General features: G+C 40.7%; 18 protein-coding genes and 2 long non-coding RNA genes across 31 annotated transcripts; 11 read left to right on the plus strand and 9 right to left on the minus strand.

The window, feature by feature from the left end:
• The first annotated feature begins 251 nt into the window (after positions 1 to 251).
• On the plus strand, positions 252 to 4,706 carry LOC137191266 (glutathione S-transferase kappa 1-like). Its single transcript, XM_067601233.1, has 7 exons — positions 252 to 458; positions 1,406 to 1,487; positions 1,585 to 1,713; positions 3,616 to 3,761; positions 3,864 to 3,980; positions 4,072 to 4,165; positions 4,457 to 4,706. Exons 1-7 carry the CDS (start codon positions 390 to 392, stop codon positions 4,504 to 4,506), a joined length of 687 nt encoding a protein of 228 aa, XP_067457334.1. The 5' UTR covers positions 252 to 389; the 3' UTR covers positions 4,507 to 4,706.
• A 1,421-nt stretch (positions 4,707 to 6,127) lies between these two features.
• Positions 6,128 to 12,442, plus strand: styk1b (serine/threonine/tyrosine kinase 1b). 2 transcript variants are annotated; one of them, XM_067601234.1, is made up of 10 exons: positions 6,128 to 6,746; positions 7,687 to 7,742; positions 8,037 to 8,207; positions 8,857 to 9,189; positions 9,340 to 9,521; positions 9,680 to 9,754; positions 10,226 to 10,434; positions 10,616 to 10,656; positions 10,769 to 10,865; positions 10,974 to 12,442. In XM_067601234.1, the coding sequence occupies exons 2-10, from the start codon at positions 7,688 to 7,690 to the stop codon at positions 11,164 to 11,166; spliced, it is 1,356 nt and encodes a 451-aa protein (XP_067457335.1). In that variant the 5' UTR covers positions 6,128 to 6,746; position 7,687; the 3' UTR covers positions 11,167 to 12,442. The 2 variants fall into 2 exon arrangements, with proteins under 2 accessions (XP_067457335.1, XP_067457336.1); XM_067601235.1 differs by having other exon boundaries at positions 6,128 to 6,741.
• Positions 12,443 to 12,538: 96 nt separating this feature from the next.
• On the minus strand, positions 12,539 to 19,300 carry phc1 (polyhomeotic homolog 1). Its single transcript, XM_067601236.1, has 14 exons — positions 19,148 to 19,300; positions 18,088 to 18,209; positions 17,852 to 17,962; positions 17,696 to 17,761; positions 17,454 to 17,597; positions 16,746 to 16,958; positions 15,854 to 16,582; positions 15,614 to 15,749; positions 15,331 to 15,509; positions 15,149 to 15,212; positions 14,953 to 15,040; positions 14,430 to 14,595; positions 13,598 to 13,838; positions 12,539 to 13,500 (listed from the first exon to the last, which is right to left on the minus strand). Exons 2-14 carry the CDS (start codon positions 18,202 to 18,204, stop codon positions 13,349 to 13,351), a joined length of 2,406 nt encoding a protein of 801 aa, XP_067457337.1. The 5' UTR covers positions 18,205 to 18,209; positions 19,148 to 19,300; the 3' UTR covers positions 12,539 to 13,348.
• A 10,575-nt stretch (positions 19,301 to 29,875) lies between these two features.
• Positions 29,876 to 36,491, minus strand: m6pr (mannose-6-phosphate receptor (cation dependent)). The gene is made up of 7 exons (XM_067601237.1): positions 36,147 to 36,491; positions 33,650 to 33,822; positions 33,264 to 33,433; positions 32,926 to 33,035; positions 32,110 to 32,240; positions 31,894 to 32,020; positions 29,876 to 31,800 (listed from the first exon to the last, which is right to left on the minus strand). The coding sequence occupies exons 1-7, from the start codon at positions 36,150 to 36,152 to the stop codon at positions 31,678 to 31,680; spliced, it is 840 nt and encodes a 279-aa protein (XP_067457338.1). The 5' UTR covers positions 36,153 to 36,491; the 3' UTR covers positions 29,876 to 31,677.
• Positions 36,492 to 39,708: 3,217 nt separating this feature from the next.
• arhgef5 (Rho guanine nucleotide exchange factor (GEF) 5) lies at positions 39,709 to 52,566 on the plus strand. Of its 3 annotated transcripts, none has more exons than XM_067601238.1 (15): positions 39,709 to 40,218; positions 40,802 to 44,743; positions 45,518 to 45,560; positions 45,860 to 45,909; positions 46,766 to 47,136; positions 47,998 to 48,158; positions 48,367 to 48,519; positions 48,674 to 48,803; positions 48,901 to 48,975; positions 49,083 to 49,172; positions 49,925 to 50,067; positions 50,262 to 50,405; positions 50,553 to 50,623; positions 51,574 to 51,678; positions 51,829 to 52,566. In XM_067601238.1, the coding sequence occupies exons 2-15, from the start codon at positions 40,822 to 40,824 to the stop codon at positions 51,969 to 51,971; spliced, it is 5,601 nt and encodes a 1,866-aa protein (XP_067457339.1). In that variant the 5' UTR covers positions 39,709 to 40,218; positions 40,802 to 40,821; the 3' UTR covers positions 51,972 to 52,566. The 3 variants fall into 3 exon arrangements, with proteins under 3 accessions (XP_067457339.1, XP_067457340.1, XP_067457341.1); XM_067601239.1 differs by having other exon boundaries at positions 40,901 to 44,743; XM_067601240.1 differs by having other exon boundaries at positions 39,710 to 40,218; positions 40,802 to 44,062.
• A 10,551-nt stretch (positions 52,567 to 63,117) lies between these two features.
• On the plus strand, positions 63,118 to 67,479 carry zgc:92606 (uncharacterized protein LOC100000242 homolog). The gene is made up of 5 exons (XM_067601245.1): positions 63,118 to 63,322; positions 64,947 to 65,036; positions 65,153 to 65,231; positions 66,276 to 66,394; positions 66,955 to 67,479. The coding sequence occupies exons 2-5, from the start codon at positions 64,947 to 64,949 to the stop codon at positions 67,018 to 67,020; spliced, it is 354 nt and encodes a 117-aa protein (XP_067457346.1). The 5' UTR covers positions 63,118 to 63,322; the 3' UTR covers positions 67,021 to 67,479.
• A 393-nt stretch (positions 67,480 to 67,872) lies between these two features.
• On the plus strand, positions 67,873 to 72,643 carry si:dkey-26c10.5 (uncharacterized protein LOC563797 homolog). Of its 4 annotated transcripts, none has more exons than XM_067601241.1 (7): positions 67,873 to 68,042; positions 68,172 to 68,294; positions 70,387 to 70,494; positions 70,794 to 70,928; positions 71,413 to 71,564; positions 71,701 to 71,798; positions 72,135 to 72,643. In XM_067601241.1, exons 1-7 carry the CDS (start codon positions 67,955 to 67,957, stop codon positions 72,262 to 72,264), a joined length of 834 nt encoding a protein of 277 aa, XP_067457342.1. In that variant the 5' UTR covers positions 67,873 to 67,954; the 3' UTR covers positions 72,265 to 72,643. The 4 variants fall into 4 exon arrangements, with proteins under 4 accessions (XP_067457342.1, XP_067457343.1, XP_067457345.1 ...); XM_067601242.1 differs by having other exon boundaries at positions 68,175 to 68,294; XM_067601244.1 differs by lacking the exons at positions 67,873 to 68,042; positions 68,172 to 68,294 and adding an exon at positions 70,087 to 70,306 and having other exon boundaries at positions 70,390 to 70,494.
• Positions 72,644 to 72,646: 3 nt separating this feature from the next.
• Positions 72,647 to 79,174, minus strand: trpv6 (transient receptor potential cation channel, subfamily V, member 6). Its single transcript, XM_067601246.1, has 16 exons — positions 78,986 to 79,174; positions 78,759 to 78,856; positions 78,545 to 78,667; positions 77,590 to 77,730; positions 77,279 to 77,377; positions 76,955 to 77,130; positions 76,686 to 76,832; positions 76,499 to 76,578; positions 76,268 to 76,403; positions 75,921 to 76,007; positions 75,746 to 75,822; positions 75,491 to 75,656; positions 75,220 to 75,286; positions 74,833 to 75,101; positions 74,620 to 74,726; positions 72,647 to 73,181 (listed from the first exon to the last, which is right to left on the minus strand). Exons 1-16 carry the CDS (start codon positions 79,102 to 79,104, stop codon positions 72,914 to 72,916), a joined length of 2,160 nt encoding a protein of 719 aa, XP_067457347.1. The 5' UTR covers positions 79,105 to 79,174; the 3' UTR covers positions 72,647 to 72,913.
• A 3,883-nt stretch (positions 79,175 to 83,057) lies between these two features.
• On the minus strand, positions 83,058 to 123,631 carry ephb6 (eph receptor B6). The gene is made up of 19 exons (XM_067601247.1): positions 123,526 to 123,631; positions 114,665 to 114,729; positions 108,350 to 108,622; positions 105,054 to 105,223; positions 104,658 to 104,953; positions 92,360 to 92,515; positions 91,800 to 92,071; positions 91,226 to 91,307; positions 90,336 to 90,460; positions 90,073 to 90,235; positions 89,169 to 89,283; positions 89,020 to 89,075; positions 88,590 to 88,706; positions 88,247 to 88,494; positions 87,915 to 88,133; positions 87,661 to 87,810; positions 86,299 to 86,483; positions 86,030 to 86,188; positions 83,058 to 84,651 (listed from the first exon to the last, which is right to left on the minus strand). The coding sequence occupies exons 1-19, from the start codon at positions 123,629 to 123,631 to the stop codon at positions 84,546 to 84,548; spliced, it is 3,063 nt and encodes a 1,020-aa protein (XP_067457348.1). The 3' UTR covers positions 83,058 to 84,545.
• A 2,091-nt stretch (positions 123,632 to 125,722) lies between these two features.
• On the minus strand, positions 125,723 to 136,987 carry slc2a3b (solute carrier family 2 member 3b). The gene is made up of 12 exons (XM_067601248.1): positions 136,741 to 136,987; positions 136,245 to 136,383; positions 135,977 to 136,128; positions 132,436 to 132,543; positions 131,709 to 131,869; positions 131,245 to 131,485; positions 130,939 to 131,101; positions 130,525 to 130,712; positions 128,749 to 128,853; positions 128,536 to 128,637; positions 128,191 to 128,394; positions 125,723 to 128,098 (listed from the first exon to the last, which is right to left on the minus strand). Exons 3-12 carry the CDS (start codon positions 135,998 to 136,000, stop codon positions 127,838 to 127,840), a joined length of 1,557 nt encoding a protein of 518 aa, XP_067457349.1. The 5' UTR covers positions 136,001 to 136,128; positions 136,245 to 136,383; positions 136,741 to 136,987; the 3' UTR covers positions 125,723 to 127,837.
• Positions 136,988 to 138,045: 1,058 nt separating this feature from the next.
• On the minus strand, positions 138,046 to 145,550 carry LOC137191277 (uncharacterized). Of its 3 annotated transcripts, none has more exons than XR_010930382.1 (3): positions 142,500 to 143,329; positions 138,858 to 139,209; positions 138,046 to 138,609 (listed from the first exon to the last, which is right to left on the minus strand). It is a non-coding gene; the product is annotated as an uncharacterized lncRNA (long non-coding RNA). The 3 variants fall into 3 exon arrangements; XR_010930381.1 differs by lacking the exons at positions 138,046 to 138,609; positions 142,500 to 143,329 and adding exons at positions 143,344 to 143,444; positions 143,529 to 145,550 and having other exon boundaries at positions 138,727 to 139,209; XR_010930380.1 differs by lacking the exon at positions 138,046 to 138,609 and having other exon boundaries at positions 138,727 to 139,209.
• Positions 145,551 to 150,232: 4,682 nt separating this feature from the next.
• Positions 150,233 to 152,949, minus strand: cox6b2 (cytochrome c oxidase subunit 6B2). Of its 4 annotated transcripts, none has more exons than XM_067601250.1 (4): positions 152,811 to 152,949; positions 151,957 to 152,095; positions 150,930 to 151,030; positions 150,233 to 150,586 (listed from the first exon to the last, which is right to left on the minus strand). In XM_067601250.1, the coding sequence occupies exons 2-4, from the start codon at positions 152,060 to 152,062 to the stop codon at positions 150,533 to 150,535; spliced, it is 261 nt and encodes an 86-aa protein (XP_067457351.1). In that variant the 5' UTR covers positions 152,063 to 152,095; positions 152,811 to 152,949; the 3' UTR covers positions 150,233 to 150,532. The 4 variants fall into 4 exon arrangements, with proteins under 4 accessions (XP_067457351.1, XP_067457352.1, XP_067457354.1 ...); XM_067601251.1 differs by having other exon boundaries at positions 152,822 to 152,935; XM_067601253.1 differs by having other exon boundaries at positions 151,957 to 152,085; positions 152,822 to 152,878.
• A 1,083-nt stretch (positions 152,950 to 154,032) lies between these two features.
• LOC137191279 (histone H2A-like) lies at positions 154,033 to 154,784 on the minus strand. Its single transcript, XM_067601254.1, has 2 exons — positions 154,694 to 154,784; positions 154,033 to 154,504 (listed from the first exon to the last, which is right to left on the minus strand). Exon 2 carries the CDS (start codon positions 154,495 to 154,497, stop codon positions 154,081 to 154,083), a length of 417 nt encoding a protein of 138 aa, XP_067457355.1. The 5' UTR covers positions 154,498 to 154,504; positions 154,694 to 154,784; the 3' UTR covers positions 154,033 to 154,080.
• A 1,468-nt stretch (positions 154,785 to 156,252) lies between these two features.
• Positions 156,253 to 164,033, plus strand: rasip1 (Ras interacting protein 1). The gene is made up of 16 exons (XM_067601255.1): positions 156,253 to 156,555; positions 157,287 to 157,408; positions 157,707 to 158,158; positions 158,340 to 158,600; positions 158,701 to 158,942; positions 159,027 to 159,191; positions 159,769 to 159,973; positions 160,136 to 160,434; positions 160,534 to 160,695; positions 161,100 to 161,140; positions 161,443 to 161,597; positions 161,730 to 161,842; positions 161,969 to 162,263; positions 163,015 to 163,178; positions 163,255 to 163,396; positions 163,514 to 164,033. Exons 2-16 carry the CDS (start codon positions 157,287 to 157,289, stop codon positions 163,690 to 163,692), a joined length of 2,997 nt encoding a protein of 998 aa, XP_067457356.1. The 5' UTR covers positions 156,253 to 156,555; the 3' UTR covers positions 163,693 to 164,033.
• Positions 164,034 to 165,200: 1,167 nt separating this feature from the next.
• Positions 165,201 to 176,319, minus strand: LOC137191282 (uncharacterized). The gene is made up of 3 exons (XR_010930383.1): positions 176,231 to 176,319; positions 175,353 to 175,447; positions 165,201 to 169,657 (listed from the first exon to the last, which is right to left on the minus strand). It is a non-coding gene; the product is annotated as an uncharacterized lncRNA (long non-coding RNA).
• Positions 176,320 to 176,508: 189 nt separating this feature from the next.
• Positions 176,509 to 184,199, plus strand: il11a (interleukin 11a). The gene is made up of 5 exons (XM_067601257.1): positions 176,509 to 176,600; positions 177,395 to 177,552; positions 182,054 to 182,149; positions 182,283 to 182,444; positions 182,571 to 184,199. Exons 1-5 carry the CDS (start codon positions 176,594 to 176,596, stop codon positions 182,748 to 182,750), a joined length of 603 nt encoding a protein of 200 aa, XP_067457358.1. The 5' UTR covers positions 176,509 to 176,593; the 3' UTR covers positions 182,751 to 184,199.
• Positions 184,200 to 184,515: 316 nt separating this feature from the next.
• On the plus strand, positions 184,516 to 192,585 carry znf628 (zinc finger protein 628). Its single transcript, XM_067601258.1, has 9 exons — positions 184,516 to 184,653; positions 185,117 to 185,695; positions 186,453 to 186,525; positions 186,623 to 187,561; positions 187,736 to 187,906; positions 188,063 to 188,396; positions 188,661 to 188,815; positions 189,779 to 190,021; positions 190,165 to 192,585. Exons 2-9 carry the CDS (start codon positions 185,307 to 185,309, stop codon positions 192,217 to 192,219), a joined length of 4,359 nt encoding a protein of 1,452 aa, XP_067457359.1. The 5' UTR covers positions 184,516 to 184,653; positions 185,117 to 185,306; the 3' UTR covers positions 192,220 to 192,585.
• Positions 192,586 to 193,853: 1,268 nt separating this feature from the next.
• Positions 193,854 to 196,620, plus strand: nat14 (N-acetyltransferase 14 (GCN5-related, putative)). Its single transcript, XM_067601259.1, has 4 exons — positions 193,854 to 194,007; positions 194,542 to 194,700; positions 195,388 to 195,693; positions 195,804 to 196,620. The coding sequence occupies exons 2-4, from the start codon at positions 194,620 to 194,622 to the stop codon at positions 196,245 to 196,247; spliced, it is 831 nt and encodes a 276-aa protein (XP_067457360.1). The 5' UTR covers positions 193,854 to 194,007; positions 194,542 to 194,619; the 3' UTR covers positions 196,248 to 196,620.
• A 2,908-nt stretch (positions 196,621 to 199,528) lies between these two features.
• aicda (activation-induced cytidine deaminase) lies at positions 199,529 to 201,595 on the plus strand. The gene is made up of 5 exons (XM_067601261.1): positions 199,529 to 199,629; positions 200,372 to 200,537; positions 200,709 to 200,988; positions 201,108 to 201,223; positions 201,333 to 201,595. The coding sequence occupies exons 1-5, from the start codon at positions 199,610 to 199,612 to the stop codon at positions 201,381 to 201,383; spliced, it is 633 nt and encodes a 210-aa protein (XP_067457362.1). The 5' UTR covers positions 199,529 to 199,609; the 3' UTR covers positions 201,384 to 201,595.
• Positions 201,596 to 202,071: 476 nt separating this feature from the next.
• Positions 202,072 to 208,242, plus strand: LOC137191285 (adaptin ear-binding coat-associated protein 1-like). Its single transcript, XM_067601260.1, has 7 exons — positions 202,072 to 202,304; positions 204,060 to 204,160; positions 204,649 to 204,753; positions 204,929 to 205,010; positions 205,132 to 205,240; positions 205,603 to 205,750; positions 207,327 to 208,242. Exons 1-7 carry the CDS (start codon positions 202,204 to 202,206, stop codon positions 207,437 to 207,439), a joined length of 759 nt encoding a protein of 252 aa, XP_067457361.1. The 5' UTR covers positions 202,072 to 202,203; the 3' UTR covers positions 207,440 to 208,242.
• Positions 208,243 to 208,790: the final 548 nt, after the last annotated feature.

Below are 208,790 nucleotides of genomic sequence, written 5' to 3' on the forward strand. Positions count from 1 at the left end.
GCTAATGTGCTGCTACACACTCCCGTCCAGTAGACGACGGTAATGCAGACATAAGCCGTGTGGCCACTGCCAATAAAACAATAGAAGAAGAAGAAGCTAGCTCAATAGCTAATTGTAAATATGTATAAAATATGTATCGTTACAAATTGTGACGACGGTTCCAGCTCATTTTGCATCGATACGTCCGTTAAAGCCAACTAAAGTGATTGTCTGTTTGTAAACGTGCTATTTCATAAAGATTTGACTTTGAAAACATGACATTAAGCAGCCCTGCGTTACGTTAGTTGAACTTTGGCACACTGAGCCGAGGTTTCCTGCAAGTAAGTTAGCGTTGGAGGAGACTCTTTGTTGTTATTGATATCGAAAGCAAGTTAAAAACCGAGCCGAAGATGACATCCAAGAAAGTGATCGAGTTGTTCTACGATGTTGTTTCTCCCTATTCTTGGCTTGGCTTTGAGGTTTGTGCCTTTTTGGAAACGATGGAAGAGGTTTTCACATGTTTTACTGAAGTAAAAGTACCAGTACAGCAGTGTAAAGGTACTCATTACAACTCCTGCATGTAAAATCCTCCTTAAGTAACGTTAAAATACATAAGTATTACCAGCAAAATGTACTTAAAGTAAAAGTCCTCATTTGGTCCCTCTGATTGATATATTATTACATATGACATCATTAGATTATTAATACTGAAGCATCAGTGTTAGAGCAGCATGTTACTGTTGTAGCTGCTGGAGGTGGAGCTAGTTTGAACTACTTTATATACAGTTTAGTAGTTTAGTCCAGTGGTTCCCAACCTAGGGGTCAGGCCCCTCCAAAGGGTCACCAGATAAATCTCAGGGGTCGTGAGATGATTAATGGGAGAGGAAAGAAGAAAAAACAAAGTTCGGATACGCAGATTTTCAGTTTTTGGACTTTTTCTCTGATCTTTGATTGTTGGTGAAATATTGGATCATTTGAACATTTATAGAAACGAAACCATGTGAGAAATTTAGAGGGAAAAATCACTATTTGGTGGAGCTGTTATCAACTCATAGACATCTGAAATGTGACCCCGACTACACACTGCTTTTTGTAAGATGTCAAAAGCCAAAAAGGTTGGAAACCACTGGTTTCATCTTTAACAATGTGTTGTATTTTAAAAGCTTGTTATATTATCCATTGTGTCAAATCTTCAGTTGAAAAGTAACTAAAGCTGTCAAATAAACGTATTGGAGTAGAAAGTACAATATTTCCCTCTGAAATGTAGTGAAGTGGAAGTATAAAGTAGCATCAAATAGAAATACTTAAGTAAAGTACAAGTACCTCTAAATTGTACCTAAATATAGTACTTGAGTATATGTACTCAGTTACTTTCCATCACTTTTTATTTACAAAGTCAAGCTTTACGCAGATTGTTTGTTTACAGGTCATGTGTCGCTACAGAAACGTGTGGAACATAGATCTCAAACTGCGCCCTGCATTTCTGGGTGGAGTCATGCAAGGCTCAGGTAGGAAAGATTATTAACTTAAACAGCCTGTTGCATGTCCATATTCATGTGGAAGCTGTTACTACTGTCATATTTCAATATTTATCTTTCATGACAGGCAACAAGCCCCCTGGACTGGTTCCAAACAAATTCGTGTATATGACGCAAGATCTGAAACGCTTGGCACAGTATTTTGATGTCCCCCTGCAGTCTCCATCTGACCCCTTTGAGGCCATGTTCAAAAAAGGTACGTAGATCATAAACTGAGTGACCATATCCTGATTGACCTGCTTCTGGACCCCCATTAACCCCTGTTGTCCCCCCTCTCTGTGCATTATTTACATTAGTCCTGGTCACAGGTTTGCTGTGTAATTATGTGATTAAAGGACAGGTTCACAATTTTTCACAGTCAGGTGCCCAAAGGAACATTGAAACAGGTTTTTCTTGCTATAATCCTCCTGTTCATGCTGACCATTAGAAGATCCATTCATAATGTACTTACAATGTAAGTGATTGAGGCCAAAATCCAGAAGACTCCTTCTGTGCAAAAATGTATTTAAAAGTTTATCTGAAGCTAATATGAAGCTTCATCCAAATGAGTCAAATCAAGTAGATATCTTTCAACGTTAAAGTCTTTTTAGTGCCAAAGTCCCTCTTTTTGTTACTATACTTCCACCGCAGCTCAACAGGGAAACTCACAGAGGGAATTTGATGCTAAAAAGACTGTAAATGTGTCAGATATCCACTTCATATGACTAACTCAGACTGCTGAAGCCTCATATAAGCTTCAGATCAACTTTTAAATGCATTTTTGCACATAATGACTGTGTGGACACACTGTGGATGTTGGCCCCCGTCACTTACATTGAAAGCACATTTGAAGGGGATCTTTTTATTGCCAGTGTGAACAGGAGGAATGATTACAGCAAGGAAAACCTCTTTAGTGTTCATATGGGCACCTGACTGTTGATTTAAGACAGATTTGAAAAATTGTGAACCTGTCCTTTAAGCTCAAATTAATTTAAGGTACATACACCATGTAAGCACAATATCAGCTGAAATAATAAAGGTGGTGATACTGAAATGTGGTTTCCTGAAGCATAAAGGATTCACAAAACACTGTGTTGGAAATAAATTCATATAATCTGTGAGACAGTGAAGGTGCTCATGGACACACGGTGTTGATAGACATATAATTTGCCTACGTGTGTCGGCAACAAAATCTACAGTAACTGTGCTCATGCAATTGCAAAATGACAATTTTCTTCAACTCCACAAGTAGTATAATCCATTAAGTGTTTGTCTGACTCAGTGAACCTTTTCAAGCCATTTGTGGTTTCAATTGCAAAACAAAGAAGAAAACTGCTTCGAACATCATCGGTCATACAATTTTTGCAATTTTGAAGCAAACTCAGACACTTTGGATCGATTGTCACTGCTTCAGAGTATTTAATCAAGGTATCAGAAGATCTAAAATCACTAAATTAAAATATTACAACTAGATTTTTACAAAAGGCCACTCCAGACAAGACAAGGCCTCAAGATTAGATAGTAAAGCAGGACCCACATTATTATGCCAGATGATTTTGTACTTTTTAAGATTCAAGATTTCAAGATTTAGTTTATTGTCATTTTCTTGTGTTCATGGGGGAGCACAGTCTGTTAATGATCCTGACTGCTTGCGGGTAAAAGCTATTTAGCATTCTGCTGGATTTGGCACAGATGCTCCTCTACCTCTTTCCAGATGGCAGGAGGGAAAACAGATATGGGAAGGGTGGTGGGGATCCTTGATGATGCTGAAGGCTCTGCGAACACAGTGTTGATGGTAAATCTCCAGCAGGAAGGGGAGAGGGGAACCAATGATCTTGCTAGCTGTCTTCACTCTCCTGTTCAGATGATTATTTGGACACTTACCGAACCAGGAAGTGGGACCGTAGGTTTTAGTGCTTTCAATGGTGCCTCTGTAGAAGGTGATGAGGGCTGGAATGGGGAGACTTGCCTTTTTAAGTCTCCGGTGGTCTTTAGTGGGGCTTCTGGGGCCCCTAAGGTGTATAATCCAGTCTTCAATTAGATACTAGTGTTACTATTTATTTAGTGAGAAAAGCTAATAACAGTGAGTTTATGGTCTTCTTCTGTTTTCTTCTTGTAGGCTCCTTATCTGCAATGCGATTTGTGGCAGCAGTGCAAGAGAGGGAGACGGGCGGAGACAAGCAGGTGGAGCAGGTGTCTCGGGAGCTGTGGAGGAGGATCTGGAGTGAGGACAAAGACATCACCGACCCTGCATCGCTGTCTGAGGTACTGCTGACTTATCCAGCCTGGATGCATTTGAAAAGGGTACATTTATTCATAAAGATAAAGGAGTTTTGTCACACTGTTGCCTTTTTTTTTTTTTTGCAGGCAGCGATGAAAGCAGGATTGCCTGACAGCGAGATTAAAGAACTGCTCAAACTATCCACCTCAAAGGAGATCAAAGACAAGCTGAAAAGCACAACACAGGAGGCACTTGATCACGGGGTCAGTTGTCCTCCAGCTCTTCTTGCACATTCAGGCAGTGGACAGTGTAATGAATGTCATGAACTATATCGCTCCTCTTAACTCTTCCCAGTCGTTTGGCTTCCCCATGATGGTGTGTCATGTGAATGGAAAGCACAAGATGTTCTTTGGATCAGACAGATTTGAGCTCATGGCCCACTGCATTGGTGAGAAAACTGTTGCATTATACATCATTGAAAAAAACACTAATTTACTGCTAAACTGACAACATAAAGATTAAATGTACTTTTCTCTCTTTTAGTCTTAACTGTGATGCTTATGAGAAATTATTCTGTGATCATGATCAGTTTTACTTAGACACTGATAAACATTTGACAGCATAACAAAAATCTATTGAAGCTTTTCTCTTCTGTTTCTGTTCGCAGTTCAATTCATTAACAGTTCAAGCTGAAGCTCTCTGAGGTTCTTGCTAAATCTAAATTTGTCGTCTGTTTCAGGGGAGAAGTGGCTCGGACCTCAGCCTGGAAAATCAGCTGCCAAACTGTGAGATGAAAGCTGCCTTCAAACTCTGTTGGGATGCTTCGCTAATTCTTCAATCATGTCTTTGGTTTTCCAGAAGGAATCGATGCATTGTTACATCCAAACATTATATTCCCGATTTCTCACTAACAAATAATAGTGTGAAGTAATGTCACATACCATTTTACAGCGTTGTAATGTGCTTATTAAAAGGAACATTGACAACTTCAGGATAATTAATGAATTGTACTTGGGTGATTCTTTGTCTTTACTTTCAGCGCCACCATCAGGTCAAAATTTCAGCTTTCCTAAAACTTTTTACAGGTTTACCTGCTAAATTATTGACATTCCCATTAAGGTTAGGTGGACTGGAAACTGTGGTGGCTATAGGTATGAATGCACTGCATGTGGTTTTCTATTTGTTTATGTCTTGTGGAGGATTGACGAGCTGTCCAGGATGTAACCTCCTCTTTCCTAATGTGAGCTGGGATATAGACTCGCGCCTCCTGCAGCCCTGAACAGGATAAGTGAGTGTAGATCATGGATGTTTGGATTAATGGATTAAACCTTAGTTATAAAACATTTCAAATGTAAAATGACATGTCACACCTCACGCAGAGTTGATCATTTTCAATTTAAGCTGGGAATTTATGTCTTTTTCTTTTTAGTCACTAAAATCTGGAGTGAGTCAATGTTCACTTTTTGACAAAACATTTTTCAGACATAATGCATGTGATTGCTCAATTCGTGCTTAATATTACAGTATTTTTGTTGTTATTTAATAATCAGATATACATTTCAACTACCACTGATCAGATTTAAAAAACATCAGATGAATAATGTATGACAGTTGTCCATTCTGGTACAAAAAATAAATAAAAGGGGTGGATAAGTGTGCAATGTCTCTCTACTTGTTCTATTTTCACATTTTTAGAATTACGCTATTCAGCCTCACACTATTCACGTGTTGGCACCCTGAATTCATTTATTTTGTTCCTCATTTCTTGATATGTAAAACATTGTGTTGCATTTGTAAATATTGCACACCAGTACAAACTTTATAATCAATGATTTTCAGTCCACTCCTCTTGATTTGATTAATCCGTTTATTTTCTCCATCGTTTATTGGTGGCCTCATCTCTCCTTAATGCTTCGATGTTGCATCATTCCGTTTTCGTCTTTCCTTATTGTCTTACTGTTGTCTTATTGCTGTCGTAAACGTGGGACCGAGATAAAGACCTTATATGTGAATAGGTTTGCATGAAGTTAAAGTTTAATAGTTTAATAGCATAATTCTGCATATGGTTAAATATGAAAAATACAATTAATATACAGTGGCATTACAGTATTATTAAATATAAAAACAGCTTAGAGTAAGTGATTTTTAAAAGATGTTTCTTTTTCACACTGTGATATTAATTTCAATTAACAAAAATTTGCTTTGATTAGGTTCATAACTATCTTCAGTGCTACACATGCACTTCAAAAACATCCCTTTCACTAATAAACCAGTGTCCACATACAGTATGCACAGGAAAGGAGTCACTTCCTTCTTATTTATTATCTTTATTTGTTTTTATTTGTGTCAGGGTATGATATGTCATAATAAGGCACTATTGAAACTGACAGTATGCTATTTACATATTTTTTCTAGATATGGGATTATCTGATTGGAAAGAAATGCAGTTTATTGCTGACTGAATACTCCAGAGACAGCAAAGCTTGTCATACGAGTTTCAGAGCAATGAAGGCCAAACATTCTTAACAAAAGGCTGGAGACTAAAAATGACAAGGAGCCGCAGGACCAGTTTTCCCTGGACAAAAGAAGAGATAGGTTGGGCCAGAAGTAGCTAACATATGCCGGCTTCAGAATAATAGGAAATAGCAGAATGTGGCAGAGCAAACCCCAAGAAAGACAGGGCAGGACCGTTGATTACCATAAACCTGATATGACTGTGATCGCCTCTTGAACTGAAAGAGACAGAAAGAAGGAAGGAGGAAGGGGTAAATAGGAGAGGCGTAGGAAGAGTTGCAGGTGAGGAGGGTGGAGTTAAGAAAACACTGAAGGTAGACAAACAGAGAGCCGCACATTGATCCCTTGAGCCTGACAAACCGCCTGAGAAAAACAAGACAATGAAGATCTGAAGATACACATTCAGCTGGGATGATGTATGAGAAGTGCCTGGCCGTATGAAGGACGGAGACATGAGTCTGCACTAACAGGATCTTTTTTTGGGAGGGATTTAAGACACAACTGAAGGAGGTAAGGTGAGGATGTTGTACACTAAATGTATCTTCTATTATACTCTCATTGTCTCTGTTTTTTAGTCATGTAATATATTGTTATGGTAACTGTGAGGTAAACTGGTGTTAATATGAAAGATGTTAATTTAACTGTGTGTCTCACTCAGGTCTTTTAGTGATCTTCATGATGACATTTCTTTCTATCAGTTGGGGTGTGAGCCGGTGCTGCTTTGCCATTTTCCCTTTGAGTGTGTAGTGCAGCACTATCATTAATGTTAAAAAATGCAGATGGACAGGTTTAGAGATCTTGGATCTGACGTAGAAGGATGATCATGTGACTGAAGTGTGTTGCTGCAGTGTCACTACATTTAAAACAGCTATGAATTCAGATATAAGATAGCAGAAGATGCCTCAGTTGGAGATAATTATTTCAGTACACAGCTTTGGTGAAGGGATTGTCTTGTAGTTAAAGTAGCTCATATAATATTACTCCATCTAAAGATTGACCCAATGTTAGAGAGCTGAGCAGTAAGTCCAAAAGGATTAAAGTTCTGTGACACAAGAGAAGATGAAATGAATAAAAGCAATGTGGTGAAGGTATCTAGGTTGGCAGGAAGAAAAGGTTTGGCATACCTCAGAGACAGTGATACAACACCTGAAGTTCCTGGTCTCAGTTACACGTCAGACACCTTCTCATACTGGTTACCTGTAAGAGTCATGTTACTATTTGCAGATTCTGCAGATTCAGCTTTCAGGACTACCGCTTAATAATTTTAATTAATCATCGGCGTGTATTTGTTTATAAGCAAGAAAGACTTAAATGTCTTTAGTAAATGGATAATATCCTGAAGTTGTTACATAAATTTAAGAAATGTATTGAGTCAGATTGGCTTTAAGGGCGAGGAGTGCATAAAATATCCTTAGCTTTGAATAATCTATTATCATCTCTTTTAACTTTTGACAGGATGTCTTCAATATCAGAAGCAGACTTCCACTGCAAGCCTGGAGACACTATCTGTGGTGAGTTATCAGCAGAGAAGAAACTTTTTGCCACTAACCTGGGCAAAGTCAACATTATGTCCACTAAATGTATTCAATTAGTTATTATAGTCATTTTGTCATTGTCTGAAAATACAAGCCACAATCTAGTCTTGCTAAATTTTCCCTTTAGTTGACGGATGAACAACCTCACATCCTGACAACCTGAAAGCCTCATTTGCTGTACAAACAAACATGTTTGCTGCTTTCGGTCGATCGCAGTCTCGCTGAGTGATTATGAAGATGAACATCCTTGTGTCTGTGCTTATCTTGCAGAGATCCGTGTGTATGAGCAGGAGGTGATCATCGTTCCCATTTTACTGCTGGCCAGCTTCCTGGTCACTCTGGTCTTCATTTTCCTCCTGCGCTTTTGTCCAGAGAAAGTCGACCGCGTCCGTCCGCAGGCCTCTAAGGCAGCCTCCAGGAGAGTGCTGCATGGCATCGATGGTAAGAAGACAGAGAAGAAGTTAGGGTGTCAGACTAGATTTAAATAAATGAAACAATATCGTTTCTTGTAACGAGTACTTTCCTGTTTCTTGCTGTTTGCATGAGGTGTAGTTAAATATGCACATTTGTAAAGAAATATAATCCCTCAAAACTTTTTGCAGTATTTTCTGTTTTACAGAATCTTTTCAAAGTAAAATTTGTTTCATTTTTCAACATTTGCACAGTGTTTTACATCCTATTCTGCAGAATTTAATTCAAATAAAGTAAACTACACTGCAAAAGTAATCACATTCTTCCTTACAAATAAGAGATTTTTCAGTTACACAATTTTACTTACAAGTTGCGGCTGTGGAGTGTGCATGCAAATCTTAATTGTTATTCTGCTTTTTTACCACCGTACCTATCAAACATATCCATATTCTTAGAGTCTGGGTTTTATTTTGTGTTTATAAAGATATATCAATTATGGATTTGAGGAAAAATGGATAATTTTGCCTATTTTAGAGCTTTAATATCCACTCTATAACATAAATACCCCCCTGGGATCATTACTGTAAGTGCTCTATCTTTCTTGGTTTCAGTCAAACACTACACAAAGACTAATGCTAACTATTCTTATTCTCTCCCCGCCTTAACTCTCTGTCTATAGCTCCACCAGGTATCAATGTCCTGGAGCATGAAAGCATTGCTCTGGACGTGCCCAGTTCCTACTCCACCTTCCACCCCCCAAACACTTACCCTGCCAAAAACCTCTCCACGTCTGTGGACACACCCTCCTTCCCGTCAAGCCCCCCACCGCAGCCCTTCCAGCCCAGTTTCAAACCCATTGTCCAGCCCAGAGAGTTGCCCCGCAAGAGGCTGCCTGAGTCCTTCAACCTGGTCACTCCTCTGCCTACTGCCTTCTCCCTGCGCTCCGACTCCACTGTGTCCCTCTATAGGGCCCGTATGGAAAACAGGAACGTGGTACTGCGGGTGCTTAATGGTGAGAAAGGGTTAAACCTGCACTTCATTTAATGGATGTGTGTTTGTGAATAGCCCCTTTGGTGGATTTCAAGATTGTTGGTAATTTCTCATCTGATTTCAGGACATTTCTTTTTCATTTTCATCTCATTGTCATTCTTACCTTTTACAGACTCTGCTGACGCCACAGAAAGACACAGCTTCCTGGGTTTTGCATCCTTTCTGACCCAGCTTGGACCCCACCCTTTCCTGCCAGAGCTCCTTGGTGTGGTCTCCTTGCGAGCTCCTCTGGTTACCGTTGTGGAAGAGCTGGAGAACAGAGACCTGCTCAGCTTCCTGTGGCAATGCAGACAGGTACGTCTGAAGTTTATTTTTAAAGAGTGTATATATACCGTATATACAGTTATAACCATATAGTTAAAGTAAAAAAGCATTCAAAGAAAGAAAAGAATAATTGTTTCATCATCCAAATGGCAAAGTGCAGCATAACTCATTGGTGTTTGTGTTTTCAGGAACAAGTGGATCCTCCATGTGAGATGACTGAGAGACGAATATTTACTATGGCCACACAGGTGGCCGTAGCGCTGGTCAGTATACTAATATAGGATAAATATGTCCTAACCTTTTTTAGACCACATGTTTGACTTTCAGATCAGTCACTGTACATACAATGAACCATTCCCAACCCCATCTCAGCATTGACTTGTTGACGAGATTCCCCTACAAAGATCATATGTCATCCCAAAGGTTACATACATACATACTTTGTAGAAAACAGAACAAACTTTATATATCACTTTGGGTATGAGAAGCCGTGCCTATAAAATTCATAGATATTTGTGAAACCATTTTTAAACATTTGTAACAATCAAATTAAACTGCTTTTATTCCATTCGTTGTTACACTCCTGATGAATCTATGGATCGGTCCCAGCAGTACTGACATACTGTCTCAACAGTTGCTCTCATAGTGCAGTGTCTGTGTTTCTACTGGAGGAACTTTACACAATAATCTGAAATGTTTTATCTTGACACGTCTTTATCTTGTTGCCCAATCAGGAGTTCCTTCACAGTAAAGATCTTCTCCATGGAAACATCCGAGCCCGCAGTGTACTGGTCAGCAGTGCGTTCACGGCCAAGCTTTGGGGCCTGCATGGAGTCTACACAAGGAAGAACCAGGGAGTCACTCAGAGAGACGATCCCAGCATGAAGAAATGGCAGGCGCCAGAGCTGCTAGCCAAGAGACCTGCCAGTCAGAGCAGCGATATGTGAGTTTATCCATTTCCATCTCCGTCTACAATTTATATCCTTCAGTACAAATGTTGCTGATGCATAAAATGCTTAATGATTAAAATAACAGAGATATGAAATGCATGTACTGTAAGTATTATTAAGGGCACTTACTGAATGGAAGGTTTAACTATTATTTTTATGTGTGTCCTTCTCTAGCTGGTCATTTGGCACCTTATTGTATGAAATGGCAACACTGGGTAAGTTGTAATTTAGCATTTGAGAGCATAGGTCATAAATAATAATAGACTTATAGAAATATATTTACTAGATAACTAGTACGACCTACTACATGTACTATTTTCTGTCCAGGTGAAGCTCCGTTTGCAGAAATCTCAGTTAATGAGCTTTTACAGTTTCACCAACGAGGGAAAAGTCTGAAAAAACCTTCCAACTGCTCCAACACGTTGTAAGTATCCACTGCACGCTCCAGATAACACACATCCAAATCTGAAGCAATTGAACCATTACAGAGTTCCCATCTTTAACAAATTCTCTGTAAAACTCTCTCACACAGGTACACCATCATTAAGGGTTGCTGCCAGTGGAAGTATCAAGATCGACCCTCCTTAGCCGAGGTGAAACGCAAGCTCGTCTCAGGAGAGAAGAGTGCCTCAGACAAAGTCCTCAAGGTGCCGGGGAAAGTTAACATCGAGCAGTACCTGCAGGAGGCAGGATACGGGGAAACCAACAGCTACACTGTTTTCTGATCACTGCCTGCAAGGGCGTAGCTTTGGTTTGAGGAGCTGCATTTCTACATACATTTAGGGACTACAGTCCCAACTAAAACAAAACCTGGGAAATAATTAAGTTGGTCTTCATGCTAATTCTGCCAGAATAGTACTAAATATGCATAAGAAAAAGCGGTCTTACTGTCTGTGTTGTTTAACCCATAACTTTACTGAACTTCACATGTTGAGTTATTCAGTTATGGGTATATATACAGTAAATATTATGAAGAATAGGACTGGCAGATCTATGGTACATTATTGTGGCACTATCAATAGATATTGTGTCATTTGCAACTTCAGTCACAACAGACATATACAAAATGTATCTAAGAATATAAAACTTTTTTAGAAGTCATACACTGTCAATACCTGTATATAAAAGCAATGTCAATGAATGTATTGGCTTTTTTATATAAGTCTAGTGTGTATTTATCTTTATTATGAGTATTAGTTATACCTGAGACCAGACAGGCTTTGGTTCTACCTTCTCACAGTGTCACTCAAAATACAAGCCTTTTGTAATCCCCTTTTTTGTGATCCTTCAAGAACTTCTTACCTTCATATATCCATACTTAATGTTAAATTTAACTGCCGCTGTTGGTGTTTCACTCTTATAAACCGTCCCCAGTGGAAATTACGCCCCAAACTGGCCTGCGAGAATACTGCACTATGCTCAAATACCCCAATGGTGCACCTTTGCAACACTTTAAGGCACAATAACAAGTGTTCAAAACTGTTTATTGGTGTTTTGGGCACTGAAATTGTTCCTTTTTTTCTGTTATTTATTCTCCTACTTCAGGTTTACACAACTTCTAAGAAAAACACTTCTAAGTGCTTGTTCATCTTTGGGAAACATTAATTTTCAGATAAGTCAGACCTTACTAATGGGTGTCTTTATCTGTAATATCTAAATCTGTGAGGTTCAGTTGGGGAAATACAACCAGTAATTTTGTAGTAGTATATGTAAAATACAGTATGTAAACTTGACCAATGTACAGCTGCTGCATCCTGAACTTGTAGTGAAGATTGTCAACATATGATGGTTTACAAATCTCATTTACAATATGAAACGAATGTATATTAACAGATGTAATATTTGTTATATTTTTTGTATAATTCTATATCAGGGAAAGTTGTGGGAATGAAGGAAAAAAATCTATGTATGTTATTATACTCACTGTCTTAAAGTTTTCTGTTTCATGTGGACATCTATGAGAAATGAGTTCAAACTGTTTACATACACTAAAATGTGAATAAATACTCATCACAAAGACTAGAATGACTCATTTTCTGAGGAATAAAAGCATGCATGCATACACACACACACACACACACACACACATACACCTGCTTCCAGTAACAGGTATTTTGTTTATTTGTAGTACTGCATACATGTACACAGAGCACCTCCACTCAGCCCTTGAAAGAGCAAACCATGAGGAATACCTATTTTCAGGTAGTTAGGTTGATTAAAGCTACTAAAAACGATATATACATGAAAAAATAATTTTGATTGTAGTATATAAAATGGAAAAGATACAAAACTAAACTTTAATAACTGGTAAAATTAACTAATTGACATACCAGGCTTTTTGAGTGTCCTTTGCTCAATGTGATTGCAGCCTGGATTGAACATCTATGGTAAAAACAACCAAACAAACAAATTACTACTAAAAGATATATTTTAATGAAATGGATCAACGTTGTTGACATCACTCCAAATCATAGCACTAAAAGTTAAAGCACCGTTTGAAATACAGCAAGAAGGCAACGTTTCGGGTGAACTGTCCTAGCTGGGAGACCTAGCACCGATTACTGCAGGCTGGCAGATTTGCACAGTACAAGAGTATACATACAAAAGGACAAACACTATTTCTTGCTACTGACATGAATACTTCAGACTGTCCATGCTCACCACCACTCACACGTAACAGTAAAACATGTTTTTGCACATTCAGAGTCCAGAAAGTAAACTGTCCATCTCTCCACATGATTGATGGGCCACTGTTGTATTGTAAAAAAACAAACAAACAAACAAACATCCTCACTGTCCTCATAGATCTCAGTCTTAGGTTTTAACTCGTCAGGTCAGCTATTAATTCCAGTGAGAAGTCCTCAATGAGAAAACAACCCTGGTTTCCCCTCTGAAGCACTGACTGCATCATTCACGCAGGCTGTTGATGGAGGCACAGATCTTGAGAGCAGGACCCAACTTGATATTCATGGTGGAAATGAGATGGTCCTCTCGCAGAAGCAGCAAAGCCTGCCCGTCTATTTCCTGTGACAGGAACTGGGCAGCTAACTCCTCACAGCCTGGACAGAAACAGAAAGACGGGAAGATATAACTGACATGAGTTGAACTTACAAAAGTGAAATGAACTCAGCTGTGATTTGTTCACTATCTACCAACCTTGAAGTGAAGAGATAAATCTGCAGACTTCTTCCACACTCCACTGAGCAGGCGTTGCTGAGAGGAAGTTGGCTCCTTCCAGCGGGAGGCTGCCAGGTGCTGAGCTATCAGACTGAGGAGCGCTGTTCTCCGCTCTGGAGCAGGAGTGTGAAGAGCTTGGGGAAAGTGAAGGAGAGTCGTCTTCCTCCTCTTCCTCTCCGTCACTGGATACATCCTCTGAGCGACTGGACTCAGAGTGACACTAAATCCAAAAAGTAGAGATTCAAACACAAAAGGAAAAGATAAAACTTCAGAGAGTAAACTGCGCTTGTTGACAAAAACAAACACGATTCAAAAAATTAAGTTGGTTTTATTAAATATTTCTCTTATTGTCAACAGGTTCAGTGAAAGACCAAAACCAACAACGTGTTACACAAACTTGCACTCAGACCCAAGCCTGTTTGTTCTCAGTGACGGTATAAGACATGTCACGAATAATACATTCAAATAACAGTTTCATTCATTACTGTACATTACTGTGAATTGTGCCAAATGTGACCTAAACAAGAGTAAATGGTGTATTTGTTGGGGACTGTTTTCAGCTGCAGATTAATACACAGTTGGTGCTTCAGTGAGTATTAACAGCAGCAGTCTGGCATATAAGGATTGACTCAAAATCAACTATAGTTTTTGGACAACAATGGAAGATGATGCACTGGGGAATAAGATATATCAGGTTTTGGCTACAAAGACAATTCTTGTTAGAAGGATCAAGTCATTTTAGGTTTTGGTCTATTCATGAGATTTTTCTGATGACAAGAATCTCACCAACCTTATAAACTACAGATCTTACCTTAACAGGTAGATGTCGGCTTGATATTTTATTAATATCAGAACTGCTCCTGCGAGAGGGGCCCCGGCGCCTCGCAGCACTCTCGGTGGGTGCTGGAGGCGGTGCCACCCCTGCACCACCTCTCCCTCTGCTTGTCTTGAAGTGTTGGCTGCAGCTTACATTATACCTGTAAATACAGATGCACAGTCAATACATTTCAGTATGTATGGTAATCACCCAAGAATTACCAAAAAAAAAAAGGTTTGTGAAAAACTGGCAAGAAATATTTTATATGATGTTGTCACATTTTCCTTGGTTTTGGTTCTGGTAAATTTGCGAACAGCTTGCATGTTTTTACTCCAACCAAACACACTTCACGATGTGCTAATCAGTGGCATCACCTGGTAAAGTCTTGTTAAAGTCTGAAGTGAAAACTTGCCAACTGTTGGTATTTTACATATTGTTGCCTATCCTTTGTATAGCGAAAAGAGTTTTTGAAGACACTGCTGACATGGAAAGCTTTAGGATGTAAAGGAAAATTTACCTCTTAGCACAAGTATTCGAACAGAACCTCTTTGATCCTCTGAACTGGCTGGCTGGAGCGAGACTTCCACAGTACTCACACTTCAACACTGGAGAGGAAAGGGAAATCAGTATGTAAATATTGGCCATGAGCTGAATCATGTATAATACAGCTTTATGGTATCATACATGGTCATTAAAAAAAAACAGACACTTACATGGAGCTCCGTTCTCTGAGCGGCCAACCAGGGCAAAATCTCTATCTTTGAGGAGTCCAGCAACCTGTCAAGTCAAATCAGTCAGAGACTTTTTTAACATGTAAGAGTGCACAGCCAGTGCCATTCAAATTTAAGTGTTGACTCCAAGTGAGCAGTGTGCTTTCATGTCAGGGAACACTTACAGGGAAAGGCTCAGCTCCCTCCTGGATGACAAAGCCCTCTATGAGATGGGTGAGAACTTGAGGTTTGACCACCGCCTGAGGAACAGGTGCTCTGTCTTTGTCTCCGTGCCCGACTCTTGACAAGGGCAGAGGCAAGGACAGGGTGGGAGGAGAAGAGAAGGCAGCTGCTACAAGAGGAGCTGATGAAGAGTGAAAGAAACAGGGAACAGAATGAGTTTCAACCACATTTCCAGACTTACAGTTACAATATTTATGCTTGATTTAGAGATGACGGTTGATATACCTGAGTCCTTTGTCGGGGCCGGGGATAACGGAGGAGCAGAATCTTTCATCGGTGCTGAGTCTGAAGATTCTGCTGTCATCTCATTTGGTGCATCACAATCAGACTTTCTCTTCAGAGAGCCAATGGCAGGCTTTGTCTAATTGTATTTGGGGTAAAAAGCAGGAAAAAAAATGATTGTATGATGCTTATTCTCACACCAAAGCAGTGTCTACTGTCACTGTTGTCTACAGTTGATCTTACCATAGTTGTGGCACTGTTGTGGGAGACTGCGTTCACATTCCCACCAGCTGTACTGTCCTGGGCTGCACTGTTTCGTGTCTGAGCCAGGGCCACAGCCTGCACGTTTCCTGCTAAGCACTGCCTGGCTCCCACGAGCTGGACAGGAATGTGGGGAGGGTTGTGGCTGTTGCTAGGTGGTGCTGGGAGAATGGGAAGTGGGTGTCGAGGGGGCAGCTGCACCGGTAAGCGCTGTCCTTGTGCCGTCTTGGGCTGGATAGGCACAGGACCTTTGTCTGCCGTTGTGCTGGCCTGTTGTAGGGGCTGCACCACCAGAGTCTGCGTGTTAACGTTGGCTTTTGGGGCCACTGAGCCGATGGGGTAGCCCTGGGTGGAGGTAGGAACATTAGAGGTGGGCACCAGGATCACAGGGGCAGCCGAGGAAGACAAGAGGAGTTGGGAGAGAGGGAGTGCTGGGGAAGAAGAGGAGGAAGGAGCTACAGTAGCAGCAGGAGTAACAGTCATTGCAGCCTGGCTTCCAGCCTTTACAGCCATACTGTTGGCGGTGGACTGCTGAGTAAAGTTGGGTTTGGCCATCTGTTGTTGCTGTTGTGGTTGTACTTGCTGCTGCTGGGGGAAAGTCTGCTGCTGTTGACCAAGAGGAAAGCTGGCGGCATCTTTCCTGTCTGGGAGCTCAGACTTGACAGCAACGACTCTGGGAGTGGAAGCACAGTGTAGGGCTAGATTCTGAACCTGGAAGATAAAGAAAGGACTTGTGAAATGCATTTTATAGTTGTGGGAGGACTATTTGACTCCACTCATCATGTCTCTTTACTGTAAACTATCAAAATATTTAAGACTATCTAACATTAAATAGTCCAGAATTCACATTACAGGTAGGTAATGGTGCTCAAACCTGATCACTGTCAGACTGGGCACTGGCTGTGGTAGGAGCAACTTCATGCTGTGGCTGTTGTTGTTGTTGTTGTTGCTGCTGCTGCTGCTGCTGCTGTTGTTGCTGCTGCTGCTGCGGCTGTGTCTGGGCAACTGTTGCTACAGTTGCTGTTGCTGTACCACCAGGCATGAAGATGAGCTGAGAGGCAAGGGGAGCCCTGAGAGAACGGTTGACCTGTGTAGATGAGCAGGACAGATGGTCAATGTTGTGGATACCAAATATTTTAGTGAATGACTCCTCAATTACACAGACTTCAAATGTGGTAAAAAAGAGAAAGAAGAAATGACAATTTATTATGTAATCACGGAAAATGTGGAGTGGAAAAATGGTTGCCATTGTACTGATTTTACACAGTTCTTCTGGGAGATAAAAAAGTATCACTGGTAATCTTAAGAAACTTTCTCTTGGACATTTTTTGTTGATGGAGTTTAGTTGAATCCTCTGCTGTTTCTGCTCTTGCAGAAATAATATAAAACGTCTCTAGTTATGAGTCGCAGTAGATACCAATCTTGACAAACCCAAGAGCAGATCCTTTGAACCACAAATCAATAAGCTTTTGTGAACAGAATTAAGATTGAATTATGATATCTTAAGAATCCCAATACTCATTAATTTCATTGATTACTACTATAAAACGGACACAAGACAATATATTTTTTTAAAACTCACCCTAAGATACATCTGCCCCTGTCCTGCTGAGTTTCCACCCAGCAACACTGACTGGTTGAGAGCTGTCGTTGTCGCAGAGGTGGCAGGACCGTGGGGACGAGGATTAGTCATGGTCCCCCCTGCAGATGTGGTGCTTAGGTTGACCTGGGAGAAATAGAAAATTATACATTTTAATACCCAGCATTTTCGAATATTAGCTGCACAACTGATAAGTCAAACAAAAAAATAACATAAAACCTTACAGTGGTAGGCGCCTGGGACATGCTGTTATTTGGAGTATTGGACTGGCGACTAGCTGCAAGTGTAGCCTGATTGAAAAAGAGAAATGAGAGGGGAGTGAGGTTTCTGCTTACCATGTTTTTTTACTGTCTGCATTTTCTTCTCATTGCTCTAGTTACCTGTTGCACAGCGGCCAAGTTGTGGAGTTGGGCACTATTGATCTGCTGCTGAAGCATGAGTTGCTGAAAGTACTGAGCTGCATTTGGCTGCCTTTGCAGAGCTTGGAGAGCCTGAACAAACAAACAGACATGCTTTACTACTTATCCAACCATCTTTACATTCAAATGCAATTATTAATTCTAGATAACAGAAGTTAATCATTTTATTCCATGTATGCATTTATTCATGCACTCACCTGCACAGCCTGTCTCTCATACAGAGACATATGGGCTATCTGGGGTGGGCGGGAGTTCCCACTTGTCTGTGGATTTCCATTGGTGGTGCCCGTGTTTTGGTCTTCACCTGCATCCATGGTAGCTGCTCAAAACACAGAAGCTGCTCACCAAAAGTAGTAGTGACAGAACACTTGCTATATACACAATAAACACTTCTGTCTATTGCATAACTATAAAATTAGTATGGAGACTTGTTGAACATGCACTTTGGAAGCCTTCACTGGTGCCACACATTGAAAGCTGTTTTACAAGCTTAATAAACAAGCTCAAATACATTTACATGTGAAAATGCATATAATCAGTTACAAGTGCACTGAGGGCATTAAGTGCATTACTCAGTACACAGTACATTAGGTGCATTGAAAAGCAAACTGTGAGCACTCAATGAGATTCAAGTACATCCGACACAGCTTTGCAGTAACACGATTATTTTTAACAGAGGTGCAGAGGGAAGGGTTATCATTCAGAGGGCCCATGAATCACTGCTAGCTACACAACTGCATACAGCTTTAACTGCATATAAGCTTGGAAAACGCAATTAGTGTCCCAGTTTAACCACTAATCGTGGCGAGCAGGAACATTGTGGTATTTTCATGAACAGACCTGATGTCAACGTGATAGATGAAGGCGAGAGAAAGAACAATATGGAGGAAAGCAGCTCAAAAACACCAAGAAAGAATGAAGCTAGCCAGCTGTGGCTAACTACAATGGACTATGCCAGTTAGCCATCCCCAAACAAAAGTCTGGCATAACTTAGAATAACTAAAATACACTAACGTTTGTAACATGGCTAGAAAAAAAGACCGTGAGCAGAAATTTAGTATGGAAGTAGAAGAGCAGCTAGTTTTGGTGCTTATTAGCAGAAAAGGTGCAGCGTTAGTTTAATAACAGGCTGGTTAGCTACTTAATTAGCAATGCTAGGTGGTTGCTGTAGGCAGAAAGCTCTCAGTTTAAGCTACATCACTATCAGCCATGCAACAAGTCGTCGTTTCATGTGTCTCAGCGTGCTTGTGTGTTTACCTCTCCTTGATATTTCTGTTCTTTTCACAGTTTAATGTAGTCGAGAGAAATTCCCCGATCTTGGTTTTGACTGCAAACAACGACAGCCCCTTTCAGGGTTTTTGGCTCCAACGAAACTCCACCCCTTCTTCTCCTTCTTCTTCTTCGTTGAATTTCTTCAGTTTGCATCCACAATGTTGCATTGCCGCCACCTACTGGATTATGCGAAGAAATGCCACCACAAACATTTCTTCATGTTTTTTTTCGTTTTTTTTTTAGTGTTTGTGTGCCACCTGCTGTTTAGACGTAAAATTTCTAATTTGCCTCTGGAAAACAAAACAGTTCTGATATGGTCTCTTTTTCAGAAAGAAATTACTTTCCCACAGACAAATTGAACATCAGCACACACAGAGATTTGAAATAATGCTCTTTCACCAAAACTTGTTCAATAAAAATATGGTTAAAAGGTTTTTACAAAATATTAAATGAAAGCACCAACAATCAGTTTAAGACTGTGAAATGAAATGGATCAGGGACTCTCACAAAAAAGAGGATGATATTTCATTGACATATAAGGTAGCCCTTCTGTTGTACAAAAAACAAGCAAAGGCAATTTAAAATACTAAAGAGATAATATTATAACCCGTCACAGCTATATAAAATGGGCAAGGGATGACAGTAAATGGGTAAAATGCTTCTCCATCTGTTGTGTGACTGCAATACAATAAAATATCTTTGGTTTGGCATAACAAAGCAAGCAATAATCCACACTAATACAGCCATTCACAATCATGTATATTGGGAGATTTGCATAACTTCAGCGGAGAATCATTAAAGAACAAAACAATCTTTCTCTCGCTATGTATGGACACAAAGAAGGTAACCATGAATAACTGGATTGTTTTAAATACACCAACTCAGAAAGAATGGACCACTGAAGCAATAGAAATGAAATGGTAGCCTTTAGACTGCAAAATAATGACAGAATATGCCGAAACATGAGCGCCAGTGGAAAAGTACTTAATGTCACTATAGAAATCAATACAAGACCACCATTTTTAATTATTTTATGTTATCTTATTTCCCTTTTTTGACTTGTCTTCTTTTTCTGTCAGTGCTGCTCTACAGTGTTGACAATGCATGTTGCCTGTGCTGTAGGATGTAATTACAGTGAGAATTGAAGGATAGTAACAATGTTTATGACTGATATTGTTTGAGGGGTGTGTAAAGGGTTGGTTCAGATTTGTAAATTGGTTTAGGGGAGGTTAGAAATGGTCAGAGTCTATTGTTTGCTAATTAATTGTCAGAATTCTCTATTTTCTGTTTTTCTGTTTGTATTTTTGTGAGTCAATAAAAAACTAAAAACATAAAGAAGAAAAAAAAGCTGTAGTTCATTTTAACAGGGTTTACAGCTGCGGTAGGCAAATGGAAATGCATATATTGAGTTTAGCATAGAAATACTTTGTGACTATAAAACCTTTTTGGTACACATCTGTTGGCATAGTTACTGTCTGGCTTCTGGTTTATAAACACTTCAATGTGGAGCAAGAACGATTTGATGATAATAATATCTTTATTTATATAGTACTTTGTAAAAACATTGTTTACAATGTGCTTAACATTGCACATTTATAAACAAAACACAGTAAAATCGCACACGAATAATCAATGCATTTTTAATTTAAAGCATTAAAACAAAATATAATGATGCCCACAGAATAAGGTAAAGGAAAAGAAAAGAAGATCAATGGGAGAAGTAAAATCATGAGTACTAAACAATAAAAAATGGTGAAAGACGACATCACATAAAGCACATCTGTAAAAGTACAGTTTTAGATGAGATTTAAAAGTGTGTAGAGTCTGCGTAGAGGCTATAATGTAATTTTGGGGCCTTGACTGAGACCAACTGAAGGCGTGAAAGTAATTTTTGGCTGAATCCTGCAAGTAAATAGTTACAATAATCAAGTCTGGAGAAGATGAGTGTGTGAATAACTTTATCCAGGTCGTAGCGAGAGAGCATGGGTTTTATTATATTATGATTGGTGGAAAAAGCATGATTGAACTATTTTCTCGATGTGTGGTTTGAAAGTGAGGTCTGAGTCTAAGGTGACACCTAGATTTCCTGCTTCTCCAAAATAATTTATAATAAAATGTGGTGTGTTAGCTCCAAGTATTAATATTAACACTAATATTGATTTAATTGAAAAAACGGTTAGCCACTCAACAATTAATATCATTAAGTTTGATTTGATAACGTTTCCCCAAAAATTAATTCAGCTGTTTTGATTTTAAGGGATAGTTCAACATTTTGGGATGTACATTCCTCTCTTGCAGAGTTAAACAGGTAGCCATCTTTATCCAATGGTAGAAAAAACTGCATTCTACTTCCACAGCTTACTACACGTTAGATTGTTAAAAACAAAGTGTAAAAACAAGCCAGGCTGTTTCCCTGTTTCTAGTCACTGGATGTATACAGGCAGGGTGGCTTGGCTACTTAAGCCTCACCAGTCTTTCCTATTTGTAGCCTATTTTGTAGTAAAATGCACACATGCCTGGTACAAAGTCTATATAATTATCTTTATTTATGTAGCACTTTTCAAAACAAATGCTAGAAAGTGCTTGACAAGGCAATAAAAACCAGGACAGATTAAATAAAAGTAAAGACAATAAAATAACTATTAAGAAAGAGCAGCAAGGTAGATCAAGAACAAATATAATAATAGAATATTACAGAGATGAAACAAGGTAATATAAACAAATAGCACAAATATGTGCACACAAAGATAGATATCTCCACAAAAATATAAATATATGTGTAAAAGTATATATATGCATAAACACACACACAAAACATTGGCACATTACAGGAATACCAGAGGTAGGTTTCTCAGCAAAAGCCTGATCACCTCTGGTATACACCAGCTCAGTTTGTGAAGTCGATCAAACACTCGCATTTCACTGTATTTTCAGTATTAACTCTTTATCCAGCAGCTATGGGAGCAGAGTAAAACACAGGACAGAGTATGGAGCAGTTGGATCACACCCCAGAGACAATGCACGCCAGGGATGTACAGAGGGTCCAGTATTTGTATTTGTATCTATATTTGTTGAGGCAGCAAAATGATTTGTATTTGTATTTAAATAGAAGTGGAAAGAGGCTTGTAAATCTTGTTTTTGTTTTTATTATGCTTTTAATTTTAGAAAATGAATGAATAAAAAAGTGTTACAATAAGTGTTCATGAATAAACTACCTTACAAAGGAGGTCTCCACACCGGGTCTCGTACTGGAGTCTTCCAGATTGTAGATTTTTTTTTTCCTTCCCGAAAACAATATTTTGTATGAAACAAATATTGCAAGCGTCTGTGTGTTTTGACCAATGATAACCTGGTTGGTTGATAGACCCTTTTCACAGCAGACATTTTGACTTGTCAAAGCACAAAAAAAACAGTTGGAATTAATAACACAAATGATGGCTGCATTTCATTTAGCCATTATCTTTGGGTTATGGATTATTGGTCGGACAAAACAAGACATTTTAGGTTGCATCTTGGGCTTTGGGAAACATTGATCAAAATTTTTCACCATTTTCTGACATTTTTTAGACCAAAAAACTAATTGATGGGAATGGGAGGAAACCGCAGCAACCCACACAAACACGGAGAACATACAAACTCTGACGGAGAAAGGACCTGGGACAGCCGGGATTCAAACTCAAGGCCTTCTTGCGGTGAGGAAACAGTGCTAACCACTGCTCCACTATGCTGCACAGACAGATAGACAGATTAATTAATTATGAAAATGATTTATAGTTGCAGCCCTATAAATGAGCTTTCTTTCGGGTTTTGAAGGGATCTGATAACGCGTATGAGCAATTACAAAAGGGGAAGACACATTTCTAGATTTCATACATTGGGGGAGTGTGCCCCCATCCCCCACGGCGACTGTGTGTCTATTCTCATCTATCTATATGTCATCACCTAAAATTGATAGAAACTGATAGTGTCTTTCAATCCCCATCAACGTGCCAAGTGGGCAAGCAATGATAAAAGCGATTAATTGAGCACGATTTATGATCCGGAAGGTGGTGAGTACCGCCGCAACTGGACGCACAGTCTCATCAGGAAGTATTCCTTCCAATGCCACAGTGAAGTTCCGATAAATCTCTAAACCCCTACTGAAAGTCATATCTATTACCAGTGGCATAATTATTATAGGAATAAGTGTTGGAGCGATACTAAATCTGCACTCAGCGATTATAATCCAGGTCATGTGGATGAAGAAAGCTTCAAAGCAAACAAGTGCCATGGTAAAAAGCACTTGCCAGGTTCTTACCAAGGCGTGAGTAGTTCCCTGCACCAACCGGTAAAGTGTATAAATTAGTAACCGTACCACTCCAGGACCTTGAGCTCTCGCAATGTCATAAAGATTAGCACTTAGTGTCCATACTATGCCATAAAGAGAAGAAGCTGCTGTTCGTGTCATGCCATACACAGTGCGTGTCATAGTAAAAACAACATTCTTTGCTGCTTGCATCAAGGCAAAAAAGTTGGATTCTGGGGCATTTTGGGGAACTATCGGTCCACACATGCCACATAATGGTAACGTTGCCACGATGAGTCTGTCTAAGCACATTTGCGGGATATCATTCGCAACAGAAACGGAGGGAGTGAGAGAAAGATAGGGAGGCTGAGGCATCCTGCTGTCAGAAACCTTCCAGTAAAACACGTCACTGAATACAGAACTTAGAGCATGCAGTTGTCGCCTGCGTTGAATTTGGTGATTCAGACTGGCTGAGGTTATAAGAGTCTCTACCTCTGGCTGTATTTGATAGTCGCTTGGAAAAAAAGCTTCCATTTCCTCTCTGGTCTCGGGAAAGAGATCTGCAATTCTTGTTCTGGCTGTGTACAAAAAAGGTGCTGTTCTTGCTCTGGCTGTGGGCAAAACAGGTGCCGTTCTTCTTCGGATCCTGGAAAAAGCAGCTGCAACATACTTGAAGAGCTCATGAAAAGCTGTCCTGATCCAGCATCTCAGAACTAGAAGGTCACGGTCACGGTCCCTGGATATAACAGCAGCAACTATTGCTCTGGCCATGTTGAAAAATGTTTCAATTCTTGCTCTTGTCATGGTGAAAAAAGGTACAATTTCAGCTCTGGTTCTGGTGATGAGATTTAAAATTCCTGCTCGGTCCAGGTACACAACAGCTGCTCTGGTCATGGAATTAACAGCTGCAATGGTTGCTTGGGTTGTGGAAAGGACTGCTGAAATTCCTGCTAAGCTTCTGCCAGCTGGTTGTGGCGCCTCTGGTTCAAGTGTTGCGGTATCATCGCTGGCTCTCTCATTCACAGGACAGATAAAGTGAGCCAGGTAGAAGGAGAGAGGAGGAAGCGCAAGCACATTGTTGCCAAAATCACCCTGGTTAACCACAGAATGACTGCAGTCATGCTCTTTTTTCCTTTGCTTAGCTTCATTACTCAGACAGTCTAAGCCAATAGAAAGGCTGCTGGCCTCCTGGTGTAGCAACCTGAGTTTACTGTAGCTTCGGACCTGACAGTCTGTCTTGACTTGTGGTGCCCACTCCTCTAGAAGTGATCCACGGGGCACAGGTTGTGTGAGGTTAGTCCTGGGTGTACGGGGGCGGTTAAGTCCCAGACCAGAACTGAAGAGGCGACCAGCAGCTTTGGTGACCCAACTACCCACTATCAAGATTGACATGTTGGCAAATAGAAGGAGTTTACTCTCAGAGGTAACAGTGCAGTGCAACAGTGCAGTATTTTGTCTTTCTCTTATCCTACTATGGTTCTAAAGATTGCTAATACTTGACACAAAGGTGTAAAATGGGTTGATTGATCCCTCTCTGTTTTCACTACATGGAGCATTAAAGGCTTTGATGTGTTTTGACCTCACGCATCAATGCACTGTTGCGTCATAGCGTTCTTATGTGTGTGACGTCAGGAGTGTTCCAATCTTAGAAGGAAAAATACACGTAATGGAAAATGCTACTTCTTGATTGGCTACTTCTTGCTCGTCATGTAAATAAAAAGGATTTGAATCCTGCCGTTTCCAGTCACGCTGTGTGGCAAAGTATCTGACAGTACAAAAAGAATGTGCAACGTTGTGTTCAAAATCTACTTCACACACGTATTATTATATGGCGTATTATAATATGAATCTTATAACTGGTCTATACAATATACATTACAGAATATGTAGGCAATAATATTGTTTATAGTTTTTATTTCTGTGCCAAACATTTGGTCCATCCCACATGGGATTACAAGACACTGCTATATGTAAAAGTGGTCTATACAGATCTATCAGCACAATGGACAGCGTCCGCCAGGAGCTTGAATTGAATATCCTGTTTCACATCTAAACTGCACTGAATACAATAAAAAAAATGTAACTACATTTTTAATCCTGTCTGTCTATGTAGTCTGTTTTTGTATGCTATAGATAAGAGTTGTGTGTGTGTGTAAGGCAAGTCGCCTATGTGATACATACACAAACATTTGAAACGTATTCAGTCGTGCTAAAACTTTATATTGTTCGCTGCTAAAAAACGAGAACACCAAAAAGATGAGCAAAGGTCAGGAAAATACGGACATACTACCTAGTAACGCTGCTTGCATCGTCCGGATAGTCTTCGTCTCTCACTGAGACAGACACCATTTCCAGAAATAAACTTTACGCACGGGAGGGGCACCTTTTCATGCGCAAGGTTTCAACTCTTTATATAAATGAAACGTCGGTTGAATTACATTCACACACCATGTGATCCTAGAAATGTGTTAACGGCCTAAAACACTCGAAGCCAACTAATAAAATGCTCATAAAAGCTTCTAAATGGACAAAGTGCGTTGTTCATTCGACTATGCAAGGACGTTTTCAGTACTTGACTTTATTTCTTTAAATTCTGAGTTGAATTTGTACATACTTCAAATGTATTATAATACTAAAATCTACAACCAAAAGTAGTCATCCCTCTTGGACTTTTTCTTATTTCTTTAACCACTGAATCACAGTACATGTCATTTATGTAGTTCTACAAGAAAAATGTAAACAAATAATATGTTACTGGATAGCTCTTTTACAACAGCATGTCTATGAATCATCATTGGTGCATGAAACTGTTTACAGAAGTTCCATCATTTATTAAATGGAGATCACTTGTGTGTAATCAAGGTATGACGTGATTTTTGGTTAAACACAGCTGGTTAATTAAATTCCTGCCACAAAGAACATAATAAAGACAAAGGAACAGACTGGACAAATCAGTGAAAACGTTTATTGCAAAGTACCAATCAGGGGAAGGTGTACTTAATATCCCTCAGAATACAATAAGGTCTATTTAAAAAATGAAAGTATATTGGCACAGCTGTAAATCTGTCTACGAGATGGGCAGTGGAAAAAGCAGCCACCAAGAAGCCTACAGCAGCTCTGCAGGAACCAGGAGGTTCCAGGCTGAGATGGGAGACAATGTACATACAGCATCACAGCTTTACAGCTGTTGAAAGAAACTCACATGACATCTGGACTCTTGTTTACAATAAGGGAATTGTGAAAAAGTAAGGTTCTGTGGTCTGACGAGACCGAAATTGAGCTTTTTGTCCGTAATAATAAATGCTATATAAACCTAACAACTACACTGAGTGACCAAAAGAGCCAAAACCCATTTTTACTGTATTTTGATACCACAGTCATCAAATCCAACCTTTTTACATTTGTAAATGTTGATGATAGATGTGGCATGTTTTGAGGCTGCAGTTTGTTGTATAGTTGTGATAGACTTCAGTATATTAAGGCGTTGCTAATGTCTTTGTTCCTCCACATACTGTATGGGAATGAGGTTGAGAAAATATTAGAAACACCTTTCAGTAAATGTGCAGTCCAGCAACATAATACAGCCTCAAAATGTATTGAGTCAAAACACAGATAACCAAAGTACTGTATCTATATTTTATCTCTTATATCTACCAGTGAATTCAGATTCCTTTGGTAAATATACTCACTATATTGCATTCCATTAAAAAAATAAATCTCTGATTCCAGCTTCTTAAATGTGAATATTTTCTGGTTTCTTTTAATCTTCTATGTTGGCAAACTGAATATATTTGGGTTATGGACTATTGGTTGGACAAAACGAGACTTTTTAGGTTGCATCTTAGGCTTTGGGAAACATTGATCAACATTTTTCACATGCCCCCATCCCACATGGCGATTGTGTGCCTGTTCTCTACCTCTCAGCAAGAAAGTGAATCAGTGTATATCTCAGAATGTCTCATCAAGCCTTCAAGTATGAAGCTAAAGCTGGGAGGTGGTTAGCTAAGGACTGGAAGCAGGGGGAAACAGCTGGCCTGGCTCTCTCCAAAGTTCAAATAGCTAAAGGTTACTGATTAAAACATTCTGATTTGTTTGTTTAAACCCACACACACAGAAATGTAAATACGACAGTTTGGTTTGTGGTTTTAGAGGGAGTTACATAGATGTCATCTGTCAGATCAGCCTAGATCAGCCTTACTGCTGTCAGATTGCCAACCTCCACCCAATACGTCCAATTTTGCTTTATGTATTTGTCTTGAACAATCAGCCACTGGCACACAATACTTGGAACTGCCTTTCTTTACTCTTTCCCTTGCTGTAGCTCAATCGCTTGCTCTGTCAGAGCAAACAGGTCTTTCTTGTGGCTTTCTCTGACTCTTTGAGTGATTGTTTTTGATGGACTGTCTGTATGCTTTCTTGCTCTTTTCTCATCTGTTCCAGTTGTTGTTGTTTGTAAGAGCTCTGCTGAATTTTTGTCTGTCTGTTTCAAGACAATTCCCCTGAGCTGCATCAGCTCTACTTCTAACTGGGTGAAGTGCTCCTTCAGGTAAAGGAGGTCTGATGTGGATGCTCTGTGTCATCATGGTGCTCTTCCTCAGTCAGGATGCTAGAGACAGCTTGAGGGTCTGCTGCCAGCCATGGCCTGTGTGCTGAGAGTAACTCTGGGCGGGTGGGGGTACAGGTGTTGGGCTCCTGACCAGGGTTCCTTTGGGGTGATTAAGTCCCAAACCAGAGCTTACTTATATCAGTAGGCTTCCAGAGAGCCAAGTACCTAGATTTTGCAAAAATGGAGTCCTTTCCAAGTGATCAAGTATTTTCCTCTGTTCTCACAGGACAATGAGTGTTTAACCTCTTCAGAATAGTGTAAACTTTATAATCTGGCCCGCCGCCTGTTGTTACTATGTATTTATAGAATAAATAGTCTGTACTTACAGAGTACGAATGGAAGAACAGCACACACCCTGTGGTTTCTGTGTAATTAAAGAATGAAATCATTCTTTATAACTTCCTGCATACCTTATTATTGTGTAATTAAAGATATACTACGTATATTATTACATTACTGAATTGTTATTTTTTCATCCTAACAATACAAGCCTTCCATAGCTATGCACTTGAGAGAGGTAAGTTTGCCTGATATGAGCTGCTACAGTGCTGGACCAACATGCCTGCTAGAAGCTAATTTTCAAAAGTACAGAACCATTTATTGACTTGTTCTTATTCATATTCATACAATGAAGTAGTAGACGTAAACATAATAAATTCCTGCAGTGTGGGTAAAGCCTGGCTGCCAAACACATGCATAAAAAAATGATTGTCATAACTGCCAAGAGCAAAGGTCAAAAACATTTGATTTTATTGCACTTCATCCATATACCTATACACTGATTCATATGAGGAAATGACACTGTAAGTTCTGGTAAATGTCGGGAAGTTACACTGTAAATCCCCAATTGTTGCTCCCTTGTTCCTCGTTATCTTGTTCTCTTCAGCTGTACCTACATTTAAGTACAAGTAGCAACCGGTACACATTACTTTTATAGGCTACATGGCTGATTTCTACATCACTCTAGCAGCATCAGTCAGCTATATGAGTTTACAGTAGCCTATTTTTTTCCTAACAACATCAACTGGTTTCCGTACTTACTGTATTCACTTGTAGAGCATGTTTTTTTCGAGAAGCTAATACCCATTTCCCCGTTGGTCATACTCATGTTTGGATAGTCTTTACTGAACTTTATTGAAAACTGTGGTGAGTGAGCCACATGCGCTTTATAAGGCTGAAGAGGCAAATGCTTGTTTACGGTTACACAGGTAGGCTGTTAAATTGAGGATTAAAAAGTCACTTGAAAGTCTATTTTAGTTTTCAGTATATGTTAACAAGCTGAACAGTAGCTACACACTGGGGCACTATAGATGGCAGTAGAGGACAGTGAGGAGGTATTGTGAAGAGGAGTTAAATGAAATTAACCTGAAAATACAGTTTATTCTGAGAGGTAAACTGATTAAATTACCAGTATAGATGAAAGTTGTTGAAACTTTATGGTAACATTATTGAAAGCATGATTTCATCTGCGCTCAACTTCACTTCACACCTCTAGAGTCTGTCTCAAGTGCTCACAATCATGCAAGAATTACCTTTGTCTATTATATTATCTGTTTATCTTGGGACACCAGCCTATTGTAGAAGTCAGTAGTAAAAATCTTTTCTGTTTCCCAGCCAAATTATTTTCTGGTTTACTTGGCAAGTGTATATTCAAGATTTTAGCCTCCAGGCCTGGAATACTAAACACTTATCAAACAACCTGATAAACTGGATTCAGCTCCCTGAAACATCTGCCAGGAGGAGGTGTACAGTCAATAACATTAGCACAGAAAATCTCACCATCATTCCATGTGAATATTCATTACTAATAAAAATGATACTGTGCATGTAATGTTTTTATTAAAAGTTTTTTACATTCATTATACTGTATCTCCAAAGGTGAGTGCACTTAGGTGTGTACTGAGTTCATCACCACAATGGGCATACATACACTAGTTTTAAATTGTATTTTTAATGGAATCAGAAAATCAAACAAAAATCTTTGTGATTTGAAAACATCTTTGAGCCAAACAGGCTATTTTTTAATCAATATAGAGGTTGTTAAGCTCACTTCCTCTGCAGGTATAACCATTTTCATCAGATCAAGATCCAGGAGTTGATTCACTGAACTAAGTAAAGAAATGTCAACATTAAAAAGAAAACACACACACACAAAAGCAAGTGATAGAAACAAACCAAATATACATAGATGCTCACATTGACAGTAACTCATAGTAACGTTCACTACAGAAACTATGTGACATAATGTCTGCCATCAAGCTCCAAAAGCTTGCTTTAATCCTTACCAGCATTAATTACAATAGATTTATGTAAAAATATTTCAAACCTAATTATTGATATCCTCAGAGCTGTAACATTTCAGCAACCATATAATAGTAATACAGGAAGTGCACAGAAAATTAAGTGCTTCCATTGTCACTGTATCACCCTACAGAAGAAATGTATCAGGCATGAAGCAACTTGCAGATTTGGTCAAAGACAAACTACTCTTCATCCTATAATGTTGGTCTTTCCCCTGCAGTGCATCTAGTGTTTGGATCAGTTTTATCATATGGACAGACAGTATACCCACTATAATATTCACTATTAAATAGTTTTGCTGTTATGAACATTGTCACTGCAGCGAATGTGCGTTTATTCTATGAAAATACAAGTATTACATGTGTATCATACTTTTTGAAAGCATAACTTGGCCAACTTAATTGGCCATCACTGTATTATAGCATTTATAAGTAAACATTTGAGATTTAAAGGAATATATTTCTGTTTTGTGTTTTAGTTGGGTGTTTTTCTTCAGACACCAAAATGTGTGAACCTAAAGCTAACAGCATTGTTGACCTTTCTGATAAAAATTTAAGACTGTTAGTTAAAACTGTCATTCTCAGATGTCAACCAGGAAACTGACAATATTACAAGGATGTTAACATTGATGTAGAAGCTTTTCCCCTATATATGTGGAAGAGAGGAAAAGGCCAAACTAATACAAAGTCAGTCAAGCTATGTTTTTTTTTTGCAGTGATATTTGTGTAGCAAGGCTGCAAGCATAGTTAGAGTAGTTAAACTTAAACATTCACATTCTCCTATTACCTCTCTGTCTTTCAAGAAGAAACAAAAAAACAAAAAACTGATTAAAGCCAAATTACACAAGCAACAACACTTGTGTGTTTTGTAACCTGCAACTGTCAATGCACGACTAGGATCCTAGGAGGAACACTTTGCTGCAATCTGTATAAATCTAAAACAACAAACTGTCATTAGCTAAGCAGAAAAAGATTGAGCAATGTGTAATTTAATTAAGTTTCATGTAGAAAGCCAACTTCTTAACTTCTCCCTTTTGTGCCAGATTTCCATAGAAGAAAAGTTGTAGTTTGTAATCTTAGATGAATCACTCATTTGTTTGCCAACAAACAACTGAATGAAATGCATGGGATAGGAGAGGAGACAGTTCTGTCAGCCCAGTAACACGCCCTCTTAAGTGACAAGCAGATCACACAGTAGTTGCACTAAACACAAGTCTAAACCAGCACAAGAAAACAGACTTGTGTCTAGCAGCAATTTCATCAAACCGGTGAAAGCGTAAACTGTGTCACACAGTGAAAATGTCCCATTTCTGACATATTGAGGTCACATAGGTAATAAGTGGTCATCTCTCTCTTCTGGCTCTTCCTCTAAAGGTTCGGTGGCCACTCCCCTGTAAGCGGGGGGCTCCTCTCGATTTCGTGACCGGCACACAAAGTCACACCCATCCTGTAAAGAAGGAGTACGTATGTAATGAATTTCAAAAAAAGTGACATGAACCTGATCTTTAACTGATGTTAACCAACAACAAGGAAGGCTTACTGCTGTCAGATTGCCAAATTCCACCCAAAAAGCATAATTTGGGAATTGCTCCATTCCTTTGGCTCCAACAATCAGCCGCTGGTAGAGGAAACCTCCAATGAGGTAAACAGCCAGAAGACAGAACCCACTGAAAGAAGAGAGCACTTATTATCACTGATCATTTATAGTAATACTACAACATTGTTTTTTGTAGCATCACAGACTTTCTTTACTCACATGATGAGTATTATGGAGCCAGTGCTGATCTGGGATTGGACAGGTGGGCACACAGCACTGGTGTCCAGTTCAAACAGGTAGAAACAGTCCTGCACCCTTTCCCTGTCCTCTGCGATCACCTCCAGCGGGCCCTGGGAGCGAGACGGAGAGAGAGAGGCAAAGGTAAATACAAGGTAACACACTAAAAAAAGAAAAGGTGCAAGACTGCATGACACACAGGAGAAGCGTTAGGCCATGATCAGGCCTACATTAGTGCTGGATGAAAGACAACAGCCCCCTCATTCATTTCAATAAAACCACTGCAGCAGAGCCAACAAAAATGGCTAAAAGAAATCAAACAAAAAAACCCCCAGAAAACAACTTATTGGGAGGTTTTTTTTTGGCAAAAAAAGTTGATCTGTGTCAGACTTTATCCAAACACAATCTGACGTCATCCACCAACATCCTACGTAGGCCATTCAAGTACGTGCAAGCTTACATTCCTGGTAATTTTCTTTGTAACATTAAAAGAGTGTTTCTAATTAATTTTTACCTCACAATCATCAAGGCGGAGAATAAAATGACTATCACTTCGGTAACTTCCAGAGTTCCTGTGTCAAAGTTTTAAAACCGACATGCCGTGTTTTTGCATCTGATAAGCTTGGTAGAGATGTTACTCAAAGATCCCATCCACATCTACAGTATATGTTCTATATCTTCTCGCCCACCACCAAGCAGCAACTTGTGTTTTTGTTTTTTGTTTTTTTAACATAATGCCAGTTTTGGTCTTTCCTTTTCTCAAATATGGTGATCTAAAACCATGTGTATTTCTTTTACCACGTCTATTTTCCTGTTGCAAGAGATCATGATGATGGCTCTCCTGGATTCCCTGGAGCAGTGGCCGTCATATTTGTCACCTCCTCTGTAGATCAGCATCACCCAGTCACCTGCAAGGGCAAGAAAATATCAACACAGACATAATACTGATCCAAAGCACCCTATGAAGAGTTCATTCAAGAATGAACAGTATACTACTCTTAAGCTTTGGGCTTATTATGTTCATAGTTTGTCTCAAAGCATTTTGTAACCTACAAACCCAGTTTAAAAATTCAAATCAAGACAAAAGTAGTGTAACATACTGTGTAGTGAAATTCCTTTATTTTACAGAAACTTACTTCCTCCAATGGCCTGTGTTGCATTATAAGAGCCGACCACTGTTGGTTTGTCTGTTTTCTTGCTGCCCAGTTGAATGACCCCAGCTCCAGGGACACCTCCTGCATCCCCACACAACTGGAACACATACGTGTATTCCTCGTTTTTTTCATTCTTGGTCTGAACTGTGAAGCTGTCAACATGAGAACAAATCCCAGTAAATAAATAATAATAATATGCAAGACAGACGTGGTGAAAAAGCAAAAGGGTAAAGGCTAAAAGACAATGAAGCAAAATGCTTCCGTCCTGATTAGTTCACATATTCAAACAGTGATGATTTTTGATTGATAATAGACAATCTAACGTCATATCAATGACTCTGCTGGTACAGGAATGAGTCATGTCTTACTTCTTGTGGGCAAGCGGTGCAAGTCGATCGAGGACTTTCCGTTCTGACTCAGACTCAGAGGGCAGTATACAGTTCTTGGTGTCCTCATTGGCGAACACCCCACTCCCACACAGGACCAGCTGAACCGCCAGGGCCCACACCAGGAAGGGCCCTCCACTGGGACTGTTGAACACCTGGCACAGATGTTATAATGTGGCATATAATTAACACTCAGCCTAAAAAAGATGGTTATTTCATTTGTCATCATACAAGGGATTCTTAAAAATCATTTCTTAGTATTCATTTGAAATAAGGACTGGGCAATATTAAAATATATACTACGAGACAATATAAACTGTCTATAGAAACTTTTCCATACTGTTTATATTGTGTGAGCTATTCCTTTTAGAGCTGATGACGACTAGTTGATTAGTCAACTGTTTTTAAAATTAAAAACTATTACATACAATTTCATTTATTTTTCAATGAACAATGCGAAACATTTCCTGGTTCCAGCTTCTCAAATGTAAAGATTTTATGCTTTCATTTGCCTTACGTGATATTGAATCAATGAATCTGCTGTTTTTTTCAGGATTAATTGATTAATCATTTGGTCAATAAAACATCATTAAATGGTGAGAATGACCATCACAACCTCCTGAAGTCCAAGGTGACATCCTTACATTTCTTATTTTCTTCCAAACCTCCAAATGTTAAGTTTACAAAAGAAAGACCATGAAAAGCTACTAATTCTCAAATTTGAGAGCCATGAACCGGTGACTGTTTATCATTTTTACTTGACAAATCAATAAAACAGTTATTTGATTATTAAAATAGTTGCTGATTAATTTTCTGTCAATCGAGTAATCGATTTAGTAACCTAATTGTTGCAGCTCTATTTCTCAAGCTGTTTTATGGCAATATTTGATTCTTTTTGCATCAATTAGATGACATACCTTGATTTGTAAACTATTTTAATTGACTGGATTAACCAAAAATGGATACCTGTGTGATTCTTGTATTTAAATAAACAGACTTTTCACTAAATTTACTATATCCTAATATCACTTTACAAAACAACAGTGGTGGAAGAAGTATTAAGATCCTTTACATAAGTAAAAGTACCAATACAGCAATGTAAAAATACTCCATTAAAAGTGAAAGTCCTGCATGAAAAATCCTACTTAAGTAAAAGTACATAAGTATTATGAGCTTGATGTAGTTAAAGTTTTGCAGTAAAAGTCGTGGTTTCATTCCTCTGACTGATATATTATTATATATGACATCATTAGATTATTAATGCTGAAGCATCAGTGTTAGAGCAGCATGTTACTGTTGTAGCTGCTGGAGGTGGAGCTAGTTCAACTACTTTATATACAGTTTACTAGTTTAGTCCAGTGGTTCCCAACCTAGGGGTCGGGCCCCTCCAAAGTTCACCAGATAAATCTGAAGCTGGTTTTTGGAATTTTTCTCTAATCTTTGATTTTTGGTGAAATATTGGATCATTTGAACATTTATTGAAATGAAACCATGTGAGAAGTTTAGAGGGAAAAAAATCACTATTTGGTGGAGCTGTTAACAACTCATAGACATCTGAAATGTGACCCCGACTGCACACTGCTTTTTGTAAAATGTCAAATCTTCATCTGAAAAGTAACTAAAGTTGTCAGATAAATGTAGTGGAGTAGAAAGTTCAATACTTCCCTCTGAAGTGTAGTCAAGTAGAAGTATAAAGTAGCATCATATATAAATACTCAAGTAAAGTACAAGTACCTCAAAACTGTACTTAAGTTAGGTACTAGAGTAAATGTATTTAGATACTTTCCACCACTGCAGAACAAACATGTCCTACAAGAGAGGATTTTATCTACACAGCCCACTGAAATTACAGCTGCAATAATTAGTCAATTAGTTGATGAACAGAAAATTAATCAGCAACTTTTTGGACGATTGAATAATCAATTCAAGGAAAAATACTAAATATTTGCTGGTTGCAGCATCTCAAATATGACGATTTGAGATGTTTATGTGTCATTCATTACAGTAAACTGAATATCTTTGAATTCTGGACTGTTGATCAGACAAACCAAGACAGAAATTATAACGGGCGTTTTTCACTACTTTCTGACATTTTACAGCCAAAACGATTGATTGAGAAAATAACCGGCATATTAATCGATAATGAAAAAAAGTCGTTAGTTGCAGTCTTAATCAAAATGGACGGTTGTGCTGAGTAAGCAACATGTGCATGAAAATTTAAGTGTTTCCTGAACAAAAAACACAAAGGTTTGCAAATCCGATATAGATGTTGCACATATGTAGCAACAGAAAACCGAGGTTCAGTAACTCTAAATGTGTAAAGTTGTAAAACCAAACATTTAGAGCAGTCAGTGGATATAATGTGTGCTTGCAAAAGGTGAATTTTTGTCCGCATGAGGCGATAAGTTTTCCTGAGCAAACAGTCAGTACAAGTCTCCCCCTCTGAAAGGCTGGACATGAGGCCAAATTGTCCACCTACCTTCATGACTGTAAATATGTTCAACGCGTCCTTGTTAGTTACAGTTTAACATACAAGTTGTTTAAAAACGTAGCCAGTTGAAGATGCAGTGAGCTTCCTCACGCTATCGTCGCTTCCTGGTTGACTTTTATCAGAGAAATGTTGCTCCTAATTCGTCCTACAGATAAAATAAAGTAAATCTGCATAAAGTCAGGAGTTTCAAATGAACGTTGTTGTCTGCACGATTTGCTTTCCTGGATAATAAACGCGTTTTTTTGCTCAAAATTTGTGAAGAGTCATCCCAGAGGCTAACAGGCTACAGACAGTTGCAGAGTGCGGAAGTGAAACTAAACACACACGCGCATGTGATCGTCCAAATGAAGCGACCAATGAGCTGCAGCGGAATCCTCTCACACCCGTGTCAGCTGCAAGGAACCTTGGTCAGCTGACCCCACTTGGACACAATGGTATGGAAGCCTATTTCTGCCACAAAAAGATGAAAACTTCCCTTCGACAATAAAAAAAATGCTTATGGTCTCAATTATGAGATAAACCATCATAATTAAGAGATAAAAAGTCAATTATGCGATACAAAGTCACAATTATGAGATAGAAAATCATAATTATGAAATAGGAAGTAAAAATTATGAGATAACTATAATTATCAGATACAAAATCATAATTATGAGATAAAAAGTCAAAATTAATTGATAAAAACTCAAAATTATGAGATAAAAACTTAAGTTTATGGCATTAAAAGTCGAAATTATTAGATAAAAAGTTAAAAATTATAAGATCATGTATGGTCTATGAAAGAAATAATACAAGCTGAAAATGGCATTATGTACTCTGTGTTCTCCTTGTACAACTGCCAATGCTGCATAATTCACAGTTATTATTTTAGTAAGATTCATCTGGACCTTGCCAGATTTTTTTCAATCAAATTAGGCCTAAGTGCAATAGTTACAGTTTAAAAAGCAAAATGAATTTCAAACTATAAAACTATAAACTTTCTTACTGCATTTTACACCAAATTCCACGGTAGTTTATTTTATTTTTTATTTTAAAAATTAGTTTAAAAAAAACTTGTTGGTCATGATATTAAAAATATATGGAAGGAAGGAATTCTGTTAACTTACCGGCAATCTATCAATCAATTTTGAATTAACTCTTTATATAGCTACTAACTTAGCTTGTCACATAGTAGTCAAGGGTACAAATAAATTATAGCTTAACGTTTCGGTTGCCATAAGTAAAATATTCTGATAATTGATTAAGTAATTTTTTAAGCAAAAATGTCAAACATTTCCTGTTTTTCTCCTCTGTTTTCTACAATTGTAAGTTGATTATTTTTGGGTTTTGGACTAAACAAGTAATGTGAAGTTTGTCCTGACATGTGAAGGCCTTTTTCACTTGATTGTTGATTATTCTATTTAAACCATATATGTTGTTTTTTATATTTCATTTCTTGCTGTTTGTCTTTGGGTGATTTTACTAATGATAATGTAGGTATTTACTTTACTGGATTGCTCAATGACCTCAATGGAAATAAGTCTCAGACTTTATTATTTAATCCTTGACATTTATGTTGTGTGTGATTTAATTTCCCCCTTCTCTTAATGTCAAATAAACTATACTACAGTCTTCAAATTGACATTAAGTGGATTCAAAACATCTCTAAAACACTTTCAACAAAAACAAAACATTATAATCTTCATGGCAGTAGGATTCATTACAAGGCTGTTAGCTTTAGTTTTAGTTTGGTAATTACCTTGCAACTGAGGTACGCGAGGGTGTTATATCATCTTTCTTCTGCTCTTTAAATACCTTATTTATTTATCCATAAAACTTGTTTTTTATACATTGGGCTGTACCTCATCCTTCCAACTTTCTTCCATCCATTTCCTTTACTGCTTATCTTCCACAGGGTTGTGGGGGAGCTGAAGTCAATCTCAGCTGACATTGGGCAAGAGGCTGGGTACACCCTGGACAGGTCGTTAGTTAACCGCAGGGCTAACATGTAGTGTAGAGACAGACAACCATTCACACCTTTGGGCAATTTAGAGTCTGTGGGACAGGGAAGAATATGCAAACTCAACACAGAATGGCTCCAGCCGGCCGGTGGATTTGAGCCAGGAACCCTCTTGCTGTGAGACGACAGAGTTAACCACTGCACCACTGTGCTGCCCTGTCCTTCCAATTTATCACAGTGAATCTGAATACCAGACAACCTTTCAACAGTTAAGCATTTGATCAGACTGATTACCTGAAACAATGCCCCATTCTTCGACGCATAACATGCTCTCAATAGAACTGTTTTAAACGACAAGATTAACAATGATAAACAATGACTTAGTGGCCTGTGTGTCTGTTTACTAAATGCATTTTTATCCACTATGTGGTTTTGGCCAGCTGAGGAGTTATTGACTTAGTATTTTGTAGTACTTTATAAAACTTTGTGTCAATAAAATACAAAAGTCTTGCTCATGAGGACAAACGATCCAAATTAAACACATGGGGAAAAAAAAGTTCAGTTTGCATTGCAATTAAGAAATTAAGACATTTTTGCCCAAACTTAGCTTGACATTATTGTTAGCTGCTTAACCTCGACAGAAATTAAATGCCTTTCTCTCAGGGAAGAAGGCAATTAAATTACAGAGAATATAGTTAAATTCAGTTACTTTAACAACAGCATAAAATTTGCACCTCCTTAGTTTGGTGCACAAAAAGAAACGAGGAACGGATTTTTAAAAAGTTAAAAAGATTAAAAAGATTTATAGTTGTAGAAACTCCTCCATGTATAAGACAATACAATTCAACAGCACTACAAACTGCAATCTCCAAAATGGCCATAAAGGTGAATCTACATCTCTCTAAAATAGTTTAAACAAAAACTGAACATTATGACTTTCATGAAGTTAAGCTTTATTGCAGGACTGTTTTCTTAGACTACATTACTTTTTGCTAGATGTAACTAATAAACTGGAAACTGAGTGTATATCCTGAGTTGTAAAATAACAAAATGTAAACATCAGATTTATAAATGCATTCATCTAAAATCTGTTCAAATCTGAATAAGAAAGTGTGTAAAGTTGCGTAAGAAAATGTGTGAGAAAAAATGAATGTCAACAGTGCTAATGCAATGTGGTGAAACAATATAGCAGGTAAAGGTGACAGTGGTCATGTTTAGGACTTTGGTCTTTATTCAGTAATGCTAATGATATGAAGTCATGGTAATCAAAATCTTTAATCTCAGTCAACACAGTAAAACAGTCATTGTTAGACAAATAATTCACAGATCATGCTCCTCCTTTCGGTTTCCTCCTCTGTGATTGCCTCATCGTGGTTTTTCTAAATCATAAGGAACTGCGTGTGTGTGTGTTGCCTTTTCTTTCCCCTTTTTACTACCTCTCGAGGGAATGAAGGAAGTTTTTATAGGCCTCCGTGAGCTCTCCTACAGTGTACTCTCAAACTCTCTCTCCCCTCCCCCAACTCACCCTCGTATTATCACCTTACCTGGCTGTGTTTTGCAGACACACCCGGCTACTCCATATCAACCAATCACTGCTCCAAGAGAGAAACACCAAGGAGGTGTACTTCCTGTGTTTCGGGAGAGAAGAATGGGGCAGGAGAGAGGAGAGAGTTGTGTACTTTTTTCCAGGGGGAGTTCACACAGGAGTTCATGTCGGCATTAGAGTTGAAGGAAAAGGACTAAAGTAGTGGACAGACTCTTGTTTGATTTATGAGAGATCTCCTTTCTCAGGAACAGCGGCTGAGAGAACAAGACAGGGAGGAGGAGGGGGAAGATAAGTGTCAATCTGTTGAGACTTGTTTGGGAATTTGAGGAAGGAGGGGAGGTGGAGAAAGACAGAGAGGCAGCAAGAGTGAAAAGCAAGGAGAGCTCAGGCGTAAACACGAGAGAGAAAGAGAAAAAGTTCCGATTTATTTAGAAAAACAAGGACATTCATTGTTTATTATGTCACATAGACAATGTGAAGGCAGTGGATGAATTCTTATGTGTTGTGCAATCCCATGCTTTTGAGCTGAGCTGGACGGGGGAAGGACCAGATCTCCCAAAGAATATTACATTCAGGTGAGTTGCCTTACTATTTTTTCATGGATTTCAGATTAACGCTTGTGTAAGTTGCTACTGGTTTGAACACAGACCTGGCTTAGTTGTGGTACACATGTTACATGCCGTGCCTATGTGTCACAGGCCCTAGCTTTCTGAAAGACGTCTTTTGGTATGCTGTGCTTTGCAGGTCTGTGCTGCATTCTTAGAAAACTGTAAGAGGGTGTCACCTTTTCTCTGGCCTTCTTCATTTTCTACTGTAAAGCTACTTATATAACCAGACTGGCCTACAATATCACATGGCGTTTATTTGTGTATTTGACAAAAAAAAAAGAAAAGAATTAAAACAGATTGAAAACAGCTAAATTGTTGCAGCAGTCATGACTTTTCAGAGGTAGCATTTATGCTGATGCAATATAGTTTTTTCAGATTATTCATACTCCACTCTGTCATATAAACAAAGTAAGAAAGTATTTGTAGAGACTCCTGATTTTGCTTGGTTCTGACATGCATATTAGTGATTTGCCCCTGAAAATGACTCAACTCTAAATGTGTGATTAAATAGTTTTCTAAATTGCTGATTTGAAATGTTACTGTCCTTTAGGTTCTCCAAATTATGGTACTATGGGGACCAAAAGACCCAGCTGCACCCTCTTTGACACTTTATCTAACATAAACATGTCTGACCGCAAACTTCACCCAGGTGGAAAAATCTCCAGGGATCCAAGTCCCAGGCCAGCAATGACTGCCCAGTCGGAGCGAGAGAGAGAAAGCAAACGAGAGGAAGAGTGGAGGAGGGAAAGAGAAACGGAGAAAATGAGAGACAAAGCAAGGTACAGAGATACGGACCCACGGGGGAGATACTACGAAAGAGACAGAGCTCCTGCACCCAGGCCGAGAGAGGGGGAGAGAGAATGGAGGGAGAGAGAAAAGAGGCAAGAGGATGACAGCAGCAGAAATGGGAGGCCGCTCTCAATTGTAGAGAAGGAGATGGAGAGAGAGGTAGAAAGGGGGATGAAGAAAGGCGACACATTTCCTCGAATGAGGAAAAGCAGTGCAGAACGTGGCAGAAGAATGACGTACGCCACTGAGATGGATGAAGATAGAGGGGATCGGAGGCAGAGAGACAGGCCAAGAAGAAATGAGACAGATAACTGGGAGAGAGAAAGACAGAGAGAGAGGTACAGAGAAAGGGAAAGAGATGACTTCCGAAGCAGGACGAAAGAAGAGGGGAAATGCATTGGGAGAGATGAGAAATTACGACAGAGGGAAAGATATCAGGAGTCTGATGCTGCTTTCCAAGACAAAAGGAGAGACTTGGAAGTGGGTGATTCATGGGACAGAAGAGAGAGGGATGCAGAGAGGAAAAGAGAGAAGCCAAGGCCTAACATGGGAGAGAGGGGGGCCAAGATGCCTTCTCCGCACAGGAGAAGAGACAGAGAGATCTACTCGGATAGGAAGGAAGGGGAAAAGGCGCATTTGAGAGAGGGGAGGAGAAATACTAAGAGTGAAGGAGACAATGATGAGAGGGAGCTGAGGAGGGAAAGAGTGAGGGACAGAGAGAGGGAAGAGTTGATATATCAACACAGCAGAAGCGAGGGGGACAACAAAGGCAAAACAGTGAGGGAGAAAGAGCGAGATAGGCCGGGATACAGGGAGGAAGACAGGCAGAGACACAGAGACAGAGAAGCAGGTAGAGCCAGGTGGAGAAGTGGGGAAAGGAGGAGGGGAGTAGAAAAAGATAGGAGGTACAGAGAGGCTGATGGGGGAGCAGCATTAAGGGAGTCAGACAGGGAGGGAGTCAGATGGAACGAAAGAGACTTGAAAGATGACAGACGATGGTCAGGTGACATGAGAGAGAATGAACGATACAGAGAGTATGAGCAGAGGAGAGGCAGGGAAAGAGAGGCTGACCCTAGGTGGGATGAGACAACAGACAGGAGCAGCCGATCACTGAACGAGGCGGCCCCCAACTTGTCACTAAGAACCCAGAGCAGCGGAGAGTGGAGCAGCGATATGGACAGTGAGACAAGATACAGAAGAGGCTATGAAGAAAGGGAATCAGGGAGAGAGAGCACCACTGAAAGTGAAAGAGATATAGAAGAAAAGAAAAGTACGAAGAGAGCTGCTGAAAGAGGTCATAAGGAAGAAAAAAGAGGTGTGAAACCAGAGAGAGAAAGGGGAGAGATGACAGGTGGTGCGCCAGAGCAGAGGAGGATGTGGTTAGAACCGCAGAGGGGCAAGTATAGTAAAGAGTCTTCTCTAGAGGAAGACTTTGTAGACAGAGAGAAACACAGAAGGCGGAAAGAAGGAAGGAGAAAAGAAGAGAAGGGTATGGAGACACAGGCAGAGTGGAGAAGAGTAAAAGACGAACCAGAAGAGAGGTACTCGGACCAAAGCAAATACAGAGGAAGACGCAATGAGAGTAGGACTCAAGGAGGGGGACATGAGTACAGGGAGCGAAGCAATGACACAGAGAGGGAGGCCGAGGGTGTAAGTGTAGATGGAGAGGAGGTGGGCGTGGACTGGAGAGAGGTAGATAAGGGTGGAAAGGAACATCTGTCTGACAGCAATGGAGGGATAGAGGGAAACCGGCGCAGGGATGTACAGGGAGAAAATGCGACAGATAACACAGAGGAGAGTGACAGAGAGGAAGAGGGTGGGAGTGATTACTGGGCCCGCTCTGAGAGCGAAGGAGGAAGTGAGAAAGAGTGGATGCGTGAGAAAGACAGAATGCTGTCTGGGGAGGACGGCTTTGTGACCGTGTCCAGCGGTGGAGATGAGGAGGATGAGAGAGAGGAAGACGAAGAAGAGTTCGAGGACTGTCAGGAATTCTGGGAAGGTGGAGTCACTTCTGACTCCCGCTCACCTGTTGGCTTCAAGGGGCACGAGGGAGATGAGGACTGGACGATGGGAAAGGAGGAAACGACTGAAAAGGAGGAAGAGAGGAGGGAAAAGCAGCAGAAGTATGTCTTTTGTGTGATTGGACAAACATTGCCCCGATCAAAAACTGGAGAGATGTCGCCATCGCAAGTTGATCAGATTGGAGGAGTGGAAAAAGACAACCCAAATGTGGCAAGTCACCGTCATGATGACGTGACACAGCGACCTCAAGATGACCTGCATCCAACACTGAGTGGAAATGACGAATACCTGATTAACAACAACGAGAACACAGAGTGTAAGAATGAGAGGGACAAATGTAATGTGCCACGGGAGGGAAAGCCCGCCATTGGAGAAACATCTGAAGTGGACATCAGAGCGTCTTCAGAGTGTCAAGACAGAGAGACCAGAGAGGGAACGGAAAAGGAGCACCCGTATGATGAAATAAGTAGGATTAAAAGAGACTCACAGACTGAGAAACTCCTAACAGAGTGGAGAGAGAAAAATAAAGAACTAACAGAAGGAGAGAGGGAGAAACTTTCGCCAGTCCTGAGTAATCCCTATGATGAAGTTTGTTCTCAGGAGACTTTTGAACAAATTCAACCCTCTTTAGATGGGATTAACATTGAAGCAATGAGTCCAGAAGAGGAGGAGGCCATTCGGATCCGAATGAGTGGGGCATGGAGCATGTCGGAGGAGCCCAAGCGGCATTCCCAAGCCCCCCACCTTAAATGGGCCAAAAATGTGGTGCAGGAGATCCTGGGACACTCTGAGGAACAGACTGTGGATGACCCCAACTCAGAGGTGCATGGAGAGGCAAGGGTCAACCAGTCTAAGACAGTGATTACAAGCAACAAACAGCAGCAGGAGGAAGTTGCACAAGGTACCGTAGAGATTCCTGTTTATAAGCTGAAAGTGGACGAAGAGCACTCAGAGCCAGAGCTGGAGGAGGAAGAGCCGTTGGAGGTGGTGGGACTGAGAGGTATGGGGCAGAACCAAAAAGACATGCATGCTGACCAGTTCACAGCCATGCATGGTGACACACCCACATACACTCATGCTGACACATTGTTAGACACAGAGAAGAAGGAGGATCATAGTCCTGCGATGGACAAAAAGGCCAACCCTTCTAGTGATTTCCATTTAAAGGAAGTAGATATAGAGGTGAAAGAGGAGGCATGCCATAGGGTTAAGATGATAGAAATGGAAAAAGAAGAAAGCAGGCAGAAGGAAGTGGAAATGTATTTGTCTGTGAGCAACACGCTGTACAAGCCTAACAGCTGCCCCATTCTTAATTATGACTCCAAGTCTGACGTCCTGGTACCGCCCAGAGATGGTGAAGGCCAGGAGGTGGGAGACAGAGTAGGCGAAACAGAAAACGAAAGACAGGGAGAGGAGCCTGAGGAGAAGGATACTGCAGAGGAGGTGGTGGGAACAGTTAGCTCAGGGGAAGGGACAGTGGTGGGAGCGGAGGTGGCAGAGGGGAAAATAGAAGGGGAGACTCTGACGAGCAGCTCCATTTTCCGAGATTTGGGTTCCAAGGTACGTTTACGAAGAAGGGGGATCCGTAAAACCACTGAAAGAAGAAAAGAAGAGTTTGTAGAGTTGGAAGAGGAGGAAGGTGTTGGAAGGGATCGCAGAACCAGAATATTCTCTACAACAGGTAAAGAGAGAAGATGGAGTCATTGAAAATCTGCTCAAATCAACCTGCCTAAGGAAGCCTCATGATTACCTCATTTCACTGCTTTGACTTTCATTTTTAGTGTCTCTGTAGTTTATCAATCTCTCAATCAGCACTGCCAAATTTCTAATCGTCTAAATCAATCAGACGCATTTCAAACTAAACCGCCCTACAACCTGTAAATGAGCCTAACTTTTGATTCTGTGCAAAACTATCTTTGTGTGGGATATTTCAGAGATCTTTTAGTCACATCCTTTCCTTTCCGATCTGAGCTTCTCTCATCATTTTTTTTGCCACATCAATCAAAGAACATAAAATCTAAGGCAGACATCTACTAATAGACATTATCAGAGTACCAATCTGAACAGACAGCTGGAAACTGCGTCACAGTGTTGTGGTTGCAGGTAGTGGGTGGAGATAAGTGGAGGTGGAGAAAGCGAGGGGAAACCAGAGGCATGAGCTAAAAGACTCAGGTTCATCCTGTTTTCAGACATAACATGAGAAGCGCAACTTTGGAAACACACTAATCTCTTCTGTCATTGTTATTTTAGCAGGGTTACTAAATTAACTAACCTTTATTTATTTATTTATTTATTTATTTATTTATTTATTTATTACTTATTTGATAGTTTTTTTATGTATTTTCATTAATTTATTCATTCATACAAATCGTCACTGTAGGTCGTATCTGGTATATTACACTGACAGGTATGCTGCTGTATAGCGTTTCAACGAACGGATATTTTTTTATTCCAGATGAGGATGATCGGAGCAAAAGCTGGGGAGAAGTGGAGCTGAGGTGAGTCAAACAATCACAGACAATGTGATCAATTTGATTGTGATACAATAACACATGAAAATAAGTAGTGGCAAGGACATAGCTAATGTTTTCACATTTTAAAAATATTTAATTTACTTTCCCTGATATTAAAAAAAACTGTTTAGCAATGTCAATTCAAGTTAGGTCTGTATCCTGTGCATATTTGATGCAAATGTTCCACACCAAATGTAGTTTTATACAGTTCTAGGTGACTCTTTTTAACACAGTCATCACAGTTATAAATAAATTGCTGTTGTGACTCTCTCTTGGCACTGTAGGAATGTTTTGGACACAATCGGAAGACGGAAAAGGAACTCAAAGTTTTTCAGTGAGTATCTCTGTTCTGCCTTTATTTTTATCATTCAGGTAACACCTTAAAAGTCATATAAGAACTCTATGGGGACAAAATCAAATTGTCCAGCTCAGCTCAAAAGCATGACAAAAATGATTTGAATATTGCCTATTTTCAAAATGTTATTGTTGCATGGAACTTGTTTTGTTTTGTTTTGGGTTTTATTTCATAATAAATCTTAAGATTGATTAGAGTTTGTAGGTGTCACTGCTGACGTGTTTTTGAGATTGTATCTGCTCTGGCCGTGGTCGGGAAAAGCATGACACACTTGTGCATTTCCCTTCAGTGTGCATGATTCATCTCTACGTGAATATAGTCTCACTGTGTTTGCCTCTTATTGAGTGCATATTTGTACAAAATTTAAAACAAAATGTTAAAAAAAGTCAATCTGCGTGGCAGTTCACTATTGGCTGACACTAATATATAATTATATTTTAAGCAACCTGATATGGCAGTTGGTTCTCTTTAACAGTGACTCACATGGATATTGCGAGAGATGGGGCAGGAGATTATGTGTGTGTGTGTGTGTGTGTGTGTGTGTATGCACTGTATGTATATACAGTGTGTGTGTGTGTGTCTGTGCAAGCCACAGACAGGTTTCTGCAAGAATTCATATCTCCTAACTTGAGGGAAAACCAGCTGCTGCTGTGACTTTGCATTCCGACAAGTATGTGTAAATGGAATGTCCAATGCAAACAACTCCTCTCGGCTAACACGCTTCTTGTCTCTATCTGTCTTCTCTCCTTTGCTTCCTGCACTTTCAAATCTTCCTTTTCTCTTGCTCCTTCCTCTGCTTTTTGTATGTCTTTCTCACTTTGTCTCTTTCTCCCAGATGCTGCCCAGCTCTACCAGCAGTACAGTGAAGCAGCCCAGAACTTTGAGATCCTGCGTCAGTCTCGCTCCGATGTCCTGTCTGTGTGCGAGGACACAACCCCACCTCCTGCTCCCTCGTCACCTCCTGCCCGCAGACCTCTTCCTCCCCTGCCTGCTGTCCCACACCCCCACTCTCTGGCCTACGCAGGCTCCGTCACCAGTGTTAAAAGTTTACCTCTGCCTGAGCCCCCCAAGCATGAAGGAAGGCCGTCCTCCCCACGTCTTTCCATCTCTCTCACGCAGTCGTCCACACTGTGGCGGGAACTGCCGGGGGTCAGGAACAGCACTGAGCTGGAGGAGCTCACAGAGGACCAGAGGCGCCTACAGGAGGTAACATGTTGTCTTACTGAAAGTCTAGTCACCATTTGATGGCAGAAAATCCTTCATACGGCCTTTGTTTTTTGCCTCATTCCTGCCTTGAATGCATGATCGTTATCTTTCACTTTTTCTATAGCTTTCTTTTCTTCATATGTTGGATTTGCACTTTTGAAAAAAATTGTAAGCAGTGTAATATTCCTCAGTGTGTAGTTTTACACTTAATTCACCGGAAAGTTACTGGCACAACATTCCTGCCTCAATGCAATTCAGGGAAATCCTCTGGGCAATTAAGTGCAGGAGGGTTATCTTTCATTTTTCCTGCAGTTTAACTCATCTGTATCATTTTCTTTTCCATTTTAGAGTAAAAATCCATCATATGCAGTTCGAGTTCTAGTGAATAACTCCCTCACGCTTCTCTCCCACTTACCTAAATGACTGGGCTGTTTTGGGCGTCATTTTGTGTCAGCAGCTGCTCTTCTGTTCCATTTGATAGTGACTTCTGGGAAATGGCATGACGATCATGAATCAGTCATTCACTGTTATTACTTCACACTTCAACTACTAAAATCACATGAAAATTTCAGACTTGCCACATCCCTTGACAAAAGAGTATCTCTTGCCAAAAGTTGTCATTGCGTAAACACTGTTTTTCTCTGGTAATGTAGGTATTTGCCTGTAAACCTTAAAACAGACGGGTTCCTGTGCTGGATCACTTCCACTCATTGCGAAATCTTTCTCCCTGTTCGTTACATCTTTGTCAAAATACCCCAGCCTCGTGAGAACTAACAATCATTTAGCTAGAATTGACTGTTTTGCTCAGTGTCTTAATCCTTTCTTGTGTATTTCTCTCCTTTGTTTTTTTTTTTGCTTTAGGTGAGATTTGAAGTAGTGACCTCAGAGGCCTCCTACTGCCGGAGTTTAGACATTGTTGTAGAGCACTTTGTCAAGTCCAAACAGCTTGGAGCTCTATTGTCCACTCAGGAAAGGAACTGGTTATTTTCTCGGCTGGCTGACGTTCGTGCCATCAGCCACAGGTAAGAGATGTTTATGATTGTTCACAGTAAATTCTGGATCCACCTGATCAAGGCTTATATTTAGATTTAGATATATTTATCAGGTTGAATCTTATCGTTTAGATCTGACATAAAACACGCACTAAGTGATGATAAAACATATCTGCTGTTTATGCACAATATGTAGGAAAAAAACATTTTTAACAGTTCTTTATGGTTTTTGTTTCAGTTTTTTGTCAAAGCTGGAGGAGCGATTGGAGTCTGACATAATGCACTTCACAGTGTGTGACATAATCGCTCGGCACTGTCAGCGATTCAAAATGGTTTACGTGCCCTACCTCACCAACCAGTCATATCAGGATACCACGTACCAGAGACTCATGTAAGTTATTGATATGACTCGATCATTTATATGAGATCATACCATATACTCTGTGAATCTTTCCAATTTCAAGCAGCGGATATTATTTTCAGTTCATAAAACCCTTTTATTTCTCTTTTTCTATCAATAAACTGACTTGATCTTTTTCTCTCAGGAATGAGAATCAAGGGTTCAAGCGGATTGTGGAGAAATTAGAGAGGAGTCCTGTTTGTCAGAGACTTCCTCTTCGTTCCTTCCTCGTCCTTCCTTTCCAAAGGATCACAAGAATTAAGCTGCTGGTCCAGGTGTGTTTGTGTGTTTGCAAAGTTTGAAGGTTCACTGAATGTTCTACCTTCTTCCTTTTGTCTCATTTTAACACACACACACACTGTTTCTTTGCAGAACATTGTGAAGAGAACAACTCCTGGCACTGCGGAGGTGACGCAGGCTATCAAAGCTTTGAAACTTTTGGAGAAGGTAAGATCGTCCTTTCACCATTAATGTTGCTGTCAATGTGTATCTGTTTATCTTGAATGCACTCTTTGGTCTCTTCTCTTTATCGGTCTCACTCTTCTCTCCTCTAGCTGATTCAAGAGAGTAATGACAGCATCACCCAAATGAAAAGCATCGAGTCACTGGTCTCTCTTAGTGCTAAGGTGGACTTTGAGTGCAGGGTAAGTAATCAATAGAACCATTATTTTAATGATATGACATGGTCATGGTAACAATTTATAAAATTCTGTTATCCAAATTATTGATTTGAGATTTCAGCAGCAACAAACAAAATAACATATTGAAGTTTTTATTTTTCATGTATGGAGTTTTGTCTGAAATCACACAAACACATGAACATAGAATCAACAACTATTGCATTGAACATTACATTTGGTTTGTCATATTTTGCACGATCATGATATGTCAATATTGGAAAAATAATGCATAATCAACCCTAATGTCAGCCACTGATGACTACATTTCCTGTATTTGTAGTCGTGTTGATGAAACCTTCAACCAAATAAGTAATTTGATAGAATAATCTTTACTCAAGGTCCACTTACTAGCTTTCAACTGCATCTTGGCGTCCTTATCAGCATTAGGAGTTTGCTCAGTCGTTGTCACATGATCTAAATATGGAACTTTGACCATATGATAACATGTAGCCACATATACAACAACTGAGTAATTTCCGTTACAACTGATCAAACTCCATCCACTTATGTAGTGAGATATATTTGGAAGCCCTGTGGGGAGGGGGGGGGGGGGGGGGGGGGGGGGGGGGGGGGTAGAAAATTTACCTTGTTTTGTCAAACTATTTAATTCCAAGGTGATGAATTAACTTTTGTGCTCAAAATTAAAAATATGCTGACATTATATGACCCTCTCTCTCTCTATGTCTTCTGTGTGTGTGTGTGTGTGTGTCACACAGACTCTTCCTCTGATCAGTCAGTCTCGGAGGTTGGTGCGGGAGGGACAGGTCACTGAACTGATGGACTTTTCTCTAAAGGATACAGAGAGGAATATTTACTTGCACCTATTCAATGACTACTTGCTACTGTCACTACAGAAAGAGTGAGTCAACACACACACACGTTCTCATGTGATGTTGGAACGATCCATCCCCAAACGGCATCTCTTTGATTACCATTTTCTACATCCTGTTTTCCTTATATCTGCATTCAATTATCATCCATTCAATCTTATCACAGTGTTTCCTTTCCTCCATCTCATTTTTCTTTTGTGACATTCTTGTCTGCTTCTTACAGAGGGGGGAGATTCACAGTAATAGACCACTCTCCTGTATCAGACCTGCGTGTAGAGAACTGCCGTGTCAAACTTCACTCCCTACAGAAGAACCTGTTCCGGCTGCACATGTCACAAAAATCCCTGCTGCTAAGGACTGACACTCTGTAAGAGACTGAGACAGTGGCGGGGAATATCTGTGTTGTAAAGATGGATATGACTAAATTCCAGCACCATGTGTCTCCGTGTTTGTTACATCACAAAAAGTGGAAAAGGTTACAGAAGATATACCCATCTTTGCTTTTTTCCTTTAGGAGTGATAAGCTACGGTGGATATCAGCTCTTTCCCGGCCGCATCCTGAAATAGATTTTTCTGCTGCACAAGGTGAAGTCTACTTCCTGGTTTAGATGTTCCAAAGTGATTTGTTACTGGTTGGTGGTCATGAGTTGTGTTTGACATCACTGCCCTTTTCACTCATTCAGACACTAAAGATTAATGATTAATTTTGCATTACATTGCACTGTCGGATTTTTTCAAAGATTATGACCCAATTTTTGTTTTGTTTAGTTGTTAAAATAGCAGAAAGTGTATATATATAGTGCACAAACAGGAGTAATCAAATGCTACCTTCATGTCTTGTCGTGAAGAATGAATGAATGAATGAAATAAGAGTGGACAAGTAAATGTGGAAGTGGAAAGTGGAAAAATGTTTATGTCAGCCCCCTCGACGTAATTGTAAGTAGGAGATATGGGGAATTTCTGACAGCTACAAAATCCCCCATGTGGCAAAAAAGAAGTGTGAACAAACCACCTTCACCTTCAGTGCAATGCAAGAGTTTTAGATCTTTTTAAACTTGTTGCATTAACTGTTACCAGTGTGTATAAAAAGATGTGGGGGTGACAATCTTGGTAAAAAGGAAAATTCACCTTTCTCACCGTGGACATTTTGACTTTTGAATGAACTTACAACATAAATAATGGCTTCATTCCATTTAGTTATTGTAGTGCCAATGTTTTGGTATTTGGCTTACTGACAATACAGAACCATTAGAGTTACACTTGGGCGTTTCCTGCTATGAAAAGTATGTACACTACTTCTAGCCAACAATTTCACATGCTATTCTTTGCCTTTGATAAGGGTGTAAATTAAAGATATATAACTCAGTGATCGCACAAAATGATGATGATTCCTAAATGTCTGAAACCTCATAGTGTCTGAAACCTCCACTCACATAGAAAAAAACTTCACACTCGTATCATTTCGAAATTTGTCATGGTGACCTATTGATCTTTATGACTGCAGGTTTAACCCCTTTTCTCTCTTTTCCTTATAGACTTCCAACAGATGCAGTGTATCAGAGCTGTTGTTGCCCAGCAGCCTGATGAGCTGTCTTTGGAAAAAGCTGATATCATACTTGTGCACCAACAAAGCAGTGACCGTAAGACCATCTCACTATCTTTTCTATAATGCCCTTTAGGGAGATAACCCTTCACAAATGCTGTGTTTGATTGTAGAACTGCTCTGAATCTTGTGTTAGTAGGGAATCAGGCATTCACTTCCACTGTGTTGGATTCTTTCTTCTTTCCAGGTTGGGTAGAAGGGACCAGACTCTCTGATCGGCATCGTGGATGGGTGCCCGAGACACATTTGGAAACGATAAGCAACTCTAGAGTCCGACAACGTAACCTGTCAGATGCCCTCAAACTTAGAACGGCCACAGCTGCAGTTTGAGTGGAACTAAACAGAGAGATGTCCTGAATGTACCGTAAAGGAAAAGACACTCAGATGTCTGCTTCGATCTGTGAACTAGAGAGATTGGAGAGTGGACATTCAGTATTCCAAATGAGGATTTCTGTCTTTAAATTGTCCACAAGAGTGCAGCAACTGACATGCTGTAAGAATGAATCTCAATGTAGCATTAGGTCTGGCTTATTTCTCTTGGTGGAACAACATATTGCTTCAGTGCAGTGCATGAATTGTTGAGGCCTGCCTGGAAGATCTTAAAGACCGTGTGACTCTATTAATTGTTATCTGCGTTACTAACATTATAATAATAATGGACTGGTGTTTTTAGAAAAATATTTTTAAAAGATATCACCTTTTTCCAAGAAATATTATTTTTGGAAAATGTATTATTTGTGTATATTGAAATAGTTGAGTTTATGATGCATGTCTGAAAAGTGGGCGCCTGCATGCAGGAGACCTGACAGAAAACATGCAGAATGTACAACTTCTCAAAAAAAAAAAAATCCATGTACAGAGCTTCATAGGTGACACAGTGAATACATTTCAATAAATTCAGATTAAATACACTGTGCATGTGTTATTGGGAGGAAGCTGAGTGTTATTTCTTTCATTTATAAATGTAATGGTGACAATTTGTACATCAATACCGCACATTCACAGCACGCCTTTACAGTTTTTACACAAAATTACAGGCATGTGTCTGCAAGAGCCATAGGTCGGCTCCATAGATGGCAATGTCAGTCAGTCAACTGCTTTAGTCCAGTTTGAAATATGTCAACAACTATTGTATGTATTGAAATTTTGTACAGAGTCCTAGTGACTTTGGGGGTCTTTTGACATTCCATCTATTCCACCATGAGTTTGACTTTTGTGTTTAAGTTTGATGTCACAGAAGACTTTTGATATGTTTATATTAACAATGGATAAAATTACATTTTAGCATCTTTCAGCTCATTGTTTTGGTTTTATGGTTTCACTGTTTTGGTTCCTTCTCACCGCTTGCATCAACCATGTTTTCAGACATAGCAAGCAGCTGTTTTAAATGAAAAGGCTTTGATTAACCCACTGTACACTACCTAGACAGACACAGTCCTCCACTACTGTATGTTCACTCTCTGGTGAACATAATGGAGCATTCTGCAGCTAAAGAGCCAGATAGTATTTCCTCAGGAGTTGTTGGGGACTAAACAAATCTTTGCTCCATGCCTTCTGGATGTGTAAATAGGTAACTGTTTGCTGACACTACAACAGTGTCATAAGGTGATGATATATCATTGTTTTGTTTCCAGCTTGCTGTGCCACCTCCATTTGGCAAAAATCAATGAATGCAGGATTTTAAAAAAATGTGTAGATATGTAAGTATTTTTCTGGTTTTGTCTGCATATATGTAGTCATGCAGATAGCTTCAGGGTTTTATGCCCAAATATTGAGATGCTCACACTCCAATACAAAGTCTAATAAATTTAATTTGTGATGCTCACAGCACTACAAAATTACATTTTTAAATTCAACAGCACCATTTTTGCAGAAATACTCAACAGACCTCACTGTTGTAGTCCCTATGAAAACTGTATGTTCTGTGGATTATCTAGAGTAACAAGGACACCGATTCTGGAAAGAAAAATGTAAATTTTAAATGCTGCTGGCACCAAAATCGAAATGCTATTCACATCCACTGTATTGGGATGGTGACAGAAATCTCAGAGGCTCATGTGTCAGAATCTGAGCAGATAGAATCAGATAAGTGAGGAAATACAGTATGTTTTGTTGTTTTTTGTTTGTTTGTTTGTTTTTGCAGGATCTATGTTCATTTATTGGATAATTTCTACTGAGTGCAAAGTGTAGTCTAGTTAAAAAGTTGAAGTTTTCTGTTTCCTCCAATGGAAATTCATTATTTGTGCATTCATAACCCTTGGCTGTGCAACGGCTCAAACTGGAGAGCCAAACTGAAAAATCTTTGTATCTGACCAGTGTAAATATCCCGATGATAGAATCCCTGTCTCTCTCTCCTCAGGGAGGGAGCACTTTGTTTGTTGACGAGTGAAGAAGCACCGCAGTCACACTACTGTTAGAAAGTAGGTCACTTATCCCACATTTCACTACCATGCCTACAGCAGATGGGTGACGGTGGTAATTGGCATTAGGGACTATGCCACAGACCACAGAACCACATATGGTGTGGTAGCTCTCTCTCCTGATATACCGCATCTATACCTTTTTCTGTCAAAGCGCCTGCCAATGCTGACAAAGTTAAAAAAGACACAACCCCAACTCCTCCCACTCCTTCCTCTCAGAAACACAAGCACATGAGGTCTTGGTGTGATTTATTGAAACTAACTGCAGGACTGGAGCTATTCCAGTTCCATTTTACCCCCCAGTGTTTGCTAAATACAGCTGCTGCTTTGGTTTGGCTCTAATCTGACAAACCTTTATGAATCTGAGACACACAAAAACAGTGGTTGAAAGTAACTAAGTACATTTACTGAAATACTACACATGTACAGATACTTATACAGTACATCTCACTTTATTTTTTATTATCATTTTATACTTTATACTTCTACTCCACTCATTTCAGAGGGAAATAGTATACTTTTGACTCCACATTTATTTGAGAACTACTTGTTATTTTTCAAAATTTTACATTTAAAGTTAAGATTTACTGATTTATACATTAAGATTTTACATTGCAAACATATGTTAAGCTAAAAAAAAAAATACATGTGTTGCATTGTTAAAGATTGAACAACCATTTTGGCTTCTTGTGTCTAGTTGAGGCCCTTTGTCATGTTTCAACTTCAACTTCTCAGATGGTTTAATTTTTAAATGTCCAAGGCAAAACGGCGGTAAAATCATCCAATATTTAACAAAAAAGCAATGATTACCATAAGGTGTCCCATTGGAGGAGGCCAGACTGATTGGTTGAGAACTACTGGACTAAACTACGTCACTGTGTAAAAAGTAGTTTAAACTAGCTCCACCTTACCCACATACAATATTGTTGTACTGGTACTTTTACTTAAATAAAGGATCTGAGTCAAGCAGTATCCTATCAGGAAAATATCATATAATGTAGCACAAAAATCACAGTGACATGATAATAATACCACTCAATGTGACTTCATAATGTTCTTTAGAAGTTATTAAAATTCATAATAATCTCTAACTAATGATGCCATTAAATCCCTGTATTTTAAACCGGCGCCCCTAATAAGTATAGTCACCCAACTTAACCACAACTGTCTGCACCCTCATCATCACAAATCAAGGTCTACACCTGTGAAGCAAACCCCATTAGAGTATATCATATCATCTAAATTGTTCTTCAGCTATCAGAGTGGATTAAACAGGATTTCACAGCCTACATTAATTGTATGTGACTTCATTGGAGTCACTGTCAGCCAGAACAGTTTGCGTCTCTCTCTTGCGAAGAAAGATGGACACCTAGTGGTAGCAGCACCAATGCATTTTCATAATTCAGATAGGTTTAAATGACTGTTCTGAAGCTTTAATCTGATCTATTTTCTAAAAGTAATTGTGGCAATGAACACAGACATTGAGGACAGAGGGAAAAGCATTACTTATTTATATTTCAGAGCATTTTTAGCCCTATATGAACATCTCATTTTCATAGAATTCACTATTTCCAAGGAGAGTATTCCTATCACTCTTTTCACATCTTCTCTGATGTGTTTCTATCCACTCAACTATTCAATTAATCTGACATGAATAAATCAAATACCACAGTTTCTTCCATGCCCTGAGAGGTCTGAAGGTACTTCAGTAATTGTCTGTTCCCTGAGAGCTGTTCTGCCAAGAGAGCTCATGAAGAATTGTCAAAGTGAACCCTTATGGCCACTGAGGAAGAGATTTATGGGATGCTGTGTCAACCACCTTCTTCTTTTTCACCCTCACTCAGGCCCGATGCTGCACTCTTCACTTTGCCCGCCTCCTCAAACCCATACACACGCCTATTAGTTCTATCTTTGCTGTGCTATTGCTGGAAAAAAATATATATCTGGAGGTGACTTCACATCTATCTGCTGTTCTCTACATCTTCTCATTGCTTGTTAGAGATTAATTTCAAAATTTAATTAGAGGATAAACCCCTTCAGATGCACCATCTCGTTTCCGAGGGAGCCCTCAGGCACAAAACATAAAACTAACAACATTTAAACAAAACAAAATACATGAGTAATAAGAATGATAATAAATTAAACAATACAACAACACAAAACAATCAACATAGTAACATCAACAGGGACATACACATAGGGGAGAATGGGGTTGGTTGTCACATTCATTAGATGTCGTTCCCTAGGGGCGCTGTTAAGAAACGTTGGTACTGAGGACTTTTAGTGTCTTTCATGTCAAAATGTTAATATCCAGGTCTTCGGTGTTTCTCTTCTTGGCTTTTACATAATAATAAAACAATTATTACCATTAAAAGTATGAGAGGAGAGCTATAGTTTAGATGTTTTTTTTCTAAGCTACACTACAACATGTGGTTTTTAGCTTTGCTGGTAGCAAAAAATCCCAGTTGGGGATGCTTGTCACGTTCCCTTCAGGGTTGGTTGTCACATTTATGAACATTCAACATGAAACATTTTTAAGATTGCCTTCATTTTTTTTTATGTTTCCTCATTAAAATTATATAGGGACAACCAACTCCACCATGTGGATGGTTGTCACAAGTGCACAAGACATATTTGACAGTCCACATGTTTTGAACAGAATAAGCTTAAGGAGAGTCAGGTCACTCAATTCCTACCTGACACTTTAGGCTTTCATTACACATTGAAAGGGAATCTATTAAGACAGTTTTGAGGAAAAAGTCTACTTATAAACTAAAAATGAAGGTAAATACATTAAAAAACAAGAACAAGTAGATTTAAGGTAAACACACCATGGACAGAAGTCATTGATTTGAGTGAGTTAGGCAAATTATTCCAGTCGATGGTGCTTTAAACTTCGTGTCTCCTTATTTCTTCTAGGCACAATTCTAGGCACAATAAAAAAGGGTTGTTGAGTGTGTTTGAGTGAATATGATGATATGAATGGAACTAAAAGCTGTTTTAAGTATAAAGGATAATTCAAGTAAATGCATTTGAAAACAAAGAGTAACGAATGAAAACATCTCCTAGAGTGAAGTGGTAGCCAGGTCAGTGTGTCATATGTGAAACCTTGAAATGATGACATGATCTGTGCAAATCTACAAATGTTATTGTGAACTACATTTAAAGGCTGAAAATGTGTTTCGGTATATGATATCACCCTAATCAATAATGGGAAATAAATGCTGTTGGACAATTTGTTTTCTTAGAGTAAAAAAATTAATTGACTAATACAGTATTCTAAGAGTAGCATTTATGTTATTTCTAATAAAATCAATTAATAAATAAATTTCTCAACTTTAATAAGTGGAGACCCTGAAGATGAATAACTAAGATTATAACTAGTACCAAACAACATGCTACAAGACTTCTGCTTGTTTAAGATGAGATTGTTACTTAAAAAACATTTTTGAACAAAAGGAAATTCTGATTGCAGGGAGCTCTGCATTTTAGTTATACCAGAGTCAAGTGTGTATATAACCATGTCATCTGAATATAACTGAGAGAAACAGAGAAAAGTAAAGAGGTGACAGAAATAGTAACCTTGATGACTCACTACACTGAAGTCCATTCAGAAAACAGATGCTGTCAACATGCATTTGTGCCTCTGGGAAAAAAAAGAAAAAAAGCCATCATGAATTAATATCATCTTGAGAGTTCTGTGAAACATGTGTATCTATTCAGACATGAACTACATTCCTGATGTTTAAAAGGGAGCAGCAGCCATTTGATGTAACAGCTGTTGTTCAGAAGTCTGTGGATCATTCAGAGATGCAGGCGAGCAGTACGCCAAGTCTTGAACTAAATATAAGATGATCTGTACATCCAGAATGAGCATAATACAGTATTACATGGTACTCTCCCACAGATCTGTACCCCAAGACGTAATAAAGTGTCATTACTGCTCCATTACTCAAATAACTTTGGATAGTGGTTGAAGGATTTAGCAGCAGGAACCATTACAGTAGACAGTACAAAGTGAAACACACCATACAAAATATTTAATGAGTGATGTTTTATTAAATTTGTTTCAACAAACCAACACAGTCTCAACTGTAGTGCACCTTAACACTAAAGCAGCTGGGTTTGCCTCTAAGCATCTTGGCACTACAAGTGTCCTTGTTTTAATAACGTTCAGTGTCTCAAATATGTAACTGAAACTAGTTGAAACTCCTAGTGAGAACTCCTGCTGAGTCATCCTGTGTTGCTGTGTGGTTCACCTGTCTTACTGTTTATCCTGCAGTTGGATCATTAGTATAACCTGGAACACCTGAGGTTGTGTTCCCGGGTTATTTGAGCCTGGCTGCAGTGCAGCTGTCATGCTCTCTGACTGACTCTACGCTCAGCTGCTGCAACTTTGCTCCTCCGTTGTTACTTTAGTTTACTTTGCTTTTATGTGCCTTAAAACTCCCATAAACACATCTTCCACTCATGCACATCACACTACTGACTTTGCTTAAGTTACCTTTTAATTCAGCTTTCATTTGGTTAATTAGTTTAATAAAACTTTCTTTTGTTCAAGTTCAACACGGTGTGTCTCCCTTTTGTTGTGGCCACTTGAGCCAAGTCATAACAATTTACACCCCTTTTTTCCAATTACTTTGTTTTTTGTTATAAAATATTTCATTTTCCCATATATAAAAGTACCTCCCTTGAACAAAGTGAACAAAGGGTTTACACAGTAATTTAATACTTCACATTTTGTCAATAAGTACTGTGTGTTCTTCAAAGAAAATATTGATTAAGTGCAGTAGTAAGATTTTCAGTCTCTCAGGTGCACTTCAGACCTTAACGGTGTAAGACTGTAACAGTTTGTATGGTGATTAAGCTCCACTGTGGTCATATGGTCATACTGTTGTCTCAGGTGTAGTAGAGGCAATACTCTGCTGATGGTCTGTTGGCATATGGGGCATCGGCGTTGTGGAAGGGCCTGGTAGCAGCTGTGGCAGCAACATATATGCCCACAGTCCAACAGAATACATTTACATGGCTGACTGAGGCAAATCAAACAGACATCCTTTATATGTTCCTCAGCCTCATATAGAGGGTCTTCAAGGCCCCCTGCTGCATTACACACTCTTTGGGCTTCAGCCTGCAGTCTCTCAAATTCTCTCCTCCTGTGAACTGTTAGAAAGGGGTTTAAGTTTCAGGGTGCTGTCTGTGTCCAGCACCAGCCCACCTACACCTATGAGAGTTGTACCCACCTGGAAAAAGAGGGATTTGGATCAGTTCATGTTAATATTTGCCCAAGTGGCAAAAAAATGCTTATGCTTCATCAACTGTATATGAATTAATTCTTGTATTATAAAGTTTAGCAGATTTAGTACCTCATCTAACAACCGACACGGAGCATTTCCTCAGTCTCGCTTCTCAAGCTTCTCCCCACTCAGGAATTGTTGGAACTCCTGATGGGTAATCTCCATCACCACTCCGGAGGCCTGCAGAAGGCACAGAGGGACTTGGATTATGGTCTCATCTGATCCCACTAAAAGAAAGGGCACTGAATTCACTTTTTGGTGTAAGAGTTGCTCACTATCCATCCTGCAACAGAAAGAGAGAGCCAATAGGGTCCTTGTATGTTCTGGCAGTTCGTTTTTTGTTTGAAACAATAAATAAATAAATAAAATAATTATAAAAGTATTATATAAAATATAATATTATATGATATAAATAATATCAGAAAAATATTTCCCTCTCTCTGCTTTGACACACTGTTGATATTTAGCCAGGCAGTATCTCGGATGCTGGTAGGATACTTGGAGTTTGTCTTTTTTCCATTTGTACTCTGCTCTCTTGTCAAAATACACAAGTGGTGGCATTAAACCAAGGCTGAATTTTGATTTTAGTTTTTTTTTTTTTTTTACTTTGTGAGAGGTAATTGAGTCCAAAATATTGGTGCAGGTAAAGTTGAATAGCGTGACCAGCTCTTCTGTGTGCAGGCCAGCAGGGGGAGCTCTAATGGCAGCATAGATGAGGGCATCTGAGTACTTAAAACAACATACTCACCACACTGGGTTTATGAGGATGTTAAAATGTTCTCTCAGGCGGCCTAATTGATACTATTAGAGGTGGTTTTCCCATGTTTCCATGCTGACATGAAAGCCCACATATTTCAATATATAAAGCTTATAGATATCTCTTTAGGCCTTTGACAGTATTATAACATGTTTATGTCTATAATGGCCAATAAGTTCAATCTTAAATGTTATTTCTCTTCCACTGTTGGCCTACATCTAGGGGCTGCTACATAGACACAGCCATTTAAATGGAGTTTCTCCAGTTACAGGTAATATTGTACTCACTGAATTTAGACCAGGACTAGGCTGTGACACAGCCTCATTGGGCCGGTTTCATATTTTTATTTGTTTGATTTTTGTTCATTTAAAAATAAACATTTTGTTATTCCTTTTCAAACTGGTTGTTGTCAACTGTTGTGGTCAACATGAGCACCCCTAATTATAATTGCTACACACTATATTTTAAATTTATATTGTCATGACTGCACCACTTCAAGAATGTAAAGTTTATGGATAAACTGATTGTGTTTTTGGCTATTCACCAGGATTCTCACAGGGCATGGAAAATCTGGAAAGGGGTGTATGTGTCGTGTAGTAAAGTGTGTTTGTTGTGTAGGGTTAGGGTGAGTCTGCAAGATTGCAGTTAGACCCTTCTCTAGTCATCCATATAAAACCTGCCCCATATTAGATAATTGCTGTGATAAAAGTTGTGATTGCAGGATCATGTGGCCCATAGAGCAGTCGCGCCAGATACTTCCACTAACTTGAATAGAGTTAAAATTCAATTGTGCGGCTGTTCTAGACTTTCCAAATGTTATTGGACCGAATGGATCAAATTCTGAAAGTGAAACGAGTCATTTCGTGGGGCTGGCACTAAAAAAAATGTATCCACTGTTTTGCAGCCACTCCTTTTCCCATGATTGTGTGCAGGGAGAAATGCTTTTTGGGCCCCTGTTGGCCCCGGAAGTTGTAATTCCACAGTTTGGCCACTGTGTCAAGTTGACTTCCAAAAAGCCCTCAGGAACAGCACTGGACTCTGAATTTGACATAGTGGCCAAACCGTGTAATTACAACTTCTGCGTCCAACACATGATGCACACTGGACCAAGAAGACTTTTTTCCGTCATAGAAACTGTAACTCAGCTGATGCATTTTTTTTTGGTGCTACTCCTGAAAAATGACTTGTTTCACTATCAGAATTTGATCCATTCAGTCCAATAACATTTGGAAAGTCTAGAACAGCTGCACGATTGAATATTAACTCCATTCAAGTTAGCGGAAGTATCTGGCGCAACTGCTCTATGGGCCACATGATCCCAGAATAGCCGGCTAATTTTATACTCAGAAGTGAAACCTTTTTGGCTTCATGTGCCACAGAGCAACTTTCACAGGAATGAACAGAGTCCTGCCTCTTACATTGTGTCCAGTTCTCTTTATGCACCCATGTTTTCAAAGCCTGGTGCTGTTCCCGGAGGCTTGGAAAAAACAAGAAAAACAACAGCTTCCACTGCTAAAATCATGTGATTTCCTGTCAATTTGGCGGAGGTCCAAGATATCTGCCTCTGTGTCCACCATTTTGTCTGCAGATAGATACTCCTCTGCTCCTCTGTAGGGGAAGCTTCACACACTATGGCAGGACAAACATTTGGTCCTGGTCAAGATGGAATACATGTTACTGGTCGTTTCAGTGTTGTGGTTGCTGGAAATCAGGATAGATGTGTATGGCAAGCCATTTTAACATTCAATCAAACCACATTCCATCTGTAATTACATTTTAGTTATCCATAATAGCATTTCTCCAAGTCAAAATTGTATTCTCACTAGTCAGAATGGTAATTACAGATATCCACAATAACATTCTTACTTGTAGAAATTGTATTTAAGATATCTACGACTTTGATTGTACTAGTCAAAAATAAATTGAAGATGTCTAAAAATCTTTAAAAACTATAAGTGGCTGTTTTAACATTTAATCGCCAGACTGGATATCTATTGCAGATATCTGTAATTCAATTCTTCCTTGTCAAAATGAACATTTCAGATATCCACAATGACATTCTTCCTAGAGCGAATGACGTCACTATTGCCAATCATGTGTATTGGACTTTCAATTTCAGATATCCACAATTACATTTTTGATATCTAGAATGAACAAGATTCAAGATTTAGTTTATTGTCATTTTCTTATATATTTGCATACACAAAAAAACAAAATGCTGTTTCTCCCAGCCCACAGTAGTGCAACAACAACAGAAAGGATGATGATACTGTATATCTAAAAATTCCCTTTAAAAATGATTAAAAACATACAGGAATATCAAGAGAAACAAACTAAAAAACAACAAACAAACAAAACAACGAGCAGTTAAGAGCACAGTGCATTAAAGTGCATTTAGAAAGAAAAGTACATGTCTCAGCTCTGGATATCTGAAATAGAATTCTTACTAGCAAAAACTCCCATTTCAGATGTCTACAGTCCAATTGTTAGTAGCCATAATTCTATTTTCAGATATCCAAAATGAAAAAACATTCCAGATATTCATAACGACATACAGTCGTTTCTTCATTCATAATTTTCAGCAACTGTTGATCCTAATGTTTTATGCAGGTTTGATGTTTTGATGTTAACGTTACTGTAAATCTCCAGAAGCAGGATAATGACCTCTCACTCAGAGACTGTATATAAAAAGACAAGAGTTGTTTACAGAACATAGGGAACGGTGCAGATATTGAAAAAAAGGCATGCACGCTATGCACGTAGCCTGGCTGGGGCGTTACCCTACGCTGGTCTGGCCCAATTTCTACGACCTGTGATTGGTTATATGTGCCATCACTCAAAACTAAGTAACTGGAGTAACTGTAGATTGATAGCAAAAGTTATCCAATGAATGCTTGTAAACCTGCCTTTGCGTCCCTCTGATTGGTCATATTCCGCTGTCAATCTACACACTCATCTCTGATTGGTCAGAAACATGGTGGGAGGGCTGTGCAGTATTTGTTGTTGTTTTCGTTGAGCAGAAAAAAGTAGACCAGTCGACATCTTTACAAATCGATCGTATTCCAGTACGCTATGTCTGTATTTTGAGCTAGAAATTTCCAAGTAAGGGCGTCCTTTTCAGAAACCAGACGACGGGGGACCAGTGGAGCATTTCTGCACTTGTCCTATTTTGAGTGAAACTTGTTTTTTGTGTCTTTTTTTCTAAAGGTACGTTAACAGGGACGTCTTGAGGATCCGTTAGCTGCAGTGGTTAGCGTTACCGTTGTTAGCCAGCACCGTAAACAGCTGATTCTGGACAGTGTCAGCAAAACCTCTCTTTTCATGTTATAGTAGACACATAAAAAGACTGTTTATCCCACCGATTCGTCTAGTTAATGTTCTTTTCTGGATACCAGTCTCGAAAGAAGGCGAGCTAGCTATTAACCCCAGTTACGTTACTGTTGTTGTGGAAAGTGACGTGGCCTTGACGATGACCTGTCAAACCATCGTGAACACAGATACTGGGATTAGTGTTTTCGTTGTCAGCTCCAGTCTGTACCCACTGTACTGTACTGTACTGCCGTTTATTCCACCCACAGCTATAAACAGTTGCACACATTAGTCTGAAAATCATTTTCAACGGGATATTTTGGGGCTCCTGATTTGAAAATATGATTTAGAAAGTCTCCCATTTCTTACACTATGGTCCCAAGGGGTGGGAGATAGTATATGCAGTTTTGTATTGCGATATTGATATATATAGAGTAACATTTTCAGGGAATTTAATCGATAAACTAGTTATTAATAATATAACCACATGGAAATATAATCTGATTGATAATTGCATATTTAAACCGACACTGATATCGATATTGTTGAGATGAAAAAAATCCTGGCGGTTAGTTGCTTTTTTTGTTACAGAAACACATAACATAAATATATTTTATAATTATAAGCTTTGTGACCATCATATTTATCAAGTAGGACATAAAAATTACTACAACAAACTACCTCAAATATATTTTTGGCATTTCTGCACTGATATACATACACTGATAGCGATATATTTAGAGCTGCAACTAACTATTATTTTCATTATGGATTAATGTGCCGGCTATTTTTTCCATCAGTTAGTCCTTACACTATCAGAAAATTGTGAATAATTGTCCACAACCCAAAGAAGTTTAGTTGACTATCATAGAGGACAAAAGAAACCAGAAAATACCCACATTGAAGAGCCTGGAGCCAGAGAATTATAGCTTTTTTTTCTTAAAAAGTGACTCAAAGTGACAAATTCATTATCAAAATAGTTAGCAATTAATTATTGGGCAATCAGTTAATCAACTAATTGCTGCAGCTTCGTCTGCATTTAGCTAATATTGGACTAATTCTAGTGGGAATGCTGTTTTTGGTCAATACAATAGATTACATATCTAAAATAATTAAAATACTGTAATTCCAATAAGAATAATATAAAGCAGTCCTGCTCATTACAATTTCTAATTACAACCAGACATATAAAGGGATAGCTACCTTTATAAACAGTAATGCAACATCTCTGATGGCTGACATTGTTATCATCTCACAATACATATTGTCACATCACCCACCCCTAATATCATAGCCTTCATAAAACATTTGATAAAAAGTGCAGAGACTCTATGTAAGCCTGCATCTTGTATTGTAACAATCAGCATTGTGCTCTCCAGGCTATCAATATCACTTGTTGACTGAATGCACTGGTTGGTGAAGTCAGCCAGTGCTCTTTCTCCTTTGTCTAACTGGTAAATAATGCTGTTGTCAAGGACTTCATGTTGTCTTGTGTTGTTTGTTTCCATTGTGTTGTTTGCAGATGGGCAGTCAGTACCAGCGCTCAGTACCTCTAGAGGTGAGGAGAGCGGAGGGAGAGAGAGTTCGGGCCAAACATCCTGACAAGATACCGGTCAGTATGACAACTAGTTTGTTTTTAATAACATTGTTTATTTACTGTTACTGACTTGACTGGATTTGATAGACACAGTCACTGATAATAAACTAACTGATTTATGTTTAACCCAGATCATCGTGGAGAGGGCCCTGAGGTCACGAGCTCCTGAATTGGACAAGAAGAAATACTTAGTGCCCTCAGATTTAACAGGTGAAATATCCCCCCCACACACAAATAAACCCACACTAAAAACAAATCAGCCCAATCTCACAGATTGTTCTGAGAACATAAAGACGGTATAGTGAAGGTGACCCTGTCTAAGATTTCAGCAGATCAATCAGCATCACCCACAGTTTTGTTCCACAGGATAGTTGTGCACTCAATCTTTAGATGCTCTCATAAAATCAAAAACACTGGTATTCTTGAAGAAAAAGGGGCTGGTATCTTCAAACATGTGCAAAACAGCAAACTTCAGGCACTCTTGCGTTGAGGAGCATGTGAAATTAGTTACATGGCTTGGACATGAGAATTGAAAAAAACATTTCAACCTTGGCAGGTCTTCATCAGAGTTTCAAATGAAAAAACAACACCTGAGCCTGATCCTTTGATGCGTTCATTCAAGAGTGTGTTCTTAATTGGGTTATTAGGACAACAGGTGTGAGATAATCACCGTCATTTGGAGATTAGTTCACTTAACCCTCACTGAGTGTGTTTACGTGCACACGAGTTCCCAGTTTTGATCATATTCTAGTTATGGTGTTTACATGGAACATGAGAAACCTGGTTATTTATATCCCTGTTTACATGACAGTGTCCAGCTTTCTGATCAGCTGTGTCCAGTTGTGTATTCATTCCTCTCGATCTCTCAGCCTCTCGTTTCTCTACCAACAGAGATTTGTTGTCAGTTAGAAAAGTTACCTGTGACTTGAACAAGATTAATCCAGGTTTTGGATGGCCAACTAGCACCATGCAAAGCTGGAAGGACAACTTGCTGTCAGTGATGCGGGTGGCAAACTGAGGGTGGCGATAATCTATCAGACAGTTTGCTGCAAAGTTAAAACCTGCAGGATTCACACGGCTTGATTTATTGTGTGTTTTAGTGTCACTGCATCTGTCTCTGGACTGACCAGGTCATCTGTGTCTGACTCATGTTTTCTTCCTCTTCATATGAAAAGAAATGAAACTACTGTTGCGTGATCTTCACTGACCATCACATTATTTTCTCTCCTTCCTTTTTTTTTTTTTTTTTTTTAGTGGGCCAGTTGTGCTTTCTGATCCGTCAGCGTGTGTCTTTGAGACCGGAGGAAGCGCTCTTCTTCTTTGTCAACAACTCCCTTCCTCCATCCAGCTCCCCTCTCTCTGCTGTATATGAGGTAACAGCAACCTTCCACACACACACCTGTTTCCATGAGGATCCTCCCTAACACACACACCATTAATACAAGAACATTTCCCAACATTTGCACATCACTATCCTTTTGTGAAGTTCTGAATAAGTTAGTCCGTTCGCAGCTCTGTAAATGAGTTTCAGCTTACAAACCTTGTTTTCAAAATCCCCCCTCAATACAACATCCCAAAAATGTCTTCACAGCTAGACTTCACTTTTTTTGATCTCAAAAATAGCATGCTGGTAATCATGTGTTAATTTAAGTTAAAAAAAACTGACCAAACAGACATTTTGAAAGTGATATGAATAAACAGGGTCATAGCGGGCTAAAAAAAAAAGTTAGTGTGTATTTTGAAGTTGAAAAAGGCAAGGAATTTTTAAACTGATCAAATGAAGGTATCAGATAATTTTCTCACGCTATCTATCATATCGAAACAGTAGCTCAGTTTCGCTTATTGAGCAGTTTTATGTGGTTAGTATGTGTATCACACGAGTTGCACTTTTCACACTGATTTATGTATTATTCTCTGCTTTGTTCTGTTCCAGGAGCACCACGAAGAGGACTTGTTTCTTTACATGACCTACAGTAATGAGAGCGTGTATGGTGCCTGAGGGAGGATGAAAGACTGGAGAAAGAGAGGAGAAAAGCAAGACCGTCTGAGAAGTGAAGAGTTAAAGGCTGTTTGTAACGCTTCTTGGCATTATTATTCTCTATATTAGTTGTATAAGTAACCACATGGTGGAAGAAAGGCTTAGCACAAGGCAGAAGGGTTTTGTTTTTATCAGTGTTTTGGGGTGAGCATGATGCATTTTAGTACACTTTTCATGATATGTTGATTCCTCAGTTGGTGAAAGAGGAAGAGGTGAAAAGAAAGAATGCATTGTAAAAGGAAGTTGTATTAAATGATTTTGAGCGAGCTCTCCTCATCTTTCTCAGTCATCTGTATTTAATGCAAATATTTTTTTTGTAAATTAATATCATAAACTTTTGTGCCACTTAAAGATGAAAATGCAAAAAAAAAAAATGTGTCTGTGTTCTTTTTTTTTTTTAAATAAAATACCAACATTGCAGTTTTAGATGTCAAAAGAAACGACAGAAGTGAAACAAATATTTGATTGCACTGATTTATACATTATCTTATAATATTTGGCCCCTTTCAGACTGTAGAGATTCACTATTGTAAATTTCAATCAAAAACTTGGTCATCAGACAGGACAATGCATCAGAGACCTTGTTTGCACTTGTGCAGAGTATACATGTGGTTTAGGGGAAGGACAGACGGGAGGAGAATCTTCATGAGGAAGTATTCTGTCCTCAGCGATTGGATGCATCATACATTTACTGGACACTTCTAGTGTTGGGTTTCATGGTTTCAAAACAAACACTCACATCTTGATACTTTTTTTTTTTTCATCTGGTGTATCAGTGGCAAATATTTCTGCATGAGAAAAGGTTACATAACTTCATTGTCACTTGACCACCAACCAGTCCTGAAAGACTTTTCTGGGCAAATCGAGAGTTAGAGGAACAGAAGAAAGAGGAGCCATGGAGATGGAGAAGATCACCGCAGAGAAAGAAAGAAACGTAGAAGATGAAGAAGCAAGTAAAGTGATGCTTGAGGTCAAAACTGAAGGTACAAGAAAATTTAAAAAATAGACCTAAAAAAAAAAAAGTGAATTTATGACGCTTTAAATATTTTTTAGCAAATTCCAGATGGTTTACATTTCTGTTAAAATTTGTTCATATTTTTGTTTGACTTTAGCAGAACCAGAAAAAGAACCAGAAAAAGAACCAGAACCAGAACATTACTCTAAACTACGAAGTACATCTGAGGACGTCTATTCAGAAGCTTATTATGCTGCTTCTCCATTTAAAACAAGACCAGGTACACTTTTATATAAAATGAGTTTGTTCTCTGTTTAATGTGCACCTGAAATGCTCAAAGACGGCACGTTCCAGCATGCCTGCCTCCCTTTGTGAAAAAAAATGTTTTTCATTGATCTTTTGAAACACAATATTGCATTTAAATTGAATATTTAAATTTTTACAGTTTCAATATATTTCCCATATATTCAATTTCAATTTGAAGTGAAATACGTAACATGAGTCTTCCCTGAACTGTTGTCATCATTATGATCTCCATGCAGCTGAGCATGACTAACTGCAGCATGTAAGGAATAGGTGACTCAAATTAAAAAGAAGCAGAAAGCAGAAGCAAAGTTGTGAAAGCATGAAACTGATTTCTTGTAAGTTCTCACCTTAATTATCGTCAGCATTAATATTTACATCAGCATTTTTTTCCAGTAGCCTTAAACAGCTTAAATAATATGTTCAGGTCTGTTTTAACTGTATGAACACAAAAGCAGTGACCTCAAAGGAATTTTACTTATTTTGACCCAATGAAACAACATTTATGCCATCTCCAGATACACTGATTTCAGTTCTTTATTCTCTTTTTTAACTTTTTAGTAATTTTTTTATTCAAACAGACCAATGTTTGCATTTCTCTGATTAACTCATCACTCTGTTGGTTTATAGTACGGAGAATCACAAATTTGAGTCTGAAACTGACTGTTAATACACAAGTAAACACAAGATAGCAACTGGATATAATTTATTTATGTTTAATCCGGCTTTAAAAATGTTTCACTTGATTCATTTTTGTAAGCATGGGAGTAAAACTATATTTCTAATTCATACTCAGTTGATAAACACAAGTTATTCTTCATCTAGGAAGCAAATTCTTCAATTATACATGTGAACACATCTGTAATTTATAAGGTCAAAACAAAGACAAGACTGGAAATAACAATAGGCCTGTTTCACCAAAGACATCACATGTCACAGCACATGTATAAATAATAAGATTAATGACAACTGAATTTAGCTGCTTCGATTTCGGGGTCCTGGTATTGTGCATGCTGGCTCACTGTCACACTGTCATGGCTTTACTGGGACAGAACGGAGCCATTTTCCTACAGTGACAAGCTGCAAAAAAGGCCGTCATAACATAATCCAGTTGGTATGCTGTAGCAATAACATTACTTGCAAGTTGTTGCACTAGACACGGTATTATATTACAGTGTGGATACAGCTGTGTTCAAGTCAATAACACAATTCAACTGAAATATAGCAAAATTCCTTAAACTGTTTGTGTGTTGGTGTTTTGAACAGCAAGCCTTAATTGTGATTAACACACAAAATAAAGTAAATGAAACAAAGGAAGCTGTAGCATCACAAGTAAGCATCAGTTCTTCAACTGGGTATAAAATACCCCAATATAACAATGTAAAATCACCCCTCTGCTTGTAAGAATTAGACTGTACTCAATAAGAAGCATGAGACATATTTTGTTTATATTTCGAAGTTTAATAGGTTTAATCACATATTTAATGTTTCAAACCTGTACCACTGCTACTTGTTGTGTCTTTGAAATGTTTTTGACAGAAGCTCTGATCTAAAATGACCTCAAGAAATGAATCATATCTATTGTTTTGGAGTAAAATGTCTCCATCTGCACAATATCTGTCTGTGTTTCACTCCCACACATGCACACTCTTCTTTAAAGAGAGAGACAGAGGGAGATAAAAGTTTTTTGTAAATTAAAGGACAAGCCGAGCACTGTGCTCCGTGAATATTTTGGGAATCAATGAAGGTCATGTTGCTATGGCTACAAGACTAGGGGCGTCTTAAAACCGCTCTCTGGCAAGCAGTTGTGAGTCAGCAGGAAAAGGGGACTGAGCAAGACACGGTAAACAAGGCTCCTGACAAATCCCAGGACACTTTTCATCATGTACATCAAGTTTTGTCGCAATTATGGCGCGGATAAAAAAGATGAAGCCAATACAAACTTGTCACCTGAGTCCAAGTTATCGGTTGAACTGGAGGGGGAGAAAGGTAGGCCGGAACAGTTTTTACAGACTTGATGGTGGTCTGATACAATATCTCACTAACATGCAGCTGTTGTGTTTCCTCAGCAGGAAGTCAGAATCAGGGAAACGTACGTCTGTACCGTGCAGCATGCATATTCCTGGGCATAATCTGCCTGGTGCTGCTGCTGGTCATTGGTATCCTCTGTCTGAAACGTGAGTATCTGCAGCCACTGATCTGAGTCCAAACCACTAAAGGCTGGATTGTTATTTATAACACCAAACTGGATTATAAAAGGATTGTGAGACTTACTGGCAGTACAGAGACAAGATAATATAGAAGATATGTGCAGGGATCATATTGCAATAAGTGTTTTATTCTAGTAGTCATATAATTTTGCTGTTTTTCTACTCTTTCTCATAACAATAGATGAAACACGAATACAAAGCGTTGCCTGCAGCCTTATGGCGTTGATTTTTCCTCACAACTCCTCCCACTTTGCTCTAATTTCCAGTCCAAACAGGATCCACAGTCTGTGCCGAGACACAGGAAACTACAGCAATAAACAGGCCAACAACTCCCTCATCTGATCAGACGTGCAGCTTCGAGAAGTGCCAGGCTCACATCCAAATGATTCAACCCAACTCAAGTGAGTGTGATGCCAGGTGGAAGACATAAAAATTCCTTCACAAGCCAAGGAAACATTAAAAAAAGGAAAAACTAAAGATACTCTCTCACCATGACCACCAAGTTTTTAGTGATAGTTCTGCTTTCGCTAATGACCAGATTGCTTTTTAAACAGACCTCAGAGGAAGTTGCTCCTTGTGATTGTTTTTTTAGAGAACTGAGAAAAATGTATTTAATTTATACTGGTATGCAGCTGAGTTTAATCTGTCTTATTATTTCCTCTTCTGTGATTCCACACACACACATGTGCACAAAAATTCATTCATGTATACTAAAAATATGGACAAATATTCAAATGAAACCAAAACCATAAGGAAAACCAGAAATAACTGATTGCACAGAATAAATTTTTCTTTTTTTTCCAAAATCATATAAAAGTTTGAGGACTCTTTGTTTTCTTCATTGTATGAGCGTTTTCTGCACTGTGTCTCTCTCTCCTTTTCCAGAACTTGGCTGCCAGCAGTGTGCTAACGGTTGGCTGCATCTGGGCCAATCATGTTTTTACCTGTCCAGATTCAGGCTTAGCTGGGACGAGAGCCAGAGGAACTGCACAGCCAGAGGAGGATCTCTGGCTGTCATCGACAGCCAGAGACTTCAGGTGGCTCTGATCTCATTTAAACTCTGATCCCACTCACTTCCTTCCATTACCTTGTAGTATATCCGTGCAGTTTATAAAAATGACAATGATTTGCACCGTATACTTTTTAAAATGTCAATGCTGCTCTCCCTTCTAGAACTTTCTGACTAAAGAGGGGAAGATGAAATACTGGATTGGACTGAGACGCCAAGAAGCCACATGGACCTGGGTCAGCAACGACGTGCTGAAACAGAGGTGATTCACCAATTGATTTTCTGTCTATGAACTAATCAATTAATGGACTAATCGTCTCAGCTTTAGCTATAAGTTTTAGTTTTTCTGTCTATTATCTCAGGGCAGGAGTTCTGAGGTGTACTGTAGAGTCACTATGAGAGGTCACTGATGTTTTTGTTGCTTTGGTTGTTTTCTTTTTCATGTTTGTGAATTCATATGTGGGATCTTATTGTTTTGTTTGGGATGCAGACTCTAAGAGGGCAGGTCACATATAAATATAAATATTCAGTACTATTCAACACTCTATTGTAATATTGTGTGATTATATTGTCAATATGCTTTTTGTTTTGTTTGCAGTTACTGGGGGGACAATATGCCAGAAGAGGCTTGCGGAATCCTGAACAGCGAAGGCCCACGTGAGAAGAACTGGATGAGAGCTTCCTGCGGATTTTACACCTACTTCATCTGTCAGGTGCAGCTCCAATAGCTGTGACAGTCTCTTTTTTTTAACAGAATAATGAGATAACCAATATTCTGTCAACAAGCATCAACTCTACAATTACATTTCAAATCATGACTTTTTCCACTGCACACTTTAATCAGTAGTATCCTTCAAAGGAAGAAGAATGAAGCTTCTTAGATAAAAGATGTATTATACTCAACACTAGAAGAGTTTTGCAAGATTTTTGTAGGTTGTATTTTCTTACAGCTTTATGTAGCCAACATGTATGTATTCTACTATGTGACTGTTATGCTTATCACAAATCAGAGTACTTCACTCACTTACTGTACGATTCCATATACAACTGCATGACAAATGAAGGCCAGTGAGGTTGTTTTAATAAAGTTTTATTATCATATAAAAATGTTCATGCAACTACTTTATAAGTTGAAAGTCACTTTACTTTAGCTTAGCATACACTACTGCTACATATTTGTATATTGCTATAAAAATAAGGCACTCTTTTCTATAGCATAATACTGCAGGAATAATTGCACCAATGACTATATAGACAAACTGAGCCAATAGTCCTCTTCTTCATTGAAGCTCATCAACACTTAATGTTCATTTTATATGTTCAGGACTGAAGATGAAACAGAGGACACGCTTCATTCACTCTGTGCAGAATCTCATTCTAGACATACTTAATGTCCTGGTCCTCCTCAGGCCTTTCCTGCTCCATTTGCAAACTTAAAGCACTGTGGCGAATCATATGCCAGCCTGACAAAGGCTTTGTGTTGCTAAACCCACTCTTCTTGTGTCTGAGCTTTGGGGTTCCTGAGATCGACCCCTTCGTTGGGTCAGTCTTCTCCATTCCTTCTATTTCCTTTTCATCGTCTTTGGAGAAGGCCTTGATGTATCGCCGCATCTTTTGCATCATGGGGTCGTTTCTGTCCTCAACCCTGCAAAGTGGATAAAGTAAGTCGCTCAGAAAATCACATTTTTGAGTAGAGTGGGACTTTAATTCAAAGAAGATTTACACATCACTAAATTAAGACTGTTGTTATGAGAGTTGAGTTGTTACTAAATATTTACACCTACTAACTGCCAGTTGGTGTGTACGCTAACGCTGGCTGAATGAACCAACAGATAAAGCTAATTTTAGCTTGCTAATATCTGACCCGTTTAAATTGAAGAGTAAAAGAGGTGTAATATAGAATATGGTCAACATATCTGACCTCAAATTTTACATTTCACTGAAAAAACACTCAACACTGAACAAACCTCAAATTGCAAAATTTTATGTCAATAACGTTTGTCTAAATTACCAAAGAACTACAGTTAGCTTAGCATAATCGGATATTTCCCCCTTCCCTCATTGTGAAACACATATTCCCTAAGGTATGCAGATAGAAATAAATCAAAATCACTCCAACATTCACAAAAGATTGGCAGTTAAGTTTATTTTATCTTTTTGCCCTTAAAACTGTTATTTTGGAAGCTATGTTACAGCTTGTGATGCTACAGTGACTTCCTGTTTACATAGTAGGTTGCTTCTTATTGGACCATGCTAGTTTGAAACTAGCTAATAGTCACTAAGAACTTTAAACACAAACTTAAACTTAGTGATGGAGTCCTGATGTTTAATATGAGTTATTTGGTGATGAGGTGTAAGTTAATTTTCGGTGGACCCTCAGCTGTCCTCACTTCAGCCCTTGATCTCTTGGTTTTCATGCATAAATTTGTTGTCATAGGTATGTGCAGGTGATGTAGGAGTGATAATAATAGCACTGCATCAGTAAGAGAGCGAGAGTTGTGCTTCATACTCAGCACAACATGTCTTGTGGCTGCGGCACATTGAGGAATGAGGAGGTTGTGGTCAGTGAACACGTATCTTCCTGTATTATTATTTTCAGTGAAAATAGTAGATCTAAAAATACGTTTCCGTCCAGGGACTGACAGCTAAATATATACTGCTGATATCACAGCATTTCAGATTAGAGCTGCATTTTTTTTAAGAAAAACTGTCCAAATTATCTGATTCCAGCTTCTTAAATTTGAGTATTTTCTGGTTTCTTTTGCCTTCTTTGACAGTAAATTGAATATCTTGTGGTTGTGGACTGTTGGTTTGGACAAAACAGGACATTTGAGGACGTCATATTGAACTCCGGGAAACAGTGATCGACAATTTTCACCATTTGCTGGCATTTTAGGGACCAAACAACTAATTGATTAATCTAGCAAATAATCGACAGGTTAATCGATAATAAAAATAACCGTTAGTTGCAGCCCTACTTCAGATACAGTATAATTATATTTCTGCTATATTTGTGTGTTTTGGGGGGGGATTTATCCTTTAAAGCTTCTGTTTGTGTTTGCGGCACTGCAATACTGTCTTACCGGAGATACCAGCGTTCTCTCAGGCCATAGTTGATCCCACACACCCCGAGCCGAGGCCATAAGCAGCGGGGAAGCCTCCTCTCCAGCATCAGAGTTGTGGCCACCACCTGTGTAACATTATCATAGCTGTAACCATGACACCGCATTGCATGCATTGTAATGAGGAGTGTATGTGTGTTTGTATGGGTGTGCTTTTTTTAAAGTGTTTGTTACCTGAGTTCTCCAGAGCTCGTCCCTCTCCTGGGCCACCCTCCAGTGTGTGTCACTCATCATTGCGATCAGCAGATTTAGCAGAAGGATGTAGGAAACGACAGAGAAGGCGCAGTGCAGCACATGGACGATGGGGGGTGTGATGATGGTGTGGTCCACTGGCAGATCTATGAGGCCCACACTGAGCTCAAACTGGGAGAAGAGGGTGATGGGGAAGGAGCGATATGAAGGGATGGCATCAGGCTCCTGGGTCATATACACCATCCACAGGGCTGAGAGGGAAAAGACAAGTGTGTGAGGGAGTAGGAATGTCTAAATTGTGTTATGTTAACGATTAAGCTTCATGAGGGTTAAATATTTGTAGGCATATGTCACCCAGAATATACTCACAGGTGGAAAAACCAATGAGCACAATGAAACTCAGCCACATAAACTTTGTCAGGTCTCCAAATATAATCTAGGAGGAAATGAGACACAAGATACCTCAGTCTGGAAACCCAAACAGGTGAACCTCAAGAACCAAAACAACCTGCCTCAACAACATATGGGTACAGGTGTGTGTGTGTGACAAACTACTATATCTAGATTACTCATAAGCTCCTGTAGCAGGTACCACTGCGAATATGTCACACATTTAAGTCCAGGTTGAGCTCTCCCCTACCTTCTGTATCATGATGACATAAGGGCCGAGCATTTCAAAACCTCGGGCGAAGAACATGACGTTGCTCCAGCCAAGGACTAAACACAACGCCATCACCTCGGCCTCTCCCTGCACCCCACTGGCTCTGAACACACACAGAAGCACCACCAAGCAGGCGTAGCTGATACTGGTCAAGACACAAACAGCAGAAAGTTTAGAAGCTATTTCAGAGCAGTATCTTTTATTTTATTGCTCATAAGTTCATTCTGTGCTTACAGGATGACATGAAAGGGGCCTCCCAGTGCTGTCTGGCCAAAGTAACGCTTTGCTCCCACTCGCAGTATGTCAGGGATCTGTTAAAAAGAGGGATAAAGCAGGATGTGTGTGTAAAATACACCGTAATGTAACATACAGTATGCATGAAGATGAAGCACTGTTTCATGAAATTGACCTCCAGCAACAGGATGACTAAAGCTCCCAGGACACTGATGATCTCTCCTGCCAGCCGAAGGTTGTCACTGTATGTCACATAACTCTCCTGAGGCACGGGAAGAAGAGATACAGTTTGTATTAATATTAAAAGCATATTATTATTAATCTGTGTGCCATATGCAGGTGCACAATTTGACATTTACACACATATACACATATACACACATATATAGGAACAGATAAAGGTTTTTTGTGTTTTTATTGTACTTGTGTGCTTAGATTTTGATTTTATATGACTTTTTCATGAGGGCTATTTGAATCTGTGTGGTCACTGAAATATCAAATGTATGCAATGTATCCACTCACATCAAGTGTTTTCTGGACTCGGATGGTTTTGTCCATGTCTGAAGTTGTGTAGTTCTCTGGAGCGTCCTTTAGAGGGCGATATACACAGCTCAGTGTGAAGGTCACGATGTACAGGAGATACAGAAGCAGCAGCAGTCTGGCACAAGAAAAGGAGAAAAAAACTCTGTAAAAGAAGTCTAAACATACGTACGGTGCAGATGTTTTACTTTAGACACTGACATCAAACTGTACCTGAAGTAATGCTTTCCATAAAGGTTCCACTTCAGACTAACCAGCTGCCTCACTGGGGTCACCTCCAGTACTCTCCTCGCCTAACGGAGAGAAATCTGATTTAAATTCCTCTCAGCATCTGATCAATCGTAATACTTCTGACACTAGAGTGTGTGATCTCCTCAGATTACTGTATATTGTATTGTACCTCTCTGAGGTGGCTGCCCACGATGAGCTCCAGCACAGACATGTTGTCTGCCCATGAATCGATCTCCGTCAGGTCATACAGGTTAGAGGTCAGGGGTCCCAGACTCCACTGGACTACACGTCTTTTGTTAACAAGGTGCTGAAATGCCTGAGAGAGACAGAAGGAGTCACAGCAGCGAAGATCGGATTAGTGAAATTAATCTGCTCCACTTTTCATGTTGGGTTTTCACTCTGTGTACACCTGTGAGCTCTCCCCCATGCCTCACTCACCACAATGTTTCCCTCTCTGGCAGCCAGTTTAAAAGGTGTAAGGCCACGGTAGTTGGGCACCATGTCAATTGGCACTGAGTGGTCCAGCTCTGCATCGCGTGCCATAATCAGGTCAATAGCCTGGCATGCAATTGTCTTGTGGGGCTGCAGAATCAAAATGTGAAGCACGGTGTTACCTAGATGGAAGACGAGTATTAAGAAAAAAAAAGAGCATAAACATTAGACAAGAAAGAGAAAACAGAAGGCCATTAATAATTCAAACATAAGTCTGATACAAAGATTATAATCATACTGAACTCGCAAGCAAGAGGCAACATTTCTTACCACGGTAATCCTGGACCCTGGTGCTGCCCCCTGCGTCGATCACCATGGTGATAATGTCCTCATTCCCAGTGCACGCAGCAAAAGACAGAATATGCTCACCTGTCAACCAAATGCACATTTTAACAAACACCATCTCTTTATCACATATCACAAAAACATACATTACATTCATTTGGCAGATGCTTACTTTTTTTTTTTTACAAACACGTTCACTAGGAGCACCTTGAGGTTCATTGTCTTGTGTACAAGATCACTACCAGCTGAGTTACAGCAGACTCTCACACATTTTGAGCTCACTCATGCTGACTTACCATAGTAGATGAGTCCTCCTATCCTCTTCCTGAAGTACAGGCCAGTGACTCTCGGTGTGGCCACATCACCCCCACGACTAATGAGGTGATGGACCAGATTGATGTTCTGATTCACCACAGCGATGTGGAGAGGAGTAACACCTGAGACAGAGACAGTAGAAACAGACAGTTTGCACCAGTTCACTGTAAAAGAACCATTTTTAATTTCACTAACTTATTGTGTGTAAGTGACGGTTATGTGCAAACTGATTAGTGTCAATTTTCATATAAATAGTCCTGTTCCTTATGTGCTGAAGAAATGCTGTAACCCATACTTGTGTTTTGTTATGGCTGCACAAACAACATGTGTGCATCAAGTTTCCCACCCTCTCTAATGGTACGTCTGGCTGATGTTAGCTGCTTTTGTGAATGATTCGAATTCAATGTGTTAAAACCTTCACCCATACGGATTCAGAAAGGTTGAAGGGAGTAAAAGTTGAGTGAAAGTTAAAAGTTACGCCAGTTACGCCAAAATCCTCAGTTTTCACTGATAAGTTGAACTTCTGTAATAGAGCTCAACTTTAGCACCTTCAGAATTGTAATAAATGCATTTTTAAAAAACTTTTTCTATGCAAACCTAAATTTCGCTTGTATATAATGCATCATTAGTCTTAAATGCAATTATTCACATGAAATATTTCTTCATTTTCAATTAGTTCTTGTTATTCTGAAAATGAAAATGTGCAATACATCCATATTTGAAGCTAATAAGAGGTCTTATTAACAGAAGTAGTACGAAAACACAAATCAAAATGATCCATTTTTTGCTTCTCTTCAACCTTTTCTTCATCTCTAATATCTTATCTTAGTCTGTCCCCATGTTCTCATGTCTACCTGCAGACAGGAAATCTAATGACTATCATGACTGACAGTGTGAAGTGTGTTTGTGCTCGTGTTTGTGTTTATGTGTGTCAACCTTGGAAGAGCTCGGAGGTCATGGGCTCGTTGATGAGTTCGGGAGCTCCGTCCATCAGAGCCACAGCAGCATCCAGGTTGTCGTTCATCACAGCCACGTGAAGCGCCGTCTCTCCCAGAGCACCTGAATGAGAGGATTACAACTTCTTTACTCACAACAGACTCAACACTACACTGAAATAATTACACAGCATAGTTTAAATTCACAGCCTTACCTCTCTCAAAGATATTAGTGGATGCACAGCTTAGTAGTTTCTTGATGCAACCCACACTGTTGCTTTTAGCCGCATAAAAGAGAGGTATGTCATTCATGCTGAGGGAAGAAAGGCAGAAGAAAAACAACTGATCAAACTGCATGTAATTAATAATTTACTTAGTTGTGGAAAGAAGTGGATAGTGGTGTCTGACGTAATTCATTTCATTCATTTCATTCATTTCTTACAGTTTTGTGTGGAGCAGAAACGTCTCATCCAACATCTCGTTCCATCCTTTCTTGTTTTGAAGGCGAAACCTCAACTGGCTCCACCAATGGTTGAACTCGCTCGGAGCAGATCTCGCCATAGATCGAGACGTTGACACCTGATGTGTGACTGGAAGAAACAAACTGAGGTGAGGTACAGAGAGAAAAGAGAAAAAAAATTGTAGCAGGATTATTTAATCACTTTTTATTTACATACAATGCAATAAAACACATTAACAAAAAAGAAGAAAGTTTCTCAGTCTTACTGTTGAACAAGGAAAGTGCCGCTCCTCAACTAAGGGTGATACTCAGTCATAACACTGTCAAATATGGCAACAACTCCCATATAACGTCCCTGAAGAGAAGTGGAATCCCTGTGGCATCAGCATTATATATGACCCAGCCACGGGGGAGGAGACTTTTGAAAGGGATTGAGAATGAATGGGTGGAGAAGAGGGAGGATGAGTGAACAGCAGACAGGTGAGACAGAGAGAGTGAGCAGGTAATGAGCAAGTAGACTTTCACCACTGGTCAGGAATCCCACAGGGAAAGTGACGCTTTATGGTTCAATCCACCGTTAGACCGGGAACTCCTTTATCATGCTGATCTGAAATTATTGGCTGTATCTTTGTCACCTTAAAAGTGAAGCGATAATGGTCCAGTCCCTAATCCCAGTATATCAGTCCCTTATCACAGGCTTGTCTGCATTCCACTAACTACCATAAAAAAAACCTGCATGGCCACTATGAAAATTCTGCAACATCATGACAGTCAACACATTGCGGTCATTGTTCCTACTGAACCGTTAAGGAAACCTGTTTGGAAATTGCAAGCATGTATGTTATAACACGGGTTTGTAATTTAAAGCAGATATAAAGACACGATTGTCCATGTTGCAGTGTTTTTGTTGTCCTATAACGTGTATATGTCACCAGGTGAAACTGGGATTATATCATGTTATTTGGTTAGTGGAGTAAATATGTGGATGATGTGTGATTTTCCAGCAAACACGCAGTAAAGTAGTTTCATTCACAATGATTTAACATGTTGAGAACCATTGATGTGTCAACAGGAACGATCACAAACATGATAATTGCCACATTACAAAGACCATAATGATCATTTGGAGGTTGGCAGCATCATGTCCGATGAGGGCATGTCACTTTCCTCTCCAGGTGGAAAACAAAGCCAGCGGTGCTTTTTTGTTTTGTGAAATTATATTTTTTTTATGCAAGTAGTTAGTTGGTTAAAAAGCAACCAACTGCATCTGAATCACAGATTTCATTTCCATACAAGTGAATTATTTGTAAACTGCTGAATCAGTCAACTTTTACAACATTTCTGGTCATCTCGGTTGTAGTGTACAGGTATTTTGCTGCACCATTTATAGGTCATGACTAACAGACTGGTCAACCGCAGGATAAACAGGGTTTAGGGAGACTCTGGAGGCCCCGCTAATGGCGGCAGATACGGCCGTCATTCAGCATTGTAGAGATAATAGCTGTTTACCAGCGGCTGAGCACTATCTTAGTCGTGTCATAAAGACCAGTGGTTTCCATTCTGTTAATGTCTTTATAAAGAAACAATAACACCGTAAAAACATGATTTTGTGGTTTGCGTGTCTACTGTTTCTGCACATACGTAGCAGTATGTCTTTCACAACACTGTGTCAATTTGAGTTGATACACCACAGCAAACAATCATTTGCAGACGTATTTGGGACATTTGTGACAGCCAACAGATGCTCTTATTCAGAGTGACTTAACACAATAGTGCTCAATTATCATGATTAAAGGATGGGTTAACTGTTTTTCAAGTCTGTCCTAAAACAACAGCCAGGTGCCCATATGAACACTGAAACAGGTTTTGCTCGCTGTAATCATTCCTCCTGTTCATACTGACTATTATAAGATCTCCTCCAAATGATGGGGACCAAAATCCACAGTCCTCGTTTTGTGTGTCTGACTTGAAAAATTGGGATCCTGCCTTTTAAGAGATAAACAGGACTCTGTGGAGCAATATCATTATAAATTGGGAAAATATAATATTCCACCTCTCGTTTGAGTGATTCTTTTATTTCATTTTCATTTTCAGTGGTGAACGAAGAATTCAAATCCTTCACCCAAGTAAATTACTACAAAATTACCAAATTATCACACTATAAAAATACTTAATTACAAGTAAAAGTTGTGTCTTTAAATTTTACAGAAGTAATCACCAAATTCACTCCCAAGTATCAAAAGTAAAAGTTTTTATTGTATTATGCTCCCCCTCCTTACAGAGTCATTATACACATTATATTGTTATTATTATAGATTCATTGAAATGTAAGTAGAAGTATAAGGATACCATAAAATTATATGATAATTATATAATAATTTGTGAAGTAAAAGTGTCTTTTGAACGATTCTTTTATTTCATTGTCATTTTCAGTGGTGAATGAAGAATTCAGATCCTTTACTCAAGTAAATTACTACAAAATTGTGTAGAAGATAAAAAAAAAAATAAGAAAAAATTATGACACTATAAAAATACTTAATTACAAGTAAAAGTCTTTAAATTTTACAGAAGTAATCACCAAATTCACTCCAAGGACAATGTGAAGACAAGTTTCTACACTGCAGTCTGATACTATTCTAGATCAGACTGGCAGAATAACGTGGAAGTTGTGTAAGCGTTCTGGTTATCAGTCCAGATCTGCTCTGATGTCACCAGCAGCAGCAGGACATGTGGGAAACCAGTGTTTGTTCTTCGCCTCCTGCTGATCCCAGCAGATCCCAAACCCTGATTCCACCCAAACCTGCTGATCTGAGGAACATGAATATTGTGAAGGTGATATTAGTGCATCAAGGTGATTTTATTTTTGCAGCAGCATTTAAGGCAAAAGCTGGTGTGTGAGTTTCAATATTTCTCATCTATGATGCTTCTCCGTATAGCGAATAAGGTCACAAAGATGAATATGGTAGTGAATTAGATGGCCTTGCATGATTTTATGGTTTGAACCAGTTTATTAAACATTAAACTCTGGTTCCTTTGTTAGACACCATTGTGGACGCTGATGGATGTCTGTTCATTTATTTTTAGCACCAACCCATCAGACTACAAGATATCTATCAATTATAAACCAATGATAATTTGCAAACGCTCCAATTCCAAAATTTGTTTTCATTCAGTATTGACAATATGTATGAAAGTTGTGCTGATGATGGTCCAAAATAACTAAACCTGAGAGCGGTGTAGCTGTATGAGTGGCAATGATTGTTGGTAGGATGATCCACCATTTTGGTCCAGATTGAAATATCTAAACAATTATTGGATAGATTAAATCTTGTACAGACATTCATGGTCCCCAGAGAATTAAACTTACAGACTCCGGTGATCACCTGACCTTTCCTGTAGCACCAGCACATGGGGTTCATATCTTTGGTTTTGAGTGAAATATCTTTACTGCTATTGGATGGACTGTCATGACATTTGGTACACACATTTGTGAGAATTAATCCTAATAGCTCGGGGAATCAGTTAAGTTGTCATCTAACATTTTCCATCTGCAGTTTACATTTTTAATTTGCCCAAATCTTTTGTTTATGACAAAATACCTTCAAAACTAATGACATTCCCAAAAGCCTCATCTGTACTTTGTGTTTTGTGCTAATTAACAAATGTTAGCATGCTAACACCAAGATGGTGAACATGGTATACCTGCTAAACAACATGCTGACGTTAGCATTTAGCTTATATTTAGCATATCAGTGCCTAAGTCAAGTCTGTCAGTCCTTTAGCACATGGCTGTAGACTAATTGTTTCCTATGTGATTGGACCTTTTTTATTTAGTGTTATATAAGTGGCACTTGTGCACCTTGATGACATTACAGCATGTTTTGATGATTTTCTCTTTACTTTTTCATTTTCTGTTAAATTTTCATGTCATTACTGTCCCCCAAAATTGACTGGAATATTATTGTTTCTTAATATGCAATTTAAGTGTCAAGCAGACTTAGATTTGTTCAGATAGATGCCACTGTAGAATAAGGAGCAAATGCAATTTCTTAAATAAAATCATATCATTTATTTTACAAATTTGCACAATTATGGAATAGTGAACACTCATACAAGTAAACACAGCTATTAATGTGTGTAGCCTGACACACTTGTCTCAAACACACACACACACACACACACACACACATGGAATTGCACACGCACACACACACACACGCACTCACACACACACACACACACATACACACAGCGTCATGTACAGCATATACCTGATGTACACATTAACACAGCCTTCTATACAGCACACATGTTAGAGACACACAGGTACGTACTTACAAAGCATTAGGCCTCCTTTCTTCAAGTGTAAATCAGCTCAGATTTTGTCCATCTTACCCATTTCACACATTCACAATGCTTTAATGACTCAGTGTCTGTACTCTAGCAATCAAACAAAACGAGGTGAAGTGTGGAAGGTACACATAATGGTGGGTGCTGTTCTGCTCCGACTTCATCACAGATGGACGCGCGTGTTTGCAGCTGAGGTGAAGTTTGTCATACTACAGTTTTATGAGCTCTGCTGTCGCTGAGAGGCCCTAAAGTGAGAGTGAGTCGTACAAACAGGGCTGCTGTCAGACCATGGATATGTCTTTCATAGAGGGGAAAACATGGCATACAGATTTTAAAATCATCTATTTGTTTAGGTTTTGTTTCCCTTGTTTCATGGCAGTGATTCATATCTAACCTCAAGGTTTGCAGAACTGATTGCGGACTGGTGGTTGATTTTACTGGGACACTGAACAAACTATACAAGTTTCTGAAAGCTAATGGTAAAACCTTATAAGGCAAACCATAGGCTGCTAGGTAGTATACTTACACTGTTTTTTGCTAACAGTTTTCAGCATTTGGCGTTTTTAAATAGAGAGGAAGTGATACAACTTTACAAATAACTCAAAAAGTATTAGAAAAGGGTTTTGATTGTCTTCACGCAATTCTTTGAGGAGAGATCTCCATAAGTATTTTCACAAAAAAATATTTTCATAGTTTCTCAATGAGGGCGGGGAAATCGAAAAGTTTAAAGAAATGACAGCAGTGAGACAAACCGGACGTGAGAATACTGAAGAGAGGAGAAGGTGAGAGGTAGGATTGCAGATGGGTGAGGAGAGAAGAAGGCAGACAACAATAAAGTGAAATCTAGTGAAAAACATCGAGGAATCTTTAAAGTCCTCCCTCTCCTCGGCAACTCCCTAACCTCACTTTGATCTGGACTGCGGCTCCCGTAGTGCATCCCTCTTCTTTTATTTGTCTTGAGTGACTGGCAGGAAAAAGTCTGATCCTCCTTTTCACCCCTTCTGTTTGTCGTGTCAGGTTTTAAGAATACAAAGTGGCACTTCATGCTTAAAGAAAAGCTGATTTTGCTTTAGGTTTTGGCTTAAAAATAATGCTCCATCGAAATGAATGCTGCTGCAGAAACCAGACACAACAAGCAGAGGAATGTGAAAACCTTAGAAATCCACGGCACAGGTTGTTCTGTCGGTGGATTTCACACCTTCACCTGACCCTGCGTCAGATGGGCCCTGAGCTGCTGGGCGGCACTGGAGATCTTCCTCTGGTGTCCCAGCAGGTTCACCCCGAGATTCTGGATATCACTGAGAGAGCAGATGAAACCAGGGAGCTTAGTACAACATTTAGCTTGTTTTGTGTCTTAAATGGTAATTTGAAGGACAATACTGGTGGTTTTGCATGTTTTACTCCATAAAAGCCCAGTGGAAATCCAGAAATTGTCTTGATATTCAAACTTGCCCTGATTCATCCTAAAGCTTTTCCTTCATACTGTGCTTTATTTTATTTATTTATTGAAATGTTATTTATTTTCCTATTCTTTCATTTCAACTTATTGTGAGGCAGTTTGTAACCTGAACTTTGAAAAGTACCACATATTGAAAGTTCTACTTACTTACTTAACAAAGTACTGTGGTAAGTAAGACATAATTTATAATATAATATAAAAATATAATAATATAAAAACAGCTGCTACTCCGGAGAAATATCAAGGTGGCTATCCACATCCAAAGCAAGAGACCTTCCTTGAGCAGAGACAGGAGCTACTGTCTCTCCCTTTATACGATCACATGAACATGAACAAAATTTCATACCTTGGACTTGTGATTACAACTAAACCATCTCCATGACAACTGAGCAACTCCTTCCTTGAGAAAGGCCACAAGATGCGGTTGAAAACTTTGGAGACACAGAGTAAGTGGACCTTGTGTTGAGATTTTTTTTTTTTTTTTTTTGTTAAGCAGCTGTTTGTTCAAATATGAGCCTCTAAGCTCAGCTGTTACTCAGCTTCCAAAGTATACAAATTGTTGAACATGAAAGTTCCTTCTTGACCTCAGAAATAGATGGTCAGTTGCTCAGTTGTCATGACAACTGCTCTGGAAAAAGCTAGAAAGTGAACCTTGACTTAAGGTTTTCTTTTATTTATTTTTGGTCATTATGAAAAAAAAAAGTGTAAATATACTTTAGTGCTAATGCTGAGGCCATTTTCCTACCTTTCATGTAGCTTCTAGTTTAAGTTTGTACAAACCTGAAACTTGCTTATGACAGGTAATCACAGTTAACATGAAGATTTATTGTTGTCAGTGTTATCTTGGCATCATAATACAGTAGTAAGCAGTGATAAGAAAGTCTTTCTTAGTGGCGTGTTTCAGGAAACTTTCATCTAAGATTTAAGTATCAGCTGCCAGAAAATATTTCATTCATGAACCACATAAAGCAAACCAGGAGGATAAAAGTGTTTACTTGAACATAAAACTAAAAAAAAAAAAAATTGACAAGCTGTCTGCAGGAAATCTAAAATGATTATGGTTTGCTTTGGAAAATGATTGGCAGAAATGTAAAATATACAAGCAATTAATTAGCAATAATTAATTAGCAATAATTAATTAGCAATTAATGGGTAAAACCAAGCAAAACCACCAGTCTTTTTTTTTAACCTGAAGGTTAATGACGAACTATACTCACTCCATGGTGAGCCTGCTGACTCTGTCTAACGTGTCCAGGTGCGCTTGATCAAACTCATCTTGATATCTCTCCATCCTCAGGGCCTTCAGCCAATCACTGACTGTTGCCACTGACGATAAGTCTGTGGGGGTGGGGCTGAGCAGTGGCTGAGAGCAGCTTCTGTAAAAAAATATACAAGAGCATGAGAATCCACGAGTACAGAAGATTATACATGACCTGCTGCCTCTGATATGTTTTGCGCCAGTGTTTGCTGGAAGCTGCAGTCTCACCGAGTTGGCTCTGCCTTGAGCGAGGCAGGGTGCCTGATGAGCCGATCCAAGGAGGACAGGAGGGAGTCGAAGCCTGGCCGGTCCCCTCGATCAGCCTGCCAGCACTGAAGCATCAGTGAGTGGAGGCCTGGGGGGCAGTTGTGGGGGGCAGGGAGACGATACTGGTCTGCTACTGCCTTCATCACCTGCCGGGAGGAGACATTAGACATAAGCAGGGCAGATGGTGCGAGTGGTCTTGAGTAATTGCCTTACATAAAAGGTCACAGACCACTGAGGGCTTTTAAGGGTGACTAAGAGAAAATTATGCAAATTTCCATTGTCTGGTATTTTGTCACCACTTTAATGTGTCAGTTAAATAAAGAGGGGGGTGAAGAGTGTGAAGCACATTTATTTAAACAGTGGCAAACATATTTTAGGTGCTGGTAGTAGTCCCATGTTGTAAGCCATTACACTTTTATTCACTTTTAGATTTAAGCGTTAAATATTGTACATTTTATACTACTATGTTTATTAAGGGCCCGTAGCTGCTTTGCAAAATGAGAGCTCATAATACATTATTCATTGTTAAAATTTAAATAGAACCAATGAAGTCAAATAAATTTTAAGTCTTATAAAATATTTAAATATTAACAGTTAGTGAATTAAAGTACTGTTTTTGTGCATTTTTTACTTCATTTGAGCTTTGAACATGATTCCCCCTTTTAAAAGGTACGATAAACAACATTAATATATTTAATACATATAATGCAACAGTAAAACAACACACTTTTTTACCTTTGACTCAGTAATTGCAGCTTAAGTAACACTGAATGAAATACTTGTACTTTTTTCATTAATTTGGGTGCATATTTATAACTTAATTCAATAGTTGAACATATAGAGATGACAGGATATGAATGGAAGCAAACCATGGACATTACAGTTCCCCTTGACCAGTGGTTCTCAAACATTTTCATATCAAGGACCCCTAAACTGACACAAATGAGATCATGAACCCCCATTTGATAAGAATTTTTTCCAGGATCCCCAAGCTGATCAGCTTTTGCTTTTAGATGTTTTGTTACAGAAAGTGTATGAAACCCATGACCAAAATAGTCACACATTCTGTCATTGTGTTACTTATGGAAGCAATTATAGTGAAAATAAATGATTCCCCTTTTTGCTGGGGACCCCCTGGAACCCCCTCAAGGACCCCATGAGAGTCCCCAGACCCCACGTTGAAAACCACTGCCCTAAACTACCAAGGACTTTTACTATGGCATATTATTACCCTGTATTACACTGTATTAGTGATACAGTGTGTTTCCATCACTAATTGATACAAATGTTCTCTGCTCAGGCAACATTCTCCAACATACTCACTTCCTGGTTGCTCATGTCCCAGTATGGACGCTCTCCATATGACATCACTTCCCACATAAGTATGCCGAAGCTCCAGACATCACTAGCTGAGCTGAACTTGCGATGTTGAAAGGCTTCTGGTGCCGTCCACCTCACAGGAATCTTGCTTCCCTGATGGAGGACAACAGAGGACCACGACAGTGAAGCAGTGAATTACGTCACACCGGACCAACAAATCAGAAGCATGTACTGTAAAAAAAGCTCCAAGTACATACCAGTGAGGCAGTGTATGTTGGTATATTGTGGTCCAGACCCCTCATGAGTCGGGACAGGCCAAAGTCAGACACCTTGCAGACCAGATTGGAATTGACCAGTATGTTCCTGGCCGCTAGGTCCCGGTGGACAAAGTTTCTCTCAGAGAGGTAACGCATCCCTGCACCAACTCCCCTGAGCATCCCAACAAGCTGGAGGACGCTAAACTGCCCCTCATTCTCCTGAAGGAATCATAGACCACAGGATGGGAGAAAAGAAGAGATTTTCTGGTTCAGATGTAGTGAAGCATGTGTGCCAAATATGGTGATTTGTGGGTGTGTTATTGTCATCTCACCCTGAGGAAGGCGTCCAGGGGCCCGTTCTCCATGAACTCAGTGATGATCCTTTCTGGAGGGCTGCGAGTAACCACACCCTCTAGCTTCAGCACATTGGGGTGGTCAAACTGTCCCAGGACTCCTGCTTCACTGAGGAACATCCCCTTCTCTCTGTCGGACGCTCCCCAGCGTAACGTCTTCACAGCTACGAGCACCTCCCTGCGACCCAGTGGACGGTAGCGCCCTCGAGAAACCTCCCCAAACTGGGCTGGAGTGGAGAGAAGGTGTAATAGATTACATTGTGTAGACAGTTATGATATATGTACAACAAGATTTAAAAATAAAACAGAGAATCAGGCCTACCTGCACCAATCACTTCCTCAATCTTCAGGTGAGTAGGATCTATCTCACGGGCAAACTCTTTGACCGCCTCACTGGGGTCCTCATAAGTGGATGGATCCACATAATACTTCACTCCACCTGGATAGAAAACACACAATTTTAATCATGGTTTGACATTTTAAATATCTCTGCATTTCAGTCGTTTGAGACAGAAATATAATAAATTATTTGGTTGGAATCTTTAATCTTGTATTGCTCAGTAGAGTTCCCCTATTTAACACCATAAAATGTACAAAGATTTAATGTATGTATAGGAGTAGATGTTGATCACATATGGAAAGGTTTCTCTTTATTTCTATCTCAAAATAGAGTCTTGACTTGATTATTTACTGAATTTTAAGTATAAAGACTTCATTATGGAACATAAACTGTCAAATATACTCACACTCACCTCGGTTACTGATGTACCTCTGGAGTCTGTCGCTGTACGGACTCTCCCTCCTCTTACTGCAATGTAAACAAAGTAAACAAAATGTGAATGAACATAATTTTAAAAATAGATCATATATGTCTGGTCATGTGCATAGATCAACCACTTACCTACGAAATACCACCACAACCACAATCGCTGCCACGACGAGGAGAAACGCCGCCCCTCCCATCACCGAGCCAACGAGCAGAGGAAGTCGATTCTGGATCTGCTGTGAATGTTCCTCTGACGGAGAGAAAGTGAGAAAGATATCAGCTGTTGACACGTCTCTGAGACAGTCTTTGACTATGAGAGTCTGCAAGTTTTCAACTGTTTCCAGAGCTGGAAACTAAAATAAATACAAACATTGTTGTTACCGTAACTGAGTAGGGTTGTCATGTTGTTGTGCTTCAATGAGCACAGACTAAAATCACCAACTTTCACTCACAATAAATACATATTTGATATTGTGCTCAACTGCTATGCAAGAATTAGGGAGAAACCTATAGTTTGGTTTTGTTATGACAAAATCAGGAAGACAGTTTACAATATAACTGAAGTTTTCTTTGAACATCTTCATCCATAGTCTGTGAAGAAACTTCCTAATAATGAAAAGCTGGTCAACATTTAACATCCTTCTACAGTGATGGAGAGAAAAACGATGTTTTCATATCAAACTTGTTACATTATACTGTTGTTACATTAGGATGAAACTGACTCACTGTGATATTCAGAACAATCTTGAAAAGGGTCCTTAAAACAAAATGTTTTTTTAAATGTTTTAACACAATAATCTTACCTTGAGATTATTACTCTCAGCCAAGAACAAAGTAAAGACGCATTTGTTGATCTCACTGACCTATTATTAAACAATTGTTTTACTTTCATAAGTGATCTGAAGAAGAGGACTCCTACCCTAAACACGGTAAATTCCACTGCTTTATATTCTTTATATAGGAGTGGATTTATATATATATATAATTGGAGGGTTTTTTTGCATTTGTCTCTTTAACTACTATTAAATGAATGTTGTACCTAGAGGCAGCGTGGTGAAGTAGATAGTGTTGCTGTAGGGGCCGTAGCCCCGCTCATTTCGAGCTCTGATCTGGAAGGCGTAGATGGATCCGGGAATCAGAGAGGTGACAGTCACTGTGTTGGTCTCACTGTACACACTCACTGCACTGTCCACATCTGAGGCCTGAGGGAGAAAGAAGGAAGGACATCCAATGAATCCTGCATTGGGTTTGTTTTTCTTTGTGCATGTGGGTCCAGTATTCATAAAATGTATAAATGTTTACCTTGTCATAGTATCTCAGCTGATACTCCAGGATGTCTCCATTGGGCCTGTCTGGCTGAGGCCATGAGAGCGTGATGGAGTCTGGGGCACGGCTCAGCTGGTGCATCATGGGAACTGTACTGGGAACTGTGGGAGACAACAGAGCTTTCCTTGAGAGAGCTGATGATTGACCAGTTATCCTGCCCTAAAAACACACAATCATCCTTCAACTGTGACTCAGTAGGGTTGTGTTGATGTGACCACATGGGGGCAGTGTTACAGAGAACTTGAGGAGGAGATTTAGTAGAGCATGAAGACGGTCGAATGGGAGTTTTTATGGAGCACCAAGCAGGATCCAGTTACAGTAACTATGCTGGCTGGCTAGACCAGTTAAAGGGAATTTTCCAGCATTCCATTCATTTAATCAATAAACTCAGGGAGCACACACAAGTAGATTTTTAGATCATTTAATTTCATAGAGAGCTCTAATCAATCTTGATCAGTTTCTTGGAAAATTGTATAATGGTGTACTTAGTCTGCACAATGCCCCATTCTCCTCTCCTCTCCTCTTCCCACTGGTCTACTTTCATCTCTCTTTCTGTCTATCTTTTTGTCTTCCCATCTCTCATTTGTCCCTTTCTTCCTCTACAGTGACTATAATGGGATATGAAAGGATATTGTAACCTCGAGCAACCTCCTGTCCAGAGAGCAGGAGCAGAAAAGATGGAGCAGAGAGAGAGAGAGAGAGATAAAAAAAAAAAAACAAAAGCCCTAGACACACACACACAGACACACACACACACACACACACACACACACACACACACACACAGTATCTACGCAAACATGATCATCAGAACAACTCTTCACTTTCATCTCATTTTTTTCATCCTCTCTCTGCCCCGCGCTCACCTGACTGGCTTGTTGTAAAATTGATGCTTGTGTATCGAGCCGGAAAAGGGCTCAAAGCTGACACCTCATTCATTGCTTGCACCTGTCAATAAGAAGAACACACAGAAGTGACATACAAACCTTTTTTTCTACTTACTTTAATGACATGCTTGTCTGAAAAAACAATGCCTGACACATGCAGCTGCAGTTTGTCCGCCGGTCAACAAACACCAGTAAATGGGAAATATCTGCCCATTATGAATAAGATATAAGCCATGATTTAGTCCAGCTATGCCGAGCTAAATAATGAATGCTAGTGTGTATTTGCTGATGTGGAGCTTATGGAATAATACAGTACAGATACAGAGGACACTCCTCCTCTGTGGCTTCAGGAAATCTTTCACCATTCACAAAAATTTCCTAAAAATAGGTTCCAGCTGGCTCCGCTGATTCAGGACAAAAATTCACCAGTAATCCGAATTAGCCATAAGTGCAGTTTGAAGCAATTATTAAAGCTCTTATAGATCATTTTAGATTAACTACAATGTGATAAGTGATAAGTTTTGTGCCATTCACAGACAGTTTTCCACAGTACCTGTATGAGATAAGTGACTCTGGTCAGCAGGTTGTTGAGGGTGACCTTGGTTTGTTTTAGGTTGGTCTGGGAGGGACTGAAAGTCACACCCTCCCCACACCAGGAGCATGATGCTGGGTTGGTGAAGGTGGCTGAGGGGCAGATGCGACACACCACCCCGTACCACACTTCACTGCGGCCTCCCATGTCCACTGGAGGGCGCCACCTTAAGGACACCCCACCATCGCCACTCTCATACTCCCAGGACGGTGAGACTGGAGCAGATGGAGGAGCTGTGGAGAAGAGGAGAGATACAGAGTAGGAGTTTGACATATATAATATATGTAGTGTACACTTAGATGCTGGCAGAGACATTTAACCAAGGTAAAGTAAAGGAATAAAACAAAGATAGGCTGTGAGAGGAAGATAAATACTAGTGATTAAAAAGAAGAGGTTGGATTTTGGTCACTGACTGTACATCTTGGTTCTCACAGCCCAAGTAAGTGACAAATGACTCCACTGAGGCCCCATGAACACCTCCCACAAAGCCAGGCATAAACAAACAAACAGACAAAGCTCACTTGTGCAGGCAGAGGAGTTGGCATCATTGGCTGCTCGGTAAAAGCCGCTGCGACATTCACACATACTCGACCCCTCCTGGCTGGTTCTGCTGTTGGAAGGACATACCAAGCAGGGAACAGAACCTGAAAGTGGTTTAAAGTAACCGACTGCACAGGCTGCAGAGAGACAGGAAGAAACAGGAGGATTGAGCTTTATTCACAGTTCATAATCAAATAAATAAAGTGATCTCTCTGAGTCACATTTACCTGAAGTGATAATGATCATCTTTAAAATCTTGAAACAATTTATTAATGGTGTCGGAAAAAAAATTAGAACAAAATAAAAGTTAAGCTGAATTAAAACTACAAGATCTTCTATTTGTGATTGAAATGCATTAAAAAAGTATTACTGCAGTATCAGTTAAGCTTGACATTACTTATCTCTTGTTCTGGACCTTTCCACCATATCTCACATTCTTCATCAACAGATGCAGTTTACTGTCGTACTGTTCCATGATGTCTGCTGATTAAGACTGTTGGATACGGTTGAAAGCTCAAGAACAAGTGAGTCAGTCGACCTTGAGATAAGATTGTTTTGTCAACTATTAGTACTAGTTTTGGGTCAGGTTTTTAAAATGTATTGTATTACATAAGTTACATAAAACAGAAAATAGCAGATAAGGGAATGTACAAATAATTCCTGTGTAAAGAAGAGAAGATTCAGTATAAAAGAATAGAAAGTTCATTCGGCATATCGTCAAGTAAACGAGGGTTTCATAAACAAAATATTTTCCACATGTTGTCTTCAAATTGAATAACAATTCCACATAAAATGGTTATTTTGAACTCTAAAGAAGCAAATACACTTTTTAAATCTCAGCCAAATAAACAGCAGAGGGAAATTCATGAACTTGTAGTGTTTCCCAGTTCAACCCACATCAGACTTTGTTGTCTGGAGGGACAGTTTTTATTATGCGTGTTATAAAGTCTCATTTGTACTTTTTTTCCCCTTTGTTTTGTTCCATTCTGTCCTCAACAGCAACTATTTTGGGTTAAGCATCAATTTTAACTTGGCTTGTGGTTCCCTTTGAGTCAAAAGCGCATCTCAGTCTCAGCGGTCTGTTGTTTGTTGTTGGCTTTGTCCAGCAGTCATTTATTTGTGTTTACAGAGGAAGTGGCCCAGGTTTGCAGAGAGCAGCAAAACCACCACAAGTTGAAAATGACTACACTGACCCTGCATCAGTGTTTTTAATTAAAGGAATAGTCTGACATTTTGGGAGATACGCTTTTTTCGCTTTCTTGGCAAGAGTTAGATGTGAAGATTGATACCAATTTTATATCTGCACAGTAAGTTATGAAGCTGGAACCAGCAGCTGGTTAGCTTAGCTTAGCACAGAAACTGGAAACAGTCAGCCTAGCCTAGCCGTAACCCCCCATAAAACCATTATGTGTCATTTTTACACTTTTTTCTTTTTTATGGATTAAAGGAATAAGATATAACATTTTAATTAGTGCCTGCATAGGTTCTCTACGGGTGCTCTGGCTTCCTCCCACAGACCAAAAACATACAGATTAGGTTAATTTGTGACTCTAAATTGCCCTTAGGTGTGAAGGTGAGTGTGAATGGTTGTCTGTCTCTGTACTATATGTTAGCCCTGTGATTGACTGGCGACATGTTCAGGGCGTGCCCCGCCTCTCGCCCAATGTCAGCTAAGATTGGCTCCAGCTCCCCTGAGACCCTCTTAAGCAGCAAAGAAAATGAATTAGAGGTGTTGGTGGGCAGATTTTGTTACTTCAAGACAGAGCCAGGCGAGCAGTATCTATTCTTCACACTAAGCCAAGCTAGCCGGCTGCTGGCTTCAGCTTCATACTGTGCAGAAATGAGAATGATAGCTAAGTGTTTTTCTCAAAATGTGTAACTCTTTCCTCAGAGTTTTTTTTCTTCCTTGTCTGAATCAGTATCACAATCACACCTTATTACTTGAGCACTGAAGTTTATTCTTGACCTAACGGTATGTGTGACAAAATAATCTCAACACCAACTAGCTTCTGAGCTTCCAACTGCATTTTAAAGTCGTCATCAGTGAGCGGTGCTGGCTTGAGTGTGAGATGCAGCTGAAAACTCCAAAAAGCTAACAAGCAGACCTTTGAGTTCAGATCTGTTCGTGTGAAAACCATGTCTCATCTCCAAAGGCTCAATTTTTCATGAGCTGAGAAAAACAGCCCAGCTTTGGGAATTTCCTCAACCCATAAAGGAACATTTAGTCCTTCAGTTCATCTGAATAATTAAAAAACCCTAAATTTGGTGATATTTTTGAACAACACCAGTACATGTAATTACTCCCCAACAAAACAGCGAATGGAGGAAAAACTCTACAGGGATCATATGAATAATACATTAATAATGAAATGTATGATTATACTGACATCAAGTGGCACAATCTATTAGAAATATAAAATCAAAATAAGTTCAAAACATGTATTCATTATCTCTCTCTCTCTCTTTCTACACACATACACACACACACATTAAAAATGCCATCTGAAACTACAGGCTGTTATCCTGAACTGATGTGTTTTATGTGAAAAATCGGTGAAATGCGCCAATAGTTAATGTCAACAGCAGCACAGCTGAGCACCGAGGTCAAGGTAACACACACTTCACTTCATGCTGCCGCCTGCCAGAACCTCGAGCACCTCGTCCTGAGCAGGACTATGAGAATATTGAGTGTACAGGCTCTGGGTTGGTCTGCTGCCATCCTCACACCGTGTGTTTGTGTGTGAACGCCTAAAGCAGTGTCAGCTAAAGGTTGCATCGTTCAAAAAGAAGTCCCTTTGTTTGTAAGCTAAATGTGGAGTGTGTGCGTGTATATTCTCATACATTGAGTCTTCCTTGTATCTTTGAGTGTGAAAATGGCACACCTGGTAACACCTGACCCAGCAGCCTAAAAGAAAGATCCTGTCATATGTTTTTGAAACGCTGTTAAAGTGCTTTTAGTGCGGCAGAGTTGGAGGACGAAAGAGAAAAAGCGCCTTTATAGGGAGCAAACTGACCTTATTTATATAACCTTGTCAAGAACATGTCTTAAATTTGACAAGGTTTATGTGTGCGTGTGCGAATGTGGATGCAAATGTGGTAGGGGCAGCGTGGGAGGAGAAGATAAGATGGTATGAAGCGAAAGGGAAAAGGGAAAGAATAAACAGATAAAAGGATTTCTGTGTTCTCACTTGTCTCCGTGAGCTGACTTTGCTTTCAAACAGGTGTGAAGAGGAAAAACAGAAGACAGAGAGAGGGAGAAGAATGTCGAGAGATTACAGGGGGAGAATTTAAACCAGGCAAAGAGAAGAAGTGAACATGGAGGATGGATGACCAAAGACAGCTGTACAATGAACAGTAGGATTATGTATATAAGCAAGATGATGGACAACAGAGCAGAAAAGACAGCAGGAGGGCGGCAACGGGGAGAAATATGGGCTTCTTCCATCTTTTATGTCCCGGCTGCACATTACCAGACGTGTTCTCGTACAGCTGTGACAAGAAACATGACTTTGCTACAAAGCCTCCCATCGCAGCTACGAGCTCCAGCAACAACTCCCCCCTCCTCCTCCTTCCGTCCTCATCCACCTGATTACAGCAGCCAATGAGAGTACAAGCCCTCTGCCCTCTCGCTTGATCTGCAACAACCCACCTCCCCCCATCTCTCCCTCCCGGCTCCATCCATCCGTCCTTCCTTCACTCTATCTCCGAGCTAAAAAGTAGACAGTTCATGGCCATTATGTACAGAGACACACATGCCTTCACATCAGTAAACCCGAGAGGAACAGCGGAGAACAGAGCAGCTACACTCAGAGCTGGCGATCTACTAACAAACAGATGTGGATATTGTAAAAACAATGACAAATAGGAGTGATTCCCCACTCACAATTAAAGCTGAAATGGTTAGTTGATTGACAGAAACTGAAAGCAGCAACTATTTTGATAACCGATTAATCTTTTCAAGCAACAATGCCACATATTCTCTGGTTGCAGCCTCTCAAATGTGAGGATTTACTGCTTTTCTGTTTTTATATAGCTGTAAGTTGAAAATCTGGGGGGAGTTAGATTGTTTTTTCGATGAAATGTGACATTTAAAGATGTCACCTTGGGCTCTGAGAAAATGTGATGAGCATTCTTTCACTATTCTTTTTTTTTTGACATTTTATAAACTAGATGTTGAGTCTAGGAAATGATTGCCAGATCAACTGATAATGAAAATATCAGTCTCACAATGTTTGTGAGCTACTGTCAAATTGATTTTGACGGCTTGATAAAAAAAAACCTGATTTTAAGTTGACCTGACAATTCAACATAAAATATATAACAATAGATAGATAGATAGATAAAAAGATAGATAGAGGCTGACATTGGGGAAAGGATTAGTTTGGTAAAGGCTACAGAGAAGGAAATTCAATCATGTGCAGCGAAAAAAATAAATACAATTGAAAACTAAAATTAATTTCCAAAGAGATAAACAGAAATAGAAATAAGACAGCAATTAGGTGAGTGATCTGATGTTAACATAATACTTTGGTATGTAGATCAGTGACCCAATTTTTCCTCTTTCTCTCTTCCTCTCCCTCTTTCGTGCGCTCATTCCCTCTTTTGGCTCCCAGCATAATCTCTCTTGCTCTCTTGCTCTCTCTCTTTCTCTCTCACAGACACAGACACACACACACACAAACACACACACAGACACACACAAACACACATAGACTCAGTCACAGATGCAACCACACAACATGAGAGATGGGTACACATGGTTCCAAGTGTAAATGCTTTTCGCTTCGTCTCTCCGTCCTTCGTTTTCTCTACATTCTGTCGTTCAGCGCAGCCTGGAAACAGACAAACACTACACATCAAATGTGCTCTAATATCGTCCAGTTTTAAGTACATGACCAAATAATCCTTTGTTGGATTTTGTCCTAGTAACAAGTAGCTTTTCACGGCCCATTAAAAATATACTGTGACGGTAATGTAAGATGGGATTATTTATGCAGTGACAAATGCATGTTTTAGTCTAAATGCTTACAAAAAATCCTAAGTAGGGCTGGACAATATATTCATATTATATCAGTATTGTGATGTGAGACTAAATATCATCTTAGATTTTAGATATCGTAATATCGTGATATGGCATAAGAGTTGTCTTTTCCTGGTTTTAAAGGCTGCATTACAGTAAAGTGATGTAATTTTCTGAATTTACCAGACTGTTGTAGCTCTTCTATTATTTGCCTTTACCCACTTAGTCATTATATCCACATTACTGATGATTCTTTATCAAAAATTTCATTGTGTAAATAATTTATATAATAAATAAATAAGTCAACAATAGTCATCCCATTGCAATCTTGATATCGAAGTATTTGGTCAAAAATATCATGATATTTGATTTTGTCCAGATCACCCAGCCCTAATCCTGAGTAGAAAGAGACATATTTGCACCCGCACACTGAATATTGCAAGCTTTATTCAAGTTTTATGAGGCAAAGACTTCATCTGGTGAACATCCATGTGAAAGAAAAATAAGCTATATGATAGAGATCACATGATGCAAATTATCCGAACTGTAGGTGGAGCTGTGATTTACTGATTTATAAGAGTTAGCCGCTAGCTGGTGAAGAAAGCTAGATATTTCCTTCAAGACTTCCTGAAGACCAAAACAGAGTTAAAAGGAGTTAAAAGGAAACACAACTCCAAATGAATGCTAATGTTGCTCCAAGTCTGCAGGATTCCTAACATGTTCACCATAACTACTTTATGTGTTCATACGTCACTGTTGTGTTTACAACTTGTTCTGTTGCCCCCAAGTGGCCAAGAAATCAGTTAGTTCTGTTTTTACAGTAAATTCTTGGAAGTTTGCAGTATTCACTGTGCTCTCTTTTTCTTTTGCATGCTGCTTTGGTCCTGCACCTGCACCCATCTGGGGTTCCCTGTGCACATTATCCAGCTTCTTTACAAAAACCTTACCTCATCATCACAAGCATGGCAAAAACAAGCTGGATCTGTTAACCCTTCTCTGTCATTATGCTCCTCTCTCTCTCTCTCTCTCTCTGATGGTACAACAGGCTCAATAATTTCACTCCACAGACAATTGGTGTGATGGAGTTTGTGAGTTTGGGTGTATTTGTTGGGTCCACCACCCGGTGACCTCCCGGCAACCTCCCCCACAGCGAGCTCCGCCTAACAGTCAATATCGTATCTCATTGATCATTTCAATCAATTGTGTTTTGCTCAAAGTTTGACTTTTATAGTTAATAGACTGGTAAAGCAATGGAATGTCAGCATTGGTTATAAGTGTCCACTTTACATATAATGGTGGGTGACAATTATAAAAGAAAAAAGCACGACTGGAATTGAAAAACTAGTGGAAAAATTGAAAAGTATAATATGTAATTATTCCACATTAAAATGTCTAAAAACAACTAAACCTATGTCATATATTTTGTTGAGTTGTGTACTTAGATTATCCCAAATGTTTCCAACAATTTTCAAACCCAGAGAAATCTAATTTAATCAAAGTAACGGACCGTTTCATTTGGTCGCCTGTCAATGGCGTCATACCTCCTCTACCAAAGAGTAAACACGCACAAGATGCATACGGCGGCGCTGTGTTTGTCCGCTGCAATGGCGTCTACCAAAGAGTAACTTACACACATACAAGATAATACATCGGCGTTGTGGTTCTTCCACAGAAACTGTTATAAATGGACTTTTATTCAGTTTCAAGCCACATTTTCATGATAAATTTAGGTTGCTTTTAACTATATCTTTTAGCCGGAAGGATGATTTCGTCATTGGACGTCTGGATCTTAAGTTATCAGAGAAATAAACCGAACAAGTGTTAGTAGCAGCTCGGCTAATAGCCCGTACCGGACGTCCGGTCGTCGCTGTACATCGTGGGAGAAACACTGATTTTTTATTTATTTTTATTTTTTACGTAAAACAGCTTTAATTAGTATTTTAACAATTTTACGTTTGTTTTTGGAGAGGAGGAGACCTCTGCGGATAATTCGGCTCCCGGGAGAAACCGGCTGAACGTCTGGATCTAAAGTTATAAGAGAAATAAACCGAGCAAGTGTTAGCAGCAGCTCGGCTAACAGCCCGTACCGGAAGTCCGGTGGTCGCCGTGTATCGTCGGAGAAATACTGATTTTTTAAGGTGAAACAGCTTTATTCAGTGTTTTTACCTGTAATCACCGGGTCCGTTTGTTCTGGAGAGGAGGAGACCTCTGCGGGTAATTCGGCTCCCGGTAAAAACATCCCGAATGATCAACACTGGAGTAATCCTATCCCGGTGAAGCTGGCTACTTAACGACGAAGACAACAACTCCCATGATCCCTTGCTACTTCACACCGTCATCACGCTCCGTCTTTTGTTATTGTTTTTATTGAGAGACCCCTAGCGGCTGAAATTACATATTGTGCGTTGAACAAATCCCATCACACTGTCTGGTTTGAAGAAAATATCTAAGGTGTTTGGTGAAAGTGTCTCTTTGGCACCAGAGTAGAATCACTTCTCACACTCAAAATAATATCACACTTGCACTTTAACTTCTTCCCCTGGTCAAATGTTCCTGTTTCCCACTGTAACATGCCTTGGGATAGTTAGTGGACGTGTCTGTGCTAAGAGTGAGCGCTCTGGGTGACAAATCACAACAATCTGACATGTTGAATATTTCACTGTCAGAACACAGCCGCATGCCACAGAAAATATCAACATGGGTCCAATTTAACTCAAAGCCCATTTGAGCATTCAGCACTAATCCTTGTCCCAAATCCTCGACAGTGGCTTATTATTCCAGAGGAATCACACAGAACACAGGAGCTTGTCTGAGAGAGATGTGCGGCCAGCACGGACCTGCTTGGGGAGCCCAAAACTAAAGGACTGTTTCATGTTTGGCTGAACAGGTGTAATTGTGTCTCATGCTCGGTCATGTTTCCATCTGTGCTCTCCGCCTCTCTGTCTGTCTCCCTTGTGAGATGCAAATGTCAAAGGAGGAAAAACATCCCTCTGTTGTTTGGCAGAAAAATAAAATACAGCAGACATCTGCTGCATGTCGTCGGCGTTGGTCCTTATCATTTTTCAAGAGACTGGAAATGAGTTTTCACCCAAAACCAAGCTTTGAATGTCACAGTGATCATATAGACGTCTGATGTTCTTTTAGACTTGCTTGTGATAAATGGCCATGTAAATAATTAAAGAATGATCTTTCAATGTCTGTCAGCCAAAATGTCAACTGTGATTCTTTTATTGTTTGATGTTTCAGTTGGGAATTTAATTTATAATCAGTCCATAATCAGTGTTCAGAGAGTCTGACTAATTAGAGTAATCAGGCATCACACATGTAGGAGATTAACAGGCAAATTAAAGTGTTGCTATCATTCAACTGTTTCATTTTCATTTCATAGATAGTCAGATAGTCAGAAGTGCTTGAAAAAGTAAGTAAAGAAAAACATTAGACAATGTTGTTAATACATGTTTTAAAGGCCCGGAAAACCTATTTTCTCAATCAGTTTCTCACTATGAGTGATGAGGTCATACATGACCATGCAATTTCCTGCCGATATTACATTTAGGTTATTTCCCATGAGAGATTTATTATTCTTTTTTTCTGTGCTTTTCCTCCTGTTCAGAAGTGGGCGAGGCTCAGTTGGAAAAACACGTACTCCCATGCACCAATTATGTTTCAGCATGTAATTTAGACTTTTGTTTATTTAGTTTAGAGCTGCAACGATTAGTCAATTGACAGAAAATCGGCAACTAATTTGATAATCGAATAATAGTTTTCATTCCTTTTCAAATAAAAATGCCAAATATTTGCTGGTTTCACCTGCTCAAATGTGATAATTTGATGCCTTTCTTTGTTGTACATGAGAGAAAACTGAATATAAAGAGCATTTTAATCACAAAGTGATTAATTAATTAATCAAGAAAATAATCTGCAGATTAAATGATAATGAAAATAATTGTTAGTTGCAGCCCTAATTTAGATATAAAACTTAATGTTATAGAAAAATACTTGATTGCATTACAACAAAGTAAAAAGCTAGTGCAATCATGTAAAGTGTCCAAAGTGATACCAAAGCCTAAATTCCTCCCAATGTACAGTATGTAAGGAGAAAAAGTCTATTTGGACAAAAATCTTAAAAGAAATGTAATGTAAACAGTAGTTTGCCAAGAAAATGCCAAGATAGCTCACTTCTGTACTCACTGTCTACATTATTTAATCTGTTTTAGAGTCTTACATCTGTGCCATATTAATCCACTTTCACAAATAAGAAATACAATATGGAGGAACCCTTAGATCTAAAAATAGTAAGCTATTAGAGCAGTGTGTAGTTAAAGGCAATAATTTAACAATGATATTAATTTTAACATGAGACTGAGTAGAGGAGGGATCTAGAGTCCCTTATTTGTCCCTAAAAATGATGTCTTGCTTGAGGGGGCAAAGTGGCGCTGGGTGTTGTATTCTCACAAGGTTATTAAACAGCTTTAATTCACACTGTGGTGATTTACTTAAATAGCAAGTATGGCAATTCAATTAAGTACTGAAAAATGGGGATGCTACTTTGCAATTCTTCCCCAGCTTGTGTTAGTTTTTGTGCTAAATAATGTGTTTAATGATAATGGCATACTTACAGTAATGGAAATAAATGTCAGTTAACGTCTTGATAAAGTGTTTTTTTCCCCCCAAGAGGTGTTTTAAGTGCTGGCGCCAGAAAAAACAATGAATATTTTGCAGACTGGTGTGTCTTTAACTAAAGCTGCAACCAAAACATAGGTTCAGTACAGTACAGCACAGCCTATCATTTGCTCACTTTGTGCTATTATGAAATGTCATTGATGCTAAATTTAAACAAGAACAAAATGTTCAAATTCTTATAGGTAAGAAAGTTCAATGCTCCACTTTCTGGTGAGAACGAGCTACTGTTCATAATCCCTGACGACTGCATCGCCAGTCAACCATCTGTCTCTTTTCTCAACATTCCCAGGGAGCCAGAGAGAACAACATTGTAACGATGCCAATCCACATCATCAGTCAGTTAAGTGATCAACAAAACATAATCAGATGACAGTTGGAACAAAAAGCCGGAGCAGCGTGGGTAGCAATGTGTTAGATTATTCGTAGACAGTCAGCGGAAGCCTTTGCTCCGCAGCCGAGCAGTTCTGAGGGGTGATTTGTCAGTAAACATCAATCAAATGCAGACAAACACAAGCGGAGATGTAAAGCCAAAGAGCATGAACACATTTCACAGCTGACTTGGCAAGATTGGAGGATTAATTGTGCTGAAGGTAGTTAGACATTGAGGGCCCCCATGCGAGGCAGCTGAGCAATTATGGCAAATTCCTGGTAGACTTCGGTTTTTTTACTGTAATCCTGGCATTTACAGTCCTCAGACATATGTGGACAGAGACACAAGCACATATCCGCATCATATCAAGCTAAACTTATGCACAATCACAACTCACAACCTCACACATACATACAAAAACTCTTTGCCCTTCACGCCCTCAGAAATGTTTTGCCTGCTCAGTTCTTTAAGTCATTAACTTGCATCCTCCTATCTTTCACTCTCCCTCCATCTCTCCCTATTTTCCCTCCACTCCCCCTCTCTCCCCCTGCGGTTTCTGTCACTTGTTCACAGACGAGTGGCCATTACATCGCCATGACCTAAATGTGTCACATCCCTCTCACTATGGCTCTCTCCCTCTCTTCCTCTCTCCCTCCCCCTCCTCTCTTCCTATATCCCTTCCTGTCTGTCTGGACATCTCTCAAATTTTTTTCATCTCTTTTTTTTCCCGCACTTACACTCACTTTGAGAAGTGTGAACGCTTTTGACCAGTTTTGCAATTGCTGACCTTAGTAATATCTGTCTGGCTCTCAGCTGGGTGCTGCCGAATCTCCTCTCCTCTCGTTTTATTAATAACAGTTTAACAGTAAATTGTCGATGAAGCACTTCTGGCTCAACAATCTCTCTGTATTTCCTGAAGATATGTCTGAAAAGCTCTAGTGATGTCAGACAATATGTGCAAACAACAAATGCCCTGTGTGGATAAGAAACCGTCTTTGCCCTTCTCATCGTATTGCATCTCGACCTGACCTGCCTGCCCTCACTTTCCTCTGGTCTCTGCATCAAACACAGCTGAGAATCAGAGTGACAGCAGCTCCTTTCAGTATTGATCCAGATGTTTCGGATCTCAAGAAATACCAAGAAGAGAACTGACAGAAAGTCAAGATTGACCTAAAAAATTGACTGATTACCAGTCTTTTTCTCCCAGAGTCACGCTGTGCACACATTTTGTGTGCACATTTCCACATTAAAGTCGTGATCAAATTAAAATCTTGCAAGCTATGGGCAGTACTTTTCAGTCTGGGAAGAGTTGTATAATGTCTTTTGAAGATTTGGTAGTAGATTTGGAAAGTCAGAGAGATAACTCTTAGCTCATCTGGGTAATCTGGGGACAACCAAGCCCCCAGCAACAGTGTTACTCTTTGCATTATCACAGTTTCATACATTACGTCCAACACAATCTGAAATGTCAAAAAAAGCTGTATTAGTAAAATATTTTCATGCCATTCATGTGTGTTGGGAGCCAACGAGAAGTCGACAAAATACGTTGTTGGTCGATGCACTGCAGAACAACACGTTCAACAGAATGACTGCGTTCTACAAACCACTGTTTAAATGTAAATACAATCTATGATATGACAACGCTTTGGTTTGGTAAGATTGAGGCACAAAAGGACTTGTTTCGGTTTAGGAAAAGATTATGATTCGGATTAAAATAAGTACTTTGTTAAGGTCAGGGAAGCATTGTGGTTTGGGTTACTTCCTTAACACTAGGAGACCTTTGTCATCATGGTTACAATGACAACCATGTGTTTAAGATTAAGGGATGATTGTGGTCATGGTTTTAAATTAGGCTAACAGTATTGACTTGCGGTTGGAAACAGGAAACAAACAGCGAACCCCAGTATTGAAGCTCAACGTTTTGTTGACCCATCCATCCACCCCGACCTCCTCTGCACGCAGACTTTGTCGCTACATAATTACGTCATTTGATTTCCTCCTTTGCTCCCATCACAATTAATGGCCACTAGAGGGCTTCAGTTCCTTGAACATGTGTTGTTTTGGGGCACTTCTTGTACGTAAGACGGATCTTGTCACTTTTCTTGGGAGGACAGTCTAAATTATTTGGACAAGATGCAGTGATTATGTGAACCATCCCCATAAAGATCCACCTGATCAATTCACTGTCAGGGTTCTTCAGACTTACCCAAGCAGGCAGATCCATTGACGTTCGGTTCGTAGCCTTCATCACAGACACACCCTCCTACGGGCACCATCCACTCCCCTTCAGCATTGCAGTGCATGCGAGGGGCTGTGCCTCCCTGCGCTTTACTGTGGGGGACGCATATCCCACTCACGGGCACCAAAGCAGTCGGCTCCGCACCTGAGGGAGTCGCTGGGTAGGATGCCAAGTAGAGGCTGGTGGCTGGACAGCGGCGATAGAAGATAGAGACACCCATGAGGGAAACGCAAGCTCCACTGTCGACGATGGCCAGGACAAATCTGTAACAAGGGTCAGATGTTTAGGACAGTGGAGCGCAGTTAGACCTTTGGGAGTGAGGGTATTATTAGTAAAACACAAATATGGAACAGTGACAGTTACCCATTGCGTGTGAGAGGGGCAAAGCTGCGTGTCTTGATGTTGATTCGGCTGTATCTGTTGGGTTGGTACTGGTGGGGTGAACTGGGCTCCACCTTTGAGAAACTCTTGTCTGCAGCTATGGTGTCAATCTTCACCCAGCCCTCCCTGGTGTCCTTCTCTCTGCTGGACGGCTGTAAAGAGGAAAGGGTAGAATGTGTACAGCAGACGATGGGTGGAGAGATAATGAGAGGTCGAGAGAAAACAAAATAGCATGAGGAGAATATGTGGTTGTCAGGACAGAAGGAAGTAAACAAGAGGAAAATTATGGATGTTAGAACAAGTTGATTGACAGATGAATGAGAAAAACACAGTGGAATAAATCCCAAGAAGATAACAGAAATATGAGGAAAAATGACAAGGTGAAAGATAAGTTCAGAGATGTGATGAATTTTTTTCAGTCATCAGTTTAGTGAGAAGAGCAAACGCTGACTTAGATCTACGCAGATCCCAGTAGGGGTTCGTGCTCAAGTCCCCATTAAGACTTTCAGCGCTGCAGTGCTTCCTGCTCTTCTGTGACTCTCCTCTGATTCCTCATCAGGCTTTGATTTGCATTTTTAAAAAGCATCTCACTTCCCTAAGGAGAAATGCATTCATCTATACAAATAGCCTACTGCATCTCTCCCACCGTGACTGCGACTGCACATTTAGCTCATTCAGATTCAGTAGTTCAAAATGTCCCAGAGAGAAATAAATTTAAACTTAATGCATAAATAAGCTAGAAGAGTGCACTTAGTTGAGTGCAGGTCTCCACAAGGTATGTCTGGGGGCATGTATAGTCTCAGTTTTCTTTAAGATGCAGAGAATAGTGTCATGGTGTTGTAACCAAGCGTCCTAATAGGTTCGCCTAACTGTATAAACTTAATAAGGTAACAATAAATAAGATGATAAGTCCAATCTTCTCAACGTTAACATTGTTATTTATTTAGAACCCCCCACCTTCCTCTCCTCTCCCAAACAAAGAAAAGTTGAATCTCGCTCAATTGACCCTCCCAGCTCCCTTACAGTCAAGATTGCGGTGAAGCTAACAAAAAACAAAAAATGGGGATTTATCATCTTATATTGTGCCTTACTTTAGTGGATCACAACATATCGGGTATGGAATTAATCTGAAGATGCTCCACTTCAAGATGAGACCAAACTTTTCTATGAATGTCAGTTTTTGAGTCATGACAAAGGCCAAAATGCGGCCTGCAACATACTTGTTTTTAGCCTAGCCGATTGCCGGAAATGCCTTTTTCTGCAGTTGTTGATCACTTGCAGCATGGATGTATTATAAGAGCTCTTATAACACATCAATGACTTACGGCCTCTACCAGCCAGTTAAGAGGAGTGAGGAGTTAGCAGTCAATGGCGATATATAAAACACCTTATAAAATAGTTTTTTCAACAAATGTGAGTCACTGCAACCACAACAGGCCCTTGAGCATACAGTCATAAATGTGCACAAACATATAAGGCTGATGGGTCCAGTAGTATGCAAGATTAGCTGTGGACAGATACACGCACAGACACATGCACACACACACACAAGGACACACACGAACAAATGCATGATCTCTCCCAGACTTAAGCTTGGCGGATATAACAAACATGACATGACAAAGACATGACATGAGGTTTACTGTAGAGAATTTCCTGCAATCAGTGTGAAATGGTTAGTGTCGTTTATTTTATGCCTTAAAGATGTAATTAGTGGAGCTGAAATGACATTTTTAGTCCATGGTAGCACATTTTTGCATTTTGTAAACCGTTGCCCTTGACATGTGCTTCACATCAGTGTGGTCTGAGGAGGCCGTCAATCTCAAGAGCTTTTCGTGGCAAGCACAACAATAATCAGGGTGATTATACCACTACTTCGAGTCATGGGATGATGAGAGGTCATGCTGTTCTGGTGTAACATTAGCGTAACAACAATGAAAGTTGCATTTTACTGTGCTTAATGATTGTGTCTGGAGGTTCTTTACCTCAAACAGTGACAAAAAACAGCTGGAAAATAAACAGAGGAATGAATCCCTCGTTAATTCAGTTGTGATCAGATGCACCTTAATCAGAGAATCTAAATTGCTTTACATTTTCCATTTGATTTAATCTGTTTTTTTGCCCTTCACATATGTCAGTGAAGATACAGCTTCCACAAACAAATGAGTAATCTGACTGTGGTTTAGGAAGTCACTGCACCTGAGCATGTTTGGATTATCATGCATGGATTGGGTGGATTAGTTACAACTGTTTGTAAATCCATGTTTAAAGTCTTGTATGTTCTTGCCACTAGCCAGTTGCAAAGTAGCTTGTGATTTACTAAATTTGGTTGCACCAGTAAATCTTAGCCAAAGCACTCAACTGTGTGTGTGTGACAAGTAAGTAAGTCGCTGTAGCATCACAAGCTGTATCTTAACTGCCAAAAATAACAGTTTTAGGTGGGTCAAATAATATATTAAACTTAACTGCCAGTCCTTTGTAAATGTAGGTATTACTTTGTGTTATTTATCTATGCATACATTGAATAATATGTGTTTCAGAATTAGCAGCTAGTAATATTCACCCAGTTTATAATGAGTGGGAAATATTTTCTGATTATGCTAACGTAAAACGAAGCTTTTGAGTCTATTAGTCTGCCTTTATAAAAATAATGTTTGATTTTTTAAGGTATATTTTGTTATTTTTTGTCAAATGTAATTTAAAACCTTTCCAGTTTCCCATGTGTCAGGTCAGATGTGTTAACAATATTTCAAATAATCTCTTTTACAGTACCCTTTAATCTACCACTAAAGCTAAATGGGACATCTATTAGTTTGTGCAACTAACTAGCCACTATAGACTCCTGGACCACCGAGACCCTGGATGCCCCATGTTCACCAATAGATATTTAGGTGACAATTTCCCCCTCTCACTGTGTCACACATTGAGCTGTTTTTAGTCCCCCTGTCGTTTTTAGTCCCCCTGTCTGGTAGGGCTGAACATGACTGATGAAGCAAATAGCTGCCTGGAAATGAGAGTCTGTTACTGCAACATTGTGGATTCAAACTATGCGCTGAAAGCTGGAAAATGTCTCATTTGTGCCAGTCAGAGGAAACATGTGAGGCTAATAAGATCTTTGGCAGAACCTTTTCTGCCACATCACATGGTCCAAGGATCAATTAAGTTTTCATTATGTTAACCTATTAAAATAAAATGCTCCTTTGTGGCACTTAAAGTGAAATAATAATTACCACAAATACAAAAATATGGTTGAATACAATCCTGTTCTTCTGCCTCACCTCAGCTGCCCAAGTCCTCTCCAGTTCCCTCTGACTGTCAGCCTGTTTGTAGTACAGGGTGAGTGTCTCTCGGCAGGTGGGCGATGGTGACCGCAGGCTGGCACAGTCACGCACCGAGAAACGCAACGTGACAAACACCCGTGGAGCAGAGTGGCGGTACAGGAAGGGTGTAGCCAGCCAGTTGTCTTGTTGTCGGGGATTTTGGTTGACATTACAGACCTCAAAGGTTCGTATGAGCTTCCCTCGGTCGTCCAGGACACTGACCTCATCCCACTGAGAGAGACAGAGACAATATTATGAGCTTGTGTAAACTCAGATATATGATCATAAACAAAGAGCACTAAAGTCAGCCTGCGTAAACGTGATATGTTTAGGGTTTTTCCACAGTTATAAATCTTCCCTTATATCTTACAGGATGGTTTACATGTTACAAGGTAAATATTGAGGATATTGCCGGTGTTGCTGACATGTGGGTCCTGTCCTTAACCAACATCACACACTGTTGTTTGACATCGTCATCCTCAGGGAGATCCATAATAGTTTGTTCTGATATAACATACACTGGTATTGAATCTTTATTGTCCTCACTGCTGTAGGTCATCTCTATGTCCTAGTACTCCAATAGACTTTCCATTGTTTGAAAAGGGAATCAATGATTATAAAACCAGTAAACCACTTTTGCCTTTCAATCAGAGCATGGCACATTTCAAGTGTTGCAAAACTACTATGATCAACATATAATTAATCTCTGCCACAAAAAAAGCACATTTACATTTTTTCATATAGTGACATCCCACCATGTTGCTTTTATCCGTCCAGGTTTTGTGAAATCTCGCTCAGAGATTTTTGCCACCATCTTATCACAGTGGAGGTGAATGAAATGTAGCTGGTGTTGCTCAAAGCATTTAATCTAAAGAAACAAAAAGTCAACATGTCTTTTCAGAAACCATTTCCTGATTATGCTGAATAATTCACAGAACACAGTGTCAGATGTTTTCAAAAGAACTATTTCTTCAGTAGAAAGTAGTTCCAAAGAAACATGTTCACGGTGAGGCAGGTGAATTATCCAGAACAAGGGCACTGATTCTGAAAAGACACGTTGATGTTGAACATCTTTAATGTTATTTTTCAATGCTTTGAGCACCACAAACAAATTTCTATTCACCTCCATCACACTGGGGTGGATGCAAAAAATTTAAAATCATAGGCAAATAAAAACAAAACTATTGTAGCTGCAGGGACAGAGAGAGAGAGCATGTTTCTTTCTGGTAATTCAGGAAATGTTCAAACAGCAAAACAAACCTAAACTAAAAGATAATGCTGTCATTTTGCAATTGACTATGTTATAGTGGTATAATGTTCTAGGATAAAAACGTGTGCTTTGCTTTTCTCTTACACTGCTTTGGCATTTGCATGTGCACCATTGTTCTCATGCGACGGGTGGCGGACACTTGTGTGTCTGACTTGTGGCAGCTGTTGTGTAACAAGATGAGCAGATTTTGTCATATTTTAGAAAAGCTTAATTCTTGCGCTGATGGATTTGAGTTAAAGATGTGAGTGGTTGGAGAAAGCTGAGCAGCACAGAGACACGGCTCTGAATGAGAGTCTGTCAGATGAGTCAAAATGTAAATGTAGGCTCAGGGTTTAGTTTCACCAATTATACAGTACGGTGCCTCCAAGGATGAAAAGGCTCAGCTTGCCTGTGTAGCCCTGAGTGACAAGCAAGGCCTTTTCTGTTGTAACACAGAGGAATTATGTATTAGGCCTCATCATCATTATTCTCCCTGCAACAATGGCTAAAGGACAAAAGGTCTTGACACCCTATCAGGGTGCATTTGGTTTGTGTTTCTGTATTTGTGCATGATCTCTGCATGCACACGTCTCTTTCTCTGTGTGGTTCTGACAGCCAGTATGAACAAAAAAATCTTTGTACCCTCACACATGAGAGAGTGCATTCATATTCGGTCCAATTGGAATAATGATAATATCAGGGAACAGATAGAAAGAGTCTGAGGCGCTGTCAGTCTAATGGAGTGAAAGGACAGTTTCTCTCACCCAGGGCGTGATTCACCCTCTGTCAGACATGGGAACGAGGGAATCGGATGGAGGGGACAACAGAGAACACATGGTGGGGTGGAGTGATGCAGTTGGAGAGAGGGCAGTGAGAGAAGTGGGAAAATAGTAAACAGAGAGAGAGAGAGAGTGTGTTTTTGTGTGACAAAGTGAGGCGACTTCAGTAAAAGCCCAACCATGTGGCCAGGTAGAGACTTTCAGGTACACAGAGTAGCCGCTGGTATCCGTGTGTGGCATTGCGTGCAGTTTGTCTCTGTACCTTTGTGAAAAAACATAGCTTTCATTTGTTTTCTGACCTTAAACCCCCTCCACCTCAACCTCCCCTCCTGCTCCTGCTCCCTTTCCCTATTTCTCCTTGTCTCATATTCTCCCTCCCTCCATGAAGAAAAGAGAAAAAAAAAAAACGGGGCAGATTGGGGAGGAGGGGTGGATGAAGCGTTGGAAAGAAGAAAAAAAATAGGGACGACTCATCTTTGTGATTTAATTTGAACCGAAATGCCAGAGAGCCACGCAATCTCTCTAGTGACAGGGAGGGGCAGGGCCTCGGACACACACACACACACACACATAGAAGCAAGGCAGAGCGAGGGAAGCACATATACTCCAAGACATATGCATGTGCAGACACACAAAGCAAACACACAATGGAAGAGAAGAGAGTGAAAACAAGGAGGAAAAAAGCAAAAGACTACATTGTAAAGAGCGGAGAGTCTCTGCAGGTTTGACACTGAAGGAATTGAGAGGAAGAGTGGAGATTGAGTTGGGGGATAAAAGGGAGACTATGAGACAGAGACCCAGTGGCTCTGGGACTGTGAAGGGCAAAGGGAGAAAAGATTAAAAGAAGGAGAGAGAGGCAGAGACAAAGGGGGGGGGGGTTGAGGGGGGACCTTGTCGGTACATTAAAAGAACGGAAAGACTGCAAGAAAAAGCAGGAGAGCACAGTATTGATAGAGAAAAGAATATCCACAGACCCTCAAGCAAAAGAAAAGATGGGATGTGAGGAGAAAAGTGAGGAAACAGTTAAAAAAAGAACACACACACATACAAACACACACACACACACAAAACCTCCCGCTTTCTCTCCCCCTCTCTTGGTCTGTCTTTTTACTTCTCTCAGCTTGATGCCCCAGGTCAAATAACCATATCTCCATCTCAGAAGCACTTCTCATCTAGGGACCACAAAGAAAAAAAACTCATGCAAATGCTTGACTTGCTCACACACACACAAACACACACACACACACACACACACACACACACACACACACACAGAAATGGATGGCCTCCTATTAGCAGCTGTCATCATGGTTCACAAATTCCTAACACACATGAGGCCCTAGTTAATCAAACATCATGTACAATTATGCTCCGACACTGGAGGCCAGACTGGGTGATAATGACAGCGCATAAAGCTAAAGTTAAGTGTAAGGTGAGATAAAAGGCTCGATGTGAGTGTGTATGCTTGCCAGATGTTGGTTAAAGACTACTGTGTTTCCATTTGGTCCTTTCTGGTCTGCCAGCATGTCAAATTGTGGTGGTAGATGGTCGCCAAAAGTGGCATGCATGAAAGAAGGGTGAAGCTAGCTATGACTTGTTTTCATTTCATGCGTAGTTTGATATTCTAAATATATATATATATCAGATGTTTTGCACATATTGTCCATGTATGGATGGAGTCTTAGAATAATATTGTTCTGCGCTGGTACAGCAATTGGTGTAGGAATTTCCTGCACAGTAACAAGTATGTTCGTTGTCCCGCACTTTCTCAAATGCCGTTGGACTGATTATTTCAAGGATGACAACAATGAAGACAATGTATGTGTGTAATTATGAGCCATTTTTGAACTGAGTCACAATCACTTACAGATGAATGAATTTAACTGACCCAGGAGTTGACCCTCACACAGTCACGCAAGCACAACCCCCCCCCTCCCCCAACACACACACACACACACACACACACACACACACATATTTACACAGCTCAAGGCAATGTGACAAACCTTAAATAAAAAGCAGCTCAAGAATGGGAGATCTATGGTTCAATCACTGCAATCTCATCATGGATGAAGTCACACAGTAGAGACCAATAGACAAAAAAAGCTCCAGGGGGTATTTAAGCCCTCAAGGAGGTCTTAAAGGCAAAGTGAGACCTTATTGATTTGGTGTGTGGCACCTGCCAGAAGATCCACTGATCAATCAATGCCAATTTGCAAGATAATACCCCTGACCTGGAACCTACAGCTAAACATAAGAATTCATAATCTCATAACAAAGCAAGCATCAATCTGTAACTTATGTAACACTGTCATCATCTGAAGCAAGAATTGCAGAATTATCCTTCAAGGTATTTTGGAAGCCTATTTTTATTTGAATCATTGCAATCTTTGAGCAAAGTGGATTCTGAAGGGCTCATGCTTTATTTTGATGTGTGAAAGTGTGAACATGGTGAGAAATTAATTGTTTCATTTGTACTGGCTCTGAGTTAAACAGACTTTAAATGTCCGAGCAAGTGTGAGCTAACAAGCTGATCAACATATCTACAGAGATGAATATAGAAGTTTCCTGGCACTGTAAATGTGTTTGTGTGTTTTTACGACAATCACCAAGCACACAGATTTAAAGATTTCATAAAAATAAATATTTTGTGTTTAGGTTATTTACTTTATGAATGATTGCAAACTCAGAGGAAAACAGTCCAATAGTGTACATGTATTTAAATTGTCATGCAAATGACATAGAGGACCTTTGCCATTCTAATCTTATATCTTATATCATATAAGACTTCACCATAAGCCTGATAATGTAACCAAATATCTAAAGACAACAACCAGTAACTTAAAGCATAGGTTTACATTTTTCAAGTCTGTCTTAAAACAACACTGACCTGCTGTATGTACATTAAAACAGTTTTTGGTTGCAATTAAAAAATACATTTTAAAGTTTATCTGAGGCTGTAATGAGGCTTCAGCAGTCTGAGTGTGATGAATGAAGTCGGCAGCTCCTAAATCTTCTTAGTTTGAAATTCCTCCTTTTGTTTCCTAGCTGAGCTGCAGTGGAGGGATATTAAAACAAAGAGGGAATAAAGACTTTAACTTTGGAAGAAACCCACTTTATTTTGTCTTTATATAAGCTTCTGCTGAACCTTATTAAATTTTGAAATTATTTTTTACATATGACTATAGATTTTCTCCCCCTTCACTTACATTGGAATCATGTAAGTAAAGAATAGAGACAATTACAGGGAACAAAAACTGTTTCAATGTACGTAATTGGCATGTGAATATTAAAGGACAAGTTCACAATTTTTCAAGTCTGTCTTAAAGCAACAGTCTGGTGCCCAAATGAACATTGGAACAGGTTTTGCTCACTGTAATCATTCCTCCTGTTCATACTGGCCATTAGAAGGTCCATTTATAATGCACATTCAATGTAAGTGATAGAGGACGAAATCCACAGTCCTGGTTTTAAACAAAAATATATCTAAATGTTTGTCTGAAACTAATATGAGGCTTCAGCCATCTGAGTTAGTCAAATAAAGTGAATATCTTCCACAGTTGCAGTCTTTTTAGTAAGAAATTCACTCTGTGTCTCAACTGACTGTTTTCCTGTTCAGCTGCAGTGTAACAAAAAGAGAGAGTTTGGCACTAAGACTGTAGCTCTAACAGATATTGACTTGATTTGACTAAATTGGAAGGCTGAAGCTTCATATTAGCTTCAAATAAACTTTTAAATACATTTTTGTACAGAAACAGGACTGTAGATTTTTTCCCCATCACTTACACTGAAAGTGTATTATGAAGGGATCTTCTAATGGACAGTATGACCAGGAGGATTATGGCAAGAAAAACATATGTCAGTGTTCATTAGGACACCTGACTATTGTTTTAGGACAGACTTGAAAAAGTGTGAACCTGCCCTTTAAGACAGACTTTTGAAGATGTTTTAAAAACGCCCACCTATCCTTTAATGCCTAAACTTTACCATCAGTAACTTAACAGGACTATTTAGCTATAAAAATGTGTAACGTATTGTGCATTATTACAACATATTGCCCTTTTTTTCCATGACTATTAGAGATAAACCACATAGCCCAACAAACAAAGTGATTATAACCTTGCTCTCACAACATGATCATGAATAAACATGTGTGCAACACATTTTTATTGGTCTCCCAACAGCGTTGCTTTGATGCTCCAACAGCTGGAAAGCACACTGACAGTCAGCTCGCTACTTGCTTACCCCTGTGTCTGGATAGGTGGTCCAGCCCAGCTCTGAGGTAGACTCTGTTGTGTCCAGCAGCATCACTGACGGGAAAGGAAGCAGAGACAAAGACAAGTTTATCAACAATACAACTGATATCTGCTCAACAGTTTGCACATGAAACAGAGAAGGTGCAATAAAAGAAAAGTGACTGTGAAACCAAATTTGAGAGATATTCTGAGATTATGAGATATTCTTTCAAGGCTTGAAAACCTCAGTGTGATTTTGTGACGCCATTTAGAGCTAAAAAATGGATCGGCTCCAATAATACTGAAGCTGAGATGAACTTTGTGAAGTAACATTTTTTTCAGGGGGATGTTTCTACAATCAGACTTTTCCTTTTGTCACCAGAAGTAGTGGGAAGTTGATCTACTGTCTGTGTAGAACACGTCCAGGATTCATCCACATTTCTCTTTGATTGTCTTCCCCATGCAATACAATCAGGGAGGACTCCTGCTGTGTGCATCTGTCAAAGCTAATAACCGATTCTGAGTGATGATGCACTTTAGCACGATGTTCTGGTGTTTAAAAAATTAAACTGATTGACCTGATGGAGCACCGTGATTAAAGGTCACATTTTCCAACTTTAAAAGGCCATAACAGTTACTGTCACATTTTGTTGAAACTTCGCAAGTTGATGCTTCTTGTAGTTCAGCTCCAAAGAGAACCGTCATCGTTTCAGTGAGGGACGGTATGTTCAGTGTTGGTTTCCCTTTTGTTTCTGGTTTTAACAGACATTTACTCATTTTCTCTGATCTAGAATGAAAAGCACGAGAATAGCGTATGACTTTTATGTTGGAGTGTATTCTCCCATAATTTGCTTTTAGGTTTAAGTGCTTTAAAAAGCATGCTGGCAAAGAAATCACACACACACACACACAAAGTGACTTTAAAGCTGAGTGCTGCGTGCTGACACATGGCAGCTTCCCACACAAAACTGAAGCCCTTGAATTTTCCATTAGTATTCCAAAACCGTGGTGGCTGCCGTTCCTTCAGTCTGGCACCCATCCTTCACTCATTTCTGTTGAGGAGCAGGCGATTGAACGCGGGCCAAAGTTTGTCGTGCGCACAGAGGTAGTAGCAACGTCAGACTTCAGGTTCGGATGCTCGCACAGATGCAGAGTTAATGGAGAAAAAAACTCACTGCCAGATTTCATCAAGCACAACACTAATCACCTAAAGGGCTGCAGTCTAACACACAAGCACACAAGTTGGCACTGTGGAAGAGCCATCCTCCGCTGTTTGCAAATAAAGAAATTTTTTCTCATTGTTGTCATACAATTTTTATGCTTTCACTGTCACACAATCGTTCACCAGATAAAAGGAGGCTCTCTTTCTCCTTCTCTCTGACAACCACACAAAGAGCTACGTAATCATCACAGACACAGGATGAGTTTTCAAAAGCAGCCTCATCTCACCAAAACACCACTGAGTGTACCGGCTTGTGCATACACTAATAGACACAATCCCTCTGACTCTCTTCTCCTTAATAACTCAAACAAATAATAAGAAACTGATATCATTTGTGGCTTATGACATGAATCACCCCCACCTCTCTGTTCTCTGACAACGGTGTAAACAGATTTTTCTTTTTTTAAGGATTATACTCACAGATGGAGGCCCTGCAAATCTGTCCTCCAATCCTTCATTTTCCCTCCTCTTTTTTCTCTCTCTTACAACCCCCCTCCCTCACTCACTCATGTCTGTCTATCTTTTTTTTCACCCACTTGCATGTCTTTATGTCAATCTTACTAAATTCACACATTTTCCATGGAAGTCCTCCAGGATTTGGAGTGATATATGAATTGTATCAAGAAAAGAATACAAATGGACCATGACAGCTAAGGATTATACGCAGCCACAGGCATCAGAATAAATAGTTTTTAGTGCGGCGTATGTCTGGACAGCTTGGCGACTGGAATCACAGAGCCGATCAGGATAAAATCAGCCACAGGGAGAAGACTAAATCCACCAGGCCAGGATGTCTAAGGTCTTTCATAAGAATGACAATCTCCATTAGTGACACACCTTTCCAGCCTTGTTTAAGAAAGTGACTGAAGCTGGATGCATACTGTACTTCCACATCATAGCATTCATGGGAACTGCCTATTGATTAGTTTCCCAAGCTCCGTGTCTCTTGTCAAGAATCATCCTTCATTGTGTATATAAAATAATAAAGAGTCATTACATGTATAAACATGTCATGCATGAAACGCACGCACTTACATATCATATATTCTGACCTCATTAAGCGCCATTCTATTTATATCAGATATAAAAAAAAACGCACACGCACACACACAAATGCTGCAAATATGTCATTCCATATTCAATTAACTCTCTGCTTCAGGGTAAAGTCATGCATAAGTAACATATAGCAAACTATTTTGACATTAATATTTATGCATCTACTATTTAGCTTCTTGTTGTGGGGGCCTGGGGGACCACAGGTCCTCACATCGCCTCTACTCTTTCTGGGACAAACCTGTACATGAGGATTACATGGAGGGGTGTTCAAAGAGCTTCATGCATGTCTCATTGCGTGACATTAGCATGCTGAATAATTCACCACGACATCCTCAGTTAAGCATTGAGTGCCGTGTTACACACACCTTTCAAGGATTAGTTCGAGCTGAAGCATGATGACCGGGTCTGGTGTGTGTGTGTGTGTGTGTGTGTGTGTGCGCGAGACAAATTTGAACAAAAGAGAGGGACATTTACTGGCAGGTCCACTTGGCAGTAAAAGCCCCTTTATTTAACTCTCAGACAACCCCTCCATATGCACAGAGCGCTACAGCATCTCTGTCATTGGTCCATCTGACGGCAGAAACACTCAAAGTTTGTCCCTGACAGTTTTGAGAAGTGCTGAGTCTGCAATCTGGACCTGAGTGGTGCATTAATGCACGCTGCTGGCCGGTCTCTCACGTCTTCCTGCTCCACTCTGTTTCTTTTACTCACTCTACTTGATACCTTTCCTCCCTTTTCCACCTCCATCTTGTCCCTTGTCTCTCTCACCCTCCCCATCCCGTGTGTATTATTCATCTAAAAAGTGACAGCAGGGTAGGCATGCCCTGTACGTTAAATAAGGAGACCCACGCTGCTCTATTATTGATGCCAGGTCCTCTGTTTGTTTGGGAAGAGCTGTGATACTCAGAGAGAGAGAAAAGGGGAGACAATAGAATTTTAAAAAAAGCAGGATTATAAAACAGGGATGAGAGGAGGATGATAGGAGTGTGTTTATGCATATGAATGTGCTTCTTTCATTCTTTCACCCTCTCTTTTTGTCTATGGTGTGGGTGTAAATGCTCTTTCCTGTTTTGCGGAGGTGACCTGCATTAGTTCATGACTGTCCCCTTTGCCACTGGAGTGTTCACTTCAGCTGAGTGACCCTCTCTCCGCTCTCTCCATCCATTCCTCTTTGCCCAACACTTTTCCTCTCTGTGTGGCCATGCATGCACCGACACTCTCCAGCGCAAAGTGTAGTGCTGTACTTCATGTCACGCCTCTTTGAAGGCACATGTATGCTACTTTGCCACACTACTTTACCCCCACCCTGACACTCAGCAAAGAATTTTGGTGTTAATATTAACATAGGCTTGAGGGGTAGGATTGTGTAAGTGTGTAATATGCCTTAACACCATCCAGGCGTAACAAAGGAAACGTACCCGTAAAGAGTCACAGAGCTCACAGGTAACGGGAAGTCACACAAATACACACACACACACATGCAAACACACATTTTCAAAAAAAAATTCCCACAGTGCCTGCAAGCATTCTCAGCAGCGGTCGGGTCATGTTTTGTCTTTTGTCCACTCATCCACCCATCTCCACCCATCCTTTATATGATCCAGATGCTCCCACCCACAAACAGGCAGTCAAGGACAAGGCCTACACCAAACCATCATTACAAACAACCACAGGGAGAGAGTGATACGCCAAGACACAGAGGCAGCAGGAGCAGTGAGGAAGGAGGGGGATTAACGCGATTCCAGAAATAAGCATGCACATGTCAAAGGGAGTTATCAAAAATTCTCTGGCGGTTAAGCTGAATGAAAGTGGAGCTGCAGCAAACAGTACTTAAACCAGGTTAGATGACAGAGCGACGCCCTCAGTGAATTGCTGAACAGGCAGCAACAGGAACAGGTAACAGGACATTGCTCATCCCACAAAAATTTGCTCTGTCTTGATGACAAGATATTTACAAAAGTAAGACTGATTAGGTTAACTAACTTAAGGAACAGTTTGAACTTTTTGGAAATAGGCTAATTCAATAAACTAATTTCTTGCTGAGATTTAGACAAGAAGATTGATACCACTGTCATGTCTGTGCAATAAATATGAGGCTACATCCAGCAGCTGTTAGCTTAGCTTAGCATAAATACATACAGGAAACTGCTGGCTTGGCTATGTCTGAAGTGAACAAAAACAACTAACCAACACCTATAAAGCTCACTAATGTTATATTTTTTGTTGCTTGTTTTATCCATATAAAAACCAAAGTCTCCTTTACACTTTAGTTTATCATATGAATTAAAGAAACAAGATGAAATGTGTTAATTAGTGAGCCTAACTGTGTGAGAACTGTGTGTTCAGACAGAACGCAGAACAAATTTTAGAGACAGATCGATGGAAAGATGCAAGTAGATGTGAATTTGCCCGGGGTGGCGTGAAATTGAAAATGTTTCAACTTGAGCAAAAACATTTTATGAATCTGCTTCATAAACATACAGAGACGATAAAGGAAAGGAGAGAAGCTGGAAATAACAGAAAAAACCAGAGTTTCTGGGTTCAGCCAGAGGCTGAACTGAACACAAACACACTCACACAGACACAGTCGGTGTGTTTGTTACTAGCTAGCTTACAGCTAATGTACAGTTGGTATTTTGGCTGTTTGGGGTGAATAAATACAAACGGTCCAGCGTTCAAACTCACACAAATGACACATGGCAAAAAATTTGCTTCACTTTCTGTCTGTACACAACTTTAGAGGTGCTGGTAGGTTGATTTTTATTTAGCTTTGGACAGTCAGGCGAGCTGTTTCCCCCTGTTTCCAGTCTTTGTGCTAAACTAGGCTCACTGTCACCTGGCTTTAGCTTCATATACTGTATCTCACAGAGAGAGTGGTATCAATCTTCTCATCAAACTCTCAGCAACAAAGAATAACCGTATTTCCTAAAATGTCAAACCGTTATTTTAGCCTGTTCCGGTATTCCTCTACCTCAGTCTCCTCTCCCTCAGAAAACACATGATTTCAAAACTAAAAACCAGATTACAAACCTTTGGTTGTTGGCCTAGACAGGCTTGGATTTGGCAAGAATCTAAATCATAAAAGAATTTAATAAGGCCCAATAAACGCTGTGGAAAATCTTCTGGGAAAATACTCATCGATGGTGCTAAAGCAGTGAACTAGTTCACTGGAGGGAAATAGGCCTAATATGTGCATAGTGGACATGAAGTATCAAAACCTATGAGCAAAATACAAAAGTTGCCCCCAAACAGAGAAATCTAGACTCCCCCTAAAAGCCAAAGCCAGAACCTGCTACAAACATATTTTCATCACCATCTCCTCCCTTAACAGAAACTAAGAAGAAGGAATGTAAATTTGAGAAGGGCTCAGTAATCTTATTGTATCATTTCTGAATAGCGACGCCTTCAACAATCAAACTTAGCCCTCGCTCCGTTTGGCTGAATCCAACACACAAACTGCCAAGTGCGGCTTTAATGTGAAATTCAAAACTGTAAACTACATTCCAGTGTCACAGAAGTCCATACCACGCGTTCATCTTTCAGTTACATTTTGGCTCTAACTGCTTGCCTGTCCACACGCACAGGCGTATTATCTCTGACGCTATCTGCTTCGACACTGACTGACTCAAAGCAGAGGGTCTTGGCTCGCAGCCCCCCGAGGGCTCCAACCTCCTATATCACAAATGGCAGATGTGTGATTCATTTGAGAAAAAAGCAGCCTAATGTCATTACAGCGCTCTCTCAGCTCACGCTAGCAAATAGAAATGTTATTTTGCTACTCAAAATGAAATGCAAAAACACTGCTAAAAATAAAAGCCTGGTCACACTCTAATGTTGCAGTGTCGATGATGGGGGTGCTGCATCCTTCACTTCCCACCAGCATATGATTTCTCTTTTTCTGCGGCCCGCTGCACATGCAGGCCGGAGGGACAGCAGCAGGAAGCTTTGCAGGGGCTGTTAGTGGCATCCGTCCTGCTGCACTCCCACTGTGACAAGCATGCCATTTATTTTCTTATCACACTTTCTCCAATTTATCTTGTCCTGAAAAGGCGGCTTATTCCACCCTGAAAAAGGATGGTAATCTGCCAAATTAATACCCAATTAAAGCCAGAAACAACTGACGGCAGGAAAGATGGCCTAGATGACCTTAAAGTGAGAATGTCAACATGGCTCGAAGTTGTTACCACCTTTTTTCCTGTTAATGCACAGATAACACGAGCAAATCTTTTCAAATATTTGGATTTTTGTACAGAAAAACATTTTAAACAGTTGTGTTACTCAGAGCCATTTTGGTTTACAGCCTGTTGTTCCATCAAAACTAGAAGCGACTGCCTTCCCGGGGTATGACTTTAAGTTTCACTAATGATAAAAGGTTAATTTCTGGATATGCATAGCTCAGTGAGCATCACTGCAGCTCCACTCATCCATGCCGGAGAAGTGCTGCAGGGGCATCAGGTGTACCTCCTGTGCAGGCCTCCCCTTCTCTTCAGTGCGGTGTGTTAATCCAATGTGAACACGCAATCCTCGACATAGATCCAACCATTTAGAGGCCGGCCATGTGGCTTCACATCAACACCTCACATCAACAATGCATGTGGGCGTACATACCGGCACTTACACAAGCAGCATGTGAAAGTGATAATTCAAAAGCCCTGTCACTCACACACTCTGTAGTTAGTCCGTATGCAAAGAGGCAACCAACTAGCTCTTGTACTCATTCCTGCTACAAATCATTATGTTTTGTGTGTGTGAAAACAGACAAGAATAGGGGGAATACTTCCAAAGCAGCACATAGACAATAAACAATAGAAAGTCAGACAGTGATCATATCACTTAACCATAGCCAGTCAGTCCAGACAGACACATCATTTGCTGCAATCAAAGCCGAGGCAGACGCCAAATCCTCCCTTCGTGACATAACTGGATGTTTCAGTTTATGTGGATTTATATGGACGTCCATGCTATTGGGTTAATACTGTATTATGTAGATCTCTATTTCAATTACACAAACAGAGTCAGTAGGCCAGTAACACCGTGCGGCCTCTCTCACTCTCTATCATTCTGTCTCATCTTTGTCCAGGCCATCTGTTACGAACGTAGCTCGAATCTGTGGCGTGAGGCTGACATATAAGTTACTTCGGTTATAGACCATTACTAACACATGCTGACACACACCTCACAGCAAACTAAAGCCAGCAGGAGATGAGTGCGAACAGGTGTGGTTCTTTCCGACATGCAGCCAGCTCCTTTGAAAGTAATTGCGTGCTGACTGCTGAACCCTCTCAAGTGTTGGGGACGGGATGTATGAGCAGGAGCTATATGTATACTGTAAGCAGACACATGCATGCACCTATAGGGATACACATTCTCACACATAGGCACAAATGCACACACACAAACACACACACATATCAGATCATGGTCACTTTTGGGGACATTACATAGACTTACATTCATTTCCTGGAGACTTACCCTAACCCTAAACATAACCACTGACCCAAAAATCCGCTTTTTCACAATTGGGGACATGGCTTTTGTCCCTAATTGGACAAGCCGTCCCCAATTAACTGGTCCTAAATCTGGAATTTGTCCCCAAAAGTAGCCTATGACAGACCTCTCACACACACACACACACACACACACACTCAGATACAATATAAAGGCAGTTTGAGTCATCAAGTTATCATTGAGATTTCCCAAGTCAGCCCTCTCTGAACTGACAGAACAAGTCATGGATGGAGTCTCACTTAACTACTAGCCTTTCCAGACAGTCTCCCTCTCTCTCCCTCTCTCTCTTTCTCTCTTTCTGTCTGACTGTCTCTCTCACTCACTCTTGTACTTTTAAAGACATATAATATTTCCATTTATATAGACAAAGCGTGGAGAGTTCAGAGCAGAGCGGAGCAGAGCAGAGCAGAGCAGAGGAGACACATCCGTTGAGGAGACTGTGGAGAAAGGGACACTGATTCTGGAAGGGGGGGAGGGCAGTGGAGATCATGAGTGGCACGGGGGGTGGGGGGGGGGGGTGAGGTTGGCCTGGGGGGTCGCCGAGTACACAGGCAAAGAGAAACGGGTTATGCAACTTATTATGCATTTGTGTCCTGCCTTATTTCCATATTCTTTTGTTTGAAGGAGCTTGATAGTCCCCGGCACGCACCTGGCACTTCCATGCCAACAAAGTCCTGTGTGATGTGCTGCCACAGTGACACACACAAGCATGTGCATGCATATGTACATGCACAAAAATACACAAACTAAAACACAGAGGATTGTGTGAACAAGGGGAAAGGTGGTAATTATTCAGGGGGGTCCCAAGCTGGAGGTGGCGCCCAAAAAATCCAGGATGAAGTAGACTTTATCGTGGTGCTTTGGCCTTATGTGCCAATGTTTCACACGTTGTCAGAATGCTCTGAATTCCCAGAGAGTCACATTCTTAGAGACTTATTACAGAAGCATACCAAGTGTCCATCCTGCACTTGTGGGCTCATTACAAGCACATGATGAGAGCGCTGTGTGAACTCTCCATTAACGCACACACACACATACAATCATGGATTAAATGTGAATAAATTCAAGTAAAAGTTACTTCTTACCTTCCTCAGCTGAATTAGGCTGGAAAAACAGACAGAGAGACAGAAAGACACTCCACATCTCCACTACAGAATGACACTGACAGAGAGAGAGGGAGGGAGAGAGCATGAAAGAGAGAGAAAGAGGGAGATAGAGTGAGTGTGTGTGACAGAGAGCGAGAGAGGGGGGTGAGAGAGGGGGTGGAGTCTGTTTGCTCCCTTTATCCGAGAGAGAGAGAGAGAGAGAGAGAGAGAGAGAGAGAGAGAGAAAGAGAGAGAGAGAGGATGGGGGGGTTGTGGATGGATGAATGAATGAGGGAAGGAGAAAAATATTTACAGAGCAAAACAGACAGTGGCACATACGAGACTGAACTGCCAACGGAGGAAGTAAACAAAACGCTGTTGTCAGAGAAACGGGGGAAGAGAACGGGATCAGGAAGAGTGAGAGTGGAGAGGAGAGTGGGAGAGAGTTTTTGTTTATTTGAGAGAAACAAAGAGAGAATCAACAAGAGACAGAGAAAAGAATTGGAGGTGGAAATTTTAATAAACAAGTTTGTCTGGTCTCTGAAACTACTGTCTAGACATGTCTAACGACGTCCGTTCCAGCCCTCTTCTAATACACAGATTTCTGCAAGGCCGCCTGGCAGACTGTGCCTCAAACTGTGGCATCCCTCACATGTCTGGACACACTGCTAACTTGCATTTTTCAAGCTGTGGCATGTGAGGGTGCCCGACTTTTTTCCCTTTTTTTCTGATCTCTCTCAGTTCTACCTTTTATGGAAAATGACTATTATTTAGACACATTTTTGGATGCCCTCCATCCTTCATGTGGCTTCTTCGTCACCCCCACACCCCATCCTCCCCCAACCCACTCGTGTCTCACTCCCCTCTGCCTCTCAGGCACACTCATCGCCTCACAGGATTGCTCATCCAGACAGTATCTAGACACGCACGCACACACACACACACACACACACACACACACATGCAAACACACCACACACTGGGCTGAACACTCCAACCCCCCCCCCCCCCCCCCTCCCTCGGCCCGTGCACGCCACTCGCTGGTCAGACTGCGATACTGCTGCTTGTTGATGGGCTTTCATGCCCCAGTTCACTGCAATGAGTAAGACTTGAGTAGACTCTTGCAGGGAGATGTTGCCTATTGGCTTGACACAGTTAGACGGCCCCATTCCCAGCCAGCCGGGGGCCCTTTACCCAAGGCTCTGTGCTCCGAGGGGCTGAGGTACAGAAGGTTAAGTGAGGGGGGAAATGGATCGTGGTGCTCCATTCATTAAGGAGGGATGTTAAACTTGTTCTGCATGAACTTATTCCTCGCTAATTTGGAAAAAAAACAAAACCCATCCACATAAAAAAACATCAGACGATTAGTTGATAGTTCTATCATCAGAGAATTAAGAGGCTACTTCTGGTAATTAATCATTTAAGATTTTTTTAAGCCCCTTTTACCTAATGCTCAGCTCTTAGTCTGATACTTTTAAATGAGAGCATATCATTTTTGTTATTTATTCTCTTTAACTGCATTGTTTTCTACTTCATACTGTCTGTCCTGCTGCTCTGTTGTTATTGTAGTTGTTGGCTAAAGTTCACTGGCTTCAGCTTATGAAATGTCAATATTTTGTGTTTTCTTCAATCTTCTATCATAGTAAATTGAATATCTTGGGATTTGGGACTGTTGGTGGGACAAAATGAGATTTTAAGATGTCATTGTGGGGTCTGGGAACTTGTGATGGGCATTTTTTGTTATTTTCTGACATTCTATAGTCAAAGTAACTAATCATTCAGTCTGGAAAATAATCCATACATTAAGTCATAAAGAAAATAAAGTGCAACCCTAATGTTTTTTAGTCTCCTTCCCCCCTAATAAATCAAATAAAATCAACAACCTCTAGAAATGCAACTCAACTAGGATTTGATTTCTGTCAAACGAGAACCACTACACTCATAAAACAACAGTAAAGACTTGTAATTTTAAGAGAATGTTTTCTTTAGGACGACAATGTTAAAGTAAATTTTGGAGGGATTCCCCCTTTTAGGTAAATATTCTCTTGAATCTCCATATAGTACTTGTGCTCTGGCTTTGGCTTTTGAAGCTGTGTGACCCAGGAGGAAATCTGACCTCATAACTCCCCCCCACGCATGCAATCCTAAAAACATCAAGTCTGAACTGCACAGCAACAGCAGCCACAGAGAGACTGAATTCTTGTTTTCAATTCATGGTTTTATTTCAGTGTTTCAGAGTTGGTTAGCTCTACAGTGTGTAACTGCGCAGCTAACTGAAGTTTTGCCAAGGTGCAGAGAAGGAAATGGAGTTGTTTGTGCAGAAGTGGGTACCAGACAAAATACCACACAAACCTCTCACACTTTCGCTTAAACACAGAGACAGTGGTTACATTAAATATTTATGGAAACAAACTTGCTTTGACTCATAGCATTATAGCAAGAAAAAAAACCCCAGAAAGCTCTGTTTATGCTCATTATTTAAGTCACACATTCCCTTAAAATATGGACAACTTTATTTCCTTTTTTAGTTTTTCAGTCACTCATATTATTACAGCAGGACAACAGAGATTATAAGAGAAAGACAATAAAGGTCAACTCTTATCTGACTCTCACACACACTCAGCCTTCGTCACTTCTCACTTCTGTTTTCCCAAAATTGTGGCGAAACACCGTAGCATTCACCATAGTAACAGTATTTCTAGAGTGCAAGAGAAATCGGAGTGGATGTAACAGATTTAACAGGATTATGAGCAACAACAAAAATTATACATATCCTAACACACATTTCTATCTAACAGAGAGCCATACATAATATACACAATCATTAGACAGTAGTCCGACTGGCAATGTGAAAATGAAGCACTGTTAAGCTAAAATGTTGAAAAGTGCTTCCTTATCAGTGATGCGACTGTGCAAACATTGACACACAACATTTGTAAGCATGAATAATAGCTGGTCATGATGCAGATGCTGGATACTTGACAAGATAAACACACGATTTCAGACAATGACAAACAATTACAGACAAAAAGACATTTTCTGTGCAGTGAAATAAATACAATTCATTAGCGTTTTTACTCAACATCTCACCACACGTCTAATATCTTGCTTTGACTGAGACACGTATATGCTGATATTTAATCATCAGTGGACTTGAATGTGTTGCAATACATCCCTCAAATGATGAAATACTGTTTAACACTGACAAGGACTTCTGATTTGGTGACCTATAATGCAGTAGCTGCTGCTAGTACGTACAGATGTCAAAAGACTTTCATGTACAGTGGTGGATAAGTGCTTTTCTAAACCATAATAGTTAGAAGCCCTGTAAAACAATTAGCCACCTGAGTTTTGGAGCATCAAAATGCTGCATTGCATTTCATATCCAACTGTTGTAATGCATACTGTAAACAAGTGTCATCCAGTCTGTACGCTGCAGTGAAATAAAAAAATACACAAGGCTAGGTCGTGGTTTTACGAGCAGAAAGCCTGTAAAGAGACTTTGTTAAGGCTTGGCAGTGTTAGACTACATCTCATTGTCATACAAATGATATAGTTCTTACAGGCAGTACCAGTTTACAGAATAGTCCTTGTGTTACTTCTTTATCAGCACAAGCTCTGCTGAGTTCAAACACATAAATACCTACATCATCTACTCTCAGAATGCTTAAATATATTTATTTTAAGTCTATACTCAGTGCTTTTTTGTGCACCTGAAGGGGAGAGAGACTGCTACTGTACAGCACCTCCTCCATGTTTACTTAGGACAACATGTCTCCCTTCCCTAAAACACATCAGGCAGGCAGACAGGACAGCAAGTCAGTCTTTTTGGGTCAAACTACTGGGCTCCAAAACCGGCTTTCCAAGCTTGACCTCAATACGTAAAACCCCAAATCCTACAACCTTTTAACACTGGGGGTAGCTGAGGGCCTGGGGTCTTAACACTGAACATATGTTGATCCTCTTATATGGGAATATATGTGGAGCTGGCACTGGAAATGTCAACAAAAATGAAGTACTGGTAATTCATTTAAGTTTGGCCTGTGCTTAAAGCAGGCTTACTGGGACTTCTATCAATTATTTTAGCATTTGTAACTAGGGAATCTATAAAAAAAAACACTATTTAATTTTTGAAAAGGCACACTAAACAGTATCTTATATCTGCATTAATACACTGAGTTGGCTTTTCTAAACACACTCTGTGGCACTAAGCTGCTCTTTTGTCATTTGCGAGTTATAAAATATAACTCATATCTATGTGCATGAAACCTGTTGTCTTTGTTGTACCCTAAGTTTTCCTTCTTCTTCATGCTCATTGCTTCTCTGGGGGAAGATCCACCATGGGAACCTTTTCTGTTGGGGACATAGGTGCAGGTTCTTTGCTCTCTGGAAGGCCCACGACCACCGCCTCAGGCACCGGGGACTGGGACTGTTTCGCTGCACTGGCAGCGAATCCCTGGGCAATGTCATCAAAGGTCCTTCCTTTGGTCTCAGGCACGCGCAGGAAGGTGAAAATGAAGAACACGATGAGGAAGATCGTGAAGATGATGAAGACATAAGCACCACAAAGTTGCTGAGAGACAAACAGAGAGAGAGATTTTTGTAACAAACTGAAAGACAAATTCAAACTGCTTATAGATCGAGGTGCAGTAAATGTATTCATACCTCCAGTTTAGGAAAACTTATCCCCACCAGGAAGTTGGCGGTCCAGTTAGAGAAACCAGAGACGGCCATGGCAGCAGGTCGAGGACCCTGGGAGAAGAGCTCAGCCACGATGAACCAGGGGATGGGACCTGGACCCATCTCAAAACTGGCAACAAAGCCAAACACAGCCACTATGGCCAGGTAGCTTATAGACTGGTAGTCCGACTGCCAAGAGAGAGAAACAGTGAAACAGTCAGAGGTAAAAATAAACAGAATAACAGAATGATATAAGTAAGGCGTGTTGAGATTTTATTTTTTTAAGCAAAAAGCTCACTGAATTTGAGGATTCTTGCAACGGTCACTCACCACCAAAGAGAGGGAGATAGTCATGAGGATGGCACAGATGGCCATTCCAGCGAGTCCAATCAGGTGTAAGGTCCTTCTCCCGGCCCTTTCAACCAGAAAGAGCTGGTGTCCAAAGAAAAAAGGTGATTAATCAATACTCTAATAAATAGAAAACATAATTGTATTAAGATACCAAACTGTAAGTGTTTAAATAGCATGTAGTCAGACACTTACAGAGACGACAGTAAACACAGTGTTGACGACTCCAGCTCCAATGGTGGCGAAGATAGGCTGAGTTACACCAGCCTTTCTAAAAATGCCTGTGGAGTAGTAAAAGACCTGAAAGGAGAGAAGAAGAAAGAGTTAGTATTATAATGTCTTATGCAGTCTTTAAAAAACATGACAGTGGACGTATACTGTTAAACTAAACCAGCATTAATTGATTTTTTTGTCCACTTGAGGGCAGCGCAATAAGCTGTAAACACAACACTGACATGAAGTATTATCACCTTATACAGCTGATGTTAACAAACAGCTGCTTATTTACACATCCAGCACACATGGAGTTACATTAGCATTTATTGGAGCTTGTTTCTGGCCACCTGGCAAATCTATGTCTAATATTTACTCTCTTTTAGTTCTAGTTTGGTTTCCAGCAACTCCTGAGGGAAATATTAAGCTCTTTAGCTGCTAAATGCTCCACTATGCTCACCAGCTAACCGCTAACTTTGCCTGTCTTCTGTTTGGTGGTGGGCAGGTAGGGTGTAGCATGTTTATGAGATGTTTTTGCAAAAAACAAACAAGATTGATGACAGCAGTGAGAGTGAACACAAACAGTAAAGTTGTGGACCTTAAAACCAAAACAATGAGCTGAAAAATGCTTAAATACCCCATAATGCTAAAGGAAAACTGTATAGTCAGGGGGATAATTTCTTGTGGTTTCATCAAAATGAGCAACCCTCTTTCACATGCAAGTAGTTGTGATCCATTGTTAAAGGGGACATATTATGCTTTTTGTGATTTTCTGTTACTGTTATGATGTCAAACGTCTATGTTAAACATACTCAAAGTTCCAAAACTTGAGGTTAATGTATATAAAATACTCCCTGCGAGTGAAAAGGCAGGGCTTCAGCCTGCCCTACTTCCTCCTCATGATGACGTCAGATTGTTCCTGCATGCCCACAAATGGCCAACTGCTACATAGTCTTTGTTGCTAAGGTTGTTCCACTGGCTGTTCGTGTCGTCAGCTTGCATATTTCGAATTTGATGTATGGATTTATTTGAGAAGTTTCCATTTCAAGTAAAGAACAAGAAAAAGACGTTAAATCCTACTACTACTGTTTGTTTACATAGCCTCGGGAACCAGCAGAAGTCGGCCATGACACAGCTTCCAGGAGCTGGACAACTGGAACAGAGTGGGCTCAGGCTGCACCGAGTATAAAATAAATAAAGTTTTCTTAACTGTAACGTAGCCCCAGAACATAGATAAAGACCTGGAAATGTGCGTGATATGTCCCCTTTAAAATAAAAATATTGATTAGTGCAGCTTTAAGTTTTTGAATAGTTACTCCACTAGCTGCTCCACTATTGAGTGATATAGGTCATCAGTAGTGTTAATGGTCTGCCAGAGTTGAATTGATGTCGCAGCCTCTAGCCCCAGGCTGCAGCAGCAGTGATTGTCAGGCCAGATGCAGCAACCGCTAAAACATTTAGTCAACTCGGTTACATGACCTTTTTAACAAATATCACTGTGCTTCTCTCTATCCATTGACTCTCAGTGGCTTAAATTATTCCACTCAATCTAACATTGCCTGGAGCCACAAAGCATCCTCTGTCATGCGCTTGTCAGAAAAATTTGTATCATTTCAGTGAATGCTCCTTTAAAGATTCATGTTTGAGATCAGTATGGCGAGTTTAAAGGCTGCCCTCACACTTCACTTCATTTAGAATGACATTTGATCATTATATCCCAATCATGGTGCTCCATTATAGGCTATGACGTCTACTCACAGCGTTGATGCCAGACAGCTGCTGAGAGAGCTGGAGGACGATAGCGATAAGGATTGGTTGACGGTAGTTTGGGGAGCGGAAGAGTTCGAGGATGGTCACTTTCTTTTCCATGGCCATCTTCATCCCTTCCTCCTTCATCTCCTGAATATCATCACTCACATCTTCAGAGCCACGCAGACGCACCAGTGCTACAAGGAGAAGAAAGGATGGATGAATTGAGAGGAAGTAAGTATGCAGATATAATGTAAAGTACATCATATTACATGGTAACATTTTAATAAATCACAGGGTCATCTCATCTATAGGACATGCTTCAATCCACAGATCATTAAAAATACATGAGACATTATATAATATATTCAGTTTTATTAAAACCTGATGTCGCCATCTTGTTTAAACTGTCTCAAGACTGACCTTTTCGTGCCTCCTCCTCTTCATTGAGGACGATGAGCAGGTAGCGAGGACTCTCAGGGCAGAAGAGCAGCATGATGCTCTGCAGTACAGCAGGAAGGGCGGTCAGGGCCAGCAGTAGAGGCCACAGAGAGTCTGAACCCAACAGAGACTCCAGACCAAAGATCTAAAACACACAGGCAACAGGAGATGAATCATATAAACCTGATTAAACAAACTCCATTTATTTCTGCTACATTAAATTCTACTTCAGGGTATGTAACCTAATACTAGCACCAATAATATCATCACCATATGACACCCTCGTACCTGTGCCACCAGAATACCAATAACTACACCCAGCTGGTGCAGTGTGCCGAAGGCTCCTCGGAGAGCGGTGGGAGAGATCTCACCCACGTACATGGGTGTCAGTCCCGTGCACAGACCACAGAACACACCAATGACGAACCGGCCGATAATGACCATCTCAAAAGATCGACTCAGGCTCGACAGTCCCATCAGAGCACCTCCCAGTATAGCCAGGACGTTAGATAGAAGCATGGACTTGCGCCTAGTGATGAGACACAAAGAAGAAGTTAGTAAAGACAGAAAAAATCAAGCAACTATAAAAGCATATATATATATATATAAAGTGAGAGTGCTTACGGAAATTTTGTTTTTACTTCTGTAACAGCCACATTTAAGTAATGCCTGCTAACGACCCTGAAAAGGACTTGATTGATTTTACTGTCTGCCATCTTACATTATATCTGATGTATACCTAAAGTTCTCACCTGCCAAACTTGTTGACAATGGCTCCAACAGAGAAGGACCCTATCATGCCTCCCACACTGAAAATGGCCACAGAAAAACTCCACACTATAGTGATGGTGTCCTTGCTGAAAGCCTCCACGTACCGCTCCGTAGACACATTGTGGAAGAAAGTCTGCAATTTCTGTGGAAACCACAGTAAAAAGTGTTAAGGAGTGGCTGATTTTAAGAAAGCATTTGTCTTCTGTGGTTTAACGTCCAAATATTTCAATTAAGGGCTAACAAATGGGACAGAGCATGTTTGAGATGATTTGAGAGTTTTTGACACGTCCACATGGGGGCAGTACAGCTTTTAGCATTGCTATAATGCAATGTGCTCACAACTGACAGACATTAAAAACAGTACGTCTAGAACTACAAGTCAAATTTAGCTCACAAATACAAACTGCCCTACTTGCAAAACCACAGATACAGAAAAACAACATAAAGGTTTTAAAATGATTCACAAAAATGGCAATTAAAAAGTGTCTTTTAAATCTATATGTATATCTATATATGTGATTTTAGTGACTGCTGCAATATTAAAAACAGAACATGAGAGAGGATGTAGATATGAATCTATTATTAATCCTGGAATTATGCCCACTTCTTTAAGGGTTGCCCCAGCTGTGTTAAAACACGAAAACACCAAATGTCCATTATAAGAATTCATCCAGCTGTGTGGCCAGCATGTGACAAACACACACACACCTTTTCTGGGGCGTTGATGACCCCGGTATTGTAGCCAAACTGTAGCGAGCCGATGACTGCTGTGGAAACACAGTAGAGAAGGTACAAGGTTACCTTCTTCTGCTTAGGCTGTTGAGAGACAAAAAGACAAAGAGATATGACATTAAAACAATGAGCGGGTGGAGTTTATGTACAATCATTCCCTCAGTTTGAACGGTGGACATGGCCTGTTCCTGGCTCTATACAAAGCTCTTGTTTATAGTGACACTGGTAATTATACACAATGAGCCTTTCTATATCTGCTCTCCCTCACTGTTTTCAGCTTTCTGCATTAGCAGCTGCAGGCTCACAGCACTGCTGTGAAAGCTAGGTGTTACAACACTGCACGGGCTCCATGATTTACACTTCTGAGGTATTTCTCAGCTAAGTAGCTAAAGACACCCGGAGAGAAAAAGACTGAATCCTATTGTGAATGTTTTTTTCCTGCTGGTTTCGGCATTAAAGTGGGCTTAGCTCATAATAACTAGCTAATACACCGGACATTAATCCCTTGGGGAGTTAAATTTGCAATATGTAAAGATGTCCAACCAAGCAGAACAGAGTAATTGGTTTGAATTAAATTGTAACTCCAAGTCAACTGTGGAGTCGTTCTGTCAAAAATGGAAATCTCAAATCAAAGTTTCACTTTGATTTAAGAGCTTACCAAAGAACTAGATCTCTTTTACATTTACTGTAATGTGAAAGTTATTATTTGCATCCAGAGTCTGATAGTCAAGGGCTAATGCCCAAATAGGCTTATTAATGAAAGGAAATCCATTTTAATCGTCCAATTTAATCCATCTATTTTCTAAATCTGCCTGTTTCAACACTAACTCAACTATGCAGCATGAGTGAAACATTTAGTGTATCCACCAGCAAATTAATACATTGCCTAGAACAATTTGTAATCGCAGTAAAGTACAAAAACAGACACATTGAGCTTTGTCCCACCGTTTTACTGTACATGGTATCGCTATCTGCACAGATAGCTATAATAGAGTTCCTCAAATGTAATGAAACGGCATGTTCATTAGGGAACAAACAAGCCTCAATATGAGCTGAATTTTGAAATCAAAGGGCAGTTCAAAGAGTTTCCCTCTCCTGAAATGAACTGTCTGCTCTTTCATCTGCTTAGCCTCTTTCTTTTTTGATTTACTATGTTTTAGCTTAAAATATTTGTGGCCATTAAGTTAGCAGTAACCACCACATGGCTCAGAAGGAGATAGCACATAGCAGAAAGAAATGAATTACTTGAGAAAAATTATACTGGACTGATAACAGAGAATGTGAGATAGTGATAGTTTTAATCAGGCTATAGAGGGTCATCATGGCCTTGTCTCACTAAAGTACTAAAACAAGATGAACGTCAGTGTTACAGTTTGTTTTTTTAGTCTCTGTGGCACACAGGAAATGCTGTCTGCATGATAAAGTGCCAGCGTACGGGAAATACAAACTGCTAGTATTAAAACAAATGCATGATAAAGATATACAGAGAAAAAGAGGGAGACGAACAAATTAAATGCAGTTACATGCATGTCATCTTTGACTTTTGCCTCTAGTTCATTTCAGGCAACCTGACAGGAGGGTAGAAAACATGTCTGGTTTGCCTGGGGTGCAGCACAGTCCGATCGTACTGGAGATTAGCAAAAAACCCTACATGTGGGCGTGTATCTTAATGCGTGTGAGAAGGATCATCCTGTGCAGAAGTATCAGTTGCATTTGCAGCGACATGCTGATGTTGAGTAAGAATTAGACATCTGCATTCTTAAATCACCCTTTTGCTATATATGTAGGGAGTGGCCGACTGAGGAAGGCACATTATGTATATTATGACTATCAAGTGACTGAATCAGACGGTGTATAGGCTTGTTCTGGGGAATGTAGTTGCACAAGCATGTATTTATTATATTTATGTGTGTTTTATGCTAGTGTCTGTGTTATGTAGGTTATTTGTCAAATCAACAGCAAAGCAAAAACTGTAGCTCTACTGTATGCCTGCAGCTGTATTCTTCAAAATTTAGAATACATAGGTTAAATTTGTGTTTGCGTTTTGTGAGAGTGTGTACGACTAATGAATGAACGTTTAATATTCTGCTAATGGTCACGGCATTAATAAAGTTGCATTCATTCAGTTATCTGCTTAGAATTAAAAGAGTGATACAAACACTGACAACTCAAAAACAACAACAAAAGAATGGAAATTTGAACATTTACACTTCCATAACAACTGGGCAAACCCAATCTTCTGATGAAGATCGTGTGATATGATCCAAATCTCCAGAATAGCTACTAAATGGACCTTGTTTTCTCAACAGCTGTTCGGGGGGTCAAGAATTAACTTTGTTCCGTAGTTACTAGACTACAGTATCTTGTTTTGTAAATGTATGTAGTTATATTTGTCTCATTTTTACTCTAATATTAAACAGTAGGGATGTGCAGAGGACCCAGTATTTGTATTTGTATCTGTATTTGTTGAGGAAGCAAAATTATTTGAATTTGGAATTATGCATCCATCTTCCTCAACACTCAACTTCCGCATTCATGTAATTTTGAAATTTTTCTTAAGAAAAGGTTTACAAAATTCAGTACTTCTCTTTCTCACCTGCGTTACGCAATAAGTTTTCTTTCTCCTCTGATCTTTTTGTCTAAAATATATTTAAACTTTCTTTTTATCATGAACTTGATCTTTGGTTTTCAATGCTCATTTTGTGCAAACATTTTGTACCTTAGTCAAACCTTTTGCAGTGCATGCTAATATTCACTGTGACTGGGTAGGCAGTTATACCAACACAGTTGGCGTGTGTATGTATGTTGAGTAATGGAGATGAAGAAACTGCATGCAACATGTTTCGAAAGACAAAGTGCAGGGAGGGCATGCAAAGGCTTCAGCACAGGTTTGGAGATAGCGCGCATTTTTTATGTAACTTAATGTATTTTTTTATGATGTGAAAGACACTAACTCTCTTGTGTTGCACATGATCACTGTTCCTATTCTTATTACCAGTAGTCAAACCTCGCTTCCACTTTTCAAGATCTCTTTTCGTCATATTAGTACTCGTTCAACCCACCTTCTCTACCTAGCGTGCCAAACAAAAGTGAGATACTAAAACACAATCAAGTTCAAACTTGCCACCCAACAGTCCAAGTTCCCACTCTTTCACTCTTAGTCATGTCCTGAAACGTTCTGCTCTCATCCCCAAGTTCCTCCCCTTACCAGAAAGGAAAAGTACAGGATTGGCAACCTGTGACTCGTAAATACCACACTCGTATTCATTAGGAGGTGCTGGCTACAAAACAGGCTCAGAATAACTAAACAATGGCAAAAGCCTGGCCGACACTCTTCCTCAGGAAATACTGGGAATTGGGAATTGTATAGACAGCTTAAATTAATGTGTATATTTGAAGAAAAATACAGTAATCTACAGAAATTGTGAAGCAGTGGTTTAAGCTCAGAAAAATAATACATGTCAAAACAAAACTAACAACCCGTTCAGCAATAGAAGTAACAAACACTTATATTTACCTTATCATCCTCCATCCGCTCCATCTTTGCTGCTTGTTGGAAGATATTCAGAAGACAACTACTTCAGATCACAAGTTGAAGTTTATCACGGAAGGAGCAGGCTCTTATTCCAGATGAGCACACACCTCTGTGCACACAGTCAGCAGACGAACCTGAAAATAAACAAACATGACAACCATATGTGACAACCTTATAAGGAATTTCTTTCTAGAATAAAGCATCAGAGTATTTAAATGGATCCCGTTGTTAACGTCTATCAACCACAGACCTAATGGACTCAGATGGTGTGAAGCACTCTTCAGTCCAGACAGCTGAAGCACTTTTCTGCTCTCGCTGAATTCAACAGGAGTCCAAAATGACAGTAAACCCCTCCCTGTTTCCGTGTTCACCCTCCTCTTCGGCTCTCACTAATTATGAAATTAAACAAGAGAAAAGTGATGTAACTCGGTCCCTTCAAATTAAATTACTGTCGCTTTAGTTATTTTTATCAATACAAAGCATAAAATAAAATAACATCTGAGATTGGACAGCAGAAACTTCAGTTATCCACATTGTGCGTACGGAGCTGAGGTGATGCTCGGGATGGACTTTAATTATTAAATAAAGTTTTATCACGAGCAGGTGGCTACTTTTATCCTAGTAATATTTTAATAACTCTACAGACATTGAATTCAGCAGCTCAAATTAGCACGAGTGACATTTTTTCAAAATGACAAACCACATGAATGACTCTGTGTGATGAATAAAAATAAATGTTTGTTTACCGTTATTTTGAAAGTTGTCAGTCTTTATGTAGCTTTCCAATAATCCTTTCCAGATCTGTTTGCTATGTCAAATGTTCAGCCCTCAATCCTCTCTGTGTGTTTTTATAGAAACTGGTACAAGATCACTGACACGTTTCTGTGATTTGACCTCCCTTATACAGATGTTACACCCCACGTGTGTAAAAAAAAAAGCGCAGGCGAGATTTCCGATCCAGTCCAGTCACCTCTGATGAAATTCAGTCGTATTGGCGATGGCAGCTGCGCAGATGCATTTCCGCTCAGCTGAAGAAAGGGGACGTGCTCGAGCGAGCGTACAGCAGAGAGGAGGAGAACAAACGGTGCCGGTGAAAGGAGTCTCTGTGCTGCTGCTGGCCCGTCGGCTGCCCACCGGGGGCGCGAGAACAAAAGGCAATGAGCGCGGAGTCCAGATACAAAGCCTGGTCATGCAGAAATCATGAGACCGGCTCAGTGGGTGGCAAACAAACGGGGAGTCCTTCTAATTCTTCATCAACTATTTCTAATCTTCATAGCCCACCTAAACCCCCGGGTGGAATTTGACATGTTCTCCAGAAAAATGCGAGGCCCCTTGGCCATTTTTAAATCCACTTGGAGAGCAGAGTGGGTTCTTCTTTTAGTGTGTTTTTAAATATTAAAGGATAGGTTCACAATTTTTTTTTTCTTAAATCCATGTACGCCCATATGAACACTGAAAGAAGTTTTCCTCGCAATTATCATTCCTGGGGGGCCAAAATCCACAGTGTGTCCACACAGTCATTTTGTGCAAAAATGTATTTAAAAGTTTATCTGAAGCTTATATGAGGCTTCAACCGTCTGAGTTAGTCATATCTAGTAGCTATCTGGTCTTTTTAACATCATATTCCCTCTTTGTGTTTCCCTGTTGTGCTGCGGTGGAAGTATAGTAACAAAAAGAGGGACTTTGGCACTAAAAAGATTGTAACATTGAAAGATATCTACTTGACTTGACTCATTTGAACGGCTGAAGCTTCATGTTAGCCTCACATAAACTTTTAAATACATTTTTGCACAAAAGGGGGCTTGTGGATTTTGACCCCATCACTTACAATGTAAGTACATTATGAAGGGATCTTCTAATGGTCAGCATGAACAGGAGGATTATGGCAAGAAAAACCTGTTTCAATGTTCATTTTGGCACCTGACTGAAAAATAGTGAAGCTGTCCTTTAAGTAGAGTTTTATTAACAACTGTAACTGGACACCAAGGACTATTAAAATATTTTTCTGTTTTAGTAATTTTCTTAAATTGTATTAAAAAAACAGAGGCCTCTCACACATCCACCATGCTAACAGAAAACAACTTAAAGGTGTGAAAAACTGCTGTCCTAAATGGTATTTACAGCCCTGGACAGAATTTATATACTCACTAATTAAGTTGTCATAAATGAGGAAGTATAAGTTGACTTTTGGTTGAGGCCAAAAGACACATTTGATCATGTAAACTGTAGGTAATAGTTAAGAAAAGCAGAATAGAGCCTTCGTTAGTGTTATAAGTAACACTTGTGCTTTTCCTAGAATGACACTTCAAATGTCTTTCCATTTATGTTCATATTTTGATGATCAATAAAGTAAAGAAACACGCTGAGTCAGATATGAGTTTTAAAAAGGCACGTGACTTCCTAAAAAGGCAAATTATTTTTAGGAATATTCACAGGTGACACCTGTGTGAACTTCTGTTGACTCATGTCTGAATCTGAAGCTATAAAAACACATTGTATCAGAGTTTAGACAATCCACTCATACATGCCTGGAAGAGATGTCACGGTGATGTAAACAGGAAGTGTTGCCAAGAGATGTTCAGAGTTCACACCTCAGTTCACAACTATGACTGAACCTGAAAACATGTGATATTAACTTATTACAACATATATGTTAGAATACCTCAAAACCGCTAAGTGTACTTATGGACATGTGGCCTTACATCAGAAGTTTGGTTTTTTTTGCTTAACCAAGATAACACCACACCATTTCCTAAGGTCTGTATCAGACTTAAATCAACACTAATTCATTTGATTCATCAAAAGATATGGGTGTTTCTGAAGTGACAGGAAATCTGTTGTAACAATGATACCAAATCCGGACCTTTATCAGAAACCTCAGGTTCCTTCTTCTTGTGGGTGATTCTTTTTCTGTGCAATACAGTTTTTCGTGGAATTTCAATGATTCAGTCTTACCAACTGACCCCTCAAAAGAAAAGAGAGAAAAAAAGGAACTAACAGACAGGGAACGTGCAAATATTCTCGTTCAGTGTCTTCAGAGCCCTGAGAGCATGTGACCACATTCCTCATTCTTTCTGTTCCAGCATCCCATCTGTATCCTGTGAGCTGTTACCAAGGAAACCGATCCTGCAGCATCTCCCTCAGTGACATGGTCTGAGTGAGCAAATCAAATTATAAGACATCTGCAAAAGAGCAAACACATGGACACAAACTCACTGACAGACAGACAGACAGACAGGAAGACAGACAGACAGGCAGACAGACAGGCAGAGTGAGAGGGAAGGAAGTGAAGAAGGTTAGAGGTACTCACTCTGTTTCTGTCTCTTTCTCTCTTGCACACAAACACTTGTGTTTCCATCACTTCAGAGGACATTACATTGACCTATATTACATTTACATTATGGGGACTTGCTTTTCGTCCCCAAAAGGGAGGCAAGTGCCCACAATGTGACTGTATAAACTGATTTATGTCCCCACAACATGCATAATTCAAGTAAACACACAGCCTATCACAAACCATATCCTGTAGCCTGAGCCTGAAACGCCCATGTGTATAGTGGACTGTTGCCAATGACTTTCATAATTTTTCAAGAGAAAAATGTTGTCATCTGTATAAATTCACTTTTTGCTTCTGTTTTTGCTCCTGGCTGGTAACACCAAAAGGAACACTTAATATAAAATCAACAAGCACAAACTTCCTTTCTTCCTTTGATTGGCTTATTCTGAACACAACAGTGTGCACCATGGAATATATATATATATATATATATATATATATATATATATATATATATATATATATATATATATATATATATATATGTATACAGTGTATATTTTTAAAAAGATTTTACTTTTCAATTGTTTTATAACAGACATTTTATGTTTTTAATTTAATAATCTTTGTATAACTACTGTGCAACACAAAGCACTGACAAATATGAATATGTAATATAATGAACCTCGCAAACCACTGATTTTCCCCTGAAATCTTCTGTTAGATGGTTTAAAAGTTGGAGAAAGAAAACATTTAAAATATTAGTTATATATTCTTAATACTCCTATTTCTATAGGCCTGTGGTATATTACTGTAGCTCAGTCTAAAAAGGTTTCATTTTAAACATATATGTAAATAAATAGAGATGAATAAATAATCTTCAGTTACAGTTCATAGTGAGTTAAAACACGCTATAGGCAGATGAATAAATCTTTGTCATTGTGTGGGTGAAGTTCATGCAGTTCAAGTATTTTGTTTGCTGTACACATAAGAGTAGTGTGTTTATCGCACCCAGCATAGCCCCAGAGGGCCTAAAGTTATCCATCTTTACATTTTGTTAATTGCAATGGTTGTTACCAACTTCTCAGCCAATTGGAAAGGTGGAGGGGTGGGATGAAGAGTAAAGCCATGGGCTAGTCAGACGACAAATAAGAGCTGTGTGAAGATTGTATACACTGTTGAAAACTGTATATGTTCATTACTTCGGTGGATGTAGGGTTTACCAAGGGTGATGGGCATAATAGCAATCTGCAGAAAGTAAATAACCTCTGTGTATGTATGTTTTGTATCGCTTCATCGCGATGTACTGTGTCAAAGATGCTAATCACGATTAGCACATTAGCGCACTAGTTATATTAGCACATATTTCACTGTAGTAACAGTTAATGTTACCGTTTGTTGCTAGTATGTGTTAATGTCAATTAGTGTAAAGCTCAAAATGCACACGGCATGAGAAGTCAAGGAGCTTTAGGACGAGTTAAGTGACTGAGGACCAGGAAACACTACTTGGACTCGATGGAAGAGTAGGTGTCTCCCACTCAGCTTTCACTTCATCTGGACTGATGTTGCCCGCCAGCCTGTAACCTCACTCATCGATCCCCTCGTCATGCATCGCCCAGTTCCCATCCATCGCCCATGTTTCAACTTCGGGATTTGTGAGAACAACTAACCAGTGCACGTGCTATTTTATTAGGCAACTTGCATTTGCAAGTGAAGCGGCCATTTGTTTTAGTTCTCTACGCCCCTGAGCAATGACTCAGGCCTGCAACGTTTTGTTTTTGGTTTATAGGACACTATTTTATTTTGGTTGCAGAGTGACTGTTTGCCCTTTAGTTAGGAGCTTCGCTATTGGTAAATAAGATAGAAAAAGGTCATAACTTCTGAGAAAGGTTTGAAAGCAAAAGGGAAACGCATTTAATTTTTGTATAATATTTTTAATACACATTTTATTTTATTAATTGGTTTACATATATGTTTCATTAACTAAATTGAATATTTGCATTTAAAGTACTGTGTGTGTGTGTCATATTTACATTTCATTAAGGTGTGATTTGAGTTTAAAACAAGGAAATAGTAGGCTAATTAACACATAATTCTTAGTGGGATTTAAAATGAGTGATTCCTACTATACATTTCTTAGTATGAAGGCACCACCATATATTTGTAGTTTGTATTCTTGTTAAAAAGTTTAAAAGCTGGTAATTTCATTTCGGTTACACAGGTTAGCACAGCCAGCCACAGGTAAACGTACCCAGGGCCCCGCCTATAGTATTACAACACTTGTTAGACAGTTACTAACTAAGTAACTACATGGGATGGGTTGGGATAATTGTAAGTTAATCCCAGCTTTGTCAGAAGTAGACCTTAGATGTTCTCCGATAATATAAAGCTAGTTCACTGAAAACATGGCAAGTATGAGTAGTCTTTCACAGCCAGAGTTGAGTAACTGGTGCAGAGGTGAGGGAATAGACTTAGCACACGCACTAATGGTACATGATGTTCCTGAAGATGAAGACATCACTGGCATTGAAGAAGCTATAGAAACCATAAATGCATTGGGCACAGTTAGAATAAGAGACAAAATGTTTGATGCCAGACACCAAATTGTAACAATGTTCTGTGAGTGCTGTGAGGCAATCGACTCCTCAGAAGTTCCAAAATAAATAATTCTGCCCATGGGAGGCGATAACTGGAGAACAGCGATAGCTCAGCCAGATGCCAGTTCAAACTGTTTCCCAGAGAAATTAGTCAGATTTCTTCAGAAGGAGGGAAAAACAATGGACAAGATCCAGAAGTTGTGAGCGCCCAGCCCAGTCTCAAGTCTTATCATTCAACTCAAGAAACTCAAGAAAGAGACTCATCAGCCATTTCTCCGTTCTCTGTTAAAGAGCGGCTGACATTGACACTAAAATGAGAATTGCGGTCCACCTTAAAAGTCAGTCCACCTTAAGTGAGCCTGGTCAAGCTAAGCTAACGCGTTGTTGCTAACTTCGGGGCCAACCCCCTTCGATAGATTAGTATTTTCTTTGTCTTGAGGAGCTGCAGCATTTATTAACTGACAAACTGTAGTCTGCACTGTATATTTACTGCCAGATTGACAACTTAATGCTAAACTTTTCATGTTTCTGCCGCTTGCTGTTTGTGCTCACACAACTACACACGCACATTTACACACACATACACACACGCACTGCCTTATTCCTTATCGGAGTTACGCTACTCTTGTACCTTTCACATAGATGTCCTTTGAAGAACGAAGAGAGGGAGGATGACTAAAAAAAATCCACAATAACACAGGTTTTTGTGCTCACACAGTGTACGAGTGAAAATCATTAGTAGCCCGTTGATATTAATGATTGCCTGAAATTTTAGCAGCGGCGCTCATAATTTTGCAGCGGCGGTGCACCGCTGCTGAATGAATATAGGGGAAACACTGCCCCAACATTCTTGGACTTGCTAAAAGAGATCTGCAAAGAAGAACGTGAAGCAGCTAGGCCCAGTCTCAGAAACCCTATACAACGCTAGCATGTGCATACAGTGCAGGTAGATAAAGAAATAGAGCCAGACATGTGTCAACAAACTGATCTCAGAGCTGAGGTCCAAGAATTAAAAGCCAAGTAAAGTAAGCCGAGGAACAAGCCGTCTCAGTCTGCAGGTGATGATTGCTATGCGAAAGAGTCCAAGGATAAGCAAAAAGCAAAAAATGAGGCAAGCAGTGAAATACAGTCACTCAGCCCTACAAAATCAGATAATTGTGATGTCAGTGAACTCAAAACAAACTCAAGAGACACAATTGAGTACTCCAGATACAAAGCTGCTTTAAAACATAAGCCTACTCAATTCAAAGTTCAGCCTGCCAAAGAGTCTGCTGAATACTTCTGCTATAGATGTGGTGAAAATGGGCATATTGCATCAAAATGCACTGCTCCTGAAAAGGCTCAGAAAGTTATCAAAATGCTCATACAACAAGTGCAAGGAGCGACAGATGGACATAAAGACAACCCAAAAGACAGAGATGAGTGCATTGCTGGGGTCAACAAAGTGGAAACCCCTGACACAGACACTGACTTACCTGAAGGGCTTGTGGGTCCATCATCTATTGCCATGGAGTTAAAGGATCTGTTGTCGTTCTTGCCCTCATCTGTCCTGAGCCACATTATTGCCACCAAGCCCCTGTTATCATAGGCAGAGATGCTTTCCTGTTTCTCAGATTGTTTGAACTTTCCAAAGAGAGTGCCAATGAGCGTATGAGCTCACCTTCCTCAGTCAAAGGCAGTGGATGATGTCATTGGACAGGTGAAATGGCAAGGACCTGGTCCACTCTCAACAGCCCCAGGCGAAAGGTATTACGCCATCTGCAAAGTAGACAGACTGACCACTACATCAAAAGACATTGTGCTGATTGATGCACTGTCTGCATCGGCACTCCCAGCTGGCGTGCTTGTACAGCCAGGTGTGCTTCCGAATGCTGAAATAGACACAAACCATTTCACAGTGCTCATTCATGAGTCCCAAAAGCCCACCTCCATTCAAGTTGGGATAGTTATGCAGAGATGTATGCGAGATACAGTCACCTCAGTCCAGCCATCTGACCTCTCAGCAGATGTTATAGAACCAGATCTTTTTGATTTCGGTGAATCCCCTATCCCAGAGGATTGGAAGAATCGGCTTCACATGAAGCTAGCTCAGAGATGAAATGTATTTTCCTTGCATAAGTGGGATGTTGGCTTGGCCAAGGGTCAAGAGCACCAAATATGCCTGAGCAACCCCACCCCGTTTAGGGAAAGATCATGTCGCTTGGCACCAGCTGACATTGACGATGTGTGACAACACTTACAGCAGCTACTAGCAGCTGGAGTGTTGAAAGAGTTCCGAAGCCCTTATGCCTCACCAATTGTGGTGGTGCATAAAAAGGACGGAACCATCAGAATCTGCATCGACAGTCGCACTATATCAGACCAGTACACAATGCCTCGTATCGATGATGAACTAGACTTTCTCTCAGGCAGCAAGTGGTTCTTGGTACTTGACCTTTGGAGCGGCTATTACCAGATAGCCATGGCTGAAGAGGGCAAAGAGAAGACTGCATTCATCTGCCCTCTCAGATTCTGTCAATTTGAGAGAATGCCACAGGGCATTACTCAAGCGCCAGTGTCAGCCCAGAGTCAAGTATGTAGGCCACAAAGTCTCACAGTCAGGTATTGCCACCAACCCAGAAAAAGTGGAAGTGGTAAAAAACTGGCAAGAGCCAACAGATCTCAAGTCCCTGATGTAATTTCTTGGCTTCTGTGGATATTATCGAAGATTCATTTCAAACTACTCCACCAATGCCCACTAACTGAGCTCACAAAAGGCTACTCACCAGCTCAGAGAGGGAAGCAAGCAAAAGACCCAAACAAGACATACTTCAAAGTTGGGATCAGGCTTATCGAGAGGTTTTCAGAAAGATCATCGACTGTCTTATACATGCCCCAGTCTTAGCCTTCGCTGACCCCACTAAGTCCTACATTTTACATGTAGATGCTAGCATGAATGTCCTATCTGCAGTGTTGAACCAGGAGTATCTAGAGACGCTACAGGATACTCTCCATATTTCTTAATGTCCGGGAGAGAGGCAAGGCTACCTGTTGACATCTGTTTTGGTAGAGTTGGCACTACAGAGTGAGGAATCACCCGATGATGCTGCCTCTCATCAGTCAGAAAATGAGGAGGTGCAAACCAATGATACTGCTGAAGACACTGATGTAGAGCGAGGAGCTCACACAACCCCCAACATCACAGTGAAACATCCTACTGAGGAACCTGTGACCATTGTGCATCAAGGAATGGTTATTCAGTTGAACCTTAGTTCCCAGGACAGAGATGTTAGTACATCAGTCAAAAAGCCTAAACCTTCCAAGAACCTGTCAAGCAAGGTGAGAAAACACCAATCCAACCTACGTATAAGATACAGAGTCAGATGAGGACATCTAGACTTTTAGAAGGGGGAGGGTGAAGCCCAGTCTAAAAAAAGTTTAATTTTAGACAAATAAATATGTAAATAAATAGAGATGAATAAATAATCTTAAATAATTAAAAAGTATTCTATTAAAACCAGTTAAGTTGCATGTTTAATACAGTTCATAGTGAATTAAAACACGCTATAGGCAGATGGATAAATCTTTGTCATTGTATTGGTGAAGTTCATGCAGTTCAAGTAGCTAGTTGTACACATAAGAGTAGCGTGTTTATCACCCAGCCTAGCCCCAGAGGGCCTAAAGTTATCCATTTTTACATTTTGTTAATTGCACTGGTTGTTACCAACTTCTCAGCCAATTGGAAAGGTGGAGGGGTGGGATGTAGAGGAGACGCCGTAGAGTAAAGCCATGGGCTAGTCAGACGACAAACAGGAGCTGTGTGAAGATTGTATGAAGACTATTTATGTTCATTACTTTGGTGGATGCAGAGTTTACTGAGGGTAATGGACATAATAGCAACCTGCAGAAAGTAAATAACCTCTGTGTATGTATTTTTTGTATCACTTCATCATGATGTACTGTGTCAAAGATAGATGCTAATCGTGATTAGTGCATTAGGGCCTAGTTATATTAGCACATATTTCACCGTAGTAGCAGCTAATGTTACCGTTTGTTGCTAGTATGTGTTAATGTCAATTAGTTTAAAGCTCAAAATGCACACGGCATGAGAAGTCAAGGAGCTTTAGGACGAGTTAAGTGACTGAGGACCAGGAAACACTGGTCACCTTTCACTTCATCTGGACTGATGTTGCCCACCAGCCTGTAACCTCACTCATCGTTCCCCTCGTCATGCATCGCCCAGTTCCCATCCATCGCCCACCACGGGATTTGTGAGTAACAACTAACCAGTGCACGTGCTATTTTATTAGGCAACTTGCATTTGCAAGTGAAGCGGCCATTTGTTTCAGGTCTCTACGCCCCCCGAGCAGCGAGTCAGGCCTGCGACGTTTTGTTTTTGGTTTAAAGGACACATTTTTATTTTGGTTGCAGAGTGACTGTTTGCCCTTTAGTTAGGAGCTTCGCTATTGGTAAATAAAATAGAAAAAGGTCATAACTTCTGAGAAAGATTTGAAAGCAAAAGGGAAACGCATTTAATTTTTGTATAATATTTTTAATACACATTTTATTTTATTAATTGGTTTACATATATGTTTCATTAACTAAATCGATTATTTACATTTAAAGTACTCTGTGTGTGTGTCATATTTACATTTCATTAAGGTGTGATTTGAGTTTAAAACCAGGAAATAGTAGGCTAATTAACACATAATTCTTAGTGGGATTTAAAATGAGTAATTCCTACTATACATTTCTTAGTATGAAGGCACCACTATATATTTGTAGTTCGTATTCTTGTTAAAAAAGTTTAAAAGCTGGTAATGTCATTTCGGTTACACAGGTTAGCACAGCCAGGCACAGGTAAACATACCCAGGGCCCCGCCTATAGTATTACAACACTTGTTAGACAGTTACTAACTAAGTAACTACATGGGACGGGTTGGGATAATTGTAAGTTGCTATTTTATTAGACAACTTGCATTTGTTTCAGGTCTCTATGCTCCCGAGCATGACTCAGGCCTGCAACGTTTTGTTTTTTGGTTTAAAGGACACTATTTCATTTTGGTTTCAGAATGAGTGTGTGCCCTTTAGTTAGGAGCTTCGCTATTGGTAAATAAGGTCATAACTTCTGAGAAAGGTCTGAAAGCAAAAGGGAAACGCATTAATTTTTGTATAATATTTTTATACTTTTTTATTTTATTAATTGGTTTAAATATTGGTTTTTATCAACTAAATTCATTATTTGCATTCAAAGTACTGTGTCTGTATCATATTTACATTTCATTAAGGTGTGATTTGAGTTTAAAAACCAGAGAATAGTACTTAAAAACATACATTTTTCAAAAAACATTTAAAATTAGTGACTCCTACTTTACATTCCTGCTAAGTGGAGGCTCCACCATATCTTTGTAGTTCATAATCATATTAAAAAGTTTAAAAGCTGGTAATTTAATTTCAGTTACACAGGTTAGCACAGCCAGCCATAGGTTAACATACCCAGGGCCCCGCCCATAGTACTACAACACTTGTTATGTAGTTACTAACTGAATAGCTACATGGGACAGGTGTTACATACAGTATATATTTTTTAAAAATATTTTACTTTTCAATTGTTTTATAACATACATTTTATGTTCTTAATTAAATAACCTCTGTATAACTACTGTGCAACACAAAGCATTGACAAATATGAATATGTAATGTAATGAACCTCGCAAACCACTGATTTTCCCCAGAAATCTTCTGTTAGATGGTTTAAAAGTTGGAGAAAGAAAACATTTAGAATATGAGTTATATATTCTTAATACTCCTATTCCTATAGGCCTGTGGTATATTACATAGAGCAAAATACTAAAACACAGTCAAACCATGTTTTACGTCATTACATCAAATTGTAATATTCTAAATGTTTACATACTTTTATACTATTTCTCTTAAAAATAGCACGGCATATTAGGTATCTTTGTTAAGTTTGGGGTCTTATGTGTGAATATTATAAACATTTGTAATTATAAATCCGCTGGTTCAGGGTCAACTGGTTTACAAGGGGATTTAGACTGTGGCAGGCTACAGAGGGATCATGGAGCAGTGAATTATCTAAGACTTATACAACAGTGCCACCCTGTGTTTATGCACTACCATTGACTTCCATGTGTACGCTGACCCTGACTTGATAAGCACATCCTTCAATGACATTCACAGTTCCCTGCCTGACTCAATCTTTTGAAATAAGTGTTTGGTTTTGTGCAAACTTTCACTTAATGTTCTAGTGAAACATTAGTTATTTTGGCTATCACCACTAAAACACTAACGACCATTTATTTGGTCTACAAACCAGCACAGAGGAAGAAAACACACCCAATCGGGCGTGTCAGGACGTATTAGAGCATAGCTGAGTTGAAGTGTTGCCGGTAGAGGATGTGGTGAACCAATGATGATAATCAAAGGGAGATTACAGCTGTGCTCTGGGGATGGATGTGTTAGTGTTGCAACTGGATGCTGTAACAGTGCAATTGATAAAGTCAAGTCTTTGCCTGTTACAAATGACCCTCAAGGTTCAAAACACTTAAATGTGAAGTTAACAGACATGAACAAGTATTAAAATCCTTGTAAAGATTGAAAGTGCAAGTTAAAATGCATTCATCTGACTGATCCCTAAGGCCAATAAAATAAACGTGTTACAAAGACATCTTTGTTTTTTAAAAAGTCTTTCATTAATTGCTAGCACACTGGTTTATTTGTTCTATAATTATTATTGGCTTTATCTTATGTTATTGTTGGGTATTTTATTACATTTATTTTGTCTTACTTTGAATTGTCTTTGATCTTGGTTCAACCATGTAAAGCACTGTATAATTTTGTTTTTAAAAGTTTACAAATAAAGTTTACTATTATATATTATATAGCATTAAGAAACATTGTGGTTGACAGCACCCACCTTAGTGAATTTAGCATGTTGTATAATTTAGTGAAGGGGATTTTTGAAAGGATTTGTGATTTAGCAAAGCCTATATTTCATCACTTTTTAAGAGATAATTGATATCCGGCATCCTTGAAAATAGATGTATTATAAAAGATATTGTATCGTATAAAAACCTGAAACTCAAAGGGTAACAGCAGCATCGAGGCCCATGTTTAAATAGTTTGGCCAGAGAGAGACCGCTCTCAGCCCAACAGTACCACAGTGTGGTTGAAATGGACAATAACATGAAAATCAGTGTCGGATTTCATCACCACTGCCACCCTCTGGAAAAACTTTGCTATTGAACCCTTCGGTCTTCACAGAAGACAGACCTAATGGGTGTCTCGTAGACGCCTACATAAACACATTTACAGATATCATGTGTGGTGTCTTATTATATTCTGTAAAACTGATGAATGGAGGACATGGATGCAAAATCATGGCAACTGAAGACTAAATTGAATGATCCAGAGGGTCAGAATTTAAATATAAAGCTAGTCTCACTACCAAAGGAAACTGCTGCCTAAAATTCAGACAAGTAAATTGAAGGATAAACCAGTACAGGTCTGGACACTTGACCTCTACAGTGAGGGGATCCGGTGGCTCTGTTATGCTGTGGGGGGTGTTTTGCTGGCATGGTTTGGGTCCACTTGTCCCCTTAGAGGGAAGAGTCACTGCAAGGGAAGATCACTTTTATCCTATGATGAAACATTTCTATCCTGATGGGAGTGGTCTCTTCAAGGAAATTCACAGGGCACGAGGGGTCACTGAATAGTTTGATGAGTATGAAAATCATGTGAATCATATGCTATGGCCTTCGCAGTCACATCCCAACCAAATTGAACACCTATGGGAGATTTTGAACCAACGTGTTAGACAGCGGTCTCATCAAACCACCATCAAACCACCAAGTGAGTGAATATCTTTTGGAAGAATGTCGTTCATCCCTCCAGTAGAGTTTAGAGACTTGTTGAATCAATGCCAAGGCGCAGTGAAGCTGTTCTGGTGGCACGTGGTGGCCCAATACCTCACTAAGACACTTTATGTTGGTTTTTCCTTTAATTTGTCACCTGTCTTTATAAGCTATGCACACACACAGACACGTACATTTCAGAAATACGGTCACAAAAGGCAATTTTAATTAAGTCATAGATTTCAAGCCTGAGACTTTGGGTGAAGATTTTCCCCCACAGATTATAATTTGAAGTATAGGAATATATTATAGATAGAATAACAAAGTGATTGTCTATTGGCGTATGAAGTGATGGCGTGTCTCTTCTTCATTGGTAGCTGACTTAAATATTTTTAAAAGGAAGATGACAGTATCGTTTGACAATATAACTATATAGTATACTATATAAGTGTTTTATTTTCTATTGGGCAGTCTAAGTTTCAGTGTCAGTTGTCAGATTAACTTGCATAAATCAATACAACAAAATTTATTGAAACTTCATAATAAACACCACCATTTTAATTACATCTGTACTGTATTTATTGAATTAACAATGTCAAAGAGTAGTTTAAAATAGAAACAGGAAACAAACTTTAGACCTTAACATGCAGGGTAAAAAGTTGTGCGTGTTTATAGTTAAGTTAATAACAGTAACATCAGTGATGATGATTATGACGATGTGATAGCTGTTTGGAGATGTCCTCAGGCACACTACAGAGGTAAAGGTGCAAGTAACAGAATATCCTGCACTGGACTGTCTTGGTTGGCAATTTCAGATCTTTCCTGGGAAACTTCCATTCTCTATCTGATCGTCCCATTTAGCGACCTGAAGGAGAAATCAGAGAAAACATTACATTAAAGTGGAACTGTTGCTTTACATCCACAGCGGTTTAATGTCAATCACTACAACATGCCAATAAAAGCGGGGGGGCAGGAATGTAATTTGTATGATTTTATAGCCCCCTTTCATAAACTGCGCAATGAATGTCTCAGTGATACTTTATCAACATAAACACAAGGAAGCAAAATAAAGCACAAGACACAAAAATGCTATAAACAGGAAATGATGAGTCTGACACTTTATTTGGGGAAAAAAAACTTTTGTATACTAATTCCCCAACAAAACATCTGAACATAGAGTAAACAGATCCTGCAGTCCTACAACTTACCCAGCTCATGGGACAAAGGCTCTTGTAAACCCTCTGGTACCAGTCACAGGGAGCCACATCCTGGTCTCTGGCTGACAGAGCCTTGTTGCACCTGTGGAAGTCTGGAGAAGAGAACAACAAAACGTTTAATATTACTTATCTGAAAACATTCACACCAACAGCACCATGAAAAAGGAGCCAAAGAGGTTGAAGGACTGACAGTACAGGTTTGGCACTAGACAGTCTTGGCATGAACAAGTGGACAACAGAGCTTATCTCTGCTGCCCACTTTGTTGTTTAAGCTTCAATGTGAAGTGTTAAGTGATTAGTCTCACCCACATATTGAAAGAGTTGTTTTTATAAGACTAGCTTCAGCATATTACTGATGAAATATGTTGCAACATTTTAAGGGATGGCACCCCAGACAAAGTTTCACCCTATTAGTTAGAGCACAAACACTTACTGTATTATCACTTTGGTATTTTTTAACTGACAAGACAATTGGCCAGTGTTGTTTGAGTTCATTTATTTTATGACCAACAGAATCAGAATAGTGACTCCAGCTCATTTTATAATCAGTAATTTATTTAGAGTTTGTAAAACAAAATACATTATTTAATACTACCTATGTTACATGAAGGTCATATTTTAGCCTCTTCTTTTCCACATGAAAATGTTTTAAATAACTAAAAATAACTGAATGATGACTGATTTATAACATTTCATTAACTTCAAGCTAGTTTGTGGTGCACCACGTGAATTTTTGTGATTGTGTTACAGATTTATAAAAAGATTTCAACAGCCACAAACTTGCTGACAAAAGCACAATTTAGTGATGACACCTAGTATTAAATAAATGTATTTGTCTGTTTTTAAGTGCTTTGATACATATTTCATTTTGTTTGTGGACCTATTATAGGTGTTGCAGAAGCATAGTTATATAAATAATGACCAGTTTAGGCAACCTGTCCATTTATACCATAGGTCTGAACAGTTTTTTAAGAGTTTTATCAACTTGTGATCACAACATATTGATCCATGTCCTCACCCAGGTAGTTCTGGAAACAGTTGCGGGTCTGGTTAGTGTTGGGGAATCGGGCGTCAAAGGGAGCGGTCCTGTAGTTCTTGATCTTCTCCTCGATATTCTCAGCCATCTTTGTAAGCTTCAGTCAGATACCTAAACAAAGCTAAAACAGAGCAAGGCACAGGGTGTATTAACTTGCAGTTGCAGCACGCAACTAACGATTATTTTCATTATAGATTGATCCGTTGATTATTTTCTTGAGTAATCAATTAATTGTTAAAGCTATATAATGTCAGAAAATAGTAGAAAATGACTTTTATAATTTACCAGAGTTATAGGTGAAGCCTTCAAGTGTTTTCTTTTGTCCAAAACCCAAATTATTCACTTTGCTATCATGTATGACAATATTAAAAATCATCATATTTGAGAAGCTGAAACCAGCAAATTTACACTTTACAGCTCTACATATTTACACAACAACTCAATGACGGTGTAACCTCATCAGAATGTACAACGTTAGCTGGCTAAGCTATTCAGTTTATAGCATTGTGAGTCAAAGTTAAAGTTGTATTAGTTGGTTTGAAGTCAGACCAACCGACAAGCTGAAGAATGGCAGCTATCTAACTTTAATAGTTGTTACGTCGACGAACAAATAGCTTTGGAAACAAGTTAGCATAGTGAGCATTGCTTGGCACAGTGTTCAGTCAGCTTGCCAATGTTAGCTCGTTGCTAACATGTTAACATATCTGGATTTGATGGTTAGCTAATACATGTGAGAACCCCCGTTTGTTCCTGTAGAGTTGTGCTGATTTCAAACACAAGAAAGCCTTAAAAGATCCACTTAAAGTATGAAAAATAATACCAAATTGTGTAGTTACCGATAGCTAACCTTGGGACGTTTCTTGATGTGTCCTCTCCGGAAAGATGTCCTTCCTCGTCTACGCGCAGAGGATGCTGGGATATAGAGTCGTGAGAATACCTTTATATTTTACAGACATCCGAGCGTCACAGCACTAACAAGTACAACAACTATTTTTAACAAGTTATTTTGAGCTCTAACGATTATAACAATTATCACTCGCTTGTCTTCTCTTCTCTTCTTCTTATGTGTTTGTGTAAAAATGATTGTTGTTTTTGTAGCAGTGAAACAATCATAACATTAGGTTACCTATCTTGAAAGCAAAAATCACCTCTCCTCACTGACAACAGAGCTAATTAATCAATTTATTAATTAACTGAGTTACAACTTCTCAGCTCTCACACACAAAATATATCATTTTTAAATGATGAGCTCGTTGGATTGAACGGTGGCTGGCAAAATCTAGTACTGAATTTAAGATTAGTAAAGTTTCTTCTTTTCCCCTGAGAACTGCTGGTCAGCTTGAACATTTTTATAGTGTAAAAAAAAAAGTCTCAAAATATGCATAGCAACGTTTCAAATGCATACAGACATCACTCTCTGCTGCTCATCTCTATTCTCAGTGTGCTCATATTTCTCCCTAATATAGCTAAATGCACTGCTTCTGTTCTGCCATGATAAACAGAGGCCTAATTTTAAAGTAAGTGAAGTATTTTATTTTGTGTGGCATCTAAAAAATCATCAGATTCTTGACTCAAGTCAAAGTCTTTTACTCAAGTCCCCTAAGGACTTTTATGACGCAAGTACTTAACTCTAGCATAACTTCCAGTCATTTCTTTTTAAACACAGTAGGCCTTTATTCTCCATTTTCCTGTTTCACACAACTGAAGCTATCACACATGTGAAACTATCAGATAATTCCATTTTATTAGTGTGGTGAGATACATCAGTTTTTTGATAGTGAGCGATAAGACTTCCTGGTGGCTAAATATAGCCTAGTCTGTAAAGTGTTTTGAGAAGACTAAAGGGACTAGATCAGTTTTTGACAGTAAAGATAAAGAGTTTTGAACATGGGCAACTCATTCTAGTTGCCAACAAGACAATGTCAGTCTTGAACTGTTAATTTCCCCAAGAGTTACCTGTTGCCTTCAGTGTTTGCACATCAGCACACTGAATCTCAGTAGTCATCTTTCATTTAATGTTGATCACTCACATCAGTATTAAATTAAGGGCAAGCATAGTTTTAAAAAACAATTTATTGCATTACAAAAAAAATTCAAAACTTTATATTAAAACTCTTGAGACTGAACATCTTTATCAGAGCTATCATCCTTGAGTGCCTTGGTCCTCTTGGGGAGAAGGCTTGCCTGGATATTTGGGAGGACACCACCATCTGAGATTGTGACCCCTGCCAGCAGTTTGTTGAGCTCCTCATCATTTTTCACTGCCAACAAGATGTGGCGAGGAGCAATGCGTTGCTTCTTGTTGTCACGACTGGCATTTCCTGCCAGCTCCAGGATCTCAGCGCAGAGGTACTCCAAGACGGCTGCGAGGTACACTGCGGCACCATTTCCAACTCTCTCAGCGTAGTGGCCTTTCCTGAGTAGCCTGTGGATGCGGCCTACTGGGAAAGTGATCCCTGCTCTGGAAGACCGGGAAACTGCGGATTTTGGCTTTGGCACAGCTTTCTTCCCACGACCAGACATCTTCAGGCTGAGATGAGAGAGAAATTATTTCAATTAACTCAAACTAGAAAAGAACAAATCATTAAAACAGCTGCTATGATTAAAATAAAGGCCTGAGGAGTGTTGGGTCATGAGGATTAGCTTGAAGAGGAGCGTCGACATGTTTTAACATTAAAGCCAACTCCAGCTTATAATACACAATTTAATGAACACTCACCAGTTCTGTTTGTTCAAAGATGAGACGGGAATTGCGCACTGAAACTCACAATGCTGCCTTTATATGAGTCAGGCAGTAATTTGTTGATTGATGACACCTGGCTGAGTTCTCCAACATTATAGCTGTTTGATATCTGTAGGAGCCCAACTTCTCTCTCACATTTACTGTAATAAATGACAAGTGCAAGTTGAGACTTTTGTTTCTTCTGTCAGATTGCAACAGCGTACTTTTTGTACTTTTCGGGCACAAGAACCCATTTTCCTGGGGGAGAAGTCTAATTAGGCGAACACCAAACACCTTTGTGAGCTGGACGGTTTTGTGACAGCAGAAAGCTGTGAGCAATAAATGGAAAACGACACACCTCATTCAGACAAAAACTGACCAAAAAGTACAGCTTGTAGCACCTGTGGATGTTAGCAATGAGAGTAGTATAAGGAATAGCTGAACTTGTTTATATATGTGTGTATAGTGTTTAAATCAGGGGAGACATTTTAATCTAAAAAAGGGAAACTGATGAGACATTTAGCCTTCAATTTCAATGACAGTGAATGATGTTTTGTAGGTACACTCTTTATTGATTAAGGTGATTGTGGTTAGATTTTTACAATTTAAAATAAAGGAGGGTTGTAACCTCTCAAGAATATAATTGACAAGGGAGACCAAAAACAGGTAGATTTGATTTGGTGTATCAATATGATGCCAACAGTGACGACTGATGATGCCCTGAAGGTTCAACCTGCTGTAGAAAAACATGCAACAGATCAGGTTCCAGATGTCTTAATCATGTTCATCTCTTTTTCATGTTTCTTCGGTGGTTAAATTTAAGAAAGCAAACTAGTTATTCACTCTGCTTATCAGGCTAATGTTACAATTAGTGTACATGTTGTTGTAAATGCAGACACTTTGAAACAGCTGAAAAGCTGTTCAAATGGGTAAACCCCATTATGACATAGTCAGTCTAATAATACGGAGTGCGGAGGATCCAGGCCCTGAAGTGGGACACAGTGACAGTCCGCTTTCTCTCTCCATCACCCATCTTCCTGTCGAGGACAAGGTCAAAGATCGCAGGTGTCTCTGTCGCTCACTCTAACTTCCTGTCTCACTGTGAGAGTTTCCTTCATCCTCTTTCCAGCAAAAACCTCAAACCAGGCCCCTTTCTGGTTGTTTTGAGATGCTCTATGATATACTGTAAGTTCTGATCAGAAATCACAACACAGTGGAGAGACTTGAGAAACCGTTATGGCTCCGAAACCATGTTAGATGTAGTTAAACTTTTTTTTTTAGCATAAAATAGCATATTACATTTACTGTTTAATTCAAACAGATCAACAAATAGATGTTGGATATGGACTGGTTTTAGTGTACAGTATATTATACACTATAGTATTCCCAACAAGCTCTCAAAGGCCCATATATGTGTAAATTCACACTTCTCTCCTCGCTTTCTACCAGTCTCTCTCTCTCTCTCTCTCTCTCCCTCTCTCTCTCTCTCTCTCCCAGTCAGGATATAGGTGTTGTCCACTGCAAAGGAAGGAAATTCTGTCACTTAGAACAATGGGCCTGTTTCTCTATCTATAGACCCAGAGAGGCTGAGAGCCACAGAGAGCGAGCAGATTCTGTCCAGTTATCGTGAAAAACAAAAGAAAAGGGTATTTTAGTTAACAGAAGACCAAACTAATGGATGTTAAGAAGTAAAGATGCGTATGTAGACCTGTGACCGGTTGAGGCCTTTGAAAAAATGGAATTTCACCATTGGGAAAAGGAAACTTACAACGTTATTAGATTACTTTGAGCTGAATATTTGCATCTAGGTGGCGAAGGGTGATAATAAGACAGTATAGAAGGATCAGACGTGACTTTGGGTAAGTCTATTCAAATTTTAATAACTTTAAATGTCTAATCTTGTGCTATTTTGATTTTTTGAGTTTTCCAAAATGTTCCACTGCATAATCTAGGACAGGATGGCCTTAGAAACTGCTGTGTTTTCTGCCTGGAATCACAACAACTGATTTTAGATGTGCATACACATGTCAAAACCTGATAAGATTTGTAATCTTATCGGAGATTTTGCTTTACGAGGTGGAAGTTTTCCAGGGAAATACAATGATTAACTATAGGCCCCTGAATTCCACCTGTAAAGTAGGAAAAGGCAAGTGTGATCTTCAAATCAGATGGTGACTTTTTTGAAAATAACATGGAGAAATGGGGCAGGCAGTGACCTTCTGGAGTGGGTTTTTCCCTGTCACCGCGACAGCTGCTACAAAAGATGCTTCCTGTTTGAGAATGGGGAATACATTTTTGTTTTTCAGGGGCTGATTGGGGGGGAGGGGGGGCCGGGGTTAATTTCTCTCTGTTTGCTTTCACCTTGTTGACATCTTACTGTAGGTATCCTGTTGATATTTCTTGATAGTGACATCATTCTATTGTTATATTGTTTCAATTGTGGCACTTCTGACACACATCTCTCACTATAGCGTTGAGGTAGATTAAAAGCAGATTAGAGGAAACCTGACATTTACAATATCTTGACATACTGCAGATTATTACATTGAAAAGTTGAATGTATCTTTAATAATCTCTCTCCTTCTGTCAGATGGAGGGGTCTGGCAGTCCTCGCTTCAGAAAACTCCATTTCCCAGTGGGTCTGTGGATCAACTCTCCCAGGAAACATTTTGCCAAGCTAGGGGGTCGCTGGCCCAGCGCAATCTCTGTGAAGTCAGTCTTAAGTTAAAATGTTTTGCTTCTGTGTCACCCATATTCAACTTATCATGCCAGTTACTGTTTAGTTAGAATTCAGTGTCTGCTAAACATTTTCAAAACATTTTATACATTGATGTCACCTTATCTCACTTCCACTGTCATTAGTATCCTTTCAACCCTGTAACCTTTCCCTGTTTTATTTTAGTCCTTGTTGTTTGTCCGTGTTTTGTCAGTCATAATTCACAGCTGACTGGTCCCTTCCTTTCTCCTTCCTCTCTCCTCCATCTGTCTTCCCCTCCTCTGTTGTTCTCAGGTCGACCACCAGCTCTGACGCAGCCTCCCTCCACGAGGCCCCCTCTGCTCCTTCCTCTTCCCTTTCTAACTCCACCCCCTCGCTGGCTTCCCCTACCCCATCCCCATCTCCATCCCCGGCCTTCCTCAGGCCACGGCCTGCCGGGCCCCAGTCCCGCACAAAGCGCCTCTCCCATCTATTCCTGCGGGGGCGCTCCAACAGTGACCGGGACCGGGCGGTGGGGGAGAAGGAGAGAGAGGTATGGGCCCACTCGGCTGCCCCCTCCTCCCACCACTACCTGCCCCCTGCCTCTTCCTCTGCCCCAGGCCTGATCAAGATCTATGGGGATGCCCTCTCCAGTGGGGCCAACTATCGCTCCCTACTGGCCAACATCCACTCCACAGCCAGGCAGCTCATCGCCCAGGTCATCACTCGCTACACTGAGAGAGAGAGGGAGGAGACAGATGACGCAGGTACAAGAGAGGGAAACTTTCTCTCATTGGGACCTCTGCTGTGATCCATTGCTAGGAATTGTTTGCTCAAAATATTTTTAACCAATTGGGAATGACTTAATATAACCACAAACAGCAGTGTTATGGAAAAATAATTATCCCCTCCCCCCCTCCTCCCCTCCCTTTCTCCATTACCTTCTAGTTCTCCAGAAACACAGCCCTGAGGACTTCCTGTTGTGTGATGTCATTGGAAAGCCCATCCAGCAGCCAGATGGAGCTATCAAATGGGAGACAGAGTGCCGGAGAAGTGTCGCCCCATGGGAATGTCCCTTGTTGTTAGTGGACATGTGGCGGCCAAAGGACGGATTTGAGCGGCGCTTTGAAATCCAAAGGAAGGAAGACTATGAGAGAGAGGAGACGGAGCGGGAGAAGGAGCGTGAGAGGGAGGGAGAGAACTACCAAGGTATGTCTATGACAGAAAAGACAGGTATGCTTGTATGCAAAGGAAATCATCTTTCTACATTGCACGGACTGATTGATCCTCTGAATATTTCTGGCAACAGGTGTGCGCTGGCGACGGAGCAGGATGTCATCAGGAGGGGGACCCGAGGAGAGTGAACGCGGTCACCGTGGAAGGAACACAGAGCTCAGGAGGAGCATCAGTGACATGAACCTCAGTCTGCGGCGTCGCCAAGGCAACCACGTCAGTAATGACCCACGTGGCTCTGGCAACCGGCCCAACAACAATGGAAGAGTGCAGGACAGGAAGAACATTGTGAGCATGATCAACCCGCAGCAAGGAGAGGTGAGATAGATACTATGGGAAAGAAAAACTGAATTTACGGTGCATTTGCTCCTCTAACCATCACGTTTTAACCCACTTTTTCAGGTTAGAGCATCAAAAGCTGAAGGAAAGGTTGGATGGACGAACCAGCCGGCACAGGACGAGACAGATTACTCCAGCTGTGACCTGGAAGTGATGTCACAAAGTCTGATCCTTCCACCCACAGACCGACCTTACTTCCTGTTGCTGCAGGGTTACGATCAGAGCAAGGCAAGACATGCTGACAGATGGTATCACACAAACAAATACTCACAAACACCACCCACACACAAGTACTCCACACTATGTAAACACAGACACACAAGGACACAATGTAACCCACACACAGACATGCACACGGTATAATATACAGCAAGAAGCGTACACTCTGATGTGCACGTATGCAAAGTAATAGGCATGTTGTAGAGAATTGGTGCAGAGGTGCATGCATGCACACACCCTTGACATGACATCATACCTGCATGTCTGTAATCGCTGCATACCATCGGTGTTTCCATCCCTCTACAAGCCTCTCCCATTCAGCATCCAGCACAAAACATCCTCAGAGCAGCACAATGCCTCAACAATTTATCCAACGAAAGCACAAAACCCCTCTGTGTACATCACTCCATCTCACACAATGACCTCACACAGGTCTTCATTGTAGCAAACTGTGACACACTTCATACGTTATCAACCGCCTTCTGTTAAACACAACATCTGATGGAAGATGGAAATAAACCATAGCACTTAAAAGATAACAGACCTCCCTGATTCTCTTCTGCTCTCCACTATGTGTTTTGTGCAGGATTTTGTTTTGTACATCATGGCGGGACATACGCATGTGTTTGGGAGAAAACCCACAATGAGGGAGAGAGAGAAGGATAGAGAGAGAGAGAGGAAGGGGAAGAGGCCCCTGAAGGTGGACACGTTCCTGTCTGCACCTGACCTTTTGGCCAGACACTTACTGATCAGGAGAGACTCAGCTGTTCCCGAGACACCCACTGGACAAGGTACAAACAGAGCTGGCTCAAATCATACCTTTAAGATCTACAATTATCTCTGCATGGTGCCATACAAAATTCAAAACTGGGGCATCTATACTGACCTAAATCCAAGATAACTGCTGCAGTTTTTCATGTACACTCTCTTTATCTACTTTTATTCTATTCCAGCTCTGATGCGGCCTTTCAGAGGAGGTGCTGTCACACACAACGGAGTGGCCCTTTACAGGGAGACAGTGCTAAAGCCTGGGGATGTGATTGGTGTGGGGAACCACTTCCTTTTCCTGTACCGTGACCCCCGTGTGACTCCAGCTCCGCCGCTGGCATTGACCCTGCCATGGCAGGCTGATGCCTCCACCACCTGCTGCCCCTCTGGGTTGGGGGACAGACAGGAAGTACTGAGGCAGTACCTGGGATCTACTGAGGCAATTTTGAAGTTCCATCCCCGTCATGCTGATGCCTTGTTACAGGTGAGACAGGAAGACAGAGAATTTTTGCAAACTCTTTCTAACTGTCCTGGAACAATATAAAATGAATTAATTTATGTATATCCCTCACTTTTCTCTTAGGAGATCCTCTCCAAAAATTCCTCTCCAGACTCTGGAGGAGGACCTTTAGCTCCTGCCTATCTCCTGTCAATCATGATAGATCATGCCTCCAAACACCTCGACCCTGTTCTCACACCACAGATATTACTCAAGGCAGCCAACCTAATAAAAGAAATTGTCTGGGTAGGTAAAAGAACACACCATGTTCATTTAGTAAAATGATTAAATATCTCATAGGTCTAGTCCTGGTTCATCTGTCAAGTTTTAACAAATGAACCATAAGCCTTTTTTGGGATTGCACTGCACGGTTGTGACCACAGTTAGACGAGCTTGGCAGGAAAACATCAGGTGGGCAGATTGAGATTGCCACATTCAGTCAGACAGAGAAACCAGCAGACAGACATATGCCCTTCATTGTGGCCTGCTAGGTTGTGGACAGGAGTGAGGATGAGCTGATGTCACTTCCCTCCTGCTGGAAAATGTGCTGTAATTGTCCTGGCTGCAGAGCTAGACTCCGCTCCCCCTCCTCCACCCCCACACTAAGCCGAGATGTCTCTCCTCTCTTCTGTCTCCAACTTTCTTTACAGGATAACATTAAGGAATTTGGGGATAAGCATCCCACGCAAAAGTAAGAACATTTTGTTCTACGTCATGTTTCCTCTGTTTAGAGATCTCCTGCTGAGTGATTCATGATACATTTGTGCTTGTGCTGTTATGTCTTTGGTAAATTTTTGTGGTATGATGAAAGCATTTTAGCACAGTGATGCTGAAAAATGTCTCAAATATAGTTGAGTAATAATAACTCACTCTATTTTTACTCACAGTATGGTGTGTTGATCTTATGAAGCACTAACAAAAAACTGACTGGAGAATAGTCAGAATAATTTCCCAGCTAACCTAACTTTGGCATTTCATAAATGTTGTGTCCAGCTCCACGGAACAAGAAGGTGAGATTAGCTTGCCCAATGTCCAGAAACTGTCATCTGACCTTCGACCCCTGATGTTCTGGATGTCAAATGCGACAGAGCTTCTTAACTTCTTCCAGGTCAAAGTCGAAGCCATGGAGAAAGAGTGGGAGTTTGAAGGTGAGGGTGATTTGAAAGTGATTAAAGAGAAAAGATGATATTTACTTTTTCAAAGAAATACTTTAGTATTTCAGCAACAGTGGACATACGGTAGAAATTCTTTAATGTATCTTCATGATCGTTCCTTTAAAGCCCCCGGCGACCCAGTGTTGACGGCTGACATGGACACCTGTTCAGAAGCCCTGGCACAGCTAGATGATGTCATTATGCACACCTTCCAGCAGTGTGTGTATCACCTTACCAAGGTAAAAAAAAAAAAAAAGAGAAAAGATCCCAACTTAATCTGCCCTCTCTGTTCATCCGCCATTGTTCCTGTGGTGCATCTGTAACAAAAACAAATTAACAAGTTCCTTTCATTTCTGTCTACAAAGACCCTGTACTCACTCCTTCCAGCCCTACTGGACTCCAACCCTTTCTCCAGTGAGGAGAAAGAGAAAGAAAAGGACGGAGCAAGGGGTGGAGAGGGAGAAGAGAAAAGAGAAGGAGAGGCAGAGGTGGATGACGTGTCTGCTTTGCCACCCAAAGTTGCAGGGCTGGTGGAAGTGTATCGCTGTTCCCTGATGCTGTCACGCGAAGCTTGTCTGTCTCCTCCGCTCACCTCCCAAACCTTTGGCTACCTCTTCTTCTTCACCAACACCTCTTTGCTCAATACTTTGCTGGAGAGAGGTGAGAGCACAGGGGTTAAAGTATAGGTTCACAGTTTCTTTTTTTAAAGGATAGGTTCACAGTCTGTCTAAAAACAGTAGTCAGGTGCCCATATGAACACTGAAAGAAGTTTTGCTTGCTATAATCATTCCTCCTGTTCATACAGACCATTAAGAGACCCCTTCATAGTACGCTTACAATGTAAGTGACAAAATCCACAGTCCTCATTTTGAGCAAGAAGCTAATATGAGGCTTCAGCAGTCTGAGTCAGTGAAATCAAGTGGATATCTTCCAGAGTTAGTCCTCTTTTTGTTTCCCTGTTGAGCTGAGGTGGAAGGAGAGTAGAAAAAGGAGGGAATTTGGTACATATATATATATATATATATATATATATATATATATATATATATATATATATATATATATATATATATATATATATAAAAGAAATAGGACTGTGGATTTTGTTCCCCATCACTTACACTGAAAGCGCATTAGGAAGGGATCTTTTGATGGTCTGCATGAACAGGAAGAATGATTACAGCAGACAAAACCAAACTATTGTTTTAAGACAGACTTGAGCAATTGTGAACCTATCCCTAAAGGTTCCTCTGAGCCACACCTTAGGGGCCAGTATATTATAAAGATGTCAAAAGTGCTTTCTTGGATAACCAGACAGAATGATTTCCTGTCTTAATCACACTAAAAACAAAAAAAACTCATTTTTTCTCTTTCTGTTCTCTCCCTTGTCTACTTCATTACTTTATTTAAGATGGACTGTTTTCTTGGTCCAGAGCAGTCCAAATCCGTACAAACTTGGACCTGGTTCTGGACTGGCTACAGGGAGCAGGATTAGGAGACATTGCCTCTGAGTTTATGAAGAAGCTGTCAATCACAGTCAACTTTCTGTGTATTCCCAAGACCCGACTCATTCAGGTAATATAATTACATGTGGAGTGCCAAATCAGCCTTCCCCTGGAGTCATAACGGCATTTTTTCTCTCATCTTCCAGTCATCCTGGATCAGTTTACAGGAGGACCATACCTTGTTAAGCCCTGCCCAGCTGCACCACCTGCTCACTCACTACAAGCTGGGACCAACCAGAGCCCCGCCAGCATCCTGGGCCCCTCCACCTGGCACAGAGCTGAGTGGAGGTAAGAAATAAATAGATAAAACTAGTGAGGGTATAAACTCAAACATGCAAGTGAGGCAATGAAACAGTTAAATTATCTGTCAAGTCAGTTATCTCTATTCCTTTTCTGATCTTTTAGACATATTTGAGAGCTTCCTGGACCATCCTCCTCTTATCCTGCCAAATGAGACTCCACGCCTTGACCTCTCCCAGCCAATCCCGAGCCCTGAGCTCCAAAAGGAAGTGACACGTCTCCGCACCTTCTTGTGGGGACTCGACCAGGATGAGCTCCCCGCCAATCAGAGGACTCGGCTTTGAGCAAGCCCAAATTTGTCTCTTTATGGATATCATATAGAAGTAAAAAGGATATCACCAGAAGAAGCACAGAAAATGCAAACTGGACATGTTTTGCTGCCTGGTTGTGTGTTTGTTCATGACATTTCCATATCAATTCATTTACTCATTTAGATATTTTCAAGTAAGAGAAATACATTGGCTTTGGTATGTCTTTATAGAATTTATTTTAAAGCAGGGAGTAAAAACTCCATGTCTGGCTGGGCCACGTAGTGTTATGCTTTACGTGACTGTTTTACTTGGCTTCCATGTATGTTTTTGAACTACTTGTTTTTAATAAAATGCTGAATTCTAGTCTAAAAGACCTACAGTTTCCATATGATCTTTGACAAGCTTGTTTCCCACAGTAGGGCCCCTGGGACTTGGCATTCGCCTCAGCCTTAACACCAAAGATTCCACAAGGTGGCGATGCAGGACTCATTCCCCTGTGACGTTAAATGATGAGTCTGCAGGTAGAATTGCTTGACTAAGGAGGCGATCATACAACTACATTATCGTCTGCTCCAAAAGCACACTCTCATTTCCTGTAATAATGGTAGCATTTTACGCAGGGTCATGACTCAAGCAAGCAAATGAGACTGTAACAACCACACACAAAGGTTACCTTTACTAAGGTAAGCTGTCATAAAAGGTCAAAGCTGGGGAGATTTTAATTTCCCTTTGGTTGATGTGACACACACAAGTGGTCTGATCAGTAGGGTTTCCCATTTCATTAATGTGGCCATACAGAAATGTCCCACAGGCAGCTCATCAAGTATAAATTAGCAAGTGGTTGTCCACGAGTAGACAGCAGACAGGTGATATCATCGTTTGAAATGAGTAACAGCTTAACTTAAACTTGCTACTGTCACAATTCTGTAATATCCAGTTAATTTCACTGTCTGGTCAGCCAGACAGCTTTAGAAAACAGTTCCCCGCTTTCTTTGTTTTGAGAGTGAAGCTCTATGACGTCTCGAAAACTCAAGTTATCATGTTTCTTCTCTGGCGTCCGGCCATACGGCTTCCTTTCTTCCGGTCAGCTTCACAGATGAATTCTTTTACGGTAAAAAGCCCAAAAAAACATCAGTCCCGTGAGAGACCCCTGCTTACATCATCACTGTTGCCTCCGGTTCTGTCTCCCTGATATTCTCACTGAGCTGACATCTAAAAACATGCCATTGAAAAAGACCGCTTATAGATTATGAATCATGAGGAGAGGCACCCTGTGGTTACATTTATCAATTAAGTGATTGTAATCACTCTCATTTGAAATTCTATGCGGTGTATGAGTGAGAGTGAGACTGTGTTTGTGTGCTAATTTCAACTTTCCAGTAATGTCATACAGATGTAGTCTGTGGACTTATAATTTAACACAGATGGGGCTCAGACTGGTATAGGTCCACAGTGATTGTGTGATATTGTGTACAGTAGTCTATGATACAATTCGGTGACCAATGTCTGACTACTGTTAAGTAACATGTAAGGTTTAGTAAGCATGTGACACACACACAGTTTTCTGTGATCTCAATCAATGACACAGACAAAATGTCATACACTTTCACCCAGAGTTGCACAGTCATACACACACACTCTCTTCTTTCTCTGTCTCACACACACATGCACACACTTGGTGGATTTCTTCACCCAGGTGCAGAGTCCCACACCTGTTGTAGCGGCTCTCTGTAATTAGCTCAACACAATTATCATTGGTGGGTGGAGGGAGGGAGCTGAAGACAATGGGGCAGTTATTCTTTCCCTATCATCTCCCTCTTTCCTTCTCTCTCCCTGCTGTCGAGTAATGAAAGATTCTTCCCTTCTTCAAAGAGATGGAGTTTCCTACAAAACAGCTGAGTCAGAGGAGAAAAGAGAGAAGGATGAAAAGAAACGGAGAACAGTAGGGAGGCAAGCACGGTAATGCAATGCTGCTGGTATGAGGCCCAGTGGACCACAGGGATTGTATTCATTGTTGTACACACAGGAGTCATTTTCAGGAAGCAGAAAAAGCCCATGGCTCTCACACTTAACCCTAACAACCACAATTTGGCACAACCTCAGTATCTATTTGTGATCTGGTAACACTTTACCTGAGCCCTACGTCATTGTAAAGCCCGCAGTATAAGGAGGTTTTTCAAGTCATGCGTCAGGGGAAAGGGTAGAAAATGATGACTGTAGGGCCACTGATGGAGGTTGTGAGACATGCACTATCAGGAAATCGGAGGGGGAAAGTGTGAGGGTTTATGTCCAAAGTAGTCATCATTACCAAATATTGCGGAATCTGGTTTCTTATCCTGGTGGGGACCCAAATAGTTTCTTTATCCTGGTCCCACATGAAAAGGGGAGCAATATTATTTTTTATGACTCTGGCTCACAAGAAATAAAGTAAATTTTATCATTTTGGGTCCCAGAATGAAAATATGTAAGGACCTGGCTGTATGAGACACAGTCACTAGAGAGTCAGGGAGCTAGCTACAGACTGAAACAAAGTGAGAGTGAAATATTGTTCATGGCTGCGGGCTAAGTCCTGCATTAAGGCCAGGAAGTAAACAGGGGAGCAGGCGAATCTCTGTTGGTTCGCAGACAGACAAAGAGACAGACTGGGGGTGTAGGAATCTGTGTGAGGTTTGAGACGAGTGGAGAGAAGGTCAGAGGTGCCGGGAGGGAAATCAGTCAGATGCAGACAGACGACAGACTGTTGCTGAGGTTGGAGATGGGGAGACTCATAGATGAAATGGACAGCGGAGCCTTAGTGAGTGACTAAAAGGCCAAGAGAAAAGCCTTGGTCTTCCTCAAGAGACAGTTCTGTTTTCTTCTGGTTACATCACCCAAACGTGAAATGCACACATAAACAAACAAACTTTCCTTTTTTTTTTTTTTTTGGTGCACACATGCATGCCCCTACACACAAATGCACGCAGGCACATGCAGGGATATAAAAGAACCCCTGTGAGGTCAGATCCAACGGGCTGAGGCTGTCCACTGTTAGTCGGACTAGCCAGCTAAGCCTCACAGTCTCACTGGCAGCTACAACCACCACCACCAACCACTGTACCCTGCCTTGCCCTGCCCTGCCCTGCCCCGGCCTCCTCTCCACTGGCGGCTGTCTGTCCTGGCCTGCCGTTGGCTCTCTAGGGCTGCAGCGCATTTATGTGTGTGCTTTTCAATTTGGGACGGGGCCAGTGCCACCAATTTGGGACTGGTGGTCTTTTCCTCTTTTCCAAAATGTCCTCATTTACCTTTTCCCTCCTTTCCTCTTCTTTCCTCCTGTTTTCCTGCCTCTCTCTCTCTCTCTCTCATTCTCGCTCAGTATGTTTCTCTCGGGCCGGGGGGCCTGTGGGCCTGTGGGTAGGGGCCTTATTCCATCAGCCTGGGGCTTCTGTCAGAGGCTTGTTCCATTTTGCGTCATGGTGTTGACTGAGCGGACCCCACACTTAACTCCCATAGAGCTATGGGGTTGGGCGGCAGGGCGGCCAGTGCAGGCTAACGTGGCCCCGTGTTCAGCGTGGTAATCTGATGGCCATGTTTATTTTATGTAGCTCTCCTTTGATGGAGCAGAAAAAGTCTTTGGGCTTTTTGTTTCAGCACTTTCACTGCCAGGTCAGAGGTGCTCGCCGTGGTTACGCTCAGGAAGAATAATATTTGCCCTTATATTCGCTCCAAACAGGCTTTTTTCCATATTAGTGTCAGGGATACTCTCTGGGTTTCTGCCTTCCACTGATTCGGCACATTGGAGGTGAAGGGTGGTGGGGGACCGCACCTAAATAGCATCGCTCCCTGGAGGATAACTGGGGTGTTCCACAGGTCGTCCCCGGAGCCTGTTCCTATACCCCTGAGTGAACCCCCGTCACACTCAGCTGTGGACCTGAGAGAAAGCCCTGCGGCCATATACATATAAGTCCCAGTAGTGAAGGAAAACACATACATAAACACATGAAAACATTCTCCCTGCTGCTTGGCTGCCCCAGGCTCCACCTCAGCTGTAAGAGGTCCAAACTTCCCAGGGGTTCTTTTTAATGCAGTTACCAAAAAAACAGAGTTACCTCTCCTTGTCTGCACGGCCTGAGCCTTTCACTGCCTCACCTCAAAACTCACACACCCACCTATCTGCCTTGTGTCAGCTGTTTCAGATGGGTCGAAAAGCCAAGGAACCACACCAAGTCATTATGTGAGGTTTTGACCCAAAAGTGCTAGAGTGAGGCAGAACTGTCCGCATTCACTGGATTGAATTGTGACCCCAATTTTGTTCTGTGCAACCACACCATAAAGCACAAATAATTTCATGTGCTGTCCCTCATCATATTGTTCTGCACTTACCGTGTCTCGATTGAGCTTTACAATGTTGATCTGACCTAGGAAAGTGTTCTTTGAGTGGCTACTTACAGGACTTGCTTTGTCATGCAAGAATGCTTTTCGCTTTGAAGATTAATTAGTACGTAGCTTTTGAGAAAAGCAGCCCAGATTGTGGCCGGAATATTGTTTATCCAAGTCGATTTTCTTATTGTAATTGGCAGAGGTCTGTGCTGTGATCATGATATTACAGGCATGAATCATTGTCATACAAGATAAGACACCCTGGGGAGTTTTATATGGATAATGTTTCATTTCCTTCATTATTTATGATCTGAATACAGAAAAAAACTGGGTTTAGGCCAGATATGAACAATAAGAACTCACGCAAGCGCACATGCACACAGATACACAGGACAGGATGCATATTAAGAAATTTGATCACCATCAACCTATCTCTTATCTTTCCATAAGAAATGAATAGAAAAACATGCACAGATGACTCTTTACACTTCCTGCCCACCTCCATATATCCTATTATCTACCTTTCTGTCCTGAAACATTAGACGTGTTTCAGGCCTCCCCTCGACTGTGAGGTATGTGCTTACTCACAGATGAGGGAGCATAAACTCTGATGTAATCCGGGGGAAACAGGGAAACATTGAGGAGGGGGACTACCCTGGTGGTAGGTAATCCAATCCCTCCTGGTGCAATTTAGCAGCTCAAAACAATTACCGACTAGCTGCCCCCAAATCAGCACCAGCAGTCAGACAAAGGGACTTGGCTTGTTAGTAGACACTGATGTAACTTCAGATTTAGTAGGTCACTACAAAGAGGAGGGTAATCTGGATCAGGGTTTGGCCATGTTGCATTCGGTGTTCAAAACTGAGCTTGAAAGCCGCTGCAGATGGCACAGTGTGTGGGAGACAGTAGAAAAGCCGGGTCAGTGAGTCATAAAGAGGTGCTGTCAGTCAAACTCAGGGACTCACCAGCCAAAAATCTTCCTGTGTGGTGTGTCTTTTGTGTCTCCTCCTCTTCCCACTCACTGTCACCCAATCAGGGCCTGATTAAAGGGGTTCGCCTTTCCTGTGACATGTCTCTATCTCTTATGTTTTCTTCCTGTCCCACAGTATTCCCTCGCTCTTAGCCCAACACCCTTTAGATAGTCTGTTTTACGTCTTTACGGTCACTATCTTTGTTTCGTCATTCTCTTCCATCCCTTTGTTCTTTCTAATCCTACTCCATCCCATCCATCTCTATCGATGGTCATTAGCTCTTTTCTCCATGACAGTTTCACCTATCTCAATCCAGTCATCCCCACCCACGTATCCCATTCCATTCCTCTCCTTTCCCCTTTTCATGTGTCACCACTCCATCTTCGTCATCAGTCTCTGCTTCTTTGGATAGCCGCTGTCACTGTGTTTATTGTCTTAGTGTCAAACCTAGACCTATGTCTGTCCAGGCATCCTGTTCCATCCCCTTCCATCCCACTCTTTGTCGTCATCCCTTTCATTTTCTTCCCAGTGATTGTCCATGCGCCTGTTGTTTCTGGGCTTTCAGTCCACTCTGCTGCAGGGTATTTCCTTCTTATCGTTCACTGAGCCATTCCTTGCATTCCTGGCATGCTTCCTGGCACTACCGGGGGTCCAGCCAGATGCGAGGGCGTCTGTAATACAAGGCAGGCGCTGAGGCAAACCAATACCATTCATACATCCAGCAGTGACCTTCTGATGAGGATGGACAGTGTGATTGATGAACAGAAAGAAGACGAGGAGCCGGGGAGAAAAGGGAGGGGAAGACATAAAAAGACAGTGGCGGCGGGGCTGTAATGGTAATGTCTGTGAACTCTGTGCCAAAAATAGAAAATTCTGGATAGCTTTCATTTCTAAGGCCTTGACTCACAGACTGTTATTGATGAAAGAAGAAATGTAAGGCATTTAAAGCTCTCCCGACAGAGCAGTTTGTGGCTAATTGGAAGCAGCAGGGGGTCAAAGTGCAAATAAACACTGGAAACAAGAATAGAGAGATTGGAATAACTTTCGTGTCATTCCTCTTAGTCACAGCCCTCCAGTGATAAAGGTAGGCCACTGACTGATCACTAAACAAAGCTTTAGTGAATGAACAAAGGTCAAGAAAATAAAACCGGAAAGGCGCTGAGGCTGTGACAATTCGTGCTGATGTACAGCTGAAAGATGGCCGTCAGACTCAGACTTGTCAGCTGGAGATAATGATAATGGTGGTTAAAAAGAATGCATGCAAACACATTACTTCCATATCTTATTCTCACTATTCCAGAGATAAGATAGTCCGTCCAAGAAGTATGAGGGACAGATAGTTCGCAGTTTATATAAACATTTACAGTAAGGGCTTTCTTTCCGAGAAAGAATACAAAAAACTGCAATACAACAACAACTGCAGAGAATTTCGACCCCCCCCCCCCAAAAAAAAAGGAAGACAGTGTATCTTCTGTGCCGTGTTTGCACCGCTTTAAGTCAAAGTCACTTCAAACCAAAGTTGACATTTCAGTGAACTTGAGGTCCGCCTCCCCTCCCTGTGCGGTCAAAGCACAGCCTACTGAATGTGGAGAGAAGTCTTTTTGATTTCCAAACATTTTCAAATGCACTCAGCCTCCAAACTGTTGTGCTCAGCTCGGCCAGTCCGTCCATCCGCTAGTTCAAAACATAAACACTGACAACATGCGGATATGAAATTTCCTTTCCTGTGTTTGCTCTTAGTTATGATGAAATTTACACACTCTGTATGGCTGACGCACAGGAAGTGGTTGGTGGAAGGACAGTAGAATCAATACAGCTGCCCATGCGTGCTGTTATAAGTTGTGTTATCTGCTATCATTGTTGTGGGAGGTTGATTTATGATTGCCAGCGTGTAATGAGTGTTAATTTAATGAATGGCCAGTGGTGAAGGGGCCTGAAGTGCGTCAGCATTCACAGAAACAGCCAGGCCATGTCAAGTTAAAATGGGTAGTGGGTTATAAATTGTTTTAAATGCTGGAGTAAACTGTCTAACAGACGTAAGCATACGTGTGTATTTGTATACGTGTGTATCTGTGTGTCCAACCATCTGCAAAAGGGCATCCTCCCACCCCCTCATGTGACTGGGGTCACGTAACGTTGACAGAGTCACTCAGTAGGGCAAACTGCGACGTCACACAAGTTCTCTTCCCTTTGTCTTCCCGGCTCCCTACACTCCTTCCCCGTCGTCTCTCCAGGCCTCCGCTGCCCCCTTACACACACACACCCCTCCCCATTTCCCCTGAGTGTTTGTCAGCAGCTCTCAGCTTCCGTAGAATAACACGACAACAGGCTCAGTGTGTGGCTGACGCAGACGCACGGCGCGCCGGCAAGTAGTGGTCAGCTCTGATACAGTATACATCACTCACAGACACACAAACACACACAGATGTAGTAACTCACCACAGAAATGGTGCAAGACTGACAAAAGGACAGAGAATGCACAAGTAATGTCTCCCGGGCAACTATTCTGCACGCTGAGGAATGCACCAAAATAAGAACTTCACTTTCACTCTGCTCTCTTTTCTGGTTCTGTTTTACTTTTTCTTTTTTTTTTTTTTGACAGGGTCACTGAGGCCGAGATATTGCAGCTAGGTGATGAAACGATTCACTGTTTACATGCACATGTTTGATTACATATGCTTTGGTAGTTCAAAGCTTGTACTGTTTATAGTTCATTGATACTACTGCGCTCCAGACTGCACTGGAGAAAAAAGAGGACAGGAGGAGAGGAGAGGGCTCTCAACTGGGAGCGAGTATGCAAGAGAAAGTGAGATGAGGGGAAGCACTTTGAAAGGAGGAAGAGCTGAGGAGAGAGAGAGAGAGAGGGGCAGAGAGAGAGAGAGAGAGAGAGGGATGCAGACAGGACACGCAATGACAGGAGAGGAAAGAATGTTTAGGGCGACTGAGAATGGCGCTGAGAGGAGCGGGAGGGAGAGCCGGAGGAGAAAGCGGGAGCTCTGAGACTGGCCTGGGCTCTCCAGTGTATTAACACCAGTCTGAGATGGAGGGAGCAAGCAGGGTAGATGGAAAGAGTGTTTGCACAGTAAAAAGTTCCTTTTTGCGTGGGTTGCTTGCTTCCCGCTGTACCCCCCTCCCCTACCCTCCCCTCCCTTCCCCTCTCCTCCTCCCCACCTCCTTCCCCTTCTCTTTCTCACACTCTGTCTGTGACCTATTGCTTCAACTAGTTCATTCAGAGATTTCCTCACAGACGCAGACGCAAAACTGCCCAGACGCAATGAGAGTGAAAGGGGGGGGAGAGGGGGACGTAAGCAGGTGAGCAACACACAAGAGTCAGAGAAAGGGAGAGGGCTGACTCTCGCTGTTATACATGCACGCACACACGTGCACACACACACATACACACACTGTGTTTTGTCACATACCATAGAGTTTGGTTTCCAAACAAAATGAGCCTTGTAAATGTGTGTTTAATAGAGAGGTGATTTAAACATTTTGCCCCCCCCCACCCCCATCCCCTAACCCCCCAGTTTGTGCCGGTAGAGACGTTTGCCTCATGCTCTCCCTTTCATCCCTGCATCCTGCCCTTTGCGCGGCTCTGTGAGCTGAGCCAGTGGAGGAAAACTGCAATAATGATACTGGTTAATGTCCTCCTTTAATGGTCCAATAAAAAAAAAGCAGAGCAACAGATGCACAACAGCCATATCTGTCTCGAGTGGACCGTGCACATGGAAAAGGAAGAGAGCAATTGACACGCATAATTTGTAAATCACGTCCGTGGGGAGTTTTCCCAACTAAAGACTTGGCAGTGCGGAGGGGGAGACAGGGCGGGGGGGAAATGGGAGGAGGGTCTTTTTTTGCCAATATATCTGTTTGAAAAGACGACAACAGCACACTAACTGATTACTGACAGTGAGAAAGAGAGAGTCAGAGACGTCACTTTATTGCCCAATGAGTGCACCCCCCCTCCTGTGTGTCACTATTCCCCCCCAACTATTAACACACTCACTTGCTCTCTGACGTACGTAGAAGTATAAGAGGGCAACTGGAGGGGAGAAGGGGGGGGGTTAGGGTAAGATTACCATGACAATTCCCCTGATAGGATGCCCCACCGCAGTCACGCACGTGGGAACGAGCCGGAGAAAATGAACGGGAGGGGGGGTAGTGATGGAGTGGAGAGGAAGAGGAGAGGAGGTGGAGGAGGTCATGGGGAAACTTGAAAGTGGTCCTGTTATAGGAGAGCAAATATTAACAGTAATAGGTCGGACCTTTGGTTTTCTCTTTGAACGTAATCTCCGGGTTTGTTTACTCAAGCCCTGCTGGAATTCCCTGGAGGAAATGAGGGTGCGACATAAAAAAATGATGAATTTATTACTACTCTTTCTCACATAATCCTTTTTACCATCGGAGCAGTGTTGCGTCATGGCCAACATTTTCACTGTTTACATATGACACTCTGAGGTAAGCAGAACATGAGACTTAACCCTAAAATCCACAAGACTACTTTATCACCTGGACATGGAAATTAACTGGTGGCAATAAACATTTATGGGAAAGCCAACCATATCACAATGAACTGAGTCGGTATTTGTTCTCATAATCAGACTACAGCCTAATCACTTAAATAAACACCGAACCAAAATCCCCCCCACATAAAAAAAAATCTACTCTTGCTCAAGCTCTTCCTTGTCAGTAATTATGATATAATAAAACACTGATATTCCGTTCAAAGCTGCCTCATGAATTGAGTAACTGCGGGATTAACAGCCTGGCAAAAAGGTGAGCAAAGAGTGCGAGGCATTCAAAGGATTTGAAGCCTGCGTAATAATGTGTGAATACATGCCATGGCGCACAGGAAACCTAGTGTAAAGCATGACTGAATTGAGTGAAGCTTGTGTGAGTAAAGTTTGTCTGGCAGTGAGGCCTGGCAGGGCCCTGTCACAGGTTCCCCTTCCTCTCTGATGTCTTTGAGGTCGTAGTCTGAGTGTCTCACTCTGTTTCTCCTCCTATGGTGGTTTACACAGATTGGTGATGTAATGGGTAGCATATGAAGGCCACACACAAACACACACACACACACACGCAGACGCACACACAAACACTGATGCTCATGCACGTTATACAGACACTGCACTTATACCACCACATACCCATAATTACACACATATACTGTACGCACACCCATTTACACAAACCCTGGATTCCCCCTTTTCCAACAGGCATGCGCCAGTGTGTGCTCGCTCTCACACACACGAAAACAAAAGTCTAAACAAAGATACACAACCCTTATTTTGCGCGCTGACATCTATGCATGTGCGCACGCACTCCCACACACACACACACACTCACACACACACACACGTAAAGGGCAACCACCCGGTGTCATAGTGTGTGAGTGATCAGCGTCGGCGGATGGCCTAACAGGAGACTGTGTGCCTCAGAACCACCCAGGAGACCCCCATCATGAGAGGCAGCCCAGAGAGGGAATGAGGGAGAGTGACTAACTTCACTCTTTCTTTTCTTCTCTCCCCAGCTGTGTCTTCAAACGGACCTTTGATGTGGGAAATTAAAAAGAGCGAGTGAGTGTGTCAATATCTCCCTACGTCCAACCGCACTCATCTATTTCCTCCCCTTCTTCTCCTGCTCTCCTCCTTTCACTTCTTTTCTTCTCTACTGTTGACCTGAGAAAACAGCGCATGACCCTTTTTCACCGCCACCCACTCGCTGCCACCAGGCCCTCATCATTTGCAGGGTGTTTGTTTGTCTGTGTAGGCCCACCACCGGACTGGCAAATCTGTGTGTGTATGAGTGTGCGATTGTGCGCATACAAGGCCCACCACTAATTATTTTCTAACCACACCATGAGTGTATGTCTGTGAATGAGGGTCTCCTAATCTCACACCCAGACTTAAAAAACGCTTTCTTCCTTTTCCCTGCTCTCCCTCTCTCTCCCTTTGTGTGTGCGTGTGCCTCTGACTCCCTTGCGATATACTGTATGCGTACAGTATGATGCATTAACTGTCCCTCTGTGATGACTGGAAACTCATTTTTGCCCTTTGCAACAGTGGGCCACGCTTTACTGCACCTGACTGAGTGTTTCCAGGCTGCCCCGCTCTACGTGCGTGCGTGTGTGTGTGTCAAACAGAAAGCGGAGACGTACAGATAGTGTGAGAAATCATGTTTGTGTGTGGAGGCTGCTATGTTTCTGCATGTTTTAGTGCTTTTTTTTGGTTTGTTAGATGTTTTTCTTTAACAGCGTGTGTGCGTGCATCCACGTGCATGTTTGACCCCATCAACCACCCTGCAACCCCTCCAGCATGTGTCTGTCCTAAACTTTGTGTGTGTGTGTGTGTGTGTGTGTCCGCTCACTGTTTCTATGCAACACTTTCAGAGGCCCCTTCTGGTCTGGACAACACCTCTCTCCTGCCCCTATCCGTCTCTCACTCCTCACTCTTTCCTTCACCCTGGAGAGGGAGAGAAGGAGTGAAAAAAAGAGAAGGAGGTGTGTGGGGGGGCAGTGGAAATAACAGGCTGCTGTCTCAGGAGGGGCTTTGAAAAAAAAAAAGAGCAAGGGGTGAGAAAAGGAGGGAGAGAAAGGTGTTTGCCCTGCGTATTAGCTATAATACAGGGAATGTGCCTGTGTGTAGCCTACAAGAGCCCATAAATTGAATAACACAAACAAGAACACACTTTCTGTGACATTTCACCCTTTGAGTACAGCACAAAACAACACTACAGGAACACAAGAAAAAAAAAGGACACAGGCTCTAAAAGAGACATGGTTACATGAGATGTGCTGATACACATGAAAACAATGGGCTTTTTAAAACGTCCTGCAGTGATAGAGGGGAGACGAGAGGGGGGAAGAGATTTGGAGATGGAGAAGAGGTAGATGGGGACTGATTGGCGCAGGTAGCGGGATGCGACGGAGGAAGTGCTGGAGATAGGGACAGGACGTGATAGAGGAAAGAAAAAAAAAAGAAAAAACAACGGAACATTTTTTTTAAACTTTCGCAAAGGGAGACAGGCAGCAGGGAGGGGAGGAGAAAAGAGAGAGAGAGAGAGAGAGAGAGAGGAGGGAGAGAGAGAGAGAGAGAGAGAGAGAGAGAGCGTGTGTCTGTGTGTGTGTGTGTGTGTGTTTTTATGAATGAAGTGAGTCACTGCCGATGTGTCATAGGCCCGACGTCTTTATAAAGGAAGTTTTAAACAAGCCTAAACACTTCACTGCGCGCAAAAATTGGACTTACCACACTCGCATCCCTCTCTATGCACTTCTGTTGCCTCTTTCTCTCTCTCTCTCCAAGCTGTCTAAGTGTCTCTCTGCCTTCAGCACTCCATAAAGACTACAAGGGCTCATCTCAAACTTTACTTTAAAAAAAAAAAAAAAAAAAAAGCAGAAAGTTTGACGATATTGATTTTTTTTTCCTGAGTGCTTCAGTCGTCACTCTGCTCTCTCATTCATCCTCTCTCTTGTCCTGACAACTTTCCTCCTCACCGAAGAAGAAGAAACCGGAGCACGTGACAATTTCCGGAGTTCAATTTATTTATTAATTTCCTATTTATTTATTTATCCACGTTTGTTTGCTGGTTCTCTTGGATCCGAACCAAATATGAGATGTAAGTGATTGTGTGAGTGTGTTTTAATTCATGAAGTGCTCAAGTTTTTTTTAATTAACATTTCTTTACAGGTTTGTGTTATTTTATTTCTTAACGCTAATATTTTTAAATTGTGGGTAAAGTTTATGTGACTGTTGCTGCTTTTTTTTATCGTCCCTATGCAGACTAAATTAAATTATTTACTTGCTTTAAATCCTAAACAATTGCCTCACTTTATGACTTGACTGATGATATGGAAAACTTCTATGTTGATCCTTCAACGGTTAAAGTTAGACTATAGGGCAGGCAGCTCAGATGCTCCTGCAGTGTTATTTTGGCTGTGATTCTTGTGGTTCACCTGTAATTATCAAGCATTCATCATTTCAACAGCACTGTGGTTCCCTTTTAATACTTAGTCTACCTTGTATTTGAACTTGAAAGGAAAAGAATGAATGAGCTTACTGTTAGAGAGTTGGCTTGGTCTATATAATTTATACCACCAGCTCACGTCCCTATCCAGTTGCAGGTGTGACAATCAGCAGCATTCATTGCGTTGCTTATGGTAAAGGAGTGATGGTGATATTCAGTGTCAAAGCCACGGCTTTTAATGATTTAATGATTTGCATTCAGCCTGTGAAAACATGACTCTGACACTGAAGCTCTACAGGATTCCTCTGCCAAGTCTGCAGCTATTGTTTATATTATGGTGCAATATCTTCCCCTGGAGTTGACAGCAGTGGCCTGAGGTCATTATCATTATGGCGAGATGACAGCGCCTCTCCACTAATTGCTTCCGTTTTGTTCTGCCTCTACAGTGCTGCTCGACTCCTCCTCATCTCTCCTCTTCTCGCTGTTATTGGCTCAGCTGCCTGTATTCACGTCTGCCTCTCCAGTCCCTCAGCGGCGGCCCAATGACATGGATAAACTGTCCAATCAGACCAAAAATCTAATGAAGCTTACCCAAGAACTGCTGGTAAGTGAACATGTCGTCATGCTAATTAGGAATCTCAGCTACTGATTGGTGGAGAGACTAATGAGGGCCTGGTTGCCCTATGCTAATTGAATTGTTAATGCGAAGGTGGAAGAGGATGCGGGTCGTTAATACGCCAGAGCCTGCATTAATTAATCGTTGCCTAATTGCATTTTAGTGTTAATGTTACCTCTCAGTTTAGGTGCCCTCACACTTAAAACTGCACAACTTTTGCATCATGCAGAGTTGTGGAAAAGTTGTTGGGCTGAACTACACCAGGTTTGCTCAGGACTCCAGTCTGACTTAAAGGGAAACTTCAGTATTTTTCCAAGCCGGACCCTATTTTCCCATCATTTTGTGTCTCAGTGAGTAATGGGGACAACAGTTTTTGAAATTGGTCCAATATTGAGCAAGCGCACTTCAGCCAGCAGCCGCGAAATGGGCTGCAATGTAATCCTTTGGGGCAATTGTGTCCAGTCAATGTACGTCCACTAAAAGTGCTTGTTTTTTTACTGACAGGCTCAGATTGTTATTATAAGTGTCTGACAACATTATGGAAAGGATCATACAGAGAAATAAAATGTTTTCTTTACCTTTAGCTTGATCAGGGCTGGTTGTTATTCCCAGTGAGAACCAACCAGGATTTCAAATGCAGTTACAACATCAAGGTGTCATAAAACACAAATTTGTTTAGTCATTTTGATAATTTGTTCAGTTGTAGCTTGAAAAAGAGACAATATTGCTTAGTGGGAAGGTATTTGTCCAAAGTCATATTGCACTTGTAGGTGATGTGGTCTACAGGAAGACATAGTTTTAATGCATTTAATGTTTTGTATTAAATGTCATAAATATGGAACTCTATAGTAGGGGTGGAGTTCAATCCGAGCACAAATAGCGTGTTTTTACGAATATTCATTTCATGCAAATATTTTAAAAATTATTTGAGAAAAAATACATATCAAATAACAGCATGCAGGTCAGGACTCGTAGCATAGCGAGGTTACATCGTTGTCTCCATCCCTCTCCTCTGCTCCGCTCTGCTTTCTGTCTCTGTGTCACAGATGTATAAATAGCTGCAGGTCTGTGTCTCAGGCAGAGCTGAACTTTGGTTGAGTGGTCAGCAAAGTTGTCTGTGGTCTGGTAGACTGGGGTTTGAGACCTGGTGTGGGAATCTTCCTTTGCTATACTATATTTCACTGGGATTTGCAATAGTGAAATTTTTCATCCTCTACAATGTGCAAATAATGGCCTGTCATCATTTTGGGGCCTAACTAAAAACCACATCCAAATTTCTCAGCTGAAAGCCAGTATTGCAAGTCCCAGTGAAATATGATCTAAATCTGAACTTTTTCAAATAGTTGGTGAAAAAACTTTCACTTTTGAACCTGTTTTGAAAACGTCTTTTCACTGGTGACCATAGACGTTTTTTTAAACGTCTTTTAAACAGGAAAATGCTCACAGTCTCGCTCAAGGAGAAGTTTCATTCTGAAATCTCACAAGAATTGACTTGTAGAAATCAGCTATTGAGCCATGACAGAGTCGGAGAGAGGAGTGCCGAGAGGAGTATGTTGTGTTGGAGTACAGAAAGCGTAGCTTAGTGTTATCTAAAATGACTGAATATTTAGCTGATTTCGACAACAACTTAACTGTCGTCAGACTTACCATTGAGCAAGACTTGATTAGACACAATAACAAACAGACCAGATCAAGCGAAAGACAAAGAAAAATGTTTTATTTCTCTGTAGGGATCCTTTCCATAATGTTGTCAGACACTTATAATAATAATCTGAGCCTGTCAGTGGCAAAAACAAGCACTTTAGTGGACGTACATTGACGGGCCGCTATTGCCCCAAAGGATTACATTGCAGAATGTTTTGCGGCTGCTGGCTGAAGCGCTCTCGTTCAATACTGGACCAATTTCAAAAATTGTTGTCCCCATTAGTCACTTAGACACAAAATGACGGGAAAATAGGGTCCTGGTTGAAAAATACCAAAGTTCCCCTTTAAGCTGCTTTCATTGATGACAGACTGGCTGGAGTCCATGCTTACATCAGGGTAGCAAAAGCCTCAGGGGAGATTTGACGGAGTGATCTCACTTTTAATCCACACTGGACTGGGAAGGGAGGGGAGGTCTGACTCAGCAACCTTATGGTCTGCCTGGTCACCTGATTGGTGGCAATACCAGGAAGATTGGTGGTCATGGAGGCCAGTGATTGCTCATGTAAGAATTAGCACCCGTTTACAATGATAGGCTACTTAGAGACATGAAGGGTTCACTAGGATAGAGAAACAAGACATAGACACAGGCCTAGGTATATGTTTTATATCTCCCATCAGGACAATTTTACACATTAACACTGAACCTGCATCCAAGTGGGCCCAAACTACCAAGCATACCATCTATGAAATTACAGCAAAGCACGTATGTCTACATGCCTGTTTATATAGAAACATGTTTATGTTCTGTGGCTAGACGGTGGATGTGTAGATGAAGAAGTTTCACTTGCACATATTGTACGAACAAGTCTGGCTAGAAATCTCATTTTGTTGATAAGTCAAGTGGGTAGGAACATCAGATTTGAGGACTTAGCTTTTGCTCCAGCTGGTGATTGTGTAGCAGCACAGTGTTTTAACAGGTGAAAAGAAAGCGGGATCATATCTCTGGATCTTTGGTTACACATGACTGATCTAGATTCTATTTTTGCATTATGCAAATCTCAAAACTCTTTTGTTCAGGGGATAAAATCAAAAATAGCCACATACTCTCTCTAGTCTTAGTCAGTAGATAGTGTTCAGAAAGTGTGTGTGGGTTTGTTGCTTTAAGACAATGTTACAGGTTATCACTGTAGCAGTAGTCCAACCTGGGGTCCAGATGTGAAGAAACCAGCAGCATCAAAGGGTGTTGGGGACAGTATTAGACAGTGTTCAGTAACATGGAAGATTTATTTTTAATTTTTTTTCCTTATTGTGTGGAATTCCACTAAAGAGAGGACAAAGTTAGGAAAGATAAATAAAATGGGAATCCATGGAAAGTCCCTGCAAAAAAAAGCAATGAAACTGATGCTTTAAAGGGAGAGAAGTGTGTGAGTGTATACACATAGGTCTATATAAGTTTACTGACGCAAACTGTGTATGTGTGTGAGTGAGTCTGTGTGTGTGTGTGTGTTTGCATGCATACTGTAATGGTGCAAATGTCTATATGTGTGCATGCATTTGTGTGTATGCATTTTTGTGGCCGTGTGTGTGTGCACTGAGGGTTCTGTAAATAGTCATGGTTGTGTAGGTGCGGTGTTTAGTGTTTTGCTTTTGGTCGCCACAGCAAAGTGACTTGATAAAAATCAAAAAGATTTATCACATTCCAGTATTTGCATTCAGGAAGAAAAAGGCTGGATGCTAAGTTCTGTCGGGTGAGGTCATGATCTACGATGGAGAGAGCAAGAAAAGGAGGATAAGAGGGAGAATTAAAGGCTGAGAAAGATGGAGCAAAAACCACAAGAGATGAAGAGATCAGAGGGCCAGCTAGATGACAAGCCAGTGGTGTATGTGTGTGCATGCATGCACATGTGCACGTGATGCTGCATGTGCTTGTGCACCTGGTATGAGTGAGAGAGAGAGAGGGGGAGAGAGAGGAGAGGAGCAAAGCGAGGGATGGTAGAGGACAAAAGCAACAGAGACAAAACATTGGACCACAAACATAAGTGAATTCTTATGAAAGGCTGATGGAGCGACATGAGAGACAATGCAGCACATTCATGACTAAAAACATCAACACAGAGAACTGGAGCAAACAGCACAACAAGGAAAACACTGAATAACAGGTTAAGGAAGCATTAAGCACATACAACCTGTTTACACAATACATTTCTGGGCACTAATCATCCTAATGTTGTTATGTTCCTCTGCTGATTGGAAATGACGCATGCCACATCAGTCATCTCCATTCATTCCCATTCATTACTGAATCAGGCATACACCTTTAATACTAAATTGCACAGCTGATGAGCACAGCTGCCTTTGTGAGGTAGAATTCCATAAACCTGCAGTCAGGTTGTTTATCCCCCTCTGGTGGCCATGATGTGCACTACATCTCCCGTCTGGACGTAGTTTACAACACATTTCGAGCTGGGCAGCGGCACTGCGTCATTCCATCTTTTTATAGCTGTGACCCTGGAGTTTCCCTACAGCCTTGTGTTGTCTGTCCCACTTGGAGCTTTCTTAGTCACTGCATATGTTGTTATCCTCTCTCCCTGTAGAAAACATCCTGTGGGTTCAGGTCATTTGCTCTTATTGTTGACATTTGGGGAGGCTGAATGTGGGTGAACTCACTCTGACCCGATCGACCACACTCTCCTCAGTGAGAGCTACTGTCTCTAAGCACAGAAAACAGTCACCCAATCGAGGTGCTAGACTAATACTTTCCTCATGTTGCCGTGACTTGTCTCAGGATGAGTAAAATTGTGCTGATGTGTGTGTGTATGTGTGTGTGTCTTGTTTTCTCTTTCAGAAGGAGCATGCATTCGACTCAGACGTCGAGCCCCACAGGTTCAGGTCTCTGCCAGAAATGAGCAACAGATCAGCCAATGACCTCAACAATCTTGAGGTAATGCTCTGATAATGTATTTGTGTTAGAGTGCGTGCTTGTGAGGGGACAGGGGTTGGTCTGTTTCTATCCGCACAGTTACATCTTGCCACACCCATGCTAAGTCTCTAAAGTATGTCTGTGTTGTTTCCAGCTGAAGCCCACACTCTCTCAGCTGTATGCTGACCTGAAGCTGTATGAGCACCACTTTGAGTGGCTGAGCAGGGTTTCAAAGAAGCACCACCACCCCGCACTGCCCAAGCTGGGAGAGATGATCAAAGAAATGAAATCTCTCATCAACATGCTGCACCGTCAGGTAAAGAGCTGAGTTGCCCTTGTTGATACTTGTTTTCAGTGTTTAACTTATATCAGTGTGCGGGAGTTTTAGTCTTCAGTAAATTAGTGGTTGTTCTAATCTGTCTGCTTTTCTTCTCACCTACAGATGCTGAGGGTTGAAGCACCAAAGCTGACTCCGGCAACGCCCTCCCTCCCCCCTCATCTCCCCTATCAGTTTGACGTCCTGCAATCAAGCCATGAACTTCTCCAACACTTCAAGCTCTTTTGCGATTGGGCGTACAGAGCGTTTCTCAGCCTTAAACCCAAAATCTCTGCAGTTCAATGATAATCCATTAACTAAAAGGCTGCAGAGCCAGTGAGAATGCATGGAATCCCACCTCAGCCAGAGGGAAATCAGGACCATGTCACCAGTGTGCACTGTAGTCAAAAGCATCCCATACGAGGCCCAGACATCAACCAATGACATGTGTGTTGAAGAATGTGTCTTTCCATCAGAGCCAAAGAGGATGCATTATACTGCAGCTAGATACGACCATCAAGATTAAAGCAAACTATCAGTTTAACTACGATGATCATGATTTCCTAAACTTTCCTAAAGGCCTTGTTCATGACCATGTTATTTATGTATTTATTTATTTATTGACTGTTAGTAATTTATTTAATTTTATTTATTTGAAGTTGTAATGTGTCACTCTCATCTTTATTTCTGTATTATCGTGAATTTATTTCCCCACATCTTTGTAATCTTTCTTTTTGTCTTGTGTCTCACTGATCCTCAAGGAAAACACAGTAGCACTTCCTAAACCTATAGCTCTGATTATGATTTTTCTTACTTTAACTCACTTTACATGGCATTTGTGTATTTATTTAGCCAATAATTCTTCCAGTAGATGTAGCATACATTTGGGACAGCCAAGGTTTTCACTGTCTCTCACTTAACAGTGCCCTTAAAGTAAACATTTTAGATGTTAGTGGAAACTTCGAACCATATTTAATGTGCCTTGTGTTAATTTATCAATTCATGGCCTATGACATAAATTGCATTTATGTGTAATTGTCAGGATGGTAGCCAAAGAGAAGTGAATACTTTTTTTTTTTTTTTTTTTGCCAGAGGCAGAGTGTCTATTTTCAATGCCTGTTTCTCGCGTTCTGCATGAGGAGGCATATCTAATGTTGTGGTAAAGTTGTTTGAATGTGCCCTGTTGCTGAGCACTGATGGACCTGATTAGATTCTTTGCACAAACTTGTTAGGATTAGCCTCTTGGATGAGTGAGATGGCTGATTTTGAACCTGTGCTTTGGGGTAGAAAAGTTTTTTTTTTTTTTTTTTTCCTGTTTGTTTTGTTTGTTTTTTAAGTTAAACACCCAAAGCCTTAAAATACTATGTATTGTGACACTATGTTCTGTACAGGTGTACATAAATGTACATGAATGTAAATTGCTGTATTTTGTTTTTTTCTACAATATAATGTAGAATACTTTACCAATTTATCACTATAATTTTTGTTCATTCCTATTCTAGTATTTGTTACAGTATTGACTATTTATTTAAGTAACTTGGTGGAACTATTTATTTTATGCTGCAAGGGAGCCAGTCTCCTATCTTTTTGTACTTTTATACAGTTTTTATTCTTATTTACTATTATTATATCATTATGTTTAAATTATTGTTGTAACATCAAGATGCCTCTTCCACACACTGATTGGCCTCAATGTGAAATATGTGCCTTGGTGAAATAAATACTAAAGAATGTGCACAATGGATTTTAGTATATCATTTATATCCACCTGCAACTCAAACTTTGACAGACGCATGCTGGGGGCAGACACAGACAGATACTACATTACCCAGAAATCTGTGCGCCACAGTTAGAATAGAAACGATACGTATCCAATGTGAATAGAGCTTCATATATTGCCTTTTGAAGGTCTGGAATGTAAGTAAATTATCGATACGCACATTTAGTCAAATTTAGACGTTGTAAATATTTTTAAGTGATGTTTATAAACGTCAATCTGTCTGTTGAAGCTCCTGGCCAATCGTAGTAGCTCGTCTATTGTAGCAAACAGCCAATCACCGTCGCCGTTCTTAGAAGGCGGCATCGGGTGGAGGACTGCTGTTAGTCTGCGCTGTGTTTATTGTTAAGGTTGTGTGGATTAGCACTGCGGTACTCAGTTCCCTTTTCATAATATCAACAATATAGCTTTAAAATGAGTTAAAGATGGCCGGTGAGTACTGCTTCAGCCTGTGTTCATGCAAATCCTTATCGAGCAATTTAAAAAAGGCTATTCCGCATTGACGGCTGCTACATTAGCTTTAAATGCAGGCCAATAACTGTTATTGTTGATACTGTAAAAACCGGTATTTTTGTGTGTGTATGTGTGTGTGTGTGTGTGTGTATATGTGTGTTGTCTGTTGGTTTGTAGGGCTGACCAGTTAGGTTAGGATACACTCATAAAGTACATTAATGTGTAACTTAGCAGTAGCCTCTGTGTGTGTATTGCTAGTAAGCACCGCACTGCGGGGACGGACAGAAACGGAATGACGGCCAGGGGAAAGACAGCAGGGAGGGGAGGACGAGCTTCATAGACAGGAAGGAAGGAGGGAGGGAGGCGGAATTTAAAGGGGACATTCTTCACAAGAGTTACCAAGTTATAACACTGTATTTATTTCCATTTGACTTCATGTCAGACTTGGCCTGAGCTGTCTACTTGGGATGACAGCTGGTGTTTCCAGTGGCTGTCAGGGAAGGAATTCATCAAAGACACTGAGGCAACAATGAACGAAGGAAAGGTGAAAAAATCAACCATGATACTGCCCCAAAACTGATCCACGACTGCATCCAAGGAATACCCTCATCTGCCACCAGCTTCCTCTGGTAATGGCTAACTCAGTGGCCACTTTAGTGGTCCAAGCAGAACTCTTACCACCTCAGTCCACCGCCTCCCTCTCTCCTTTCCCATCCCTTCTTGGTTCAGGAGAGGATGGCGAGGATGATAGGGAGAGGGGGGAGCTGGTGGATGGAGACAAGAGTGTAGTGGAGGGCGGAGAGGAGGTTGTTCTGGACATGGTGACGTCGGCTGTGTCAGGCCCGGCCCAGCAGCCCGAGCAGTCGGACCATCCCTTCCGGTGTCTGGACTGTGGCAAGAGCTTCAGGTGGTCGTCCAGGCTCACCCACCACCAGAGGAGCCACAACAACGAGAGACCCTATCGCTGCAACCTCTGTCCCAAGGCCTTCAAGGGCTCCTCCGCTTTGCTCTACCATCAACGGTATACATATGTAATAGCTTCAAGCTAATATTTGAGTATTTTTGTAATGAACAAACATGACTTGAAACAAAATCCAACATCTGGAATGAGCTGGTCAGGTTTCACACATGTGCTATCATTCAAATAGCAATCAGTTAGCCAAAGGCGTCAAGGTACAGTCGCATTAGTCTTCTGTTCAATGAAAGTTCCCCCCACTCAGCCCCAGTAAAACATGGGTTGTCCAAAGTGGATAACGGCAAACTGTAAAACACTGTGTATATTTTAGTGTAGTAGTTTAATATTAGTGTAATATTGTATTTTACAAAACTTGTTGATGGTGCGCTGCTAGAATAATTACTTCTCCATTTTCAAACGGTGCATCAGTGCCTCTATTGGCTGACTATTTCAATTCAAAGGTCAGAGTTGGTCAAATGTTAACTCTGACCTGTCAGATTGGAGGAGATTGCACAGAAACATGAGATGCATGGTTGAACTTGGCTGTCATATAGAGTTAAATTGAAGAAGTGTAATATCACCATACCTTTAACAGTCAGAGAACAGAATACTGACACTGAAGCAAAGACTGGACCCACCTCTGCCTGACTTTATAATTTGTTTAATCTGTCTAAATGTACGTTTAAAGAAAACTCATCAGATTCAGATTACCATTAACATAATTTATTCCCTTCATAAAAACACCTGTATTTGGTACCAGTGTATTATGATTGTACATAATTTATTATGCTGTTCCACCTCAATAGTTACTTTTCTTTTGAAGGTCTCACTCAGGGGAGAAGCCTTACAAATGTCAAGACTGTGGCAAAGCCTTCAAACGCTCGTCTCTGCTCCAGGTGGGATTTCAAACCAAGTCTTTTTTTTTTTGGAGTAAAGAAAATGCTTAAATTTGAGAAGGATTTCATATTTCTGTATCTGTCTTTCTATCCATAGGTTCATCAGAGTGTCCACACTGGAGTGCGTACCTTCTTGTGCCCCTATTGCCCCCTGACCTTTAAATGGAGTTCTCATTACCAGTATCACCTGCGCCAGCACACTGGAGAGTGCCCATACCCCTGTGACACTTGCCCCAAGGCCTTCAAGAACTCAAGCAGTCTGAGGCGACACAAGAATGTCCATCTCGGTCTCAAGCCTTACACCTGCTCGGTGTGTAACAAATCCTTCACTCAGTCTACCAACCTGAGGCAGCACATGAGGATACATACAGGTGAGAGGCCCTACGTCTGCAGTGAGTGTGGACGCAGCTTCACACACTCATCAAACCTGGCCCTGCACAAGAACTCTCACTCCAACCTCAATGCAGCAGGGAAGGAGGGAAAGAGGGGAGAGGATGCACAAACTAGAAATGACATAGTGGAGGTGGTGGTAGGGGCAGAGGAAGTGACATCATCCATGTTGACAGACATGGTGGGATTTGTGAGCCAGGCAGGGACCGATGGAGTAGGGGTGGGGATGGAGGAAGTGTTCTTGTCAACCACCTCGTCCGGCCAGAATCCAAACCTTCTCCCCCAGCTCACCCTCACCTCCTCTGGGGAGAATGTTTGTGCATCCAGGGCCATCGGGACAGAGGTTCACCTGAGCATGGACACCGGGGCCAGTGTGCTGCTGTACAGCTGTGGCAGTTGCAGCCACACCTTTGGCACAAGAACAGAGCTAGAGGAGCACCAGGCCATCCACATGGCTCCAGAGGAACACAGGGCCAGTGGGGAAGCGGGACCTGGGGCAGGGATGGAGGTTGGGGATGGGCTGGTGGGGGCCAGCCACCTGCTGGCTGATTTTGAGGAGGTGGTGGAGACGACCACGGTGGCTGAAAGTGGACACACGACAGAGGTGCTCCTTGGACTGACGGAAGGAGCAGATGGAAGCAATGCAGTGAGTGATGAATACAAGAAGAGAAGAATAAAACCTTCCCATATTAAATTAAAATACTTCAGTATAAAAATTGCGGAGTGTATATCTAGTACTAAAAAAATCACTCATCGTCAGTCTACAAAGTGCAGGAGTTAGATCTGATGATATGTATCACTTCCTTTGGTTTGTCCTCAGAATGTGGGCACCACCCAGGCCCAGTTTGACCTGCTGCAGAGCTTCACCGAGGTGACTCAGAGCTCTGAGTCCGTTCAGCCAGAGGCCAGAACCACATGGGCAGGGCTGTCATGTGGCTACTGCAATAAGACCTTCAAGACCAGTGGAGGCCTCAATAGACATGTGTCACTGGTGAGAATGACTGTTCTAATTGCTTTACTATTAACACTGTTATGCTAATACTGATATGCAGTACTGTGTATTGAGTACTAACAATAATATATTGCAGTTTGAGTCATCTATCCTAACATAATCGTTACTTCCTGTGTTCATCTTTTGTTTGTCCAGATGCACTCTCTCTCATCCCAGTCCCGTTCCCAGTTCAGCTGCTCCGCCTGCGACCGCTCCTTCCCCCTTCTCTCCTCACTCCTTACCCATCAACACTCCCACACCCCTGAGCAACGTCTCCTGGCCGAGGCAGAGGCCGAGATAGTTTGCCCTCCTTCCCTTTCCTTGTCTCTCCCGCTTCCCTCTTCTCCCAGTCAGGCTGACAAGCAGCAGGAAGGACAGAGGAAGATCCATGTTGATATCATTACCGTCAGCGAGGAGCACGAGGAGCAGCCGACCAAACCTGCCAAAGCCCCCAAAAAGACAGGAGCTAGCAAGGGTACTCCTGCTGGAGGTAAAGACATTTATATAGCAGAACAGACAAAGAACAGATGTTAGGCAAAGATTCATATTTAGAAATCAAGTATACAATCAGAAGTTTGAGCCAGGCCACTTTGGTTAGTAACCAGGGAATTTCTTATTGATCTTTCTTGTGTTTCTGTTTCATTTTAATCCATGAACACTACTTAACAAAAAAACTGTGATCTTGACTGTTAAAACCTAAAATGTTTGATCATTTTCACAAATGTGGGACCATGTTTTACTATCTCTCGTACAGAGAGGCCATATCGCTGTTCAGAGTGTGGAAAAGCTTTTAAAGGGTCATCGGGACTTAAATACCACATGAGGGATCATACTGGGGAAAGGCCCTACCGCTGCACTGAGTGTGGAAAGAGCTTCAAGAGGTCCTCTCTGCTCTCTATCCACCAGAGGGTAAGGCTCACTCTTCACAAAGAATTTGCACGAGTTTAGTTTCCAAATGAAAGACCCACCAACTGAATTTCAACTGTAGAACTGTACATTCCTCTAGTTTACAGGGATTGTGGCTCTTGAAAATTGTATACACCTTTGCAGAATGCAAGAAATCGATAAAAACATATTCTTTGTGCAATAACACAATCCACAGCTATTAAGGGGTGGGAATCTTCAGGAACGACTCAGTTTTATTTGATTCTGAGTCTTGGTGTCATGATTCAATTCTGAATCAACTCTTGATTCAATAAATAGAAAAGGGGGGCACTAGTTTCAGGGTCTCACTCCAATTCACTCTGTGCCAATCCACAGAGTCCACTGAATTGCTATATGAAACATAAATAGCAGTTAAGCTAACTGATCTAAGAAAAGTTGGATACAATCATTTGAAAGCATGTTGCAGTCTTCTGTGTGTGTGTGTGAGTGCTGGAGTAAGAAAAAAGTGGAGTACTCCACTGTGCTGTCACTAACTTTCAGTGTCCAGCAGTTGAGGACATCCTCTATGCTGTAACAGTAGTAGCAGGGAAACCCATCGTTATCCACAACTCGGTACAGCTGCAGGGCTTTGAAATTAAACAGACTGTGGACTGGGTTATTTTCTTAACCCGACCAGAGTTGGCTGAAGTTTTTTTAAGTGTAGCAGTGTGTGTTGGATGGTCAGCTTGTTTGCTAGTGCAGGAGTTCACTGCAACACTACGCTAATGTTAATGGGTGATGGCTTATGAAGTATTCACAAAATACTTAACCTTTGTCTTACAAAGCTAATAAGTTAGTTATTTATTGTGTAATGCACATACAAGTGCCTAGCCCAAATGGACTTTTAAGACACCAAAAGTGTAGTGGTGAAACATAACTAATTATTTAGCTATAAAATCCAAAATTCTCTGAAGATGACCTATGAACTAATTTTTTCCACTTACCCAGGTACACACAGGCGTACGGGCCTTCCAGTGCCCTCATTGCCCTCTCACGTTCAAATGGAGTTCTCACTACCAGTACCACTTGCGGCAACACACAGGCGAGAGGCCTTATGTGTGTAAGGAGTGTGGCAAGTCCTTCAAGAACACCAGCTGCCTGCGCAGACACAGTCAGATGCACTCTGGACTGCGGCCTCATACCTGCTCTATCTGCTCCAAGTCTTTCTCCCAGACGTCAAACCTCAAACAGGTCAGTACAGCCTATACACATTCAGCTGTGATCTCATTCATATTCTTATTCCTTTGTATTTACAGGATGTTACTATACTAACTAATACTGTTTTTCCATTTCTCCTCCCCAACCTCTCTGTTTTTGTTTTTTTCTGTTTGCAGCATGAACGTACCCATTCTGGTGAGAGACCCTTTCAGTGCACACATTGCAATAAAAGCTTTACACACTCCTCCAACCTCCAGCTCCACCTTCGTACACACTCCTCACGCAAGGACTTCAAATGCCCGTACTGCTCGAAAGAGTTCGTCATGCACTCCTATTTGCAGAGGCACATCCGAACCCACGGTAGTGGTGTTCCTCTGCCCTGCCCTGGTGGTGGAGGTAAAGAAGGTGTGGCAGTGAAAGCCAGTGTTGGAGGCGTAACAACCACCACAACTCTGCTCAACCCCATCACCCTGGAAGCCTCAGGAAACAGTGGCAGCCTGATTGTGTCCCAGCCAGCACTAAATATTCCCCCCAACACTTCCCAGAACTACTTCATGATTCAGACAGCCAGCGGCTTGCAGCTCATTCCTCTGACATCCCCTCCACCTGCACCACCACCTCCTCCGCCACCACCACCTCCGTCCCAGCCACAAAACTTCCTCCTCCTGCAGTGCCCCTCCACCAATGGCAGCCAGTCGAGCTTGATCCTCGTCCCTACAGCAAACAACCCTCCACCAGCCCCGGAGCCTCAGACTCTCCCTGTGCTTCAGACTCTCCAAGCACTCCAGCCTGTCCTAAACCAAACACAGACTCCGATGCCCCAGTTTTCAACTGTGTCACAGCAACAACAGCAGACCAGGATCATAATCACCAACAATAATAACAATGCAAGCACTCCTGTTGCCACGCCAACACACAACCTCTCAACCAACTCTCTCCTGACCAAGCCTATACTAGGGAAAAGCACACGGACAGCAAGGGGCAGACGGGGACGCAAACCAAAAACTGCTCTTCAGAAATCTGTAACAGCTCTCGTCGGTCAGACTGCAGGCGGAACTGTGTCAGTAACAAACTGTAATGTAACCAGTGTTGCACAGAGGCAGAGTATTACTGCTGCTAACACCACCACAGAATCACTACCATCATCTGTATCCACAGCATCCCGCTGTCCTCTGTCTATATCTTGCACTACTATCCCAAGTCTGTCAACTTCCACCACTGTAGCCCCCACAGTGGATACCTCAGGATCCTCATTATCTGTTACCATGGTTACACCAGCCACCACAGCAGCCACAACATCAGTTTCTACTCTTGCTACCCCTGAAGGGAAACCCCCGACCACACTGGGGGAAGTAAGGACAGGGGAGACCATGACAGGGAAACAGTTTGTGTTATGTTTTGATAATGAAGGACGGGCGAAGGAGGGGATGAATATTGGGGAGGGTGGGGAGTCGTATGTGTTGCAGTTCGAAGGGGACGCATCAGGAGAGGCAGTGGATGGTGGGATGGGTGGGGAGGGAAAGTCACTTGTGCTGCAGTTCAAGACCAATGGGCAAGGAGAGGGAGAAAAGGGGGGAGATAAAGGAGGGATGATGTCACTTCTGCATGATTGGGGAGGAGAAAAGCAGGGTGAGAGACAGACAGGAGAGGATGGCAGCCAGGGAGAGTCCTATGTCCTTCACTTCCACACTGAGTCGCAGGACAGTGGTCCATCCAGTGCCACCTTCAGCCAAGGGCAAGACAACAGCCTGCAGCTTTCCTGCACACCTACTCAAGGTTTGGTACCCCTTGATGGGCAGGAGGTGGTGTTTGAACTTGGTGGTGAGACCAAGATAGAGCAGGAAACTGAGGAGGGCATGCAGATGATAGCCCTGATTGAAGGTGAAGGGGGAATGATGGGAGAAGAAGGGGCAGGTTGCAGTGCTGCAAACAGTCGGGTTACTGAGGGTGGAGGAGCTATGGAAAGTATCTTTCAACTAGAAGGAGGAGAGGAAATTGTCATTATTGAGGTCAGCACCAGTAGCTTAAGAGAGGGAAGGATAGAGAGAGGAGTTGATGGGGAAATCTCACAGAGCAGTGAAGTGAAATATGAGAGTGGAACAGCAGAAGCAAAGGAAAAGTCTGTAAAAGAACACAACTCTACGGACAGTTCAGAGGTACAGACATCAACTGAAGATACAATGAGAAATGGACCTAAACCTAACTCTAAAGAGATGCAGTTCTCTAACTAAATGAAATCTGCATGTGTGTTTGAGATGAAGAAACTGTATGTGTGAATGAATGCCTCACTCTTTGTGGGCTCGGTGTGTTAGCACTTTAGTCAGTTTGAGGTCTCCTGGAACTGAGCGAGAACATGCAGTTAGATGAGTACTGTGTTGTAATGCCATGGTGCCACATACTAGAAATGTTATACATTCAAAGGCTGTACATGGACCTTGGAATATTCCTAAATATATTAGTTTAAATGATACTGTCATTTGCAGTTTGTTTATTAAGTAAATACGTTTTTGTGAATAAATGTACATGGTCCACTTTCCTCACAGTGTTAATAGTAAATAGTAATTAAACTAATTATTAATAAATCTGTTAATACCTTTTATTGTTTGCCTTTTTTGCTTCCTTTCAACACTGTTCGAGGAAACACAAAGAGGGAATTTGATGCTAAAAGACTGTAAATGGGGCAGCGATCCACATGATATGACTAACTCAGACTGCTGAAGCCTCATATAAGCCTCAGATAAACTTTTAAGTGCATTTTTGCATAAAATGACACACTGTGGCCCCCATCACTTACACTGAAAGCAGGGATCTTTTAAAGAGATTCCCCTTTCCCAGTTTAATATTTTGATTTTTGTGGTCTATTTACAAACACTTGCATGTTTTTATGGTCAAAAAGCACATAGTTACAGCTGTACAAGCCATGGAGGCAGCCCCTCTGTCACACTCAGCCTGAAACAGACTGTTTTGTGACCGCTCACTGCCCCTCTCCTCTGATTGGCTGAGTGTTTTCTGAGTGACGCACGCACAGACCAACCACAGGTAACGGATTGAAGCCTACTGCAGCTAGGAAAAACCAGGGCTCTGGGTAAAACTCACCAGTAAATTGTGATGGCCTCCGCTGAGGAAAATGTTATCTAACATTTGGAAGGCTGTGCAATGACAAATTTGCTTCCTGACATCCAATAACTTTGCAGAATTTCCTTAGTGGAGGAAATGCTTCAAAAGCAGAGGAGAGGAGAGAAACAAGCAGAAGATAAATGACAACAAAGCGCAGTAGACTCTCACACTGAGCTGAAATGAAACAAGTGCACATAAATTACATAAATTACATCAATAAACATATTTTGTTTCTTTCAGGAGGGATGGGGGTCTGCCCCTCCAAGGCAATGGTAGGGGAAATGCTGAACGTATAGTTGTGACATCACAACCTTACAGAAGTCCAAACAGCTTATTTAAAGGCACTGTTTCTAAATACGAACTGTGTGCGTTTCGCCGTGGACTGAGCGTTTTGATACGTTCATAGTATTTATATAGCACATAGACCTGCTTTATAATCAAAAAAGAAATGGAAACCTCCCTTTCTACAATATGTCCCCTTTAATAGCCAGTATGAACAGGAGGAATGATTACAGAGAGGAAAACCTCTTTCAGTGTTCAAATGGACACCTGACTGTTGTTTTAAGACACACTTGAAAAATTGTAAATCTATCCTCTTTAACTTTTTTTTCAACTAAAGATACAACGGTTTGGAGCGTGGTTTACGCTGTTACGTTTGCCATTCACGTAGCCTTTCCGCAGTGCGGATTGTACGTACGTAAATGGCGTAGATCGACGCTTTGTAAATGTGTAACGGCGTACAAAACTGAGTACGTTTGTATACAGAATACCTTCTTTGCGAAGAGACGGCTGTGGACATTTAATCAAACGTGCCAAACCTGCACGGATTTCACAACAAACTGAGAGATACATAGTTTTTATTTTTCTTCTTTCAGCTTAATGTGAGCTGTTTGGTGCAGGAGGTAAGCGGAACCGGGGTTTAGAGCAAGAGCTCACGACAGTTAGGGGGTCTTATGTGTGTCAGGACAGACGGCAGCTCTTTGTAATAACCATATAAGGTTCTGAACGAGGTCTTTTCGCTTTCGACTGTACCTTTGATGATCACTGTTTAAACGTGCAGATGAAACCACGAATGATACACATTAGACAGGATGATGGTGATACATGCATGCTACAAATCATCTATAATCCCCGTCTGCCTTTGTTGTTTGGGGCAAGCGTGGGTGTGATGTGTCATCTCAACTGCTGGCTCATTGTAAGCGAAGTCTTGTGCATTGCAAAAGATTAAATACATTGACCCATTTCAACTGGAACTGCTATGTCATAATTCAGATGACAATACGTATCTGTCAGTTCACAACAGTGTCAATTTCCTGCATGATTTAGTATCAAACATTCCCAAACTGTATTTAATTTTTCAGCTGTTTAACCATTAAAATACAGCCTTTTGTTTGTGTATGTTTTTGTTTTCTGTGTGTGTGTGTGTGTTTTTGCAGGGTTTCTGTGCACAGTGTGGATGGTGGATGTGGTTGAACAGTGGTACGGCACGCCTGTTGAGAGCATAAAGCCTAAACATGGTGAGGCTGGAGTTGGATCAAGTGGTGATGAGGAGGATGAAGGAGGACGACATTGAGATAGTCAAAGCCCTCATCAAGGTTTGTACAAAACACTCAGAAGTTTTGCAAAGACTACTGTTGTGGGAAAATCTTCAAATGGGCCAATAAATCTTCAGGTCACCCACAACTTAGCATTAAACTCAAAACTTATGAGAGAACGACTCAAAGAAATACACTGGAAGCTGGTAGAGTTCAATGTGAATTAGTTTACTCTGCATAAAGAGCAATACAAAGCAAACCGAGGCCTTGATCCCGGGATAAAGAACCTAATGCAAAATCATAAAATATTAAATTATATACCTCTCATAACCCCTCATAATGTTGAGCTTATTTTCTGAACCCCACCTTGCTTGACCTTGACACTTTGGTAAGAAATCCAGACATGACTCATCTCAGAAAAAAAGGGTGTCTCAAACTCCTCTAACATGTATCAACTGTATCTGGCAGCTTCCACATTTCTCACAATACACATGGCCTAGCAGCCTTCAGTCATTGCACACAGAAAATCAAAATGTGACATTACTGATCATCCCCTTCCAAATTCCCCTGCGAATTGTCTCTTATTGATGTAAACATTATCTTTGCACTCTCACTGGCATATTCGTTTGATCATGGAAAGGCAGTTTTCCACCAGGCTACCTTCAGAGGAGATTGTGTAGACATGTGCACATGACCATTGCATGCACCTTGTGAAGTTTATGCTGATTATTTTTTATGTCTTTCCAGGAGGGCTGTGAAGGCACAGAGAACCGTCTCATTCTCCACATCCTCACTCGTCCGCTCTGCCTTTTCATTCTGGCAGTTTTCTCTTCAATCCTGCGCTGCCTTGTGCATTCCTTTATCATGGCCCTCGCTATTCCTGTCTTCCTGCTAATTGTCTTTCTCAAACTCACCATGCCACGGTCCACAGGGGTTCTGGGCAGCAGTCGCCCCTACTGGGACTATGTAGGTAGCAGCTTTAGGGGGACGCAGGATGAAACTCTGCAGAATCCCTTCTGCAGGATCAGTGGCAAGACACCAGTGACAAAAAAGGTTAGTCTAGTTTGCTTTTTTTTCATTTGACAGTTTTTCAAGTTATAAACAAACAATTCTAGTAACCAGATGTAGCAGCCATAAAATATAATTGTCTTTCTTTTACTCAGTCAAGGCGCAGTATTGGACCCAAAGAAAAGGACAAGGATACGTCAACAGAGAAGATCACTCCCGAGAGGGAAGAGGAAGCGGGGCAGGTGTGGGTGGCAGACTGTGACGGGGACATCCTGGGCTGCGTTTTCCGCGAGAGCAAGCAACGAGCAGGTATAAGGAGGATCTGCAGGCTGGTGACGGGCTCCTGGTACCGCAGGGAGGGTCTGGGCCGGCTTCTTGTCCAGAGTCTGGAGCAGAGGGAGAGGGAAACTGGTGCACACAGAGTGTACGCACATGTCCCCTACCCTTCGAAGGTGGGGGAGGCCTTCTTCAGGAAACTGGGTTATCAGCAGCTGGGGGAAGGCACTGATGAAGACGAAGATGGAGAGAGGAAGCTGGAGACTCCAGAGAGAGGCTTTCTGGGATACTCGCTCACTAAGGTGTTTTACAAAGACTTGTGATTGTGTGAGGATGGACTTCTGGAGAGAAAAAAGTGAGCCCAGGAGTGATAAAAGGTTAAAAAAAAGAGCTCACATAAGCACAAACTGTGTTTGTGTCTTTGCTGAAGAGAATGGTGTCATTGTTGCAACATTTTAGGATATTTAAGTTAATGGTTTATTGAAACAGGTGTTATTTATGCCAGTATTTACTGTACTGTATGTGTTGCTGTTTTGATTGTTAGTTTGTTTTAAGTATATTTTTACCTTTTTAGCATTAAACACATGGTTATTTATTATTTAATGTTTCAAAAGTGACCTCATGATGCCTCAGGCTTGCTGTTCTCTCATCACTTGTAATGAAGTAAAATATTTATGAAAAATGTGTGTTTCTAAATATGTGTTTGTGTGGTTCTTTTCACAAACCTTTCAATGCAGAAACTGGGTAGGTGTGAAACCATACATATTTGTAGGAGGATGCACAGTTACTGTATAGGAAGTATATGTGGTTAGGAAGTACATGTGAATCTGCAGAATTCGACTGCCTTTACCTCTCTGCACCGTGGCTGCTGCTGCTCACCTTCATCTACAGTATGTGAGTCAGCAGAAACAGTGCTTTTTAGCTTTTTCATGTTGGTTTTCTTTGTTGTTTTTCAAGAGAAGGAAGGGAAATCACTGACTGAGATTTCCAAATTCTGCACTCAATGTTTTGATGCTGAAATAATTGGTTGGTTTAACGACTGAAAGATTTGAAAGTTGATTTTCCCCTTATCTGATTTGCAATGTAAAAAACAAGAAGCATTTTCTGGTTACAAGCTCTCAAAAGTAAGGATTTGTATGTTTTTTCACATTGTGAACCGAATGCATTTGAGTTTTTAAATAGTGGTCAGACCAAAAACCAATCTTAGGGCATGACATAATCTTCTGGTAACTTACAAACCAATATCAAAATGATTGATTATAAATATAGATTAGTAGATAATATAAGCACTGTCAATATTTAATGGGTTACAAAGAATACATCAAAACCACACCAGTTGATGTGTGCTATACACTGTTTTTATAAATGACTTGCATTGTAGATTTTATCACATCAGAAATATTGTATATGCAGAGATAATCTTGCTAAAGAATGTGTGTGGTTTGCAGGTGAATGTCAGTTTATGTGACTAAGTAGGTATATGCACACGGCCTAAGACTGAGGCTAACCTTAATATGGTTAACAGGCTTCACTCTTGCATTGCAAATCCACCCTCCTGCTAACCTCAGACTGTGTCAGTGTAGCATCAGTCTGCCACAGATAAACACCACAGGAAGTTTGTACAATGCTAACGTGTGTGAGAAGAAGGCATATTTCACCTGATGTGTAGACAATTATAGGCCTATACTTGACTGCTCTTGTTCATGCAAGCTGTAGTGGAAAATCACTATCCTTTGATTATCTTTGATGAAAAAGCTGAGACACCTAGTGACACAACAATGTAATATGCACGAGTAAGTGTGTGGTCAGGTCATTTTCACCTTGTAAAAGCTGTATTTTTACTTGTGACACTTCACCAGGTTGTTTCTGCATGACTGTCAAAAGAGCAGACACCTGTTAGCTGGGCCTCTACCCGCCCGATCTGTAGCTATTATTGTTGTCAGGAAACAGATGTGAGTTCACACACTGGAAAGAAAGTCTGTTTGTGACTGTGGTCATGTGCGTCTGCACGGTATGGCTGTGTGTGAGTGTGCGCGTGTGCAGGGTGTGGGCGGGTGGGTTTCGGAAAGTATGACTTGGCATTTCCTACACCCGGTTTCTGCCCCTGACTATGGGTTAAATGCACAGCCGTGTCTGGCCATACTGTACTACTCCACCACACACACACACACACGTGCACACACAGTGCTCGAGAGGAGTGGGAGTGCACACGAGCGTTCATGTGTGACTGTGAGATGACCTTGGTCAACTGTGGTCAGACCCAGAGAGCTGGGTGGGAAGTGGTTACATATAGTTTGGCATTTGATCAGCCTCTTGAAGTCGTAAAGACACATGCACACAAGATCAAATGTGCAGAGACATTAGACTTAGTGCACCGTCAGAGTAATGCAATATGATGTGAGGTTGCTCAGAGCCTGCAGACACACATACACTCTAAGTCTGAATCACTCATAAGTTTTGGGCACCACACAATCACAGGATAAATTAGATAAATTTGTTCCAGATGATGTATAACATATAGACTGTGTTAATGACATGCTCATACAGATGGTTAACACACACATGTGCACATACACACACAGATGAGCTCCAAAAACAGCCACCCTGGGAAACGGTGAATTCCCAAAACCACAGAGTGCATGAGAGGGTGAGGGGAGTCATGGGAAAGCAGGATGCCTGCATGCAGTGCCACTGAGTGAGCAGACTGGGCCAGAGCTAAAACAGACAGAGCAAAGAAAAGACGAGAGCAAAATAATACACATCCTGATTTGGCACGAGTAGATGACAGCATCTGATGGTTCAAAGGCTTATGAGTGAGATTTATCCACAAACTGTGGTTGGTCAGCTGGTCGTCCGGTCTAGCAGACACGTCGGGTGAGGGAGGTCGATTACAGTTCTGCTCCCAGCTTGACATGGTTTGGGAAAACCCAGATCAGAGGCCGAAGTAGGTGTTAGGGCCTCTGAGGTCTGGGAACGCTTATGGCTCCACCAAATCTTGGGGCCCCTGAGGAGGTGGGGGGACCTGCTAGGTGGAAAGGGTGAGTAGCAGGAGGGGTCGGTGGCAATCCCACTGTAGCTCAAGGTGAGAAGGTATCTGGAAGATTTTACTTAATGATCAAGGAAAACCAAAGCGGAGGGGCTGGGGACTGGGTGAGTCTAAAGTGTTAGGAAAATTCCAGCCATTTGGCTCAGTTTATTGACGTATGTGAGAAACTCCAAAGGTTACAAATCACGTCAAACACTCCTCCTTCCGTGTGTGGTCGCTCAGATTCCTTTGTAAAAATGTGTGTTGTGTAATCTGTCTCCCCAATAAAAATCCATTATTGCCTAAGTAGTCTCATTTATGTGAAATCATTAAAAAAAAAGAGAAAACAAAGGAGTGGCAAAGAGAAAACATTTAGCAAATGAGTCATTATTCATTTAGCTTCATTTGTCTTGCAGCAAGACAATGTAGACCATCCATCTCCTTTGCATCACGCCCCTAAAGCCTACTTTGAAAAATCTTTCTATCCAACCAGAAGCTGCTTCTGTTGGTCGCAGGATGTTTATGTTTAGAGGTATATATTCTCAGTTCCCTCCTTCTGCCCCCCACACCCCCCCACCCCCCTTACACACACTTTCACTCTTTCTCATTTACCTCCATTCATTCCCCACACCCGGTGATTGACAGAGCCGGTCTTTCGAAATGATTACAAAACTAGACAGGTGAGCAAATCAGATAAATTCTCTATATATGTTGTATATGCTTTTCTACTTGGTAAAAATCATATAGATTGTGCATGCATGCTTTTTAATTGAAATGCATCAGGATTTTTTTTTTTATCAATGATATGTTATTAATATAAGATAATGCACAATGGAATCCTGGTTAAATAACTATAGGAGTATACCACTTTTGAGTACTATCGATTGAGGTTTCAGTATTAATAATTGATTAACAACTGTCCTAGTTTCGCTAAAAGCTGTGAAAGTGAGAGTGATACAAAAAGCAGTGAATGTTAGCGGCATTCTGACTGTCCATCATTCACGTTTGGTTAACCACAGGTTTTACATTAGTTTATTGTGCTAACTAACTTGATTAAAACGTGAATTCATGTGCAACACATCAGAGTAATAAGTTAGAACAGTCATTTACTTTAATTTGTCTTTTTTAATTTATTTTGGTCATTGGTAATGGTAATTTTTTTTTTATTTGCCTGGCATGAAATTGTGGTAAATACTAAAAATAGTATCAGCCTACCGAAGATGTTGGTTTTAAAAAGAGCAACTCTTGCTGATGAAATACTGACTGGTGAATTCGGTGTTTTTTTTTCTAAATGAATCTGTAGTTTTTTGAAAAAAAACCCCTGGTAAATATTCTTGTATCAACTAGACTGGGTGTCTCTGTTCTACCTACACAACATTTCAGTAGTTACTAAAAATGATACCTTGTCTCCTTTTGTCTCAGTGTGCTTTTGCCCCGGAAAAAGTTCATCTACCATTACAAGAACGTGCGCTGGGCAAGGGGACGGCATGAAACATACCTCTGCTTTGTAGTGAAGAGGCGAGTGGGGCCAGACTCTTTATCCTTTGACTTTGGACACCTGCGTAATCGCAATGGCTGCCATGTAGAGGTGGGTAACATTGGTGAAGATGGGAGGAGGGCTCGTCAAGAGGAGGGGCAAAAAATAGCAATTGAAAAGATGAATGTATGTCTTATTTACCCACTATCTTTTAAGTATCACATTCTGGTGCATTCCTCTAATTCTTTTTTCCATATATGCTTCATTTCTATTTCCCTATAGCTGCTGTTCCTGCGATATCTGGGAGCCTTGTGCCCTGGTGTGTGGGGGTATGGAAATACTGGACAGAGGATCAGTTATTCCATCACCTGGTTCTGCTCTTGGTCTCCCTGTGCCAACTGCTCTCACAGACTGGCCCAGTTCCTCAGCCGGGTACCCAACGTTCGCCTTAGGATCTTCGTATCACGTCTCTACTTTTGTGACTTGGAGGACAGCCGTGAGAGAGACGGCCTGAGGTTGCTAAAAAACGCTGGCGTGCATATCACAGTCATGAGTTACAAAGGTGAAGGGTTAGGGTTATAAATCTGTGTCCAAATCTAAATCCAAATTAACATATTGTTTTTCTTCACGTATCAGCACGTAGAGGTCAACAACCATAATTATTTTGTCTATTCCCTTTAGACTTCTTCTACTGCTGGCAGACTTTTGTAGCTCGTAATCAGAGCAAATTCAAGGCCTGGGACGAGCTGCACCGAAACTCTGTTCGCCTAACAAGAACACTCAACCGCATACTCCAGGTACAGCAGTTAACATACATGTTTTTCCTTTAGTGAAGTCGTTTGAGGGCAATCCTATAATTATGTGTTGAAATGATAATGATGATTTCTTTCTTTCTCTCTCTTTCAGCCCTGTGACATAGATGATTTAAGAGATGCCTTCAAGCTTCTTGGGCTGTGAAACATATCTGTGACCTCCTCTGTTGCTACTATGAAAGTCTGAAGAGTAAAATTGGTGTTAGTCCATCACTACAACTGCTGAACTGAGAATAAAAAAAAAACTGTGAAAAAAATTGCTTCCTAGTTGTGGCAAGGCTTGCACGGTTAAGTTGCTGCTGCTTGTTGTTTCTGTAGCAATATGAAAATATACGTGAAATAAAATATTATACCATATTATGTCATATTGTCTTGTGATATTGACAATAACTAGACTTACCTTGTAAAAAGTTGTAGAACTACATCTCCTAATCTGTATAGAAAAGTATATTCAGCTAACTGGTGGTGGTCATAACTGCAGAGCATTGTTGGGCTGACTGCAGATTAATCCACCACTTTCATAAAATTTGGGTACTTGTGAAAGAGTTTAAAAAGCAATTATGCAAAGCAGAGCAGAGGCAGAGATGAAGATATGCTAAAGTCAAACTGCTGTATCCTACATTTCCCATAATGCAGACAAAAACATCTTTTTGTTAGACTACCCGTCTGGTAAATGTACTTCAAACTCCAATTAAGGCTTTTTCGTCACAAACCTCCTCCAGAGCCACAGACGATACAACTGCTTGGACAGACTGAAGAGTACCCACAGTGGTGCAAAAACTGACCTTTATCTGTGAAAGCGGTGAAATGCTCCTTTAGGGGCATCACTGAAGCTGCAGCAGAGTCGCCTGTTGGTGCGCAAATACATCGTCCATTACGGTCACGTAGCCGTTAACGCCACACGGACACACCACTCACCGTCACCACCACCACCACCGGCGTACACCGACTGAATTAAAGTCAAGATGGCGACCGAGGGTCTGAGCGAGTACGAGTCGGTCCTCTGTGTCAAACCCGAAGTCAACGTTTACCGAATCCCACCGAGAGCATCCAACCGGGCGATCAGGTGAGGGGACAGCGGCCTGACAGCGAGCTTCCCAAACCCAGCATCCGCGAGCTGCGGCCGTTAGAGGAAAGCAGAGGAGCCGTTGCCTCGTTGCCTCGGCGACCTACCTACCGAGCTTGTCCCCTAATAACGCAGCCTCACGCAACGGCGCCCGTAGTTTATGTGCTGGTTGTTTCTGCTGTGTATCCACAAGGTCATGGAAAACACGTAACCAATATTTTGGGTTTTTACCTGCACTGCCTACAAATGTTAGCTATTAAACATGGACAGCGTGGTATCTACATCCCTGTCAGTGTCGCCTGTTTATATGCCTTCGTCCAATAGCAGCTATGAGGAGAAATAACGCTTGATTGGAGTCAACTAGATAGCTAATGATGCTTTATTTTTCTTTAGAGGTTCTCATTTTAATATTCTGACTTTTAAGTAGTAGGTAACACAGCAGAACAGCATCCCTGAAGCGGTAAAGTCAGTGTCTTGCTCAAGGACACTTCAGCAGGTCAACGCTGTTTGACGTCAAGATGCTCAAACATGGATGCTCCAGTTGAAATGCAGTGTTGCTTTGAAAGAGACTTTTCTGCACGTGTATGAGCGTCCATGCAGTAGAGATATTGTTGAAAAGGCTGACATTGTTTACCACATTTACATGTCTGCATTATCTGCCAAGGCTCAGGGTCCATGGGGTGGATAGAAGTATTATGTTATTGTCCTACATGGCAGCCACTGAATCTATTATTCATTATAGCATCACAACATGGTTTGGTAACCTGCTTTGGTAAAGTCAAATCACTCTAACTCCAAAACCTGATCAGAAGGGCTGGAAAAATAATTGGCATGCTGCCCCCATCTTCTCTGCAGGAGATATTTGAGGAGACAGTGAGGAGGCAGGGCCTTAAAATCACCTGTAACCCAAACCCAATCCTTCACAAAGAGTATAAGCTGATGCCTTCGGGCAGGAGGTACAGGTTACCAAACTGTAAATTCAACAGGTTTAGATTTTCCTTAGTTCCACTATCAATCTATTGAACAGTAAGAGATGAAGTGTGTGTGTGAGCCATAAACATTACGGCTCTGAGTGAGGGAAATGTGCAATATTTTGGTGTAGGGCATCGTGCAGTGTTCTTGATGTGTATGTTCTGGTGTATATGGATCTGTGTGTGATGCTGCATGTTAACTGTAGTTTGATTGTACATGTATATGGATATATTGTGTGTATATGGAGAGGCTGTGTGCTGCTACATCACCTGTGTTCTCTCAAATACCCAAGACAAATAAAGGGAGACAATGAAGGCTCATCTTATCTTATCACATTTTTCATTGGCTGGTGCTCCTGCCTGACCCGCCACAGCTGCATCTGAGTGGACATGACACCAACCACACAGTAGCATAGGCCTGAGTCCCATGAGACCACATGATGGTTAATCCGTGACAATATGTATAGTGAGTCAGTGTGATGATGTAATATTTCAGCCTTGGGTTTCGGGGAAAAGCCCCTCTAGTGCTTGAGTCACATTTCATTACCATAAAATAGCAAACAGTGCAGTGTGTGTGAGTGTAGGGTAGATCAAAACAATAACATACAAACACACACACAACAAACAAAAATCTCCTTTCCTGTATCCTGTTTTTCTTGCCTTTTGTCCTCCCTTCGTGCCAATAGTAATGTCAACAACGCGCTGTCACCCATTCACCTACATCACACTGTCCTTGTGTGTGTGTGTGTGTGTGTGTGTGTGTGTGTGTGTGTGTGTGTCGTAGGGCTGCCGATTGGAAGCTGGATGCTCCTGACTGGACGGGACGCATGCGTGTGACGGCTCGGGGCAAAGTGGCCTACGTGAAATTGGAAGACAAAATCTCTGGTGAGAGAGAAGCAGACAGGACAGGACATTGTTTACCGGCGCTGCTGCTGCTGTTGTAAATCATTTCACTCTGTAGTCTCCGGTTCGCCCCCCCACCCCCACCCCCACCCCCTCTCTCTATTACTCATCTATTCCAAGGTGACCCAGCCCACGTCCAAGCAAGCATTTTATTATTTATTGGTAAACAAGCTGATAATCTCTGTCTCCATCAGTGCATTTTAGGAACTGTGCGTGCTTGTTGTCCTCAAATTGAACCTTATATTGGCCAATTTTTGATGCGCACTGAATACTGGAAATTTAATCTATCTTGAATATTGTGACCTGCACAACAAAAACAAAAAACAAAATTTCTGTTCCTATTTTAAATCTGAAGCTTTCTTAGGTGAGATTTGGCCCAGTAAACGTACATTTTTGAATGTATCTTCATGATCCACTGGACCATTTTGCCAAATAAATAATGAACATCTTTCTTTTGTTGTAATCTACAGGGGAGCTGTTTGCCCAGGCGCCAGTGGAGGAGTATCCCGGCATCACAGTGGAAACAGTGAGCGACTCAAGCCGATACTTTGTGCTCCGCATCCAGGATGACAACGGTGGGTGAACTGTTTGTTGCTAAGCCATAAACATTTTCCTCATAATCAAAAGGATAATGAGTTTGAACAGGATGCTTCAGAGCGTAAAGACTACCATGGAACCACATTATTTGTGCATTAGCTAAACATGCATTGCAGCTGTTATTCTTATTTGTTGTTTTCTTTTCTCTTGTAGGACGCAGTGCCTTTATAGGCATTGGGTTTGGAGACCGAGGCGATGCCTTTGACTTCAATGTTGCACTGCAGGACCACTTCAAGTATGCAGCTGCTCCATAGTGTGTCATGAATCAAACCTAATTCAGTAGTGAATTAATTTATTGAAGTGAAACTATGGTTGACCTTTTCACATGTCTGTCTTCCTCCCTCGACTTTCTCCAGGTGGGTGAAACAGGAAAATGAATTAACCAAGCAGGCGCAGGCACCAGACTCAACTCCTAAACTGGACCTGGGCTTCAAAGAAGGACAGACCATCACTCTCAATATTGGGGTAACCTTATCTTTATTGAGTATAATGATTATAAATTGGAACATGAGTGCAACAGCTAAATTGCAGTCTGGTCCTGAGTGTTTTGAAATGCTGTAGAAATTTGTCTTCATTAAACTCAAGTAGGTTGAATACAGCTCTGATAGTTTTAGAGGAAATTTGCCCTTGATGATTTAACCATCAAAGGTATACTGCAATTTTTTTTACCACACTGATAGTTAAGAATTAATTCTTGATTAGTTTAACTTGGAGTCTAAAACCCCAGCTAAGAATCTGCCTTAATCTATTGTATCTGCAGTCTAGACATGCCTTCCGCCAAATAACAGGAGCCCACACACTCACCCAGTTTTGTTTACCTTCTCTAGCAATCAAAAAAGAAGGACAGGTCTCGTCCGCAGAGTTCAGGTGGCATTGGGCTCCTTCCACCTCCTCCTGGAGGCAAGCTTGCCCCGCCTCCTTCATCCAGATCTAACAGTCATAACACACAACCGTCTGCAGGAGGAAGTGACACCGGTAGGTAATTGTAACCCCACATGGAAAAGCTGGAGAGGTCAGACACAAAATTACAGTCTGTCTCGTGTTTTGTTTTCCAGTGATGTCAAGATTATTTTGTGATCTCAAAAAGCGAGTATGTTATGTTGAGATCACTAAATTGATTCCTTGTGATCATGAAAAAAAGCCAACATATCTATGAGTTAGTGTAGCATAGTAGTCACCAATGTAGAGATAGTGCACCTTTACCCTCTGCTGGAAACAGCTCAGCCAAATCTTTACTCAGCTGTTAAAAGCAGTTTTTGGAAGTCTAAACAAAGGTGGACTATGAATATTATCACTCAGATATTCCATTACTACTGTCTGGCATTGCAGCTCTTCCTCATGTTCAACCTGCGGCGTGATCTGAATGGGTGCCACAGTTTCGTTTACAGTGAAATGTAGCATGTGATCTGGCTATAACACCCAAGAAGTCATACAGAATGAAAGTCCATGAAGATGGTCAACATGAAGCAGAGGAAAGTTATTTCATTGTTGAAAGAACTAGTGTAAGGCTTATATTTCCTTGGCCCCAATGGACTCTGTTGTAAAGCTGTTTCCAGTGGAGCACTTGTGTCCACACAGTCACAGTCTGAAGGTGGTGAGTGCAGAGTTATGCTGACCTATAGGCACGCTAGCCAAAACTATGACAAATAGACTCCTGTTGTAAAATACTGGAAATTCTGCCCCTGTCCTCTCTCGCCCAGCATACTACAGATGCTTTTTTTTTTTTTTTTTTAAAGAGAATTTATATTGAAAACAGGTGACATAATGTTGTCACATTAACAGTTTTTTACTTGATTTACACAAATTGCCTGCAACAACTAGCCTAGCCATGCACACAGATTTGCTTTTGTGTGCAGATCGAAGATAACTTTGAGATTTCTGTTGCCATCTGATCACAATGGAGGCAAATGGAATTTTACTTGTGATGCTCCATTTATTAAAATTATTTTTTCTATAAACAATGTCCTGGTTTTCTCAGGATAATCCACAGACCTCAATGTGGACAGATTCCACTGAAACTACTTTTATACTGAAGAAGTAGTTCCCAAGAAAACCGAGAATATAGAGGTTATTTGGAGTAAACCGAACGCTATCTCCGGAAACATTCATTGTTGTTTTGTTTCATAAGTAACTTTCGGTGCTTTTTTCAGTGCAGTTTTAATGAAATCCCATTCTTCTCCATTGTGATTGGCTGGTGGCAGAAGTTTCAGAGGTAAAGCATGTAAAACTGAAACTGTCTGCATGGCTAGACACCACCAGGGTAAGTGGAAAACACTGTGGTTTTTTAAAATTTTATTTGGGTAAACTGACCCTTTTTTGAATTTTTTTTGTAATAACATAATCTTTGATAGATTTCATAGTAGGTGAGATAAACATGTAAGAGACAGATTTTCTTGCTGTCTATTAGTGGAATTTACAAATCAGTTTCTTAAAATCTTTTCTAAAAATGCTAGTCTTTGACAAGAAACCAAATAACCACAAATCTGTATTTTTTGTCAATGTTTTAGAGTTGCATTAAGTTTCTGTTTTGTTTGATTTTTCTATCCACCAGGTTGTTTGCTAGACCTGGACTCCACTAACTCAAACTCAGCAGCTCCATCCAACCCCACCACCACAGCAAGCTCCGACCTGTGGGGAGATTTTGACTCTGTATCCCCGAAGTGAGGAGAGATTCATTTGGTCTTTCTCCCTATTATCTTTCTGTAAACTTATGCAGCACTTTTGCAACTTTGTTTTCCCCATTATGGGGTCCCGTATCTCTCCCTGCCAAGCAGGGTAACCCCCTGTACTAGTCAGTTTAGTTCAGTTCCTCATGGCTTTTGTTCCGATCTTAACCTGAGATATCCCCAGACTGTACAGTCTAGTCTTAACCAGACAGATTTAGAGCTATAGGCCATCTCAACTCAACAGACTCTGCATCCTCATACCTCTCTTGGATCTTCATCTTCTCCTTTCCTCTACATATTCCTCCTATCAATCTAGCCTCCATTTTCTCAATAGAATACAGCCTTTGCCCCTTTCCTCCTCCTTGAAATGTTTTTCCCTCATTTTTATCGTAGAGTATACATTACAGATATATGATCAAGAGAGTCATAATCAGAAACAATCTGGTGTTGAATTAGAATTAAATATAACAATGAATGAATTTTATGTACAGAGAATATTTATTTAAAATGTATATATTGTCAGTAGTTTGTAATTATTGTCATTGTGTTGTGATGTCCTGTAGCTTATTTCTCTCTAAGTCCCCACTAGGGGACTGACTATATGCACTGACTGACAGTCTAGTCTGTCTATCTAGTTAGTAATGCATAAAGTCTGCATTTAACGCAGGGATTGTTCTAATATTAGATTTAGGTTGTAGTGAAGTTTACCACCACAGGATTATACTTGAAAGAAACCTGCTAAGCTGTAGAAGTTGTGCTCTCTAGCACTCTCTAGTGGGCTCTTTTGGCACAATAGCATCATTTTAAGTGAGATGTCAAATTGAGCTGCAACTTGTTTTAACTAAAGGCCATTGTTAATCAGTACAAAGAGACAGGAAAGTAGGGCTGTTGGATTGGATATGGTGTTAACAAAAAGAAAGAGAGGCATCAAGTGCTTTTATCTTTGCCTCAAGGGGGAACAGAGATGATTTAGTCCATGTTATGTCATCTCTACTCAGCACAGCTGTTAGCTGAGTCTGGGTGAGTCATTTAGGTCATGACCTCTCTCCTGCTCAATGAATAAGTCTGTGTTTCTGCTCAGTCCCGTCCATCCGGGAGGCCTCCTCTCCTTAATTCTTTATGAGAAGGCGAGCAGGTCGTAGACCTCCAACCACAGCATGTTGTACTGTACAAACCAGCTTTAACTGTGAACTTCAATTCCATGTTAAGATGTAATGTTAAGTATTCTGACAGGACCAAGCTAGTCTTTGTCAGATGCAGTGTTTTGTTGTGATGTTGTTCTGTGCAGGACAGATGGATTATGTGACACTTGATATCATGTGCACACATGTTGTGACAGATGTGCAGTG

The sequence above is a fragment of the Thunnus thynnus genome, chromosome 10 (genome assembly GCF_963924715.1).
Source record: "Thunnus thynnus chromosome 10, fThuThy2.1, whole genome shotgun sequence".
Classification (NCBI taxonomy): domain Eukaryota; kingdom Metazoa; phylum Chordata; class Actinopteri; order Scombriformes; family Scombridae; genus Thunnus; species Thunnus thynnus.

Excerpts from the sequence above, each read along its gene's own strand:
- LOC137191266 (XM_067601233.1), top strand. The coding sequence starts at position 390 with ATGACATCCAAGAAAGTGATCGAGTTGTTCTACGATGTTGTTTCTCCC. Across the intron at positions 1,714-3,615 it reads TGAGGCCATGTTCAAAAAAG|GCTCCTTATCTGCAATGCGA; the intron begins GTACGTAGATCA and ends TTCTTCTTGTAG. Across the intron at positions 3,981-4,071 it reads AGGAGGCACTTGATCACGGG|TCGTTTGGCTTCCCCATGAT; the intron begins GTCAGTTGTCCT and ends AACTCTTCCCAG.
- styk1b (XM_067601234.1), top strand. The coding sequence starts at position 7,688 with ATGTCTTCAATATCAGAAGCAGACTTCCACTGCAAGCCTGGAGACACT. Across the intron at positions 9,755-10,225 it reads CACAGGTGGCCGTAGCGCTG|GAGTTCCTTCACAGTAAAGA; the intron begins GTCAGTATACTA and ends TTGCCCAATCAG. Across the intron at positions 10,657-10,768 it reads GTATGAAATGGCAACACTGG|GTGAAGCTCCGTTTGCAGAA; the intron begins GTAAGTTGTAAT and ends TTTTCTGTCCAG.
- phc1 (XM_067601236.1), bottom strand. The coding sequence starts at position 18,204 with ATGGATGCAGGTGAAGACCAAAACACGGGCACCACCAATGGAAATCCA. Across the intron at positions 17,963-18,087 it reads ATGAGAGACAGGCTGTGCAG|GCTCTCCAAGCTCTGCAAAG; the intron begins GTGAGTGCATGA and ends TTGTTTGTTCAG. Across the intron at positions 15,041-15,148 it reads CTCAGAGAACGGAGCTCCAT|TGTTGAAGTGTGAGTACTGT; the intron begins GTAAGTGTCTGT and ends TTTCCTCTCCAG.
- m6pr (XM_067601237.1), bottom strand. Across the intron at positions 32,241-32,925 it reads GCAACAGGAAAATAGACGTG|GGCCCGCTGGAGGTGATCGC; the intron begins GTAAAAGAAATA and ends TCTCGCTCCCAG. Across the intron at positions 31,801-31,893 it reads AATTTGGCAATCTGACAGCA|GATGGGTGTGACTTTGTGTG; the intron begins GTAAGCCTTCCT and ends CCTTCTTTACAG.
- arhgef5 (XM_067601238.1), top strand. The coding sequence starts at position 40,822 with ATGGGGACCAAAAGACCCAGCTGCACCCTCTTTGACACTTTATCTAAC. Across the intron at positions 45,910-46,765 it reads AAGGAACTCAAAGTTTTTCA|ATGCTGCCCAGCTCTACCAG; the intron begins GTGAGTATCTCT and ends TCTTTCTCCCAG. Across the intron at positions 50,068-50,261 it reads CTACTGTCACTACAGAAAGA|AGGGGGGAGATTCACAGTAA; the intron begins GTGAGTCAACAC and ends TGCTTCTTACAG.
- zgc:92606 (XM_067601245.1), top strand. The coding sequence starts at position 64,947 with ATGGGCAGTCAGTACCAGCGCTCAGTACCTCTAGAGGTGAGGAGAGCG. Across the intron at positions 65,037-65,152 it reads AACATCCTGACAAGATACCG|ATCATCGTGGAGAGGGCCCT; the intron begins GTCAGTATGACA and ends TGTTTAACCCAG. Across the intron at positions 65,232-66,275 it reads AGTGCCCTCAGATTTAACAG|TGGGCCAGTTGTGCTTTCTG; the intron begins GTGAAATATCCC and ends TTTTTTTTTTAG.
- si:dkey-26c10.5 (XM_067601241.1), top strand. The coding sequence starts at position 67,955 with ATGGAGATGGAGAAGATCACCGCAGAGAAAGAAAGAAACGTAGAAGAT. Across the intron at positions 68,295-70,386 it reads TCCATTTAAAACAAGACCAG|CAGGAAGTCAGAATCAGGGA; the intron begins GTACACTTTTAT and ends GTGTTTCCTCAG. Across the intron at positions 70,929-71,412 it reads AATGATTCAACCCAACTCAA|AACTTGGCTGCCAGCAGTGT; the intron begins GTGAGTGTGATG and ends CTCCTTTTCCAG.
- trpv6 (XM_067601246.1), bottom strand. The coding sequence starts at position 79,104 with ATGGCGAGATCTGCTCCGAGCGAGTTCAACCATTGGTGGAGCCAGTTG. Across the intron at positions 78,857-78,985 it reads TTTCTGCTCCACACAAAACT|CATGAATGACATACCTCTCT; the intron begins GTAAGAAATGAA and ends TTCTTCCCTCAG. Across the intron at positions 74,727-74,832 it reads ACGAGCTCTGGAGAACTCAG|GTGGTGGCCACAACTCTGAT; the intron begins GTAACAAACACT and ends AATGTTACACAG.
- ephb6 (XM_067601247.1), bottom strand. The coding sequence starts at position 123,631 with ATGCTCTCTCCCTCCCTCTCTCTCTGTCAGTGTCATTCTGTAGTGGAG. Across the intron at positions 104,954-105,053 it reads GCCCCTCTCACACGCAATGG|ATTTGTCCTGGCCATCGTCG; the intron begins GTAACTGTCACT and ends CCCTTGTTACAG. Across the intron at positions 87,811-87,914 it reads CAACATACACTGCCTCACTG|GGAAGCAAGATTCCTGTGAG; the intron begins GTATGTACTTGG and ends GTCCTCCATCAG.
- slc2a3b (XM_067601248.1), bottom strand. The coding sequence starts at position 136,000 with ATGGAGCGGATGGAGGATGATAAG. Across the intron at positions 131,486-131,708 it reads ATTGTCAACAAGTTTGGCAG|GCGCAAGTCCATGCTTCTAT; the intron begins GTGAGAACTTTA and ends TCTCATCACTAG. Across the intron at positions 130,713-130,938 it reads AGAGGAGGAGGCACGAAAAG|CACTGGTGCGTCTGCGTGGC; the intron begins GTCAGTCTTGAG and ends TTCTCCTTGTAG.
- cox6b2 (XM_067601250.1), bottom strand. The coding sequence starts at position 152,062 with ATGGCTGAGAATATCGAGGAGAAGATCAAGAACTACAGGACCGCTCCC. Across the intron at positions 151,031-151,956 it reads CTGTTTCCAGAACTACCTGG|ACTTCCACAGGTGCAACAAG; the intron begins GTGAGGACATGG and ends TCTCTTCTCCAG. Across the intron at positions 150,587-150,929 it reads GCCTTTGTCCCATGAGCTGG|GTCGCTAAATGGGACGATCA; the intron begins GTAAGTTGTAGG and ends TTTCTCCTTCAG.
- LOC137191279 (XM_067601254.1), bottom strand. The coding sequence starts at position 154,497 with ATGTCTGGTCGTGGGAAGAAAGCTGTGCCAAAGCCAAAATCCGCAGTT.
- rasip1 (XM_067601255.1), top strand. The coding sequence starts at position 157,287 with ATGGAGGGGTCTGGCAGTCCTCGCTTCAGAAAACTCCATTTCCCAGTG. Across the intron at positions 162,264-163,014 it reads CAATACTTTGCTGGAGAGAG|ATGGACTGTTTTCTTGGTCC; the intron begins GTGAGAGCACAG and ends ACTTTATTTAAG. Across the intron at positions 163,179-163,254 it reads CCAAGACCCGACTCATTCAG|TCATCCTGGATCAGTTTACA; the intron begins GTAATATAATTA and ends CTCATCTTCCAG.
- il11a (XM_067601257.1), top strand. Across the intron at positions 177,553-182,053 it reads AGCTTACCCAAGAACTGCTG|AAGGAGCATGCATTCGACTC; the intron begins GTAAGTGAACAT and ends TTTCTCTTTCAG. Across the intron at positions 182,150-182,282 it reads ATGACCTCAACAATCTTGAG|CTGAAGCCCACACTCTCTCA; the intron begins GTAATGCTCTGA and ends TGTTGTTTCCAG.
- znf628 (XM_067601258.1), top strand. The coding sequence starts at position 185,307 with ATGGCTAACTCAGTGGCCACTTTAGTGGTCCAAGCAGAACTCTTACCA. Across the intron at positions 185,696-186,452 it reads GCTTTGCTCTACCATCAACG|GTCTCACTCAGGGGAGAAGC; the intron begins GTATACATATGT and ends TTTCTTTTGAAG. Across the intron at positions 187,562-187,735 it reads GAGCAGATGGAAGCAATGCA|AATGTGGGCACCACCCAGGC; the intron begins GTGAGTGATGAA and ends GTTTGTCCTCAG.
- nat14 (XM_067601259.1), top strand. The coding sequence starts at position 194,620 with ATGGTGAGGCTGGAGTTGGATCAAGTGGTGATGAGGAGGATGAAGGAG. Across the intron at positions 194,701-195,387 it reads TAGTCAAAGCCCTCATCAAG|GAGGGCTGTGAAGGCACAGA; the intron begins GTTTGTACAAAA and ends ATGTCTTTCCAG. Across the intron at positions 195,694-195,803 it reads AGACACCAGTGACAAAAAAG|TCAAGGCGCAGTATTGGACC; the intron begins GTTAGTCTAGTT and ends TCTTTTACTCAG.
- aicda (XM_067601261.1), top strand. The coding sequence starts at position 199,610 with ATGATTACAAAACTAGACAG. Across the intron at positions 199,630-200,371 it reads ATGATTACAAAACTAGACAG|TGTGCTTTTGCCCCGGAAAA; the intron begins GTGAGCAAATCA and ends CTTTTGTCTCAG. Across the intron at positions 200,989-201,107 it reads CACAGTCATGAGTTACAAAG|ACTTCTTCTACTGCTGGCAG; the intron begins GTGAAGGGTTAG and ends TATTCCCTTTAG.
- LOC137191285 (XM_067601260.1), top strand. The coding sequence starts at position 202,204 with ATGGCGACCGAGGGTCTGAGCGAGTACGAGTCGGTCCTCTGTGTCAAA. Across the intron at positions 202,305-204,059 it reads GCATCCAACCGGGCGATCAG|GGCTGCCGATTGGAAGCTGG; the intron begins GTGAGGGGACAG and ends TGTGTGTCGTAG. Across the intron at positions 205,011-205,131 it reads GCACTGCAGGACCACTTCAA|GTGGGTGAAACAGGAAAATG; the intron begins GTATGCAGCTGC and ends GACTTTCTCCAG.